We start from the raw sequence: 280,886 nt of genomic DNA, 5'->3' as shown, positions 1-280,886 counted from the left end.
TTCTGCCATTTGTCTGTTGTGTGACCCTGGGCAGGTCACTTAACTTCTCTTGCCTCAGTTACGTCATCTGTAAAATAGAGATCAAGTCCAGGTGAGACCTGCACACTGTCCAACCTGTTTTGCTTTTATCTAATCCAGCACCTAGTACAGTGCCTGGCACATAGTAAGCACTTAAACACCACAAAAAAAAAGACCACGAACTGATTTGCATCCCTGCTGCCTGGCTCGCGAGCGGAAGCCGAATCACGCAGCTGTCCCTGTCCGATAGGAGATCAGTCTTTCATCGACTCTCCTCTTCTCCAAATTCAGGTTGTCAGACGATTTGAAAATAGAGGCGTCCTCCGAGAAAGACTGGAAGAATGTTTACCGGGAATCTACCTGAATTCCTGTGGTCTTTGCTGTCAACTGGTTCCCTCAAGACTTGAGTCGCCATCCATTCAAGAGGCTAAGCTGAGCACGCTTTCCGGAAGGCAGCGGGACTGAGGAGACAGGGCTCGAGGCTGGGAGTCAGGGGGCCTGGGTTCTGGTCTCAGCTCTGCAGCTTACCCACTGTGAGGCTTTGGGCAAGTCACATAGACTCGCTTGGCCCTAGTTTCCTCGTCTGTCAAATGCGGAATACCTGTTCTTCCTCCGCCTTGGATTTAGAGCCCCGTTTGGGACGAGGACTGCATCTGATCTGATTTCCCTAGACCTTCCCCAGAACCTCTCCTAGTGCTTGGCACATAGTGGGTGCTTAGTGAACACGGGGATTATTATTATAATAAGCTGCTAACACTGACTACAAGAAACAAATGACTGCTAGAGGTCCGGCGACGCTCGCCCAAACAAACCGCGGCTTCACCGTTTCACTGGCTCCGCTCTGTTTCTCTAAGGAGCCACAGACTGTGACAACCAGAAAGTTGACGATGCCTACCTCTCAGCAGCACCATGTATTATAGTCTCCAAGGTTACTCTTAAGGGCAACTATTTATAATCGAAAGCATCAGAATGAGCTTGGTGAGTTTATCAAAACCCTCCAGGTACCTAGGTAACCACCCAAATACAGTAAAAACAATACCGTGATTTTAGAGAGTAGTTTTAATTATTTATTTAATTTAATTTAATTATTATTTATTCATTTAGCTCCTTTTTCTTCTCACGACATCCCCGTGGGGGGTGAAAGGCGGATGTTTTTCATTCTCATTTTACTAATGAGGAACCGGAGGCCCAGAAAGGTTAAGTAACTTGCCCGGAGTCACCCAGCAGGCCAGGGGCAGAGTTGGGATTCAAACCCAGGCTCTTTGACTCCTAGACCCGGGGTCTTTCCACTCCAGCGGGCTGCCGGTAACTCCACGAATGCGCTTATTTGAATTGTCTTTGGAAAACCTGCCCGACCCACTACCGACTGGAAAACCCAGGATGGTCCCGGACCACTTAGTGCTGAAGTGGCAGTTGGGGGAGGGTGGGAAGGGGGTGAGGGATAGGGAGGGAGGGAGGAACTACGGAGCAATCGCGGGAGGCCTCACGGAGGAGATGTCTGCAAACAAACAGACCACAGCTCCCGTATAATCGCAGAAAACGCTGGCGAACGGCCAGGCGCAGGACGTGCAATCAGGCATTCTTACTAAGGCGAAAACCAGATCTGCGGCTGACATCGCCGAACCTCCCAAAATAGAGTTTAAGCAGCACTCCTGGTGGGTCCGGAGCGGGTCTTCTGACTCTTCTGCACTTTCCTAAGTGCTCTGGGCCCAGTAGGTGCTCAATGAACACTACTGATGATCGTGGCTGGGCAGGTTCTAAGTGGATGCAATTTTTCTTTGTTTTCCCCAGAAAGACGGCTTAGTCTTTCTAATCCGGTAACCGTTCACCCGTAATAGAGTCCCGGCACGTAACTGTTCAAAGACTCGTATCTGTCAGTAAACTACTACTCTTCGGTTTATACCGCCGTCCGGAGCTTTGGTCTCTTAGCGGCACCGCTGGCCTAATGTGGCAGGCTGGCTCCTGGTTCCTCCTTCTGAAGAGTGGAAGCCATTCATCGCTGGAATCGAATTCTGACGTTCTTAAGATTAAAGGCGGCCGGAGTGCCCCCGCTTCCCAAGCCGCTCTCCTTTTCTTAACGTTGACAATGAATTGTAAAGTATCTGCTGCAGAGGGGAGCTTTGCCACTTCTTTTTGTCTCAGCTTGAAGTTCTCCAATTTGCTCTCTTGGGTAAACAAGTGGTTCAGAGGCGGGCAGACAGACAGGCAGGCAGGCCTGCTGCGCTGGCTCTAGGCCATTTATCCTCCTCTAGTCTCACTATCTGAGTCTCTGCAGCCATCATCCGTCCCTCCGAGAACTCGGTTCCCCCCCGGAGGGTTCCGGTACGATCCGGACCCAGCCCACCCCTCAGGGACAAACAGTCGGGTGCCAAATTATATTTTTTAGTCGCAGCAAGATTATTTAGAAAGCGCCCACTGAGGGCAACACCCTATACCGAGCGCATGAACCACACTGAATTTGAGAACTGTCAACCTGATGATCCAGAGCCTGCGGGAGTTTGGGTTCGCCCTCCGTTCCAAGACTGCTTTTTTCTACCCCTCGGCGATAGCTGCTTCACAGATATCGGGGAAGGGTCCATCACTGTGCCGTGGTCCGTGGCTTCCTTCCCCCACCCCCCCGGAGCCGTCTGCTGGGTGATACGGTGCCCTCTTTCTGCCCGTTGGCTTTGGGCCCGGAGTTCTTTACCCCTTATGCCACTGTTTCTCACCTGGCCCCTCTCAGAATGAAGATGGTCGAGACTGTGAAGGGAGCAGAAGTTGGGCGCGGATGGGTGTGTCAAAGAAGCAGTGTGGTCTAATGGATAGAGCACGGGCCTGGGAGACAGAAGATCATGGCTTCTAATCCCAGCTCCACCACTTGTCTGCTGTGTGGCCTTGGGTAAGTCACTTCACTTTTCTGGGCCTCAGTTCCCTCTTGGGGAAAATGGGGATGAACACTCTGAGCCCCATTTTAGACAGGCACTGTCCAACCCTATTTGCTTGTATCTACCCCAGAGCTTACTCCAGGGCCTGGCACATAGTAAGTGCTTAACAAATAACATTATTATCATTATTATTCTCTGGGCCTCAGTTACCTCTTCTGTAAAATGGGGATTAAGACTGTGAGTCCCATGTGGGACATGGAATATGTCCAACCTGATTAACGTATATATAGTACAGTGCCTGGCACACAGTAAGTGCCTAAAAAATGCCACCTAAAAAACATGAAATGGTTGGTTGGCCTGTCCCTCTGGGCCTTTGTGGGCAGATGGGCATGGGAGAGAGCCAGATCGTGTGCGGGGTGGATCGTCCTACGGTCGGGGCTGGAGAAGTGGGAGATGGAGACCGCAGAGTTCAGTCAGTCAGTTGTATTTATTGACCGCTTACTGTGTTCAGAGCACTGAACTAAACACTTGGGACCGAGTACGATAGAACATTGTAACAGACACAATCCCTGCCCACAGAGAGCTTACAGTCTAGAGGGGGAGAAAGACATTAATGTAAATAAATAAATTGTAGATATGAACATAAGAGCTCTAGGGCTGGGGTGGGAGGGCGGTCAATAAAGGGAGCAAGTCAAGGTGATGCAGAAGGGTGTGGGAGAAGAGGAAAGGGAGGCTTAGTCAGGGAAGGCTTGCCTGATGCATGATGTGGGGTTTGCCTGAGGCGAACCCCGAAATTCTCGCCTGCTCTGAGAAGCGACGTACGCGAGCTCCTAGAGAATATTCTTCTCGATGGGCCGTTACAGTGCACAGAAAACGGAATCGGCCATGGCCCGGCCTGGCTGGGACAGGCTTCCTACAGACGGGAGGCGGGGAAAGAGATCTTCACGGAGGCAGAGCCAAAACTCCATCCAGGGTGGCCGAGGGAATGCGTTGTTCGGGGGCTTGTAGAGAAGTCTGGATTTTATTATTTTTCTAAATGATTCATGGATCCCCTTCCAGCCCTCAGCAAGGTTTTCTCATCTAACTCCCGCTTCTGGTTTGGCATTAAAATATAGAGTGAGACGGCCAGGAGACAATCGTTTCACACGGCTCTATTTATCTCACCGCGTCTGCGATTGATGGAGAGTGGTTCCTTTCTCTTCCTCCTCCTTCTCCCCGGGCAAGCAATAGGCTGTGCTGAGCATATACCGAGAACGGAGTGCTGGGCTGAGGGCTCGGAAGCCTCCGAAATGGGAGAATAATCACCGCCTGCGGTATTTGATAAGAAATTCTACGCACCAAGCACTAGCCTGAGCACTGGGGTAGACACAATATACCCAGATCAGATCCATTCCGTTCCTCACATGGGGCTCCCGGTATGGAGGAGGAAGGACAGATATGTAATTCCCATTTTATAGACGAGGAAACAGTAACAGAGAAGTTAAGCAAATTGTTAAAGGTCACACAGCAGGCAAGTGACATTAGAACCTAGACCTCCTGACTCTCAAGCTTGTGTTCTTTCCCCTAGGCCCCGCTGCTCTCTACGTTAACGGCAGGAGAAGCAGTAGATGACACGGTCCCTGCCTTCAAGGGGTTTATAATCTAACAGAAGGCAAGCAGGTATAGATAGTACACCCGCAATGGAAGTAACAGGGAAACAGAACTGAAAACAGCATAAGTAAGCCAGAATGAATAAATGAAATAAACCGGCAGCCACTTTAGAGGCTAAGGAAGGTGGCAAACAGGGTGGAAAGACTAACAAAGTGAAGGATTAGTCAAAAATGATCTAAATCAACTGATTGAGCACCTACTCTGTGCAGCGCACTGTATTAAGCACTTGGGAGTGTACAATCGCGTAGGTAGACAGGATTCCTGTCATCATGGAGCTCACAGGCTAGTGGGGAAGACAGACATTAAAAGAAATTGCGGACAGAAGCACGTAATCGAGATGTGTACATAAGTACATTGAGAAGCAGTGATGCCTACTAGAAAGAGCCCGGGCCTCGGAGTCAGAGGACATGGGTTCTCATCCCGGCTCCACCACTTGTCTGCTATGTGACTTTGGCCAAGTCACTACGCTTCTCTATGCCTCAGTTATCTCATCTGTAAAATGGGGATTATGACTGTGAGCCCCATGTGGGTCATGGACTCTGTCCAACCAGCTTAGCTTGTATCACTTAGTACAGTGTCTGGCACGTAATAAGCACTAAATTACCCCTAAAAACAAAAATCAAGTGCTTCCATGGAGAAGAGGAGTGAAATACTTAAGGGTTTAAGATGACGCAGAAGTGCTGAAATGGCCATTTGGAGTATGAAGCGAGGAGATTAGAAAGCCATCAAACTCAAGGGTTTCCTGGAATTTACTTGGGAGAACACAGTTATGAGACACAGTCCCTCCCCTCAGGCAGCTTATAGCCTAAAAGATGGGGAGGACTAACAGGCAAAAGCCATTCACACTCATTGCAGCTGTTGACAGCGGAAGTTCGGAAGGCTGAATAGATAAATGTATAAATCAATCTAAACCGAGCATACGTGTAAATGCTAGTGGGCACAAACTCGAGGGCCTAAGGGCAGCTGCCGAACAGACGTGACCCAGGAACGTGGAGGAGCTAAAAACCGGCGCAGGAAGAAGGAGAAAACCAGCCTTGTTATTTTAGAAATGGCAAGCGCTCTGTCACTTGCCAAGGGGATGGTTGGCGTCAGAATTGATAGGTGCTCCCGAGCGAAGAATCCCTCCAGAATGATCCAGGCCCCATTTCAGAACACAGATCAATAAACTCTCACTAAATCTGAGGGGGAAAACGACTCACACCCTCCCATTTCCAACACAGGGTCAGGCAGATTCAGTAGATCGCTGCCCAAGACACTTAGCGATGATGTTTACGCTGGGGCGGAACCGGCAGGATAAGAAGTGCTCAGAACACTGGACCAGAGGGTCAAAACACAACGAGCTCGGTCCCCGCTTCTGAAAAATGCCCCGATTTGTCACGGTTCCGGCCACCCGCCCGATCGATAGACCGGGCTGAAGGAAACCATTCTTCCCGTTTTATACCTAATAGATTCTTTTTAACACCGGAGGAAAACAGACAACTTGGCCTCTTAACCAAAAGACCTGGATATTTCAGATAGTGCTCACAGCCGTGAATACGCTTATTGCTGTGGCAAGCTTCGGTTTAATTCTTCTGAGGTTAAACCAGAATGGAAATAAGAGGGGAAAACAGCAGTAAAACATGAGACGTAGCTCCTGGAGGATACAGAGGAGGTGCCTCTAGGTCTGTCAGGTATGGGGACATCCACCGGGAGAGTGAAAGAAAGGATTAATAATAATCATATTTAATGTTGGCATTTGTTAAGCGCTTACTATGTGCAGAGCACTGTTCTAAGCGCTGGAGGAGATACAAGGTTATCAGGTTGTCCCACGTAGGGCTCACAGTCTTCATCCCCATTTTACAGATGAGGGAACTGAGGCTCAGAGAGGTTAAGCGGCTTGCCCAGGGTCATACAGCTGACACGTGGCGGAGCCGGGATTAGAACCCATGACCTCTGACTCCCAAACCCGGCCTCTTTCCACTGAGCCACGCTGCTTCTCTGCGGGGCCTGAAAGAAATCAGGAAGCCCCACCCGACAGCAGCATTTATTCATTCTCTCAATCGTATTTATTGAGCACTTACCGCGTATAGAGCATTGTATTAAGCGCTTAGCATTGTTCTAAACAGCAGGAGGGTTGGATGTCTTTAGGCATCGCTGCCTGAAGCCACCAGGTGCATCCCTATGCCTCCATGCCTAGGGCAGGCCTGTGTCCAGATTGCTACTGGGGTGACCGCACAGTTTCCAGGTGGCCTGTCCATCTGTCCCTTGCCAGGACACAGACAGCACCGGATGCCTTTCTGTCCAGGATTTTTATTCTCTCCGCCCCCAGCGATACTCGCCACCTTGATCTCGGGAATCTCACGGACTTCCACAAATGGTCTTTTCTTGTGTGCCCTTTCTTACCAAAGAAATCGAATTCCAAAGTGGGGTGGCCTAAGGCTTTTTGGAATTCCTGGGTACTGCCTTCCCGACAGCTACGGTCGGGAAGGGAGGGATGAATTTTCCCCAGACTGGACAAAATTGGGGTGCAGGGAACCCAGGGTGCAAGAGTTCCAGCCTCTTCGCCAGCACATTAAAACACTCGCAGACGGATCACAGTATCCATTTTACACAACGTGGTTCTTGAAAAATTAGACCGGCCAGGAGGTGCCGATCAGCCCGTCCCCGGGAGTTGCTGACCGCTAAGGTCACGGCCACCAATCAAGCCACCTGTTCAGAACCTTCTACCTTCCCCACCAGGGTGGAAGCGGAGGGTCCGGTTTCCCTGGGCAACGGGGAACCGATTCCAAAACACTTTTTCTTTCATTTAAATGGACAGACTTGGGAGCTGTTTCGGCTGTTTAGACCGTTTGCTCTGCAGAGGAATTAGGAATGCATGAATGCCCTCGGCTCCCTCGATACGACCGCCTGATTGGAAGATATCAAGTATTAGCTGAAAACTGCCAGAAAAATCTCCAGTGTTTTTTGCCGTCCCTGCATATGTGTGTATGTGTAAGGGGAGCTGGGGGGGTTGGTTGTACACATTCAACTGTAGGCACGGGCCCCTGGGAGATGTTGTTATTATGACAATCTGTTCTGATGATAGGTGCACATAATGTGCCAAGCACGCCACTGCAGTCTGGGAAAAAGTAGGAAGCTACTGAATAAGACTTGGTTCTTGACTTGCAGAGGGTTCACACCAATTTTCAGATGAGAAAACTGAGGTCTAGAGAGGTTAAGTGATATTCCCAAGGTCACCCAGCAGGACGGTGGCATTGCAGAGTCTAAAATTTAGGTCTCCCGACTCCCTCACCCTCTGTCCTTTCCACTTTACTGCCCAGTGGCTCTGGCCGCCCATCAGATCGGCGTGGGCAGAGCAGGTCGTGGGGAGAAGGAGTGTGGGGGGGAGGCGGAGGGATGCGGCCAAATTGGGGGAAAGGGGAGGAGGAGGAAGGAAGGTAGAGAAGGGGCCTGTCTGGCGATGCTGTCCAAGATATGGCCGGTCAGAGTTTGAAAATAAGATAATACTTCTGAATGCATATGGGCAGAGGAAGAGCTGCACAGATGGGGCAAAAGAAAATATATATATATATATATATATAATATATTTTATTAGAAGCAGCCTGGCGTAGCGGATAGAGCACGGGCCCGGGAGTCGGAAGGACCTGGGTTCTAATCCCAGCTCTGTCACTTGCCTGCTATGTGATCTTGGGCAAATCACTTCTCTGTGTCTCAACTACCTCATCTGGAAAATGGGGATTGAGACTGTGAGCTTTAACTGGGACATAGGCAGGACCCAATTTTGTGTCATTTTTTTTCCCTGCTCCGGAAAGACCCCCAAACTCCCACTGGTGGGCCTGGGTAGTCGATTCCTGAAGGGCAGACCTCTGAAAGCCCCCTGAAAGGAGGCATGAAAAGAGGATGTGAGAAATGCTGGTTACCCACATCTCTAAAGAAATCTTTGCCCTTGCTGCTTTCACATGCACCTGTTGGAAGAAAGCAATCGCCCGGTTCAGGTCTGACACCAGGTACCGCCTCTACCCCGGGGGAACAAGTTGCATTAGCTTTGCAACGTGAATGACGCTGGGAACAAACTCACATTCAAGGAATCGAAACGGTAGCAGGGCTCACTTGATTGTGCTGCCGTTCCACGTCCTGGTACCTCCGTGTAAATGGGCCAAATTGCAGGGTAACGTCCGCCTTCAGTCGTATGATTTCAGAGATGTGGAAATTGCCTCAACTCCATGTCAGACGCATATTTCTCACGCTTCAACGTGTCTGGAGCCACCTTTCAATCGTCCTGAACGCTTAATTAGGATCCTTTCAAAGAAAAACTGTCATGCCAGCCTAGTGGCATTTTCCAGAGGTTGTCCCCTAATATCCTTGTACCCAACTTTACAATAACAGTCACAATTTGAAAGTGCCAGGCCTGCTCATTTTCCCAAAGCCCTTTCATCTCAGCGCATCCTCCCACCATCCCCTTGAGGAAGCGAGAGCAGATATTTCATCCCCGTTTTCGAGCGAGGGAAACTGAAGCCCAGAAAGGTAAAGCGAGTCACACAACAGACTAATGGAAGAGCTGGGACTAGAGGTCCTTGGACTGCCAAACCCGAGTTTGGAGTTTCCTGTTAAATAGGCGACTTTGGAAGTCTTCTGTACTGAAATAGCGGCTTTAAGATGGAGGCGTTGGGGGTCAGGGAGCTGGGAGGTGTGTCGTGTTACGAGCTTCTAGAATCTGATACACTTGAAACTCCTGATGTGATAACATCTGCCATCCTCTCTCCCCACTGGCAATGGCTCGTGACCACCCTGGCTACCCCACGTCCGGTCATGGAGGCCAGGAGGGTTCTCAATAATGTTGGTATTTGTTAAGCGCTTACTATGTGCAGAGCACTGTTCTAAGCGCTGGGGTAGACACAGGGGAATCATGTTGTCCCACGTGGGGCTCACAGTCTTCGTCCCCATTTTACAGATGAGGTAACTGAGGCACAGAGAAGTGAAGTGACTTGCCCACACTCACACAGCTGCCAAGTGGCAGAGCCGGGATTCGAACCCATGACCTCTGACTCCAAAACCCGTGCTCTTTCCACTGAGCCACGCCGCTTCTCACTGCAGAAGCCGATGAGAACACGGCCCTGGAAGTCAGATGGACCCAGGTTCTGATCCTGGCTCCGTCACTTGTCTTCTCTGTGTCCTGGGGCAGTCTTTTAACTGGGCCTCAGTTACCTCATCTGTAAAATGGCGGTTAAGACTCCGAGTCCCATGTGGCACTGGGTTCAACCTGATTAACTTGTATCTACCTCAGTGCTTTGTACAGCGTCTGGCACGTAATAAGCGCTTAGCGAGTATCAGAAGAAAGTGTTCCCTAATGCCGGAGCTCCAGGATGGGGTGCTGTGGCCACCAGTGCCAGCTCAACTCTTCCCGCTGAGCCAGGGATGGCAGTGCCCTGACAATCTGCCAGGCTCATGGGCACGGAAGCCAGCTGGCTTTTCTTGAGGACCCATCCTCTCCTCTCCGTGTGCTTAATAAATACAGTTGAGTGAATGAATTTTCACCCTTCATTCACCTCTTTCTCAGCCTCACTCCAATTATGTCCTTATCCATAATTTGGGCCTCGGTTATCTCAACTGTAAAATGGGGATCAAGACTGTCAGCCTGAGGTGGGATAGGAACTGTGTCCAACCTTGTATTTACCCTAGCACTTAGAACAATGCTTGTCACATAGTAAGCATTTAACAAATACCATCATCATCAATCAATGGCACTTATTATTATTATTGCCAATAATAAAATAATCATGATATTTGTTAAGCATTTACTATGTGCCAACCACTCTTCTCAGCACTGGGGTAGATACAAGGTTTTCAGTTTGGACCCAGTCCTTCCTCGTATGTGGCTCACAGTCTAGGTGGAAGGGAGTGGGACTAAATCCTCATTTTACAGGTGAGAAACCAGAGGAAGTGAAGTGACTTGCCCAAGGTCACACAGCAGACAAATGGCGGAACAGGGATGACAACCCAGGTCCACCAACTCCCAGGACCGGGCTCTTTCCCCTAGGCCATGTCGCTCCTCTAATTGATGTATTGAGTGCTTACTAGATGCAGAGCACTGTACTGCAGCGTGGCTCAGTGGAAAGAGCACGGGCACAGGAGTCAGAGGTCATGGGTTCTAATCCCGACTCCGCCACCCGTCAGCTGTGTGACTTTGGGCAAGTCACTCGACTTCTCGGTCCCTCAGTGACCTCATCTGTCAAATGGGGATGAAGACCGTGAGCCTCACATGGGACAACCTGATGACCCTATATCCACCCCAGCGCTTAGAACAGTGCTCGGCCCATAGTAAGCGCTTAACGAGTACCAGCATTATTATTTTTATTACTGAGTGCTGATGTGGACGACAGAGCCCGAAGCAGCTATCAGAGCCTGCAAGGTCACGGGACTAAGGCAAAGTGTCGGTCCTGTGCTGGGCTCGCTTTGCGTTCCGCGTGGGGATCTTGCCTCCAATTCCAAACGCACCGCACCTCTGTCTGCCCTTCACTCATTGAACTCCGGGCCCCAGGAGAAACACGACGGGCCGCGGACCAGAGAGGGCGAGTAGTCCCGCCCGAACCACCAGCACTGGCAACGACTCCTTCGCCGGTCATCAAGTCTCAGCCCTCGTTCTCAGCAGATGCCCCGAGGTATCACCGAGTCGGTCAGCCCTAACCTGGCCTGAATCTTGCACTTTCCCTCAGCCCTCACAACTCAGCTCCTCCTCCTGGCACTGAGCTTCCTGGGCAACTGCCCCCCGCTCCCACATCGATGATTAGAGATCGGAAGGCCCAACAGCCAGGGCGAGATGTTGGCATCGGCGGCACAGGGGTGGTGCCAATTCCCATTAAGCGGTTCTGGGATCCAGTTTGTCCCTGGGAGCCGGCCCAGATTTTCCTGTTGCCCCTGGCAACCTCCCCATCCAGAAGGGCCGAGCTAATGCAGAAGAGATTTATGTAGAAACAACTGATTTTATCTTATTTGGATAATCTCTGCCCCCTCCCCCTACCTTTAAGTAACCAGATATCCCTGCAAGAGCTATAAAGATTGATTTTTGCATAAATGCATTCGGAGGTGTCCCCAGAAGTCCACTGGAAGATAATAAACGAGAGTGAAGCAGCTTACCTCTCAGCAGATGGGTAATTCTTGTTCTTCCGCTCGATGTTCGGCAGAATTTACGGATTTGCTTTGAGTCAGAGTCTACTTGCTTAAGGCCAAAATTCTCCCCTCCCTCTCCCTCCCAGCCCACCTGGGGTCCGGTGTCCGGTTGTGACTCCCTAAACGGGATCTCGATGTCACAGAGAACACCCAGCCAGTGCCAGCTGTGCTCGGCCCCAGCCCGAAAGGGACTTGGCGAGCTTAAGCTGCCCGGGCCTTAGTTGGGACGATCCTTGTGGGCAGGGAATGGGTGACTCGCTCGTTCTGTATTTCCCGATTCCTAACTACTGTGCCTCGAGCCTCGTGGGGATTCATCAAATCCTGCTCCTGCTCTCCCTTCTCACTCCCGGGCCTGGGAGTCAGAAGGTCATGGGTTCTAATTCCGGCTCTGCCACTTGTCTGCTCCGTGAGCTTGGGTAAGTCACTTTACTTCTCTTGGCCCCAATTACCTCATTTGGAAAATGGAGATTGAGACCGTGAGCCCCACGTGGGACAGGGGCTGTGTCCAACCCGATTTGCTTGTATCTGCCCCGGCACTTAATACAGTCCTTGGCACATAGTAAGTGCTTAACAAATACCATAATAATAATTATTATTATTATTAATAATAATACTATCAATGTTCCATGAGCAAGTGGTGTCCATTTAAGAAAAGCAAAAATTCTTGGACAGGAGGACCCCCCAAAACCTTTTCCATTTGAAGTTTTTTAGGATATTTGTTAAGCACTTACTATGTGCCTGGCACTGTTCTAAGCACCAGAGTACGTACAAGGTAATCAGGTTAGACACATTCTCTGTCCCACATGGGGCTCACAGTCTTCATTCCTGTTTTACAGGCGAGGTAACTGAGGTCCAGAGAAGTGAATTGACTTGCCCAAGGTCACAGAGCAGACCAGTAGCGGAGCCAGGTCTAGAACTCAGGTCCTTCTGACTCCCAAGCCCACGCTCCGTCCACTCGGCCACGCTGCTTCTCTTTGAGTTGACTAAGGTCTTCATGCCTAGCTTCTCATGACCTTCTCAGAGCTCAAAAAAGGCTCATTTCCTGTTGTGAGCTCCAGCCGAGGCCCGGGGAAAGGCAGGGGTGAAGTCCACGTCGACCCCTACAGCAGCTTGGACCAGGATTGTCCCCCCGCCCCGCTGCAGGAAGCCTTCCCCGGTTAATTCACCGGACTCCCACCACATCATCTCGGACGGATTTCATTCCCCTCCTGAGCATTCATTTATTTCTTCAACTATTTCATCCTGACATATTGGCACCGCTTCTTCTTTGTCCTCCTTCCGCTGTTCGTAAATAGTCTCTCTTCCCTGTTAGTGCTCTCCTGGAGGATAACGCGTTTTGCTTCTGTCGAGTCTCCCCAGCCACTAGTACATGACATTTGTTGAGCACCGACTGATTCACCGATGGACCCCGCACCCTCGACCCCGGGGTCTGGTAGCACCTATGTCCGGGTGGTTCCTTACGTTCGCCCAACCGCCCCTGACGACGGTGGGACTCGGCTTCCCCTCGTGGGTCACAGGGCTAGTGGAGACCAGCCTTGGACTTCAGAGCCTTCAGTCGATCACTCAATCAATCAGCCGTATTTATTGAGCGCTTACTGGGTACAGAGCACTGTACTAAGCATTTGGGAGAGTACAATTCCCTCCCTAAACCATCCCCCGACCAGCTCTTGGCCCCTGTCCAGGTGACCTGGCATGATCCCTCTGGTGCCCAGTTGGGTGGGGAGAGGAGAGGCCTTAGGCCAGCCCACGCCACTGAAGCTCAGAGTGAACCCAAAGATGGATTCAGAAATGGATCGGCCTACTGGTTTCCCAGAGAGAAACGAGGCTAAACTCAGAAGAGGGTCTAGAGCTAAAGAATGGGGATGGGGTGTGGGGAGGGGATGGAGGGAAGGGGAAAGGCTGAAGGGAGAGGCTGGATAGAGAAGAGGAGAGCCAATTCGGAAAACTCCTTGTAGCGAGCAGAATTGGCTGAAATGTTTCCTGCCCGGACAGTGAGTGTGTTTAGAGAGTAAGCCCAAATAGCCGGCTGCTCCTCTAAGTTGGTTCGGACACTTCCTTGCCATTGCACCAACCCCAGAAGCCCCGACTCCGGGCACCCGTGGGAGGAAAAGACTTCACCTACGTAGGGCACGGGCTCTCTGCTGTCCCAAACCGCCAGCTGAACCGTCTGGCCAAAGACTGCCCATTTCCCCAGTTAGGCAGAAAAGGCACATCCCTCACCAACTCCTGCCATGACAGGGCAGTGAAAAAGACAACCCGAAGCTATTCCGGTCAATAGACAGTTCTCTCTCTCTCCTTCTCTCACACAAACAGGCAGCCTTCGACTTGAGGCGTCTCGAGTGACGAGGAACGGCGTTTACAACATTCCTCGGTCGACAGCTTTTCGAGCCATCACTTTCGACTTCCCAACAAACCAGCCTCCTTTCTGCCACTAGTCCTGGGGAGGGATGAGAAGGGAACGAGCGAGGGAAGATGGGCCGTGATTAACGGGGAAACGATTTTAAAATCCGTGATGTGGGCGAGGGAGGAAATGGGGGAAAGTTTAAAGAAGGAGTGGGCGAGGCCGGGGGAGGAAGATTACCCGACGGTCAGGGGGTGTCACCGGGGAGGATCGACACTTCCGATGAAGTAAAAGTCGATTCCCTTACCGTGGCACCTCTCCGACTCATTGTAAATACCCGGATGTAGCTATATCACTCATCTGAGGTCACAATTCTGGGTACACACTCATGCTTTCTCCCTCTCTCTGTCTCACCTACTCACTCTTTAAGACTCTCTGTCTCTCACACACTCATACTCGATCTCTCTCACACCCCACACTCACATTCTGCCTGTCTCACACTCTGTTTCTCACACACACACTCTTTCGGTCTGTCTCTCACCCACAGTCACATTCTGCCTGTCGGTCTCGTGCATACATTCACATTTTCTCATGCACTTATTCTCTTTCATTCTCTTTCTCTGTCTCACTCTCACACTTACGGACAAACATACCGACATGCCCAATGGTAGGGCAAGACCGCCCCCCGTCCGAAATCTCCCTGTCCCCCTAAAATCCGACGACACACCCAAGAGGAATTCGCTCCTCACGAAGAACAAACATGTACGCTGCTGCGTGTGGGTGGGTCTTGCGCACAGACACACTCGCAACACAGAGACGACGACTCAGGTTACTTACTACTATTTCACCCCACTTCCCCATGCTGAGAAAAAGAAAGAAAAGGAGAATGAGAGGCCTCCCGGAGGCTGAGGCTGAAGGTGAGGCAGGTAAACAAGTCAGAAATAACAGTCCCAGCCAGGGAGGCCTCCCCGGTGATAGAGGACGTGAGTCGAACGTGCGACCGGTTTCGGAACGTCACTGCGGCCCGCGCCGGAGCAGGGCCGGCTTCGAGCTCGGACACCGCGTCGTTTCACGCTAAAGCGTCGGACAGAGATCGGCAAACTCGTTCATCGTCAGGGTTTCCATTCCCAAATTAAACGTGCTTTTTTCACAATAATGACCATGATGAGTGCGGTTAACCTAAACCTAGAAAGAGACACGGTGATGAAAGCAAGATATTAACCCCACCTGTCTACTCCCACTGTACAATATGTACTGTGCCTATTTACGAGATGCAGTGCGTGGATGGAAAACCTCACTACCGTAAAAAAAAAATCATCGCACGGTACATTTAGCGCGCAACATGCCGCCGCTTCGGCCCGGCATACGGCGATCGCTGCCCAGCAACCCCTGGGCCCGAGCGGCTGACAGCCGTGACGTAGCGGGATGTGCCGTACTGTCGGCCCCAAGGTAAAAACGAAATCCACGTCACCGAAGGCCGCGACAGGATCACAGTCCGATTCAAAATTCATCTTCAGAGCTGTCGGCCAGGAGCATGACCCGATCTTGCATGCTGTTGAACTCTCGCTGCTGAAGGAAAGAAGGGGGGAGAGAGAGGGGAGGAGAGAAGCGTGAAACTCCTTGGGCCAATGAATTCTGGTTTCGAATTAAGAACGAGAAATAGCATCCTGCAGCGGAGCCCAAGCACCAGCCTCAAACGCAGATCTCTATGAGCCGTTTGCTCCGGGAAGCCGACTGGCTCAGCAGAGACCCCGGGGGCACGGCTTGCAATCTCTTAGTGTGGCCCTACCTTCCTCTTATGCCTCTTGAAGCCGTTCCTCTTCCGGCGATTCATGATCTTGATGCTGTAGAGGGCCCCCAAGATGAACAGGGCTCCTGCGATTCCGACACCCACGGGCACCAGCATCCCAGACATGTACCCAGCCTTTAGGAGAGGGAGACGAGCATCAGAATACTAAACGGAAGGCCACGCCGGCTTGCTCTCCAGGGCGGCCCATCGATCGGACTACCCGCTCTCCGATGCGGCCGACTGCTGCGGTGGAGGGCTGCACCCAGCTTTATCGCGGTTAGCACTCACGACGGGCTCCGTGACGAAATAATCACAATAATAATAGTAATGGAATTTGTTACGTGCATCTTATGGGCCAAGTGATAATAACAACGGTATTGTTATGCTCTTACTGTGCGCCAGGCACTGTACTAAGCGCTGGGGTGTATACACACGAATCGGGGTGGACACAGTCCCCGTCCTACGTGGGGCTCACCGTCTCAATCCCCATTTTGTAGATGAGGTAACTGAGGTCCAGAGAAGTTAAGGGACTTGCCCAAGGTCACACAGGAGACACGTGGTGGAGCCAGGATTAGAACCCATGCCCTTCTGACTCCCAGGCCCGGGCTCTATCCATTACGCCATCCCACTACAGTAGACTTTAAACTGTGGCCCTCTAGACTGTGAGCTCACTGTGAGCAGGGAATATGTTTATTTTTATAGTGTCCTCTCCCAAGCGCTTAAAGCATGCTTTGCACACGGTAAGCGCTCAATAAATAAGATTGAATGAATTAAATTACTGTAATAAGCACTGATTATCTTAGCCTAAAGATAATCAGGTCAGACACAATCAATCAATCATATTTATTGAGCACTTACTATAATAATAATAATAATGTTGGTATTTGTTAAGCGCTTACTATGTGCCAAGCACTGCTCTAAGCGCTGGAGTAGACCAAGGTAATCAGGTAGTTCCACGTGGGGTTCACAGTCTTCATCCCCATTTTGCAGATGAGGGAACTGAGGCACAGAGAAGTGAAGTGACTTGCCTAGAGTCACACAGCTGACAAGTGGCGGAGCCAGGATTAGAACCCGTGACCTCTGACTCCCAAGCCCGAGTTTTTTCCACTAAGCCACACTGCTTCAATGTGCGCTAAGCTCTTGAGAGGGTACAGTACAAGAGAATAGGCAGACACGCACCCTGCCCATAATTAACTTATAGTCTAGAGGGGAGACAGACAGTAATATGAATAAATACTTTATAATAAATTATTTAATGATATGTACATGACAGCTGGAGGGTTGGGCCTGCCAGAAGTCCGAAGTCTAAACCACAAGATTTGTGACCTTTGGGCGTTTGATATTCGCCCCACCCCCAACCCCACAGCCCTTCTATATATATTAAATAAATATTTAATGTATTTAATAATCTTTATTAAATTATAGATTATACATCATTTATTTATATTCATGCCTGTCTCCCCCTCTAGACCGTAAGCTCATTATGGGCAGGGAATGTAGCTGTTAATTCTGTTATACTCTCCCAAATGTTTAGTACACTGTTCTGTTGTACTCTCCCAAATGCTTAGTACAGTGTTCTGAACATAGTAAGTGCTCAGTAAATACCACTGATTGATTGACTGATAGACTCTTTAGGCAATCAGTGCTAAATGAAGTAAAGTTTCCACTGAAAATACTGCAGAGTGGGTTGATGTGTTCCCAAGATCCAGAAAATCCACTAGATCATTTAAAAATAGGGATGAAAGAACTCAGTGAAGATGTCAAGATGTGGTAGTAATGAAACACTCTGGGTTAGATGCTTTTAGGAGGGCGTATTTCTTTCATATTCCATTCAGCAAAAAAAGCGCCCGCTGCTAAGAGAGTAGAGATCTGCCAGGATCTGATGCTAAGTTGAAATGAGCTTTAATCATTCTATTTGAGTCTGCCGCAAACACTTCATAGGTTGAGGAGGGGTGGTGAAGGGAGATGTTTAAGTCAAGGAAAACTCTGCAGCTTAGGAAGCGAGAGGGCACTGTGAAATGCACCATCATTAAAATTCAGTAGCATTATGACAAGAGCTAACCAAGTCCGGCTTTGATTTTGGCCCGGAGGAGTTATTTGGGATCTGCAGTGTTATCCCCACCACCATCACGATCATCTGTTCCTCCCCCAGAACCGCTGAGGATGTCAAAAGTCAGACCCAGAATGATCCATCTGGGGAAGACTAGGCTGAAACTCTGCCTTCCCACCTCAGCGTCCGGGACATACTCTGCCACTGTCAGGAGGAAGGTATTAGGTAGGAAAAAGTCTCACGTCAAACCATCACCTAATCAGTTGCATTTACTGAGCACTTATTGGGTGCAGAGCACTGCACTAAGGACTTGGGAGAGCATGATATTCCCCGAGGTGGAATTTTTAAAAATGCTTCTCCTCTGCTTTGCAGGATGACAGCCCCTCGCCTGGGGATAGATTTTCTGAACGGAGATACCGGGTGAAAACATGGCTGGCCCACGATATCGGGTCAGAACATCATTGACGTGGCGATCTTCTGTCTCGTGGTTGAAAAAACAAAACAAAAACCCAGCACCCTTGCAAAAGGAAACAAAAGAAGAAAATACTTTTCCTACCTTGTCTTTCAGCTTTTCCATCCAGCTTCTCACTAGAAACAAAAATAATATTTCAGTAATTATAAATAATATTTCAGTAATGACGACGACCCTCGGATTTTCCCTCGTGTTCATTCAAAAGCACAATGAGGGGCTTAACACCCAAAGTTTGGGAAAGAGGTTGAGAGGACTAAAGTGATGAGGTTTCTTTTTGCTTTCTTGCTCGTTATTGGATTTTGGGGATGGGAACAAAGACCACCCCTTACTGTTTGGGGATAAAAGATTTTGTTTTATTTTTGTTTGATCAGTGTCCCTAGCAAAAGTAAAGAAAGGAACGAGGCAGGTTCAAAGGCCGCTAAGAAATAGCGCATTTTCTGCTGGCGGTTCATCTTTGACGCTAATTGTTCATCTTGCTTCCTAATTCAAGATGCTAAACTTGCCCTGGAACTGTCGGAAACTAATCGTACCTTGGGGGTCCCCAGAGTTAAGTGAGCAGTGAAGCTCCCTCCAACTCAGTCAGTCGTATTTATTGAGCACTTACTGTGTGCACAGTACTGTACTAAATACTACGGGAGAGAGCCTGCTGTGGGCAGGGATTGTCTCTGTTTGTTCCTGCATTGTACGTCCCAAGCGCTTAGTACAGTGCTCTGCACATAGTAAGCGCTCAATAAATTCGATTGAATGAATGAATGAATGAACAATATAACAGACACATTTCCTGCCCACAAGGAGTTTACGGCCTAGAGGACTGTAAGTGAAGCGACTTGTCCAAGGTCACACAGCAGACAAGTGGCGGAGCCGGAATTAGAACTCAGGTCCTCTGACTCCCAAGCCCGGGCTGTTTCCACTAGACCATGCCGCTTCTCAATACTTAAAAAATCCTCACTTCCAATTACAGCTTCTTCTACTGATGCTAAATGTGCCTTGTTTCAAACGGGGCAGGAAATCTATTCCCTGTTTGTCCTTCATCATAATCATAACTTGGAGGGTCCTCACGGTAGGATAGGATGAACCACTTCTTTGTACGCTGCCAACGGGGAAACCCTCACTCATTGACAGGGAAGCAATTAATTGAGGAGAATTTGATTTAGTTCTTTCAGAGGTTCACACAATACTCTAATCTCTCCTTTCGCACGTTAATACTTTGTTGACTTAGCTCTTCAAGACTCAGGGGTCTTCAGGGCTACATCATTGGACCGTTAATTTACTGGGATTTTCATGAGGGGACGAGTTCGTTGTTCTGCTCTTACCCAGAGAGTGGGCAGCCCCTTTCCCCCCCGGGTGGCCCCATGCCACCCTTTGCCCCATGATCTGGGACCGGCCGAGACCCTCAGTGGGGTGGCAAGAAGGAAACCAAAGAAAATTCTTCTCTTACTGTCTTAAAGCTCTTTACGTACACAAAAGTAAGGAAGCAGTGTGACCTAGTGGAAAGAGCACCGGCCTGGGAGTCAGAGGATATGGGTTGTAATCCCAGCTCCACCACATAGCCTCAGTTCCCTCATCTGCAAAATGGGAATTAAGACCGTGAGGCCCACGTGGGACAGGGAATGTGCCCGACTCGATCATCTTGTATCTACTCTCGAGCTTAGAACAGTCAGTCCTTAACGAATACCACAAGTATTATTTTTATTATTATTAAATATGGTCACTCTGAGCAACTGGTAACAGGATTCCTTCTAAATTGCTCACACCTCCGGGTTTTTGGGACGCGACTCTCAGGCTAATTAAAATTCAATGATTCAGGGTGAAATAGCAAATATTCCAGTGAGTACAAAACACTGTCAGTTCTCCGATAATGCAGGGGTTGCATTCTTGCAACGCCCCTGCAGTAAGAACACCATATGCTGCGGTATCTTTGTGTGTTAGGCGTCTACTACGGGTAGAGTCTGTGCCGTGCTTGTTGAAGGCCCATCTCCTCCCAGGGGCCTTCCCTAAGCTCTCTTTTCCTTTTCTTCAACTCCCTTCTCCATCACCCTGACTTGCTCTCTTTCCTCATCCCCACTCCCTGACCCACAGCTCTTATGCATGTATCTGTAATTTATTTATTTTGATTAACGTCTGTCTCCCCGACTAGACTATAAGCTCATTGTGGGCAGGGAATGTGTCTGTTATATTGTACTCTCCCAAGCGCATAGAACAGTGCTGTGTACACAGTAAGCACTCAATAAATACAATTCATTCATTCAACAGTATTTATTGAGCGCTTACTATGTGCAGAGAACTGTACTAAGCGCTTGGAATATACAATTCAGCAACAGATAGAGACAATCCCTGCCCAGTGACGGGCTCACAGACAGGGGAGAGAGACGGACTAAAACAAGACAACCTAACATAAAGAGAAGTAGCGTGGCTCAGTGGCAAGAGCCCGTGCTTGGGAGTCAGAGGTCATGGGTTCGAAACCCAGCTCTGCCATCTGTCAGCTGTGTGACTGTGGGCAAGTCACTTAACTTCTCTGTGCCTCAGTTACCTCATCTGTAAAATGGGGATTAACTGTGAGCCCCACGTGGGACAACCTGATTACCCTGTATCTCCCCCAGCGCTTAGAACAATGCTCTGCACATAGTAAGCACTTAACAAATACCAACATTATTATAATCATGATAAATAGAATCAAGGGGATGTACCCGTCATCAACAAAACAAATAGGGTAATAAAAATATATTGACTGACTGATTGTATACATGCTGAAGGAGAGCAACGTAGTGGGCACTCACTGTGTGCAGAGCGTTTTGCTAGGAGCCTGTTGTGCGAAGAACACGTGTTAAGCGTTCGGGAGTACATGATAAAAATGGAATTCCCGATCCCAGCCCTTGTGGAGTTTACTTCCATCCTTGTCCTCCGTCTCCACTTCTGGTTACCTTGGGAGTTGGGTTGGAGGCAGGGGGAGGTTTCAGAGCGGTTGGCAAGACTGATCAGATTGGTCCCAGGGTGAGCATGGCAGCTCGGGGGGGGGGGTAGCTGTCAGCTGGGCAGACTCCCGGACCGAACAGGAGCCACCCATGGGGCATGGCATCCTAGGAGAGAATGCCCCACTGCAGCAGTTCAGTGGAAACCTCTTTGGTTCTAAAAGGCCAAACTGCCAGCCTCAACCTTTCGTAAAGGCAGCGGGAGGGATCGGAGGGAGGCTGGATGGATGCTCGCGGATGCTGGGAAATCCCTCCCAAAGAAACTTGTGCTCCTGGTTGCTGTGGTTAATAATAATCATGGTAATTACGGTACTTGTTAAGCGCTCACTATGTGCCAAGGACTGTTCTAAGTGCTGGGGTAAGATACAAATTAATCAGGTTGGACACAGTCCCTGTCCCACACGGGTCTCACGCTCTCATCCCCATTTTCCAGATGAGGTACCTGCATAAAAAAGAAGTGAAGTGACTTGCCCACGGTCACACATCAGACGTTTGGCGGAGCCAGGATTAGACCTCAGGTCCTTCTGGCTCCCAGGCTTTGGCTCTAAGCCACGCTGCTTCTACTCAGTCAGAGCACAGGGCCAAAATGTCCTTCAAAATGTCCTCAGCTCCCTATGGCCCTCCTTGTCTCCTGCTCACATCATCAGAAAGGCTTTCAGTTGGGCACCAGTCGCATCCTTGGGCAAGTCACTTAGCCATCTGGAGTCTCGAGTTCCTCGTCTGAAAATGAGAATAAAATTTTTCCTCTTCCTCCCTCTTAGACTGTCTGAAAATGAGAATAAAATTTTTCCATGAGAATAAAATTTTTCCTCTTCCTCCCTCTTAGACTGTGAGCGCCGCGTTGGGGTAGGGACTGTGTCCGATCTGACTACTTGGCATCTGCCCCAGAACTTAGCATGTAATAAGTGCTTAACAAATGCCATTACAATAGGGGAGAGGAAGAAAATGAAGAAACAGTTAGGGAAACCGATGAATCTAAATCAATCCTTCTAAGCCAGTGGAAACAGAGCCGACAACCAGCCCATAATATTACCAGGTTCCTCTTTCCCTGACATTCTTGGCGGAGTCTGTGAGACACCAGAGTCCATTTTTCTAAAACAACCCACTTCTCATCCGTACTGGCCTGACAAGTTAATAGCGAGACACTATTTAAAAGCCTTCTCTTCCAGAAAAAAGAATTCACTTAAATGTGGAATAAATGCCGGGAAAGGACATATTTCTTTGGGAGGTAAAGGGTTGGGAAGATATCCCTATGGGTGTGCGGCGGGGAAAGGGAAGAGGGATGGGGAGGGGAAGGGTCTTTTTGGAGGGGATTTCGAGTCAGAGCTGGGGACAGAGGGAGGGTGGGACAGGGAGGGTCATTCAAGTCTTTGGTTTCCTCCTACCCCTCCTGCCTTTCCTCGACTCATTAAACCACCGGTTTTTAATCTCTTTTGACCTGAAAATTCATCTCACCTAATCATAGTTAATCACCCGACGGTACTTCTTGAACGCCTACTCGTTGCAGCGCACCGGACTAAGACGCAAGACACACCTTCCCTAACCTCAGGAAGCTTCTAATCCAACGCGAGAGGCAGACAAACTCAAACAATTTACACATAGTGGGAGCAGAAGGAAGAGTAAAGATAATATAGATCAGAATGTGAATATAATGGCTGAAATAACTGGATCAATAATTAAATATACATATGTACCTCAGGGTTAAGATGGATACGACCACGTGGACAGATACACACTAAAAGTGGCTGTGGGGTTACTAGACTTGCTCGCAACATTGTCATTCATTTTCCCCTCCTGGTCCCCCAAACTGAGCAAATGGTTATCCTGGATGGGAGGGAATGTCATGGAGGTCCCTGGAATTCAGAGGAAGCAGGAGGTAGCGAAGCAATGACTATCGGTCTTCCCTGAATAGCTTGCCATTCCTCTCGAGATCTCGCCCCTTCAAGAACAGAAGAGGTGACGTCTGCCTGCTTCTATCTGGGGCCACACTCAACGCAGATGAGCATCAATACACAGCAAATCAGATTCATTTAAGAACGTTACACTAAAAGTCACTCACGTTTAGCCCTTATAAAAAGGGTTGGGAGTTTAACAGCCAGTCACCTTCTCTTAAGAAACCGAGAAGTCTCTTGCTTTCGATGTTTCGTCCAACACACAAAAGCAAATGTATTTCTCACGATTTTTCTTGGGAGTGCTATGAGCATATATCTACAAAAATCAATATAGTGGTATGAAGACACCCCCCGCCCCCCGCCAAAGCTGAGTGTCTAGAAGTCTCTTTCAGGGGTGGTTCAAAAGCAGGATTTGGACCATCACAAAAACTCCCTTTCCCTTTCAAGGGTCAGCTTATTGATCATGGCTCCAATTTATGAGCCCCCCGAGTCACTGTGAAATGGCAAAAAGATCAATAAACGTCTTGTGTTTGCAAATGAAAATGAAGAAGGCAGTGTTTGAAAAAGGAAAAGGAAAGGAAAACAGACTGAATTGTGTTTCTCATCAGACACTTTCTCTAGTAATTAAACCCCAAAGCACTAAGCATCGATTAGACCCTGGAAATAAAATCTGATTATCTCAGAGACTAATTTCCATTCCAACGCTTTTATGACTTGCCTAATGGAGCACGGATTCGAAATAGCCTCAGTGAAAATATACTTGCTGCTACCTGTTAACACACAGAATGGAGTCCATACTGAACCACTGTTTCTTTTTAATTCCGAGAGTGACACTCAGAAGATCTTCCATTTAATTGGAAATAAGGCCATCTACGTTATTAATGGCTTCCAACCTGATTTTCCTCTTGGTGCTCAAAGGTGCTCAAAATCTACATGCATTATTGGTTATGTATTTCCAAGCGCTCTAGGAAAATCCACCCAAATACTGTGCCCTTGGCAAAATCTCCAATTTTAGAAGCAAACCTTTTCCTGGGATTTGCTTGGAGTATTCCCAAGAGGCTTTGGGAGGAACAGTAGCTGAGTAGCTGTTGTTTCTTTGCCTAGAGAAAAGATATTTCAAATCCTTTGAAATAATGGGAACGAGTAGAAGCACGGAACTCTGTCCTGCCCATTCAGGTCACATCTCCTCCAACAGGCCTTCTCCCATTAAGTCCTCTTTTCCCCGGATTCCTCTCCCTTCTGCATCATCTAGGCACTTGGATCTGGGACCTTTGGACATTTGATCTTTACTCCATGGGACTTATGTTCCTATCTTTAAATTATATATTATCAATTATTTATTCATATTAATGCCTGTCCCCCCCCCGCCAGGCTGTAAGCTCGTTATGGGCAGCGAAAGTATCTGCGAATTCTGTTGTATTACTGTAGTCTCCCAAGTGCTTAATAAAGTGCCCTGCACATAGTAAGCGCTCAAGAAATACCACTGATTGATTGATGAACTGACTGTCTTCCTGCCCCAGGACAGAAATACCCTGACTCTAGGCAGACAAGAGTTCAGTTTGGGCAATCGGAGCCACTTGGTCAATCAATCAACAGCACTTGTTGAGCATTTCCTGAAGGCAAAGTACTGTATAAAGTGTGGAAAAGTACAAAAAAATTAGAAAACCTGATCTCCACCCTCAAGGAGCTCACAGTCTAGTCGGGGAGATGGGCATGGATGACTAAGTGCTAAAATAGCATTCATTCATTCAGTCGTATTTATTGGGTGTTTACTGTGTGCAGAGCACTGTACTAAGTGCTTGGGAGAGTACAACGCAACAATAAACAGAGTATACAAGTGAGAAGCAGGGGCTTAAGTGCTGACATACAGCAGAAGCAAGAGGAGCTTACAATATCAGGGGATCAGGAAAAAAAAACTCTCCCTGGTCACAGGCCCTCACAGAACTGTCAGTCTGCATCAGGGAAGCATAAAAGCAGCATCCCCTCGTGGACAGAGCTTGGGTCCGGGACTCAGAGGGACCTGGGTTCTAATCTCGCTTCCATCACTTGTCTGCTGAGTGACCTTGGGCACTTCGCTTCTCAGTGCCTCAATTCTCTCCTCTGTAAAGTGGGGATTTAGACTGGAAGCCCCCACGTGGGACAGGGATTGTGTCCAACACAGTTTGCTTGTATTCACCCCGGCGCTGGGTACTGCGCCCGGCATATAGTAAACACTTAACAAGTACCACTGTAATTATTATTACCGTTGTCATCAGAGAAGCCACCAGCCACCAAAGGCCTCCATCCAACCAAGTGGCCCTCGGGGAGACCAAGAAGCTCATAGTGAACAGATCCCAAATGATTCCCTTCTGGAATGAGATCTGGCCTAGTGATTCCAGAAGGCTCCACTCATCTTTTTTCTCATCTTCCTGCCGTAAGCCATCTGAGAAGCACTTAGCTAGTTTCCGCTTGGTTCACATTCTGAAAGGCAGCGGTCTCGAATTAAATCTTGCTATTTAGAGAGACTTAGCGCAGAGGGCTGGCTGTGCTACGATGCATTACTAAAATGTCACACACGTTGAAAAGTCTATTTGAACATTATTAGCGGGTGGCTGCATGAAAGAATAATTTAATTTGGGGTCTGGAAACAGCACTTTTAGATGGCAATATATGAAAGGAAAGTTGTTTCGGTAGATCGTTCGATATCATCTCCCATCTTCAAATGCTTTGAATTCTTATTCTCTTTAGGAATAAACTAATCTTGGTCCTTGCACAAAGGTTGGCAGTTGTTTGAAGCAGTAGACTTAGTATTCATGAGGTCCCACTTTGCCCTACTGCCCTGAAAGATTTGACAGGTGCTTATAAAGTCACCGCACCCCAACAACAGGTATTTAAGGTTCCAATTATTATTTCAGTTTGCCACAGAAATATCCCACCTTTCCAGAACTTTTACTCTCCACCCCAATCCAGGCTCCTTTATGTTAACGCAGTGTGTTTCAGGCAAAGAGAGTGTTTCTGAAGTTAAAAAGTAATAATAATAATAATGTTGGTATTTGTTAAGCGCTTACTATGTGCCAAGCACTGTTCTAAGCGCTGGGGTAGATACGGGTAATCAGATCGTCCCACGTGAGGCTCATAGTCTTACCCATTTTACAGGTGAAGTAACTGAGGCCCCGAGAAGTGAAGCAACTTGCCCAAAGTCACACAGCTGACGGGTGGTGGAGCCGGGATTAGAACCCACGACTTCTGACTCCGGTTTCTTTCCACTGAGCCACGCTGCTTCTCTAAGTACAGCAACATCTACACCATTCTATCGCAAACTACGTCCAAAGAGTTACCATATCGTGTTAGCGTTCCATAGCAAGATACCCTAAGACTGGGATTCAGAGAAACATATGAAAAACCATCACTGCATCAGACCACCCAGGTTCTATCCACTAGGCCAAGCTGCTTCTTGTTTTAGCATGAAACAGTCTTGCCAAAGTCGCTCGAAACATCACCTCGGCTTTCCGATCTGTGAACTGGGGGTTCTAATGATAACCCTCTGAATTTGTTCGGTGCTTTGCCTTTTTCCAAGGCGCTTTCACTTCAGCCATCACCCACCGTCTTCGTGCCACCTCTGGGAGGCAGGGAGAGGCGGGGATCCATCATCCTCATTTTACAGAGGAGGACGCCGAGGTCCAGAGAGGTTAGGTGGCTCCCTTAAGGAAACACAGCAGGCCAGGGGCAGGTCTGGGACTAGAACACGGGGTTTCCCGACTCACACCCCTTAGGTCTTTCCACTGGGCACACCGTCTCCCTCCCAACTCCGCTGGGAAAGGCCTAGCTCACCACGCTGCGGACAGTCACCCACCTGCCAAGCCGCATCTGCCTGGCTGTCTGCCCAGATCGTATCCAGGGACGAGCTTTCATTCCCTCAGTTCACTGTGCGTGGACGGTAATTAGTATGCGGATTAAGCAGGACTTGCAAACGCACAAAGGATTGGTGCATGCGAGCTGGCACACAACGCCTATAGATTTAGGGCCTCGAGACACGTCTGCTGCACGCCCTTACAGATACGAGTTCTCTAATTCTACTCCCATCTTCCGCAGAGCGGAAACCGTGTCAAACATCCCCCTCGCCACCCCCCGCCGGACCCCCTTCTCTACCCAGACGGACAGTCAGACGAACCCTCTGCCTCGTACTTGGGTTTCTTGAAAGGTCTGGGATGTGCCGTCCCAGCTCAGCAGCGACAGCGTGGTTCGAGCCTGCGTGACTTCACTCCAAATAGCTGTTGCAGGTGCCCCAGAGCTGCCAGAATCGCTCACGCCAGACTGAGCTAACGCATATATTAACGGCGTCCGGAGAGGCCGGTGGAGGGGGGCTGGGGTGGGGATGGAAGGGGTTGCGCCACAGAGGGAAGAGGAAGGAATCCGTCAGCGAGGAAACACGGTTTGGTATCCCAGGGTGAGACTCCCAGCCGAGGGGGTCCTGAGCCCCCTTCCTTAGAAAATCCTGTCTCTCACTGGAGGGAAGGAGGGGGTGAGGATGGTCTTAAATCCCCCACAGAGTAGTTCTGAGCCCTCCCTAAATCCTCAACCCCTACCCAAGTTACCTCTTGCCGCATATGCAGTGAAAAGCAACGCTCTCGTCAATGAGCCCGCGGCCTTACAAAGTTTGGCTGAGGCTTGAAACACTTGAATCATCTCGTTGCAAAACACATCAGGTATACGGTGCCTTTGTGAGTGGCAAATACCCAGCGTGGCTTAGTGGAAAGAGCCCGGGCTTGGGAGTCAGAGGTCACGGGTTTGAATCCCAGCTCTGCCACTGCTCAGTTGGGTGACTGTGGGCAAGTCACTTTACTTCTCTGGGACTCAGTTCCCTCATCTGTAAAATGGGGATTAACTGTGAGCCTCTCGTGGGACAAACTGATGACCCTGGATCTACTCCAGCGCTTAGAACAGTGCTCTGCACATAGTAAGTGCTTAACAAATACCAACATTGTTATGGGAGAAGCAGCGTGGCCCAGTGGAAAGAGCCCGGGCTTGGGAGTCGGAGGTCATGGGTTCGAGTCCCGGATCTGCCACTTCTCAGCTATGTGACTGTGGGCAAGTCATTTAACTTCTCTGGGCCTCAGTTACCTCATCTGTAAAATGGGGATTAACCGTGAGCCTCACGTGGGACAACCTGATTCCCCTATATCTACCCCAGAGTTTAGAACAGTGCTCTCCGCATAGTAAGCATTTAATAAATACCAACATTATTATTATTATTATTACACCCCTAGTGGAAGTGAGCGTGTGAGACTCTGTCTCACATCCCCCTCTCCACTTCTCATCCTTTAGCGAGAATTTGCATCGACGCACCTTTCAGATTAGAAAAAAAAAATTCCATTTGAACGCAGTATTTCCAGGCGGCGTCGCTTGTTTTAAAAATAGAGCGAACTGCTTCTCTGGGGGATGGGGCAGGGAGCCGAAGAGGCCGTCGAAGCAAACCGAACCACCCAGGGCAACATCTTAACTCTTGTAAGCTTCGAGGCTACAGCCCCAACACTCCCAAGGAATGTCTGGCCTAGATATGGGCGGATTAAAATCACATACTTTAATCATCCGTATTTAATGAGCACTTACTCTGTGCAGAAGTCTGGGCACATATAGTGTGCTTCACACTACTCTATACTCAGCATATACGGTATGCAGAGGACTGAAGGCGGCACTTGGGAACATATTAAAAAAAGCAATTTATAAAATACATTCAGTAATACCATAAGGACATGCGATCAATTCGTTGTGTTGTTTTATTTCACTTCAGTATAAGAAACATCACTCATGTCCTCTGTGCTCGAGAAACTTCCAACCTAATTTTTTTTATGGTATTTGTTACGCGCTCCCTCTGTGCCAGGCACTGTACTAAGCGCTGGGGTCAATACAAGCTGATCAGGTTGGATAGAGTCCGTGTCTCATATGGGCCTCCCAGTCTTCATCCCCATTTTACAGATGAGGTAAGTGAGGCACAGAGAATTGAAGCGACTTGCCCAAGGTGACACAACGGACAGGTGGAGGAGCCGGGATTAGAATCGAGAACTTTCTGACACTCAGGCCCGTGCTCTATCCGCTAGGCCATGCCGCTTCTCAGGCTGAGAAGATCTCGCGAAACAACGTACAGAATACTTTCAACTATCTCCTGTAGTTTATGTTAGTGTCTATCCCTGCTGCTAGATTGTAAAAGCTCCTTGAGCGCAGAGATCATATCCACATCCTCCTCGGTACTCTCCTAAGGGCTTAGTTTTGTGTTCTGCCCAGGGTATGTATACTACCGGAGGACTGATTGCCCGGAACGTGTTGGGGAGAAGAGCGTGGAAGTCTTTAATTAGGTGCGCATGAATTTTTAACATGACTCTAGCCAAAGAGTCTGTGGAGGAGGTTAAGCTTACTAGTTAACCCCCTCCTTCGGTTAACAAGACTGCGATCGCTTCTTAAGACTTCCACCTTGCCCTCACCAGGGAAAGTATTGATAACAACACTTTATTGTTAAATAGCATCGTGCTCTATTGCTTTTCCCAGGGCTGGTTAGATGTTATCGTATTTATCATCATGACAGGAAAATAAGCACTCACAGGTTCAGGATTTGGGGTTGGCGGTGCCCAAAAGCCAATTCATGACATCCCAGCTTTGGGGGAGAGTCAACCAGGGGCAAGTACATGGCAACCATTTCTCCCAGGCACTCTGTGTTGCCCTCCTCCCTCAGAAGTCCCGGAAAGGCAGCATGGCCGGCGGAGAGAGCACGGGCCTGGGAGTCAGAAGGGCCTGGGTTCAAATCCCGGCTCTGACAATTGCTTGCCGTGACCCTGGGCAAGTCACTTCACTTCGCCGTGCCTCAGTTCTCCTGTTCTCCCTTCTATGTAGACTAAGAACCCCATTCAGAACAGGGCCTGTGGCAGACCTAATTAACTTGTACCTACCCCAGCACTTAGAACAGTGTTTGACACATTTAAGCGCTTAACAGATACCATTAAAAAAAAAACCTCAATGCCAAAGTCCAGCTCTATAGGAAGCTGACCCCCATACTTCCAGGTGGATGAACCCACTCCCCCAAAAAACTCACTCCCACCCCCCAGGAAGCTTAACCCGAAAGAATGAGATGCCGCAGTCCAACTTCCGTAGGCTTGACCTACAGGCATTGACCCCTCAGCTGACACTCTCTCCTTCTTGTCAGTCAGTCAGTCAATCGTACTTATTGAGCGCTTACTGGGTGCAGACAACTGTACTAAGCACTTGGGAGAGGACAATACAACAATAAAATAGACACATCCCCTGTCCACAACGAGTTCCAAACTTCACTTTCCCACTGGGCTTCGCTCTCGACTCTCCCACCTCTGGGCCCTGGCTTACACCCTTCCTTCCACCTGGAGCTTCCTCCTCAATTCATTCATTCATTCAATAGTATTTATTGAGCGCTTACTATGTGTAGAGCACTGTACTAAGCGCTTGGAATGTACAAATCGGCAACAGATAGAGACAGTCCCTGCCCTTTGACGGGCTTACAGTCTAATCGGGGGAGACAGGCAGACAAGAACAATGGCAATAAGTAGAGTCAAGGGGAAGAACATCTCATAAAAACAATGGCAAATAAATAGAATCAGGGTGATGTACATCTCATTAAACAAAATAAACAAAATAAATAGGGTGATGAAGATATATGCAGTTGAGCGGACGAGTACAGTGCTGAGGGGGTGGGACGGGAGAGGGGGAGGAGAGGGAAAGGGGGGAGAAGAGGGTTTAGCTGCGGAGAGGTGAAGGGGAAGCGTAGAGGGAGCAGAGGGAAAAAAGAGGGGGAGCTCAGTCTGGGAAGGCCTCTTGGAGGAGGTGAGCTTTAAGTAGGGATTTGAAGAGGGGAAGAGAATTAGATTGACAAATCAAATCCGTCTTCTCCCCCTTTCTTCCAGGCCTATTGAGAAGCTACCTCTTCCCCTCCTGGGTCATTTTTTATGTCCCCAGATCACATCATTTTTCAATAAAAACGATCGGTCCATATCTCACCACTCCTCGAGAACCTCCAAGGGCTGCCCATCCATCTCCCCGTAAAACAGAACCATCTCACCATCGGCTTTACAGCACTCAATCAGCTCACCCCATCCTACCTCACCTCACTGACCTCCTGCTACAGCCCTGCCCGCACACTCTGCTCCTCTACAGCCAGCTTACTCGCTGTGTCCCGATCTCATCTATCTCGCCACCGGCCCCCTTCCCACATCCTCTCCCTAGCCTGGAACTCCCTCCCCTTCCAGATACGCCAGACCATCGCTCTCTCCACCTTCAAAGCATTATTAATTCACGTCTCCTCCGAGAGGCCTTCCCCGATTAAGCCCTCTTTTCCCCGGCTCGTTCTCCCTTCTGCGTCATCCCTGCACTTGGATCTGTGACCTTTGGACATTTGATATTGACCCCAATCCCCAACCCCACGACACTTATGAACCTACCTTTAAATTGTATATTATATATCACTTATACTTATTTACTCATATTAATGTCTGCCTCCCCCTCTAGACTATAAGCTCACAATGGGCAGGGAATGTGCCTACTAACTCTGTTGCACTCTCTCAAGAGCTTAGTACAGTGCTCTGCACATAGTAAGCACTAAATGAATATCACTGATTGATTGATCACTGGCTCATCAACTCAGACACCTCACAGATTTTGTGCTCATCAGTTTATGTAATCTCTACTTTTCTCACCTACCTGCTTTTCCCTCCTCTTCTTCCTCTCTGCAGATCATCTTGTTCGGCCTCCCCGTCTTTCCCATCATTGTAAACAATATCACTCTCCTCCCTGTCTCACAAGCCCTTGGCATTCGCCTCGACTCATCTCTCTCATTCAACCCACATATTCAATCTGTCACCAAATCCTGTCAGTTCTACCTTCACAACATCGCTAAAATCCGCCTTTTCCTCTCCCCCGAAACTGCTACTATACTGATCCAAGCACTTATCCTATCCCGCCTTGACTACTGCAGCTGCCTTCTAGCTCACCTCCCTGCCTCCTGTCTTTCCCCATTCCAGTCCTTACTCTGCCGCCTGGATCGTTTTTCTAAAAACCGTTCAGTTGACGCCTCCCCACTCCTTATGAATCTCCAGTGATTGCCTAGCCACCTCCGCGTCACACAGATTTAAAGCACTCAGTCAGCTCTCCTCCTCCTACCTTATCTCCCTGATACCCTACTACAACCCAGCCCACACACTTCACTCCTCTAATGCCATCCTACTCACCGTACCCTGACCTCATCCATCTTGCTGCCGACCCCGTGCCCACATCCTTTGGAATCTGGAATTCTCTCCCTCTTTATATACAAAAATACCACAACTCCCCACACCTTCAAAGCCTTATCAAAATCACATCTCACCCATAAGACCTTTCCCAACTAAGGCCTCATTTCCCTGACTCCCTCTTCCTTCTACATTGTTATGCAATTAGATTTGTATCCTTTAAGCACTTTATATTCACCTCAGCCCCACAGCACTTATGTACATATCCATAATTCAGTTTAATGTCGGTCTCCCCACTCTAGACTGTAAGCTCACTGTCGGCAAGGAACACGTCTACCAACTCTATTATATTGTACTCTCCCAAGAGCTTAGTTTTTTGTTTTTTTATGGTATTTGTTAAACACTTATTATTTAAGTGCTTTATTTGCTTATTTATTTATTTGCTTATTTATTTACTTGCTAAGTTAAGCACTTAGCAAATGCCAGGCACTGTAGTGAACACTAGGGTAGATATAAGTCCATGTCCCAACTGGGGCTCACCGTCATTTTGCAGATGAAGTAACTGAGGCACAGAGAAGTGAAGTCTGCCCAAAGTCACACAGCAATAATAATAATGTTGGTATTTGTTAAGCGCTTACTATGTGCAGAGCACTGTTCTAAGCGCTGGGGTGGACACAGGGGAATCAGGTTGTCCCACGTGGGGCTCACAGTCTTAATCCCCATTTTACAGATGAGGTAACTGAGGCCCAGAGAAGTGAAGTGACTTGCCCACAGTCACACAGCAGACAAGTGGGAGAGCCAGGATTAGAACCTCAGGTCCTCTGACTCCCAGGCCCAAGCTCTTTCCACTAGACCACGCTGCTTCTCAGTGCTCTGCACACAGTAAGCGCTCGATAAATATGATTGATTGATTAACAAGGAACATCTGTCTTGCTTCTGTAATCAATGATATTTATTGAGCGCTTTCTGTGTCCTCTTCCAAGGGCTTAGTACAGTGTTTTGCCCCTTGTAAGGACTTGATCAGTATCGCCGATTGATTGATTGATTGGGTCTCACTGCTCTGCTATGTTGTTCTCTCCAGGGTCTGCCTAGTTTTCAACCTGGTGCTTAGTATGCCAAACTCCACAAAATTTTGGCTTGAGGACAGGGCAGCCTGGCCCGATTCTTTTTTACAGCATTTGTTAAGCGCTTACTATGTGCCAAGCACTGTTCTAAGCACTGGCATAGGTACAAGTTAACCAGGTCAGACACAGTCCCGTTCTCACCTGGGGTTCACAGTGTAAGTAGGAAGGAGAACCACCTTTTGAATCCCCATTTTACAGCTGAGGAAACCGAGGCTCAGAGAAGTGAAGCCATTTGCCCAAGATCACACAGCAGGCAACTGTATAGCAGTTGAGAAGTTGACGGACATGTGTCAGTCAGAGAAGGCAGCAGGGCCCAGGGGAAAGAACGGGGCTGGGAATCAGAGGACCTCATCCTAGTCCTGGTCTTCCACTGACCTGCTGCATGATCTTGGGCAAATTGCTTTAGTTCTCTGTGCCTCAGTTTCTTCATCTGTTAAAGGGGAACGGGATACCTGCTCTCCACTACCTCTTAGATGATGAACCCCAGGATGGGTTTGATTGTTTTGTGTCCATCCCAGCACTTACCATGTAAGAGGCGTTTAATAGATACCATACTATTTGGGAAAAAAAAGAGGCTGACTAGATGGATGAAGGAATCTCGTTTAACCCACTTTCTTCCTCTCCGCCACGCAGGCCCAAACAAAGACCACGTATAAGAGTGACATCTGTGGCTGCCAACGCATTTGAGGGCTATTGTTCACCCTGGGGGGTGCTGCTAAACGAGGTAGAGTGTCTGAGGTCCAAAAGAAGTTCTGGGTTATGCTTCCTTCTGAAAGGATCGAAAGGTTTCCTGACCCCACCGGTCAATTCTCCTCCTACTCAGTGGGAGGCCTCTGGTGTCCTGGTTTTGACATTTGAGGTGAAGCCTCACATTCCAATCCAGATCCTGACCCCATTTTGGGTGCTGACTAAGAATTTATCCAGCCCCCGGCTCCCAAATCCCACAAACCTCTTGAAAGAATCGCTCACGAAGGCTATTTCCCCTCCTATTCACGACTTAAGTCTTGAAAAGTCTAGCTGCCACAGAAGAGAATCTTAGGCCTCGGCCACTCGCTGTTTCTAAATGAGTGGCACGACTTCAAAACCTGGTCTGGTCACACCCATGGTGCCCAGCTTAATGTAGAAACGGCCACCAAGAGTAAATAGTAAAGTTCACCACGACACCAAGCAAGACACAGTAAAGTTCACCATGGCCACTAAACAAGATACAGGGAAGTTCTTCACAGACACCAATAGAGATATGGTAATAATAATGTTGGTATTTGTTAAGCGCCTACTATGTGCCGAGCACTGTTCTAAGCGCTGGGGTAGACCCAGGGGTAAAGTTCCCTGTGACACCATGCAAGACACAGCAAATTTCACCACAGCCACCAAACGAGATAAAGGAAAGTTGTTCACAGACACCAAACAAGACACAATAAAGTTCACCATGACACCAAGCAAGACTGAGTAAAATTCGAGAGATAGAGGCCGAATTTTTTTCTATTTTACCCAGCCGTGTTCCCCCGGACCACGAAATATCCTACAGAGCAATCGATCACTCCTTACCACTGGCTTCAAGACCCGAGGTTTTGGCCAATGAAAGTGGAGGGTTAATTACAGCAGTCAGTGTTCTTACATTAAGTGTTTCCACTCTGTGCTGTGGATGGGGAATTAGTGGGTGCTCAGCAGACTTCCATCTTAGGGCAGTGTATTGACCCCCTCTCAGACTATTAGCTCCTCAAGGGCAGGAACAAGTGCCTAGCTACTGCTGCATTTACACAAGTGTTTAGTACATAATCTAGCACTAACTGCATGCTCAAAACACCCCAGCCCATTAGTAAAGCGCCATCAGCCTTCCTTGGGGGCAGGCAACACGTGTCTTGCTTTTGGTGAACATTCGAGTACTTAGTTCTGGGCTCTGCATCCACTGGGGGCTCAATAAATACCACCGATCGGATGATTGGTCGGTTGACTGGTAACCGAGGGAGAAGGTGCTTGTTCTTGTGATTCTCAACAGTGCAAAATGAAAGAAGGGTCTCCTGCTTCGTCCCAAGATACCTGCTCTGCGCTTGGAATATGAATTCCAATTTCCAAGCCAAGAGCCTGGCATCCCAGGGAGTGGAAGCTGGGATTCTCCAGCCTGCTCCATTCTTCCCAAATCAACATTTTAGACCCTTAATACTTCAGAGTGTGGACGCAAAAGATTGTTCAGGTATCTCTGGAGCAATGCCACGGCTTATGTCGGGAGAGAATAAATTTAGACTTTCCTTTCTGAGCCGTCTGCTTATCATTAGTGAGAAGCCTTTCAATGGGCGGTATTTTGCTACCCGCATGTTTTCATTAATGTTGCCAAATTGGCTCCTGACACGGCCACATCTCTGCCTGCTTTCCGATTCTCTGAAGGCACCTGAAACTTTTTTCAAATCTTGGGAAGAGAGGAGAGGAGGTAGGAGGAGAGGAAGGAATGAAGGCAGGAACGGGGGAGGGAAGGAGAGAAGGAAAGGAGGGAAAGAGGAGGGAGGCAGAGAGATCTTCAAGGTGATATTTCAGAAATCCCAATCCAATAAAGGAATAGCAGTAATACATCTGTCAGAGATGCTGACCTCTGAAACCCTCTAAGGAATTTTGAGCTGGGGGAATGACTGAAAGTTCGCCCACGGTGGTTCCCGTTTTCTGCGAGGGGCACACAATCAGGTAGGCCAGCGGGCAGTTAGAGATGCCTGTGCCTGAATTTCCAAACAGATTAAGAAGCTGGCGGGGTACCAATCCACTCTCACTCACCTAAGCCCTTTTTTTTTGGACTGGGTTCACCTCTCAGGCTCAGCCAGGATGACCCCACATCCCAGCTGCAGAATGGGAGGGATTTTCTCCAGCAGACTACTGACAGAAGTTTGCAGGTCTGGTTTCACGGAAAGACAGGCCGGCAGGGGACATTAAAACAGAGAGAGTCTATTCTCCCCTTTGTCATTTTTTTTAAAAAATTTCATTTATTTTATTTTTGGTCGAGAGATTTTTTTTGGCTGGCTGCAGCGTCCCCTACTGTTGACTAGGGAAAAGTGAACGTTCCCGCTCCCTTCATTGAGGCGCAAAAGGGGCAGCGGAAAAATCCAGGCCTCGTTTAAGAGTCCTGCTGCATCTATAATAATTTTGGTATTTGTTAAATGCTTACTCTGTGCAGAGCACTGTTCTAAGCGCTGGGGGAGATCCAGGGTCATCAGGTTGTCCCACGTGAGGCTCACAATCAAGATCCCCATTTTCCAGATGAGACAACTGAGGCCCAGAGAAGTGAAGTGACTTGCCCACAGTCACCCAGCAGACAAGTGGCAGAGACTGGACTCGAACCCATGACCTCTGACTCCCAAGCCCAGACTCTTTCCACTGAGCCACGCTGCTTCTATAGGCGGTGTGGGCCGGGGGAAAGAGTTCAGAGTCAGAAGATCTAGGTTCTAATCCCAGATCCCCCACCGCTTGCTGAGCCGTGATTCAGTCACCTCGCTCCCTCTGTTCTTCCCACCTCCCAGCCCCACGGCACTTATTTACGGATCTGTACTTTATTTATTTGTATTGCTGTCTCCCCCCGCGCCCCCCAGACTCTAAGATCACTGTGGGCAGGAAATGTGTCTGTTTATTATTGTAGTGTACTCCCCCAGGTACTTAGAACAGTGTTCTGCACACAGTAAGCACTCAATAAATACGATTGAATGACTTAACCCCCAAGTGGGACATTGGCATCTCTATCAGGGACCTCCGTATGCAATGTCAGCGTTGCCGTTGGTTGTCCAGGGGCGACGGTTGGGTAGGTGAAGGGTAACCCACGTCTTCTGGACCCTGGCAGGGCTGGTCAAAGACCCGATTTCTCCGTGGCTTCACTTGGCTTCCCTCCCTTGCTTCCTGCTTGATACAGGGAGTTTGCGCCCTAGAATGATGCGAGGAGGCTCTGAGCACTCCAAAGAGCACAGCTGGCTGGTCACCCCGCTCTGTGGGCTACCGTGGCTAGCACTGCCCATGCAGCAAAGTCACTCACCGATGAAGGGTGGCGTGAGGATCGGACTGGTTCCGTGCCTAAATCGGCGCTTCGAATCTGTGCCATCGCCTCCCTGGGGAATAGGGCACGAATGTTCCGCTGCCTTTCGGCAGCATGGCCTCGTGGAAACAGCAGAATTCTGGGACTCAGGAGCCACGGGTTCTAGTCCCGACTCTGCCACCGGCCTGCTGTGTGACCTCAGGTAAGTCTCTGAACCTTTCTGGGCCTGTTTCCTCAATCAATCTATTTCATTCGGTCGTATTAACTGAGCGTTTATTGTGTGCAGAGGACTGTACTAAGCACTTGGAAAAGTATGGGAAGAAGCGTGACCTAGTAGATGGGGCCCAGGCCTGGGAGTCAGAAGGACCTGAGTTCTAATCCTGGCTCTTCTACTTGTCTGGTGTGTGTGACCTTGGGCACGGCATTTAACTTGTCTGGGCCTCGGTTCCCTCATCTGTAAAATGGGGATTAGGACTGTGAGCCCCATGTGGGGCGGGGACTACGTCCAAACTGATTTACTTGTATCCATCCCAGAGCTTAGCACACTGCCTAGCACAAAGTAAGCATTTAACAGATATCACAAAAAAAATGGTCCATGGACACATTCCCTGCCCACAGCAAGCTAATGGCCTAGAGGGGGAGACAGATATTAAAATAAATTACGGATATGTACATAAGTGCTGTGGGGCTGAGGGGAATATTAAGTGCTTATCCTCAGGATAAAATACTGGTTCGCCCTTCATCTTGGACTCGCCCAGGGCCTCTGTTCACTCGGATGATCTTATTCCTACCCCAGACCTTAGCACAGTGCTTGGAACGTACTAAATGCTTAGTTAATGTTGACATTCTCTCCGTACCTTTGAAAATCCTGCAGTCCAGTAGGGAAGGGCAGGAAAAGCTACGATGGCGGAGATGGCATTTCACCACTCTTCCACTTTGGGTTGTGGAGGACAGGCTCTCTTTGGTATCTCTGAACTCACAGGGGTCTCTGCCCCAAGCGCAATATCGGGGGGCCAGTTGTTGGGGACACCCCACTGGTCTGAGATCTGGACTGGATCTGAGGAACTGTAAGCTACTTGTGGTCCCGGAATGCGTCCACCAACTCTGTTCTGTTGTACTCTCCCAAGTGTCTACTACAGTGCTCTGCACATGGTCAGTGCTCAAAAAATACAATTGACTGATTGATTGATCGAATGAATAAGTTCCATCACCCAGAGGGAGGAGATTCACTCATACTCTCCCACAAAAATTAGTCCCACCTGCAAAATCAGCCATGCTCCTCTTAAATTCCTCTACCAAATTCTGCCACTTCCTATGTCTCTAGACTGAAGGAACTTGTACGCACGGAGGACGGGATAGGAGGAGGAGAGGACGGGATAGGAGGAGGACTAAGGAGGGAGGGCGAAGGTGGAAAAAAGGAAGGAGAGGAAGGAGGGGGAAGGGAGGAAGGAGGGAGAAAGGGAAAGGGAGAGAGAAGGAAAGGAAAGGAGGGAGGAGGAAAGGGGACTGGGAGAAAAAGGGTGTCGGGGGGAGGGCAGAAGAATGAGGTTTCGAAAAGATGACTCTTACCAAGGCCTTGGTTCTGCTCTTCCCACTCTATGGCATCTGGAACTTGGTAGGACACTCCTTCCAGTTGTCCAAGTTGCCCCCTATCCACTGGGGGTTCCAGGGAAGTGACTCCAGGGAACGTGAATCCCGGCATCTCGGTGTCCCTTTCCATGCTGTCGTCCAGGGAATCTGCAGCTCTGTCTTCCTCGTCTTCATCTTCATCTTCCTCTTCCTCTTCCTCCTCCTCCTCTTCATCTTCATCTCCCTCTGGGCCAAAGGAAACCAGAAGAAATGCATCACTGAGCAAGGCAGTGAGGCAAACAGTTTCCTCAATCAATCGTATTTCAATCAATCATATTTTTTGAGCACTTACTGTGTGCACAGCACCAACCTAAGCTCTTAGGAGTGTACAAGACAACAGAGTTAGCAGACATGTCCCCTGCCAACAACGAGCTTACATAGTCCTTGTCCCACATAGGGCTCACAGACTAAGTAAGAGAGAGAAAAGGCATTCAATCCTCATTGTTCAGAAGAGCTAATTGAAGCACAGAGAAGTGAAATAACTTGCCCAAGGTCCCATAGCAGGTAAGTGTCAGAGCGAGGATTAGAACCCAGGTCCTCTGACTCTTAGGGCTTGTGCTCGTGTCACTAGGCCATGATGTTTCCCTGGTGTTTAATATCAGTCGGTGATCGAGAGAGAGAGGCCAATGCGTCTATGTCAATCTGTGATTGAGAGGGAGGCCCCGAAGGTTTGAAAGTCAATCAGTGACGAAGAGCAATCTCAATGGGTTTAATGTTAATTAAATCAAACAACACACAAGAAACATCCCCTAGTTGCTGTTTGCCTAGATTCACACCGTCCTACCTGAATCCTACTTGTGGATTTCACATCCCCCTCCGCCAGGATTTTCAAATGCCCCAAAATCACAGGTTCCCAATCTAATAATAATAATAATAATAGTGATATTTGTTAAGCACCTAGTGCCAGACACTTACTGAGCACTAGGGTAGATACAAGATAATGGGTTTGGACAGAGGCCCTGTCCCACTTAGGGCTCACAATCCTAGTCCGCGATTTCCAGTTGAGGAAACTGAGTCACAGAAAGTTAAGTGACCTATCCTACGTCATAAAGTAGACACGCGGTAGAGCCAGTATTAGAACCCAGGTCCTCTTGACTCCCAGGCCCGGGGTCTTTCCAGTAAGCCACGCCGCCTCTCTAGGTCCGCAAAGGGCTGGGTAAGAACCCAGGGGTCGATTCCAGGTTGGTGGTGTGTGGGCTCTGCCCAGGAAAGGCAAAGCGTTACATCCCTGTTCCTTGTTAGTGACACAGGAGAGCGGATAGGACGTGAACACACCCATAACAGCAAACAGACTCGCGCCCTCCCACAGTGCCTGTCAGGAAGTAATTTTAATTTCAGAGCAAATAAATGCCAACGTGAAAGAGTCAGGAGCCCTAAGCCACAAATAAATGCCAACGTGAAAGAGTCAGGAGCCCTAAGCCACAAATAAATGCCAACGTGAAAGAGTCAGGAGCCCTAAGCCACATCGAACTAAACAGCAGGGAGGACATCCTGAACCCTGAGAGAGAGAGAGAGAGAGAGAATCCCAACACTCTCCTTCCCAGACACAGCAAGGACAGAGCAGCGTGGCCTACGGCGGAAGCAGCGTGGCCTAGCAGAAAGAGCGTGGCCCTGTGAGTCAGAGGACCTGGGTTCTAATCTGTCTACCGTGCTTCCCCAGCGATTCTCCCCACCGCTTCTAGATTCTTGAGCAGATTTAGAAGCACAGCTTAGTGGATGGAGCAAACAGGCCTGGGAGTTCAATTCAATTTCATCGTACTTATTGAGCTCCTACTGTGTGCGAAGCTCTATATTAAGCTCTTGGGAGAGGACCATATAACAATAAACAAATACATTCCCCGCCCACAGTGAGCCCAGTCTACAGCAGGAGTCAGAAGGACCTGGATTCTAATCCTGGCTCCACCTCATATCTGCTGCGTGACCTTGGGTAAGTCACATCACTTCCCTGTGCCTGAGTTATCTCATCTGTAAAGTGGGGATTAAGACTGTGAGCCCCATTTGGGGCAGGGATTGTGTCCAACCTGATTAACTTGTACCTACCCCAGCACTTAGAACAGTGCTGGGGACACAGTAAAACCTTAACAAGTACCGTTATTATTATTATTATCATTATTGTTATTTAGCAGCCCCCAGCGCCCCCCGCCCCGGCCTCCCAGCCCCCTCTCAGCAGCCCACCCTCAGGACCCAGAAATGCTTCCCTCTAACAATGGACTGTAGCTCGTTGTAGACTGTAAGCTTGTTGTGGGCCGGGAATGTGTCTGTTTGTTGTTATAGTGTCCTCTCTCAAGCGCTTAGTACAGTGCCCTGCACCCAGTAAGCGCTCAATAAATACAACTGACTGCCTGACCGACAATGGGCACCTTCAGACTCGAGGCGATCCAGGCCGTAGGTGCCAGCTGTGTCGATGCGTCTGGCCGACGGGACGGCGGTCCTCCGGACGGAGGCAGCCACGGAAGCGGGAACGACCGCGGAAGGTCTCGCCGTGTCCTCCAGGAGCCCGGGCAGCGTCACCGAAGAGTCCGAGATGGGAGCGATCGCCTCCTCGCCCAAGACGGTGACCGGCTCTGATGGGAGTCCGGAGGACGGCAAGGGAAGGGGAGGCAGGTTGGTGACTGGAAGAGCGATTAAGTGAGGGACATCTTCGGGATTTCTCGGTGTGAGGCTTCGCTCCCTCCCCCTTCACATCCGCCAAGGCCACAGCTCTCCCATCTTGGGATCTCCTGAAATCTCACCTCCTCCAGGAAGTCTTCCCTAGTAAATTCTCTGTTTCTAATCTCCCCACGTTCTCTCTCCAACCCAGCACCTGTGCCTCACAACTTCCCTTAGCCTTTTTCATTAAACCGAGTTACTTAAGTTATTAAATAATTTAAACACTCAGATATTCACATATCCATCTTTACTTTCTTTTTTGCCTTCTGCCTGTATATTATTTCATACTTGGCTTCCCCCACCTCCCCAGGAGCCACTTGAGCCCAGAGGTCGTGTCTGTTGCTCTCCCATGTTCTATTCAGTGCTCTGCACACTGCAGGTGCCCGGTATAGTGCTCTGCACATGGTGGGTGCCCAGATCGGGGCTCCGCACATAGTTGGTGCCCAATAAATACCATGTAACCAATGAGCCACCCAAGACAATGCCACCCTGTCTTGGGCGGTAGAGAGCGGAAGTTGAAGAGGAATTGGATACAGAATTAGAGGTGTGTGTGCCCTCCTGCTGCTTGCTGCATCTATAAAGTCCACCTCTGCACAGAGCATTGAGCTGATTCTCAGTCGCACCGGGGCGCAAAGAAATTTTCCCCTGAGATACTAAGTTAAGGAAAGCAGTGAAGACCTAGCAGAGCCTAGCGTAGACCTGTCCCCGAACCCAGCCCTCTACCCTTACCTTCCAAACCCGGCGTGACTGCCAGAGACGACGGAGGAACAGTAGCGGAACCGGGATTTGCAAGGTATCCGGTATTCCCCGGCGGCTGGTCTTCGGAAGAAACAGGAGAGGCTGGAGATGATATTTCTCTCCTCTCCCCTGCTTCACTGGGTGCTTCCGTGATCTGATGAGGAGAGTCCAGTCCTACGGTCTCTGATGGCAGCGTGGCTTCTGCTTCTTGGCTAGCGGTGGCCAACTCTGGGCTTATCACACCTGCATAGGGCACACGACCTCGATATTATAGCAGTTTGGACAGTCCAATCTAGTGGAAATCAATCAGTCAATGAATGGTATTAATTAAACGCTTACTATGTACAGAGCACAGTCCTGAGTACTTGGGAGAGTACAACAGAATTAGCAGATATGTTCCCTGCCCATAATGAATTTACAGTCTAAAGAAAGTGTGGTCTGGGAGACAGAAGACATGGGTTCTAATCCTGACTCCGCCACGTACCTGCTGTGCGACCTTAGGCAAGTCACTTAGCCTGTCTGGGCCTCAGTTCCCTCATCTGCAAAATGGGGAATCAATCCCGGTGCTCCCTTCTACTTAGACTGTGACCTTAGTGTGGGACCCAATTATCTTGTATCTACCTCTCGAGAGGCAGCATGGACTAATGGAAAGAGCACAGGCCTTGGTGTCTGAGGACCTGAGTTCTAATCCCACCTCCGCCACTTGACTGCTGTCTGACCTGGGGCAAGTCGCTTAACTTCTCTGGGCCTCAGTTCCCTCATCTGTAAAATGGAGATTGACTCTTACTCCCTCCTACTTAGACTGAGAGCCCCAAATGGGACAGAGACTGCATTTGACCCGATCATTTTATACCTACCCCAGCGCTTAATACAGTGCTGGGCACACAGTAAGCATTTTACAAACCCCATTTAAAGAATAAAAACAGACTCCAAGGAACCTACACGAGGTTAATAACTATTCAACACTATTTCCTGATATCCTCCTGTGTGCAGCACCCCGTTCTAAGCATTTGGGAGGGTACTGCGGACACAGTGATCTGGGTCTTGCATTTGCCCCTTCATATCAAACCGTCTCTTCTGAGCTGTTTTTCCTCTAGACCCGCTTGACTGTTTCCTAACCATCTTGTTTAAGTGAATAGGAGTAACTCCAGGTCCTAGAATCCCTAGGAGGGATAAAATACCAAGGGATGGAATGTGATCTGTCCTTTAGACCTGGACTCCATTTTGTCTGGCCATGCTGCCATTTACTCAGAGCGGGCACAAGACGAATCCTCTCCTCCTTTGTCAGTCCTGTCCAGATAAGGGAGCGTGGTATGTCAAGACCTTGAGGCAGGATGGAGCTGTTCTGTCCTTAGCAAGGTCAGGGCCCCTAGCCTGCTTATCTATGGTATTTGCCCACCTGACCAGAACACTTCTCTCCTCTAATGCCAACCTACTCACTGTACCTCAATCTCGTCTATCTCGCCGCCGACCTCTTGCCCGTGTCCTGTATCTGGCTTGAAGCCCCTTCCCTTCTCATATCTGACAGACAGTGACTCTCCCCAGTTTCAAAATTGTAATGAAGGCCCATCTCCTCCACCCGGCCTTCCCTAATCCCCTTTTTCCTCTTCTCCCACTCCCTTCTGCCATCATCCTGACTCGTTCCCTTTACTCATTCCCCCTCCCAGCCCCACACCACTTATGTCCATATCTGTCATTTATTTATTTCTGTGAATGTCTGTCTCCCTCTTCTAGACTGTAAGCTCACTATGGGCAGGGAATGTGTCCGTTTATTATTATATCGTCCCCTTCCAAGTGCTCAGTATGGTGTTCTGCACGCATTAAGCGCTCAATAAATACAACTGACCGACTGAATAACTATAATGGGGAGGACCAGCCAGAGCTGCGCAATCACCCCGAGATGGAGTTTCCTGCTGCTGTCTTAAAGTATATAGCTTGTGTCATGCTCTTTGATCAGTCAGTCGGTGGCAATGATTGAGTGCTTTGTGAATCCCCAAGTGTGAAGATGAAAATAATGATAATAATGATTATTTTGGTATTTGTTAAGTGCTTACTAAAATCCAAGCACTGTACCAAGCAATGGTGTGGGAGGCTGGGAGAATCCCTCTAGAACTTCTTTTTTCTCCTGGTGATCACCCCATCACTTATTTAACTGGCATCACTGAATTTCTAGTACAACACTCCATTCTATCCCTGCCCTTCCTCTCCTTCTCCCCACATCTAAACTACTTCTGAGACATATTGGAATTTAAACAGCCTAGCATCTAACGATAATATAAAAGAAATCTAAAATAAAACGTCCCTGTCCAAATGTCTTATATCTTGGCATTAGCGTCCCAATCTTCCATGGAAACCACTATTGCCTATTATTTGAAAAAATAATATTTTCCCACGATGGGAAAGTCTCCTTTTTTTCCAATTGCGGATGTGTTCATTTTCAATATCGCCTCTTTTCATTCATTCAATTCCTTTGATTGTATTTATTGAGCGCTTACTATGTGCAGAGCACTGTACTAAGCGCTTGGAATGTACGATTTGGCAACAGATAGAGACAATCCCTGCTCAACAACAGGAACACTACTCTAGAAAGTTCTCTGTAGCTTTTATTTGGAATGGAGGCACTTATGAATTTGAGAAACTGATATTCCTTCCTTCAGACAGACAGACAAAGAATAAGCTGTGTCAGCCCAGAATTCTCTTGCCATATGCCTCCCCTAGCCCCCAGAGTCTCCTGCTGCTTCCTTTGCCTTTCTCTTGATATTAAAAGCCAAGTTTAATATTTTGGTGGCTTGCAAAGCAGAAATAATACCAATTGGAATAATATTAGCCTCTGCTCAGGGAGAGAGCGGTGGCCTAGCAGTGGAAAGAGCACAGGCCTGGGAGTTGGAGGATCTGCGTTCTAATCCTGGCTCTGCCACTTGTCAGCTGAATGACCTTGGGTAAGTCACTTCACTTTTTGTGCCTCAGTTTACTCATCTATAAAATGGGGACTAGATACCTGACTAACTCTCTTCCCCTCTTCAAAGCCCTACTGAGAGCTCATCTCCTCCAGGAGGCCTTCCCAGACTGAGCTCTCCCTCTCCCTCTGCTCCTCCTCCCCTCCCCACTCCCCCTTCTCCCTCCCTCTGCTCTTCCCCCTTCCCCTCCCCAAAGCACTTGTGCATATTTGTATATATCATTATTTTGTGAATGATGTGTGTATATCTATGATTCTATTTATCTTGATGATATTGATGCCAGACTACTTGTTTTGTTTGTTTTGTTTTGTTCTGTTTTGTTGTCTGTCTCCCCTGTTTAAACTGTGAGCCCATTGTTGAGCAGGGATTGTTTCTATCTGTTGCCTAATTGTACCTTCCAAGTGCTTAGTCCAGTGCTCTGCACATAGTAAGCGCTCAATAAATACGATCGAATGAATGAATAATACCTGTTCTCCCTTGCTTTTTAGAGCCTGAGCCCCATATAAGACAGAGGCTGTGTCCAACCTGACTTTTCTGTATCCACATAAGTGCTTAGTACAGTGCTTGGATTATAGTAAGCACTTGACAAATACCAAAATTATCATTATTATCATTATTTCCTCCTACACACTTGGGGATTCACAAATCAACCTAGCACTAATGCACATTTCTGCATAATCTATTAGCTCCTCCAACCTGTAATTTACTTTAATGCCTCTCTCCCTCACTAGATTGAAAATTCCAGGGATCTTGCCTACTAATTCTTCTTTCCTCTCCCCAAAATGCTCAGTCAGTGCTCTGCATCTAGGAGATTCTCAATCAATACCACTGATTGATTGATTGATTTATTAGTGCACAGGGCACTTCCGTCCTGAAGAAACAATACCCACATCTGCTCTAAGGAAGAAGGAGAAAGAGGAGGAGGAGGAGGAGGAGGAGGAGGAGGAGGAGGAGGAGGAGGAGGAGGAAGCAGTGTGACCTAGTGGATAGAGCAAGGGCCTGGGAGTTAGAAGACCTGGGTTCTAATCCTTGATCTGCCACTTATCTGCTGCGTGGCCTTGGACAAGTCACTTAACTTCTCTGCCTCAGTTTCCTCAATTGTAAAATGGGAATTCAGTACCCGTTCCCTCTCTTACTTAGACTGTGAGCCCCATGCGGGACAGGGACTGTGTACAAACTGATTAACTTGTATCTACCCCAGCGCTTAGTACATAGACGGCCCAGACCACAGGGAAAATGCATACCTGGCAGAACTGAGCACACCTCTCTGTTTTTTTTAATGGTATTCGTTAACCGATTACTATGTGCCAGGCACTGGACTAAGCACTGGGATGGATATAAGCTAATTAGGTTGGACACAGCCATATCCCACACGGGACTCCAAGTCCTAATCCCCATTTTCCAGATGAGGTAACAGGCCCAGCGAAGTGACTTGCACGAGTTCACACAACTGACATGGGGAGCAGCTGGGATTAGAGCCCAGTTCCTTTTGACTCCCAGGCCTGTGTGTCGACATTGTCCTATTAAATTGTTGACTCTGAGTTTGTTGCTATCATTATTATTATCATTATTACTATTATAATGGTGCTTATTAAGTACTTATAGGTGTCTAGCACTGGGGTAGATATATAGATCTAATCCAAATCAGATCAAACACAGCTCCAGTGTCACATGGGGCTCGTGGCAGGAGGGAAGGGAGAGATGGCATTTTGTCCCCATTTTACAGATGAGGACACTGAAGCCCGGAGAAGTTAAAATGACTTGTCCAAGGTCACACGGTAGGAAGTGACAGAGCTGGGATTGGAAACCAGGCCCCCAAGCCCGCCGGTGTGTACTCTTAGTCTACACTGACGTTTGCAATCCACTCTTCCATGGTCTTTATCTATCTAAGCCCACCTAAACTGTGAGCCCCAGGCAAGACAGGGACTTGCTTCTGACCTGTTACGTTTGTGTCCGGTGCTGGGCACAGTGCTAGGCACATCATAAGCATTTGATAAATACCATATTTAGCAAACTCATACGCCGGAGGCAGCCATCTGTTCCTCCCAGAGGTCCCTGCCCGTGAACTCCGGAACAAGGTGGAGTCATTCCAGGTTTTGGGTCCCTGCGTCCCTCCCCGTGCCCGCCTTGGCTGAGGCGGAGACTCTCCCCATCCTCATCTGTGAACGCCCAAAGAGAGACCGCCAGAACGGCGAGCCAGCGCAGCAGATGGTCTCTCCGGATCCTTTTCTCCCATTCCTGGCTGAAAGCGCCATCCGGGAAGGCAAACGCGGAGGACTTCGGGTCTTTAATATTTTCATTTGGAGAGCGAGACATTCACAACTGAGATGTCCCTATAAATGACAATCTTCACGGTGAGGGTATTTTTAGGTGTGGCTGTGGGAATGTGCTGTGCGGAATTATATTTTTATCGGATCCTGGTCTGGGCTGTTGAAGGATAAATGGTAGCTTCAGGGTGGTGGTGTTCCTCGAGGGGGTGTCTGTGGGTGGGTCGGGAACCTCTCACTGGAGGGAAGGAAATCAGTGAGGATTCACATTCTAAAAATTGCGGATCGACACACTCATCCTCAGCACGCGAATATTCAATACAGTGCATTGTGTACAGTGGATACTAGATAAATGCAAATATTATTACTCTCCTACTGCTATTATGACTATTATGCATCATTATTGCTGCTACACAATAATAATAAATAATGGTATTAATTGAGCAGTTACTCTGTGCAGAGCACTTGGAAGAGTGCCCTACCACGGAGTTGGTAAGCACATTCCCCAGCCACGGGGAGCCTAGAGTAAAATGGTGCTTGGCACATAGTAAGCGCTTAACAAATGGCGTCGTTATTATTATTAATAGAGGGGGAGGTAGGCATTAAAATAAATTATCAATATGCACATAAGTGCTGTGGGCCTGAGGGTGGAATGGATATTGTACTCTCCAGCTTGGTACGGTGCTTTGCACACAGTAAATGCTCAAATAAATACGACCGAATGACAGAAAGAATGAATGAATATCGAGTAGCAGGGTCACTAATTGGTATGTTTTAAGCACTTGCTCTGTACCAAGTCCTGGGCTACGTGCCGGGGTGGGTCACACGGTCGCTGTCTCACCCGTGGCTCACTGTCTGAGAGGGAGGGCGAACTGGCATCTTTTCCCTATTTTACAGCTGAGAAAACGGAGCCCCAGAGAGATGATGTGACTTGCCCAAGGCCACGCAGCAAGCGAGTGGCAGACCTAGGACTACAACTCGGATCTCCTGACCCCCAGCCCCACGCTCTTTCCACTAAGCCGCACCGTTATCACTTGACCTAAAAAACAGAGCATCTTTTCGCTGTTGTTGCTTTACCTTTCAGCTCCATCTCCGACTCGGAATCTGCGATGGGCACCGTCGTTCCTGGCGACAGCACGGCATCGCTCTCCCTGTTCTCCACGGTGGGGCCGACTGGGCCCGGGGACGAGAGTCCGGTGGTGGGGCCTGGGTCGTCCCCTGGGCCCGCGGTGGGGAACGGGCTCTGCTCTATGGAGGCCGCTGAGATCTCTTCCTGCCGAGCGGGCTCCAGGCCTGTCTCTGGGGAGGTCGGTCCCGGACGGGTGTCTGCTGAGTTGGCGACGGCTTGTACTTCGGCGAAGGTGCCCTGTGTGGCCTGGGAGGTCGGAGGTCCTGCCTGAGTCCTTGGAGGGACTTGGGACCTGGGGCCCGCCATGTGGACCACGGTTCCTAGTTTGGTGTCATCCCAGTCGTCGCTGGGGACCGAGGGGGTGGCCGGAGTGGGGCTGACCGCTGCCTCCGTGTCTCCCGCCACGCCGGCCTGAGGAGAGGGCATTCCCGGGGGGCCCTCGTGGGGCACGAGGACATCCTCTGGGCCAGGGGTCGGGGCGCCACTGGCCGTCTGAGGTGAAGGAAGGTCACCTTTGGACTCCAGGGATCCCGGCTCAGGCTCGGCCGTGGGACTCCGCCCGCCGGCCCCCTCGAAGTTTCCCCTTCTCGGGTCGGTCGTCGGTCTCCCTCCGGTGCCCTCCGGGGCCGAGGCGGACCAGCCCCAGCCCTCCTCGTCCGCCGCACCACGCTCCGTCACGGGGGCCCAGTCACCTGGATCTTGGGAAGAGCTGTGGCCCACTTCCGCCGGCTCTCTTCCAGCTGGCTCGCTACCGGGGCCACTGAGGGGAGTGGTGCCCAAGCCCAGGTCCAGAGAAGGAGCGGGGGTGACGGCAAGCATGAGCCCGAGCTCAGAGGCTCTGCTCGGGGGAGGCCCTGCCCCAAGCCCCCCGGGCCCACTCATGCTCTCGACCGCAGCGTCCGCTGACTCTGTTGGGGAGAAGTCACCGGGGCTCGGGCCTTGGACCGGACCGCTGAGACTGAGTCCGGGGGGCTGTGATCCCCCTTGATGTGCGAACGCCACATCCAACAAAGTCCCTGGCGGCCCGGCGAGCTCTCCATCATGGTCTCCCGGGGCGCCTGCCCATCCAGGGCCCTCTGAGGGCTCGAGGTCACTCGCGGTGAGGCCTGCGCTACTCGTTGGGCCGTCCTCCTCTCCCTCTGGGGCCTGGGTCCCAGGGAAGGGGGCCGCCTCCTGCCCCTCTGTCCCGGGGAAGGCAAAGCATCGGGAACCCGAGAGGAGGAGGAGGAGCACGGGGGTCCAGAGGGTCACCCAAGAGGCAGGACCCGAGGGCTGGCTCATGGCGGAACGGAAGGGGGAAGGATTGGAAATCAGCAATTGCGGTAACCGGAACCTGCAGGAAAATAAAAGAGAACGGGCCATCGCTTTCTCACATGACGTGCCCCGCTTGATTAAACCACAGGCAAGGCAACCTCCTTGACCCAGGACTCGGGGAATGGGGGGAGGGGAGGAGTTGCCCTACTTCTTCTCCCCTCGAAACAGACTGGCCCAGTTCACTTATCCCTAAGTGAACTCAGCGCTTGGGAGAGTGCAAGAGAGTTAACAGACCTGATCCCTGCCCTTAAGGAGCACTCTGTTGGATTGAACTCTCCCAAGCGCTTAGTACAATGTTCTTCACACAGTAAGCGCTCAATAAATACCATCGACTTATTGATTGACTGATTGAGAGCCTAATGTGTGGCGGGTACTGTACTAAGCACTTGGGAGAGCGCATTGATGATGATGATGGTATTTGTTAGCAAATACCATCATTATTATTATTATTGTTAAGCGCTTACTATGTGCCAAGCACCGTTATAAGCACCGGGGTAGATACAAGGCGATCAGGTTGTCCCACGTGAGGCTCACAGTCTTGATCCCCATTTGACAGGTGAGGTAACTGAGGCACAGAGAAGTTAAGTGACTTGCCTAAAGTCATCCAGCTGACAAGTGGCAGAGCCGGGATTAGAACCCACAACCTCTGACTCCCAAGCCCGGGCTCTTTCCATTAAGCCATGCTACTTCTATCCATTAGAATGGATAGACATAATACCGGCCCTCGAGAAATGTGCAGTGTAGAGGGGGAGACAACGAAAAATAAATGAGTTGAATTGATGTTGTTCAACCATAGTCAGCTAATCAATAGCACTTATTGAGCTCCTACTATGTACAGAGCACTGACTTAAGCACTCGAGAGACTGAAGGAGATGCCATCCCTGCGCTCGAGGAGTTTACGGTCTAGACCACATTGATCATAGTCACGTGACATTAGATCGTGAAACTCTGGAAGATAATTTGCCCTTCATAAATATATTTTAACAGCAGCTCATAAACACTCCCTTAGGGGGTATTCAAAACGCGGGAGAACTGCCTGCTTCTGCTTTTAAGAAACCACAAGGCAACAGATCCTTGGTAACTCAGAAAAAAAGAAAAGTACAGTCAGTTCTCCTACAGTGCGTGTTTCTTCTCTGCGATGTGGCTAGAGGGCTGTTGGGAAATTCGGGAAGGTTCAACCGACTACACACGTCTGAGTAGAACGTGACGCGATGTCAGAAGAAACGGCTGTGTGCGTCAACCAAGGTGAGATTACCACAAAGTGGCTCAGTGGAAAGAGCATGGGTTTGGGAGTCAGAGGTCATGGGTTCGAATCCCGGCTCGGCCACTTGTCGGCTGTGTGACTTTGGGCAAGTCACTTGACTTCTCGGTGCCTCAGTTCCCTCATCCGTAAAATGGGGATTAAGACTGTGAGCCCCACGCGGGACAACCTCATTCCCCTGTGTCTACCCCAGCGCTTAGAACGGTGCTCGGCACATAGTACGTGCTTAACAAATACCAACATTATTATATTCCTTAACGTGAGTAGTCAGAAAGGAAACCCCTATGTTTTAGGAGAACTGACTCTACCTTGATTTTCCTTTGATTTACTATACCTCTGGGGATGAAATAGAGGGATGAATCGCATTTATTGAGCACTTACTGCGTGCAGAGCACTGTACTAGGCGCTTGGGAGAGTTCAACACAACAATACAGCAGACACATTCCCTGTCCACAGCGAGCTCACAGCCTAGAGGAATATAAAACACATGATTTCTCCCATTTCATTTCATTACTCCTCACCCTCGATCGGACCAACTGCAAATGTCTCTCGGTACTCAAACCTTGAGCATTATAGAAGCAAGGTGACCTCAGAGCAGGGCCCGGGCGTCGGGAGACCTGGGTTCCAAGGCTGACTCCGGCACTTGTCTGCGGTGTGACCTCGGGCCGAGTCACTTCACTTCTCTGGGCCTCGGTTTCCTCATCTGCAAAACTGAGATTCAAATACCTGTTCTCCCCCCTCAGACTTTGAGCCCCATATAGGACAGGGACTGTGGCCAATCTAATTATCTTGTATCTACCCCAGCCTTTAATACAGTGCTTGGCACATAATAGGCACTTAACAAATATCATTTTTATCATTACTGTTATTATTAGAGAAACTAAGAAAGGCAACCCAGATAAATCCTTTTTGTTTGAGGAATAAACTGTACTGTACAAAGGAGCATATTTTAATGTTACAATTTAACTCCCTTCTAGAAAAAGGACATGACAGAAAAGACTGTTGGGTAGTCAAAGGGTTATTTCTTCGTGACGTTGATATTTTTCAAAATCTTAGATAAGAAGCTTCTTTCCTTTCTTCATTTTTCTGTTTTCCTCCATCCAAAAATGCTGACGAATTTCAGGACCGCTCACTAGAATGAGCCAAGAGTGAAAAGTTCTAGATAAGCACCTCTCCATCTAAAGGGCTGATTACACCCTGTCTCGTCTTGGTCATTAGCCATTTGCGTAAAGTTCATTAACTCGACCCCCTCTGCCCTGAATCAATTCTAGTGCCTCTCCTTCCAAGAGCTCAGGGTTCTGAAGAGCTTTTCCTGTACCTCACCCACTCCCCCTCCACACTCTCGGGAGTGTATTAGACCACTCCATTCTGCGTCACCCTTGCACTTCGATTTGTTCCTTTTACTCACCCTCTCCTTCATCCCCACAGCACTTACGTCCCTATCCTTGCCCAAGGTCACACAGCGGACATGTGGCGGAGCTGGGATTAGAACCCGGGTCCTTCTGAGTCCCAAGCCTGTGCTCTAACCACTAAGCCACGCTACTTCTATCATCGCTGTTCAAGGCCGGGGCCGTGCTGGGGAGGAGCTGGAATGACAGGACACAGGAACAGCGGAAAGGAACAGGTCGGCAGCTTCGGATCAGTCGGGGGCGATCATTCATTCCCTCAGTTCTTCATTTGGTACCTCTCTGCGTCCTTCATAGGGCGATCGATCCATTACCACCATCCCTCTTTGCCAGCCGAACCTGAAGCCCGGGACTAAGCAGTGGTAGTATGCTACTTACTGAGTCCCCAATCCGGGTGCCGGGCACTCTAATGCTAACCTTCTTACTCTAATGCCAACCTCCTCACTGTACCTCCAACTCATCTATCTTGCCAGCGAACTCTCGCCCACATCCTGCGTCTGGCCTGGAATGCCCTCCCTCCTCAGATCTGACAACTACTCTCCCCCTCTTCAAAGCCTTATTGAAGGCATATCTCCTCCAGGAGGTCTTCCCTTTTCTCCGATTCATTGATGAATACTTTGAGTGTATAAATTGGGAGATTCAACCTAGATTTCATATTGCTCAGAAAGTGACTCATTTGCATTGGATCATTTCATTTTTTCTGAGGCTTATCGGCTAAGTGACATCCTTATGAATCGTAGCTACCTCAGCAACGGTATATTAATAGGTTACGGAAAAGCTTATCAGAACCTGGGTCTTCTGACGGCCAGTCCCATTAACTTTCCGGTAGGCTGCCACGTGACGAACCTTACTCAGGTGCCAATCACGGAATCCTAAGAAACACAGAGCCCTGTGGTTCCTGAAAGAGCCTCAGGAGGCCTGGAGTGTTATCCCACCGTGAAAAATTGATTAACCGATTGATTGATAGGAGACCTCTCCCTCATCTCTGCTCTCTCTGGAAACTGCCGTGGGTTCTGATGCTGGATCCAATGCTGGGAGGGAATCGCGAGTGAACTGAACTCTGTCGGGAGGCAGGAAGTGAGGTGGTCCTCACCCCAGTCCGGGCTGTGAAACCCACCCCTGACAGAAGCTCTTTATTCACCCCTCCCTCAGCCCCGCAACACTTGGGTCCATATCCGCAATTTATTTATTTCTATTCAGGTCTCTCTCCCCCTCTAGACTGTAAGCTCTCTGTGGGCAGGGAACGTGTCTACCAACTCCGTTGCATCGTACTCTCCCAAGCGCTGAGTACAGTCCTGATTGATTGATAATTCCCCCTGCAAAATAGGGGTCCCTGGGAATTGGGGCAGGGGGTGGGGTGGTTCCATGGCCCCCCGGACACATAGAAAGGTAATGGCCCCACGGCTTTGTGTGGAGAGGGAGGTCCTCTTCTAGAGTGCAGGGTCGAAGTTACAACAATGACAGGGCCATGAGGACATCAGCTCCCAGGTGGGTGATGCTGGCAAAAAAAACCCAACTCTTGTACCCAGCGGAGATTTTTCCATCCTGGCACGCGGCACGACCGACCCGCATCCCCGCTCCTGCGGACACCCCGCCCCCAAGCTGGTCTCGGGCTCCCCGCTGACCTTGCACAATGCAGGTGACTGCCCTGATGGTCATGGGAGACACCCCGTAGCCACTCACTCATTCACCAGGGGATCACCCCTCGCCCCCAACCCCTTACTAGTAGCCTTAGCCGCCATTTCCAACAAAGTCACAGAGGAACAATTGCCACCAGTCTTGGTCCTAGGGGACAGGCCTGAGCCAGGGAGGAGCCTGGATGGTCTGATCTAAACACACAAATGACCCTGTCCCTGAGGAAACAGGAAAATATTCACCTCCCCCTACCCCCCAGCTCACTTGTCCTTGAGTCTGAAAGAGCTGGAGGGGCTGGAGGAGGTTGGAAGAGGTTGGAGGGGATAATAGGGAGTTGTAGGGGGCAGTGGGGGCTGAGAAGGGGTAAGAGGGGGTGGGAGGGGGTGGGAGGAGATTGGAGGGAGCTGGAGGAGCTCGAGAGGGCCGGAGGGAGCTGAGAGGGAGCTGGAGGGAGTTGGAGGGGACTAGAGAGGTTGGGAAGGGGATACTGGAAGAAGCTGGAAGGGTTGGGGTGTTGAAGAGGGCTGGAAGGGGTAGGAGGGAGCTGGAGGGGCCTGGAAGAAGCTGGAGGGGGATTGGGGTGGGGGTTGGAGGGAGCTACTAGAAGAAGTTGGAGGGGGGTGGAGGGGGCTGGAAAGGGTGGGCTGGGGCTATTGGAAGAAGCTGGAGGGGGATGGAAGGGGATGGAGGGCTGGGGGTGTTGGAGGGGACTGGAGGGGCTGGGAGGGAGCTGGAGGGACCTGGAAGAAGCTGGAGGGGGATCGACAGGGGTGGTTAGAAGGGGTTGGAGGGAGCTACTAGAAGAGGTTGGAGGGGGCTGGAGGGGGCTGGAGAGGGTGGGCCGGGGCTACTGGAAGAAGCTGGAGGGGGATGGAAGGCTGGGGGGTGTTGGAGGGGACTGGAAAGGGTGGGAGGGAGCTGGAGGGACCTAGAAGAAGCTGGAGGGAGATGGAGGAGCTGGGGGTGCTGGACGGGGTTGGAGGGAGTGGGAGGGGGTTAGAGGGGATGGGAGGGGGCTGTGGGGGTAGGAAGGGATTGGAGGGAGGGATGGAGGTTGGAAGGGGTTGGGGGCGCACTGTGATCCCCCGCATGGGCAAGGGCAGATAATACGGAGTCTCTGAACTTGGTCGTGGGGGTCGGGGCGAGGAGAGAAGCAAACAAAGGAGGGTCCCGGCGCCCACGGGGGGGGGGGGGGAGGAGGGGGCGCGGAGGTCCGGGGGTTGGTGGGGGGGAGGCGAGGGTGGGGGGTCCCAGGCCGGGGGGCGGGGAGCAGAGCATCCCGGCAAGGCCTGGCCCCCATCTGTCCGGGGACGGGGAGGGGCTTACCCGCCCCTGCGCCCCTGACACCCGTTGGCAACCTCCTCCCATCCTTCCCATCCCCCCCATCCTCCCCATCCTCCCCCATCCTCTCCATCCTCCCCATCCTCCCCATCCCCCGGTACCTGGCGGCGGGCCGTGCCTTCCGCGGGGGCCCGGGCCCTCTGCAGGACGCTGCGTCCCCGCTCGGGGATCGGGCGGGAGAAGGGAAGCAGGAGGAGGAGGAGGAGGAGGGAGGGAAGGAGGGAGAGGACCGGATCGGTCTGGGCAGCAGGCCCTCCCAGCCCCCCGCCCTCAGCCCCGCATCCACGGCCACAGGCTCAGCACCCTCCCCTTCCCCCCGAGAACCTTCAACACCACCCCACCACACCCCACTCCTCCTCCTCCTCCTCCTCCTGATTCCTTCCTCTCCTCCTGTCCCTGTTCCTCCTGATTCCCCCCTCCTCCTCCTCCTGATTCCCTCCTCCTCCTCCTGTCCCTGTTCCTCCTGATTCCCTCCTCCTCCTCCTGTCCCTGTTCCTCCTGATTCCCTCCTCTTCCTTTTGATTCCCTCCTGCTCCTGACTCCCTCCTCCTCCTCCTGCCCCTGATATCCTCCTCCTCCTAATTCCCTCCTGCTCCTGACTCCCTCCTCCTCTTCCTGCCCCTGTTCCCCCGATCTCCTCCTCCTCCTGCTTCCCTCCTGCTCCTGACTCCTTCTTCCTCCTCCTTCGTCTCTCCTCCTCTTCCTCCTGCCCCTGCTCCCCCGATCTCCTCCTCCTTCTCCTCCTCCCGATTCCCTCCTGCTCCTGACTCCCTCCTCCTCCTGCCCCTGTTCCTCCTGACTCCCTTCTCCTCCTTCTCCTGACTCCCTCCTCCTCCTCCTGCCCCTATTCCCCCTGATCCCCTCCTCCTCCTCTTCCTGCTGCATTCCTCCCTTCTCTCGCCCCTCCTGCTCCCCCTTCTCCTCCTTCTGGGCCTCTTGGTGCCCCTCCTCCCCTGCCTCTTACTCCCCCCCCCCCCGCCTTCTCAATCAATCAATGGTTTCATTGAGTGCTTATTCATTCATTCAATCGTATTTACTGAGCACTCACGGTGTGCACAGAACTGTACTAAGCGCTTGGGAGCGTACAATGCAGCAACAAACAGTGAATTCGGCCCACAACGAGCTCACAGTCTAGTGGGGAGGAGACAGACATCAATTCATGTGCTTACTATGTGCAGAGCACTGTACTAGGCCCTTGAGAGAGGACAATGCAAAAGAGTTGTCAGGCTCCAGTTCCATGCCCACCATGACCACTTGCGCTCCTCCACCTCCTCCTCCTGCCCCATTCCTCCTCTCCTTCTGCCCCCTCCTGCTCCTCCTACTCTTGCTCCTCTTCCTCTCCTGTTCCCCTGCACCCCTCCTCCTCCTCCTCCTCTTCTCCTCCTCCTTCCTCTTCATCTCCCTCCTGCTCCTCCTCTCCTTCTCCTGTGTCCCGCCTCCTTCTCCTCCTCCTGTTGCCCCACTGCTGCTGCTCCTCCTGCTGCCCCATGCCTCTCTTGCCCCCCACTTCTCGCCTTTCTTTTTCAATGGCATTCGTTAAGCGCTTACTATGTGCCAAGCACTCTTCTAAACACTGGAGCACTGCTCTAAGCACTGCAGCCTCTTCCCTCCAGCTTGGCTCCCCTCTTTTCTCTCCCTTCTCTTTCCCCTCTCCTCCTTCTGCTACTCATCCTTCTGCTTTCACACCTCCTCCTTCTCTTCTCTTTCCTGTTTCTCTCCTTCTCCTAGCTCCCAATTCTCCCTATTACGTAGAATAACTGTTCCTTCTGTTATTCCCTAGGAGGCGAGGGATGCCTGTTTAATAAACGTTTTACCCACATCCTTGGGAGCGTCAGTGGGCGTGCTTCTTTAAGAGAAGGAAACTATTGTCCTCAAAGCTGAGCCGATAGAAAGTCTCGGTCCTGCCTTCAGGAAGCTAACCCTCTAAGTGCTTTTTTTAATGGCACTGCTTAAGCACTTACCATGTGCCAAGCACTGTACTAAGCACTGGGGCAGATGCAAGCTTAACAGGTTGTATATATGTGTGTGTGTCTCTTTCTCCCTCTCTCTCTCAGAATGAGAAAGCCCAGGAGCCAGCAAAGCCGGGGTTTAGACCCAGCTCTGCTCCTGGCCTGCTGGGCGATCCTGGGAAAGTTAATTAACCTCTCCCTGGGCCTCAGGTTTCGCACCTGTACAATGAGGACAATAAACCTGCCTCTTCTGACTCTACAGGGATGTTATGAGAGCAAAATGAGATAAGCAATGTGAGACCCCTGTAGGGAGATCAACATGGCAAACACGTTCAAAGTATTGTTAGACTGGCCACAATCACACTCCTGCCTGCTGTACTGAGAGACCCTCAGTGGCCGTGTACAAGCAGGCCACGCTGACCATATTTACATAGGAGAATAATAATTAAAATTATGGTATTTGTTAAGTGCCCAATATGTGCCAAAGACTGTATTAAACACTGGGGTGGATACAAGTAAATTAGGTTGGCAAAGTATGCTTTTCAAAGACATTATGGTTGAAAAACACCATATTATTATTATTAGCATTTATTAAGCATTTGCTAGGCACCAAGTATTGTGCTAAACTCTGAGGTAGATACAGGATGACCAGATAAGTCACAGTCCCTGTCTCCCAGGCACAGCTCCTCAGCTTGTCGTGGGCAGGAAATGTGTCTGCCAACTCTGTTATATTGTACTCTCCCAAGCACTTAATACAGTACTCTGCACACAGTGAGCGCTCAATAAATACCATTGATTGACCGGTAGAGTGGTAGCTCTGGGAACATGTCTACCAACTCTTATATTGCCCTCTCCCAAGCACTTAATATAGGACTCTGCACCAGTAAAAGTTTAGTAAACACGGTTGATGGATTGCTGGTCTAAATGATCTGAGGCCCAGGGAGGTTAAGTGACTTGCCCTAGGTCACACAGCAGAACGGGGGCAGAGTCGGGACTAGAATCCAGGTCCTCTGACTCCCAGCTCTATCCACTAGGTCACACTGCCATCCCCCAATCCCCACAGGGTAATGTTAAGGTTGCCCTGGGCAACCCAGACAACAGTGTGGGGGCTAAGTACCACTAGGCCATGGGCAAGCCCCACCTGATACCAACCCCTGCCTCCAGCGCTTAGAATAGTGCTTGGCCAATAAGAAGCACTTAACGAGCACCATAATTATTATTATCCTTGCTCCCTCAGCACACCTCCAGCCAGTGGAGATGCCCAGCCCCGCCCCCGTATCCCGGGCAAAATGGTGAAATGTTTTCGGCCTCTCTCACCATTGGAGAAACGCAGGTGTCTGGTTGTTTTCTCAGAGGAGTTTCTAACCTCCTGGGCTTTTAACAGAGGATTAGCCCAGTGGTGATCCGTGGCAGGAAGTAAGCAGTACACCCGCATTTTTTCCTCAGAAGTTAATTCTGCTCCTCCCCACCTCAGAATCCTTTTCAGTGGTCCCTCAGTACATAAACGGATTCAATTATTTAACTATGTCATCCTATTTCCTTGTTCTCCTCCTGTTCCCACTGTAAATAATTTTACCTGTTCTCCCCCTCCTACTAACTCTGTGAGCTTCATGTGGGACCTGGTTATCCTATTTTCTTTTTAATGGCATTTGCTATACGCTTACTACTACTAATAATAATAATGTTGGTATTTGTTAAGCGCTTATTACGTGCAGAGCACTGTTCTAAGCGCTGGGGTAGATACAGGGTAATCAGGTTGTCCCACGTGAGGCTCACAGTTAATCCCTATTTTACAGATAAGAGAACTGAACTTCTCACTCTGCTCATCCCCTATCGACCCCAGCGATCAGTACGGAGCTTGGCATGTAGTAAGCGCATAACAAATATCACAATTCTAATAATAATTTTGGTATTTGTTAAGCGCTTACTATGTGCTGAGCACTGTTCTAAGCGCTGGGGTAGATAGATACAGGGTAATCAGGTTGTCCCACGTGAGGCTCACAGTCTTAATCCCCATTTTACAGATGAGGTCACAGAGGCACCGAGAAGTTAAGTAACTTGACCAAGGTCACACAGCTGACAAGTGGCAGATCCGGGATTAGAACCCACGACCTCTGACTCCTAAGCCCGGGCTCTTTCCACTGAGCCATGAGTTCTGAAACACAACTGGGCCAGGAACTAATCCAAAAAAGTTACAACTCTCTTTGTCCTCTTTACCAAATCATATGGCCTGTCTGTCTCTCCCATTAGAGTATGAACTCTTTGGGGTTACTCACTGTGTCTTTTAACTCTATTTTACTCTCCCAAGCCCTTAGTACAGTGTGTAAAGCACCGTAAGAGCTCCATTCAGTGCTCGGCCACAGAAGGAGCTCAGTACGGCACTCTGCACACACAGTAGCTGTTTAATAAATGCCACCGACTGATAGATAAATTCAGCCACTGCCTGCTTTCCTCTGTTTCAGTTTCTTCTAGGACCCTTTGCATCCAGCTTTGCTCTATGATGGCATTCACACGCGGAGACAGAAGCCCAAGCCAAAGAAAAAATATCACTCCCCGCCGCCTGCCGAAAACGCACGTATCGGCGGTCGTGAATGCTAAAATGTATCTGAACTTTTCCAGAAATAACACACTGAGAAAATTACACAAAGGTTCGCTGTTTAAAAGCGAAACATCTGCCATCTATCCTTCCTCCGAAACGTTCCTCTGCCCTATTTACCAGAATAAAAATGTTCTCTGAATACTTATTGAGGAATCTAAAAATAGAAAGGAGCTCTCTCCCTGGGCTAGGGGTGGGGGCGGTTGCTATTCACAACACAGCATTTTCCTAGTGGGGTGGGACCACTGGAGTCTGCAGACAGTGGGGTGGATTCGAACCCTCCTCCCTGGGTTCGAGCCCTGCCTGGAGGGTTTGATAGCCTGGCTGGCACCATGCGAGAAACAGGTTGGCGGAGGTCGCCTGGGAGTCAGGTCATGGGTTCTAATCCCGGCTCTGCCACTTGTCTGCTTGTGTGACCTCGGGCGAGTCGGTTCACTTCCCTGTGCCTCAGTTCCCTCATCTGTAAAATGGGGATTAAGACTGCGAGCCTGATGTGAGATAGGGACTGATTTGTTTGTATCTTTCCCCCCCCCCGCCCCCCGCCCACCTAGTGCTTAGCACGGTGCCTGGCACAGAGTAAGCACTTAACAGATACCACAGTTATTATTATTATCATTAGGTCATCGTCATTGGATTCAGGCGCAGGCCGGCTGGGGTGGAGAGGAGACCAGAAACTCTTACCTTAAGTGTGATGAATGTACCACCGCCCTGCAATGCTTATAATAAGAAGAAGAACTCTGGCATTTGTTAAGCGCTTATTTCGTGCCAAGCCCCGTACTAAACGTTGGAGTAGAGACAAGATGAGACATAAGGCTCACAGAATAAGTAGAAGGGAGCACGGGTATTTAATCCTCATATTGCAGATGAACCGAGGCACAGAGAAGTGAAGTGACTGGCCTAAATTCTCACAGCAGATGAGTGGCGGAGCTGGGATTAGAACCCAGGACCTCTGACTCCCTTTTTCCACTAGACCATGCTGCTTATCCTTTGTGGTGTCGCTCATTTGGTATTGATCGGTTTTGCTCTGTCGGATCATTTCTTTCCCTCCGTGGCCCGTGTCAGCCTTCTGTGGACCAACCCCCGAGGTAGCGTTAGTGAATTAATGTGCCTATTAATAATTATGGTATTGTTAAGCGATTACTATGTAAGTACCCATGACCTCTGACTCCCAAGCCCGGGCTCTTTCCACTGAGCCACGCTGCTTTCCCAGTGCTTGGCACAGTGCTTAATAAATGCCATCATTATCCAATCTACTGGTCACCTGAGCTTCAAGGAAACGCAGAGAGGAGCCCGCCAAACGTGAGGCATACGGGGACACGAAGCTCCCTTTCATGACTTGCCTCTTCCCAGCTAGGAAATGACTAATTCGCAGTTTACTGCTCTAACGTGCCATGGAACTTCACTCAAATAAAGAAATCTTTTGCCCTCCCTGAATATGCTCAAGAAGAGAGCCAAGATGACTAGGAAGAGCAGTGCAGTTCAGAGCGGTGCGGCGAGCAGGCCCTTCATTCCGTTCCTCAGTTTTAGCGCCAGAAGACAACTCCCGTCACAGTCTTCCGACTGGCTCCGCAGCCCAATCTTCACAGGGTGGGGTGTTCGCTTGTACAATAAAAGTCTCAGTTGTTGCTTCCCCAAGAATTCCAGTTCTGCTACGTGTCTGCTGTGTGTCCTTGGGTAAATGGCATCACCTCTCTGGGCCTCAGTTCCCTCACCTGCAAAAGGGGGATTGAGAACGTGAGCCCCAAGTGGGACAGGGATCGGGTCCAACCCGGTTCGCTTGTAATAATAATAAGAAGAATGTTAGTATTTGTTAAGCGCTTCCTATGCGCAGAGCACTGTTCTAAGCCCTGGGGGAGATACAGGTTGTCCCACGTGAGGGTCACAGTTTATCCCCATTTTCCAGATGAGGTCACTGAGGCCCAGAGAAGTGTAGTGACTTGCCCACAGTCCCACAGCTGCCAAGTGGCAGAGCCGGAATTGAACCCATGACCTCTGACTCCCAAGCCCGGGTTCTGTCCACTGAGCCACGCTGCTTGTATCCACCCCAGCGCTTAGTACGGTGCCTGGCAACATAGTAAGCGCTTAACAAACGCCAAAATTATTAGTATTATTTCCAGTGGTGCTTAACAAATACCACAATAATAATGATAATAGAACTACATTCTCCAGAAATTTTCAAGGCAGAGGAACTCTAAGAAGGAAGCTTTATTTTTAGGGCTGACAGCAGGGGCACGGGAGAAGGCAATCTTAGCACAGAATTCCTGGAGGCCTTATGGGGGTCGAGAAGGAAAGTGTTGCAGCCTGAGAAAGAGAGCCATTAACCTCTGGTCAGCCTTGAGGTTTCATCATTTCAGAGAAATGGGAGAGAAGATGTAGGAAACCCCTTTAATATAAATACTTTTTAGCATGATGGTGGTGTTGAGAATGTTTTTCACAATCATTTGGGCTTCTAGGATAGTCCACGGTGCTTTCCAAGCCCTTTACTTGGGACAGGGGAAAAAAAACCACTCGCAGTTATGATTTTAGAAAAATATTTGTCCTTCTCTACAATGCTTCATTTGCCAGTGTGGATGTAAACAACAGTTGGATCGACCGATTTTCCCTTAATATTTCCTTCTTTCCTTCAGTTCATTGATTCCTGACTTAGTCTCTCTGGGAATAGTTCCCTTCATTTATGTTATTAAGGAAGTATTTATAGTCTCAGTCTTCTGGTTGAACATTGCCATCTGTTTTCACACACACCCCCCCCGCCCCCAACCACACACACCCACTTAGAAATGTAGCTTGGAAAATCGAGCTACATCGTGGGAGCTATGATTATGATTAAATAAATCTCCGTGCTCAAGGAAACATGAATTAGGAATCACTTGGCTTGACGCCCTTTCTTCACCCCTCCCTCAGCCCCGAAGCACTTATGTACGTGCCTTATAATTTATATTAATATCCATCCCCCCCCCAGACTGTAAGCTCACTGCGGACGGGGAACACCTCTACCAACTCTGCTGTATTGTACTCTCCCAAATGGTTAGTACAGTGCTCTGTCTCCAGGAAGCTCTCAATAAATGCCACCGATGGATGAATTCTCTGGCGTATTTTAAATGACCTGCCTTCTCCAAACAATGTTTTCTCTACCCTTGAAGAACAGTGTTTATTCAGTGAGCAATACTCTTTCATTGACTTACATTTTAATGTCGACGTTTACGTGGGCTCTAAAGCCGGCAGACATATGATGGTTTCCAAATGGGATCTGATGATCCCTTCTCGTGAGCCAAAAAAAAAATCCCAGCTCCTGGAACCCTTCCGACCTGCTTCCCTAAAGGTTATAAAACCACTCCCTTCCCATTGCTGTTAGTTTGATTTTACTCCATCACCAGGAGCATCTAAAAGACTTAATGGTTTTCAAATCCACGGAGCGCTACGTTACTTAAATAGTTGCTCATGACCTATTAATAATCGAGGGCTCAGCCTAATGGCGGGAGATGAGACGTGGTTCACGGAAGTTAAATAGAATTCTCATATGCCCGAAACCAATAATGGAGGGCAATTATCTTCGGAGATTATAATAATGTTGCTATTTGTTAATAATAATAACAATAATGTTGGTATTTGTTAAGCGCTTACTATGTGCCGAGCACTGTTCTAAGCGCTGGGGGAGATACTAGGTAATCAGGTTGTCCCACGTGAGGCTCACACTCTTAATCAGGTGAGGGAACTGAGGCCCAGAGAAGTGAAGCGACTTGCCCAAAGTCACACAGCTGACAGGTGGCGGAACCGGGATTAGAACCCACGACCTCTGACTCCTAATCCCGGTCTCTTTCCACTGAGCCACGCTGCTTCTCTACTGTACTAACCGCTTGGGTGATTATGATTCAACAATAAACACAGTCACGTTCCCTGTCCACAACGAGCTTACAGTCTGGGGGAGGAGACAGATATTAATATAAATAAATGAATAAATAACAGATGTGTAAATAAGTGCTGTAAGCGCTCAATAAATACAAATGGATAAATGAATGATTTTTCAAAATACAGTATTTGTTAAGAGCCTGGAACTTGGCCCAGAGTAAGCACTTAACAAATGCCATTATTATTATTATTATTATTATTATGTGCCAAGCACTGCAGTAGGTGCTGGGGAAGATCCAAGTTAATGATGGCCCCTTTGAGGCTCACAATTTAAGTAGAAGAACGAAACGGGGGTTTTGTCCCCATTTTCCAGGTGAGGGAACTGAGGCAAGGAGAAGGTAAGTGGTTTGCCCAGCGTGGCTCAGTGGAAATAGCCCGGGCTTGGAACTCAGAGGGCGTGGGTTCTAATCCCACCTCCGCCACTTGCCAGCTGTGTGACTTTGGGCAAGTCACTTAACTTCTCTGTGCCTCAGTGACCTCATCCGTAAAATGGGGATTAAAACTGTGAGCCCCACGGGGGACAACCTGATCACCTTGTATCCCCCAGAGCTTAGAACAGTGCTTTGTACCTAGTAAACACTTAACAAACACCACCATTTATTTATTTATTCATTTTTGCCCTAAGTCACTCCTTAGTGCAATGCTCGACGCATAGAAAGCCCTTACTAGCAGCATGGCCTAGTGGATAGTCAGAAGTCATGGGTTCTAATCCCCATGCAGCCACCTGTCTGCTGGGTGACCTTGGGCAAGTGTGTTCACTTCTCTGGGCCTCGGTTCCCTCACCTGGAAAATGGGGGTTGAGACTGTGAGCCTCATGTGGGACAGGGAAGGTGTCCAACACGGTCAGCTTGTATCTGCCCCGGCGCTTAGAGCAGTGCCTGGCACGTAGTAAGCGCTTAACAAATACCATTATTATGATGATTATTCTAATCATAAAGGGGGCAATAAATAATATATACAAAGACTGGGCCCTTTTTCCTTCTGCTCCTCCTCCCCATTCCGCCCTTCCCCTCAGGACTGTGTATATTTGTATATATTATTATTTATTACCCTATTTATTTTGTTAATGAGGTGTATATCTCTATGATTCTATTTATCCTGATGATGTTTTGTTTTGTTCTGTTTTGCTCTGTCGTCTGTCTCCCCCTTTTAGACCGTGAGCCCGTCCTTGGGCAGGAATGGTCTCTCCCTGTTGCCCAGTTGTCTCTTCCAAGCACCGAGTCCAGTGTTCAAATAAATAGAGAAGTAGCATGGCTCAGTGAAAAGAGCCCGGGCTTGGGAGTCAGAGGTCATGGGTTCGAATCCCGGCTCTGCCACTTGGCAGCCGTGTGACTGTGGGCAAGTCACTTCACTTCTCTGGGCCTCAGTTCCCTCATCTGGAAAATGGGGATGAAGACTGGGAGCCCCACCTGGGACAATCTGATTCCCCTGTGTCTCCCCCAGCGCTTAGAACAGTGCTCTGCACCTAGTAAGCGCTTAACAAATACCAGCGTCATTATTATTATTATTATTATTAAATATGAATGAATGAGTGAGTGAATGAATACGATTGAATGAATGATTACTAAGAGCAGTGAGAGCCGCGCCTGGACGAGCGCCCTCTCGTGGGGAGCGCGAGAAGGTCACGGGGAGGAGAGGGGTCCTGGCGCCTCCGGCCCGAAGCTGCCCGCGGAGGTGCCTGCTTGAAGCAGGAAAGGCGGCGGCGACGGGCGCCGCGCCTTGGGATCGGAAAAACGAGCGGTTGAGGCCAATCGCCGCTTCCAGCCGGCCGCTGGGGGCGGGTGGGGGGGGGGGTCTCCGGTTACGAGGGGAGGGAGGGGAGTCGGGCGGGGGCGGCCTCCGCGCATGCGCGGCGGGGACGGGGGGGGGGGGGAGGCCCCCGCGCGCGTGCGCGCCCCGACGTCCGGGGCGCCCCTCCCCCACCCCCTCCCGTCTCCTCAGGCGGGCCGGGCCTGGGCGGCGCCGTGTTGGGCGGTGCCCTGTGCGATACGCTGTGCGATACGCTGTGCGATACGCTGTGCTCCGGACCGTCATGCCGCTGTACGAGGGCCTGGGGAGCGGCGGGGAGAAGACGGCCGTCGTCCTCGACCTGGGAGAGGCCTTCACCAAGTCAGTGTCCCGCCCCAGCGGGCGGCGCGGCGGCGGCCTCCACAAACACGCACAACAACACAACAACACAACCTCCTCCCCCATCTCCCTCTTTCATTCCTTCATTCACTCGTATTTCTTGAGCGCCTAGTATGTGCAGGGCACTGGGCTAAGCGCTCGGAATGGACCCCTCGGCAACAAGGACCATCCCAGCGACGGGCTCACAGCCTAAAATCAGACACACACACGCAACACCACAACACAACCTCCTCCTCCCCACCTTCCTCTTTCATTCCATCATTCACTCGTATTTCTTGAGCGCCTAGTATGTGCAGAGCACTGGGCTAAGCGCTCGGAATGGACCCCTCGGCAACAAGGACCATCCCAGCGACGGGCTCACAGCCTAAAATCAGACACACACAACACAACAACACAACCTCCTCCCCACCTTCCTCTTTCATTCCATCATTCACTCGTATTTATTGAGCACCTAGTATGTGCAGAGCACTGGGCTAAGCGCTCGGAATGGACCCCTCGGCGACAAGGACCATCCCTGCCCAGCGACGGGCTCACAGCCTAAAATCAGACACATGCACACAACACAACAACACAACCTCCTCCTCGTCTCCTTCCTCCTCTCCTTTCCCCCTCCTCCCCACCATCCTCTTTCATTCCTTCATTCACTCGTATTTCTTGGGCGCCTACTAAGTGCAGAGCACTGGACTAAGCGCTTAGAATGGACACCTCGGCGACAAGGACCATCCCTGCCCAGCGACGGGCTCACAGCCTAAAATCAGACACAACACAACACAACACAACCGCTCCCTCCTCCCCACCTTCCTCTTTCATTCCTTCATTCACTCGTATTTCTTGAGTGCCTACTATGTGCAGAGCACTGGGCTAAGCGCTCGGAATGGACACCTCGGCAACAGGGACCATCCCTGCCCAGTGACGGACTCACAGCCTAAAATCAGACGCACACACAACACAACAACACAACCTCCTCCTCCTCTTCTCCTTCCTCCTCTCCTTTCCCCTTCCTCCCCCCCTTCCTCTTTCATTCCTTCATTTAGTCGTATTTATTGAGCACTGACTCTGTGCCGAGCCCTGGGCTAAGTGCTTGGAATGGACAGTTCCTCTCCTCCCCGCCTTCTCCCCACCTTCCTCTCCTCCTCCCCTAAACGCTTAACAAATGCCAACAGTATTATTATTATTATTATTATTGTTATTATTATTATTCTCCTCCTCCTCCCTCCCCTCCTTTCCCCTTTCTCCCCACCTTCCTTTCCTCCTCCCCTACTTTCCCTCTTCTCCCCACCTTCCTCTCCTCCTCCCCTAAACGCATAACAAATACCAACATTATTATTATTCTCCTCCTCCCTCCCCTCCTTTCCCTCTTCTCCCCACCTTCCTCTCCTCCCCAAGCGCTTAATAAATACCAACATTATTATTATTCCTCTCTTCCACCTTCCTCCTCCCCTTCTTTCCCTCTTCTCCCCACTCTCCTCCTCCCCTAAGCACTCAATAAATACTAACATTATTATTATTATTATTATTCCTCTCCTCCTCCCTCCTCCCCCCTTTCCCCTTTCTCCCCACCTTCCTTTTCTCCTCCCCTCCTTTCTCTCTTCTCCCCACCTTCCTCTCCTCCTCCCCAAGCACTTAGTAAATACCAACATTATTATTATTCCTCTCCTCCTCCTCCTCCCCCCCTCCTTTCCCTCTTCTCCCCACCTTCCTCTCCTCCCCCCCAAGCACTTAACAAATGCCAAAATTATTATTGTTACTATTCTTCCTCTCCTTCTCCCCTCCTTTCCCCCCACCTTCCTCTCCTCCTCCTCCTCCACCCCTTCCTCTCCTCCCAGGGCATAGAACAGGGCCTGTCCTGTAATAATAATAAGGATGGTATTTATTAAGCGCTTACTGTGTGCCAACCACTGTTCAAAACCTCCAGTGGTTGCCTGTCCACCTTCGCCTGAAGCAAAAACTCCTCCCTCTCGGCTTCTAAGCTGTCCATCCCCTTGCCCCCTCCTACCTCACCTCCCGCCTCTCCTTTTCCATCCTAACCCGCACACTCTGCTCCTCTGCCCTTGACCTCCTCACTGGGCCTCCTTCTCGCCCATCCGGCCGTCGACCCCCGGCCTCCGTCCTACCGCTGACCCGGAACACCCTCCCTCCTCAAATCCGCCAAACTAACTCTCTTCCCTTCTTTCGAGCCCTACTGAGAGCTCACCTCCTCCAGGAGGCCTTCCCAGACCGAGCCCTCCCTTTTCCCTCCGCCCCTCTTCTCCTCCCCATTCCCCCTCCTCTCTCCCTCTGCTCTACCCCCTTCCCCTCCTCACAGCATTCATCTATATATATATTTTTTATTACTCTGTTAATGATGTATATATATATCTATGATTCTGTTTATCTATTTTGATGGTATTGATGCCTGTCTTCTTGTTTTGTTGTCTGTCTCCCCCCTTCTAGACTGTGAGCCCGTTGTTGGGCAGGGATGGCCTCTATCTGTTGCTCAATTGTACATTCCAAGCGCTTAGCACAGTGCTGTGCCCACAGTAAGCACTCAGTATGATTGAATGAATGTTCTAAGTGCTGGGGGAGATAACAGGGTAGCAAACCCTTAAACAATACCACTCTTATCACTGTCGCTATTATTTAACCTGAGGGATTTTTTTTTTTTCCCCTGAAGAAACTTAAGCAGCCTGGCGCAGTGGATCGAGCCTGGGTCTGGGAGTCACCAGGTCATGGGTTTTAATCCTGGCTCTGCCACTTGTTTATGTCTGTGACCTTATGCAAGTCACTTCATGGGTTCTAATCCTGGCTCTGCCACTCGTCTATGTGTGTGACCTTAGGCAAGTCGTTTCACTTCACTGGGCCTCAGTTACCTCATCTGGAAAATGGGGAATAAGAGTGTGAGCCCCATGTGGGACAAGGACTGTGTCCATCCCGATTAAGTTGTATCTCTCCCATTGCTTAGAACAATGCTTGACACAGAGTAACCACTTACCAAGCACCATAATTATTATTATTATTCCCTCAAGTTTTCAACCAGTGTTGCTGCCTTCCACCCGGCTTCAACTTGCTTCACTTCTGCTAGGCCAAAGCTCTGCCGAGCATCAAAGCCCTCTTGAAACCCCACCTCCTCCAGGAGCCCCAACCTGATTATTATGGTTTTTTTCCCCCCAGAGTCACATCCTCCCAACTATCATCACAGCACTTCCACACGTATAGCTTCTCATCACACTTTTGTGCATATTGATTTTCGGAACTTATTTTAAGTCTTTTCATTCATTCACTTGTGTTTGTTGAGCGCTTACTGCGCAGACCACTGTACTAAGCGCTTGGAAGAGTAGTTTGTAAGCTCCTCTTGGGCAGGGGTCGGGTCTTCTACCTTGAATGCATTCTTCGAAGCGCCTCATCCAGTGTCCCGCACATTTTGGACACCCAAAAATGATCTTGAGTAATTACAAGCCATGTAAAGAAAAGAAAGGAATCCTCAAGGTTTAAAAATGTCCATTTGCCTTTTTCAGGTGTGGATTTGCTGGTGAAACAGGGCCAAGATGTATAATTCCTAGTGAAATAAAGAAACCTGGCATATCTAAGGTATTTACAATTTAATATATAGTATCCTAAAATGTAGTGTTATAAAAGAATACTTTGAATAAGAAGTATGTATAGTCAAGAGAAATGTTTCAGAAAGAAAGCGAATATTCCACTGCACTACTTGGAAATATGTCTATTCCACTGTCTCCTTTTATAATTCTTGTTTTTCTTCAGGGAATCACCAGGCTGCCATTCCACATAACTCTTCACTCATCCTTGAAACCTTTGCCCTGTAATTTAAAAACGGGTGTCTCTTACACAAACAAAGGCTTATCAATGAGTGGAATGAGAATTGATTTTTTTTTTCATTGACTCACATAACTAAGTAATATTCCACTTCATGACTCATCCTAAAATGTGTGGAGACAAGCTTTACAACTTTATGTAATGAATCTTTGCCCGGTCAATTGCGCAAAATAAAATGGAAAATTTGCCGAGAGCTGTTGTGCTTCCTCCTATCTGTAATTTTTATTTTTTATTTTATTTTATTTTTTTAGCCACTGTCTCCCCTGCCCTAAAGGAGCTTACAGTCAAGTGGGGAATCATTCATTCATTCAACCGTATTTATTAAGTTCTCACTCTGTGTAGAGCACTGTACTAAGGGCTTGGGAAAGTACGATACAGAAATAAAAAGCGGCAATCCCTGCCCCCGATTGAGCTCTCTTATCTGCCTCTCCCAAGCACACAGTACAGTGCTCGACACCCAGTAGGTGCTCAGTAAATACCACTGCTTGTTTGATTTTGACATTGAGGGAGTCATGCCGATCATTTAATAGTTGAGAATAACTGAGAAGCCGCATGGCCAGTGGAAAGAGCATGAGCCTGGGAGTCAGAGGAACTGGGTTCTAATCCTGGCTCTGCCACGTGGCTGCTGTGGCACCTTGGGCAAGTCACTTAACTTCTCTGTGCCTCTTTTACCTCATATGTACAATGAGGAGTAAATCCTTCCTCCAACTTAGACTGGGAGCCCCATGTGGGGCAGGAACTCTGTCCAACCTGATTAGCTTTTACCTACCCCAGCGCCTACAACCCTACTAACAACGGTGAGCGCTTAACAAGTATTATTATTATAGTTAACATTTCTGCTGCTCAGCTCAGGATGGGGTTCAGAGCCCGGGATGCCCTGACCTGGGCGGGAATAATCGCCTTCCTCAATCTATCAATGGTATTTATCGAGCGCTTACTATGGGGACAGCACTGTACTAAGTGGTTAGAAGATAAAATAGCGTTGGTAGACATGTTCCCTGCTCACAGTGAGCTTACAGTCTAAAGCATTCATATAATTCCCTGTGCCTTTGAATGATCTCTGACTTACCGAAACAGAGCTTTCGTTTTAAAACTTGCCTCCCCGCATAATATCATTGCTTGATATTACGAAAGGCATGGCATTAGAAAATGAAACCCAACCAGGAATTTCTTCATTGAAAAATGATATCTTTCACCATTTCAGCATTCTTGAATGATGTTTTTTCAGATTCAGAACATGTTCAGCGTTACCAAAATGGCTACAAGTCTTATTTTCACATTTTATGTCTCCGCAGCCTATTAAAGTTGTTCAATACAACATTAATACGGAAGAACTGTATTCCTACCTGAAGGAATTCATCCACATGTTATACTTCAGGTGAGATGGATTTATGTTTTGCCTTTTGTTTGTGATTGTGTGTCTTAGTGTGGCTCAGTGGAAAGAGCCCGGGCTTAGGAGTCAGAGGTCATGGATTCTAATCCCAACTCTGCCACCTGTCAGCTGGGTGATTTTGGGCAAGTCACTTGACTTCTCGGTGCCTCAGTTTCCTCATCTGTAAAGTGAGGATTAAGACTGTGAGCCTCAAGTGGGACAGCCTGATTACCCTGTATCTACCCCAGCGCTTAGAACAGTGCTCGGCACATAGTAAGCGCTTAAAGAGGTCATGGATTCTAATCCCAGTTCCGCCACCTGTCAGCTGTGTTACTTTGGGCAAGTCACTTAACTTCTCTGGGCCTCAGTTACCTCATCTGTAAAATGGGGATGAAGTCTGTAAGCCCCGCATGGGGCAACTTGATCACCTTGTATCCCCCCAGGGCTTAGAACAGTGCTTTGCATATAGTAAGTGCTTAACAAATGCCATTATAATAATAATGATTATTATTTCCCTCTGTGCAGTAATCGCCTGCTGATTGAAATCTTTCTAGAGCAACGTGTTTGGTTTCCCAAACCTCCATAAACTGCACTTCAAAGATGGGGTTTCTGTGAACTTAGTTACTCCCATCGGACATGCTCAATGAAATAATAGTGATAATTGTGGTATTTGTTAATAAAATGAAATAAGGTGAATTCTAGGCCCCTTCTCACCCTGCTTTCCTTGATGCAGAAGCAGAACTAGGGGCCACAAGGAGATGGGGAGAGCCTCAAGCTCCCCTTTCCCCAGAGGAACTCCTGGTTTGGGGTGAGGGTCAGCCTGTCCCTCTGCCTGTGGGTCGAAAACGGGTTTGCATGATGCCCATTGCTGAAATAGGTGGACAGAGGCCAAGAGAAGGGTGACCGAAGAGACTGGGGGGCTGGGAACAAAGGCGTGGATCTCATCTCCGTCCGGCAGGGTCCTTTTCTTGGTGGGCAACTCTGATCCGGAATGAGGGGTGGGCATGTCTGTTCCCTGCAGGGGCATTTCAGAGATTAGTGTCCATATCACCCCAGGGCCTCCGGGCTCTGCGACGGTGGTCGCCGATCGTTCGTGTCCAGGGGCAGCCACCCACTAGGACGCCTGGGGTGAAAAGTCGGGTGGCGGGTGTCCCATCACCCACAGACCTCCCGTGTTTCGGGTGTGAAGGCTCAGAGGCGGTAAAACACCCAGATGGGTGACTCGGGGACGCCGCAGATCCCGGAAGGGGCAGTTCCCAGATTCCCCTTGACCGAGATCCGTTTCCGAACTCCCTTCCCAGGCATCTGTTGGTGAACCCGAGAGACCGGCGAGTGGTGGTGATCGAGTCGGTGCTGTGTCCCTCCCACTTCAGAGACACTCTCACCCGCGTCCTTTTCAAGTACTTCGAGGTACCTCTTGCGTTCGACTCACCCACGCCAATGGGCGACTCCTTTCGCAGCTGAAATCAGAGCCTCGGTATTGAGCGTCAGGGGCGGTTGCAGCCGTTATTCACAGTCCCAGGCAGGAGCGGGAAATTTTCCTTTTGAGAGTGGGGGTGAATTTGGGATGGGGCTGGGGGAGAGAGACACAGAAACCCAGCGCTGGGTCCACAGGGTCGGGGGAGGGTTGGGGAGGGTCAAGGGGAGGGGGCCCAGAGAAGGTGTTTGGGGCTTGGCTTGGATTTCTTTCCTGCTAAGACTGGACTATGGAGGTGAAGCTCAAGGCTGCTCGCTTCACCTCCATCATTCCGATTCTGAGGGGCATCGATAATGAGCAACAAAGGCTGAAAGATCTCCCTTAGCCGGCCCCCAATCACCTATCATAAGGAGACTCTCCACAAACCCCACAAGATATTTTTAGATAAGGGATCGCCGCCTAATTTTAAGACTCCTTGAGCGTCTAGACCCGTAAGCTCGTCCCGGGCAGGGAATGTGTCCGTTTATTGTTGTTTTGTACTCTCCCAAGCCCAAGTATAGTGCTGTACACGCAGTAAGCATTTAATAAATACGATGACAGAGTGACATTCTGAACCTCCACGTCCTCAGCGACCGTTCTCCCTTTAAGCTTTTTGGTTCTTTTACAGGTACCATCTGTACTTTTTGCTCCAAGCCACCTGATGGCTCTTCTGACGCTGGGGATCAATTCGGCCATGGTCCTAGACTGCGGCTATCGGGAGAGCCTGGTGTTGCCTGTATCTTTTGTTGGTAGTAATCGATGGGCAGTTCCCAAAGTGAATCTAGAACAGGTCATTGACACCCCCATCAGCCCGTAGAGGTCTGCGGTATTCTGGAGCAGGTTAACCTGTAGCCAAAGCTGAAATCAGAGGTCCGTAATTACTGTCATTACATATATATTATTATTTTCATGTTTTTTATTATTTTTTTAATTTCATATCAGAACGTAGGTTTAGGGGAAGGGTAGGTTTTCCACCCATTGGGCTCTTAGAGGTGAGAGGAGCGTGTTTCCACGGTGAGATTTTCCAGGCTGCTGTTTCAGAACCGTAATAATAATAATAATAATGGTGGTATATGTTAAGTGCTTACTATGTGCAAACCACTGTTCTAAATGCTGCGGGGATACAAGGTGATCAGGTTGTCCCGTGGGGCTCACGGTCTTAATCTCCATTTTACAGATGAGGTAACTGAGGCACAGAGAGGGAAAGTGACTTGCCCAAAGTCACACAGCTGCCAAGCGGCGGAGTCCGGATTCGAACCTCTGACCTCCAAGCCCGGACTCTTTCCACTGAGTGAGGCAGAGTGAGCTTAGGAAAATAACAGAGGAGGGTACATTCTCTTAGTGCCTCAGGTGCCGTTTCTCTCTGACTGAGGGTCACGGGCAAGCTAGGGGCCCTTTGGACTGTTGTCGGAAGGCTGAGCGGAGGCATTGGAAAACGATCCAACCTTTCCCGGGAATGGATCTGGGCCTCGGGTTTCTCCAAGTGCGTGTGCACCCTTTTTCCCCCTCCCCACCGTCCCCCACTAGGCCATGGGGATCTGGGACTTTACCGGAAGGGGTCGGTGGGGATGAACTTTTTCGGCATCCCGGGCCCCGCTGTCTGCCAGGTGGCAGCCCGGCTGCATGGAGCCCTGGGTCCAGCCTCAGCCCACCCCAGCCCAAAGAAGATTCAGATCTCGTTGCTCTGAACGCGGTTCACCCAGTTTGCCCGATAGATGCAGGATCGCATCTGTGGAGACGAGGTTAGGTGCTTGGGTTAAGAGCCCGCCCGATTAGCGGGCCACGTTCAGGATTCCGGTCACCCCAAATCTCCGGCTTCACCCACCCAGAGCCCCGGGCGCTTCCCGGTGAGCTCTGACCCAGCAGCTGTGTTGCAAAGGAGGGGTAGGGTAAGGATGGAGGCGCATGAGGTCTGAGGTATCCCCTGCCGAATAGACCATAGCAACCTTCCAAGGGTGGACCTGAAGGCGGATCGATGGTCCTCGCTTCCCTCCAACGGCCGTTTCCGGGCAACGAGAGGCCGACCCGGTCGGGTTCTCCCTGCCTCGAACCGTGTCCGCAGTGGGAATCGCAATATGATACCGTAATAATAATTATTATCGTAATAATACCGTTCCCTAGGGCGGACAGAAGGATTCCTTGACCCTGCCGCTAGGTGTACGAAGGAATTCCGGTTCTGAATTGCTGGGGAGCGCTCCCCCTTGGGGGGAAGGCTCTTCACAGGTGAGTGTCCCACGCTCAGAGATGATCCGCTTCCCGGGATCCCAGCGCCAGAGACTCCAGCGTCTGCTCCGGCATTTCTCCTCCGTCCCCTTCTCCTTCTCATCTTCTGGCTGTGAATTATTCCCTGGCTGCCTCTCTCACTAGGCCGGAGCTCTTTGAGATGAGGGGTCATCTTCTCTTGTAACGGCAGTGTTCTCTTCCATGCACTTTAGTAAGGTGCTCTACCCACACTGAATCAGTACTGTTAATCGATTCATTGATCGAATAAGGAGTTTCTGGGTATGAATCGGTCTCACGTCTATCTGGCTCCACATTATCTCACTCTCTTTGCCGGAAGGCATCTGGGAATAAGGAAGCGAGCTTGGGATGAACGCATTTTCACTTCAGTCACTTTTCACAACCTTTAGGGAGCTGGAGTCCCAGCTTTTGGAGCAATGCACCGTGGACACGAGCGTAGCCAAAGCGCAGAATCTTCCGTCAGTGATGGGTGAGGCCGGGTCTGAACCCCGCATCGAGGCTGGGTGAGGGGCGGGGGACAAGGGCCCGCTCTGGCTCATGCCCATCTCCTGTTCGGCAGCTAGGCGGGAGCCTCTTCTCCCGGGGCCGGGGCCACTCGCCGATCCCCGTGGTTTGAGCGTGGGAAAGCTGCCCTCTGAAATGCAGTTCTAGCTGCACTGGTGGTACCCCGGCCCACCTCTCCCAGTGTTCATCTGAGGCCCTCGGGAAACACGGCTCCGAGTGAATCCCCTTTCCCTGTGAGAATCAGTGGGAACAGGGTGGGCGAAGTGCTGGGGAAAATGGTCCCGGCAGGCAAGAGGACCTGGAAAGGTTGTCCTTCCCCCAGCGTTGGAATAAAACAGATTACACCGCAGCCTCCGAACGGTGGGAATGGGATGCCGGGTGGAAGTTTGTGCCGAAGGGAATGTGGGATGAGAAAGAACCTCCAAAGGTGCCCATTGAGCGGCAGCGTTAACCCCTGACTGGCCAGCGGCATCTTGGAATGGCCGGCCTTCCCGCCCGCCCGGTTCCAGAGCGGGGAAAATTTCTCCTGCCGTAGGGGCTTTCTCACCTCCCAGACTCCTGCAGCCCAAGTCTCAGAAAGAGGGGGTAAGTAGGCTGGGAAGTGTTGGCCCAATTTTGAACTCTCGGTGCCATCTTCATCCAGGGCTCAGAACTACCAGGAGAGCTGGTGGAATCTTCCTGGGGCTTGGGTCATACTGACTGTCTCAGTTTGAGAAGACTGCAGCAGCACACGACGGAACAGCTAAATTTGCGTTAATTAGGCAGCCGTTGGCCGTATTAACGTGGAGTTCGATGTGGGTAGGGAATGTGTATATCAATTCCTTGGTATTGTATAAATCAGTGGTATTTACTGAGTGCTTGCTATGTGCCTCTTAGACTAAGCTCACTGTGGGCAGGGAATGAGTCTTCTGCATTGTTGGGTTGTACTCTTCCAAGCGCCTAGTACAGTGCTCGGCACACAGGAAGCACTCAATGCTGTTGGTGGATTGAAATCTGCTTTAAAAGGCTAGGAACTTCAGTCTGCTCCCTGGAACTAAATCCACTGAAGCATTGCGCTTTCCTAAAGAGCAAGTTGCTCTTTGCGGCTGCTTTATTTTTCCAAAGAGTTCCTGCTTATGCCCAACTGCCGCTCTGTCTCGGCACTCTTAGTCCAATAAATTGAATGTACTGAAAGTTTCAATTTTCTAAACAGTGTCTGTTTTCTTTCAGGGTCAGTTCCAGAAGTCATCTTAGAGGACATCAAAGGTAAAACTCTCCACCTGATAAATTTCCTTCTCCCGCTAATTTCACAGCTTCCTCTTGACTGGGGTCCACACCCAGTGCGGTGGGATCCACCGCTTTTCCTCCCAAAGGCTGGAGGAGTTTTCTGACGTTTTTGTGTAGCCGTGCTCGTAGGGTTAGGCACAAGATGGGTGACTAGAGAACGCTTATGAAATGGCACTTTGCATTGCGTACGACGGGAATTGTGTTGAGGCCATCGGTGGCTGTCGCCTGCGGTGAATTCTAAACTCGTTCCCAGTGGCAGACTGGTAACAGTGCCTAAAAATCGCGGTGAGTCTGTGCTTTCCGCATATTATCCGAACATGAAAGCTATAAAACGTCCTGGAATTCTTGGAGTCGTCAAAGCGATGTGAGGGGGAGATCTGTTTTATTGATTATATCCCTTTTCCAAATGTGAGGGTTTGGGTTTTTAGTCGTTAAGGTGTTGAGTCATCTGCCTCTCAGACTTCACGCCCAGAAGCTGTAGTTGCTTCCGGACAGGCCTCACCTCACCACGGTTAAACAGTAGATTTGGGCAGGAACTTTCTGCTGCCAGGATAGCATTAGGTGCAAGTTAGGCCACCTGCGTTCATGCTAAGTCCAGGACAGGTAGACTTGCAGAGAGGCGAAGGCAGTCAGGTCCTCTGGGCCCTTAATAGTAATTATAATAACAATAATAATAATAATGGTGCTTGTTAAGCACTTACTATGTCCTAAGCACGGTTTTAAGCACTGGGGTAGGTACAAGGTGATCAGTTTAGACACAGTCCCTGTCCCACCCGGGGCTCACAGTCTTAATCCCCATCTTACAGATGAGGTAAATGGGGCCCAGAGAAGTGAAGGGACTCACCCAGCAGACTTGCGGCGGAGCTGGGATTAGAACCCAGGTCCTTTGACTCCCAGGTGCTCTATCCCATTAAGCCACGCTGCCCTTCCCGTGGATTGCAGCTTGTTTCGTAACACCAAGCGCTAGCAAACCATTAGCGGCCCCAAGTCCCGGCTTAAGGGAAAGGACTGACTGTTTTTTTTCCATTAAGTGCGCACCTGTTTTGTCAGCGACCTACAGCGAGGGCTGCAAATCCAGGCAGCAAAATTTAACATCGATGGCAGCGCCGAGGTAGGTTGGATCCGTATTTACTGGTTTTTCCGAAGGCAGAAGGTGACGGCCCCGTCCTAACACCCCCGGCGTTTGTGTTTTTAGCGGCCCCCGCCACCTCCAAATGTAGACTACCCGCTCGACGGAGAGAAGATTTTACACGTCGTCGGCTCGATCAGGTCAGAGACAAAGCGGACTAGGTTTACATTTATCGTTCAGCCAGTGGCCACAGCGGGTTTCTGTCACGGCCCCGGCATTCGTTATAATGTGAGAAATTAATTCTGTTCTGTAGAAGAGGAAATGTACCGGCTTAATCGTTGCCTGGGGAAACGGTAGTTTTCAAGTGAACACTAACTGAAATACGCCCAGGGATCGACTTTCTGTCCTTGATGAACTGCGAATTCTGTGGTTAGCATTTCTTCATAACGAAACGCACCAAACTCCGAGTGTAATTTGTGTTTGTCCCAAGTCCTGTCAGAGTTCTGCTGGTAAAAGGAGTTGTCTCAGCCTGCTGGTCCCTGAGTGGATCACATCGTATTTACTGAGCTCTTACTGTGGGCAGAGCACCGTATTCGGTGCTTGGGAAAGTACAGCGGAGTCGGTAGACGCAGTCCCTGCCCACGAGAAGCTTACAGTCTACAGATCACAGTAAAATGTTATCTACTCAACTGAGTTTAGATATTAACCTTCAAGTCATCAGTTTGAAAGCAGAGATCGGGAGAACTGTAGGTTGAGGGGCAGGATGAAACTCATCTTCCTAAATTAGTTTGGAAAGCAGACTGCTTTGGAAAGCAGACTGCTTAGAGAAGCAGCGGGTCTAGTGGATGAAGCACGGTCCTGGGAGTCAGAGGACGTGGATTCTAATCCTGGCTCCACCACTTGTCTGCGGTGTGGCCTTGGGCAAGTCACGTAACTTCTCTGCACCTCAGTTCCCTCATCTGTAAAATGGAGATTAAGACTGTGAGTCCTAGGTGGGACAAGGATTGTGTCCAACCGGATTACCTTCTGTCCACCTTAGTGCTTAGAACGATGCCTGGCACGCAGCAAGCGCTTAACAAATACCATTTAAATGCAGGGGATTAGGGGGAGGGGACTTAGCTACATCCGATATCTTGGGCCTGCAGTTAGAGCATCCAGAAGGATCGAGGAGTTCACCATATCAGAAGAAAGCTTGCGCAGAGACTAGAACAGAATGTGGTCAACCGACCTTTTTGCTAGAAAACCCGGAAAAATGATCACGTCCCTTCGCGAATTCATTTGGAAATGGTTGAATTCCTCTGTCAAAGGCTGGAGTTTCGTTTAGGAAATTTTACTCAGTAAAAATTAAATTTTACTTTAATCTGAGCACCATCCAGGCTTCTGTCACGTAGCTGAATCAGGATTGAATGTCCAGTGGGGACCCCTCTCCGCCTCACCCCCCAAAGTGACTCTCCGGATTTCTACCCCTCTAGAGATTCCGTGGTGGAAATCTTGTTTGAACAAGACAATGAAGAGAAGTCCGTGGCCACTTTAATTCTGGATTCACTCATTCAGGTACGTCCTTCTCAAGAGCTTTTTCGTTGCGTGAGAGGCCGCGGCCGTTTAAAATCGAAGCAATCCAATTGCTCTGGGCAACGTTGCCGTTGCCCGCAGCTCCTTTATCCTGCTTTTGAGGAATCGACCGTGACCAAGGCACTCATGTTTGTGCTAAGGTTTTGTGGCCAAGAGTCGAGCGAGCCTGGGACGGAGCGAGGGGTAGGGGGATCGCACACTCGCTCCTAGAAGCTTTTGGGAGCGGCTTGGGCAGGGCTACAGAGAGCATCTTCCGGAATACCGGCAGCCTGAAAGCCAGTTCTACGGCTCGAGGCCTAGGCTGGGGGGAGTCGTCATTCTCAGAGGGGATCGGGCTTGTCTCGGACGATCGTGTCCCGTTCTCTCTGGCATCCCCGGCCCCAGTCAGAGCGGGAGGAGGTGGCCGGCCGGCGGGGCTACGGCCGAGTGCCCGGATGAAGCTGGACGGCCTTCAAGGGTCTGGATCCCGGGGCCGACGGGGACCGCTTCCCAGCGCTGGCTCTGCCGCTGCAGTGGTGGAATTCAAAAGCGACTCTTCAGTCAGTCAGTCGTATTTATTGAACACTTTCCGGGTGCAGAGCACTGTACTGAATGCTAGCTTGCGGGCGGGGAACGTGTCTGTTTATTGTTGTATTGTACCCTTCCGAACACTTTGTACAGTGCTCTGCGCACAGTAAATGCTCAGTAAATACGACTGAATGAAAACAGACACATTCCCTGTCCGCGACAAACTTACAGACTAGTCATCCCACCGCTCCCTCCCCCTACGGAAGTTGGCTAGACTGGGCGATGGAGAAGGGAAGGGATCCCCATTCCCTCTGCCCCTGAGAGCTCCAAGGCAGGGCCGGACTTTGGCGAGAAGCTGTGGAAGAAAGATCTGCCCCTCACTGGACGTCCCCCCTTCTGTTTCCCGCCAGTGTCCCATAGACACCAGGAAGCAGCTGGCCGAGAACGTGGTCGTCATGGGCGGCACCGCTATGTTGCCCGGGTTCCTGCATCGGCTGATGGCAGAAATCCGCTATCTGGTGGAAAAACCAAAATACAAAGACGTGCTGGGCACCAAGACGTTCAGAATTCACACGTCCCCCGCAAAGCCCAATTGTGTGGCCTGGCTGGGCGGTAAGGAACCTGGCTCTTAGATGTGAACGGGGCTCTGTCTGGAGTAAAGGGATCCCGTGGCCCATCCCAGTCAGTTAATAATAACAACTGTGGTGTTTGGTAAGCGCCTACTGTGTGCCAGGCACTGTACTAGGCACTGGTATGAATGCAAACAAATCAGGTTGGACACAGTCCCTGTCCCACGTGGGGCTCACAGTCTTAATGCCCATCTCAAAGGTGAAACTGAGGCACAGAGAAATGAAGTGACCTGCCCAACGTCACACAGCAGCCTAGGGGTGGAGCCGGAATTGGAACCCAGGTCCTTCTGACTCTCAGGCCCGGGCTATATCCACTAGGCCACATTCCTTCTCAGTCTATCCTCCATGTTAAATCAGTAGTACTTACTCAGCTTCCGTCATGTGCAGAGCACTGTACTAAGCACTTGGGAGAGTACAATAGAGTTAAAAAGCATGAGCATGAGGAGCTTGCAGTCTAGGGGAGAATGACGTCCGACGGACCCAGTCCGAGGACTTCGCTCGCTTCAACCCGTTCCTCAGCTCTCCCGCCGACGCCGAGCTGTACAGAAGGAAAAGCAGTGCCGTAGGTGGAGAAGTACCTACGTTAGAGAAGCGGTGCAGCTTGGTGGGTAGAGCGTCGGCCCGGCAGTTGGAAGGACCTGGGTTCTAACCGCGGTTCCGTCCCTCGTCAGTTGTGTGACCGTGGACGCATCACTTAACTTCTCTGTGCCTCAGTCACCTCATCTGTAAAATGGGGATTAAGACTGAGAGTTCCAGGTGGGACATGGACTGTGTCCAAGTTGAATACCTTCTATCTACCCCCAGCGCTTAGAACAGTGTCTGGCAGGTAGTAAGCTCTTAACAGATACAAAAAAACCCCCGGAAAGCTTGAGGTAAATCTTCCCTCGTCCTTGTAGTTTTGTAGTGGGACGGGCTGGGGAGTGTTAAGGCCATAAATGAGCCCCCTGATGTGTGGGAAGGTGGTGGGTGGGGTTTTTTGGGGGGGGAAGGAGGGGCAGGGTGTGCGGGTGGGTGCGTACGCACACCCGTAAGTGTCCGTCCTTCGACTTCCGTAATTCTGCCACACAGGAGCCATCTTCGGCGCTCTGCAGGACATCCTGGGGAGCCGGTCAATCGCCAAAGAGTATTACAGTCAGACGGGCCGCATCCCAGACTGGTGTTCGCTCAACAACCCGCCCCTGGAAATCGTGTTTGATGTGGCGAAAGCCCCCCCGCCCCTGATGAAGAGAGCGTTTTCCACCGAGAAGTAAAGAAGTGAGACCTAAGCTGACCCTAGAACAGAGCCTGCTTCTGCCTAGCTGATTTAATCTTAAAACAGTTATTACTCACTTGGAAAGGAATTACCTGTGGTAAGAGCTGGGATTCGGTGGTGCAGGATTTCGGAGTGGGAGAAGGGAATTCCCCCGTAAAGGGTTTCCGCCTCTGCCCTTGTCGGGCTTGGTTTTCTCATGGGGATAATTGTTCAAGTGAGCGCTTGAACTCGGAATATTTATCCCTTCGAATCCCCCACCACAGCTTCATTTGCAGGTTTGGGTGTCTCCTCTCCAGTTCCAAAATCCATCCCAGTCCTTGGAAGCCCTGCTCGAGTTTCCACTTTCGTAGTGTAGTGATTGCATGAGTCCAGTGATGCACAGCGAGTTGTCTCACGTATTAAAATGGGTCCCTTCAAAGCGATTCTGCTGTTTTATTGCCGGATTTACAGGGCCATCCTTTACTTCGGAAACCTGCTCAGTTGGCCCCAACGCTCTTCCATGTTGAACTGACGACGGTCCCTTTGGTCAGGCGGGGGTAACGAGGGATGCCCCGTGGCCAGCTCTTTCCGCTCAGGAGCCCAGCCTCTGCCCGGGGTGAGGTCACTTCTCCCTTTTCGGGGTGGGAAGGAGATGGCCATGGGCTCTCTCAGCCACGGAGGGGAAGACTACCTCTGGCCAACCTTGCCCCCTCCTACCTTACCTCGCTGCTGTCCTACTACAACCCAGCCCACACACTCCGCTCCTCTAATGCCAACCTATTTACTGTTCCTCGATCTTGCCGCCGACCTCTCTCCCGCGTCCTGCCTCCGGCCTAGAACACCCTGCCCATCTTCAAACCCCACGGACCGTCAGTCTCCCCACGGTCAAAACCTTATTTGAAGGCACAACCCCTCCCGACTAACCCCTCCTTTCCTCTTCTCCGACTCCCTTCTGTGTCACCCTTGCCCTGAGATTCACCCTTCCCTCAACCCTACTGCATTTGTGTCCATATCTATAATTTACATTAAATGTCTCTCTCCCCCTCCGGACTGTAAGCTCACTGTGGGCAGGGAAGGCGTCTACCAACTCTCTCGTACTTTCCCAAGCACTCAGAACAGTGCTCTGCACGCAGTGAGCACTCAGTCGATACAACTGATGGATTGATCAGCTCCCTCTCCTTCCCCCCATCCCACCACGGCTGAACTGGCAAGCCCCTGGACCCCTGACCCTTGGGAGGGTGCAGGGAGGCAGGAGGCCTGTTGCTAAAGCGGTCGTTGCGAGCAGGGAATGTGTTGTTGATGGTGATCTTGTACTCTCTAAAGCGCTTAATACAGTGCTCTGCACACGGTAAGCACTCAATAAATAAAATTGACAGACTTTCTCTGGTTAGGGACTCACTCCAGTACACCGGGAAACTCCAGCTGCCCCCTGCTTCCCGGATTCCAGTCGGGGTCCTGATGGGGGCCGTCTTGGAATGTACATACACATTGGTACACGCAGTCACGGACACCTATTAGGGGAAGACATTCTCGGCCTCTGCCCCCAGGTAAATCCGGGCACAGCACTTTATTTCTCCTCCCTAGTGGGAGAAAATCGGTTTATTGGTTCATTCGTCTTCAACTTAATGTATTTTACATCAGTTTTCTTTCCCCGTTTTATCAGCTTTCCAATCTGTTCGATTGGATGATATTGAGGATTTGGATTTACACCCCCCAAAAGGCGAAGAAATAGGCACCTTAATGGGTCGGTTTAACTTCAGATTTGCCGAGACAGCTTTTGAATTGCGTTCATGCCGATCTTTAAATTGCGCCACGTGTATTAAGAGGAGAGCAGATTCCAGGAGCCCATCCGTCTCCCAGCGAAACAGCCTGTCCTTCACTCACTGGGCTGGGCTCTGTGATGAAGTGACTAAATGTCCAGCTCGTTTGGGACCGTCCTGAATCCTGCCATTGCCGCGTCCCGCTCACTGGCCCCCCGCCGGCTCCCGGGAGATTCCTGGTCTAGCTGTTCCCCGCTTTAAGATTTCCTTCAGTCTTCCTGCTCGGAAGAGTGAATGGAACTGACGGTGCAAAGTCCAGATTTTCAGCAGACAAGAAGGGCTCAGAAGCAAAAGGTAACATCTTTGTAGAACCCAGAAGGGGGATTCATAATAATTGTGGTACTCGTTAAATGCTTATCACGTTCCAAGCCCTGGGGACGATACAAGTTAATCAGGTTGGACACAGTCCCCGTCCCACATGGGGCTCACGGTCTTAATCCCCATCTTACAGATGAGGTAACTGAGGCAGAGAGAAGCAGAGTGACACAAACTCACGGCGGACATGTGGTGGGGCTGGGATTAGAACCCAGGTCCCAAGCAAGCTGGAAGACAAACGTGACTGACCCTGGACAAGGAGAGCGAGAAAGCTTTTGTGAGGAAGGAGGGGTGGGCAGTTGAAGGATAGGGAATGCCACTTGTCAGCTGTGTGACTGTGGGCAGGTCACTTCACTTCTCTGGGCCTCCAGAGTCCAGAGGACCTGGGGTCTTCTCCCAGCTCTGCCACTTGCCTGTTGTGTGACCTTGGGCCTCAGTTACCTCATCTGTAAAATGGAAATTAAGAGTGTGAGCCCCACGTGGGACAGGGACTGTGTCCAACCTGATTAACTTGTATGTACCCCAGTGCTTAGAATAGTGTTTGGCACATAGTAAGCGCCTAACAAGTACCATAATTATTATTGTTCATTCATTCAATCGTATGTATTGAGCGCTTACCGTGTGCAGAGCACTGTTTTAAGCGCTTGGAATGTACAATTCGGCAATAGATAGAGACGATCCCTGCCCAATAATGGGCTCACAGTTATTGAGCCCGTAACTCAATATGTTATTGAGTAGGTGAGGACTCACCAACTCCCTCTCCCTTTTTACTTCCTTTCTTAATGATAAAATGCTCATAATGGTGGTGGTATTTGGTAAACACTCATTTTATACCAAGCAGCGTACTGGGGTAGATACAAGATAATCAGGTCGGGCCCAGACACCGTCTTTCACTGGGATCCTGATCTAAGGAGGAGGGGAGACTAGCTATTTAATTCTCATTTTACAGGTGACCCTGAAGCCCAGGTAAATTCCTGCCAAGTACATGGATCCCTGGAAATCCCACTTCCCTGAAAACAAGGAGTTGTGGAATGAGGAAAGAGGCTCTGAAAGGTTGAATGACTTGCCCGAGATCCTAGATTCATATCATTTGATATTTGCCCAACCCCAACCCCATAGCACTTGCGGTGTTTAAATTATATATATGAATATATTCATTTATAATTACATACGTGTGATTTTTCTAATTAGATATATAATAGAGAAGCAGCATGGCTTAGTGGAAAGGGCCCGGGCTTGGGAGTCAGGCGTCGTGGGTTCCAATCCTGGCTCCGCCACTTGTCAGCTGTGTGACTTTGGGCAAGTCACTTTACTTCTCTGGGCCTTGGTTATCTCATCTGTAAAATGGGGATTGATTGTGAGTCCCATGTGGGACTATCTGATAACCTTATGTCTTTCCCAGCGCTTAGAACAGTGTTCAGCACATAGTAAGCGCTTGTTTAACAAATACCATCATTATTATCATTATAATTTAAACACCACTATCTATATTAGACCAAGTTTAAAATATATATATATATATGTAATTTTTATTAGTGCCTGTCTCTCTGGACTGTAAGCTCATTAGGAGCAGGGGTGGTTTCTGCTAATTCTGTTGTACTCTCCCAAGCGCTTAGTACAGTACAAACTATAAATAGCATTGATTACTATCCTCTAGCAGGCCAGTGTTAGAGGTGGGACAGTAATCTCCTTGTGGGCAGGGAGTCAGGAGGATCTGGGTTCTAATTCCGCACCACGTGTCTGCTGCGTCACCTTGGGCAAATCACTAAACTTCTCGGTGCCTCAGTGACCTCATCTGTAAAATGGGGATGAAGACTATGAGCCCCACGTGGGACAACCTGATCACCTTGCATCTACCCCAGTGCTTAGCACATAGTCAGTGCTTAAATACCATTATTATGATGATGACTGTTATTAAGAAAGAGGGGAGACACAAGATGTGCCCTGAGCTGCCTTGTGCCTCCAAGCTGTTTGCACCCCCGCTGTTCTGAACAGAGCCTAAAATACAATCAATCAGCGGTATGTACTGAGCGCTTACTGTGTGCCGAGCACTGTACTAAGCGCTTGGGAGAGTCTAATATCACAGAGTTGGTAGCCCCATTCGCCGCGCACAACGAGATTACAGCCACTGGAAGGGGCCGGGCAAGTTCATTCAGTCCATATTTACTGAACGCTCACTGTGTGCTGAGGACTGTAATAATAATGATGATTATGGTATTTGTTAAGCGCTTACTATGTGCCGAGCACTGTTCTAAGCACAAGTGCAAGTCCACGGATTCTCTCTGATGGAATAAATCCCTCAGGCTCCGAGGTCCCGGACAACGGATTCAAGTCTTCAATTTTACCCTTTAGTCAATTAGTCAATAATTAATTAATTAGCGAAGCAACGTGGCTCAGTGGAAAGACCCCGGGCTTGGGAGTCAGAGGTCATGGGTTTGAATTCCGCCTCTGCCACTTGCCAGCTGTGTGACTGTAGGCAAGTCACTTAACTTCTCGGTGCCTCAGTTCCCTCATCTGTAAAATGGGGATTAAGACTGTGAGCCCCACGTGGGACCTGATTCCCCTGTGTCTACCCCAGCGCTTAGAACAGTGCTCGGCACATAGTAAGCGCTTAACAAATACCAACATTATTATTACTTTTTTGTTTTGCTGTCTGTCTCCCCCTTCTAGACTGTGAGCCCCTTGTTGGGCAGAGATGGTCTCTATCTGTTGCCCGACTGTACGTTCCAAGCGCTTAGTCCAGTGCTCTGCACCCAATAAACGCTCAATAAATACGATTGAATGAATGAATGAATGAATGAATGAGCCCTTTCCCTCTGCCCCTCCTCCCCATCCTCCCTATTCCCTCCCTCTGCTCTTCCCCCCTTGCCCTCCCCACAGCACTGGTGCATATTTGCATATATTATTTACAACTATTTATTTTACTAATCATATGAATATATGATTCTATTGATCTATTTTGATGGAATTGATGCCTGACTACTTGTTTTGTTTGCTGTCTGTCTCCCCCTTCTAGATTGTGAGCCCGTTATTGGGCAGGGATGGTCTCTATCTGTCGCCCAACTGTACGTTCCAAGCGCTTAGTCCAGCGCTCTGCACCCAATAAACAATCAATAAATACGATTGAATGAATGAATGAATGAACCCTTTCCCTCTGCCCCTCCTCCCCATTCCCCCTTTTCCCTCCCTCTGCTCTTCCCCCTTCCCCTCCCTACAGCACTGGTGCATATTTGCATATATTATTTATTACTCTATTTGATTAATCATATGAATATATGATACTATTGATCTATTTTGATGGAATTGATGCCTGACTACTTGCTTTGTTTTGTCGTCTGTCTCCCCCCTTCTAGACGGTGGGCCCCTTGTTGAGCAGGGATGGCCTCTCTGTGTGGCCCAATTCTACGTATCAAGCGCTTAGTCCGGTGCTCTGCACGTAGTAAGCGCTCCATAAATACGGTTGAATGAATGAATGACTGAATGACTGAATGAACAACCCAACCCCAAAGTAGTGGGGAGGACGCATGCGCAGCGCAGCTCCTCCCCTGCCTTCCCAAGGGGGAATCCAAAGGCATTTCGCAGCTCCCGTGGGAAATTAAAAGTTAAAGGGGACTGGATCTTGGAGTGGAGTAAGATCCCAAATGAGGAAGCGGTAGGCATCCCATTGGAAAGACAAAAGGAATTAAAAAAAAAAAGCTTTCGCCCAACGTGGGGCTCGAACCCACGACCCTGGGATTAAGAGTCCCATGCTCTACCGACTGAGCTAGCCGGGCAAGTGAAGGCCTTCATCCTGATTTCTCTGCTTGACGGTCAGAAACCCGGCTCCCTACTTCTTTTTATGTCATTTTCGGATTTAACCCTCTAATCAATCAGTCAATCGTATTTATTGAGCGCTTCCTGGGTGCAGAGCACTCTTCTAAGCGCTTGGGAGAGTCGAAGAAACAATAAACAGACACATTCCCAGCCCACAACGAGCTCACGGGCCTCTGTTGGGTCGGGATTGTCTTTATCTGTTCATTCATTCCTTTAGTCCGTATTTATTGAGCGCTTACTGGGTGCAGAGCGCTGTACTAAGCGCTTGGAAAGTACAATTCGGCCGCAGATAGAGGCAACCCAACAACGGCCTCACGGTCTAGAAGGGGGAGACGGACAACAAAACGAAACAAGGAGATGGGCCTTAACACCAACAAAATAAATAGAATTATATATCTATACACCTCATTAATAAAATAAATAGTATAATAAATCTGTACAAACATAAACAAGTGCTGTGGGGACGGGAAGGGGGTAGGGCAGAGGGAGGGAGTAGGGGGGATGGGGAGGGGAGGAGGAGCAGAGGAAAACGCTGTAATAATAATAATAATAATTATGATTGTATCTGTTAAGCGCTTACCATGTGCCAAGCACTGTAGATACAAGGTGATCAGGTTGTTCCATTTGGGGTTCACTGTCTTAATCCCCATTTTCCAAATGAGGCAACTGAGGCACAGAGAAGTGAAGTGACTTGCCAAAGTCAGACAGCTGATAGGTGGCAGGGTCGGAATTAGAACCCACGACCTCTGACTCCCAAGCCCGTGCTCTTTCCATTAAGCCACACTGCTTCTCTAAGTGCTTAGTACAGTGCTCTGCACACAGTAAGCGCTCAATAAATACTAATGAATGAATGAAAAGGGGGGTTCAGTCTGGGAAGGCCTCCTGGAGAAGGTGAGCTCTCAGGGGGGCTTTGAAAAGGGGGGGAAGAGAGCAGATGAGGTAATTGAGGCACAGAGAAGTCAAGGGACTTGACCCGAGGCTACACAAGTGGTGGAACTGGGATTAGAACCCAGGTCCTTCTGACTCCCAGGTCCCTGCTGTGGAATAATAAAATAATAATAATTATGGTACTTGTTAAGCACTTCCTTTGGGCCGGGCACTGTACTAAGGTTAAATTAAAGTTAAAATTAGAATGAAATTGGAAGGTTAAAGTTGCATCTGTACTTTCCAAGCGCTTAGTACAGTGCTCCGCACACAATAAGCGCTCAATAAATACGACTGAATAAATGAATGACTAGAATCTCCAGTGTAGCTCTGGACTGAGCTCATTGCGGACAGGGAAAGTGTCTGCCGACTTTGTTTTACTGACCTTTCGTAAGAGCTTAATACAGTCCTCCGCACCCTGTAAGCGCTCAGTAAATACCACTGCTTGATTCATCGGAATAATATTCGTTAAGCGCTTACTATGTGCCAGGCACTGTACTAAGCGCTGGAAGGTTAAATTAAAGTTGCATCTGTAATTCATTTCTATTAATGTCTGTCCCCCCCATCTAAACCGTAAACTCGTTGCGGGCAGGGAATGTGCCTGTTTAGCGTTATATTGTACTCTCCCAAGCGCTTAGTACAGTGCTCTGTACACAGTAAGCGCTCAATAAATACAAATGAACGAATAATAATAATAACTGTGGTGTTTGTTAAACGCTTACTATGTGCTAGTTACGGTACTAAGCGCTGCGGTAGATACAAGGTAATCAGGTGGGACACTGTTCCTGTCCCACATGGGGCTACCAGTCTTAATCCCCATTTTCCAGGTGAGGGAACTGAGGCCGAGAGGAGTGAAGTAACTTGCCCGAGGTCACACAGCAGACAGGTAGAACTGGGATTAGAACCCAGGTCCTTCAATCGTATTTATTGAGTGCTTACTGTGTGCAGAGCATTTATTCATTCATTGAATCGTATTTATTGAGCGCTTACTTTATGCAGAGCACTGTACTAAGCGCTTGGAAAGAGCAATTCGGCAACAGACGGAGACAATTCACTCATTCATTCCATCGTATTTATTGAGTGTTTACGGGGTGCAGAACACTGTACTAAGCGCTTGGCAAAGTATAATTCGGCAACTGATGGAGACCATTCATTCAATCGTATTCTTGGAGCGTTTACTATGTGCAGAGCGCTGTACTGAGCGCTTGGGAAGTTCCATTCAGGGGGAGACAATCCCTGCCCAAGAAGGGGCTCACGGCCTAGAAGACCTCATTATAGTGGAGCAGCAGCGGCTCAGTGGAAAGAGCCCGGGCTTTGGAGTCAGAGGTCATGAGTTCGAATCCCAGCTCTGCCACTTGTCAGCTGTGTGACTGTGGACAAGTCACTTAACTTCTCTGTGCCTCAGTTACCTCATCTGTAAAATGGGGATTAAGAATGTGAGCCCCAGGTGGGACATCCTGATTCCCCTGTGTCTACCCCAGCGCTTAGAACAGTGCTTGGCACATAGTAAGCGCTTAACAAATACCAACATTATTATTATTATATTAATAAGCGCTCAATGTGTGTCATGCACTGTTCTTAGCTCTGGGGAAGGTCATAGTGGACTCATTCCCTGTCTCACATGGGGCCTCCAGCCTGAGGAGGGAGGTTTGAAACCCCCTTTTATGATTGAGATTCTGAGGGGGCTGAAGACAACAACCCTGTGGTGGGGCTCCCGGTCTTCAACCCCATTTGACAGATGAGGGAACTGAGGCTCTGAGAAGTGAAGTGACCGGCCCAAGGTCACCCAGCTGACAGGTGGCAGAGGGGGGATTAGAACCCACGACCTCTGACTCCCAAGCCTGGGCGCTTTCCACTGAGGCATGCTGCTTTTCTTATGAATGGATGGGTGGGTGGATGTATCTGCCCTAGCGCTTAGAACAGTGCTCTGCACATAGTAAGCGATTAACAAGTATGAACATTATTATTATTATGGATGGATGTATCTCCCCCAGCGCTTGGAACAGCGCTCTGCACATAGTAAGCGCTTAACAAATACCAACATTATTATTATTATTATGGATGGATGTATCTCCCCCAGCACTTGGAACAGCGCTCTGCACATAGTAAGCGCTTAACAAATACCAACATTATTATTATTATTATGGATGGATGTATCTCCCCCAGCGCTTGGAACAGCGCTCTGCACATAGTAAGCGCTTAACAAATACCAACATTATTATTATTATTATGGATGGATGTATCTCCCCCAGCGCTTGGAACAGTGCTCTGCACATAGTAAGCGCTTAACAAATACCAACATTATTATTATTATTATGGATGGATGGATGGATGTATCTCCCCCAGCACTTAGAACAGCGCTCTGCACATAGTAAGCGCTTAACAAATACCAACATTATTATTACGGATGGATGTATCTCCCCCAGCGCTTAGAACAGCGCTCTGTACATCATAGTAAGCGCTTAACAAATACCCACCTTATTATTATTATGGATGGATGGAGGTATCTCCCTCAGCGCTTAGAACAATGCTCTGCACATAGTAAGCGCTTAACAAATATCAACATTATTATGATGGGTGGATGGATGGATGGATGGATGAATAGATGGATGGATGGAGGGATGGAGGGATGGATGGATGGATGAATAGATGGATGAATAGATGGATGAATAGATGGATGGATGAATAGATGGATGGATGAATAGATGGATGGATGAATAGATGGATGGATGAATAGATGGATGGATGAATGAATGGATGAATGAATGGATGGATGAATGAATGAATGGATGGATGGATGGATGGATGGATGGATGAATAGATGGATGGATGAATAGATGGATGAATGAATGGATGGATGAATGAATGGATGGATGGATGGATGGATGGATGGATGGATGGATGGATGAATGAATGAATGAATGAATGAATGAATGAATGAATGAATGACGGAAGCGTTTTCCCGCTGTCCGGGAGGGGAGAGGGCCCGGGCGGGGAAGTGGGCGACGCTCCCCGGCGCATGCGCGCCTCTGCGCCGCGCGAGGCCGCTGAGGTGTCCCCTCGGGCGCCCCCTGGCGGCGGCGTGGGGTCCCGAGCGGCGATTGGGCGAGGGGCGGGCCAATGAGCGAGCGGCTTGTTGGCGGGTGCGGCGGGCGCGGAGGCTGAGGGAGGCTGAGGGAGGCTGAGGGGGGGAGGCGGCGCTGGGCCCCGCACGGCCGGACGCTCCCGTCGCTGCGGCACCATGAGCTCCATCGGCACCGGGGTGAGTGGCCGCGGGGCCCCACGCCATCGCGCCCGTCCGGACCTTCTCCTCCTCCCCGGCCCGGGCCTCCGCCGCCGCCCCGCTGACTCATCGTCCGAGGCCTGAGGCGCGGGGGGGGGGGGGGAGGGGGGGAGGGGGACCGGAAGTGGGGGCGGCGCGCGGCGGCGCCAGGAGGACCGGGCCTCCCCATTTTACAGATGAGGGAACTGAGGCCCAGGGACGGTTCGGCGTCTCGCCCCGGGCCACGCGGCAGACGAGAATAATCGAACGGTGTTCGTTAAGCGCTTACTCGGCAGCAAACGCCGTGCTAAGCGCCGGGGTGGATGCCAGGGTCATCAGGTGGTCATTCATTCAGTAGTATTTATTGAGCGCTTACTATGTGCAGAGCACTGGACTAAGCGCTTGGAATGAACAAGTCGGCGACAGATGGGGCTCACCGTCCCCGTCCCCATTTTACAGAGGAGGGAACTGAGGCCCGGAGAAGCGAAATGGCTCGCCCCAGGCCCCGAGTGGCGGCACTGGGATGATAATGATAATAATGTTGGCATTTGTTAAGCGCTTATTATGTGCCGAGCACTGTTCTGAGCGCTGGGGGAGACCCAGGGGAATCAGGTCGACCCACGTGGGGCTCACAGTCTTCATCCCCCTTTTCCAGAGGAGGGAACTGAGGCCCAGAGAAGTGACTCGCCCACAGTCACCCAGCTGACAAAGCCGGGATTCGAACCCACGACCTCGGACTCCCAAGCCCGGGCTCTTTCCACTGAGCCACGCTGCTTCTCTAATGACAGTGGTATTTAAGCGCTTACTATGTGCCAAGCACTAGGGTAGATATAAGGTCATCAGGTTGTCCCACGTGGGGCTCACCGTCCCCATCCCCATTTTACAGAGGAGGGAACTGAGGCCCGGAGAAGCAAAGGGGCTCGCCCAAGGCCACACAGCAGACGAGTGGCTGCACTGGGATGATAATAATGACAATGGTATTTAAGTGCTTACTATGTGCTAAGCACTGGGGTGGATATAAGGTCATCAGGTTGTCCCACATGGGGCTCACCGTCTCCATCCCCATTTTACAGAGGAGGGAACTGAGGCCCGGAGAAGCAAAGGGGCTCGCCCAAGGCCACACAGCAGACGAGTGGCAGAACTGGGATGATAATAATGACAATGGTATTTAAGCGCTTACCATGTGCTAAGCACTGGGGTAGATATAAGGTCATCACGTTGTCCCACGTGGGGCTCACCGTCTCCATCCCCATTTTACAGAGGAGGGAACTGAGGCCCGGAGAAGTTGCGACCTGCCCAAAGTCACACAGCTGACAGGCGGCGGGGCCGAGATTAGAACCCATAACCTTCTGACTCCCAGGCCCGGGCTCTACTACGGCCTGCTGCTTTCCGATGATGGGGAGGGGGGGGAACGGACTGTCCACAATAATAATAATTAAAAACATCTGCTATTTATTAAGCGCATACGACGTGCAGGGCGGATACAGAATCATCAGGTCAGACACAGCCCCGATCCCACACGGGGCGCGCAGTCGAAATGGGAGGGAGAGTAGGTATCGAACCCCCGTTTGGCAGGGGAGGAAACCGAGGCACAGAAGAGGGAAGAGACTCGCTTAGTCCCGCGGTGCTCTGCACACAGTAAACGCTCAATAAATACGATTGAGTGAAGTGGTGGGGCTGAGATGACAACCCAGGTAGCCTGACACCCAGCCCTGTTCATTTTTCATTAGGCCATGTGCCGTGTACCAGAAGCTCAGGGTAATTAATCAGTCAAACCATTGTGCTAAGCGTTTGGGAGAGTGCAGTGGAACAGACACATTCGCTCCCCACGACAAGCTTACAGCCTCGAGGCCGAGGCAGACGAGATAAATAAAATTATAGCTGTGGACGTGAGTGGTGTGGGGCTGGGTGACTAAAGGGAGTGAGGGTGAGGCAGAAGGGAGAAGAGGAAAGGAGGGCTTAGTCGGGGAAGGCCTCCTGGAGGAGATGTGATTTTAATAATGTTGGTGTTTGTTAAGCGCCTACTATGTGCAGAGCACTGTTCTAAGCGCTGGGGGAGAGACAGGATAATCAGGTTGTCCCACGTGAGGCTCACAGTTAAACCCCATTTTACAGATGAGGGAACTGAGGCGCAGAGAAGTGAAGTGACTCGCCCACGGTCACACAGATGACGGGGGGGGGGGCGGAGCTGGGGTTCGAAACCGAGACCTCTGGCTCGGACTCCTTCCGCCGAGCCACGCTGCTTCTGTGCGCCTGGACTCACGTAGAAGCGGTGGGGATGGAGAGGAAAGGGTGGAATTTCACGACGTTGTGACGGTCAAACCGACAGGATTTAGTAACGGATTGGTTACGTGTGTGGAAGGAGAGAGAGGAGCCAAGAAAAACGCCAGAGTTAGGGGTCGTGAGGCAGGAAGGATGGTGGCGCCGTCCACGGCGATGGGGATCGGGAAGGACGGGGTTTGGGCGGGAAGCTAAGGAGTCCTCTTTGGGACCCGCTAGATACGAGGTGACGGCACGACGTCCAAGGATGTCTTGAAGGCAGGGGGAGATGCGAGGCTACAGAGAGGGAGAGAAATCGGGGCTGGAGAGGTAGATTTGGGAATCATCTGCGTAGAGGTGGTGGTTGAAGCCATGGGTGGGGATGAGTTCTCCAAGGGAGTGGGTGGAGATGGAGATTAGAAGCCCCAAAACTAAACCTTGAGGGACCCCCCCCCCCCCCCCCGTTAGGGGGTGGGAGGCAGAGGAGGAGACCGAGAGTGAGCGGCCGGAGAGATGGGAGGACAACCAGGGGGAGAGCACTGTACTAAGTGATTGGGCCAGTACAGTCCTACTGAGTTGGTAGAGACGTTCCTTGCCCACCAGGAGCTTTCAGTCTAGAGACAATAAAATAATTACAGAACTATACCTAAGTGCTGTGAGGCTGAAGGCGGGGTGGATAGCAAGAGTTTAAATGGTACAAATCTGAGGGTACGGGCAGCATAGAAGGGAGAGGGAGGGGGAGAAATGGCATTGTCTTCCCCCGATTAGACCGTAAACCCGTCGGAGGGCAGGGACTGTCTCTATCTGTTACCGATTTGTCCATTCCAAGCGCTTAGTACAGTGCTCTGCACATAGTAAGCGCTCAGTAAAGACGAATGAATGAATGCACTGTAATAGTAAGCGCTCAGTAAATACTATTGAATGAATGAATGCACTGTAATAATACTAATTGTAATTGTGGTGTTTGTTAAGCGCTCTGTGCCAAGCACTGTGCTCCTGGGGCTCACAGTCTAAATAGGAGGGAGAACAGGTGTGAATCCCCATTCTGCACGTGAGGGAACCGAGGCACAGAGAAATGAAGTGACTTACCCAGGATCGTACAGCAGGTGAGTGGTGGAGCGGGGATTAGAACTCAGGTCCTCTGACGTCCAAGCCTGGGCTCTTTCCGCTAGGCCACACTGCTTATACTTTGGCACTTGGGAAGTACAAAACAGAGAAGCGACCAATTTCCACCCTGCAAGGAGCTTACATTCCCGCCTGACCCACTTGAGTTGTTCCCTTGCTTTTGGGCTTTAACCACTTGCGGACCGCATCCCCCCTCGGCCCCCAGGTGAGAACTGATAGAGAGAATAAATAGGAAATGATCCCGCCGCCTCCAAACTCAGGTGAAACCTTCTCTTTCAGCCAGAAGGAGATTTTCAAAGTCCTGCCCAGTCCCCTCTGCTTGCTGTCTCGGATCAGTCAGTCTTTTTTGAGCACTTACTCTATGCGGAACATGTAGAGTGTCAGCATGAGCCCCGTCCTCGAGCGTACAGTCTGGCGGCAGGGGATCCAGCTACACCGTCACAGGAGCGTCTGTGTCGTGGGCACTTGTTAGAAAATGACTTGGATTGGCATTTTGCCTTCGGAGGAGCTGTGCAGACATTTAGGAGTTTGGGAACGAGGTCCAGAGAGGAAAAGTGATTTATCCAAATCCAACGTTCCATAGGCGGCCAGGGTTCGAGACAGGATTAGAACACAGGTCTCCCCATTCCTAGCCGCGGGTCCTTTCCACCAGATGGTGATGCTTCCTTCTAATAATGCCCGTATTGATCAAGCATTTACTGTGCGCTGAGCCCGAGGGTGGAGTACGGTGCTCCGCATACAGTAAGCGCTCAATACAGTTGACTGAATGAATGCATGTCCTGCCTCTGTCCTCGAACGCCCTCCCTCTTCATATTTGACAGTTCCTCTCCCCGCCTTCAAAGTCTTATTGAAGGCTCATCTCCAAGAGGCCTTCCCTGACTAAGTTCTCCTTTCCTTCTCTCCCACTCCCTTCTGCGTTGCCCTGATTTGTTCCCTTTAGTCACGACCCCTCCCCGCCGCAGCCCCACGGCACTTATGCACAGAGCCGTTATTTACTTATTTAATATTAAGATCTGTCTCCCCTTCTAGACTGTGAACTTGTTGTAGCCAGGGAGCGTGTCTGCTACGTTGTTGTTTTGTACGCCTCCCAACACTTAATAAAGCACTCTGCACGCAGTGAGCACTCATTAAATAGAACAGATTGATTTTCCCCAACTAAGCCCGCATCTCCTTTACTTCCTTTTCCTTCCGAGGCGCCCACGCACGTGGGTCTGTAGCCTTCAAGTATTTAATACTCCCCTCACCCTTGGCTCCACAGCACTTATGTGTGTATCCATAATTTATTTTATTGTCTGTCTCTCCCTCTAGACTGTAAGTTCCTGGTGGGCAGGGAGGGTGTATTTCTCTCCGTTGTATCCTACACTCCCAAATACTTAGTACAGTGCTCTGCCTACAGTAAGCCCTCGATTCCTTTGATTAATTGGTTGATTAAGATGGGGATTTAATACCAGGTCTCTCAGACCGCGAGTCCCACGTGGGACAGGGACTTGTGTCTGACTTGATTATCTTATATCTACCCCAGTGTCTAGTACAGGGCTTGGCACATAGTAAGCACTTAAACACCACCGTTATTTTTGTCGAGTTGCGGGGGTCGCAGCGGAGTGGAAGGACATTTGAGAGCGCAGAATAACCGATTCAGGGTCGGGGAGGCATGTTTTGTTATTGGAAAATCGTCCCGCTGTAAACACTTTCAATATCCTGCTGTTCTTTCCTTAGCTACATCCTAACCCTCCTCTTCCCTGTAACAAAACGCCATTTTCTCATTGAGCTCTCCCTCTTAACCCCGTGTTTCTATGACCTTCGTGTCCAAAGCATTGAAACTCTTCCACAGATAGTCTTTTTGAGGACTGGGCAGGGCTATCGGAGAGTGAACTGGGATAGAATGGAAGCTCTGTGAGGTCGGGAATCTCCCTTCTACTGTTACTGTTAGAAGCAGCATGGCGTAGCGGATGGAGCGCGGGCCCGGGAGTCAGAAGGTGGTGGGTTCTAATCCTCGCTCCACCACTTGTCTGCTGTGTGACCTTGGGCAAGGCACCTCACTTCTCTGTGCCTCAGTTCCCTCATCTGTACAATGGGGATTGAGACTTTGAGCCCCACGTGGGACAGGGACCGTCTCCAACCCGATTTGCTCGTATCCACCCCGGTGCTCAGTACAATGCCTGGCATGTAGTCAGTGCTTAACAAATATGATTATTATTATTGACATTGAACACACAGTAGGTATACAAATGCTGTTGAAGGTGGGGATTAAAGAAGCCCTAACGGGTTTGGAACATTGAAAAATCCTGGGTGTAAACTGATGATGACATTTTTGCTTCTAGTACGATTTGTCGGCTTCAACGTTCTCCCCTGACGGCCGAGTTTTCCAGGTCGAATATGCAATGAAAGCTGTGGAGAACAGTAGGTAAGGAAAAAATGCCTCCCTGATCGGAAATGCGACCCTAGGAGAAGAGGCTTTTGTTTCTTTTAACTTTTTAAACCGATCGGTTGGATGTTCTGATTCAGGTAGAGCCCCGGGTAGTCACTAATAAGCGACTTGATTGAAATGGGCCGATTGTCCGTGCCCTTGTTGGCCACTTTGCAGTGTACCCTCCGGCCTCCTGGCCCCCGCCCGTCACCGTCGTGGTCAGTGGCCGTCGGCGGGCAGCTCTGGAGCATCTCTGCCGTCGGGATTCTCACCCACTGCGGCCTCCCGCTTACAAGGGTTGAGCGGTGCCCGCCCACCTCAGCCCCCCTCCTCCCTCTCTGTAAGTCGGGGCCACCGGACCGGTTCTTGGTCCCGAGCTGCTTGGCGTGCGGTGTGGGTGCCTGACGGCCGTCTGGTCAGAGGGCTGGGAGAGGACGCCGTCGTCGGGGGGCTTTCTGAGAGGGAAAGGCCCACTCGGGTCTGCGGAGCCACGTAGCCGCTGGGCGTGAGGAAAGGGGGCTGCCCCGAATGGATCTGGGGGTCAGAACCGTGCGTGATTGGTGGTCGGTGCTGCAAAGCGTCAGGACGGTGTGGACTTTCTACGGACTTGCCTTGTAGGGGTGAGCTCTCTGGGCCACCGGGAATCACAGGTGGCGAAGGTCATGAATTCTCCTTTGCTTTCTTTTAGTACAGCTATCGGAATCAGGTGTAAAGATGGCGTCGTTTTCGGGGTAGAAAAATTAGTTCTGTCAAAGCTTTATGAAGAGGGTTCCAACAAACGGCTCTTTAATGTCGATCGACATGTTGGCATGGTGAGTAGACATCTAAAATATCCTCCCCCCCAAAAAAAACAAACACAAATATACACACACGTCAATATTCTCTTCCCCCTGCCCTGTTAATGCTCTTTGAAACATTTAGGTATTTTTTTGGACTGAAATATAATGGGGAGAAAGCCTAATGCTGAATGTGAGTGATTCTGTATATTTGGTGGCTGTTTTGGCATTTCCCAAGCTATTTTTTTTTATGGGACTCTTTTGCCTGTACCGTTCAAGTAGTGACTCAAATTGACAGCTCCAGTGCCGATCTTTCACATACTTTTCAATCTCCTATCCTGCCTGCTAAACACTTGTGCCTATAATAATAAAATGGTATTTGTTAAGCGCTTACTATGTGCGAAGAACTGAACTAAATGCTGGGTTAGAGTCATGATAACCGGGTCAGGCGTAATCCCGGTCCCGCATGAGGCTTCCAGTCTAATTAGGAGGGAGTCCTTGGTAGATTGTGCGCTAATAGTAATAATTGTTTTTGTTAAACGCTTACTGTGCGTCAGGCACTGTACTGAACCGTGGGGTAGATACCCAATAGTAAGGTCCCACGTGGGGCTCTCGGGCTAAGTAGGAGGGAGACCAGGTATTGAATCCTCATCTTCCAGCTGAGGAACCTGAGGCCCAGAGAAGTGAAGTGACTTGCCCAAGATCACACAGCAGGAGGCAAGTGGCAGAGCCAGGATTAGAACCTAGGCCCCCGACCGCCCCCAAACCCATGTTCTTTCCCTTAGACCACGCTTGCTTCTCTCTGCCTCGATGATCTACTGGCATGGGAACTTTGCCTTGTCTAAATGTAAATTCCACAGCTTCCCTCCTAAATCCCCTTCTCTTCCGGACATCCCCGTCGTTGCCGGCCTCACCACCACCCTCCCCGAACCTCACACGGGCCACCTCGGCACCAGCTTTCCCCCTCTCATCTCCCACAACTGGTCTGTCTGGGTCCCGCTGGTTCGTCCTCAGTTTTGCGTCCCGGATCCACCCTTCCCCTCGACACCCTCGTGTCTGTTGCCCTCGAATAAGCCCTCACCGCTTCCCAGCCGGATCGCCGACGTAGCCTCTTCGCTGGTCTCCCGGCCTCCAGCCTCCCTTCTTTAGTCTCGGCCCTCTCACACGAGTCCTTCTTCGCATCCACTCTCCCTTCTTCAAGAACCCCCCCGGCCTCACAGAAAACAGGAAGCTCCCTCTCCCTGTTTTTTTGGCCCTTCTCTGCCCCTCAGCTCCCTGGCATCCGGCTTTTTTCTCCCACCCTGATCTCCGCTCTCCCAAGCCGATCTCCCAGCCGCTCCTTGCTCCCGACTCTTCCCACCTCCACGTCCCCCGTGCTGTGCGTTTGCCGACGTGAGGGCCTGGGGTCAGCTCCTTGAGAGCGGGGGCTCGTCTTCTGCTTGGGCCCCAGCCCCCCCGGAGGCTGCTGCTCTTGCTTTTGGTGCTGGGGAAAGACAAGGTCTCCAAGTGGCCCTGGGGACCCCGAGTTGAGCTTCCCGGGGAAAGAAAAGCTCTAGAGTCCGACCTGCCTCACTCTGGTAGCGAGGTCCTAAATGGGGGGTGGTTTTAGTCCGGGAAGGGCGTTTGGGGCGGGGGGTCTCGGGGAGGAGGCACTTACGTAGATGCATCCGGGCGACCTTCTCGTTTCAGGCAGTAGCAGGGTTGTTAGCAGACGCTCGTTCTTTGGCAGACATAGCCCGAGAGGAGGCTTCCAACTTCAGATCGAACTACGGCTATAACATTCCCCTTAAGGTAAATAATAGCAGCGGTGCTTAAGTGCCTGCCACGTGCCGAGCACTGTACTGAGCACTGCGGCAGATAACGGGCTAATCAGGTCCCACCGGGGGCCCACAGTCTAAGTGCATAGCGTCGACCTGCTGAGGGCGCGCGCCTTTCGGCCGAATAACTCTCTGTGCTTCTTTCCCAGCATCTCGCAGACAGAGTGGCCATGTACGTCCACGCTTACACGCTCTACAGTGCCGTCCGGCCTTTCGGCTGCAGGTAGGAAATGCCCGCCGTCTTCTCGAACCCTACTTTCCTGCCCCGTCCCAAACTCCGCGGGTCGTCCCGCCTCCCCTTCAGTTTATAAAGCTCCCCGGCGGCGATGGCCAGTGAGCCTGTGACCCCGAAGCCGGCTCTTTCCGACGCGCGGACGTCTGCCGGGTCAGCGGGACGACAGAGAGGGAGATGGTTTTGTGAGGGGCGCCTGCGTCATGGCTCGAGGCTGGCGGACGGGGAAGGGGGATGTCGTCGTTTCTGCTATTCGTTGAGCGCCTACTATGTGCCAGGCGCCGTTCTAAGCACTGGGGTAGGTACAAGTTCATCAGGTTGGACAGAGTCCCTCACAGTCTTGGGCCCCGTTTTAGAGATGAGGGAACTGAGGCCCAGAGAAGTGACGGGGATGGGGAGCTGGGTCCGTTTGCCGCGGGCGGGCCGGTCCCAGGCTCTGCGGGGTTTGGTCCCCCCACCCCGGGAAAGCCGTTGCCCTGACCAAGATCAGTCAGTGAATCAATCAGTGGTATTTATCGTGCGCTTGCTATGTGCAGAGCACTGTACTGAGTGCTTGGGAGGGTAGAATACAGCAGATTAGCAGACACGTTCTCTGCCCGTCACGAGTTTCCAGTGTAGAGGGGGAGGGAGGTGCAGATTTTGGGTGACTGGTAGGTGGCTAGTGGTCTCTCTCCCCCCCACATTAGCCAAAGGGGTGGTTGAGAGTCGGCTTTGCTCTATAACGTACCACTAAGTGCTAGTTGATCCTTGTACCGGGACCTTGGTTGGGTTTTTGGTTGCTACATTTCAGTCAGTTGATTAGTGGTATTTATTGAGCACCTAATGTGTACAGAGGGCTGTACTAGGTATTCAGTAAATACCATCGACGATGATGGTGACGATGAAGCTTACCTGAGTAAAACGAGATGATATAGGAAAGAGAAACAGCGTGACCTAGTGAAAAGAACATAGGCTTGGGGAGTCCTAGAAACCTTTGTTTTTTAGTTAAATAATGGTATTTGTTAAGCTCTTACTGTGTGCTAAGCACTGGAGTGGCTACAAGCTAATCAGGTTGGACACGGTTCATGTCCCACATGAGGCTCTTATCCTGGCTTCACCGTCCGTCTGCTGTATGACCTTGGGCGAGTCACTTCACTTCTCTGTACCTGTTACCTCATTTGTAAAACGGGAATTAAGACTTTGAGCCCCATGTGGGACGTGGATGTCTCCAACCCGATTAGCTTGTATCTACTCCAGTGCTCATTACAGTGTCTGGCATCTAGGAAATGCTTAACAGATACCATTAAAAAATATATATATGGAATTAATACTATATATGTATATATTAAATACACCGTGTCAACCCCGGTCTAGTCGGGTGTGGGAGATTGGGTGGCAGAGCAGCAGTGGTATTTATTAAGCACTTACTGTTTGCAGAGTACTGTACTAAACAAAAGAGAGAACACACAGGTAGACATCATTAGAAACTGTTCCTGACCCCGGGGCAGGGGTGGGAGGCTCACAGTCTAAGAGTATAAGGACGAACAAGTCCGGGTGGAAAGAGACGCACAACTCTGAGTCTGAAACAAGCCGGGGAGGTGGGAAAGGGACAAGAGGTGTGGGCTGCCTCGGTGGGGGGTTTCTAATGGGTCCTTTTTCCCCATTCAGTTTTATGTTGGGGTCGTACGGGACAGACGACGGAGCTCAGCTCTACATGATCGACCCATCGGGCGTTTCCTACGTGAGTGTCCTTAGCCATTTTAAACCTCACCCCCGGCCTAGCGAGGCTCCTCTCCCTTAACAGGTGGCCTCTCTGGCCGAGTTTCCCCTTTCTTTCCATTCCTGAGCTAAGGAAGGGCTTTTCCTTAGCAGTTAATATTGGTTTGGCTCCCTCAGCCTGTGTGCTCCCTGCAGCTTTTTATCCTAACAACTTGACACAATGAAGGGTTTTGTTGAAAGACTTCCTTGACGCCGGCCACATTTGGGCTAGGCGTTTCCTACCTCCTCCTCCTCTTCCTTTCGCCCTTCTGCCTTGACTCGCTTTTTCCTCCCCACCTTTATCTCGGTGAATGTTTTTGTGGGGTCGTGCCTTGCCCTTCGTCTCCCACAGCGTGGTGGAGCTTGCACTCACAGACGATGGTCAGGGGGGAAAACTTAATTCGTCCCGAGGCCGTGAGAATCCCGGCCGTCGACGAAGCAGGAAGGAAAGGGACGCTTTCATTCCACAAGTACGTCAGTCTCAGGTGACGGGCACTACTCAGTCAGTGGTATTTATTGAGCTCTTCCTATGTGCAGAGCACTGTACCAGATGCTTGGGAGAGTACAACACAGAGTTGGCAGGCATATTCCCTGCCCACAGCGAGCTTACAGTCCCGGCTCCCTTTACTTCCAGGCTTCCATTTAGGCTTCGTTGGACTGGTTAATATTGTTTCAAAAGGAACCGTCCTTCCATCAGAGGTTGACCTAGGTTCCTGTTGTTGAAAAGCAGCGGGAGGGCTGGCTTTTGAAAGTCAACCCCCGAAACACCCATTAACTTACTGTGCGTGAAAAGCAGTTAGTGTACCTTTCGGCAAGGGGCCTTCCGGGGCGTCCTGCATTGCGCGGGAATCTGGAACTCACGGTTCTTTCAAGCCGGGCTGTCTCGTCGCCGTCTTCGTCCCGAAATGGTATTTCTGTCGGGCCGACGGAGTGCAGAGCATTCAGTGCGGTGAAATGCTGAAGAGCCAACAAAACAACCGCCATTGAGGAGCCCCGGGGCTAGGAAGGAAGATAGGGTTCCAGGCGTCAGTAGACGTGTTGGTAGATGGATGGAAGCTGAGGAAGAGGATGAAGGCAGATGTAGGTTTGAAGGAGATAAGAAGGGATGTGGCTCCAGGGGAGCAGAGCCAAATGGGGAGAAAAGTGTTAGAGTAGGATGAGGGCAGAGATCGAGAGCACGGAAATTTGGGGGTTTGCTTAGGAGGAGCGAAGAGCCTAAGCCTGCGGGCCGGAGGGCCTTGAGCCGGCGAGCAGAGGTGACCGTTGGAGGTTTTTGAGGAGTGGGACGTTAGGGAGATGATGGACACGGCTGTCTGTGAGCCAGACTGGAATAGGGGGAGAGTCGGGGCAGGGGAGCCGGGAAGGAGGTTGTTGGTCGTGTGCGGGCTTGGGCCGGGGCAGTGAAGAGGAAGGGACAGCTAAATGAAAGAAAACTGCCTGGTGACAGAGAAGCAGCATGACGTAGTGGACACGCTGTGGGGCTGGGAGTCGGAAGGTCATGGGTTCTAATCCCAGCTCCGCCACTTGTCTGCCTTGGTCAAGTCCCTTAAATTTTTGGTGCCTGAGTGATTGTGAAGCCTGTGAACCCCACATGGGACATGGACTGTATCCAACCTGATCACGTAGCACAGTGCCTGGCATATAGCAAGTGCTTAACAGATACGATTATTATTGTTACGATTACCCGGAGTCAGGGTAGTAACGGTTGGGAGTTTGTGTGTGTTGGTGGGGGTCCGCCCTTTGACCTAGCGGTTGGTGCCCGGGAACTTGGATGAAAAGGCGACGGGGTGTGTCGGAACCACCGTGGTTTAGCATAGCTTGTTCAGCTGCCTCAGCGGGAGATGCATGGGAGGGAGCAGACGCCCCGACAGAGACACCTCAATTTCCTGCCAAGAGTCAGAGCGGGACAGACACCAGGATACCTTGTCCACCCCCAAAGCAAGGCTGATATCAATCCATCCATGGTATTTCTTTGGACACTCACCGTGTGCCGGGTTCTGTACTAAGCACTTGGGAGAACACGATATGGCAGAGTTGGTAGACACGTTCCTTGCCCCAAACGAGCTTACGGTGTAGAAGGAGAGACAGACCTTAGGAGAAATAAACAGTTTAGACTCACAAGGCGGGATCGCTAGTTTGGCACCTCCGTGTCCTGAACCCTTTCCTTCATCGGTCAGTGGGAGGTTTCACTGGAGTTCTCAAGCGACGAGTTCAGGTAGGGTTTTAGAGTCATTCCGAGTTTCCAACAAAGGATAGTCTTCCTTCTAGCACTGGATAGTTGGTGGAATTTTATCTAATTTTTTTGTGTGTGTGTGTGTGTGTGTCCTTTCTGTCTCTTTGTCTCTGCAGGGTTACTGGGGTTGCGCCATTGGCAAGGCCAGGCAAGCAGCCAAGACCGAGATCGAGAAACTGCAGGTAAGGCCCCCCCCCCTTCTCCAAGCCGTAGCCCGGAATCTGGCGAGCGGTTGATGGCCGGGCGCTCGGGGTCAGCGCGTCGGAGGTGGCCAGGCTGAGGTCGCATCGTCTCCTCCCGAGAACGTGATGCTGTAGACTTGGCCACCGTTGACCCTCTCGCTCTGGCTCGCCATCCTCCCTTGCCCCTCTCCAGCCTGGTGGTTCGCTCTCATTTGGTAATAATGATGATAATGTTGGTATTTGTTAAGCGCTTACTATGTGAAGAGCACTGGTCTGGGGTAGATACAGGGTAATCAGGTTGTCCCACGTGAGGCTCAGTCTTCATCCCCCGTTTACAGATGAGGTAACTGAGGCACAGAGAAGTTAAGTGACTTGCCCACAGTCACACAGCTGACAAGTGGGCAGGTGTAAGGAGTCCAGAAAATGCTATTTCAACATTGAGTTTTCAGAAATTCTCTTTATTGCATTCACATCCCTGGGCAAATACATTTTTTCTCCCTTCGTAGAGTAACTTCTCGAGGTAATAAATACTATGCCTCAACTTTTGAAAACATCCATCTCAGTATAGGTGATCTCTCTGCGGTGGCTTCCTTGTTCCATTTATTGCTCATGTGGCTCTTGACATTGATTCCTGAAGATGGTATATTTAATGTTGGTGGCAAGATTGCTTTTCTTTTCCTTGTGCTTTTTGATCTTTCACTTTTCTAAAGCCCTTTTATACACTCTTCCTCCATGAGAGGCGGGGAGAGGTGGATGGTATTATCCCCATTTTACAGATGAGGGAACCGAGACCCAGAGGGTTTAAATGACTTTCCTTGGAACAAATACACAAATGCATGCGCGCGCCTGTCCCCCGAAGAGCCTTTTTTGCGACAGGAACTGGCACGGGGGGTGGAGGGAAGGTGATTTTTTTTTTTCCTTTCACGGCCTGGTCCCGTTTAATCCTGTGGTGCAGTTTGTTTTGAAGTTGAGAATAGTGATTGGAGATGTTGAGTTTGTCGGGACCACCGTAAGCCTGCCATCACAGAGTTTTGTGGTGTATTCCCCGGGCCTGTGGACAGGATGGGACTTAGCCACGCCAACCCTGGGATTATTTCGAACGTCCCCAAAGTGATCCCAGCTGCCCGGCTGGTGACAAGTTTCCTCACCGAGTCGAGAGAGATCCGTCGTATCCTTTGACGCGACACAACAGCTACAGCTCTGTTTTCCGGGGAATTTCCTGTCTCAGGTGGTTAAGACCTGAATGAGCCCCAGTGGATGCCCCGATCCCCAGTCTCCCAGGATTCAAAATCACCCACGTGGATAAAAATTATTTTCTGCGAATACCTGAGAAGCAGAGTGTCCTAGTGGATAGATCACAGACCTGGGAGTCAGGAGGACCTGGGTTATTATTATTTATTATTGTAGTTGTTAATTGCCTACTAAGTGCCAAGCACTGAGTAGTTTCAAGGTAATCAGGTTGTCCCACGTGGAGCTCACAGTCTTAATCTTCATTTTCCAGGTGAGATAACTGAGGCAGAGAGAATAATAATGTTGGTATTTGTTAAGCGCTTACTATGTGCCGAGCACTGTTCTAAGCGCTGGGGTAGACACAGGGGAATCAGGTTGTCCCACGTGGGGCTCACAGTCTTAATCCCCATTTTACAGATGAGGTAACTGAGGCACCGAGAAGTTAAGTGACTTGCCCAAAGTCACACAGCTGACAAGTGGTAGAGCCGGGGTTTGAACCCATGACCTCTGACTCCAAAGCCCGTGCTCTTTCCAGTGAGCCACGCTGCTTCTCTAGAGAAGTGAAGCGGCTTACCCCAGATCACACAGCAGACAAGCGGCGGAGCCGGGATTAGAACCCACGTCCTCTGGCTTCCAAGCCCGGGCTCTTTCCATTAAGCCGCGCTGCTTCTTTTGGGTTCTTATCCCGGCTCTGCCCCATGTCTGCTGTGGGACCGTGGGCAAGTCGCTTCACTTCTCAGTGCCGCAGTTCCCTCATCTGTAAAATGGGGGTGAAGATTGTGAGGCCCAGTTGGGACAGGGACTGGGTCCAACCTGATTAACCTTGTACCTCCCCCAGCGCTTAGTACAGTGCCTAGCACGTAGCGCCTGACAAATACCATTTTAAAAAGTCCACCAAAACCCTTAAGGATTGCTTGCCTTGGTTTCCCTTTTGAAGATTCCTGAGGGAATTTCTGAACGGTAACGTCTCTGCCCAGAGCCTCTGCTGGGTGCGTCCGGGCTAAGGGCCGGGCACCATGAAACCGAAGGACCCGGGCCAGTGGCCACGAGATACGTAACCCAGCGAGGAAGTCTTGCTCGTTGTGGGCCGTGTGTGTCTGTCGGTTAGTACACGTGCTTAGTACAGCGCTCCGCAGACAGTAAACGCTCAATCATTACGGTTGAATGACGCGGCGGAGGGAGGCGAGTACAGGACGCTCCGTCCACCCGCTCGCCGGAAGAGCTTGTTGTCAGACTTCTGGCTAATTGTTGGCCCTATTGTGTCTGTTTCTGTCAACTCTACCTTGTTCCCAGTGCTTGGGAGCTATGGAGACTGCAGCAAAACGGGTAAATATTTTTATGCGGCTTTTGGAGGAACATCATCATCCTAATTTACACATACTCATCACGAGCGCACTATTTCTAGCAATCTAAAGTTGCGGCGGCGGCTATTGTCTCCGAGCAGCCGGGATTGGTTTTAAATGTTCAGTACCGGGTATTTATAGTGAATCTGGCAAAAGGTACGAGTGGAGTCATTCTAAGTTTTTCACCATGCCCGTAGCTTCTACAAATACCCTCCCTTTGAATGCGAAGTTACAGTTTCGGAACTGCGGACTTGAACGACCCCTCTCGCAAACGGGGCCACTGTGGTGTTTATTCATGATGAAATATATTAAGCGCTTACTCTGTGCCAAGCACTAAATTAAGCGCTGGGGCGGATGCAGGATGATCAGGTGGGACACGTGGGGCTCCCAGCCTGAGGTTGTTAAGGGGCAGGCCCCCCCGTTTCCTCCCCCGAGGGAGAAGTGTTTCTTGGGGCTGGGACTGCGGAAGAGGCTGGTGCAGATAACCACCCCAAGAGTAGTGGTTTTCTACTCATCTCTTTCCCGGTGAAGGGAAGGAAGGTCCGGTGGGTTCCCGGGGTTCGCATCCAGGAACCAGGATCTGAGTTGTGGCAATGCCCGTCTCCCGAGAGCGGACGCAGCTTGGCAGCTGAGGCGGGAATAGGGAGCGGGGGCCGGGCAGCTCTCGCCTTCCCCGGAGATGCCACCCGGCCCCCAGCCCTGGAGGGAGTTCCACAGAGGAGAGAGGGCAGGATTTCGAGGCAGGTGGGAAGCACACCTCTCCGCCTACCGTTTCTCGTGTTGGGGGCCAGCCAGGTTAGTTTGTGGTCGGGCCGGCAGGGTTGCAGCGATATACCGGGGGACGAGCCGGTCAGAGCTGTTTGCGAAGGTCCGGAGGGTCCTCCTTGATGCATATTTTCTCACTTCTTTGCAGATGAAGGAAATGACCTGCCGTGATGTTGTCAAAGAGGTAGCAAAAATGTAAGTCGGCGCCTTTTTCTCCTCCGGTAATAATTGGGGCATTTGGTAAGCGCTTACTCTGTGCCAATCGCCGTCCTAAATTCTGGGGTGAAATAGACAGCAACACCCTCCCTGTTGAAGGGAGAAGGAGAATGGGCATTGAATCTCCATTTTAGAGAGAGGAAACTGAGACACAGGAGTGAAGTGACTCTCCCAAGGCCACTCCGCAGACAAGTGGCAGAGGTGGGATTAGAAGTCGGGGCCTCTGACTCCCAGGCTCTTTGCACTAGACCGCGCCGCTTCTCGTCAGCTCTCCCTAGTTGGTCTAGTGGAAGTTAGTCGAGCCGTTCGCTCCGTAACCGGCCTCTGTCCTTGAACACCCTTTTTGCTATCCAGCTTGTTTCTTGCTAAGCCAGCGCCCGACCTGAGAAGGTGGGACGGTCGGGGGCTTTGAGGCGAGGGTACCGTCCGTGCCGGGGGTCCACTCGGGACTTGTTTCTCGGGGACTCGAGGGGGAAAGGGATGGACTCGGCGCGTGCCAGCCGGGTAGCGCTCGGCCTGAGGGGCCCCGGCTCTGAGCGAGCGTTGCGGGACCCCCGGGCTACAGCCCGGTACATCGAGGAAGGGTCCCCGTGTGTGTGGGGTCGGAGGGAGAGGGGCAGCTCTAAGCCAGCTCCTCTCTGCCAGCCTCCCCCAGGCCGTTGGCCGGCTGCCTCCCCGAGGGGCACCGGGCAGCGGGGGTCCATCCCGCCCCGACTACAGCTTGGCATTCAGGTTCACTCTGTGCCTGCCCAGTTTTCTAAGTGGTGAATTCTCCGGGTGGAGACAAAAACGGTCCAGCCCTTCCACGGGGGAGGAGGCCGCCCCCGAGTCTTCCTTTCTCTCCTCTCCTGCCTGGATGCCCGGTTCAAGGGTTCGTTCCCGCCGAGAGAATCCTTTCCTGTCAGTAGTATTTATCGAGCGCTTACCAAATGCAGAGCGCTGGACCGAGCGCTCGGGAGAGGACAGTACCACAATAAACAGGCACGTTCCCTGCCCGTAACAAGCTTACAGTCTAGAGGGGGTCGGACGTTAATATAAGTACGGAAGTAATTCCCAGTATGGCAGCCCCGGAGGCCCCTCTTCAGGGCACCTGATTCAGCGGCTCGGTTAACGCCTCGCACGGCCGTGGGTCCGGACGACACCCGCGCTCACCCGGGCAGGTGACGACGCTAAACCGTACCCAGTTTGGCCATTTACTGCCCTGGAAGGCTGGCGCAGGGGCGGATGATGTGCCCGACTTGCGTTTTAAGGCTGATGCCAGAATCCTGGGTACGCAGAGTGAAAGCAACAACTAACGGGACCAAATGCCCCCAGGAAAGCAAATGAATCTATGAGTGGTATTTATTGAGTGCTTACTATGTGCACTATATACTAGCATACTATAGCATAGTATACTATACTATGTATTGGCTCTGTACTCTGCCAATGAAACAGCAGGCGTGTTCCCGGCCCACAACGACCTTGAAGTGTAGAGGAGGGAGATTAGACATTAAAATAAATTACAGATAAGGGGGAAAAAAATGTGGTTTTTTTTTTTTTAAATGGTCTTCGTTAAGCGCTTACTTTGTGCCAGGCACCGAACTGAGCGTCGGGGCCGATGCAGGTTAGTGAAGTTGGACACGGTCCGGCTCCCAGTCGATCAGTTGTACTTATTGAGCGCTTACCGTGTGCAGAGCACTGTACCAAGTGCTGGGGAGAGGACAGTACAGCAATATGACAGGGTTGGTGGACACGTTCCAGGCCCACGGCGAGCGTAGGATGATTTTACAGTCCCACAGGGGGCTCACAGTCTTAATCCCCTTTGTAAAAATGAGTCGAACGAGGGCGCAGAGAAGTGAAGGAACTTGCCCGAGACCACACGGGCAGACAAGTGGCGGAGCCGGCATCAGAACCCAGGTCCTCCGGACTCCCAGGCCCACGATCTGGCCACTAGGCCACGCTGCTTCTCGTAGACTGGAAACCCCTTACGGGCGGGGAGCACCTCTGTTTTGTTGTATTTTCCCAAGCGCTTAGACTGCCGCTGTGCCCCCAGTAAGCGCTCAGTAAATAGCGTGGATGGACCGATAGGGACGTGTACACAAGTGCCGATCAGGGTGGAGAAAGCTTCCGGATCCGCAGTCAACCCAGGCTTCCCGCCGGCGCCCCCCCGGCCCCCTCGGCACCCGGAGGACGGGTCCTTCCGTGTACTGTCGCGTGTTGTCCGACCTGCCCGCTGCCCCGGTCCTGGCCCGTCCGGGTCCACCCGGAGGGGGTTGTCCCGAAAGGAAGGCCCGGCTTCCCCTCTCGTCCCGTGGGGCCGTAGGCCCGTGGCAGCGCCAGGGCCTAGGCCGTCCCCCTTGAGGACACGGAGCCGACTCCCCGCCGCTCCTCACGCAGATGGGTGTCAGAGCGGTCGCTTGGTGGCCCGCCCTCGTCCCCGCCCCGTGAGGTCACCTGCCTCCTTGCCGCCGCTTGGCGTCGCAGGCTGGGCTCCTGCCAGAACGGGCACCGGCGACGGCCCCGCCCCCCCGTTCGCGTCTTTCTGTGAAAAGGGCGCGCTGCGCTCCCCTTCCCCCGCCCCCCCCACCGTTTCCTCGGGAGTTCGGCTGCTCTGCGTCACTGCGAACCCCATTTCTGGGCAGCGGAGGGAAAGTGGGAAAAACAACCCAGGGAGGAGGAGGGAGGGAGAGAGAGGAAGCGGTGGCGGGGAAAAGGAAGTGGCTGCAGCCGAGTTGGCCGAGGGCCCGCCAACTGATCGGAGCCCCTGGGGCCGGAGCCTGCCTTCTGGGGAGGCGGCAGCAGCGGGGCGGGCCCGGCCGCGTCCTCCCGCTCCGGGCCACTGGTCCGGTGCCGCCGCCGGCTGATCGACGGAAGCTGGCAGGGCGCCAGAGCTGCCGAGCGCGGCCCGGCTGCCCGTTTCGGACGGGAAGGTGTTGCGCGTCCCGGGTCCCGTGACCTTCTCCATTCCAGCCTCGCAGCGAGGCCGGCCCCCCGCGGAGACGGGCGGGGTGGGGGTGGGGAGGGCGGCCGCCGAGGTCCGTCCTCTGTCCGCGCCGGGGCCGGAGCGGGGACGAGGCTGCCCCACGCCCACCGAAAAGCCGGAGTCGCTCCGCCCGTCGGTTTATTCCTTCCTTTCCCAGTCCGTAGCCCCTCCCCACAGTTTGACCTGTAGCACGGCGGAGTTTAACAGCCGGGGTGCCCCTCGCCCCCGCCAGCTCACCCGCTCGCCGAACGTCTCTGGGGGAATCGAAGCCCGCGGGCGGGAACCGTCCCTTCCCAGGAGTCGTGGGCGGGGAGGGGGGCGCCGCGAGGAGCCGGGCGGACTTTGTGCGGCCCAAGTCCGTTGCGTGCCAGGGCGCTGTTAGGCTCCCGCAGGGTAAGGCGCCAGAAGCGGCGGCGGCGGCTCCTTATCCAGCGGGCGCGGGGCCAGCTCCCCGGCAGGGCCGGCGGCACGCCCTGCTCCGGGTGGGGCCGAGGCCGGCGCTGCCGCCTCGTCTCTGCCGGCGGAATGAGCGAGGGAGGCCGGCCCGGCTCTCCCTAGCCGGCGAGTGGCACCGTTGGGGCCCCGGTGGGCGGGGCACGCGGAGGCGGGCAGAACCCAGGCCGTTGTGGGCAAGGGGACGTGTCCGTCACCTCTGTTGTAGCGTGCCGTCCCTAGTGCTCTCCCCCTCGGGCAGCGCTCACTCGATACCCCCCACCCTACCCTAAAGTCCCCACTGGTTCCCGGCCCGGTTCCCGGGAGAGGGCACCTCCCCCCGCACCCGGGGGCGATCCCCACCCGCTCCCGGTCGGGCGGGGCGGAAGCCGTGAGGGGGTTCTGCCCGTTCAAGGGGAGGCAACCCATGCGCGGCTCTTCCTCCCCTCTTCTAGAATCTACATCGTCCACGACGAAGTAAAAGACAAAGCGTTTGAACTGGAGCTGAGTTGGGTCGGCGAAAGTAAGGCCCTTTTCCTAATAGCGGGTAACCCCGAGAGACCGTAGAGTCTGGAGGGGGGCGGGGAGTTGCGGTAGCATGCGCGTTTAAAGAAAGGCTGTTTCGCTGCCAAGTTTAATGTTGTACCCTCAATTTGGGGGGGAAGAAAAATCCACTCGGTGTACCGTCTCTTCCCAACCGAGCTAGCGGACGGTGTGGCCCGGCGCAAGCGGAGGGACGGGCCCTCATCCAGAAAGGTCGCTTGCCAGTTTCTGGGCGGCCGCCTCTCCCCTCGGTCTGAAATTCCAGAATCAGAAAAGTGTGTTTGCCTAAGTCCTGCCCGGGGCCCTCAAGTCTGGCTTCCCTCCACAGTAACCAAAGGGAGACACGAGATCGTCCCCAAAGACGTCCGGGAGGAGGCGGAGAAGTACGCAAAGGTGAGTACCGGGGCTCGCCGAGCCCCCGCAAACGCGCCCGGGGAGTCGGGGAGCAAAGCCCCCCGGGGCCTTGTGAGACTGAAATCCGCTTCCGCATTGGCTTAAAATAGCTAGAAACACCTCCAGCTTCCTTCAGTCCCCCTCACCCCCCAACTTCGTGGATGAATCTTTTCTCCGCCTCACATCGAGACGGTCAGTGAGGCACGGCAGGAGGCCGGTTGGGTCGGGTCACCTTGCGTCCCCGGCCGCTACCGCGAACCAGCAGGGGAGGGAGGCTCCTCCGCTTTTTCCCATTCGAAGCATAATCGGGAAAGGAGGGAGAGAGTCCGTCCCTAGTCACCCCGCTGCAGATGTCCACGCGGGCCAAGCTCACGTCCGGGCTTCCCCCCTCGGGAGCTTTGAGAGAGAGACTGATTGAACAGTCGTTGAAGAATTTTAATTCAAAAAACCGGCTGCTTTTCCAACAGGAATCTCTGAAAGAAGAGGACGAGTCAGATGACGACAACATGTAACGGTCTCTCTTGGCCGGCGGTCCGCCTCGGTATTTTAAACTCGGTATTGACTGGTCCGATCACCGAAACGTCGACGCCCCGTGCGCGGTTGAAAATCTCCCCCCGATCAACTTTCATTAAAATTCTTTTTCTCAGTGGTGAATCCACGAAGTTAATCTAGGAAAGATCTGCTCTTGGCCGAGGAATTGACGGCCCAGCGCGCCTGAGCTCAACAACCGGAATCGTCCCCCTCACGTACCCCGTGCGGTCCTGACCGACCACCCCTGGCCTGTAATTCGGGATGCGCTGTCGGACTCCCAAACCCCCAGCTCTTCCTTTGACGCTTGGGCAAGGGGGCCCAAGAAACTCCGGGAGGAGGGAAGCGACCTTTCATTCCTCCACAGGAAGCTCACCGTCCCCCGCCACCGCCCAGTCGGCCGGTGAGTCGCTAGAATCCACTGAACCCCTGCCGTCTGCGGAGCGCTGGACTTGAGTACGTGGGAGGAGCGTACGAGAGGTGGGTAGAAGCAGCGAGGCTCAGTGGAAAGAGCGGGGGCATGGAGTCCGAGGTCATGAGTTCGAATCCCAGCTCTGCCCCTTGTCAGCTGTGGGACTGTGGGCGAGTCACTTCTCTGTGCCTCAGTTCCCTCATCTGTAAAACGGGGATTAAGACCGTGAGCCCCACGTGGGACGACCCGATTCCCCCGTGTCTGCCCCAGCGCTTAGAACAGTGCTCGGCCCGTAGTAAGCGCTTAACAACTACCGACAAGATTAGAAGAAACATATCCTGGCCCCAAGGGGCTAGAGGAAGCGGGGCACTAGTTGCCGACGGGAAGAAAGAGCGGAGGGTAGACGAGCTGCTCAGTGCCGGAGCGAGCAGACAAAAGACTCGAACCAACACCTCCACTTCCCGTTTACCGAGGCGGAATTAAGGGGGCGCTTCCACTTACACCCCTCACTCACCCTCCCCCGCGGCCCACGAACATAGCTGCGATTCATTCGGTTCGAGCACTTACTGTGTGCCAAACGCTCCCAAGCACGGTTTATCTCCGTCGATGTGGAGCACCCCCTCTAGACCTTAAGCTCGTTGCGGGCAGGGCATTTATTTAGCAATTCCGTCGTAGCGTACTCTCCCAACTGCCCAGTACGGCGCTTCGCGCACGGGAAGCACTCAGTAAACGATTGATGTTTAAAGGTCCCTCCCCGTCACCCCGCTTTACTGCCCCACTCTAGACTCCAAACTCATCACAGGCAGGGAACGAGTCTGTCCTATGGTACTCCCCCGAGCGCTCAGTACAGCGCACGGCCCAGAGCAGGCGCTCGATAGATACGATCGACCGAGGTCAGGCGACAGCGAAACGTGCGGACTGACGCGTGTGCCGCGACCGTGGGAAGCCGACGCGAGTCCGAACGGTCCCTACCGTAAAAACGGCTGCGATAGCTCCTGGTCTTTTTACGCGCCGGTGCGGGCAGGGAACGGAAAGCTCTTCGCCGCGAAGGGCTAAAGCCACCGTGGCAACGGGGCGCCAGAAGCCAGCTGTTGGTCTTGGGGAGCGGAGGAGACGCGGCCCCCGGGCTCGCCCGTCTTGCCGGAGCGTGTTCTCGGAGGGTGGGTGAGGCCCGCCCCTTTCTGCCATTCCAATCCCCGACCTCGGCCTGCTGCTTCCTCGCTCCGGAGGGGCCCGGCCTCACCCGAGGACGGGGCGGGAGGAGCCAGAGCCTTCCCTTGCCCCTCCGGGAGCCGCCTCCCGGATCCGGAGAGGGCCGCCTCCGCCTCGGGGCTCCCTTGGGGCTCAAAGTCCTCGGGGCGGGGGCGCGGGGGTGGGGGGGAGGTCCGGCTGGCGGCAGCCGTTTGGCAGGTGTGGCAGCCCGGCCCCCACCCCTCCCGGCCCCCGCGCTTTCAGTTGGGAGAGGCGTCCCGTCCTCCCTTCACGGTTCCTCGCCCGTTTCGGAGATCTCGGCGCCTCTCGTTCACCTCCCAATCCTGAAGATAAAAAAAAAAGGCCGGTCCCCTCCCATCTCCCAAAGCGTGAGGAAGCGGAGGTTGTCGCGTGCCAAGGCCTCTCCCGCCCCAGATGGTGGAGGGTTTAAGTTTATTCTCCGCCCCATTCCTGCCCACTTTTCTGGTCACTCGTGATGGGGTGCTAAAGGGAGGAACGTTCGGGGAAGGAGCAGGGCTTTCCTCCCCGGGGGGAACCTGAGCTCTTGCCCTTCACTTCTGGGAAAGGACGCCCTGGGGTGGTCAGGGTTTTTGTTTAAGCATTGGATGCGTTAGGCACCACTCTAAGCACTGGGATGGACGTTAAGCAGGTCGGCCGCGGCCCCTGTGCCAGAGCTGGGGACGAAGGGGGAGGGAGTCTCCTCTTTCCCCAGCAGACTGTCAGGAATGGCAAAGGAAATGACAACTCCACCGACTTTTTTTTTTTTATAAAGGAGAATCTTTGGTTTCAAGCATCGGTGCTGATACTCTCTTCTTCTAGAGAGGCAGCGTGGCTTAGTGGAAAGAGCCTGGGCTTTGGAGTCAGAGGTCATGGGTTCGAATCCCAGCTCTGCCCCTTGGCAGCTGTGTGACTGTGGGCGAGTCACTCAACTTCTCGGTGCCTCAGTTCCCTCATCAGTAAAATGGGGATTAAGACTGTGAGCCTCACGTGGGACAACCCGATTACCCTCTATCTACCCCACTGCTTAGAACAGTGCTCGGCCCATAGTAAGCACTTAACAAATACCAACATTATTAACACTTCTTTTTGGCTAGATCCCTTTGCTTTCCCAGATGGCTGACCCTCCAAGAGCCCACTGTCTCTCTCTCCCCCCATCTCTCCTCCACTTCTTCCCTCCGGTCTGGAAGCTCCTTGTGAGAAGGGATCGTTTCTATCAACTCGGTCGCACTGTACTCCCCCAAGTGCTTAGCGCAGTGCTCTGCACACACCAAGTGCTCTACAACATTCCGTTGATTGAACGACTGACCGAGCTGGCACTGGACTTTCCAGGGAGAGTTAGAAGCAGCGTGGCGCAGTGGAAAGGGCTCGGGCTTAGGAGTCAGAGGGCAGGGGTTCTAATCCCGGCTCCGCCATCTGTCAGCCGGGTGACTTCGGGCAAATCACTTCGGTTCTCGGTGCCTCAGTTACCTCATCTGTAAAATAGGATGCAGACTGTGAGCCCCACGGGGACAACCTGATTACCTCGTATCTCCTCCAGCGCTCAGAACGGTGCTCGGCCCATAGTGCCCTTGACTAGTCTGGATGTCCTGGAACAAAATTATTAGGGAAGACAACCTGGCTCTTCTTCCCGATTGTAAGCACCTAGCAGATACCAACATCGTCAACGCCTTGACCCACAGTATCTCGGCCCCCCAAGATGCAGAACGTGACGGGGCAGAGGCCGGCTCCGTCCCCGTGCATCCGAAGCGAGGGACTGAACGGAAACCCAGCCGAGGGGACGTCCGGGGGGCCGGAGGAAAGGATCCGGCCTCACCGTGCCCCCGGGGCCGGGTGACGTCCGTCAGTGGTCTGCCTTTCCCGCCCCTCCTCTCCAGATCCACCTCTAGATCGACCTAGTGAGCCTCTGGGGGCAGAGGGGACTGTACGGGCAGCCGGGTCCGTCGGTCCGTGCCCGGGGCCCCGGCGAGACCTTCCAGACGGGGGAGAGGAGGGCTAGGAAAACTGCCCTCTGCTACAACTCCGAGGCTTCCTCTGTTCCCCCTGGTGCCACTGGTCATTAGGTTTCTTCCCGAGTGTGGCCGTCTTCTCGGAGCTCTGACCGGTAAAGCCGGCTCTCCCCCACCTGCTACCTTCCTCGGGTCTTCCTCTGACCACGGTCCGCCGCCCAGCTCCTGCCAGTGGAGGGGATGTGGCCGTGGGCTGTCATCGCGTGTCGCCGGGACCTCCGACGCGACGCCCTCCAGGGCCTCGCTGTTTCGCCGCCCGGTGAAAACGGTCCGGAGGCGGCAGCGCGGACTTTCTCCCGGAAGCCCGAGCGAGCGAGCATCTGGAGGGGATGGCGGGGTGGCCCGGGGGTCCCCGGCCTGACAGAACACCCGCGCTCCCCACACCAAGTGGGTTCGGGGGCTTCCGGCGGCTGCAACTTTCTGACGTCAGACGGCCCCGCGGAGACTCGGGTGGTTGGCCGCTTCCATTTCTCTCCTCCGCCAAGGGACTGGGGCCCAGGAGATGTGGAGAAGGGAGCATAAGAGAGGCTGGAGGAGGAACTGGAGGAGACCCAAAGATGCCAACCTGCTCTATCCCCGGAGGGAGCTGACCTGCCCCGCTGGGCCGTCAGACCCCGGCCTGCCTCTCCGCGCCCGCTGACCCAGGCCCGCCGAGGGACGCCTCGAAGGCTCCCTCAGTCGAGACCCTCGGCGGCTTGCGCTGGGGGCTCAGAGCCCGTCCCAGGATTCCCCTCCAGGGGCTCCAGCTCCCTGCCCCCCACTCAGCTTCGGAGTCCCCCTTCACACTCGGGACCCTGAAGCCGAGAAGCAGCGTGGCCTAGTGGATAGAGCGCGGGCCCGGGAGTCGGAAGGACCTGGGTTCCGATCCCCGCTCCGCCACTTGTCTGCCGGGTGACCTCGGGCAGGTCGATTCACTCCTCTGGGTCTGAACGGGGATTAGGACCGTGAGCCCCATGTGGGACAGAGACCGAGTCTGACCGAATTAACCTGTACCTATCCCAGCATTTAGAAGAATGCCCGGCACCTGATGCGCCCTTAACGAATCCCGCGGGGGCGGGGGGAAAGAACCCAACCAAAAAAACCCACAAGACGACAGTAAAATAACGGCACTCGGATTTTTATAAACCACAGAACCTGCGGCAACTGCTTTTTCACTCTAAGTCCCGTACACACGGGACCCGGGGACTCCCATCAGAAATACCACCGGACGGCAGGTGGGTGGAAAACTGACCGAGGAGACCGCATACCGACTGTCCCGGCTGAGCTGCCTGGGCCGTGCCTGGTGTCCGGCTGGTCGCCTAAAGGGAAGAAGAGAAAGAAAACCTTTAAAGAATCAGGCTCCCCTGAGCGATGCGAAAGCTGTAGGAGATATTAATCGGTAGGAAAGTAGACTTATCTAGTGGAGCCGTCCACGCTCTCTACTCCTCCAGCCCGCTGAAGGCAGCACGTCCGAAGAAGCCTAGATAACCAGAAATGAGAAACGTGGGCTAAAAATCACTTCTCTCCATGCTCGCACCTCAAGGGCAGGTTTAGGCTGCCCTGCTCCGGGAGACCTATTAATGCCTTCAAACGAACGAAAATTCAACCGTCGGCATTCTAGATCCTGGCTTATTAGGAGCAGCACGTAGATCGTGTAATTTTTAGTATAAAGCAGGACCGCTACCTTTCCGCTCGTCAGGCGACGTAGCCTTCGGCCAGTTTCCGGTGCGCTTCCGGATGGAAAACGTCCAGTAAATACCAACTCCGTGAGGCGGCGGGGAGGGCGGGCCGCCGCTCGGAGCCGCGCGCACGGCGACGAGACGCGGTCGCCGCAGCGGGTGTCCGACGGTCGGGTTGGGCTCCCCCGCCCACGGCGGGTCAAGTCCCCCAGCGGCTTGTCGCCTCGGTTCCGGAGAGCGCGGCCATCCGGGGCTCGGGAAAGACGGGCCCTTCTGTTCCTTGGGGAGTCTGGGTTCGACAGACCTACGGGAAGAGAAAAAGCAACGTTTACGGGCCGCCTCATCCACTTATTTGAAAAACATACGAGTCTCCCACTTTACCGAGGGCCTCGTCACTTAAACTCACGCCTTATGCTGTTTTTCTTTCCGAATCACCATGATTCGGCAGAGCTAGGATGTGGTTTGCACGTTCCCATCGAAGGAAGACGGCGGATCATGATGGGACTCCCCCTTCCCCCCGGGGTTATTTTTTTATTTTCTGGGTGCTTTGGGGCTGCACTGACGAGAGGTCAGGTAGTGCCTCTCTGAAAACAACCTCCAGATGTCCCCTTGGGGCTTCGGTTCCGGGGGAGGGGGGGAAATCGACGGGGCAGAGGACGAAGGCCCCTTTCACTGCCGAGGCTCGCTTCACCTCGTTGCCCGTGGCTCCAATACAAAGGGAGGGCCGGCTGCAGCGCAGGAACACGACACCATCTTGCAACCTCCCCGAGTCTGGGCGGCCTCTGAGCTCGTCCCTCCTCCTCCGTCCCGGAAACCCAACTAACCGGACCCACCAGCAGGCTGCCCCTCCGGCCCCCCGGCCCCAGCCCGCTTGCCCGGGGCTGTCGTTCGTTCGGACCAGGGAGGGCCGCCCCGCCCCGGGGGGCAGAGGACACCAGGCCAGCACAGCAGCCCCCCGCTCCAAGCTGGGCTAAACAAAACCCCTCTCGCCCCTCGGCCTCCTCAGGTGGGGGCTCAGGCCTCCGGAGGCCACGTTTTAAGTCGCCTGTTTGTTCTGGCCCGTGGGCAGGGCAACCCACCGAGGCCCTGGATCATTCATTCATTCAATAGTATTTATTGAGCGCTTACTATGTGCAGAGCACCGGACTAAGCGCTCGGAATGGACAATTGGGCAACGGATAGCGACGATCCCTGCCCATTGACGGGTTTACAGCGTGCGGAGAGGCGCCGGGCCCCCTAGAAGACCAGCCCTCCTTCGGAATCCCATCGGCGCTCTGACTCCCGACGGCAGACGGGACAGCTGGGGGTGGGGGGGGTGGGGGTGCAGAGCGCTTCTCCCCGGGATGGCCCTCCCGGGAGGGGGTCCGCGGGACCTCTCCCTCCCCACCCTCGCCCGGTGGCCCGGTCCCGGGCCGCGCTCCAGAGAAGCTGGAAGGGCCAGGGTCGGCCCCGCCCCGTCGGCGGCTGGCTGGCGGGCTGAGGCGGGCGGGCGGGCTCCCTGGGTTCCTCTCCCTAAATGGAAATCCAACAAACAGGAAGGGGTGCGCGCGGAGGCTCCGAGAAGCCAGTTCTGCAGCTTGCGTGTTTACCCGTAACACCCGGGCTCGTCGTCACGACTGGCTCGGAAAATGCAGAACTTCGAGTTCGGGGTGAGGGAAACCGAAAGAATCCCGGTTGCCACGGCAACCCTAGGGCCTCGGCAGCAACACCACCAAATACACAGAATGACACCTCGGAGGAAGAGAGTGTTCTTTCTCCTTTATGTTCCGGGACTAATTCCTCTCCATCAGCTGGCTCCAATCCACCCCCAACTCTTCCCAACAATTTGAAACCACAATAGGGAGGGAGGGCGGGCGGGAGGAGAATGGGGTGGGGGGAGGTGCTGGGCCGGGGAGAGAGGCGATTAAGATCTACCCACAGAATCGAAGGTCCAGGGCAGCTTTAGGAAACGACGAAGATCTCCACGGAGGCACCGAAGCCTAGTGGACGCAGCCCAGGCCCGAGAGTCAGGAGACCCGGGTTCTAGTCCGAGGTCCGCCCCGGCCCGCCGAGGGGCCCCGGTCGAGTCCCCTCGCCTCTCTCGGCCCGTTTCCTCTTCTCTGAAATGGGGTTCAGATCCCATTCTTCCCCCCCTCGGAGCGTCAGCCCCTGGAGGCCGAGGACTGCGTCCACGGCGCTTAATACAGCGTTGGGGGCTTAGTCTCCGGACCGAGTACCACAAAGAGAAGTGGTAACCGGGAGCAGAGGCGGAAGGCGCGCTACCTTCCCACCCCTCGGAGCGCCTCAGCGCCGGCACTGCTTCTGACCCAAGTCCAGGGGTTCCGGTTGCCCACTGGCCAGAACGGCCGGAGGGTCCGGCGGGGGACCATCAGGGACCCCACGGCCCCGGGGAGGAGAAAAGCAGCCGCTGCAGCGGCAGGCATTTGGGGGAGAGCGCCAAGGACTGTCCGGCAAGGACGACAGCGACGGCGGGAGCGGGCAGCCAGGCCGAGTCCGGCTTGAACCGCCACTTTTGAAAAGCTTTTTTTTTTATGGTATTTGTGGGTGCCTGTTATGTACCAGGCGCTGGGGTTAGATACACAGTGGTGAGCCTCCCACGGGAGGCTCACGGTCTTACTCCCCATTTTACAGATGAGGTGACTGAGGCACAGAGGAGCACCTTAGGTCACAGGGCAGAGAGGTGGCGGAGCCGGGATTAGGACCAGGTCTTTCTGACTCCCAGGCCCAGGCTCCATCCGCTTGGCCAGGCTGCTTCTCTGCTGCCAGCGCGGGCCTCCACGGCCCATCCGGCCCAGAGGCGTGTGTCCCGTCCCCCGGATGGGCCCGCAGGCAGCGGAGACTTGGACGAGTCCCCCTGAAAGTCGGGGGCCCGGCTCTCCCGCTGTTGAGGTCGGCATCCACGATGCCACACCCAAGCCTGCTCCCTCCGCCCTGACTCCCCTGGCTCCGGACTTAACCGCGGGCTTCCCGGGACAAAGGGCGGCACTTGGACTCCGTGAAAGGCACGGCCGCGGAGGTGCCGCGTCTCGGACCGAGGCTCCCGCCGCTGACTGGCTGGTGGGGTGACCTTGGGCCGGTCACTTAACCTCTCCGGGCCCGGGAGCGCGGCGGAGACGCTTCTACTCCTGGATCTAGCCTTTTAAGCACGTATTAAGTGCTTGATAAATGCCTTAACGATCACCACCTCCCCCTTCCCGGCCCAGCGGCTGCCTCGGGGAGGTCCGGGCGGGCCCGGGACCGACCGGAGGCGAGACGCGGCTGAGTTCTGTCACATCCACTGGCTGTGTTTTCGGGGACCCGTCGAGGTGAGCCCCTGGACCCGGTCTCCGGGGAGTCCCCGGTACTCCCGAGCCCACTGCCGTCGGGCCACGCTCGCCCTGCGCTTCACGCGGGCCCAACGGAAAATTCAAACCCTCCTTCGCTCGTCCCCCGCAGGGAAACGATCGGCAAGTCCAGACGGTCACGTTTTGAACGACGGCAACAACGGAGTCGAAGAAAACACGAACCCCCGGTTATAACTCGGGGTTGCTTAAGTGACCGAAGTTCAGGTGAGAGACGATGCGAGAACATTTCTTTTAGGAGGACGAGTTTCAATGTCAGTTCTGTTGTCACCACTCCCTGCCGGGACCTCTCGGCTGCTGCCCCAGAGAGTCGGTGTGGGTTCGCTTTTTCTGTTCGGCTGAGATTGGGGATTAAACCTAATGAGAAGTCCCGTCCTTCCGAGGACTGCCAACATACCACACATCAGAAAACTCTCTGGACTCTCACCTGTCTCCACGGTGAGATCGCCGGCCCCGGTCCTCCTCCCCCCACTCCCCGAGCGACGGGGATCCTCCGTACCCGCAACGTGACAAATGAGAAGGCTGAGCCCGCCGATCCAACTCGGAGGAGTCCAGGGCGACGATCCCCACAACGGTCGAGCCCAGACTCCAGGAGGAGATCTTTCGGCACTGAACCCGAGTGGATGATTCTGAGAGGTTTCAACTCCTTTTAAAGCGCTTCTGGTTAAAAAGCCTAAAAGGTCCACGTCGCAACCTGAAAGACTCTGCCTACCGGGCCCTGGGGAGATGGGGAGGGAAGCTGCGGTGAGAAGGAAACGCACTCGGCAGGTCACGGCATTGATCCGTAGGCCTACGAAACGTCAAGTTGTTTTTAACTTTTGAAAACTCCTAATCAAACATCCCCAAACCATTTTCAAAACCGTTCCAAGTTCGCAGTTTTATTGCAGTCATAAGACTTAAGCTCCTCCCTTACAGAAAGCCCTCTTGGAGGGAAGCAGGCTGACTCAGTTTGGATTCATGCAAGTATCTGATCAAGAAGTATCATCTAAGCAGGCTGGGGGGGGGGGGGAAATTCATTCATTCATTCAATAGTATTTATTTAGCACCTACTATGTGCGGAGCACTGTACTAAGCACTTAAAATGTAAAATTCGGCAACAGACAGAGACAATCTCTGCCCAGCGACGGGCTCACAGTCTAAACGACTTTCACAAACCACCGGAGGAAACAAACGTACTTGCCATTTCGCTTGGTTGGGCTGGCCCGCTTCCTCAGAGGTCACCGGCTGGTGCTTTGGGAGGCCAAGTCCGACAGTGGGTGGGCTGCGCCTTCCGGGGGTGGCACCGCCGGGCAGATGTCGCTCCAAAGTGCGGCGGCGGAGTCGGGGCCGGCGAGGATCACGGCGGCCTCAGCCACGGCCCCGGGTGGGAGGGCGGGTGGGGAGCCGCTCGGGACCAGAATGACTTTCGCTCGTTTGAAAATGCAAAGCGCTAGGTTGAGGCAGCTACCTCTGAGTTGTGAAAATCACGCAAACCGCGACCGGCCGACCCGGCTCATCGCCGACAAGCCTTGACCCGGGGACGGAGCCGGCTGAGGGAGTCTGAGGGAGCGTCGGCCCTTCCGCCCCCCGCACGGACCCACCGGGGCTCAACGCCCTGTGCCGCTGGACGCTGGGTGTCACGACAGGTTTTCCGCCGACGCCGAGTTCTGCAAGAACATCCCCCCTCCACTCCGGCCGCGATGGAGCAACACGGGCTACAGGTCACGTAGACGTATATAATTTTTTCTGGGAGCGCGGGAGGGGAGGGCAGGCACCGGGGAAGCATTTAGGCTCTTCCAATCTATATACCCTCAGCGAGCCAGGATACCCTTCTCCAGCTCTCCTGAGTCCATAAAAATGGGGACAGGAAACAGCTGCTTTCTTATAGAGGAAACAAGTCTTCTCTCGAGCCCCCGGCCAAGCCCACTGTGGCATCGAGGCAGAGGTAAATGAGGTGGCGCTTTCTCGGCCTCTTTCTCCCAACGAGACTCCCGTCGCCCCCGCCCGCTTTGCCGAACCTCAGGGCGAGGTTGCGGGAGATCCCATCTCAACAGTCGGCTGAAATCCCACTGCTGGAGTCCTTATCCCGCCACCACCTGAAGCGGCGTCTTGGAATCTGAGACGAAGTGAGGCGAGAAGCACCTTTTTTCCCCCCGAGGAACCAAGTGCTGGACCTGTCCCCTTCTGGACCGTGCGTGACAGCCATGGACCTTGTTTTTTTATTTTTACTGTACTCTCCCTAGTTCAGGATCCCGTTCACAGGAGGTGCTCGATAAAAGCCCCCGACCGAATGGACAAGTGGGTGGAAGGCCGAGGTGAGAAGGGCAGAGATGGATTGGCTGGGAGGGGGACGGGAACTTGGAGGACCCTAAACAAGGATTAGATGAACTGAGAAAGCTCGTTTAAAAACAAACCCAAAAAACCTCTACCTATCCATCTTCCTTTCCCCACCCCCGCAAATCTCGCCAAAGCCTACGTGTTTGCTCTCCTTTCCCTGACCCACTGTGGGCAGTCATCTACCCCATTATTCTGACATTAGTTCAAAGAAGAAGAAGAAGAAGAAGAAAAAAAAAAAGACACAGGGATTTAGCTATTAGCACTTTTCATGGCCTGATCTGTGGGAGGCAGGCACACTTCACATTTAACTCCCTCTCTCCAGTTGTGGGTCTTTAAAAGGAAGGAAGAATGGTCTTCGACGACACCGTGCCCCCAAGACTAGTTCCACAAGCGAGTACAAACTCGACTTCCCCTTTGCTTGGGCCTCTGAGGAACATACCCACTACCAATTATTTGTTTACATTACCGTCTGTCTCCCCCTCTAGGTTTCAAGCTCGTTGCGGGCAGGGAACACTGCCAACTCTGTGGGGCCGACCGGTGTTCCGCACACACAGTAAGCGCTCAATAAATGCCATCGATGAAGCAGCGTGGCTTAGTGGAAAGAGCCCGGGCTTGGGAGTCAGAGGTGGTGAGTTCTAATCCCCGCTCCGCCACTTGTCAGCTGGGTGACTCCGGGTAAGTCACTTAACTTCTTTGAGCCTCAGTTACCTCCTCTGTAAAATGGGAATTAAGACCGTGAGCCCCACGTGGGACAACCTGCTGATCTTGGGTCGACCCCAGCGCTCAGAACAGTGCTTGGCACCTAGTAAGCGCTTAACAAATGCCATCATCATCACCCAATGTGGAGACCCGTGACTTGCTCCTTCCTAGGGGACCTGCCGCAGTGGTTTAAAACACGTTTTTAAACCAGGATGAGCTTTCTCAACCAATCCGGTGAACAACCCACCCCTCAAACCACCTTCGCCTCGAGACCAAGCAACAGTACAGGCCGGAGGATCGACTAGAAGAAGCACTGAAACCCAAACGCCAGAAGCGGGGAACGCTGGGTTCCGAGAGATTTTTAAAAAACGCGGGTCGACGGCACGGAGGAACGTTAATGGGCGAACCGCCTCGAGAGAGAGCAAGACGATCACGTCCTAAGCTGAATTTCTTGACTTCCGCTTACTAAAAGTACAAGAGATCTCACCTCAGGAGATGGGGCCACCCACAAAGACGGACGAGAGAACGAACGTGGTCGGGATTCCGATTCGGTGGAGAGGTTGGGATGGAACTGAAAAGATAAAATCCCTCTACGAAGCGACTGGGCCCATCTCTAGCGACTGTCCTGGAGATCATCTAAGAAGGAGGGAGCGCCGTGGATGGACAGCGTCGTAAGACTAAAACAGTAACGACTGCCCCGCGTTCACAAGATCTCTGCTCCATAAAGGCTGCCGATATGAACGTACACACATCCCTCAGACCGAGCTAAAAATCGATGCGTGGATACGTCAGGTGTTCAACAAATACTGTGGGTAACGAGTGAGCCCCTTGAAAGACGAATCTTAAACTACAAAATAAAGAAACTGCGTGCAATCCCATTTCCCTTTTCTAACACGATCTAGAATCTTAACTCACAGCTAGGAAAAATCTAACCCACACCAGTCAGGCTGCCCCTAAATATAAATGAAGAGCTTGCGATGAGCCAGGTCCGCAAGTTGAACTTAGAAAGACAAGAGCAGCCAGAGAAGAAGCGTGACCTAAGTGGATACAGCACAGGCCTGGCAGTCACAAGGACCTGGGTTCTAATTCCAGCCCCTGCCACTTCTTGGCTATGTGACCCGGACCAAGTCATATCACCTCTCTGGGCCTCAGTTACCTCATCTGAAAAATGGGGATTATGACTGTGACACGTGGCCTTCGATCTGAGTAACTTGTACCTGCCCCCGCGCTTAGTTCAGTGCCTGGCACATAGTAAACGCTTAACAAAACCGTTATATTTTTTTTTTTTTAAAAAAGACTGGATAAAAGTAGTTGGCAGATACATTTCAAGAACTGCACTACAAAAATGACTTCTACATGTATATCGAATCTCTCCCACCGATGCTACCTGAGAAGTGGCCAAGGGGACAGATGGAAAATTCAGCACAAGAAGGGGTCCGAGGATCCCCGCCTCCTCCCGCCAAAAGTCCGCAGGTCACTGGGGATCCCGTCTAGGCCTAGATCAGCCGACGAAGGAGAGCGGACGGGGCTAGACGGCACCTGTCCGTACAATCTCGCGGGGAAGGGCAGCACCCAGCCAAATCCATCGGAGCGGGAATGAGGAGGCCGGATCAGAAAACCGTTCTGTCATTTCACTCTCCTCGCGGTGACCGGAGTCACTGAGACAGCATCACCTGAGCGGTCCAAGCGGCTTTTCGGTATCCTCCGAGGAGAAGACCCGGAGAAGCCGGCCGGCGGAGACCACGTTGCGACTTGGGGCCGAGGCCTCTGGGGATTACACGTACTGAGTAGAGCCTACCAGGTTCTGCTTCGCCATTTCCAGTCCTCCCGGCCGATTCCCAAATCTTACAGCTCAAATGTTTCCCTGCAGTGTTGCAAGACTACATACCAAGACGAGAGTGCCAGAGTGGCAGCAGTAATTCAGGGGAAGAGGAAGGAGGCGGATTCACTTCTCTTAAAATTGGAAGCTCTTGCGTCGGCTTTCGAAAATACCGACATTTTTCTGAAAGGCAAATTAAGAACCTATTAACGTTTTCAACATCGAGCCCTCGGCGGATGCACAACCCAGAGGATACCGGAGGCTAAGCATGCTGACGAAACATATTCCAAACGAGCTCTACAACTGTTAGCATTTTGGCTTTATAAATTGCAAACTTGAGAGAAAACCCTCTAACACTGCTGGAAGACAACCGTTGCGCCACGTTCTCATAACCGGGTGGGTTTTCTCCCTTCAAACGAGGCCTAAAAATACGTGCCAGTGAAAAATTGGTCTTTTCCTTAATTTATAACTTGGACTTTCGATTCCACTCTCTTTGGGCTACAAAATAAACTCTATCCAGGACGCCGGTGTTTAAAAAGACCCCATCGGGGTCGGCCTCCTGGATGTTATACTGGCTCTTCAGCTGTCAAAAAGAAGCAACCCTTCCGATGGGAAACCTAACGTAATATTCAGAGCACCTATCGAGTGACTCTCAAAACCAGAATCACCTGGATGAAACAGCACATCTCTTTAGTACTTCAAGCAAGACAAAGGTGCGCGTAACCAAAATGAGGTTTGGGGGTCTTTTTTCCAGTTACTCAAGTAACTGATTCTCTAAGTAATTTGTGTTTGGCACTTTGGGAGGGTTGGCGGGTGTGTGATTGGGCTCTGGGCAACCCCGGGACTTTGGCACCCAGTTCAAAAGGCGGTCCGGAGTTCAGAGGGTAGAAGTCCTCCGAAGCCAAAAGATGGGAGAAGTGGCAAAAGGAACAGTGGTCGAATCCCTTCCGGCTCTCTGACCTTGCCATTCAACACCGACTACATCGTTTCTACTGTGCCGCAAAACTGAATTTGGCAAGAGCTGGAACGACAAAAAACAAACAAAAAAAAAACTCAGCAAGAAAAATCCCCGCAAGAGATCCCAAAGAACATTCATTTCCCCTGTGGGAACAACGAACGGTAGGGTTTCACAAATCTGGCATTTTCCCATGCTGTCCGAGTCCCATTTTCCGACATCAGAAGGCAAGACCCAAGAAAGACCGGCAATCGGAAGTAATGATGAGGCAGAAAGCAACGACGTCCCGCAAAAACGCTCCTGTGCCGTGACAAAAGAGCGGAGGCTTTCTGAGAGATGAGCTTCCGCCCAAGATTCCGTTACCAAATGACCGAGCCTGCCACAAGTAGTCACGGTCATTACTGAGAGCGAGGTGACCGGCCAACCCCGACTTGGTTTCCCTTGGAGCCATCCGAAACCCCGAGGCCCGCGAGGAGACAATGTCTTGGGGGGGAGGGGGAGGAGCCACCGGCCGTGGGTTCAAAGGCGACGCTGACGATGGAAAGTTTGTGGCCCTGCCGCCCCTTTTCCGAGAAAATACAGCTTTTCGATCCCTCCCTCTTTGGGGCGGGTTTTGCTCAGACGTCAGGGGGCCGCAGGCCCGAGGAGCCGCTCGCGCGGGAGAAGCGATGGGGTGCACGGGGCCCGGCCTCCGCTGCCCAGCCGCCGGCTGACGTGGCTGCTCGGTGCGGCCGGCGGGCACAGAACGGAGCCTCCTCCAGGCAGCGGCGCCCGGCTTACCGGGAGCGCGGCCTTCGCTCTTTAATACGGCCATCCGCTTCGGCATGGGGAGTTTTGACCACTTCCTTCTTTTGAAAACCAGAGGAGACACCAGAAACAAGCCACAGAAAAAGCGTTTCCGGAGCAACAGAAAACGACGGCGGTCCGACGCACACCTAGGAAGGACGGAGCCGGGGAAGGCCTGGGGCACCACAACCAGGCGTCGGTGGGGGTAGGGCAGGGCAGTTTGACCTCGGGGCAGTTTTGGGAGTCACCGGGGACAGGGACCTCCGGTGCCTGGTGCCTTTCTCCGAGAGCCAGTCCTCCCAGGGCCACGCGGCCTCTCTCACCTGGGGCCTCAGACGGCGGCTCCTCCCCGATTAGGGAGACTAAAGGGAAGAAACCCAAGGGCCGCCCGGACAAATAAACGGCGGGTCCAAGACCTACAGCAATCACCCACACCGACCGGGGGTGGGGGAGGAGGGAAAGAGGAGTACAGGGAGCACGAGGCTGCACAACAGCGAAGATGCTGGGAGGGCGGTGGAAAGATCGGGCTGAGGACCGTGGGTCAGTCAATAGTATTTATTGAGCGCTTATTGTGTGCAGAGCACTCTACTAAGCCCTTGGGAGCGTACCCTATAACAATCAACAGACACCTTCCTTGTCCACAACGGGCTCGCAGAGAAGCAGCAGGGTTTAGTGGAAAGACTCGGGTTTGGGAGCCCGAGGTCACGGGTTCTAATCCCAGCTGTGTGACTTTGGGCAAGCGGCTTGACTTCTCTGAGCCTCCGTTGCCACATCTGGAAAATGGAGATGAAGACCGAGCCCCAAGGGGGACAACCTGATGACCTCGTATCGACCCCAGGGCTCAGAACGGTGCTTGGCACCGAGTGAGCGCTTAAATGCCATCGTTATCGGACTCACGGGAACAAGGGGCTGCAGAAGAACGGTCGCAGGTTAGCAACGTTGGCAGCGCATCCAGAGAGCTTCCCGCGTGGCAACGAGCCCTTAAAGTCAAGAGAGAGTCTCCCTACCTAAGAGACGTCTTTTATCAGCCCTGGGGGGAAAAAAAAAAGGTTTCCCTTCTTCAAGCCCCTTCTCAACCAAGTTTACAGAAGGTTCAGCTTCACTTAATGTCAAGTTCCCCTCGACAGAAGGGCCCAGAGCCCTGGATTTCTGCCTGACATTTAAGCCAGGCACCTGGGAGAAAGACTATTCCCTACTTTGGACTATCTATAGACCATTATGGCATACACCGCCCATGTGCCGAGAGAGGGTCCGCGACGGGGCCGGCCAACATCACTCCCCTGGAGGAATGAACACCCCCGCGCCCTGGAAAAGGGTTTAACTCATTTACACCAGAGACTCTATAGGCCCTGGGCAAATGGGGCCCACGGGTTCTAAAATACCTGTCCAAGTGGCTCGCCAAAAAAACGGATGGGCAGAAATCCACCGAAAATTTTCTTTCCTGGATTCCGGACATCATCGGAGTGTCACAGAGCCAATTCACTCTCCCTCGATCACAAAACACCCTTTCGAGGCTCCCTCCCCGCCCGGGCTTTCAAATCTGCTGCTTTCCTGGACGGCTGAAGAGCCGGGTCAAAAACCTGATAATAATAACGTTGGTATTTGATAAGCACTTACTACGTGCAGAGCACTGTTCTAAGCGCTGGGGGAGATACAGGGTCATCAGGTTGTCCCACATGAGGCTCACAGTTAATCCCCATTTTACAGATGAGGGAACCGAGGCACGGAGAAGTGACTTGCCCACAGTCACACAGCTGACAAGTGGCAGAGCCGGGATTCGAACCCATGACGTCTCTTGCCACTGAGCCACGATGGCCCTGAGACACCTCCAAGTTTTTCGCAGTCCTAAATCTGGTCTGCATTTTGCTCGGCTGCCAAGCGATCCACCAGCGGTATCTACTGAGCACTTACTATGTGCAGGACGAGCACTGTACTAAGCGGCTGAGACTCATTCATTCTCATGCCAGAGCCCGGGCCTGGGAGTCAGGAGGTCATAAATTCTAATCTCGGCCCCACTTGTCTGCTGGGAGACCTTGGGCAAGTCATTTTACTTCTCTGGGCCTCAGGGACCTCAACAGAATCAAATGGGGATTGAGACCGAGCTTAACAAATACCACGATTATTATTATTTCATCGGTGAAAACGGGGATTTAAGACTGTGAGCCCCACGTGGGACCACCCGATTCCCTTCTACCTACCGCAGCGTTTAGAACAGGGCTGGGGACATGGTAAGCATTTAACAAATACTAGTGTTACTGTTGTTAACTGAAGCAGCGTGGCTCAGTGGCAAGAGCCCGGGCTTGGGAGTCAGAGGTCGTGGGTTCGAATCCCCGCTCCGCCGCTTGTCAGCTGTGGGGCTTTGGGCGAGTCAGTTCACTCGAGACTGGGAGCCCCACATGGGACGGGAACTGCGTCCAACCCGATTTCCTTCCATCAGCCTCAGCGCTTAGTACAGTGCCTGGCACATAGTTAAGCACTTAAATATCATCATTATTACTATTATCCCGTTTCCGCCTCCGGCCTTCTTCCCCCAGGCTGCGACAGTTGACCAAACCGTCGAAGGCGCCGTAAGGGCAGAAGCAAACCGATCCCCCAACCCTTTGTAACCATCACCATCATGACAATGATTATAGTATTTGTTAAGCACTTACTATGTGCCCAGCGCTGTTCTAAGCGCTGGGGGGGGGGGGGGGGGGGGGGGGGAGATACAAGGTGATCAGGTTGTCCCATGTGAGGCTCTCAGTCTTCATCCCCATTTTACAGATTAGGTAAAGATGAGGCCCAGAAAAGTGAATAATAATAATATTGGTATTTGTTAAGGGCTTACTATGTGCCAAGCACTGTTCTAACTGCTGGGGTAGATATAAGGTCATCAAATTGTCCCAAGTAGGGCTCACAGTCTTTATCCCCATTTTCCAGATGAGGTAACTGAGGCCCAAAGAAGTGAATAATTATAATACTACTAATAATGTTGGTATTTGTTAAGCGCTTACTATGTGCCAAGGACTGTGGTAGCTATAAGGTCATGAGACTGTCCCACACAGGGTTCACAGTCTTCACCCCCATTTTCCAGATGAGGTCACTGAGGCAGAGAGAAGTGAATAAAAATAACGATGATGCTGATGGCATTTAAGCACTTACTATGTGCCAAGCACTGTTCTAAGCGCTGGGGTAAATACCCGGTCATCAGACTGTCTTCCAGTCTTCACCCCCATTTTCCAGATGAGGCCACTGAGGTCCAGAGTAGTAAGCGATAATAACGATGATGATGATGGCATTTGATAAGCGCCTACTCTGTACCAAGCGCTGTTCTAAACGCTGCGGTAGATATAAAGTGATCAGATTGTCCCCCGTGGGGCTCCCAGTCTTCACCCCCATTTCCCAGATGAAGTCACTGAGGCCCAGAGAAGTAAACAATAATAACGATGATGATGATGGCATTTGATAAGCGCCTACTCTGTGCCAAGCACTATTCTAAGCGCTGCGGTAGATATAAGGTGTTCAGGTTGTCCCCCGTGGGCCTCCCGGTCTTCACCCCCCATTTCCCAGATGAGGCCACTGAGGCCCACAGAAGTAAACAATAACAATAATAATAATGTCGATGATGACATTTGATAAGTGCTTCCTCTGTACCAAGCACTGTTCTAAATACTGCGGTAGATATAAAGTGATCAGATGGTCCCCCGTGGGGCTCCCGGTCTTCGCCCCCATTTCCCAGATGAGGCCACTGAGTCCCACAGAAGTAAACAATAATAGTAATAACGATGATGATGGCATTTGATAAGCGCTTCCTCTGTGCCAAGCGCTGTTCTATCCGCTGCGGTAGATATAAAGTGATCAGATGGTCCCCCGTGGGGCTCCCAGTCTTCGCCCCCATTTTGCAGATGAGGCCACTGAGGCCCAGAAAAGTAAACAATAATAATAACGATGATGATGGCATTTGATAAGCGCCTCCTCTGTGCTAAGCCCTACTCTAAGCGCTGCGGTAGCTATAAGGCGATCAGATGGTCCCCCGTGGGGCTCCCGGTCTTCACCCCATTTTGCAGACGAGGCCACTGAGGCCCCCAGAAGGAAACAACAACAATAATAACGATGATATTTGACAAGCGCTTCCTCTGTGCCAAGCGCCGTTCTAAACGCTGCGGTAGAGATAAAGTGATCAGACGGTCCCCCTTGGGGCTCCCAGTCTTGGCCCCCATTTTGCAGATGAGGTCACTGAGGCCCAGGGAAGCGAGGGGCCCCAGGTCCCCCGGCGGGATTGGAACCCGTGACCTCGTGACTTCAAGTCGGGGGTGGGGGGGGGGAGGGAGGAGGAGGAGGAGGAGGAGGGAGCGTCGCGAGGCTGGCGCCGCCTCCTCCCCCTGAGGGAGGCACTTACTCCGCCATGGCGGCCGGACGCTCCTCCACTTCCGGTCGGGCCCAGGCCGCGGCGCCGACGTCCCCCTCGCCCGGCCGCCGCCATCCCCGCGCTCCTCCTCGCCCGCACGCCTCCCAGCCGCCGGCCGCGGAGAGGGCGGCGTCCGTCCTTCCGTCCTCGACCCGGCCCCGGTCGGCGCCCCCGCCTCCCCGGGCCTAAAATGGGAAAGGACCGCCGCCACCGCCGCCGTCACAAAATGGCGCCCGGGGGCCGCCTCCGGCGCAGGCGCCTTGGGCCGGCGCCGCCCCCCCTCCCCCCCGCGGCCGCCCGGATCCGTTTCTAGGGCCCCGCTCGTCCTCCCTCCCCGGCTGGACCAATCGGCGCCCGGCCCACCCCCTCCGGAGCGGCCCCGGCCAATCGGCGTCCGGGCCGCCGCCCGTCCGGCCAATGGCGCGCCCGGCGCCCTCCCCTCCGGAGCGCCCAATGGCGAGCGGGCGTGTCCCTACCTGCCGCCTTCGGGACCAATCGGACGCCGGCGTGGGGGGCCGCCCCGGCCAATGGGGGAGGCGGGCGTCCGGCGCCAATGGGGAGGGCGGGCGTCCGGGCCGGCGTCACGAGGGGCCAATGGGAGGGCGCGGAGGAGGGAGTCTGCTCAACAGCTTGTTATTTGGTCGATCGGGCCAGTAAAGCGGGAGGGAGGGAGGGAGGGAAGGAAGGAAGGGGGACGGGACCGGCCGCCGGGGCGATCGGTAAGGCGGCGCGGAGGAGGAGGCGTCGCGGGAAAGTTGCGGGGGGGAGGGGGAGGGCCGCGCGGGCCGCTTCCCGCCGCTGACACGGTGCGGGGCGGCGGGAGGCGGAGCAATGGCGCCGTGACCCGCTCCCACACTCACACACACGCTCGCACACACCCACCCTTCCCCCTCCCACCCTCCCCCGAGTTCCTCTGGAGCAAGGACCGGTCGCCCCATCTCCCCCCCCCCCCCCCCTTAATACTCAACGCTCAGAGCAGCGCTTCGCACCCAGCGCTTGAGAGATGGCATTATCATGGTGACCATCCCCCCCTCCCTCCTTCCCCTCCCGGCCTTCCCGGTGACGGCGTGTGTCTCTCTGTCTCTCCCCCCGCCCCCCCCCTCCAACTCGCAGCCGCGGGGAAGACCCCCGCCCCCCCTTTGGAGCCGGAGCCCCCCCCGAGCCTCGCCGAAGATGAAGGTACGTGCGGGAGCTGGGACGGGTGGGGGCTGTGGGTGCAGAACGTGCGGGGGAGGGTGGGGCGCCGGAGGGCCCGGACCTCCCCCCTCCTCCCCTGCACCGAGCAGGGACCCCCCCCCCCCCCCCAGTGCATTCGTTTAGCGGCATTTATTGAGCGCCGACTATGTGCAGAGCGCTTGGAGCGGACCGTTCGATCTCCCAGCACATGTCCGGAGGAGCCCGGGTGGCCACCCATCGCCCCCCACCCACTTTGGAGAAGTCAGCTTTTGTCCCGCCCGTTCCCACCTCCCAGTGGGAGGTTTCTCCCCCCTCCCCCCCCCTTCCAACGGGGAGCGACGGAAAAACGTAAGTGACCCGCAGGAGGGACGGACGGGCCCCGGGACCGCCTTCGCGCCGCGGAGATGCCCGGGCCCGTCCAAAGCCAAGAAGGCCGCCTTCCCGCCCGGCCGGAGCTCGGGGGGCGTCGAGATGCGGTGCCCGCCTTGGGGGAGAACGGACGCTCGCACCGCCCGACGCGGAGAACGGCCGGGACGTGAGGGCCGTGGTGTTTCCGGGAGGGCCGTGCCCTTTTGGACCCCTTACGGCGTGAAAATCGCCGCTTCGGGCCGGCTTCCCCTCCTCGGCTCCTTCCAAGAGAGCAATTCTCCGCCGGCTTGCCGTTTCCCGTCGAAAATAAGTAACTCTGCCGGGCCCTTCTGATTTATTCGTCGTTCCCATGCGCCGAACTCTCTGGCGTTTCCCAAACGTCCCGAACTCTTGACGGTTCAGCGGGTTCGGCGACGGATGCGGGGCGATCGGATGAAGCGAGACCCAAAAAGAGGGTCGAGAACGGCAGCTTCCCGCGTTTAACAAGAACCGGACCGACGACTCTTTATTTTAAGAGCTTTCGGCTGTCTTCCTGAAATGCCGTGACGGTCGCCTAGCGTTTTGATGAGCCTGGCGCCGGGGCCGAATCGTCTGACCGGCAGATACCGCTTGGTAAAATGAGAAATCGCTTCTGCGCTCTGTAGTAGTCGAACTGCTTAAAATATAGTCAGAGCTACCGTCCCCCTGAACTTAGCGGGTGGAACCGAGACTGGACGTCAAAGTGACGCACCATTCCGCAAGATGAGTCTGGTGGAAAAAGTTGTTTCTATTCCCCCCCCCCCCCCCCGGAAAAGTTTACTTTTATACCCAATTGCTTCCTCCTACCTGTAATTTATTTTAGTCTCTGTCTCCTCTGCTCCATGGTGACTGGCCTGAGGGCAGGGGTCATGTGTACCAACTATATCTTCCTCTCCCAAGTGCTCAGTACAGTGATCTGCGCAGCGTAAGCAATCTATCGATTGCCTTTTAGAAAAGAGAGTTTCTATTTTAAGCTCGATGGAGGTTGAAGCCGGTTACTAGTAAGCGCCTCAGAGTCGTCAGCTCAGTTCTCGTCAAGTGAGCCAAGTTGCCGTTCCTGTCCCTCTTGTCGGGTTCTTTTTTTGTTTTGTCGCCATTCACCTTTCCTTAACGTAGCTGTCGCCTACCCTCTCTCCCCCTTTATTTGTAGAATTTGAGCCTTTGGGGGAATCACGGACTATATCAGTGTCATTTTTCTTACTCTTGGCGTACGGTGTTTTGGGTATCGTCAGGACTTACCGGATGCTATTATTACTACAATGTCCAGCTTGTCCCGAAGTTCCATATTCGCTAGAAATAACGCTCCTTCAGAAACTGCCTTGTTACTCTGCATTTCTTCTTGGTTCTCTTACGCTGTATCCGTGTCGACGTTGATGGGCACCCTTAGGTCTGAAAGTGTTTTCCAATCAGTTTTAAAACACCCGGGTTTCTCAGTTTGAAGAAAAAAAGCGCATAAGAAACTGTAAATGGTGAGGCGGGAAAGGTGCATGTTTAAGTGTTTTAAATTGGGGGTATTTGATGATAACTCAGAATGCGCTGTCGAGTTCTCCTTTGACTCCCGAGACTGTTGAGTCACGGGGTCTGGCTAAGAACGAAGCTCAGAGTGGACTGCCCCAGTTATCCTTGTAAAACTCCAATAATTCTCTTCTGACTCTTTTTCTACAGGGTTTCGGATCATTCCGTACCTCGGTACGGCCCGTTTCTGTCCCGTTTCTGCTGCTTGTAAATAGGCCGATCTTGTAAAATGCGATTGGTCTGTACAGGTGGATACCGTCTTTCAGCTGTGCCTTGGCTCTTTCAGGCAGCAGATGAACCTGCTTACCTGACTGTGGGGACGGACGTCAGTGCCAAATACCGGGGGGCTTTCTGCGAGGCCAAGATCAAGACCGTGAAGAGGCTGGTGAAAGTCAAGGTAGAGTTTCCCGATCTGCCCGGGTCGGGAGCGGTTGCCCCACGACGGCCGAGATAGCACCGGGAAAGCTCCCTTAGGTTACTCTAGGGAGGACCGACCCGAGAGGCCGTTGGAAAAAATCAGCAGACTATGGTGAAAAGTGAAAACGGGGTGATTTCCGTGGAAAAACCTAAAGTGCCTTTTGTTCCGCATCCTTACGTGGGTTTCTGGTCTCTCTTGTTGGGATGCCGATTTATTTCTTTTTTCTTGTTACAACCCAAAGCTGGTATTTTCCAAAACGTTCTGCTGCTGTGACTGCTTTTGAAACGATAATCATTTACCCAATAAGCCGTTTGATGCCTCACAGAGAGAGCGATGGAAATAATAAAACCCTAAATCAAAGGCAATAATTTGGGTAATAAGGAACAAGAGGTGCAGAGGAGGGTGTGAGTTTCCCTTGACTTCAGAAATCACTATTTCGGAAGAGATTTCCCTGCGTGAATTTTGCCCGCAGAATTTTCCTTTGGACAGCGACTGGGGCAGATGACATTTGGTCAACTACAGGGTTGAAAAAGTGGCTCTGACTGGGCCTTCCAAGTGGAGTTTTGGAGGGTGAGAATTAATCCCGTCTTCGGAAAGCCACCGCATGAATAATCTCTCACTTTCCCACCCCGCTTGGCTTGGGCAGACCTCGCCTCTCTCTGTGGCTTAGGTTTTCAGTTTTTGCTTGTTTATAATGTCAGTCATAATTACTGAGCACTTACTGTGTGCAGAGCACGGTACTAAGCGCTGGGGAGGGTACAGTACGACAATCTGGCAGACACATTCCCTGCCCACAGCAAAGCTTCCAGCCTAGAGGGGGAAGCGGACATTAATATAAATAAATGACGGAAGCGTAGACGAGTGCCGTGGCGCCGGGAGAGGGGATGAATGAAGGGACCAAGTCAAGGAGGCGCAGAAGGCGGTGGGAGAAGAGGAAAGGAGGGCTGAGTCGCAATTCAGACCTCTGGCGGCCAAACCGTCCTTTGGGCTACTTTTTGTGTGCGTGCGGGCCTTTAAAGTCGGAACACTGGCTTTAACCGCAAGTAGCCGGTTTTGTCGACCGATACCCTAACTTAGTTGGGGACTTTTAGGAAGCGGTGTGTTTTACTACTAGGATCATTCCACTCCCGCTTAGATTGGTCACAGAGAGGGCAAGAGCCAGATCTAGGTGAGAACTTGGCAACACCGAACGCTCTGAGGTCCAGTGGCGCCTGAGGTTTAGGTTTCCTCCACAGCAGACCAGCCTCGAGACTGCGCTAAACATTTGGGTTCTCATTTTGTAGTTTTCCCCTCGGCTTCGTGTGCTCTGTTGCCGACCCGGAGAAGTGCAAACCGAACTGTTGCCGTCGTGTTACTGGTTCCGAGAGCTGTCTCTTAAGTCTTGCGAAGACCAAGCATATCGGTGACGTCTCTGTTACGGCTGTGCCGCTTTCAGTCAAGTAGTAACTGGGTGGGGGGGGGGGAATGTTTTTCAGGTGATTCTGAAGCAGGACAACTCAACGCAATTAGTGCAAGACGACCAAGTGAAAGGACCTTTAAGAGTACGTATGAGCCTGCTTTTGCAAGTGTGTGTATATACGTAAAATGCCCAATTCTGAGTTGATGCCGTGGTGTGTGTAGGTTTATATTGGCGCGTATGCTTTCGAAACAGCTAATTTTTCAGGGCAGTGTTAAGCCGAGACAAAAATCAGACCGTACTCCGGGAATGCTTCTCTGTTTCTGCCGAAGCTTGAGAGTTGGGGAAGTAAGTTATAAAGAACAGAACGTTAACCTGTACTGCACGCTGGCTCCGTCCTTGAGGATTTGAGGTTGCTCAGTGGAAGCTTAAACGAGAGGGACGGTCTCGAGTGCTCGGAGCAGCCTCGGGGGGGTTCAGCGAGGAGCCCCTTACTGCCCTGAGAAACTCAAGGCGTTGAGTAGCGAGGCAGGTATTTTACTGAAGAGATTACTCCCCGTCACCCCCTTCTTTATTTTCACTTTCACTGCCATCCCAAACGCAGTGCGAAACTGCTGAGAGAGGCTGGTTTCATCAGCCCCTATCTGTTATATAGACCCGTGTCGCCCCGTGGGAGTGCGTGTTTCTCCGTAGACAAATACACTTCAATTTATTGACCGCCTAGCGTGTATCGTTGAACTTTTGGAGAAAAATCTTAGCGTCGACGCTCTGTCCTGATTGGGAATGGATTCTCCACATTCGTGCTTAATGATAACAAAGCCGGGATTAAAAAAACTTCTCATTTCCCACTCCCTTGCGTGGGCTAACTCAAAAGAAGTTGTGATAGGTATGAGACATTTCCAACTAAGAAACCAAGATTGAGTCATAGTGGGCTGGAAGGTGCCTCGGTGGGTTTTCAAAGATCTCTTTCCTCACCTCCCTCCAGGCCGGGTCTAAAAGTCAGTAGACTGTCTAAGGTTAAAGGTCTCCAGCAACCCCCACACCCACTGGTTGCTGTTCTTACAAGCCACTGGGCTCACCTTCATGAAGTTTTCCTTTCTGTAGCCTTAAGGATCGTTTTCTTTCATGAAGAAATGGGTCCTGTTTTATTGCCCGTGTTTATGGTGAAATTTAATTTGCAAAGCAATAACTCCTGTGTTGTTTTTTTTTGGTTTGTTTGCTTTAGGTTGGAGCCATTGTTGAAACTAAGGTCTCCGATGGGTCCTTTCAGGAAGCTGTGATCAGCAAGTTGACAGACGCCAGTTGGTACACCGTGGGTAAGTAGGCCTCCTGGTCTTCCCTGCAGAAATGGAAAGAGGACCCTTTCGGCGAAGCCTTGGCCCATGTTTTGCGTGGAGGCGCTTTTGGAGAGCGATTTCTTAGATCCGCTCCTTGGTCCGGGAGAAAAGCGTTGCTCCTCGAAGTGGCTATGGGACAAAAATGGCTTTAACGATGACTCCTTGTTGGGGCCCTTGGCCTTTTCGGCAGCCTCCTCCCCTAGCGATGAAGGGGCCGGGTTTGCACAAGGGCAATGGAGAGGCCAGCAAAATTTGGCTAGCGAGAGCGGGCAGCTTGCACGGATCTCAACCCAGGTCTAGACATCCTGTCGGGGATCTGCGCTTCGTAGTTTGCATCGTCATGTGGGAATCTGTGCTTCTGCCTAACTTCCCTGGTCCTAGTTTATCATTCAGTAGCACCAGTTTTCTCTTCTCGTGGTCACGGCCGGAAGAGTAGGCCGTCTCAGGGTCGTTATGGTTCGCAGGGAGTCCACTTTTCTCCGAGAAAATAGCCAAGGATTTTTGGGAAGGTCAGCAGACAACATTTCTCAGGTGGTCACGTAGAATTAACCCATGAAAACTGCCCCACGCTAGTCGGGATGGCCTAGGCTGGAAGTCTCCATCCTTATTTAATTTCTAATGGAGCATTTTAGCCCGGGCTTAATGGTATCTAGCTCTGTGGTTTCCTAGTGGGGAGAAGGATGACTTTTTCAGAGGGGTCTGTCTGCTACCTATTTGATAAATTGAATACGAGCCTGAGATGAGGTGATAGGAATTAAGAAGAGGCTCCGGTTTTAATTTCTGTGGTTTTCTTAGTTTCAAGAAGACAGTGGTCTCCGCCGTGAGAGGTGACCGAAGATGGTTCAGCGGGCGGGGGAGGGTGTAGATGTCTGCTTCCTTTGACCTTCTGGGACACGATCAGGGTGATGTTTCACAGCTTTCTTGGCCGAATCTTCTCCGTACTACTCGCATCTGATGGTATTTAAAAATAGTTCTCTCGTAGCGATTAGCTCGGTGCACCAGTCTGCCCTAGGCAGCCTTCAGAGGTTTCATTTTCGAGCTTCAATAAAGGGCTCTCTCGATCCTCGTCCCGATCCCGGTCCCTCTAGAATGTAAGCTTGTGGTGGGCGGGGAGACGGTGTCTGTTGGTCGTTCTGTTGGACTCTCCCAAGAGCTCAGTACAGTGCTCTGCACACGGCAAGCGTTAAATAAATATGACTCACTGGTCCTGGGTTTGAGGTTTGGGTTTGAGATAAAGACCTCCGATGGGGTTTGTAAATGAAATAATAGGTGAGCAAAAGTTAGTGCCTGGCAAAAAAAAAAAAATCGACCGGCAGGAGACCCACAGTGGGACTTCTCCCCAGCTTGAAGCTCAGATTTTGGTAGCATTTGCCAGAGGACTTCGCCAAACGCCGGCCTCCGTCTTTTCTGAGTGCGGAAACATTGATACGGACTGTGAGAGAGATCTTTCCGATCCCGTCTTTCCTTCAGGGTGGGTGAAGGGATTCGGTTCTGTCCCTCGGGTATCTTTGCATCCCTCCGCTTTTCGTATCGGTCGGACACAAGATGTCTAAACGATCCTATGAAATGCTGCTAACCTATAGGAGGGTGGGGGCTGGAAAAAGAAAATGTCAGCCGCTCCCGAAAGGCCCATCTGAGAACCTGGGCATCAGGCAACGAGTAGGCTTCACTGGGGCCTTTCCGACGGCACCCGTGAATCAGGAATAATAAGGATTGTGGTATTTGTTAGGCGCTTACTGCGTGCCGGGCACTGTACTGAACGCTGGGGTGGATGCGAGCAAACTGGGTTGCAGACAGTCTCAATCCCCGTTTTACAGATGAGGTAACTGAGGCACAGAGAAGTGAAGTGACTTGCCCAAGGCCACGCAGCACCCAAGCGGCGGAGCCAGGATTAGAACCCATGACCTTCTGATTTCCAGGCCCGGTCTCTATCCGCTACGCCAGCAGAGTCTTTGGCCGAGAGCAGCTTTTCAGTCACCGGTTGCTTTCTTCCCCTCCTCGCCTCTCTGCCTCAGACGGAGAGGTAACCTTCACTGCTCTGGAACCTAAACAGAATCCATCTCCGTTCATAACGGTGTCTCTCTCATTCTAGTCCTCTGAATCCCATCTGTCTAGCAGAGGCTATCTTGGAAACTTGTGGCTTCTGTTTTAAATGTTTTCATGGATTTTTTTTTCCCCCCTTTTTGGTTGGTTTTTTTTTTTTTTTTTGCATGTAATAATAACAGGGTTAATGTAATCCACCTCGGTTCTCGCTGTTGGGGCCCCAGTAATTTGCCGACCGACGTTAAGCGGGAACAAGCCATACAGTTGCGATCAGGGGCAAAGATCCAGATTGGCAGATGAAGCAGAGGCACCATAAAAGCAGAGCGTTAAAAGCCAGAGACAGCGCACGGAGCCACGTGCTGAGAACACCTGGCAGTGGCTCTTTGGTGAACTTAGCCAACATCTGTTAAATTCGGAGGACTGATAATGATAATAAGTAATAATAACTGAGGTATTTAAGCGCTTACTACGTTCCAGGCACCGTACGAAGCGCTGGAGTGGATACAAGCAAATCGAGTTGGACACAGTCCATGTCCCACATGGGGTTCGCGGTCTCAATCCCCGTTTTCCAGAAGCGCGGAGAAGGGAAGCGACTTCTCCGAGGTCAGACCCCAGGGGTATCCTCAGCCCAAATGCTGTTTCTGCCAAATGGCAAAACACTACCTATGGAGTGGCGCTGGACTTGTAAAGGAAGTCGGACAGTGACTTTTCCTACGCAAGTCTTGTGATCTTCGCTCTTAAGGAGTCAGTCTGCTCCTCTGGGGTCGAATTTTGGCAGGGACATCCATTCCTCTTATTCGGTTCTCAACACCCAGGCAGCTTTCTGGGGCCTAAAGCATCGTTTCTTCTTTTGGCAACAGAAGCGCCCATTTTCCGAGGCCAGGCCACTAATCCACTTCTCGACTTTGCTTCTGTATTCCTTTGTCCAACCCACGTCTCTCTCCTCTAAACGTCCTATCGCAGCAGTGACTGGGTTTGACACTTCTTCGGTCACGCAGTCGACTTTTCACCGCTGCAAGTGATGACGCTGACGTTTCCGTTTCGTGGGACTTTGCTGGTTTTGTGTGTTTTGAGTCTTTTTAGGTCCCAAGTGGTTTCCTATAAAACCTAACTAAGCGGGGTTCCTCTGTGGTGAATCAGTCCTGTTTCTTGAGTGCATCCTGTGGGCAGAACACTGCATTAAGTGTGTGGGAGTGTACAATGCCTCTTTTGTGTGAATTTATTTTAGAGACTGTCCCCACAGACCCAGAGCAGTGATCGTGCCTGCTCATTCTTTTGTCCTGTCCCAAGTGTTTAGGTCAGTAGGAGCTCAGTAAATACCAGTGACTGATTGGTTTCTAAATAGGTGACATGATCCTCAGATCTAGTTTTGTAATCCCTGAGTCCCTTTGCGTAACAGGGCAAACTAACTGACTGAAAAGTCCTCAAATTGAGCCACCTCAAACTGTATCTTCAGAGAAAATCTGCAGGGTTGAGTGAATATTGACTCAGTTTCCCGTCCATTGAAAATATTTCTTGCCAGTGCTTGGTGTAGGACCTCATGTGTGGCGTCTGGAGGTGTTTACTACTAATAATAATAGTAAGAATAATAAGGGCTTTCTAAACACCGTTCTAAGCACTGGGATAGATACAAGATCATCAGGTTGGACCCAGCCCTTGTCCCACGGGGGGCTCTGAGTCTCAATCCCTGTTCTCCAGATGAGGTAACTGAGGGACAGAAAAGTGAAGTGACTTGCCCAAGGTCACCCAGCAGACAAGTAAGTGGCAGAACTGGGATTAGAACCCAGGTCCTTCTGACTCCCAGGCCCGGGTTCTATCCACCAGCTCACATTGCTTCCACTTGCTGGTGCGGCGTGGAGGTCAATCGTCTCCTCTGTGCCCCCCTGGGTGACCTTGGGCAAAGGCTGGGGCAAATCCGAGAGAGGAAGCAGTGAGGGCCAAAGAAGAGCCAGTTGACACAAAGGCAAGTGCAAACTAGGGGGCTTCTTTTCCCACAGAGAGAGTGTTCTTGCACAAAAGAGGAAGGGAGGCTTTTTGTTTTGTTTAGGAGTGGGAGTTGGGAAGAGCGGAGCTCAGGACCAGCATTTAACAGTAATAATAATGGTATTTAAGTGCTTACAAGCGCTGTTTAAGCCCTGGGGTAGATACAAGTTTATCAGGTTGGACACAGTCCCCACGTGGGCCTCACACTCTTAATCCCCATTTTACAGATGAGCTCACTGAGGCCCAGAGAAGTTTAAGGGCCTTGCCAAAGGTCACACAGCAGACGCGTGGCCGAGCAGGGATCAGAACCCAGGCCCTTCTGACTCCCAGGCCCTTGTTCTATCCACTAAGCCCCGCTGCATCTCTGAGCTTGGTTCCATCCGCATCCCAACTAGGCCTGACCAAAATTATCTTTGCTTATCAATGACAGCAGAGAGATTTCAGCCAAATGCTAATCGGAAAAGTTTTCTTCACCTTCCAAAGTCAGCTGGTGGAAGTGAGAAAGCAAACACCGAATTCTTAAGGCACAGGGGGAGGGCAAGAAGATAAGATGCGGAGCAGCCTTTGAAAGAGGATGTGAAATCTGGGCCATTACTTGTCAACCGGTGGTTTGTCACTCCTAGAGGAGTGGATCTGGGAGACCTCGGAATCAGTTGTTTCAAAATAAATTGTAGTTTTTCTTTCCTAACCAAATCTCTCATCCGTATAAATTTCTTAGACTTTCAGTAGCAGCCTTTTAGCAGATCACTTTTTTCATTCTTTTGTGTGTAAAAAAAAGATCATTTGTATATTATCTAGATCAATAATCTGTATTCCTGCTTTAGACTACAAGGCTCTTTGTTTTCAAATTATTTTGGAGGTCAGGGACCGTTAAGCTTGTGTGTACCCCAGTGCTTAGTACAGGGCCTGGCACATAGCGCTCAACAAATGCCGTAAAGAAAACTGTGGAACACACTGCATTTGTGCAACCAGATCGCTGCGTTTATATGGAAAGCCATCGATTTTCCTGAAACTTGGGGCAGTAATTCACATTCCTTGGGCAGATTAGAGGCAGCATCAGGCCTCGCCCCTCATCTCCCCAACCCTCAAAGATGGGAGACCTATCAGGTGTCTTTCCGGTGGTGGATCCGAGCAAGGTAGTCTAGCGGAAAGAGCGGTGGAGGAAGAGCTGAGCCGCAGCCCTCTTACTTCAGCGTCTCCGTGTATCGAAGCAGGATAACGTAATGATGCTTTACAAGACAAGGTGACTACTGGGGGAGTAGTTTCAGCCCCTCAGAAGGATGGCCCCGGTCCCCTAGAAGGACGCATGTTTGAGGTCTTGGCAGTCGTGTAAACAGTTTGGGGAACCGGCTTCCCGGTGCTTAATCTGCGCCTCAACCAGCCGGGACTCGCCCCGCCGGCCCCAGGCGTGGCGGTTCGTGGACCTGGCACCCCTGGGCCTGCCGTGCCATGTCGTCGCTCGTCGGGAGTGCCACCCTGCTGCGTGCCCAAGTTCCGGCCCCTCAGTCGTTCCAAACACAGAGGTCTTTTGGAAGCAGTCAGTCCATTATATTTATTGAGCGCTTACTGCGTGCAGTGTGCTCTGCTAAGTGATTGGGGAAGTACGATACAGCAAACAGACACATTCCCCGCTCACAGTGAGCCTACGGTCTAGAGGGGGAGACAGACGTTAATACAGATAAAAAAATCGCAGATATGTACGGAAGTGCCGTGGGGCTGGGAAGGGGGATGAGTAAAGGGAGCGAGATGAGTAAAGGGAGTGAGTCAAGGTGACACGGAAGGAAGTAGGAGAAGAGGAAAGGAGGGCTTAGTCAGGGATGTCCCCTTGGAGGAGTTGGGCCTTCAATAAGTTTCTGGAGGTGGGGAGGGTAAAGGTCTGTCGGAAATGAGGGAGGGCGTGTCAGGCCAGAGGCAGGACACGGGGCGAGAGGTCGGAGGCGAGATAGACGAGATCGAGGTACAGCGAGAAGGCTTTAGAGGAGAGGGCTGGAAAGTTGCCGTTCTAGAAGCTTGTTTAGCAGGTGGAGGGGAAGCGATAGCAGAGTGGCCTCGTTTTGTCGTGCCTTAATCCTTCTCAAACTCCACATTTAAACACTTCCCTGACTATCCTTGACCCTTCCGCTCTTGAGCAAATTACTTATGCAGTGTCTTGGCAGGCAACTCATTGCAGTTGCCTACCAGCAGCGTGTTCTAGTGGATAGAGCCCGGGCCTGGGAGTCCAATCCCGGCTCCCATACTTGTCGGTCGGGTGACTTTGGGCAAGTCACTTGGCTCCTCTGGGCCTCAGCCCCTTCATCTGCCAAATGGGGATTAAGTCCGTGAGCCCCGTGTGGGACAGGAACGGTGTCCACCCTGATTAGCGTGTATCTACCCTAGCGCTTCGTAAAGTGCCTGACACGTAGTAAGCGCTTAACAGATACCATTACGAAAAAAAGATCTCTAGTCATTCGTACGTTACCCTTGGTTAGCTCGTGTTGCGGATAGAGCTAAGGAGGCGTTTGGAGGTGGCGGGGCGGGTAGGATGGGCAGGCCGTCTCCTGCTTTCGGCGTGCCTCGGCTCAACAAAGACTCAAGCCGGGCATCGTACACGTATGAGCTTGCCTGAAAGCACGTCGCTGCACACGGAAGTCAGGTCTGGCCACCCAGGGCAGGCCGGGACTTACCTGGGAGATGCCAAGACACACCCCAGGGCACCACGTCGCACCCGTCATGTGACTGCGGGCAAGGGTAGGCCCCTCTGCGTTGGTCTCAGGCGCAGCCTTGAGCTTGCTAGGTGATGGGGACAGCCGGTCCCTTAAACTCCATCTGCCGGGAGGAGTTTGGAAAACTGTTTTGGCTCCCAGAATTTGTGTTGGTCCTGCTGACGCCTGTTAATAGTAATAGCAATAGTCCTGATAGTCATCAGTTGCTTCCTTATTATTACGGTATTAAGCGCGTTTTATGCATCAAGCATTGTCCTAAGCGCTCCGGTGGATCCAAGTTAATCAGGCTGGACACAGTCCCCGTCCCATGTGGGACTCCCAGATTAAGAAGGAGGGAGTAGGATTTAATCCCCATTTTACAAATTGAGGAAATGGAGACCCAGGGAAATGAAGTGACTTGCCCGGGGTCACCCAGCAAGCAGTTGGCAGAGCCAGGATTAGAACCCAGGTCCTCAGGCCTGTGCTTTTTCCGTTAGAAACGCTGCTTCTATGTGCCGGGCATTGAACGAAGCTCTGGGGTAGATGTGAGAGGAAAAGACTGGACTTTGGTGTCCCTCCCCAACCCTTTTTCCCATCCGTTTCCCATGGGTTCCTATCCCAGGAATCTAAAGGTACCCTGATTAGTTCACTCAGTCGTATTTAATGAGCGCCTACTTTCAGTCGTATTTCTTGAGCGCTTACTGTGGGCAGAGCGCTGTACTAGGTTCTTGGGAGTGTGCAAAATTTACTTCAACTCCCACCCTCAGACAAGAATCTCATAATCTAAACAGAAAGTTACTCAAATCAGTAATATTTACCCGCACCTAGTATGTGCCGAGCACTGTGCTAAGCACTCGGGGGAGTACCATAAAGTTAGTACACACCCTGCCCTCAAATTCAGTTCAATCGTATTGAGCGCTTGCTGTGTGCAAAACACTGTACTAAGCGCTTGGGAGAGTACACTCTAACAATAAACAGACCAATTCCCTGCTCACAGCGAGCTTACAGTTCGAGTTTATGTTAATATCTGTCTCCTCCTCTAGACTGTAAACTCGTCGTTGTGTCTGTTCGTTATATTGTACTCCCAAGCGCTCAGTACAGTGCTCTTCCCACTGTCAGTGCTCAGAAAATGCCAATGATGCCAAAGTTCAAGATTTTTTGCATTTTGTATTTTTAAAGCGCATCTGTGGCCTGCCCCAGTGAGAGTTTCCCCCATTCCGGCTTCTCCTCGAGCAGTCGTTCTGGTGACCTCTTGTCGTCTGTTCTCCTCCCACCTCCCTCTCCGCGAACCTGTGCTGGGCCGAACGTTGTCAGGATGCTGACGTTCCGACTGCCTCCTTAGTGTCTTGTGATCCTGCACTGTGTCGCCCTCTCCATTAGACACCGTGGGACCGGCAGAGCTACTTTAGAAGTCGGACGGGGCCCCGTGACATGCTAGGAACAGTACCGGCTCCTAGACAGAGCTCCTCGAGGGCAGGCATCTCGTTTACTAACCCTGTCGACGTCTCCCCGGCGCTCACCACACAGGAAAAGATAATAATTGTGGTGTTTAAGCCCCTACTGTCGGCCAAGCACTGTACTAAGCGCCAAGGCCCACGGTCTGAGTAGGAAGGAGGACTGGTATTGAATCGCCATTTTGCGGGTGCGGGAATTTAGGCCCAGAGATGTAAAGTGACTCGCCCGAGGTCAATCCAGGCAAGTGGCGGAGCCGGGACGAGAACCCAGGTCCTCCGACTCCCCCGGCTCAGGCTCTTTCCACGAGACCACGCTGCAGTTAACAATACTGCGGCTCGGTTAATTGCGGTAAGTCCATAAAAACAGTGGATTGTGGTGAAGATCTTCAGCTCGCGTCTTGATGCACGTTGGTAACGCCTGTCTCGTCTGTCTCCCAAAGGTCAGGCTAGTCTTTTCGATGCAGTTTTCCTCCACCTCGGCTGGCCTCACCTTCTCAGGCAGCGGGCCACCAGAAACAGAATTCCAGATCGGCATTCGACTCCGCGTCGGTGACGTTGAGCCTTCTCGCTTGGGCGGTCGGGTTTTTCCCCCGAAGCAGGCTGGAACCCAACTCGAGCTTTCTTCCGGCCATTGATCGTTCTGTAGCGGTTCACTGATTCTGAAAAGGGATTCCTTGTTATCGGCGGGTCTTTTGGGATGTTCTTCTAGGGAACAGGCGTGAGTGTGTCTGGGAGTGGACGTGATTCAGGGATTTGGCGTCGGGGATTTGGAGTTTCATCTGGAACTCACTTCCAGGTTTCTTTTTCTTGTTTGGTTTGGTTTCAGTGGCATTTGTTGAGTGCGTATTATAATGTTGGTATTTGTTAGGCGCTTACTGTGTGCAGAGCACTGTTCTAAGCGCTGGGGTAGACACAAGGGAATCAGGTTGTCCCACGTGGGGCTCACAGTCTTAATCCCCATTTTACAGATGAGGTAACTGAGGCACAGAGAAGTTAAGTGACTCGCCCACAGTCACACAGCTGACAAGGGGCCGAGCCGGGATTCGAACCCCTGACCCCTGACTCCAAAGTCCGTGCTCTTTCCACTGAGCCACCCTGCTTCTCTGTGCACCAGGAACCGTTCTAAGGGATGGGGTAGATACCAGTTAATTAAGTTGGATTCAGACCCTGTCCCATGAAAGGCTCACAGTCTTAATCTCCATTTTGCGGATGAGGAAATTGAGGCCCAGGGAAATGAAGTGACTTTCCCGAGGTCCCACAGCAGACAAGCTCCTCCCTCTAGACTCTAAGCTTCTTGTGGGCAGGGAACATGTCTACCAGCCCTGTTATACTGTAGTGTCCCGAGCACTCAGTACAGTGCTCTGTAAGCACTCAATAAATACTAGTGTTTGACCGAAGGAACTAGTCGGTCAGATTGGAGACCAGAGAAGAACAGTAGTTCAGAAGCCGAGACCAAAGCAAAAAGACTCTTCAAAGGCATCGGATCTGGATTTTATTTGGCGAGAATGAGACCTTAGTGAGGGCAGGATCTGCGGAATGGCCGCAACCATTATTCAGTGTAGGGAAGTTACAGGAAGAGGTTGGAGATGGGTCAGGTCAGGGGAGGCAGTGCCGCTAACAGTGGGAAGCAGCTTGACTCGCCGAGAGCCGGCCGGTCCGAATTCCTCCCCATTCCTCGTTCCTAACATCCGTCTTTCCATCCACTGATCGATTGTAAATGAGATCTGGAGAAGCAGCCTAGCTTAGTGGATAGCGCGTGGGCCTGAGAGTCAGAAGGACCTGGGTTTCTAATCCCACCTCCGCCACTTGTTGGCTTTGTGACCTCGGACGAGTCACTTAACCTCTCTGTGCCTATTACCTGTCTGTAAAATGGGGTTAAGATTGTGAGGCCGATGTGAAATGGGGACTGCGTCCGACCTGCTTCGTTGTTATCTACCCCAGCGCTTAATCCGGTGCCTGGCACGTAGCAAGCGTGTAACAAATACCGCTTTTTTAAAAAAAATCTACGGACTTTGAACTAGGATATAACAGTTAAAACAGTGCTGATTGATTTCCTTTCAACCTCCTCTTTCCCCGGAGGTACCCATTTCTGTGGAGAAGCAGCGTGGCTCAGTGGAAAGAGTCTGGGCTTGGGAGTCAGAGGTCATGGGTTCGAATCCCAGCTCTGCTTCTTGTCAGCTGTGTGACTATGGGCAAATCACTTCTCTGTGCCTCAGTTACCTCATCTGTAAAATGGGAATTAAGTGTGAGCCTCACATGGGACAACCTGATTACCCTGTATCTTCCCCAGCACTTAGAACAGTGCCTGCACATAGTAAGCGCTTAACAAATACCAACATTTCCCAAGGATGAGAAACAAAAGTCGCATCACGCCTTCCTTCGGGCCTCCCTTGGAGCCTGGCACTCTGGGACTCTAAAGCTGCCTCAGCTTTCTAGGATACAATATTTTTTTCTTAATGGAGATACGATAAGTAGAATGGTTTCGCAAACATCAGAACTATTTTTTTATAAAGGCAGCGAGCTCTTGGTTGGCAGCAAAAAAGGTGGGAGAACTTTTTTAGAGTCTGCGTGGTCCGGTTTTATAAAATAAACAGCCGGCCCGTGAAGCCGGAGCATATAATTCCAGGCTCGATCCCGTCACTGACAAGGAGCGGTGACATGAGGCGATTTGCTTACCCTCATTTTTTAAAAAGATAAAGAGAGGTTGGAAATGCCTGGTGTCGTGAGATAGAATACGTCCCGTACGTGGAAACCCCTCGTGCTCTCGGGAGGCAAGACAAAAAGCTATATAAGTATATAGTGAAGGAAATACTGCAGCTAGCATGAGCGGCAAGGTTGAGTGAGTGAGTATATTGGGCGAGCTGCTAACCCCGCCTCCTGCCCAAAGGGAGAGAGATAGGAGGTGGCTAGAAGAGATCTTGAGGTAGTATCTGGACCATTCCCCATCCTCCAGGCAGGGGAGCGAGTGAACCCCCACAGCCCTTATGGGTCTTAATCTTTCCTCAGTGATCTCCAGGCACGGGGACCCTGTATCTTTCCTTGGTAGCCTAAGTCAGCGTGCCGTGGCCCTGACCGTCTTCCTCCCGTTGAGCCCAAATCTCTCCTCCTTTCATCCCTTGATGCCGCGGTATTTTTTCAAGTCTCAAACCCGTGATGTTGATTTCACGTTCCGTCAAGCGCCTGCCTCCTAGCGCAGCCGCGAGGGGAGAACGTGTGAAAAGCAACTTGGTGTAGCGGATGGAGCCTGGGAGCCAGAAGCCCCTGAGTTCTAATCCTGGCTCCACCGCTTGTCTGCTGGGCGACCTCGGGCAAGTCACTGAACTTCTATATGCTTCAGTTGCCTCATATCTAAAAAATGAGGATTAAAAGTATGAACCCATTGTGGGACAGGGATTATGTCCAACCTGACTTAACAGAGCAGTGCTCGGCACATAGTAATCGCTTAACGAATACCATAATTATTATTAACGAGCCCCCGGTGTTTCCACTAAAATCCTTTATTCTCGCGACTGGCGACGATGTGACACGTAGATGGAAAGGGAAATGTGTGGGAAGGAATGGTCCCGTATTTCCCCGCAGGACTTTCATCTCTGTGGAAAGTTGTTTGCATTTTTCATGCAGGCGGCCAGGTTGTCCCACCTGTTGTGTTGCTTTCTTGGCTAATGACCCTGAAAATGATTACCTCGCACGGTCACTATCAGAAGAGCGAGGGTAGGCTACGCTGGAGCCACCCCCGTTCTCAGGAATTTGAACTCGTCCGAGGGAGAGACACGAAAATGGTGACAGGTCGTGCGGAGAGCAGACGCTGTCGGGCAACGAGGGATGATCTTTTCACGGGGGAGCGTGGAAGCCTTGTAGCGGTTGCACGTAATCTCGCTGTGGGCTGGGATTCCTCTAGTTCTGTGTTATTGTACTCTCCCAGTCGCTTAGTACATAGTGCTCAGTAAGCACCACTGGTTGTGTTAGTCTCTGCTATTTCAATCACCTGCAGATCCATTTTTCCCTTTTCTTCTTTCTATAAATGAGTCTGTGTCCGTTTCCCCCGCTAGACACTAAGCTCTTGGAGAGGAGGAATCCGGCTTACCAACCCTTTAGTGCTCTCCCAAGTGCTTAATACAGTAAGGGCTCAATATGGCTGACCGATCGATAGCTGCTTTATAGGATTTAGGGTGCTCTTGATAGCCACTTTATGACTGGATGATTTATTAAAATTACCCCCCGTCCATTTAATTAAATAATCAGATTGGTTTTTATCTCTTTTTATACAATTTTCCGTTTTTCCTCCTGTGCCGTTGTACAGTGCTGAGCATCCCATTAGAGTAAACTGGCTTTCTTTCAAAGCTCCTCAGGCTCCTCATGTCCCTTAAATCAATCATTTTAGAATAGTTGGGGGGGGAGGGCGGGGAGGAACTGATTGCATGTGCACAGAGTTTCATTACAATTAGAGCTTCAAAGGCCCGTTGTCCCAATCTAGGCCATCTTGGCAGTATTCCCCTCTCTGAGGTAATCTTTCAGCAGCTAAACCTGGATCTGTTTGAGCTCACTCTCATTCTCTCACTCTCTCCCCCCTCCTTCACCTCTCCCGCAGTGTTGGGAAGCAGCATGGCCTAGTGGATCGAGCCCAGGCCTGGGAGTCAGAAGGATCTGGATTCCAATCCCGGCTCTGCCACTTGTCTGCTGGGTGACCTTGGGCAAGTCACTTCACTTCTCCGGGCCTCAGTTCCCTCATCTGGAAAATGGGGATTAGGACCGTGAGCCCCGTGTGAGACGGGGACTGTGTCCGACCCGATTGTCGTGTATCTACCTCAGCGCTTAATACAGTGCCTGGCACATAGTAAGCCCTTAAGAGAAGCCACAATTATTATCGGTTGTGGTTCATTCGTTCAGTGTTTGCTTCGTCGTACCGTGTTTCGTGAAGAAGGTCAAAGTCTTGGAAGGAAGGAAGGAAGGAAGGGAGGGAAAGAGTCTGGCCAATCGGAGTAATCCTTTTTTTAAATGGTGTCTACTGAGCACTTACTGTGTGCAGAGCACTGTACTAAGCGCTTGGGAAAATACAACTGAACGGAGTTGGAAGACGCCATCCCTTCCCACAAGGAGCTTGCGGTCTACAAGGGGAGACAGACTTTCACCTTTGCGACCGTTTCCTCATATGTACGGTTAATTAACGCAGACTCGCTTTCCCTTCAGACGAGGCGAAATCCCTCCTAAAAATAACGGTCTGTCCACTCTGCAGAATACCGAGTTAAAGGACTGCAGTTAATTGATTTTCTAGAGGAAAAATCCCCTTGCTCCACTTTTCAATCATTGCAGTGTTTGATGACGGCGACGAGAGGACGCTGCGCCGAACCTCACTGTGCCTGAAAGGGGAGCGACATTTTGCCGAGAGTGAGGTAAGAGAAGAGGGCATCGACCCACCTGGACCCCGAGAGAGCTGCCGCCTGCGCGGGGCGGGCAGTTTCAGCGGGATCACGTTTTCTCTCCTAGACCCTCGACCAGCTTCCACTCACCAATCCCGAGCACTTTGGAACTCCTGTCATCGGAAAGAAGTCCAACCGGGGAAGGAGATCCTCTCTTCCCATGTGAGTGTCTCAGAGCGGTATTGGGGGGGGGGGGGGGGGCACCGACCCTCGACGTCAGGGTGTTACTCCTTCAGAAGAAGCGATTTCTGACACACACACGCACCCAAAGAAATCACAGCCGGTGCATCCACGTGGGAGGATCAGCTGTTTGGCCTAACACCTTGGGGCTTGGTAACTTTTGTGTGTGTGTGTGTGTGTGTGTGCACACGCACTCCCGTGGGTTTTTGTTTTTCTTCCTTTCCCACTCATCAGCTTGGGAGTCTGTCTATGACATATCTTGATCCTTACTGCGTTCAGAGCCATCAGAGGAATTTCTTGAGCGCTTACTGTGTGCAGAGCACTGTACTAAGCGCTTGGGAGAGCACAGTAGAACAGTGTTGGTAACAGGGTTGGGTTCCCTGCCCACAGTACGCTTACACTGTCCTAAGTGCTCGGGACAGTACAATGCAATAGACTGTTTTGCCTTCAAGGAGCTTTCAGTTTTTGCGGGGAGACAGACGTTAAAATAAAACAATTACGGATTGGTAAAGCAACAGAGTGTAAGGACGTGTATATGGTAAATACTAGTACTGGATAGTATAGTATGTAATTAGTAGTAGAATATGTGCATATGTGGTGCTGGGGTGGGGCACAATAAGTGTCAGAATTCTTGGGGGTACAGACCCAAGGGCATAAGCGCTTAGTATAGTGTTTTGCACACAGTAAGCGCTTAATGGGATTGAATGACATAGGCAATGCAGTAGCTGGGAGAGGGCGGAGAGATGAGGTAAGTCAGGGAAGGCTTCCTTCATTCAATAGTATTTATTGAGCGCTTACTATGTGCAGAGCACTGTACTTAGCGCTTGGAATGGACAGTTCGGCAACAGAGACAATCCCTGCCCAATGGCGGGCTCACAGTCTAAATGGGGGAGACAGACAGCAAAGCAAAACAGGACAAAGCAGAAACGACAACATCATCAGGATAAATAGAATCAAGGGGATGTACACCTCATTAAGAAAATAAATAGGGTAGTTAATATATACAAATGAGCACACTGCTGAGGGCAAGGGGGAAGAGCAGAGGGTTGGGGAGAGGGAGAGCGGAGGGAAAGGAGGGGATCAGTCTGGGAAGGCCTCTTGGAGGAGGTGAGTTCTCAGTAGGGCTTTGAAGAGGGGAAGAGACGTCTCCTGGAGGAGGTGTAATTTTAGTCGGACTTTGAAGGTGGGAAGAGCGGTGTCCTGTTGGATGCAGCGTGAGGGCAGGGCGCTGCGCTACGCTGCCTGGTAGGATGCTGCAGAAGGTTGTTGCTCAGGGCATGGATCAACCTCCCCTCAGTTGGAGCAGCTTACCGCCCACCAGCTCTGGTCTTGACTGCGTTTATCTAGGGGTGATGACTTAGAAGATCCCATTCCTTCCTTTCCATGCCAACTAGCGTGACCTAGCACTAGCGGGCCAGGGAGTCAGAGGACCTGGGTTCTAATCCCAGCTCTGCCTCGCGTCTGCTGGGTGACTTGTCTGTGCCTCAGGTACCTCATCTGCAAAGTGGGGATTCAGACCGTGAACCCCACATGGGACATGGACTGTGGGTAACCTGATTAGCTCGAATCTACCCCGGTGCTTAGTAGTACCTGCCGCATAGTAAGCGCTTAATACACATCATTAAAAAATGATGATCATCGGGCTCCCCAATCAACTTCATAATGAATATTCTTCGTGTTAGTATATCTGTGAATATTTCAATCAGTCGGTGGTATTTATTGAGTGCTCACTTTGTGCAGAGCTCTGTACTGAGCTTCTGGGAGAGTACGATACAACAGAATTAGCAGTCGCGTTCCCTGCCCGTAATGAGTTTACAGTGTAGAAGGGGAGATAGATATTAATGTGAGTAAGTAATTTATAACACGTGATTCAAAAACGAATGTAGGATTCCTCATCGAATCCCCTGACGGTGTCACCCCAGCATGATTGGTGAGCCCCGAAGGCCAGTTGGCAGATTCTTGCATTGAATGGATTCGTTTAGGTGTTTGTATAAAAGGATGTCCCACTGCTTTCATTCTTTAGCACAGAGGATGAGAAGGAGGAAGAAAGTAGCGAAGAGGAAGATGAAGATAAGAGGCGTCTCAATGATGAATTACTTGGCAAAGTTGTCAGTGTCACATGTACTCCTGAGAAGTCGGAGTGGTACCTTGCTTTGGTAAGCGGGCACGAGGTTTAAAACGGAACCTGTCCCCGGGGCTTCACTAGCCGTCGATTAGAAGGACGGTTTTTACGACTGTGGACTTGGCCCTGTCCACCTACCTGCCTGTGGAAACGGGGGTTGGGGGGAGATCTTTGCGTCCAAATCCAGGACGGATACCAGAGCGGCATTTTGCTCCGCGTAGCTCTTCGGTGAACTGGGAAGAATCAGGGCGTCTCTGGTATGTGGGTGGTGACTGGATTCCGGTCCAAGATTGCCAGATAGCAGCTGGACCTAGTAATCGAAATCTAATGTAAATTCGAAATCCTGAAATGGAAACCCTTCCTGGACCAGAGTTATCATTGGAAACGAAACGTTTAGTGGCTCCTAGACATCCAGATCCACCTGGGGGCTGCGGTCAGATACTTTCTCAGTGGATAGGTCACAGGTCTGGGAGTCAGAAGGACCTGGGTTCTAAACCTGGTTCCACTACTTGACTGATGTGTGACCTTGGGCATGTCACTTCACTGGACCTCATTTCCCTCATCTTCGAAATGGGGATTGAGACCGTGAGCCCCACGAGGGACAGGGACTGAGTTCAACCCAATTTGCTTGTATCCACCCCAGCGCTTAGTACAGTGCCTGGTGCTTAGTAAGCACTTAACAAATACCACAATTTTTATTATTACTATTTGTCAAACCCCGGCCTCTTTCCCCGGCACTTTACATCCCGAATTCAGCGTCTGTGATGTTCACTCAGTCGTATTTTTTTAGCACTTTCTGTGTGCAGAGCTCTGTAATAAGCACCCGGGAGAGTACAGTAGCCAAACTGACGCATTGAGGTTCACGCAAAGCGTATTCCGGAGTAGCCTGTTTGGGGATTTTTCTTATGACCAGTAACGAGGGATCGCTGAGCAGTCGGTTTTCCCAGCACTTGGGTTTCCCATCCCACTGTGGCTAGGACGTTGCTGGGGAATTAGGGAGGGTTTTCCAACAACGTGCACCCATTTGGATGTAGATCCTGGCGTGGTGTCGAGGGAAGAGGTGGTGTACTTGCTCACAGCAGTGTGCCAGGCAGACACGCCGGCCTGTTAATCTTCCCAAATGCAGATGCATCAAGGGTCGAAACCCCTGACCTCCGTCGATCAATAAATCGTATTTATGGAGCGCTCGTGTGCAGAGCACTGGAGTAAGCGCTCCCTGGGAGGGCCCAATACAACGAAGTTGGTCACCGTGTTCCCTGCCCACAGTGAGCTTTCAGTTAGATGGGGAGGCAGAAAGGATCGACTGTACTTTCGAAGGACACGAAAGTGTTTCCCATCTTTTACTGCTCTCTGAAGTAGTCATTCCTCTTCAGTGAAGCAGAACTCTACTAGGCTTTATTTTAGATTTTAAAATCCCGGAATGGATTCTGCCGTTTGTACCTACTGAAGGAAATTTAATTTATCTTTGAAACCTAAGTCTTTAACTACCAGACTGGCAAGTTAAGTGAAGCGTGTATTTGTGTCAGCAGTATCGTCAACTATTGTTTACGTCTGTCTAATTTCAGTCCCAAAGCTATATCAGTATCTGGGAAAATGTAATCTGTCCCTGATTTGCAACAACTGATTCATATTTTAAACTAGGGAAGATGAAGTGCCCTGTCATCAATTAATAGCACTGCGGCTTATGATACTTTTAAGTGTTTATCACAGTAGTTATTGATTGCAGATCAAAGTACAGTCGGTTCTGCCGGAACGTACGTTTTCACTCCAAAGAGCGGCACGGCCTAGCGGAAGGAGCCCAGAACTGAGAGTCGGAGGACCTGGGTTCTAATCCCAGCTCCGCCACTGGCCTGCTCTGTGACCTTGGGCAAGTCACCTTCATTTTTCTGTGCCTTAGTTTCCTCATCTGCAAAATGCCATTTAAATAATACCCGTTCTCCGTAACCCCTTAAACTGTGACCCCCCCATTGTGGGACAGGGACTGCGTCCAACCTGAGAAACTTACATCTCCCCCACTGCCGAGTTCAGTGCTTGACACATAGTAAGTGCTTAACAAATACCATTAAAAAAAAAATGTACCTCTCGCATTCTAGAACTGTCTCGCTGGAGTAGGAGCAGAAACAATATTTACCGGGCCCCTGTTCTGAGGGGATAGGAAGTTCCCCATAAGCACAAGAACCAACAGTGAGGAGAGAAGATATATTTGTGTCCCCTGTTAGAGTGGAAGCTCCTTTGGGGCAGGGATTGTGGGTTCTGTTTCCGTCACACTTTTCCAAGCATTTAGTACGGGACAGGGCACCCGGCGTGCTCACAGTACGTATCTTTAGTACTTCCGCCGCTCTCTCCGAGGCCCAGTTAGCGAGCACTTGAAATAGTCCCAGTTCTCTGCAACCAGCTGCAGTCTCCAGTTTCCTCAGGGAGGAGACTAGCTGTCGGAGCTGTAAAGGCTCTGTAAGAGCGAAAGGAGAGCTAGCGGGAAGCCGTTGAGAGGGTGGTTGAAAGGGCCAGACAAGAGGCCGACACCTCTTACGAGCGGCCTCACGGGACTGGCGGCCCTTCAGGAAACTGGGGGCTCCCTTTCCTTGTTTGCAAAGGTCACAGGGTCGAATCGTGCCGACTGCAAAGGAACAGAGCCCCGGGGCCAGGGCCCCCACTTGTTCCGAAGCAGGTTCGAAGGATCTGGGGCGAGCCGTTCATAAGGAGCTACTGGGAGAAAAGCTGGAGGCGTGAGTGACTACATTCCTCCTCCTGGACGGGGGTCGGTCAGTCGGTCATATTTATTGAGCACTTATTGTTTGCAGAGCACTGTACTAGGCACTCAGGAGAGTACAATACAACAATAATAAGAGTCACATTATCTGCCCACGATGAGATTGTCATCAAGGAAGGCAGCAGCAAGGACTCCCTCCAACCTGGTGCTCCTGGCGATTCTACTGGGGATCCCCAATGGCAGCTGTGATGTCACCCCAGTTTGAGGGGCTCTGAAGCATGTAAAATGACCAGGCTGGGGGCGTCCACTGGGGGCCTGGAGTCTCGGCAAGTCATGGGTGAGGGAGCAGGGGGATAAAAAAGACACTGTCTTCTCCGAGATTCCATCGGGCACATCAGGCTGCCATATAGAGGGTGGCGGGTTGACAGAGTTCCTTATTACTATTAATATTAATAATAGTAGTATTTGTTAAGCACTTCCTATGTGCCAAGCACTGTACTACGCGCCGAGGTGGATACGAGCAGATCAAGTTGGACCCAGTCCCTGTCCCATGCGGACCTCACAGTCTCGATCCCCATTTTACAAATGAGGTAACCGGGGCTCGGAGAAGTAAAGTGACCTGGCCAGCGTCACACAGCAGACAAGTGGTGGAGCTGGGATTGGAACCCATGACCTTCTGAGTCCTAGGCCAATGCTCTATCCACTATGGCATGCCTTATTCTACCCTGAGGGATTATAATACTGTTCCAGGCTCTTCTTCGAGTGGTTCATGGTGAGGCAGCCAAGAGGTCCTTCCATCGTGGTCTGACAGTTCATACACTCAGCCCTAGCCTTTCTGTTTTGACTGGAAATAACATAAATCAGTAGTTATTTGGTTCCGTGAATGTCTCCTGTCTGCGATAAAGGCTACGGTCTATTTTGTGGAGCAGCGGGTGGGGGACCTTCAGTGGGGAGTAATGGAGTCCTTGAGATTGAAACACTCAGTAGAGCTTCAGTGTTCTTAAAGCAAAGGAAAAAAAAACCCCTCACCCCCATGCAAGAATGTAAATGTGTATGTTTTTATTTGAAATTTCAGGTAGTATCGCCCAGCTGTAATGATGACATCACAGTGAAAAGAGACCAATGCCTAGTTCGGTCATTTGCGGATTCCAAATTGTGAGTAATAGGCTATTTCCCAGTGTGAGATCCATTCAGTTTGGTAAGCGTGGCTGGAACTGTGTGGGCAAGCACGCCTGATGGTAATGCATCCATCAGGTTTAAAATTCTGCTTTTAGTCACTCAGATGTATTTACTGAGCGCTTACTGTGTGCAGAGCACTGTACTAAGCGCCTGGGAGTGTACAGTAGAACAGACAGATTCCCTGCCCACATGAGCTTATAGTCTAGAGGGGGAGACAGACGTTAATATAAATAAATAAATGACAGATGTGGACATAAGTGCTGTGGAATTGGAAGTGGGGAATGAATCGAGAGAGCAAGTCGGTGACGCAGAAGGGAGTGGGAGAAGAGAATAGGAGGGTTTAGTCAGGCAGCGTTTCTTGGAGGAGATGTGCCTTCAATAAGGCTTTGAATGCGAGGGAGGGTAATTGTCTCTTGTTCGGAGCCCTCTGGGGGAGAGAGTGTCCATTCGGTAGTTTGAGGTCCTCTCCTCGCACTTTGCAGCCAGCCTGCGATTTCCAAAAATACGATGGGGGGCTCGGACAGCATGACTTCACAGGCACTGGATGATCTCAGCGAGGTGGTTTTGAGTAAATCGGGTCCTTTCTTTTTCAGTTACTCAATAGCAAGGAAGGACATCAAGGAAGCAGACTTCAATCTCCCCAAGACCGAGCTGTCGACTAAACGAGGTAGAATACTAAGCTTGGGTCACGTTACGTCGTGTTTCACCCGATAAGCAGTCACTCTTGTAGATATCACCCTGTGGTGAACGCCCCTAAGGTGAGGCTAGACTGAATTGTCTACTTTGCCCCTATTTTCAAATATCCAGAGTGATTCATTCATTCAGTTGAATTTATTGAGCGCTTGCTGTGTGCAGAGCACTGTACTAAGCGTTTGAAAAAGTACAATACAGCGATAAACAGTGACGTTCCCCGCTCACAACGAGCTTACGGTCTAGAGGATTCTTCCCATCGAGACCGTCATTTCCTTAATATTTTTCTGGGCGAGGGCACCGTTTCACGGTCTCATCTCAAAAATGCCGTCGGACCCTAAATCGCTAGGAAACGGCACCATTGGACTTGCAGTGTGTGAACTCCGAGTATTCTCCCTCCCAGGGCTGCAGGAAGCAAGCAGTTTTCTGAAAACCAAAGCTGTTCCCGACCACTGGAAAATGGACATAAGTGAAATCCTCGAGTCTTCCAGTAGTGACGAAGAGGGCGGAACAGCTGAAGAAAGCGAGGAGGAAAAAGAGAAGGAGGATGAAAAGGAGGAAGAGGAAGTGGTAAGTGCAAGAGTTTAGCCAAAGGAAGTGAAAACGCATCATCTCTTAAATCGGGGCGGGCAAATTGGGAGGGGGTGGAGAGTTAGGGAGGGGATATTCGTCTTTTTCTCCGAGTCGCAGACTTCATCCTCTGTCCCACAATTACTCTGTCCCTATGCTTCGATTGAGTTGTTCAGCTAGACCACAGATGTTTCTGAAAAGGAGTGTTTTCTCCTTATAATCCAGTATACAGATTGTCCCTAGTTCCTCTGGAATTGTCCCAGAAAGATGCAGCAGAGAAGACAGAATCGTTAAGGGTATTTATTGAGCGCTCACTGTGTGCCGAGCAACGTACTAAGCCCTGGGGAGCGTACAGTACAACAGAGTTAGTAGACTTGGTCGGAAGTATAAGGGGTTGTGTTCCCTATGTGGGATCTCCAGACTCCCCTGTTCACCCTGGGGGGCTGCTTCCCTGGTCGTCTGAATATTCTTTCAAAACCACGGCGTCGTGGCTAGAGCACAGTCCTGGGAGTCAGAAGATTGTGGGTTCTAATCCCGGCTCTGCCACTTGTCTGCTGTGTAACCGTGGGCAAGTCACTTGACCTCTCTGGGCCTCAGTTACCTCATCTGTAAAACGGGGATTGAGACTGAGAGCCCCATGTGGGACGGGGACTGTATCCAATCCGATTTGCTCGTATCCACCCTAGCGCTTACTACAGTGCCTGACACACAGCGCTTAACAAATACCACTCTTATTACAATCCCCCGGGGCAGTTTTGCAGATGAGCCCAAGCCTACCTTTTGATGCGTGTATTGTAAGCTTGTTGTGGGTAGGGAATGTGAAAACCAATGTGAACATCCCCTCTAGACTGTGAGCGCGTCGTGGGTAGGAAATGTCACTGTTTATTGTATCGTACTCTCCCAGGCGCTTAGTACAGTCCTCTGCACACAGCAAGCGCCCAAGAAATACGATTGATAGATATCCAATTGTCAGGTAACGTTTCCATTTCCGTCCATTTGCTTCTCGGTGTCCAGTGCTGCTCTCGCCCACTTTCCCCAGAGCGACGACGCAGAGAGCCCGATGTTACGAATGCGTTCACTCGGCTGCTCTCTATTTGAGAGCCGGGGAGGGGGCGGAGGGAGACGACAGGTGGGTGAAACGGGGAAGACAGGAGCGCCTCGGCGGGCTTTCGTCCTTTGCCGTCGGCTCGGGCGAGTGGTGTTTTTTTTGTGTCTGGGCTCTGGGTGCGTCTCTGACCCAGTTGGATGGAGAAAAGTAAACTTATTTTGTTTTCCAAAGGGGGGCAGGTCTTCCTCTCCCGTCACCTCCTCTGCAGTCCAGGCTACGGATCTGTCACTCCCGAAATCCCGGAATGGCCCTTCCCACTTGCAGGCGGCCTACCGTGTTGCCATAGTAACATGCTGTTGGTTCTCACTGAGCATGCTCAGGAGGGGCAGGAAGGTTTAGCAGAGGCTTGGCTGGCTGCCAGGCGAGGTTTGCCAGATGCTTTGAAATGGGCCGTCTTTCTTTCCCTTTCATGTAATGTCCGATTTTGTTTTAACGTGGAGGAGAACGTAAGTCATGCCGGGGAGCCGTTCGGATGCGACGGCCCGAGAGAGAAAGCAAATCTCGGCCGCGAGTTAGCCTGAAAAATGTCCAGGCACCGGGCAGATTAAGTAGGAGGGAAACAAACCTGACCATTTTGCATTTGAAAGGGAGCGCAGCACCTAGGTAAGGATTCTGTGTGCGTCTAACGTGAAGCCGCATTTCGATTGCTAATATGTGGATGGACGTCAGGCGTGGGGAAACTCCCGAAGGTCTGGTCTGGAAGCCGCTGAGCCACCCGTAATCAAGGGTAATTGTTTTCTTGTGTAAAGACAGCGGGAGTCTATTTTTAGCTATTCAGGGGACGGAAGCTGTGTCCTTTTTTTTCCCCTTCCTTCCCCCCCCCCTTCCAAAAAAAGAAAAAAAAAACCTGAATAAGCTTGGGATTTGTTTAAAACGCCCCTCTAACTCACTTGCTTTGGGAAACCTGAAGACTGAACGTTAGATGGGAAGAAATTCTGTCCAGGTGCTTCTCTGCTATCTTTTATTCATTTCCAGGGTGGGATGTGCCCAGTACAGCAATCTAGGATCAAGAATGAGCAGGCCACAATTTTGCAGGGTGTGAACTGCTGCAGCCTGCTTTATTAGGATTAGCTGGAGCCGCCGGTGCTAATGACTGGAAATCGGAGGTTCGATTCAGTCTGGTGCTTCTGGTTTTTATTTCTGCCCTTTGCAGATCGCACTCGGCCTAAAAGCCATGCAAATTTATGAACAAAGAAACCGGAGCTGGGTGGTTTGGTTTTGGGTTTGTTTTTTGCTCTTTTTAAGGAGGTGGAGAGAGAAAAATAACGGTGAACAAATGAGGCTTTAAAATTCTGACTTGAGTTGGCATTTGCAAGGACAGGAGAAGGGGCTATTCTGTAGAAAGGAGCCCCGTTGTTTTCAGGTGACAGTTTACCTTAAGGTAGACCCTGGGGCTGTAGGCACCTGGAGGAAAGCGATGGGCCCATTTGAGGTTGGAATGGCAGAAGGCAGGCTCTAGTTTACAGTGGGTGTGTGAGACCCGTGGGGAAATTGCAGGTTTGAAGTGCTGGCCAGACTAAATTGCTTGATTAGCAGGAACTTCTGGGCGTTTATATCTCTGTTCTACCTCCAGGCCAAGCCAGTTGGTTTTCTTGAGTGAGTTCCCCCTCCTTCCCACCTTCCAGCTTTAAAAAAAAAAAAAAAAAAATCAGCTGCAGTTTGGCAGCTGACTCCAAAATTCAGCTGCTGAATCATTCTAACCCACAAAACGAATGAATTTTCTGTTCAATTTAACTGGCTCTCGCCGTGGTCAAAAGTAAGGTTATTCCGCTCCATCTTTGCCGGAGCCAAGGGGGAGTGTTAACTTCAGCCCATCCAGGCTAGTGAACGGCCGGTTGGTCCGACTTGCCGTCACGGGCCTTTTAGCCAAATCTTTGCGGGGCTGGGGGTGTCCAATCGTCATTTCATAATGCAGCGATGCGAAAGTCTGGGCTCGCGCCCAAAGATCGGTCTCCAAAAGCGCGCCGATCTCATGGTGGTCCTCGATCCGCTTGGAACGGAATTTAGCCGACCACTCAGTTCCGACAACCATCAGGCAGGTTGGTGGAGGCTTCCTCGGGGCTGGAGGGGACAGAATATTTTGTCTCCGTGCGTACAGGCACAACTGTTGTGGGAAAACGCGTGGAGATTCTGGAACGATCTCTCCTTTGATTCCGCGCCCTTGGCGTCCCGCCCGGGGCTATTTTTATGAATGATGATGAATTCGGTGACTGCAGGGGGGACACAGGAGGAAAAATGCCCTCGTGAAGTCCTCGGTGTGGGGGTACCCTGGGCCGAGAAGGGCCCGACGAGATTGTAAAAGGACGGGAACGGGGCCGGGGCCGGGGGGGGGGCTGTCCACTGAATGTGATTCACTGAACTGACCGACTCAGGCACCCGGCCAAGCCAAGAGGCGCCTCTGGGACGCACGGTGGAATGTCGACTCGGGTGTCGGTGATACGCAGAGCGTAGCGTCTATTTCTGTGTCTGGCAACATGTGTACGGGGACCCGCTCCTTTCCAAGACAGCTGGGGGAGAGTTGGTTGGATGGGTGTGGTCGACGTGCCATCCGGAAGAACAGATCTCCGGAGGCCAGGACTTCAGAGGGCAGGGAAGAGTGGGAGCGGGGCAGACCGAGGCGATGGCTGGGAGGCCGGTTGGAACCACAGGCCGGCACCTAAAGCTCGTTGCTTTAGGCTTGGCACGTCACTTCTCTATGGCCGCAAGTCGCATAAGCTGACGGTCTTTTGACCCAGCAGTAGACCGAAGGCACAGGAGCAAGTTCAGCAGTCTTTTAGAGAATTTCAGATTATTGGGTTGAATTCACATTGACTACCAGCGGGCGGAACGAGTGGCATCCGCTCCCCTGGCTCTGAGCCTCCTAAAATGACCAAATCATCTTTCCTGGGGGGAAAACGGCCAGTCGTTCGGGAGAGCCGACCCCCAAGTCGACTGGGGTGAGAATCCTTTCTTCAGGACGGTGGGGTAATTTCCCCAGCCCGCCAAACCCATAGTTCAGTCGGGTCTTAACACACATTTAGTGGATTGCACCATCTGACCCTATTGCCAGAGTCCGAGCCTGCCGCCAGGGTTCTCCAGGTTGGGTCATCTTCCTGATTTGGCTCGACTTCCCTGTCCAAATTCTGCACCAGCAGCCCTGCGTGGTTTCTTTTCTCCTTGGGGGAGTTTTCCTGAGGCAAGTGGGACTTTTGAAAGGTCGATCAGTTGTCCCTTTCAGCTTTCTCTCTGCAGTCGAGAGAGGGAGAAGCATCTGAGGACAATCTGGGGGCCCCTGGGGAAACGACCCTCCTTGCCTGTTTTTGTCTGAAGGGGCTTTTGGGGCGGGAGGGGCAATTTATTTGCTCTGGGCAATCTTCTGTCACTCTTGTTCTTGCTCCTTCCTCCTCCCTGTGGGAGTTTAAAACCACCACTCTAAGAGCAGTTTGATCCACTGCAAAAGCAGCGTTTTTATTTCAGACGTTTCTGGGCAGATTGTACCGGCGCTGAAGTAGCCCCAAATCAGTTTTCGAAGTCTAATTTTAGGATGAGACTGTTTCAGAGCTCAGGCTGGAGGCGATGGATTGGGAGAAATTCCTGTTTCGTCATAACCACTGAACACCCAGGATTCAGCGGGCAGGGGATCACAGTATAACATTAAAATGAAGTTCTCAGTCTGGAGATATCAATCAGTTTGTTTATTGAGATCTTACTGTGGACAGAGCACTGTACTGAGCGCTTGGGAGAATACGAAATAACAGAGTTGGTAGACATATCCCCTGCCTGCAACGACCTTACCGTCCAGAGGGCAAGAACGATATTAGCTTAAATAAATTACGGATAAATGCCTTGGGGCTGAGGGAGGGGTGAATAAAGGGAGCAGATCAGTGCGAAGCAGAAGGGAGTGAGAGAACAAGGGAGTGAAAGAACGAGGGCTTAGGAAAGGCCTCTGGGAGAAGATGTGCCTTCTGTAAGGCTTTGAAGGTGGGGAGAGTGATGGTCTGTTGGATGTGTGGAGGGAGAGTGTTCCAGGCCAGAGGGAGGACGTGGGTGAGAGGTCGGAGACGAGATAGACAAGATGGAGGTAGGGTGAATAGGTTGATGCCTGGGGAGTCAAGAATAGTCTTTCCTTACCTGAGGGGCAGGGGCTGAGCGAGTTCACGCGGCGTTTAGTGCAGCCCGGCCTCGGCGGAGCCGGGAGCGGCCTTCCCGCGTTATCGGGAGGAACGACCCGCCCCCCGGCGCATGCCCTCACAACCGGAGCATCGGCAGCCTGGGCTCCCCCTCAGCTCGGCGAGAACGTGGCCCTGACTTTCCAGGAGCACTGAGTAGCCCTCTGTTTCGTTTCTGGATTTTGTTTTTTGTTTTTTTTAATAGTATTCGTTAGGCGCCTGCCGCATGCCAGGCACTATAGTAAGCACTGGGGTCAATACAGGCTAACCAGGTTGCACGTAGTCCACATCCCACATAGGCCTCACGTTCTTGATCCCCATTTTACAGATGAGGTCCCGGAGGCATAGAGAAGTGAAGTGACTTGCCCAAGGTCACCTAGCAGACAAATGGATCCAGGATTGGAACCCAGGTCCCTCTGATTCCCGGGCCCCTGCTCTACCCACTAGGCCACACTGCTTCTCCCAGATGCCAGATCCTTGCTTCTGCCAAATCCGTGGCTTCAGGCGGTTCATGGGGCCTTGGGCTTGGTCGGTATTCCCTTCTTGCCTCGGTGCCTTGATTCCATCCTGACCTGGGCTGGGGCAGACCCCCTGCTGACGAGCATCAGGTGGTCTTGGCACCTCAGGCCTGAGGAGTCTAGAGACTGTGGCCTCCACTCAACTCTGTGGATGGCAGACAAAAGAACTCTTTGGGTCTGAAGCGTAAAGAGGCCAAAAGGAGGGGGTTTTTTTAGACCTGGAGAAAATTTGCTAGCTAGAAACCCGTTCTGGGCATCGAGGAGTTTCAGGAAGAAAACAGTACGGCGGCATGTGACGTTCCCACACTGTTTTGACCCGTAAACCATTGTTTCCATCCTTCGCTGTATGGTAGTCATCTTGGAGAGGCTTCATTCATTTTTCCCCCTGATGAGGCAGTGTGAGTTTGAAGACTTCATAAGACAGTGGCCAAACCACCATACATTTGAAAGGGAAATGCCTCTGAGAATATTTCAAACGAAAAATCAAGCACTTGGGAAAATCATCTTCCACGAGGGAAGCAGCATGGCCTAGTGGGTAGAGCCCGGGCGGGGGAGCCAGAAAGTCGTGCATCCTAATCCCAGCACCGCCACTTGTCTGCTCTGTGAACCTGGGCAAGTCACATCACCTCTCTGGGCCTCAGTTTCCTCATCTGTGTAATGGGGATTAAGACCGTGAGCCCTTTGTGGGACAGGGACTGTGTCCAAACCGATTATCTTGTATCTGCCCCAGCGCTTAGAACAGTGCCTGGCACATAGTAAGCGCTTAACAAATACCGTAATTATTTCTATGAACTCCCTTAGAAAGCCGATCCCTTTCATGTCCGGATGTTTTATGTGGACAACCAGACTGGCCATCGGTTCAGGAAGGCCAGTTGGAACTGGGAGGTTCAAGAGAGGGACAGGGTGGGGAGAAAGACAAGGGTTGATTGGAGGGAAAGGGAAGATGGCTACACCTCCGTTGCCTCGCACACTTTATGACAGGATTGCCAGGCTGGCTCGCTGGGGATGGTCACGAGTGTCGCTCATTTGCTATCGGGTGCCATTTTTCAGACTCTCCAGTTGATCCTCCAACATCATTTCCCTACAGTCCTGGCCATCCAAAATCCCTGTCAGCTCCTTCCCTGCCCAGGGAACTCCTGGGGGATCAGGACAGGCTTCGGTGTCCGAGGCTGGAAGTTAGCTGCCGCAAACCGCAAGGTTACCGTGGTTGTTTAGGCACGGAAACCCCCAGAGTCAAAACAGAAGTTCCATTTCTCTGTAAGACGTAAAAAGTCTCCGGCGGACACGGTATCTGCCGTGCAGATCCGGAGGGCAAGGCGGTTCGTTTTTTCCTGCAAAAAGGAACTTTGAAATAGGATGTTCCTGTGAAATGGAAACGAACCAAAAGTCAGTGCCAACTGAAAGAAAAAATCGTCAACCCAAATCCATGTACTCCATTTCCCCAAAATCAAAATAACAATAGTCTGAGCACCATAATGAGAAAGCGACTCCTTATTCATTGAAATGAAATCATTGAATACTTTTATAAAACGTGTTTCAGAGTGCGCGTTTATTTTCGAGTCATTTTCTTCGGCAGGAGAAACTGTTGGATTTGCTCTTCCATTAGCTCTGTTCATTCAGAGTTGACAACCTCAATTGTGGATTAAATCTGACGTTTGGTAATATTGTGATGGGAAGTGAAAGGTTCAAGAGTAAGGAAGAGTAACTTCGCCTGGAGACACGAGTCTGTGGGAGTGACTGGTGTCTAAGCTAAAAAACGAATGCATTTTGAAGAATCAGCAAACAGCACCCCGCGTTTCCGATTCTAGGAACCTTAACCTTGGGGACGTCGTGATTATGTAAGGACACTTGTGTGTAACGACGCTTCTCCCTCAAACCCGGAGCCGTGAATTCGGTGCCGTGGATTTCACGCTTTGTACGAGCGCAGGGTCAGCAGTACTGCTTATGCCTTGTTTCACTTGACCGTCTACGTGCTGGAACTTTTCTAGTGCGTGTTGACCCCTCCGTAGACGGGGATTGTATTTCCTCCTCGGCTTCTTCCCCCCGGGAAGTCTGGTTTGCTTGACCGTACGCTTTTATTTTTTCCAGCCTGAGGACGAGCCCGACCCTGAAGAGAGGGACAACTTCCTCCAACAGCTTTACAAGTTTATGGAAGACAGAGGTAGCGAATTTTATTACTCTTCTAAAGCGGGCTGTTCTTTTTCATGCCCCTTCCCCCCACAGTTTTTCTTCATATTTTCCTCATTTTTTCATGGGGGAGAGCCTGAGGTGTCACGTTTTGCACGCTCTTGATTCGATTTCGGAAAGAACTCTGAGTCCGTTGTGGCGACTGCTACTTTTTAAATTCCCCTTACAAACAGGTTACCGTCTACAGAGCGCTTCTTAAAGATGGGAACCCGATAGATTTTGCCTTCTCCCGGTGGAAATTATAGAAATGATCCAAGGGCCATTTGAAACCCTCGACTCCTCGGCACTCTGTAGCAGCTCTCCAAAAAGGAGCAGGAGGGGAGCCACCCATCGACGATCTAGCCTCCGACGCTTCAAATCGGCCCCGCTCCGAGTGCCGAGGGCGATTTTTAGCGTCAGACTCGACGCAGGGGATGGAAGGGGTTGGCGTGGCTCGGCCCAGCCCGACCCTGTAGCTCTCTATATCGTTCCACCAGCCCCCACCCCAGTAGGCATATTCTGGCTTGGTTTCTCCGTCTTCTCCGCTGTCGGAAATCTAACCGGAATTTCTTTCCTTTTTTCTTACGGCAATTAGGAACTCCCATCAATAAACCACCAGTGTTGGGCTATAAGGATCTCAATCTCTTCAAACTCTTTAGGCTGGTCTATCAACAGGGAGGCTGCGACAGTGTAAGTTGTTGCGTCGCTCTTTCTAGCAAAGGGGTCTGCGCGATTAAGGCCGCAGTGACGTGGATGTTAGTGCGGGGTCCCGAATGGCCGGCGGTGCGGCTCGTAACAAATGTTGCGTTCTAATTTTTCAGATCGATAGTGGTGCTGTGTGGAAGCAAATTTATATGGACCTCGGCATTCCAATTTTGAACTCAGCTGCTTCGTACAACGTAAAAACCGCTTACAGAAAGTAAGTAGGGGATTTTTTTTCCAAGAATGTCTATCTGTAGGACACGGCCGTTACCGAACGTGAAGCCGTTCTTTCCTTTTATTTTTTGCACGTCGAAGAGAAATTTAAGAATACTGGGCAATTCCCAGACGTCCTTTGTTTAATCCTAACTCTGCCACTTGTCCGCTGTGTGACCTTGGGCAAGTCACCTCACACCTTTGGGCCTCAGTTACCGCATCTCTAAAAACGAGGATTAAGACTGAGGGACCAGGATTGTGTGCAACCCGATTTGCCTGTATGCACCCCGGTGCTCAGTACAGTGCCTGGTACCTAGTAAGCGCTTCACAAATACCACCATTAATATTTAGGTGTAATGGACGGTTGAAACTAGTGTCGATCAAGACCTCGGGGTTTGGTTGTTTTCAGAGTGCAGCTGCCGTTAACAATATGATGTGATTTGTCGCCCGAGCCCCTCTCTTTTTCCATGAGAAGTATTAGTATTTTGGTAAAAGCTGCATATGTTTAGCCAATTTGGTGAACACAAACGTTTTAGAGAAACTTTGCATTTCAGATGAGGTGGAATGGGTCCGTCGTATTTATCGAACACCTATTCTGTGCAGAGGTCTGACCAGAGTGCTGGGAGAAACGGTGTGGTCTCGCGAATGGAGCCCAGGGCCTGAGAGTGGCTTCGCCACTTGTCTGCTGTGTGACCTCGGGCAAGTCACTTCACTTCTCTGGGCCTCAGTTACCTCATCCATAAAATGGGGATTAAGACCGTGAGCCCCACGTGGGACGGGGACCGTGTCCAACCTGATTAACTTGTATCTACCCCAGTGCTTGGCACGTAGTAAACGCTTCACAAGTACCATCGTTATTATTAACGAAAGATCCCTTGCCCACGTGGATCTTTACTGTCCAGCAGAAGAGGCAGGCATCAGATTGTTTACCAGTAAAAGGAAGAAGTGGTGAAATATTGGCATAGGTAAAATGACGAAACCAGAATGCTCGGCAGTACGTTGCGTCACTCAGAGATCGTTTTTCAGCGGCAATTAGTGAAACCTTGAGAAATGTCATAAACCGACTGTTTTGGAACCTTGTTTGGGCAGGTATCTCTATGGTTTTGAAGAGTATTGCCGCTCGGCAAATATTCAGTTTAGGACCATTCACCATAATGAACCCAGAGTTGTAGAGGAGATTCAGAAACAAGAGGAATCGATGGCCGAAAGTGCAAAAGTGGAACCCGAGATGCCTCCAGTGGAAGTAAAAAATGAAGTCGAAGAAAACGTCGACTCAAACAGCGAAAGCGAAAGAGAAGAAATTGAACTGAAATCCCCACGAGTAAGTGACGAGGGCCCATCCGGGGTGGATCGGGAAGGGCTAGGAGGCAGAGGGCGGCGGACTACCCCGGCAACACGTTACCCGCCGGAAGTGGAGACGAGCGACTGCCGTGTGAAAGCGGGCGAGGCCAGCTCGCGTGGCTGCTATCAGTCGGTCAGTGGTACTTATTGAGGGCTTACTAGGTGCACAGTACTGTACTGAGCGCTTGGGAGAGGACAATACAGCGGAGTTGGCAGACTCGTCCCCTGCCCTCAACAAGCGGGGCAGACACAGAGGGGGGGACAGCCAGGAAAGTCATCGTCGTCCAGAGGATTCGTCCTTAGCGCAGCTGGCCGTTTTCACCGTTCGGTTACAGCGTCTCGCCCCCCGCTCCGAGGGGTCCGCCACGACCCCCTCGTTAGAACAGGAAACCGGGAGAGGACCACTTGGCCGAATGAGACCTTTGGCACTTGTTCCGGCAAGTGGGGGCAGGACAGATATCGGGTCTCCGGTTTTTGCGGGGACGTTGTCTTTTCTCCTCTCAAGGGATGACGACCCGATGACGTTTCTCTCTCTCTCTGCTAGGGGCGAAGGAAAATTGCTCGAGATGCTACCCCCGTCAAAAAGGAAATGGAAGACGACAGAGCGGAAGACAAAGCGAAGGACAGCAACAAAGAAAATAAAGATGTGGAAGAAGAGACGGCTGAAAACGCAGAGAAGAAGGAAGGCGAGGTGGGGAGAAGAGTCACACCAAAGCTTAAAGAGAAGAAAATCAAAAAGCAGGAAGAATCCGACAGGGACTCAGACGAAGAGGACGAGAAGCGGACGGAGAGGTACGTTGAGATTGTTTTTTGTGTTTTCTTTTTTTTTCACCTACAAGGGTTGGCCAGTAAGAGTATTATTTATTGAACGCCCAACGGGTACAGCACACGGTACTCAGACCGCGGCCGGCGGTCAGAGCCCCAGTTTGTTCCCGGGTCCGAGGGGTGTTACCCCCTCATCTCGTCTTGTGGTGGCGACCGCAGCGTTTTCCCCACCCCCGGCCCCTCAGCTGGGGGGCTCTGCAGCAGACAGCCGGGCACGGAGCTGCGGGAAAGCGCCCCGGGCCCACCCGGACTTTGGAAAGGGAGCCCGCGGGACTCCCGGCCCCAGACCGGAACGCGCTGTCCCCAGAGGGGGTAGTTCGGTCTGTGGGGCGGCCCCCGCCCCCCCTCGGCCGGCTTTCTCTTTTTTCAGGCTGTCCTCTTAGGTGACGTGGCATCCCATTCCCCGTCTGTCCTCCCGCGCAGCGGAGCCGACCGATAAATCGAGGCCCTCCCTCGTAGCGGTTCAGCCCGTCTCTTCGACGCCCGCCTTCGTTTTCCGGCCCCGCTCCCTGCTGCTCCAAATGGGTAACGGGAAAAGCAAGGCGTTGGGCAGAGGGGCCGGGGCCTCGACACCCTCTCGGCAGCCGGCCGCCGGATTATCCGACTCGGCCTGGCTGGTACAACCTAGATTTTCAGGGTCCGGGGGACGCGGGGCCTCGACGGGGAGCGAGGGGGCCCAGAGCACCCTAACCCAAGTGGAAGTGTCAAGGAAAGCCCGCGAAGGAGCGCGACGCTTTCTCCCAGCGCCTCTAGTCACGGGGCCAACAAGTGTCGACCGGGGGTGAGGCGTAGGTGGTTTGAGCCCCCAGAGGCTTGGGAGAGCCACGATTAGACACGTGGATCCGAGGATCGCCGACGGGGACTTGCAGCGAGAGATTAGTTCAGTCAGGAGAGGGAGGAGGGAACTCTTTTGAGAGGAGAAACTGAGGAAAGACTGACCGAGGCAAGGACTCTGGTTGCTGAGCCCGGGGAAGGCAGCCGTGCACCTTCTAGCTTCCCACAGCCTGGCTTCGTCTTCTCATTCCTTGCGGGAATCAGGGGGCCGGGCCACCGTCCACTCGCCCTGCAAATCTCTGACCGGCCCAGGAAACCTCACTAACCTTTCCCCTCTTCTCCTCCCGCCTCCCCGCCCTTTCCCAACCACAGGTCCACCCCGCCAGGGATGGGGCAGCCTGTTGGCCCGGCCAGGTCCCCGGCTTCAGGGACCATGAGCCCCTGCAGGTCTTTTCACAGCTTGTCAGGTAGTATCGGGGAGCTGCATGCAGTCCTTTCCAGCTGGGGAGGAGTGGCCGGCCCCGCCGAAGGGGTAAGGGGCCGGTCGGAGGGATCGGCCTTTTCTCCCCCGCCCCGTCTCAGCCCACGGCCGCTCCGGGGAGGCCGTGGGCTGAGGCGGGAGGACCGATCCCCCCGACCGACCCCTTCGGGCCACCTGAGAGATCGTCCTCCCTGAGCTGAGCGCTCTCCCCCTCTCCCCGGTCACGGCAGGAATGGCTCAGCGCCTCGGCGTCTCGCGAGCTTTCCCTCCTCCTCGTCGTCCCTGATGGAGTGGATGTCGGCGGCGAACCGGGGCGACGTGGTGGCGGCCGCTCGGGGTCACCCCGCTCGGAGAGGTCCCCGGCCGGCCGGCAGCCGTCGCGGCCCGCCGCGGAGGGCGGAAGGACGCCGGCTGCCGTGAGGCGTTCTCCCCGCCTCGGGCGGCCCCCACGCCTGCCACGGAGTGGGACGGCACTCCGACGGACTCCGGACAGCCCGGCGGCTGCAAGCGAACCGCCGTCTCCCACCTGGCCGGGCGGTCGTCCCCACGAGCCCGGCCGATTTCCTTTTATTATGCATTTTTTAAAAATGAAGCGCTTACTGGGTGCCAGCCACTGTACTAGATACAAGATAATGGACACCACCACTCCAGTGCGTCCTGGTATATTATCAGTAGATCGGCCGGTCTGTTGCTGCCGCACGTCTTCTTCGGTGCCCTTATTCGGTTGACGCTAATGTTTCCTCTTTTGGACGTCGGCTCATAAAGGGACCTCTTCCTTCTCCTCCTCCGTCCCCCCCAGCATAAAATTAAGAAGAATTCTAGTAATGATGATGGCATTTGTTAAGCGCATACTCGGTGCAAAGCACTGTTCTAAGCGCTGGAGAGGATGCAGAGTGATCAGGTGGTCCCACGTGGGGCTCACAGTCTTAATCCCCATTTTCCAGATGAGGTCACTGAGGCCCAGAGAAGTGAAGCGACTCGCCCCAAAGTCACACAGCTGACAAGTGGCGGCGCCAGGATTAGAACTCATGACCTCTGCCTCCCAAGCCCGGGCTCTTTCCACCGAGCCACGCTGCTTCTCTAATGGTGGTATACGTTAAGCGCTCAGTCATCCTCCTTTCCCACTTTCTTCTCTTCCTCCTTTTCCCTCCTTCCCTCCAGCCCCCCCCCCGCCCCCCGCATCACCTCCAAAAGGTAATATGGATCTTAAGATTCCTCCCCCTGGATCGTCTTAGCACGTGCTCTTTTAGTTTGTCAAACATCGCCTCATTCTCGCTCTTATAATTTGCTGCAGGGAGGAAACAGAACACAAAGGAGAATCAGAAGGAGAGGAAGATGAGTCAGACATGGAACCCTGCCTAACAGGAACCAAAGTGAAAGTAAAATATGGACGCGGAAAAACCCAAAAAATCTACGAAGCCAGCATTAAGAGTACCGAAACCGACGATGGCGAGGTTCTCTACTTAGTGCATTATTACGGATGGAACGTCAGGTGAGTAGGAGAAGACTCGCTTGTAACTAACGTGCACCGTTCTTAATGGAAAAAATGTTCGAATGTTGAGCAAATAAGATTGTGGCCGTCTATCCCCCACGGCCCCCAATATTTTGCCTCCGAGGATATTCGGCGTGACGTTTTCCATAGTTCAAAAAAAAACAACAGTGTCACGAAAGAGCAAGGTGCTTCCTAATGGCTTGTTGCAGAGTTGTGTGAACTGGCACTTCTGCCTGTTTAATCCTGAGGCGATCATTAAAGAAGATGAAACGGGCAGAATCCGTGGGCACCAAGAATGGTGGGTGGGTGTGTTTGCATCCCTCTTTCCCTGAGCTCCCCGTCCCTCAATTCCCTTGCCAGAATGTCTTCGATTTGCACCCTTCACCGCTACCTGTGGCCCACCTCTGCTATACTATACAGGCGACGGTTTTTAGGAGGGATCCCAGCAAGCCAGGTGCCACGACCCCAGACTTTGCCCCCTCCCTTGCACGAAGCCGATCTGTGGGTCCCGGTCCTTGCTGGGCCCCGGGCCGGGGGCCGGTCAAGATGCCATTTCCCGAGGCAGCCTCACGGCGGAAACGGAGCAAGGAAGCCGGGCGGTCCCCTAAACCGGGCCGGCATCCTAGGTGTTCTCGGAGTTGGGAGCGGCGCAGGGTGGAGAGGGTCACCGGGCAGGGCGGGGCCGGACGCTCCCCTTCGTCCCCGGCCCCCGAGCTGGACCAGCCAGAGCTGGCCTGCGGCGTCGAACCCCGTAGCTTTCGAAGCATCGCCCGGTGTCCCGGACCCCACTTCGGACCCAGGCTGCCTTTCGGGGATGGCCCGTGGGGACTCAGAAGTGGGACCGGTCCGAGTCATTCATTCAGTCGTATCTATTGAGCGCTTACTGTGTGCTGAGCGCTGTACTAAGCACTTGGGAGAGGACAGTGTAACAGTAAACTGACGCATTCCATGCCCACAACGAGTTTATAGTCTGCGGGGGGAGACGGGCATAAATAGGAATAAATAGATCAATTACAGCTTAGCCTGACGCTCTCCCTCCAACCCTCCCCCCCGGCCCCAGAGTGGTGGACTGTGAGTTGGTCAGGGCAGCTTCCCTTCTGTGAGGAGGCCTTCTAATGGGGCCCAGGAACCTCTAAGCCACTGAGTCTTGTCGACCTCGCTGACTGCCGTGGTCTGGGAGCGCTGGGGTGTGCCTCTAGACTGCGAGCTCGTTGTGGGCAGGGACCGGGTCTGTTTATTGTGGTATTGTACTTTCCCAAGCGCTCAGTACAGTGCTCTGCACAGTAAGTGCTCAGTAAATACGATCGAAATGGAATGCCCGCTGGGCCTGGGGGAGGCCGCCGGGTTTCTCTAGGTGAGTCAGTCAAATCGTATTCATTCGGCGCTTCCTCTGTGCAGTACGCTGTACCGAGCACTTTTTAGGTGAAAGAGGAAAGGGGGCTTCACGGGCAGCACTCGAGCCTGATGGGCCGGGAGCATTTATGCCGACTTGGTACCCTCCCAGACGCTTAGTACAGTGTTGTGCATGCAGTCGACACTCAATACATCCCATCAGACGCTTGATTCCTGAGGTCGGGCCGGCCTAGCGAATCTCTGATCGTGAGGCAATGTTCACGTCGCGGCCTACGGAAGCTCCCCTTGCAGTAAGAGTTCGCTTTGCCTGACCACATTCCCCCCACGGATGTAGCAGAGAAATATTTTTAAGCACCTGCTCCCTGAATGTATGCCATCCATTCTCCTCTCCTTGAAGAAAGGCGCAGATTTATCCTAAATCCCTCTGGCGTTTGTTTATTTTGATAGGTACGATGAATGGGTGAAAGCTGACAGGATAATATGGCCTTTGGAGAAAGGTGGACCAAAGAGGAAACAGAAGAAAAAAGCCAAGGTGATACTTTGTCGCTCAGTAGACTCGTTTGGGGTGGCTTTTGCCATCTCGGGAACGGTTCTGTAAAAACCTGTATGCGGGGTGATCTCTCTTCCATGGGGTGCCTAGCCGAACCGGGCAGGGCTTCGACGGATCGGGTCCTTCGGTCATTCCCGATTTCCAACCGACGTTTTCGGTTTGTCTGGTTTTTGTCGTGCAGAACAAAGATGAAGGTGAAAGAGAGGAAAAGAAAGATGAGGAGAGGCAGAAGTCAAAACGGGGCCGTCCGCCTTTGAAATCCACCCTCCCCTCGAACGTGTCCTGTGGTTTCCCCAAGCCCCCGAGCGGCGAGGGCAAGCCAGGTGCCAAGAGTGTTCGGAGCAGCTTGCCGGACAGCTCGCCTCTGTCCAACGGAGTGGAAGGTGTGGGGTTCTCGTGGCTTTCTCTCCCTTCACTCCCTCCCGTTGTTCCCTCCCGTCCTCCCCTCCATCCCTTCCTTCCGTCCCTCCCCTCTCCCTTCCTTCCCCCTCGCCCTCCCTTCACTCCCTCTAGTTCACCACCACTCGAGGTCTCAAATCTTGTTTTTCCAGGTTTCATGAGAAACAGCTCCATTTTCTGCCCCAGCAGCTTTAAAAACCTCATTTGGGGGAGTTTTTCAGTTTATTATTATCATCATCATCATCATCATCAGTAATAAGTTATGATGATGATAAATAGTATTTAAGTGCCTTTTATGTCCCAAGCACTCCACCAACTGCTAGAGTAGATACAAGATAAGCAGGTCAGACAAAGTCCCTGTCCCCAGTGGGGCTTGGCGGAAAGAGCACGGGCCTGGGAACCCAAGTAGGATGGAGAACAGGCCCAGAATCCCCATTTTCCAGATGAGGAAACTGAGGCACAGAGAAGTCCACTGACTTGCCGAAAGGCCGAGATCAGAACCCAGGTCCTTGGGCTCCCAGGCCGGTGCTCTTTCCGCCAAGCCACAGAGTTTAAATAAACCTAATGACGGTTAAATGTAAGAACTCATCCAAGGCAGGCAGAAGAAGCGATTCAGGAGTATCGGATTCTGATAGATGATCAGGCGCGTGCTTCATTTTCTCAGAGTGAGCTGAAGCCGATTTTGGGGGGTGGGTTCAGAATTAGCTGTCTGGGTATTTTCACGGCACGGGAGACGAGAGTCCTCAAAAGTTGGGTAGGGAAGGCCAGGTGGGGCCAGCTTGTCTGCAGGTTTTCCTGTCTTCCTTTCCTCCTCCCATCTCGCCTCCCTCACTATTACCCTATTTTCACACGCATTTCTCGAGCGCTTGCTGTGTGCAAAAGCAATCTAGATAGGGGTAAAGGCATGATAATTGAAGTTTTCCTTATCGTCTCCTCCCTCTCCCTAAAAAGATTCTCCTTAAGAAGACCCAGAACATGAGAGTCAGAGAGAGATTAGGAACTCTAACCTGAGGAGGGTTTCGCTAGCAATTCGGGATCTGAAAATTGCGGAAGTCAGTGTAGTTATCAAATCGATTGTATCGGTTCTTTTCCACATTTGGTTGATATAGCGAAGTGGCCTTTCAGCTTTGGGAAGGCTAAACGTCTGCAGTTAAATGAGTTGCATTCTACATGACCGATAACATCCTGTTTGGGGGGGGGGGGGAAACAAAAAAATCACAGCCTTGGAGCCGTCGTGTGTCATGTTTTCCCTTTTCCTTCCTTTCAGACTCTGGCTCATCTGATAGTGAAGTAGAAGACCCTTCTGAGAAGAATTTGTTGACCGAAGAACTTTCTCCCGAAATTTCGGAAGACCTGGAGAAGAGCGAAAAGCTACCGGGTGACAGATCGGATGACGAAAACCCGAAGATCCCCGAGGGTTTGAACGAAGGCGACCGGCCCCGGGGGCAGGAGCCCTCGGAAGCGTTGAAGTCGGAAGTCGAAGAAAGCGAACAGATAGGACAGGTGTTAGGAAGCCAGACCGAACAAGCAGAAGAGGGGAAGAGGGAGTCGGAAAAGTCTCCGAAAGGCAAAGGGAGGAGAAGCAAGCCAAAGCAAGAACCTTCTTTGGAAACGGCGAGGGATTCTCCCCCGGGCCCGGAAGATTGTCGAACCGAATCTCAGGTGGACTTCCCAGGCCTCGAGGCTGCGGCGTTGGATCGGAGAGAGTCCCCCTCGGCTCCCGAAGACGAATCAGACCCGTGTTCCAAAGAAAAGAAAGTGAAGAGGAAGCTGCCGGGGCAGTCGTCGCCTGAGAAGAAAGCGCGACTCGACGGTGAAAAGGAAGTGCCGGACATCGTGGCCGAAGAGAGGCCCGGCCAGCGTCCCGGCGCCGAGGAGAACCGGGGCCCGCGGGCCGGGGAGCGGCTCGAACCCGAAAACGAGGAGATGCCGGCGTTGACGGCCGAGTCCGACCGACTCGGGCAGGTGGTTCCCGTGCGGCCCTCGGAGTGTCCGGCGGAGGGGGTGGGGAGTGCACCGCTGAAGGAGGAGGAGGAGGAGGAAGAGGTGGGGGACGGAGCGAAGGAGGGGGAAGGGGCGAAGGAGGAGGAGGACGACACGATGCCGCTGATCGGACCCGAGACCCTGGTCTGCCACGAAGTCGATCTGGACGACCTGGACGAGAAGGAGAAGAGCGGCAGCGAGGACTCGGCCCTGGAGAAATCCGACCCCAACGCTCCGGCCTCCAACCCCCCCGCCCTCCCTCCAGCCTTGCCGCCTCACTTCTCGGCGGCTTCGCCCCTCGCCCTCAGCCAGGACGAGTCGCGGAGCGTGAAGAGCGAGAGCGACCTGACCGTCGAAGTGGACAGCGTGGCCGAGGAGTCGCAGGAGGCTCCCTGCGAGGTCGACCCGGCCGACGGGCTGGGGGCCGTCACCGCCACCCCGACCAGCTGCGGCGTGATGGTGCCGGAGAAGGAGAGCCGGGACAAGGGTGAGCGGCCGCTTGGGGAGTGTAAACGTCCGGTCTCGGCCCTGAGCCGACCTTAAATCTCCTGGGGACGATCCGGGAACCGTGGACGGGGAAGGGCTCCCTCTCGCCGACATCCGTCTCTCTCGAGGGCCTTGACGATGTAAAAAAGCAGAATAACCACAGATTGGGGGTGAACGTTTCATCGACGCCTCTCCCTCTGTTTCAGGCCAGAAAAGGCAGAGCGATGGAAACAGCGGATCGACGGCAAAGAAACAGAAGCGCACCCCAAAGCGAACAAGTACTGTAACCAAAAATGAAAAGAACGGGACAGGTATGTTCTTTCGGCCTTTGTGTAATCAGTCGGTGGCAGTTACGATGACCACGGTATTTGCTAAGCGCTTACTACGTGCCAGGCACTGTACTAAGCACCGAGGTAGATACAGGGTAATCCTTTGGACGCAGTCCCTGTCCCACATGGGGCTCTCAGTCTCTATCCCCCTTTTCCAGATGAGGTAGCCAGGGAAGTGACTTGCCCGAGGTCACACAGGAGACACGCGGCAGAGCTGGGATTAGAACCCAGGTCTTTCTAGTTCCCAGCCCGGGACTCACTACGCTGAGCCGTGCCGCTCCCCTAGTGAGCGCTTACCTGGCTCAGAACACAGTAGCTCTGTACTAAGGTCTTGGGAGAGTCCAGTATTTGGCTCCCAGAAGGATCTCATGGTCTAAGCTTTCGTTGCAGTGTTTTCTGGGAGCGCTGGCTGCGCCGTTGGTGGCTTGTTGGCTCAGTTTAGGGTCAGAGAAGGATCTGGATGCCTGGCGTGGAGTGGTGCCTAGGTGTGGGTTGGTCAAGCAGATGGGCTGAGGGAAGGCCCGCTGGATAGGGCTTACGGGATTTGGCTGGGCGTGGAAGCGAGAAGATCCAGTTAGCGAGACCACCTTTCAGTCAAACCGTGCGAAATCGATGAGGGTGGTATGTGTTAAGCGCTTACTATGTATCGGGCACTATTCCAAGCACTGGGGTAGAAACAAGCTAATGAGGTTGGACACGGGCCCCCGTCCCACGCCGGCCTCAAATCCCCATTTTGCGGGTGAGGAAACGGGGGCACAGAGAAGCGAAGCGATTTGCCCCAGTCACACAGCGGACGCGTGGCGGAGCAGAGATTGGAACGCGGGCGCCTCCGACTCCCATGCCCGTGCTCCCTCCACCGGGCCGTGATGCTTCCCTAATTCACCGTGTCTGCTGTTCCCCAACCAATGAAGAGCCCCCGTGTAGTCCTGAACACAAAGATCAGTCCATCGGTGGTGTTTGTCGAGCTCTTAACGTGCGCAGAGCGCTGTACTGAGCCCTGAGGGGAGAAGCAGCGGGGCCTAGTTGAAAGAACGTGGGCCAGGGAGTCAGAGGACCTGGGTTCTGATCCTGCCTCCGCCACGTGTCTCTTGAGATTCCTGCCTGGGCCGGGGACTGCGTCCAACCTGATTTACTGGTATCTACCCTAGTGCTCAGTACAGTGCTTGGCACATAGGAAGTGCTTAACAAGTGCCATAATTTGTATGTCTCTAGCACTCTCTCTCTTTCTTCACATATATATAAAATATATATATATATATATTTAAATATGTATAAAAAAATATATATATACACACACGATGGAGTTGGTAGACACGGTCCGAAGGTCGGATCACCCAAACTCGGTCAGGCCAAAGCCCGTTTTCCAGGCCCCTCCGTCCCCGTCGACGCCTCCTGTTGAGTGCTGTCCCGTCGAACTCCTCCTCTTCCTCCAGGGCAGAGCAGTGACAGTGAGGACCTCTCCGTCCTGGACGGTTCAAGCAAATGTACGCCGGTAAAACACATCGGCGTGACCAAGCCGCAGAAGCTGGCCCGGTCTCCCGCGAGAATGCTGTCACCGCACATCAAAGACGGAGAAAAGGACAAGCATAGGGAAAAGCACCAGAACGCATCCCCCAGGGCCTACAAATGGAGTTTCCAGCTAAGTAAGAAACCTTTGAAAGATGCATTTGACACACCGTGCGGGATAAGTTTGCCTTTAAGGAGTTGGCTTTCTCCCACGGACCTTTGTGACGTTAAGTCTGCCCGGGAATCCAGCATTTGCCGTCTCGGATGCCGTGAATTTAAGTTTTGACGGAAGCGCCTTCCTCGGTCTAGCGTGGGATGCGTCCGGCCCCGGGGGAGAACGATGAATTTGCCCTTTTCCGTTTCTCTAGATGAATTAGACAGTATGAACAGTGCCGAGAGAATCTCCTTCCTACAAGAAAAGCTTCAAGAAATCAGAAAATACTACATGTCCCTGAAGTCCGAAGTGGCAACCATCGACAGGAGGAGAAAGCGATTAAAAAAGAAGGATCGAGAAGGTAATCCAGGTTCAGTTCTCAACATCCCTTTGAGCCGGTCGTCTCTTCCCGTCTGACCTCTTCCCGGAGCTGCTGACCCCGATCCAGGGTTCCCAGTGGGTTTCCCTTTCCGTCCCCATCTCCCTTCAACTGGGAGGAGAGGGGGCGGTGAGATTCCCAGAGGGCGCATAGAGAGGGGCATCGGGGCGCTGGGGAGAGGCCGGAGACTTGGGCAGACCCGCGCCCGGAGAGGAGATGGAGCCTCCCCTCAGCCGCGGGGGGACGACGGACCTCGGGTCGCTCGATCGGCTTGGCGTCGGCCTCACCGGGCGCACGTCGAGAGGCCCGGCGAGCAGCGGGGCCCCGGGGTGCTCGGTCCATCAGTCGGTCGTGTCCGTCGAGCGCTCACCGTGTGCAGAGCGCTGTACTGAGCGCCCGGGAGGGTAGAGTCTAACAACAGACACGTTCCCTGCCTCCAGCCGGCCCCCGCTAGGTTCCCGACGAAAGGGACCTCTAGCCAAAAGAACGTAGGTTAAAGTTCGCCGGCCCCGGCGCAAGGCGCGCTCAGTTAAACGCACGCGGCGGCGGAGCGGGAGGGGGTACGTGATCCGGGGTCCACCGGAGCGGCCCCCACGAGCCGTATCTGGCGGGCTCCGAGCGGCCGCCGGGGGCTCCCGTCGGGCCGCGGGTTCGGGACCTGACGCGCCCCTCCCCGTCGGCCCCCCCCGCAGTGTCGCACACAGGAGCGTCGATGTCGTCGGCCTCCTCGGACACCGGCATGAGCCCGTCGTCGTCGTCCCCGCCCCAGAACGTGCTCGCGGTGGAGTGCAGGTGATACCCCCTCCGCCGCCCTTCCCAGCAACCGGCTGCCACGGACAATGGGACCGAGACTCCCCTCCCCCCCAACCCCCGAGAGCACGCGACCGGGCGGGACGTCGCCGAGGTTCTCCCGGCCGGCTCTTCCCACCCCTGCCGGATTGTCCGGCTCCCCCCCGCCCCCGTCGCAAAAAAAGAAGGTCCACGATATCGAAGGTTAGGCGGTCGGCCCCTCCCGCCACCCCCCGCCCCGCCGAGGATTTTTCCCGTTCGTCTCTCGTCGACACGCAGAAAGGGCACTTAGCGGATCTCGGACGTTCGGTCCGACGAAGCCTTCGGGGGTTCTGTAGAAATCGCAGAAGAGCAAGTGCGCCACCACCAAAAATACTCTCCAACTGAACGGTCCCTGCAGCACTTCAACCGACTGGGGGTTTTCACCCTTGGGGAGGAGGGCTCCTGCTTTGCGGGCATATTTTTTTCTTTTATTTCTCTTTTCGGTTGTCTGTTTTGGGTTGTTTTTTGTTGCTGTCGGTTTTTGTCTCCCCCCCCCCCCCGTGGAAGCACTTGCTATACAGAACTGCCAAAGTCTACGTTCAGCAGCGTGCCCAGTTTTCAAGGTGTAAATGGGACAAGATAAATTGTGAAAGGAAGCGTAGTTTACTGAAAACTACCGTCGTGACGAGTCTTCCACTTTTTATAGGATTTTGGAGCACACGATTATGCAAACTATTTTAATGTTTATTAATGTTTACAGTGGAATTGTGAATAAGTTTTCAGTGGACTATCTTATCCCTTGACAAAAATATTTTGTCTTTTTTCTATGTAATTTCAGAGTTTTTATTTTGTTACAAAAAGACGAAAATGAAATATATAACAACAATGAAGTTATTTAACAAGATTTCTAAAGCTGAAAAATTTTGTGTAAAATAAGGTATTATCTCGCAACTTGTTAAATATATTTATTCAGACATTGGATGTTGTATTTTTATGTATTTTTTAAGATATGAATAAAATGGAAGAAAAAAAAATAAATAAAAAAGAACGTTCTAGGTTAGTTCGCTCTTTCGACGAACCGTAACCTTCAGCTCCAGCTCTGACAGGAGGCGGGTTCCGGGAGCCTGAATAACAATAATGATGATGATGATGATGATGGTATTTGTTAAGCGCCTATTATGTGCCAAGCACTGTCCCAAGCGCTGGGGTAGATGCAAGGTCATCAGGTTGTCCCACGTGGGGCTCACGGTCTCCGTCCCCGTTTTACAGACGAGGTCACTGAGACACAGAGAAGTGACTTGTCCAAGGTCACACAGCTGATAAGCGGCGGACCCGGGATTAGAACCCACGACCTCTGACTCCCCAGCCCGGGCTCTTGCCACTGAGTGGACGACTGGACCGGAACAGTCTCTGGGGGGGGGTCTCAGGTCAGAAACTTGGGCAGCCCTTTAGTACTTGACCCTTTTGCAGGGACAATAATCATCCCCCCGGGTGCCCGGAAGATATTCGGGCCCGGTTTTTCCCGTTCCCTATCCCGCCGAATGGATCTCTGTCTCGCAGGGTCGAGAGGCGACAAGAAAGCAGAGCAACCTCCGTGGGCCTGGTCTCTGAATCGCCCCGCGGACTTAACTCCCGCGTTCTGTAAACCGTTCCCGAACGATGTATCGAAAAACCGTTTGCGTACACGTCATGTAAAAAAAAAAAAGTGATTTTTTTAAATCGATTTTTAAAAAACTTCCCGTTGGGCCATGGGTCGGGGCAGAGCCCTTTTTCTGTGTTTCCTAGGCCGTAGAGTAATAGTGACGCGGAGGCCGGACTCTCTCCACCGGGAGCCGACGGTTCGCAGCGGCAGAAGGTCGGAGCCGAACACCGGCGATGGGGTAGCGTTACTAAAATCGACGTTGCTTGAATTTTCACTTTGCCACGTTGTGAACTTGTGATTCCCATTTCCGATCCGACGGAGAATTAAAGAACAAAAAAAGCCCTCTCGGAAAACGCGCTTTTCCCGTCTTACGCGGAGCAGAAGCGGCATCCGACTGTAAAGCGGGAGCGGAGCTCAGCGCGCGGTATTAAGAAAGGCCGGGTTTTAAACGGAGGCTGTAGGTGCTCGGTTTCCATCCGAACGACTGCCGTCGTTTCCAGGGCCGGAAAATGGGCCCGGAGGCCAGGCGGGCCGCCGAGGTGGCCGATTTCCCTTAATGGGGGTCGAAGGCCGAATGAAGGCGGCACCGGTGGACGCCGTCTCCGTGCCGAGTTGGAGATTGGCCGCCCCCCCCGGGGGTTCTTGGGTGCTAATCCGATCGATCGATCGTATTGACTGAGCACCCAGCGCGGGCAGAGCGCTGGAGAGAGTCCCGGAGTCTCGGGCCGAGGCCGGGCCACCGCTCCCGACGGATTTCTTCGTCTTCATTTCATCCACCCTGTAGGGTGAGGGGCAGCCCGGGGCCTTCGGGCCCGTCTACGCACGGAAAACACCGAGAGGAAGTCTGCTTCCCCGGCTCGTCGACGAAGACGTCGTGTAAACCGAGGCAAAAGCCTTCCTCAGATCCAGAGAGCATTTACCGCTTTCCCGGGCCTCACCGGGCCTGTCGGAGGAGGATTCTTCAATTGGCCCCATCTGCTCTTCACAGAATAACGTGAGTTGCCTCTTGCATTTCTTGTTCCCCTCCGAGTGTTTGGAAATGAATTGCTCGTTTGTCCCGTGTTCTTCTCAAGCGGGGTGTTGAGCTGACTGGGCTGAACTTGCTCCTTTTTTCCTTTCCATGGTATTCCTCTATGGTAATGTCATGTTGGTATTTGTTAAGCGCTTACTAGGTGCAGAGCGCCGTTCTAAGCGCTGGGGAGATCCGGGGTCATCAGCTGGTCCCACGGGAGGCTCACAGTCTTCACCCCCATTTTACAGATGAGGGAACTGAGGCCCAGAGAGTGAAATAATAATCATGTTGGTATTTGTTAAGCGCTTACTAGGTGCAGAGCGCCGTTCGAAGCGCTGGGGGAGATCCAGGGTCATCGGGTGGTCCCACACGAGGCTCACAGTCTTCATCCCCATGTTACAGATGAGGGAACTGAGGCCCAGAGAAGCGAAGTGACTCGCCCACAGTCACCCGGCTGACAAGGGGCGGAGCCGGGATTCGAACCCGTGACCTCTGACTCCCGAGCCCGGGCTCTTTCCACTGAGCCCCGCTGCTTCTCCGCGGGGTCCATAGAAGCTAATCAGATTGGACCAGTTCGGGTCTACCTCTCCTCATGCTCCTTCCCCCCGTCATCTGTAATTTAATGCCATTCTTCCCCTGTAGATTGTAGGTTTCTCAAAGGCAGGGATCACATCTGCCAACTCGGTTCCATTGCACTGAGCAGCGGGGCTCACTGGCAAGAGCCCGGCCTTGGGAGTCAGAGATCACGGGTTCGAATCCCGGCTCCGCCCCTTGTCAGCCTGGTGACTGTGGGCGAGTCACCTCACTTCTCTGGGCCTCAGTTCCCTCATCTGTAACGTGGGTTTGAAGACTGTGAGCCTCCCGTGGGACAAGCCAATGCCCCTGGATCTCCCCCAGCGCTTAGAACGGTGCTCTGCACCTAGTAAGCGCTTGACAAATACCAACATGATTATTATTTCACTCTCTGGGCCTCAGTGACCTCATCTGGAAAATGGGGATGAAGACTGGAAGCCTCACGTGGGACCACCTGATGCCCCTGGATCTCCCCCAGCGCTTAGCATGGTGCTCTGCACCTAGGAAGTGCTTGACAAATACCAACAGGATTGTTCTTTCACTCTCTGGGCCTCAGTGACCTCATCTGGAAAATGGGGATGAAGACTGGGAGGCTCACGTGGGACCACCTGATGCCCTTGGATGTCCCCCCAGTGCTTAGCACAGTGCTCCGCACCTAGGAAGCGCTTGACATGATTGTTCTTTCACTCTCTGGGCCTCAGTGACCTCATCTGGAAAATGGGGATGAAGACTGGGAGGCTCACGTGGGACCACCTGATGCCCTTGGATGTCCCCCCAGTGCTTAGCACAGTGCTCCGCACCTAGGAAGCGCTTGACATGATTGTTATTTCACTCTCTGGGCCTCAGTGACCTCATCTGGAAAAGGGGGAGGAAGACTGTGAGCCGCACGTGGGACCACCTGATGACCTTGGATCTCCCCCAGCGCTTAGAACAGGGTTTGGCCCAGAGGAAGAGCTTAACGACTACCCAAATCATTCTTCTTTTTATTGCTATTATTGGCCCGGGACCGATGGCCGTTAATGGGGGGGGGGGGGGGGGGGGGGGGGGGGGGGGGGGGGATTGGAACCCAGGGTGCGAGGCCCGGCGCTGCCGCCAGGGGGCGGGGCCGCCCACCACTCCCCTCGCGCCGCGCCCCCTGGCGGCAGCGCCGGGCCTCGCCCCTGCCCCCGATGCCCCGCGGCCGAGCGGCGGCGCTGCTGCTCCTCCTCCTCGGCGCCGCCGCCCTCGCCTACGGCCTCTCCCGCCGCGGCCCCCGACAACGGCGCCTGCGCGAACGTGAGGCCGCGGGGGGGCGGGGCCGGGGGGGAGGGGAGGGGGCTGCGAGGGGCGGGGCCGGGGAGGGGAGGGGCCTGTGTGGGCATGAGGGGAGGGGGCGGGGCCTCTGAGAACATGGGAGGTGATGGGGCGGGGCCTGGGAGGGGGAGCCTTTGAGGGGCGGGGCCTGCGGGGGGGGGCATGAGGGGAGGGGCCGGGACCTGGAGGCGCGGGGCCTCTGGGGGGGCGGAGAGGGGAGGGGGCGGGGAGGGCGGGGCTTGAGGGGCGGAGGGGGAGGGGCCGGGCCTGGGTGGGCGGGGCCTATGCGGAGGGGCGGGGCCGGAGAGGGGGCGAGGGGCGGGGCTTGATGGGGCGGGGCCCGGGAGGGACGGAGTCTGCGCGGGGCGGGGCCTGAGCGGAGGGGGAGGGGCCTGTGAAGGGGGCTATGGGAGGGGTGGGCGGGGCCTGGGGGGGAGGGGCCTGTGGGGGGAGGGGCCTGAGGGCAGGGGGTGGGGCCTGGGGGCGGGGCCTCTGGGAGCATGAGGGGATGGGGCGGGGCCTGCGAGGGGGAGGAGCCTATGGGGCATGCGGGGGAGGGGCTTCTGGGGGGAGGGGCCTGAGGGGAGGAGCCTGAGGGGGTGGGGCCCGAGGGGCGGGGCCTGGGCGGGGAGGGCCTATCGGGAGGGGGGCCGGAGAGGGGAGGAGTCAATGGGCGGGGTCTGGGAGGGGCGTGGCCCGGGAGGGGCGGAGCCTTAGCGGACGGGGGCGGGGTCTGGAGGGGAAGGGGAGGGGCCTGTGACGGAGGGGCGGGGCCTGGCGGGGAGGGGGCGGGGCCGAAAGCCCCCCGGCTAAGCCCGGTGTGGCAGCGCCGCCTAGTGGCTGGAGGCCGCCCTGGGCCCTCCCCGCCCCGCCCCTTCATCCTCCACCTCCTCCTCCTCTTCCCACTCCTTCAGTTATATTTCTTGAGCGCTTACTGGGTGCGGACCACTGTGCTGAGCGCTTGGAACGTAGACCGCGGCCACAGAGGGCGACGATCCCGACCCGACAACGGGCTGACGGTCTGGAAGGGGACGGCCTTGGTTCAGCCCCGGCTGTGTGCCCAGCACTGTTCTAAGCACTGGGGGCTTGCAGAATAAATAAACGGTGGTATTTGTTAAGCGCCTGCAGGGTGCTAAGCACTCTTCTCAGCGCTGGGGGATACAAGGTCATCAGGTGGACCCCCGGGAGGCTCCCAGTCTTCATCCCCATTTGACAGAGGAGGGAACTGAGGCCCGGAGACGTTAATTATAATAATAATAATAAAATAATGGCATTTGTTAAGCGCTCACTATGTGCCAAGCACTGTTCTAAGCGCTGGGGGGATACAAGGTCATCAGGTGGTCCCACGTGGGGCTCCCGGTCTTCATCCCCATTTGACAGGTGACAGAACTGAGGTGACTCGCCCACGGTCACCCAGCTGACAAGTGGCCGAGCGGGGATTCGAACCCACGACCTCTGACTCCCGAGCCCGGGCTCTTTCCGCCGAGCCGCGCCGCTTCGCTCGTCGGCCGGGTGACCTTGGGGAAGTCGCTTCACTTCTCGGGGCCTCAGTTCCCTCAACTGGAAAACGGGGAGCGAGACGGTGAGCCCCACGCCCCGTATGGTCTGTGCCCGACCTGATTAGGCGGGGTCCACCGTAGTGCTAAATCCGAGGCCAGATGCAGAGAAAGCACTTAAAAAATGCCATTAGAAAACCAAAAAAGCCCAGAAACCAGGGGGAGGCAACCGAGGCCCAGCCTCGCCCACCCTCCTCACCCCAATCCGGGCTTTCGGCCTTCGCAGAGAGAAGAGAGCAGCGAAAGGCCCCGGAGCGCGGTGCACAGGTGATGGCAGGGGTCGGGCTCATTCACTTCACCCGAGCCTATTTATTAAGCGCTTACCGTGTGCGGGGCACTGTATTAAGCCCTTGGGAAAGGGCCACACAACAATAAACGGGTCTGCGGAGGTCAGGGAAGGAGGGGGATGTACTAAACCTTGTCCGTCTGTGGAGGTCCGGGCCCCTATCGATCGATCGATCGGTTTCCCCCGTAAGGGGTAGATGTACGACGGAGCCTCTCCCCGCCCGGACCTTAGCATCCGATGGAGGGGACAGGCAGGCTCATCCGTTGGGAGCGGGAGGAAAGCTTAAGGTAGAGAGGCGGGGAAAAGCGAAGCCCCGAGTGGCGCGTTCGAAAGGTGAGAGCCGAAACAACCGGGAGGGGTGGGAATTATCACGGAGGCTCCTCCCGAGTCAGCGGTCTGGGCCTTAAATATTGGGTTTGGGCTTTTAGGGTGGCCTCACGAAGCCGGAAACTAGCGGGAAGGGGGCCGGGAGATGAGCGGCTCACCTCCTCCTCCTCATTCGGGCACCTTCGATGTTCTGTCCTAGAGGCCCCGGGATGGAGATGTCCTAACGGGAATTCAGTCATTTGGTTGAGGAGCGATACGGCCTAATGGCATTCCCACATTTCCACGCATCACGTTCTCCTCGACCTTTCAGCCACCGGACCCACCGAGGGATGAGACGCCGCCAGAGGTATTCCTGCGGGAAATGCAGCTGGGAGAGCACTCGCTAGCCAGAGGTGAGGGAGCCGGGGTCCCCCTCGTCGGGAGCCGCGGGCCCGTCCTTCCCTGCTTGGGCAAAGCCGCGTCCCCACAGGATCTGTTGAGCGCTTCTGAGCTCTGGGGGGGGGGGGGGGCGGGGAACGTGGCCAAGACAGACGAGGCGGGGTCGCATTTGCGCGGGGAGAAGCTTCGGTTTATCCTCTCCAGCCCCCGGGGGGGCCGCCCCGGTCACGGTCGCGTGAGCCGGAGACGGGAACCGAGACGGACGCCATCCCTGCCCACGGGGAACTTCCCGCCTGACGAGGGGAAGGCAGACACGGAACTAACATACGGACAGGGAGAGCTGAATATGAGCTGGACAGGCGGGCTGGAATCACACCCGCTCCCCCCTCGCCCTGCCTCAGGTTGGCAACCCCCCTCGTACGGGAATAACGCCTCCCTTCTTGGACCGCCGGGGTTGGCCGATTCCGGTGCCGGGGTCCCCCGGCCGGCAGGGGTAACATTTCGGAGAAGGGGCTCGTGCGACCGGTGACCTCTCGCCTCTCCGCAGAACACGGCCCCGGGGCCGTCCGCCTCAACCAGGCGGCGGTGACGGGCGGGCAGCTCCACGGACCGCCGCGGGTCTTCCGGCGAGTGCTACCCGTGGGCTTCTTCGACACGTTCACCTGCCCGAAGCCCGTCGAGTGCCAGGTGCGCCCGCTTCTTGCTTTTTACAGAAACGAGAAGCCCCCGGGGAAATGGGGCGCGCGTCGCATCCGGCGCCAGGACTCACTAGAGGGAAGGTTAGGGACGTGCGATGGCGTCAGGGTGGGCGGCCGGGGACTACCCGGACGGCACGCGGTTTCTCCGCCCGTCCCGTGGCCCGGGCTGGAGCAAGGGAGGGAGGGAAGAGGCTTAATTTGCCGTCCACCATCTCCACGGATCTTTGAGGCGCAACCGTTGAGTTGGCCGCTCACGACTTTCAAGACCTCATTCACGCTTCCTGTCCCTTAGGGATCCGGCTCGTTTATCGTTTGTGGTCCCGAGGGTCTAATTACTGGGATTACAGTTGAGGGCAGGAAGAGATTTTAAGGGGCAGCTGAACGGGAACAAACACTGATGTGACAGGGAGAGGCAGGGAAACAGACAGCGTGGCCGAGTGGGGGTCTTCTCAGAGCCGGGTCGTGCCCGGGATGGAAATCGGATCGACGGGACCCTCCCGACTCTAGCGGGGCGGAGGGGATCCCGGAAGCTTAGGATCACGGGCGCGACGTGAGCGGCGGCCCGGCCCAGCGCCGACGGCCGGGAGTCGAGAGGCCTGGGTTCCAGTCCCCGTTCGGCCCTTTGGCCCGCTTTGTGATCCTCAGTGAGTCGCTTCGCCTCTCTAGGTTCCAGTTTTCTCACCTGTAAAATGGGGATAAGACCCCTGCTCTCCCTCCTTCCCAGGTTGTGTGACAGGGACCGTCTCTGATCCGATTTATCGTGCACCCGCCCCAGCGTTTAGGACCTGATGGGTGTTTACCGCGTACCACGGTAATACGACCGAGGCCAGGGCAGAGCAAGCCCCGTGCGCTCTACCTGCTGCGAGTCCCTCGCAGGGCAGGCCGTCCCCGTGGGCGGAAGGCCCGGGGGAAGAAACCGACCGTCGCGGAAGGTGGACGCGTCTAACGAGGCACCCCGCCCTTCTCCCCAGCCACCCGAAACCCCAACGGAGGAAGAGGAATGTCCGGAAGCGGACACGGAATGAGACGCGGGGGCAGCGGGTCCGCTTCCTCGCCGCCCCACGGCGGCTCAGTGATCGGATGCCAACTGCGCGTTTTCCATTTCTTTTACTGTTTGGGGTAAACACGCGCCCTTCCTGGGTCCCACGCGATCGGACGGGTCCGGCCATAAAATCGGCCGCCACGACGCAAGAGACCCAGCTTTGTTTCTCTAAGGGGACCACCGCGATTCTGGCTGGCCCGAGGGGTCCCCCCGCGAGGTCGCCGAGGCCCCGCCCCCGCCCGGCTTCCCCTCGGGCGGGGATCGGGCCCGGCGGCGCCTCTCCCCCGCCGGCCGCCGGGCCCGGGGGGTCCCGGACGCCCCCGGGGCCCCGGGAGGGGGACCCCGGCCCCGCCGGTCCAAAAGCCCTCGCGGAGCCCTCCGTCCCCCGGCTCTACCGCGGCTGGCCCAGCAGTCCCGCTTTGGCGGCCAGGGCCTCGTTCTGCTGGATGTGATACTCCTGAAACCGCATCGATATCCGCTGGGTCATCTTCAAGTACTTCTGCAGGCAGTGTTCCGAGCAGGTGGTCTAGGGAGACGGGGAGGGGGACGGACCGAGGCGGGAAGCAAAACAAGATCACGGCTCGGTTGGAGAGGAGCCCGGTTTGGCCCCCCCATCCGCCCCGCGGGCATTCGGGATTTCCGCCTGGGGGCCAGGTCCGCCGGCTCGCCGGCGGGCGACTCACGCCTCCGTCCTCCGGGGCTTCGCTCCACCGGCTCCCCGGCATTCTGACCGTGCGCGGGCGGCGGGGGAGGGATGGACGGACGACACGTTCGGGCTTCTTTCTGGCGGGAAAACTTAACCGGGGCCCCAGGGGTCTCCCTCCCCCCACTGCGCAAGACTCACGGGGGCCCGTGTGCGTGAGCAACGAGGCGACTGGAACGGCAGAACCGGGGCGACGGCTGCGGTCAAGGACCTCGGGTTGGCCGGGGCCCCAACCGGGGGGCCGCCGGCGGTCGCGGTCGGCCGGCGGAGCCCACCGGTACCCTCTGCACGGAGCCCGGCGAGGACAGGCGAATCCCGGGACCCGAGGGGGGGCTCGGTGACCACCCTGGTCTCGCTCTCCCGGGCCCAGCCCTTGGTCGGGGTCGGGGGGGAAGGACCGACCCTCACGCGGACCCTCCCCCGGGGACGCTTGGGCCCACAGGCCTCTTCTGGGAGGGAACGGCGGATGCGTCTCCCCGCCACCTACCTCTTCCGGCTTAACCTCCCTGCTGGTGAAATCTTTAACGCAATCCAGGAAACAGCTCTCCGTGAGTTTATTGTAAGTCCCGAGAAATTCTTTAAACTGCAAACAGAGCAGAGAGTGGCACACCGGTTTCGTACGCCGCCGGGCAGGCCTGCCCGGCGGACACGGCGACGCGGGCCGGGGCCACTCAAACGCTCACCGGGCCCGAGGTAGGTTTCCTGAGACGAGGTCGAAATGCCAGCCGAGGGTCAGATCGTCAAGGGCCACAAACGGGCCACAAATCTGGCCCGTCGGCATATGACGGCAGCGGGACAGAGAACCCTCCCCCCCCCCCCTTCTCTGCCTATTTAAAACCGGCCCAGTTCTTTCTTCCTCCTTTTCCTTCCGTCGTATTTATGTGAGCGCTCACTGTGTGCAGAGGACTGACCTAAGCGCTTGGCAGCGGACCACACAGCAATAAGGAGACAGCTTCCCTGCCCACAACGAGCTTACAGTCTAGAGGCAAATATTCCTACTCGGAGTAGGGTTCAAACCCACGCGACACGTGCCCGTTGGATCTTAAGTCCAACGTCTCGACCACTCAGCCGTCCCGGCCCTTCGGCCCGGCGGCACCGGACCGTAAAAACGCGCCCCCCTCCCCCCGGAATACAGCTCTCTACCTGTTTGATCTGGTCGGATTCTGGGATCTGCGCCGCCATAGTCTTCTGGGAAAAGCTGGCTGCCCCGGAGGGACGCCGACTTAAGATGTGGCCGCTTTTTGGTCTGAAGAGAAATGAGCGAAGGAGAGGGGGAACGGCCGGTGGAGAACGTTTCCTCTCTCCAACGGAAGCGCGGTGAAAACGTCTGGGGCATTTGGGGCAGAGCCCATTAGGGGTGAGGAGGGAGCAGGATTCGACCCCCATTTTGCAGACGAGGAAACTGAGGCACGGTGAAGTGACTTGCCCGAGGTCACGGAGATGTGGGATTAGAACCGAGGGACTCCGAGTGCCGCCCCCGCGCTCTTTCCACGAGGCCTCGCCGCTTCTCCCCCGATCCCTCTTCCTTCCGCGTCACCTAAGCGGTTGACGTTGGCCCCCTCCTCGGTTTCCCGGGACTTAGAGACATTTCCATAATTTGCTTTGATGTCTGTCTCTCCCTCTAGATTCGAAGTCCCTGGTGGGCGGGAAATGTAGCGATTCTCCCAAGTACTCAGTCCTCGTACTCTCCCGGGTGCTCAGTACAGTGCTCTGCACACAGTAAGCACTCGATACATACCCCGGATGGACCGACTGGCCCACAGGAAAAAGATAGATGGCCGTATGGATAAATAAGGAGCCTCCAGATGGAGGGGCGGCGGGGCCGAACGGAAAATGCAAAGGCCTGGGAATCAAAGGACCTGGGTTCTAATCCCACGGGCCTGCTGTGTGGCTTTGGGCAAGTCACTTAACTTCTCTGTGTCTCAGTTCCCTCACCTGCAAAATACCTGTTCTCATTCCTGCTTAGACCGGGAGCCCCACGTGGGACCCGATTCTCTCGTGTAATAATAATCACAGTGGCATTTGTTAAGCGTTTACTATGTGCCGAGCACTGTTCTAAGCGCTGGGGTACGTACAAGGTAGTCGGGTTGTCCCCCGTGGGGCTCCCAGGCTTCATCCCCATTTGACAGATGAGGTCACTGAGGCCCAGAGAAGTGAAGTGACTTGCCCTAAGTCACACAGTTGACACGTGGCAGAGCTGGGATTAGAACCCACGACCTCTGACTCCCAAGCCCGGGCTCTGGCCACCGAGCCACGCTGCTTCTCTATCTATTCCAATAATCATTATTAATAATGATACCGTTGGTATTTGTGAAGCGCTTACTATGTGCCGGGCACTGTTCTAAGCGCTGGGGGAGATACAGGGTCATCGGGTTGGCCCACGTGGGGCTCACAGTTTTCATCCCCATTTTCCAGATGAGGTCACTGAGGCCCAGAGAAGTGAAGTGACTTGCCCACAGTCACCCAGCTGACAAGTGGCAGAGTCGGGATTCGAACCCATGCCCTCGGACTCCCAAGCCCGGGCTCCTTCCACCGCGCCACGCTCCTTCTCCGGTGCTTAGTACAGTACTCGGCAAATACCATTATGATTATAATTATTATTAACTCTGCCCAGCCAGGAAGCAGTTTTGGTTCGAAGCGCCGAGGGCCTAAACGCCTTTCCCCTGTGGCTTCTTCCCCCCCACTGTTATTTGCTAAGCGTTTACTACGTGCCCGGCACTGTACCAAGCGCTGAGGAACACACAGGCCGATAAAGACGGTCGAAGTCCACGTACCACATGGGGCTCACGGTCTTAAACTCCATTTTACAGAGGAGGTAACTGAGGCACAGAGAGGTGAAACGACTCGTCTTAGGTCGCCCAGCAGATAAGTGGAGGCGTTAGCTCGCTGCAGGCAGGGAATGGGCGCGTAGTACAGTGCTCTGCACACAGTAAGCACTCGATAAATACCACTGCTCCCCGTGCCGTCGCACGGGCGGGCGACCAGACCGAGGTCACGGATTGGGACGGGGAAGACTGGAGTTGGAGCTTTCAGCTCCACCGGACGCTCCCCCGGCCGTCACCGGGAGAAACGGGGAGCCCGGGAATTTTTTGCCCCCCGCTTTTAAGGGAATTTAAGCGCGTACTTTGCGGCAGGGACTGTACTAAACGCCGGAGTAGGCAGACACAGGATAAGGAGGCTGGCCGCGGTCCCTGTCCCACCTGCGGCTTCCAGTTTTAATCTCCCTTCTCCGGATGAGGGAACCGAGGCCCGGAGAAGTGAAATGACTCGTCCGAGGTCACACAGCAGACAAGGGGCGCAGCCGGGATGAGAAGCCGGGCCCAGGCTCGCCCCCCTGGGCCATACTGCCTCTTCCCTCGCTGCGTCGAGAGGCCCAGTGGGTAGAGCCCGGGCCTGGGAGTCACAGGTCACGGGTTCTAATCCCGGCCCCGCCACCTGTCTGCTGTGTGACCTCGGGCGAGTCACTTCGCTTCTCAGGGCCTCAGTTCCCTCATGTGAAAAATGGGGATGAAGACTGGGAGCCCCACGTGGGCAACCTCATCACCTTGTACTCCCCCCCCCCCAGCGCTTAGAACAGTGCTTGGCACAGAGTAAGCGCTCAACAAATGCCATCATTATCATTCTCTGGGCCTCAGTTCCCTCACCTGGAAAATGGGAATGAAGACGGTAAACCCCGGGTGGGACAGGGACTGCGCCCAACCTGATTACCCTACCTCAGCGCTTAGAACAGTGCTTGGTACAAAGTAGGTGCTTAGACCAGTGCTTGGCACACAGTAGGCGCTTAGACCGGGACCTGGCACCCAGTAAGCGCTTAGAACAGTGCTTGGCACCCAGTAGGTGCTTAGAACAGTACTTAGCACACAGTAGGCGCTTAGACCGGGACCTGGCACCCAGTAAGCGCTTAGAACAGTGCTTAGCACCCAGTAAGTGCTTAGACAGGTGCATGGCACACAGTAGGCACTTAGAACAGTGCTTGGCACCCAGGAAGCGCTTAGATCACTGCTTAGCACACGGTAGGCACTTAGACAGGTGCTTGGCACCCAGTAAGCGCTTAGAACAGTGCTTGGCACCCAGTAGGCGCTTAGACCGGGGCTTGGCACCCAGGAAGTGCTTAGAACAGTGCTTGGCACCCAGTAAGCGCTTAGACATGTGCTTGGCACCCAGTAAGGGCTTAGACCGGGGCTTGGCGCCCAGGAAGCGCTTAGAACAGTGCTTGGCACCCAATAAGCGCTTAGACATGTGCCTGGCACCCAGTAAGGGCTTAGACCGGGGCTTGGCGCCCAGGAAGCGCTTAGAACAGTGCTTGGCACCCAATAAGCGCTTAGACATGTGCCTGGCACCCAGTAAGGGCTTAGACCGGGGCTTGGCACCCAGGAAGCGCTTAGAACAGTGCTTGGCACCCAGTAGGCGCTTAGAACAGTGCTTAGCACCCAGTAAGCGCTTAGACAGGTGCCTGGCCCCCAGTAAGGGCTCAGACAGGGGCCTGGCCCCCAGTAAGCGCTTAGAACAGTGCTTAGCACCCAGTAAGCGCTTAGACAGGTGCTTGGCCCCCAGCAGGCGCTGAGAACAGTGCTTGGCACACAGCAGGCGCTTAGAACAGTGCCTGGCACCCAATAAGCGCTTAGACATGTGCTTGGCACCCAATAAGGGCTCAGACCGGGGCCTGGCCCCCAGTAAGCGCTTAGAACAGTGCTTGGCACCCAGTAAGCGCTTAGACCAGTGCTGGGCACATGGTGGGAGCTCAACGAATGCCAATTTTTGCCCTTCCTCGAGTTGGGGTGGCCCCCCATCCCAGGGCCGCGCCCTCGGGGAGGGGAGGGGAGGGAGGGCAGTCGCACCTGGGGCCAGCGTCGGGTCCGGGTCCCGAGTTCGAGTTCGGCTGGGGCCGGTGGAGGGAGGCAGGGGAGCAGGGGGGGGGGGCGGGGCCCGCAGGAAAATCCTCTCTGCATCCGCAGCCGCCGATTCGTCACGGCCCGGGCCTCCCCTCCCCTCCTCCACTTCATTCCCATTTAATAATAATGTTGATATTTGTGAAGCGCTTACTGTTAAGCTTAAACTGCTTCTCTTTATTCTTCTTCATCAGCAGCCGCCTCATCCTTCATTAATAATAATAATGTTGGTTTTTGTGAAGCGCTTACTAGGTGCAGAGCGCTGTTCTAAGCGCTGGGGGAGATCCAGGGTCATCGGTTTGTCCCATAGGAGGGTCCATTTTAATAATAATAATGTTGGTATTTGTTAAGCGCTTACTATGTGCCGAGCACTGTTCTAAGCGCTGGGGTAGACACAGGGGAATCAGGTTGTCCCACGTGGGGCTCACAGTCTTCAGCCCCATTTTACAGATGAGGGAACTGAGGCCCAGAGAAGTGAAGTGACTTGCCCACAGTCACACAGCCGACAAGTGGCAGAGCTGGGATTCGAACTCAGGAGCCCTGACTCCAAAGCCCATGCTCTTTCCACTGAGCCACGCTGCTTCTCAATTATTAATAATGTTAATAAACATCATGTTGGTATTTGTGAAGCGCTTACTAGGTGCCGAGCACTGTTCTGAGCGCTGGGGGAGATCCAGGGTCATCGGGTTGTCCCACGTGAGGCTCCCAGTCTTCACCCCCATTTTAATAGTGTTAATAATAATCATGTTGGTATCTGTGAAGCGCTTACTAGGTGCCGAGCACTGTTCTGAGCGCTGGGGGAGATCCAGGTCAACAGCAGCCGTGGTTCAGTGGAAAGAGCACGGGCTTTGGAGTCAGAGGTCATGAGTTCAAATCCCAGCTCTGCCACTTGTCAGCTGTGTGACTCTGGGCAAGTCACTTCACTTCTCTGGGCCTCAGTTACCTCATCTGTAAACTGGGGATGAAGACTGTGAGCCCCACGGGGGACCACCTGATTCCCCTGTGTCTACCCCAGCGCTCAGAACAGTGCTCGGCACATAGTAAGCGCTGAACAAATACCAACGTTATTATTATTAGGTTGTCCCACGTGAGGCTCACAGTTAATCCCCATTGCTGTGGGGAGGGGAGGAAGAGCAGAGGGTGGGAGAAGGGGAAAAATGGGGAAGGAGGAGCAGAGCATTGGACTAAGCGTTCATTCAGTGGTACTTATTGAGCGCTTAACTGTGTGCAGAGCACTGGACTCAGCGCTTGGAAAGGACAACTCAGCAACAGAGACAGTCCCTGCCCACCCCGGGCTCATAGTCTAGAGACCGGACAGCAGAACAAGCAACCAGGCATCAAAAGCAGCGATATAAATAAATAGAATTAGAGCTCTGTCCCCAGCATTAATAAAATAAAGAGAATAAGAAATATGCACTTCGACGCACAAGTGGGGTGGGGAGGGGGAGCAGAGGGGAGGGGGGTTCAGTCTGGGAAGGCCTCCTGGAGGAGGGGGGCTCTCAGGAGGGCTGGGAAGGGGGGAAGTCGAAACTAATTTCGACTCCACCACCTGCCTGCTGTGTGACACTGGGCCAGTCACTTCACTTCTCTGGGCCTCAGTTCCCTCATCTGTAAAATGGGGATTAACTGTGAGCCTCACGGGGGGACCACCTGATGACCCTGCATCTCCCCCAGCGCTTAGAACAGGGCTCTGCACCTAGGAAGCGCTTAACAAATACCAACATTATTATTAGATGGGGGGAGGCAGCAAAAGGAGTGGAGGGGCATCAGTGCCGTGGCGCTTAGAACAGTGCTTGGCACATGGGAAGCGCCCAATAAGCAGCGTGGCTCGGTGGCAAGAGCCCGGGCTTGGGAGTCAGAGGTCATGAGTTCGAATCCCGGCTCTGCCACTTGTCAGCTGGGTGACTGTGGGCGAGTCACTTCACTTCTCTGGGCCTCAGTTCCCTCCTCTGTAAAATGGGGATTAACGGTGAGCCTCACGTGGGATGACCTGATGACCCTGTATCTCCCCCAGCGCTTAGAACAGTGCTCGGCACATAGTAAGCGCTTAACAAATACCAACATTATTATTATTACTTGTCAGCTGGGTGACTGTGGGCGAGTCACTTCACTTCTCTGGGCCTCAGTTCCCTCATCTGTCAAATGGGGATGAAGACTGTGAGCCTCACGTGGGACAACCTGATGACCCTGGATCTCCCCCAGCGCTTAGAACAGTGCTCTGCACAGAGTAAGCGCTTAACAAATACCAACATTATTATTCTCATTTGGTTTTGCTGTCTGTCTCCCCTCCTTCTAGACTGGGAGCCCCTTATCGGGCAGGGATGGTCCCTCTCTGTTGCCCAATTGTCCATTCCAAGCGCTCAGTACAGTGCTCCGCACATAATAAGCGCCCAATAAATAGGATTAAATGAATAAACGCTGCTTCTCTCAGGGCAGGGGGAACAAAATCAGGCCCGCAGGCAGTTTTTGGCGAATCTGCGGCGCGAGAATCGGGGGATGGATTTACTTTGGCGCGGGGTCACGACGGGGTCACGGGGAAGCAACACCGGAAGTTGCCCCTCCCCTGGGGGTGGGATACTAATAATAACGTTGATATTTCTTAATAATAGTAATAATGATGGCATTTGTTCAGCGCTTACGATGTGCAGAGCACTGTTCTAAGCGCTGGGGTGGATCCAGGGTCATCAGGTGGTCCCACCTGGGGCTCCCAGTCTTCACCCCCATTTTCCAGATGAGGTCACTGAGGCCCAGAGAAGTGAAGTGACTTGCCCAAAGCCACACAGCTGATAATAATAATACTGATGGCATGTGTTAAGCGCTCACCATGTGCCAAGCACTCTTCCAAGCGCTGGGGTAGATCCAGGGTCATCGGGTGGTCCCCCTTGGGGCTCCCAGTCTTCATCCCCATTTTCCAGATGAGGGAACTGAGGCCCAGAGAAGAAGAATAATGAAGGCATTTGTTAAGCACTTACTATGTGCAAAGCGCTGTAGAGAATAATAAGTGTTGGCATCGGTTAAGCGCTTACTTTGGGCCAAGCACTGTTCTAAGCGCTGGGGGGGATTGAGACTGTGAGCCCATGTAGGACAGGGACTGTGTCCAACCTGATAATCATTAGGGTAATAATGACAGTATTTGTTAAGCACTTACTATGTAATAATAATAATGTTGGCATTTGTTAAGCGCTTACTCTGTGCCAAGCACTGTTCTAAGCGCTGGGGTAGACACAAGGGAATCAGGTGGTCCCCCGTGGGGCTCACAGTCTTCATCCCCAGTTTACAGATGAGGTAACTGAGGCCCAGAGAAGTGAAGTGACTCGCCCACAGTCACACAGCTGACAAGCGGCAGAGCCGGGATTCGAACCCGTGATCACCGACTCCAAAGCCCCTGCTCGTTCCACTGAGCCACGCTGCTTCTCTAAGCAGCCAGGCACTGTACTGAGCGCTAGGGTGGGATACGAGCAAATTGGGTTGGACACCGTCCCAGTCCCCAGTGGAGCTCACAGTTTCAATCCCCCTTTTAAGGATGAGGTCACTGAGGCCCAGAGAAGTGAAGTGACTTACCCAAGGTCACCCAGCAGACAAGTGGCAGAGCGGGGATTAGAACCCATGACCTTCTGACTCATTCATTCAATCGCATTTATTGAACGATTACTGTGTGCAGGGCAACGTACTAAGCGCCCGGAATGTTCAACTGGGCAACAGAGAGAGACCAACCTTGCCCGACGGGCTCACGGTCTAGAAAGGGGGAGACAGGCAACAAAACAGAACAGGTAGACAGGCATCAATACCATCAGAATAGATGGTATTAAAGAATTAAATTAGAAATTGAATTAGAAATTAGAATTAGAAATTAGAGAAGCAGCAGGGCTCAGTGAAAAGAGCCTGGGCTTTGGAGTCAGAGGGCGTGAGTTCTAATCCTAGGTCGGCCACTTATCAGCCGGGTGACCTTAGGCAAGCCAATTCACTTCTTTGGGCCTCAGTGACCTCATTTGTAAAATGGGGGTTAAAACCGTGAGCCCCACGTGGGACAACCTGATGACTTGTATCCCCCCCCCCCAGTGCTTAGAACAGTGCTTTGCACATCGAAAGCGCTTAAATACCATTATTATAAATTATAAATAGATGAATATGCTGGTTCTGCCACTTGTCAGCTGTGGGACGGTGGGCAAGTACCTCACTTCTCTGTGCCTCAGTTCCCTCATCTGCAAAATGGGGGTTCAGACGGTGAGCCTCACGTGGGACAACCTGATGACCCCGTTATCTCCCCCGGCGCTTAGAACAGTGCTCTGCACCTAGTAAGCGCTTAACAAATACCAACATTATTATTATCTGTTGCCGAAAGCGCTTAGTCCAGTGCTCTCTACATAGTAAGCGCTCAATCAATACGATTCAATGAATAATAATAACAATAATGTTGGTATTTGTTAAGCACTTACTAGGTGCAGAGCACTGTTCTAAGCGCTGGGGGAGATCCAGGGTCATCGGGTGGTCCCACGTGAGGCTCACAGCCTTCATTCCCATTTTACAGATGAGGTGACTGAGGCCCAGAGAAGTGAAGTGACTGGCCCACAGTCACACAGCTGAAACGTGGCAGAGCCGGGATTCGAACCCATAACCTCTGACTCCCAAGCCCGGGCTTGGGATAATTAATAATAATGATGACATTTGCAGAGAAGCAGCGTGGCTCGGTGGCAAGAGCCCGGGCTTGGGAGTCAGAGGTCATGGGTTCGAATCCCAGCTCTGCCACTTGTCAGCTGGGCGACTGTGGGCAAGTCACTTCACTTCTCTGGGCCTCAGTCACCTCATCTGTAAGATGGGGATGAAGACTGTGAGCCCCACGTGGGACATCCTGATTCCCCTGTGTCTCCCCCAGCGCTTAGAACAGTGCTTGGCACATAGTAAGCGCTTCACAAATACCAACGTTATTATTATTATTATTTGACGGGCTGAGCGTTGGCGGGGAAGGGGGGGGGCCCTTTCTTGGTCGGCCTCCTGTTTCCAGCCGGAGGTTAATCCGGGAGCACCCTCTCGGGGCGCCGGCACTTCCGGTCTGGGGGGGGAAACGGTTCTTTCCGCGCATGCGCAGGAGGGGAAGGGGGGGATGCTTTTTGTGGCGGGAAGCGGAAGTGGAAGGGATCCGGGCAACTGAAGCTTGTTGTTGCCCGCGCTTCCGGTGGAGCAGCAGCAGCAGCAGCAGCAGCAGCAGCAGCAGCAGCAGCAGCAGCAGCAGCCGCCGCCTCGTAGAGAAGGCGTCGCGCCTCCCCCCTGCCCCGGAGGAAGATGGTCATCGGTGCAGCCCGCAGGGCCCTGGTCAGTTTTCACTCTTCCCAGGGTTTCTTCCACAGTGGCAGCGATGATGATGGCGTTTCTGGAGCGCTTCCTATGTGCTAAGCGCTGCTCTGAGCGCTGGGGGGGGGGGATGCAGGGTCATCAGCTGGTCCCCCTCGGGGCTCCCAGTCTTCACCCCCGTTTTCCAGATGAGGCCCAGAGAAGGAGACTATTGAGGGCATTTGTTTAAGCACTTACTTTGCGCCAAGCACCGCTCTAAGCGCTGGGGGGGATGCAGGGTCATCAGGTGGTCCCCCTCGGGGCTCCCAGTCTTCACCCCCGTTTTCCAGATGAGGCAACTGAGGCCCAGAGAAGAAGAATATTGATGGCATTTGTTAAGCACTTACTCTGTGCCAAGCACTGTTCTGAGTGCTGGGGGGCGGGGGATCAGGGTTATCAGGTGGTCCCCCATGAGGCTCCCAGTCTTCATCCCCATTTTACAGATGAGGGAACTGAGGCCCAGTGAAGTGACTTGCCCAAAGTCACACAGCCGACAGGCGGCGGAGGCGGGATTAGAACCCACATCCTCTGCCTCCCAAGCCCATGCTCTCTCGCCTAAGCCACGCTACTTCTCACTATCTCTCGTATTTCATTTTCTCCTCACAATATCCCCCTGAGGTAAAGGGAGCAGGGGGTCGTATCATTCATTCCGTCGTATTTGTTGAGCGCTTACCGTGTGCAGAGCACTGTACTAAGCGTTTGGGAAAGTACGACACAACAATAAACAGTGACATTCTCTGTCCGCAAATAATGTTGGTATTTGTTAAGCGCTTACTATGTGCCGAGCACTGTTCTAAGCGCTGGGGTAGACATAGGGGAATCAGGTCGTCCCACGTGGGGCTCACAGTCTTAATCCCCATTTTACAGATGAGGGAACTGAGGCACGGAGAAGTTAAGTGACTCGCCCACAGTCACACGGCCGACGAGTGGCAGAGCCGGGATTCGAACTCATGAGCCCTGACTCCAAAGCCCGTGCTCTTTCCACTGAGCCACGCTGCTTCTCCGCAAAGAGCTCACCGTCTCCGGTGGGGGAGACGGTCATCGATAGAAATAAATCAAATGACCGATTTGTACAGAAGTGCATCGATGATGCTCACTTAGGTATTCCTCTATCCATCTTTCCTTATGATTCCTATTTTAATTATCGTTGAATTCTTCCTGCTGTCACTAATTGTACATGAGCTGGGTGTGTGGTGTCTTCCCCGTTAGATTGTAAGCTCCTTAAGGGCCTGGATCTTGTCTTAGACCTCTGTTATGGGTAGAGCTCCAGTGGTTAACGTGGCGTTCAGTACAGAGGGGCTAAGCGAGTGCTATTGCTTCACCAGACCCAGGACCCCCAGCCTGCAGGGGGTGAAATTGAAAATACACTGGCAGTTGTTTCTCACTTATCTCGTATCTCCCGCGGCCCTTAGTACAGTGTCTGGCACATTCATTCGGTCGGTAGCAGAGGTCATGGGTTCGAATCCCGGCTCTGCCACTCGTCAGCTGGGTGACTGTGGGCGAGTCGCTTCACTTCTCTCGGCCTCAGTCACCTCGTCTGGAAAATGGGGATGAAGACTGGGAGCCTCACGTGGGGCAACCTGATGACCCTGGATCTCCCCCAGCGCTCAGAACAGCGCTCTGCACATAGGAAGCGCTTGACAGATACCGACGTTATTATTATAGAGAAGCAGCGTGGCTCAGTGGAAAGAACCTGGGCCTGGGAGTCAGAGGGTTGTAGGTTCGAATCCCGGCTCTGCCGCTTGTCAGCCGTGTGACTGTGGGCGAGTCACTTCACTTCTCTGTGCCTCAGTTACCTCGTCTGTAAAACAGGGATTAAGACTATTATCCTCACGTGGGACGACCTGATCGCCCTGCATCTCCCCCAGCGCTTGGCACCGTGCTCTGCACACGGTAAGCGCTTGACAAATACCGACATTATTATTATTTATTGAGCGCTTACTGTGTGCAGAGCACTGTCCTAAGCGCTTGGAATGGACAATTGGGCAACGGATAGAGACAGTTCCTGCCTAGTGACGGGTTTCACGGTCTGATCGGGGGAGACGGACGAAAACAAGACAACATAATGGTAAGCGCTTATCAAATACCGCAACTCTCCTTCTTATTTTTATTACTCTTATCCCGGCCCCTCAGCCCTCAGGCAGTGCTAGAAAAGCAGTAGACTTTTCAGCCGAGTGGCCCATGAAGTTCTCTCTTCAAACCGGCGGACGATTTGTCTTTCCAGAAAGATGAAACGGTTTACTCGCCCCCCGCCTTGCCAGCAAACAGATTGCCAGCGGCCAGCTCAAGCGGAGCGTCGGACGGTACGTGACCCCCACGAACATCGAAAAATAAATCGGGTACCCAGCTTCCCGAGACTCCCTTCCGTTCAGCTTGATGCCGGATGCCTTTCGAGCGGGGGGAAGAGAAGGAATTCATCTTTCCGCCAGTTAACGGCCACCTCCTTTTCGTTCTGCGAAACTTATAAAAGTTCCCCCAGAACTTTAAATTCAATTCCCGCTGTCCTTTACATCCGCAAGCTTTAGGAATTGACTTTTAGTTGCTCAACTGGGTATTGGACTTTTTGGGTTCTCCTCCCGGCTCTGCCACGTGCCCGCTGTGTGATCTTGGACAAGTCACTCAATTACGTGCAGCGGTTTCCTCGGCCGGAAAGCGGGGATTTAAGCGCCTGTTCTCCCTCCTACTTAGAAGATGAGCGCCGGGTGGAAAACGTGCCGTCGTGGACGGAGCACGGGCCGGGAGGTCGGAAGGATCGGCCTTCTGATCGCGGCTCTACCCTTGGCAAGTCAGTTCACTTCTCTGTGCCTCAGTTCCCTCGTCTGCAGAACGGGGGTGAAGACCGGGAGCCCCAGGTGGGACAGAGACTGTTCCCAACCTGATCAGCTTGTCTTCCCCCGGCGCTTAATTCCGGCCATTGGCACATAGTAAGCGCTTAAATGCCATCAGAAAAGGGGTAAACGACGATGGCCGCCGGGCCTTCACCTCTGCCCAGAGGGTCCTCCCTGCGGAGGTCTTCTGAAGAGTTATGAGGAAAGTTCAGGTTACAAGTCGTTAATGTCATTTCCTTTTTTCAGCTCGGTTGAACGTCGCCTGCGCCCCAAACGCCGCGCCCCTGCCGGAAACCGCCATGGATGCCCCTCCCCGGGCCAAGGTAGGACCCGGTGGTCCCCCGTGGGATCCACCCACTCGGGGGTCCGGGCTCCGCTCACGCTAAATACCATTGATAGGTTTGATCATGACCGTGATCACCTAGTGAATTTTGCTCTCAGGGGCCTAGCTAAACCGGGTATGTTTTCTGGTGTATTTTCAGAGTTCCGACTTTGGCCTCTCCGCCGCTCCCAGGGATTGTCGGGAACGCTTTCCTGTGCGAGAATTCCCCTCGAAGGAGAGCGGCAGGCCGCAAGGTGAGCTCCTTCCGGTGGACCGACGCTGGCTAGTCGTGGACGCTGTCTGTTGTCCGGCGATGGGAAGCCGCTCCTACGGCCGCCGGGGGTTCGGGATAGAAATCGCCCCCTTAACCCCCCGGGAGGTCAGGGCCAGTTCATCGTGCTCCTCAAGTTTGGGGGCAGCGGCCGCTTCCCCGCAACCCCGACCTTTGGGTGTGGAATGGATTGAATGGGCCTGGCTTGAAATCCTCAATGGGGTTTGAGCACATAATCGATAAATTGTATTTATTGAGTGCTCACTGTGTGCAGAGCACTGTACTGTGGGCTTGGGAGAGTGCCGTATAACAGAACCCCTGCCCACAGTGAGCTTACAGTCTGGGCCGGGGAGAGAGACGTTGATAGAAATGAATTATTGCTGAAGGAAAGGGCTGAAGAAAGAGTAGCAGTCAGGTAGCCGGCTGACCACCGACTTGGACCTGAGCTGCATCCGTTGCCTAGGCAAACTCACCGCCGGGAGTGGCCCCTAGCCCTGCCTCAGTCTCCCCTAAGGTTGAGACAGAGGCCCAAGCTCACAGAGTTCGTGATGTCCTTCTTTGCCACCGTGGGGGGAATCGACTTGTGTCAGGCCTTGAGGAGGTCTTTTCTCTCTCTCTCTCGTTCTCTTTTTGCATTTGGAGGATGGGGAAAATTGACCCGGCTAGTAACGAAAAGCTCCCCCCTCAAGAGAGCCTTTGATTTTCTGGCTGAAAGTGGAAGCGGGAGCTCTGCTTTTATTCAGTGTGGATAGAGCACGGGTGGGGGTCAGAAGGACCTGGGTTCTAACCCCAGCTCCGCCACGTGTCCGCTGTCGTGACCGTGGACAAGTCACTTGGCTTCTCTGCCCCTCAGTTCCATCATTTATAGAGTGGAGATTAAGCGTGTGAGCCTCATGTCTAACCTGATTAACTTGACTCCACCCCTGTGCCGAGAACGGTGCTTGGCGCATAGTAAGCGCTTACCAGCTACCTACGTTATCGTCATTATTACAGCCACTGATTTTTCTATCCGGCCAGTAGAGTGGGGTTTTCCACACGGTTTAGAAAATGGGCCCCGATATATTAAGGCTTCGGTTGAGCTGCCCCTTTCCCCACCCCCAGGCGCCTTCCTCTTCCTCCTGCAAATCTCCGCACACAGTACATTAGCCTCCCGAGGCTGAGGAGAAACTGTTGTTTTATCACCTTTCCTTTTACTGCATCCCGCGGTCTCCAGAGTTCCCACCCTTCATTCCCTTTGTTTGCAATCCCAGTTGGATTCCCCGCTTTGCCTCAGCGTACACACTCTGGAAAAGTAGAGCAGAATATTTGCGGTCACGGAGAGAGGGGAAAATGACCACCCGGAGAGGGAGGGTTTCTCGACTGATCCTCTGAGACGCTCCGCCCCCGGAGAGTAGGAGAGCAGACAGGAAAGCGAGCCCCAGCTTAGGGAGCCCCGTGGTCGAAAGCAAAAACCCGAAAGCCGCGGACTCGCTTTTATTTGCCTCTCCAGGATTCTTAAAGGTGTTTTTGTTTTTCCAGCCAAAGACATCTCCATCTTTCAGTACTCAGTTGGCCAGAAGGATCTTCTACGAGCAGCTTTAAAGCAAAAGTAAGTCCGGCGGGAAAAAAGTCCGGCGTTGAACACGGATTCCAAAGCCCTTCGCTTTGGGTTTCGCCATCTGGAGAGAGGAATCGGTCTTGGGCCTCTGTTCAGTCAGTCCGTCGTTGACCAGTGGGACCAGCGTGTGGTTGTTCGTCTTCCGGAAGGGCTGGGAGACGGGACTCTCTGGGGGCGGTTTCGCGGAGAATCCGCGGTCGCATTTATCGAGCACTTACCGAGTGCAGAGCACTGTACCAAACGCTCGGGAGATCACGATATAACCGGCCCATTCCCTGCTCACACCGAGCTGAATTAGAGGCCGACTTGCAGCAGGTTTCCCCGTTGTGCGCCCCTCTTCTTCTGAACCCTCCTTAGAAACCGGGATTCACTGCCCCAAGCAGTTTTCATTCTCTGGTGGTTACCCACTCTTCCCTCACCCCTCTCTGGTTTTGAATGGAGGGGAGGCCTTGCTGTCGGGAAAAATCTCGTTCCCCTCATGGACGGGGAACGAGTCTTCCGACTCAGTTGTACCGTCTTCTCCCCAGAGCTCAGGACGGGGCTGTGCTCCCAATAAGCGCTCAATAAATACCACTGATCGATCGTATTTGATCGGATTCTTTCTGGAGCCAGCGGGCGCCCTCTTTCCATTTTTGCGAATCTGGCGACCCTAACCGAAGGATTTTGATAGCGGGAGAAGCCGGTTGTCTTTCTCATTGATAATTGCTAGGTGAGTGATGCCCGAGGGGGAAATTCAGGCTGGCCCAAAATAAAAATCCATGCAGTTTTTTTTAAAAGGAACGTTGCGCCCCGTTCCCCGGAATCGCTCAGTTTGTCGGTATTTCTTTTTCTGGGTTAATCGTGAAGGTGTTCATAACCTAATTTTCTCTGGTTCAATTTTGACTGCAGAGCCCAGAACGGTCCCGTTCCTAAAGAAGTAAAGGTGCAGCTTTTAGAAGACGCACGTCCCGGAAAGGACGCTCCTGAAGCTCAGCGGCCGGGGCCTTCACCGGCCGGAGTGGATTCGGCTTCAACCGTGGCTGCGGCCACGGCCGCTGCCATAGCAACCGCCGCCCCTCTGATCAGAGTACGCCTTTCCCCCGGAAGAATGAGTCTCGCCCGCTCCCAACACCAAGATAGTAATGTTGGTATTTGTTAAGCGCTTACTATGTGCAGAGCACTGTTCTAAGCGCTGGGGTAGACACAGGGGAATCAGGTCGTCCCACGTGGGGCTCGCGGTCTTAATCCCCATTTTCCAGATGAGGTCACTGAGGCCCAGAGAAGTGAGGTGACTCGCCCACAGTCACACAGCTGACAAGTGGCCGAGCCGGGATTCGAACCCAAGACCTCTGACTCCAAAGCCCGTGCTCTTTCCACTGAGCCACGCTGCTTCTCCGTGCCATTCCTCGGGGCGCAGCCGTGGGAGGCCTAGAAAGGGCTCTTGAGTGTTCCCACTTTCTTCCTCCTAAGAGCGAAAGGCTGCCGAATTGTACTTCCCAAGCGCTTAGTATAGTGCTCTGCGCACAGTAAGCGCTCCATCAATACGATCGAATGAGTGAATGAGAAGCTCTCCATCCCCTTGCCCCCTCCTACCTCACCTCCCTTCTCTCTTTCTCCTGTCCACCTCCTACACTCCGCTCCTCCGCCGCCCACCTCCTCACCGTCTCCCGTTCGCGCCCGTCCCGCCGGCGACCCCCGGCCCACGTCCTCCCGCCGTCCCGGAACGCCCTCCCTCCTCGCCTCCGCCAGACTCACTCTCTTCCCCTCTTCCAAGCCCTCCTGAGAGCTCACCTCCTCCGGGAGGCCTTCCCAGACCGAGCCCTCCTTTCCCTCCGCTCCTCCTCCCCTCCCCTTTCCCCCTTCCCCTCAGCACTGTGCTCATTTGTCTATGTTATTTATTACCCTGTTTATATCGTTAATGAGGTGTACATCTCCTTGATTCTGTTTATCTCGATGCCGTTATTTTGGTTTCGTTCTCTTTCGCTTTGCCGGCCCTCTGCCCCGTTTAGACGGTGAGCCCGTCACTGGGCAGGGAGGGTCTCTATCTGTTGCCGGATTGTCCATTCCAAGCGCTTAGGCCAGTGCTCTGCACGTAGTAAGCGCTCGATAAATACTATTGAATGAATGAATCTATCCCATCCCCACCGTAGGAGCGCAGTGGGAGATAGCCTCCCATCTCATCTATAAAATGGGGATTAAGACTGTGAGCCCCAAGCGGGACGGGGGACTGTGTCCAACCCGGTTTGCTCGTATCCACCCCAGCGCTTAGTACAGCGCTTGGCAAATAGTAAGCGCCTAACCAGTGCCACAATTATCATTAATAGTATCACACCCTCTCGCCGTGACCGCTTCCTCACCGTGGTTTGGGCCGTCCACCCGAAGAGCTCGGAGAACTCTCGGGCCCAGGGGTTGGGTGTGCCCCACTGCCCACCCAGGGGCCTCTCAGAGACCCCGGTTTTCACCCTGCCACTCTCTGTTTCGGGAAGGGAAAACTTCGGAGTCGCCATTTCATTTTAAAAAAAGAGCTAGAGTCGGGGTTCCGTTCCCAGACGTTCCATCCGAGGAGACGCTTCCTGTATGCCGTTTCCCGAAATCGTATTTTCCCCACTGTGTCCTTCCCGAGTCCATTGGTGACTACTAACGCCATTCGCCCGAGTGTGGGGGGTGCCGTTCGGTCCGGTGCCCTGCCCTCAGTGGGCTCTCCGGATGGGGTTCTGCCCACAGTAGCCCCCCGATAAGCAGCAAGGATGGGGCAGCCGGGCCTCCCGGAAGAGCCCAACGAGTCAGAGGTTACAGTGCGGTCAACAGCTGCAGCTTGAAGAGGAGCAGCTCGGTGCAAAGCTGAAAATTCTAGCAGAGAGCTGGGTTTTGCCTCGGGTTTTTTGCGGGGGAGTTTGTTTTTGGTATTTTGGGAGTCGGGGATATTGGTTAAGCGTTCGCCATGTGCCCGGCACTGTCCTGACCACTGGGGTAGATGCAAGTTAATCAGGTTGGACACAGTCCGTGCCCCACGTGGGGCTCACCCAGCTCTGCCGCTTGACAGCCGTGTGACTGTGGGCAAGTCACTTCACCTCTCTGTGCCTCAGTTCCCTCATCTGTAAAATGGGGATGAAGACTGGGAGCCCCACGTGGGACAAGCTGATCACCCTGTATCTACCCCAGCACTTAGAACAGTGCTCCGCACGTAGTAAGCGCTTAACGAATACAAACATTATGATTATTAATCCCCGTTGTCCAGATGAGGGAACCGAGGCCAGAGAAGTGAAGCGACCCGCCCAAGGTCCCACAGCAGCGGAGCCGGGATCGGAACCCGGGTCCTTCTGCCTCCCAGGCCCGGCCCGTAAAATCGCCCCAAGGTGTCCAAAGGGGCGTTTCCCAAGAGATCAATTCTGCGTGCGCGCGTCGGTCCCCGTAGGTGCAGAGGGACCTGGAAGCCAAAGTGAACTCGGTGTCCGAGCTGCTCGGCAAACTGCGGGAGACGGACAGGCGACTCCAGCGGGCGGCAGAGCGGCAGGCCGGCGTTTCGGAGCGGCGGCGGGAGCGTGACTCTTCGCGTGACCTGGAGGAGCAGAGGAATGCCTCTCTGGAGAAGCACCTCAGGCACCTGGAAAAGTTGCAGCAGCGGCAACTCGATATTCAGGTGCCACCCGGGAGTCCCCGCCGGCGGTCCCCCCCCCGCCCCCCGTGAGCGCTCTAGGCCGGTCCCGCCGGCCTACCGCGGTGGACTCGGTGGAGGCCGCTTAATAATGACCGTGGCAGCTGTTCAGCGCTTACTGTGTGATAGGCCCCGTTCCGAGCGCCGGGCCGGATGCGAGGTAATCGGGTTGGACACGGTCCCTGTCCCACACGAGGCTCGTAGTCTTCAATCCCCATTTTACAGACGGGGGAATTGAGGGGCAGAGACGGGAAGCGACTTGCCCGAGGTCACCCAAAAGACACGTGGAAGAGCCGGGATGAGAACCCAGGTCCTCTGACTCCCAGGCCCGGGCTCTAGCCACTGGGCCACGCTGCTTCCGTCCCCGCTTTGGCCTCAGCCGCCCCACCGATGAGAGTATGCGATTGAGGTGTCCATCCCCCTGATTCTTTCTATCGTGATTATGTCGTTCTGTCCGTCTGTCTCCCCCGATTAGACGGCGAGCCCGTCCCTGGGCGGGGATCGTCTCTATCTGTTGCCGAATTGTCCGTTCCGAGCTTGTAGGACAGTGCTCTGCACCTAGTAAGTGCTCAGGAAAGACTACTGAATGAATTTCCGCCCAGAGAATGGGCCGTGCCCACTCCCTCCGCCGAGATGCCGTTCCGCGGGGCACAGCTGAGGGTGAAGGAATGTCGGATCCACAATAGGAGGGAACTCGGAAGTGGCCTCGACCACCTCGTCTCTTGGAGGTCGCCTCCACCACCTCGTCCCACCTCCTCACTGTGGCCGCGTCCGCACCGCCAGAGGACAGAGAACGTTGAAATTGGGACCTCGGCGCGGGGGGACCCAGTGCTGTTAAACGGCAACGTGAAATTCAGAAGTCAGAATGGTGACAGGTTGAAACGTCGGGGCGGGTTTTGCCATTAAAAGGGGTCGACGACAGATTTGCCCTTCTTTATTTTTTCATTTTTTTAACGGCATTTGTTAAGTGCTTATTATGTGCCAGGAGTAGACACGAGGTCAGACCCAGCATCCCACGTGGGGCTCACGGTCTTAATCCCCACTTTCCAGATGAGGGAACCGAGGCCCAGAGAAGTGAAGTGACTTGTCCAAGGTCACACGGCAGAGACGTGGCGGAGCCGGGGTTGGAACCCAGATCCTTCTGCCTCCCGGGCCCGTGTCTGTTCGCGCGGCCGTGCCGCTTCCCAGTTCATTCCTTCTAATGGTCGGGCCCTTCGGGAAAGCCTATCTATTTTGGTGTCTTTCAGACTCATTTCATCAGCTCGGCGTTCCGGACGGGCAGCGGGCCCAATTTGCCGCCTGCCGCCGCGTCTCCTCCCGCGCCCTTGGAAAAGTATCCCTTGGAACAACGTGCCGTGGAACGGGAATCTCGGCGGCCGCTTAGCAACTCGGATCGACACCCCGGATCGGAAGCTACCGATCCCTCTGCGGGTGAAAGATTGTTCCTCTTAACCGACACTCGTTCGCGCGTCTTCTAAATCGTCTCGGAAATTGAGGACCGACTATATCCGCTTCCCTGTTGGTCCTTAAATGAAAAGAAAAATGCCTCTAGCGTAAGGACGCGGGTTTCGTGGGGGTATGGCGGAAAGGAAAAGAGAGCACCAAAACCCGAGAGCGGAGGAAGCTAGAAATGGAGGAAAAGCCATAGTTCCCTTCTGCTGCTCCGGCTTGCCCCTTCCCCTTCCTGCCCCAGCAGTTATAATGATGATAATAATAATAATAATGATTGTGGTATTGTGGCGTAGAACATGGGCCTGGGAGGCAGGAGGATCTGGGTTCTAATCCCAGCTCCCCCCACTTGTGGTAATCTTGGACAAGCCGCTTAATTTCTCTGTGCCTCAGTTCCCTCATCTGTAAAATGGGGGTGAAGACAGCGAGCCCCGTGTGGGACGGGGACTGCGTCCCACCCGATCACCTTGTATCTACCCCAGCGCCTAAAACAGTGCTTGACACACGGTAAGCGCTTAACAAATATTATTATTATTGGATAATCAGGTGGGCTACAGTCCCTGTCCCACGTGGGACCCACAACAAAATAGTGTCCTCATTTTACGGATGAGGGGACCGGGACGTGGCCAAGGTAAGTGACTCGCCCGAGCTCATGCGGCCGGCAAGTGGCAGAGCTGGGATTCGAACCCGGGTCGGTCAACTCCCAGGCCCGTGCTCTTTCTAGGAGGCCACACCGCTTCTCAAGAGAAGTATTAGTAAAGTAGTAATTGTAGGAATAATAATTGCACTTATCGAAGGTCCCTTGGGTGCCGTGCCCTGCCCTGCCCTAAGAGAAGCAGCGTGGCTCAGTGGAAAGAGCCCGGGCTTTGGAGTCAGAGGTCATGGGTTCGAATCCCAGCTCTGCCACTCGTCAGCTGTGTGACTGTGGGCGAGTCACTTAACTTCTCTGTGCCTCAGTTACCTCATCTGTAAAACGGGGTTTAAGACTGTGAGCCCCACGTGGGACAACCCGATTCCCCTGTGTCTACCCCAGCGCTTAGAACAGTGCTCTGCACATAGTAAGCGCTTAACAAATACCAACATTATTATTAAGGGCTGGGGAAAGTACAACACAGAGAAGTGACCTACGTGGAGCTTATCCTCTAACAGGAGGGAACGACCTAAAAATATGTATATCTGAGGAAATTAAAATAATCCATTGAATGTACAGCTGAATTAACCGTGTGAATTCACAAGCGGTGAGGACGGGTAGAAAATAAGCGCTGGAAACGGCCGGTGGGCTGAGATGACTTGTAGTATTAGTTAATGGGGCTTATTAAGCGCTTACTGGGTTCGGGGTGTGGTTCGGATTGTCGGGAGAGAGTACACGGGTGGGTTTGGGAATGGGGAAAGTCCTCGACCAGCTGGTCGATTTTCCCATTCACCTTCCCGGCGAGGAACCTCTCCTCAGATTGGATATCAGTCGGCGGAGCGGGTGGTGTAGTTGACGCCTCCCCGGGCTTCCGTTACGTCCGTAACACCGTACCGCTTTTCTTTTTCCAGGGGAAGGGTGTCCGAGACCGACGGCAGGCTTGGGGCGTGACAGAGTCGAGTCCCCTCTCGAGACCCCCGCGCCTCGCAGATTCGCCCCCGTTCCCGCTTCAAGAGATGCCGGAATTTCCTGGAGGGAACACCCGGCGGCGGAAAAAGAAGACTCGCACACTCCGGCACCCAGAGGTAGTGAAGGAGTAATCGCCGAGCTAGAATGACTCGGAGCCGGAGGGCGGGCGGCAGGCTTCGATCGAGCCCTGCCGCTCCTCTGCGGTGGTGGGGGGGTAATTCCTCCGTGCCCTCGGTCTACCCAGCAGTCTGGAGAGAGAGAATGGGGTGACGAGGGCCGGTCGTGAAGCGAGAGATGGCTCCGATCTTAGCCAATCTACCCTGACCCCGCGGAGAACTCGAGGGGCTGCAGAGGAGGGAGGCCAGAGTCTTCCTCGGGAAACCCAGTTAATGGGCGGGTTAGTTGTGCCTCTGTAAAGGGAGTGAATGCCCCAGATCCATCCGGTCTAGTCGTGAGCATTTTGGGAAAACCGTGGATTTCAAACACACCTGCGTTCCGTGGTTGAATTCGAGGTAATTGCGTAGTTGGGAAGAGGAAATTTTTGGATGGCATTCAAGTGCTCGCCGTATGCCAGGCGCTCTTCTGAGCGCTGGGGTCGACACGAGCCAGTCGGGTTGGACACAGTCCACGTGGGGCTCACAGACGTAATCCCCATTTTACAGATGAGGGAACTGGGCCCGGGGAAGTGAAGCGATTTGCCCCACGACGTACAGCAGATGCATGGCGGAGCTGGGATTAGAACCCAGGGCCTTCGGACTCCCAGGCCCGCGCTCTGTCCATTAGGCCACGCTGCTTCTCCGGAGGAACCCTCTCACTCTCTTGTCCTCGGACCGATCCCCTTGCTGCTTAATTCTTGAGGTGGGACGGCCCGAAGTGGCCAAGGTCGGGAACCTTAGGGAACGGGGGGGCCAGTGGGGTATAAAAACGGTCACCCTTTGCGCTCCTCGGGTATTTAGGAAGCGCTTCCTGCATGCGGAGCACTAAACTGAGCACCCGGGAGGGTACGAAACGGAATTAGCCGACACATCCCCTGCCCAAAATGAGCCGAGGCACAAACCTAGGCTACAAGGTCAAAGGAGAAATGCCAAGTCAGCCCAGGCTTGAAACCTCTGTTCCTACGGGGTTTCTGTTTTCAAAAAAGAAAAAATGTATTTCTATGCCCTAGGTGGTATGAGCTTGCTGGAAGAAATTCTGAATAATCAAGACTCTTCCGAGAAGTCCGCACTAAGCAGGCCAAAGCTAGGATGCTATCCTCAACGCAGTGGGTTCGCAGAACCAAGCAGGTTTGCCGTTCAACCTTCTACATTTAGTAGCAGTAAGAGTGTTTATGAGGCGCTTAGTACGTGCGGAGCCCTGTGCTAACCGCTGGGAAAGAGCACACAGGAGAGAATTAATAATCGTGATATTTGTTTAACGCTTACTGTGTGCCAGGCACTGTTCTAAGCGCAACGGTCTCTAAAGAATTTCTAAGGAAATTAAGTTTTACATGTTGTGATTTTTGTTTAAACGAACGTTACTTTGTTGTATTAACTTTCAACCCTGGTCACTTGTAGCCGTGCTTCCTACTATAGGTAATTATTTTTTTTTCTAGCAGTGTGGTTTCCCCTGGAAAACATCCTCAGGGGTTACTGTTTTTATTAATAATAATAATAATAATGTTGGTATTTGTTAAGCATTTACTGTGTGCAGAGCACTGTTCTAAGCGCTGGGGTTGATACGGGGTAATCAGGTTGTCCCACGTGAGGCTCACAGTCTTCTTCCCCATTTTACAGGTGAGGTAACCGAGGCCCAGAGAAGTGAAGTGACTTGCCCAGAGTCACCCAGCTGCCAAGTGGCAGAGCCGGCATTCGAACCCATGACTTCTAACTCCCAAGCCTGGGCTCTTTCCACGGAGCCACGGTTTTTCTCTCCACCCTACTCTTGCCCGCTTTCGCCATCATGAATTTCACGATCTTCGTAACTTTCCACTTTCCACTTTTGCAGCCCTTAACGGCAAGCTGAATTTTTCTGTTTTTAGGTGTAAGTTTACGGGGCATTTACTGTACGTGCAGCTCTTTTCTCCTAAATATCGTCTCGAACAAGCAAAACTAGTCCAGCTCTCTTTGATGTCATCTGTGTAGGGCGATGGAAAATGCCGGAACAGTGACAGAGCTGGAATTAGAACCCAGGGCTCTCGATTCCCAGTTCTGGGCTCCTTCCCCTAGGCCACCCTGCCTCCCTAATGTCGGAGCAGGAGAGAATTCCTGGCTGCTGCTGGGTTTTGTGGTTTCCGCGAGTCAGATGACGCGTCGAACTGTGGTTAGGCCCAAATCGGTCTTTTCTTTGAGTCGTCTTCTAGCGTATTTGAAGCAGCGTGGCTCAGTGGAAAGAGCCCGGGCTTGGGAGTCAGAGGTCAAGGGTTCGAATCCGGGCTCTGCCACTTGTCAGCTGGGTGACTGTGGGCAAGTCACTTCACTTCTCGGTGCCTCAGTTACCTCATCTGTAAAATGAGGATGAAGATTGTGAGCCTCGTGTGGGACAACCTGATTACCCTGTATCTCCCCCAGCGCTTAGACCAGTGCTCTGCACGTAATAAGCGCTTAACAAATACCAACATTATTATGATTATAGTATATTTGGGCATTGACCATTCTGAGATTAGTGGTGATGACCTCTTTTGGAGAGGACTCCTGGAGAGCCAGTCTACGTTCTGGAAGATGCCATGGAGATTCTTGAAGCTAATGAATTCACCTGAAGTTGTAGAAGTCACCGTGGGATCTATTTTCCACAGCGAAGCAGCTCTTTGTTAGCCGAGACGCTTTCGTTTAAAAAAAAAAATGCACACACTTATTTTATCAGGTTTATTCAAAAGGAAGGGGGAAATACATTTTGACTTCTGGTGTTTGAAAGAAACTGAAACCCAGCCAAACGAGTGGAATTTTTGTGTTGTTTTGTTTGAGAGAACAGATTTTTTTCCCCTATCTTTTCCAACGTGTTTGTTTTGAGATTTGGAAAGCAAATAGTAAACGTTAAATAGGATTATAGCGATTATTCTTGGCAATTCAGTGCTAAAGTACTTAGAAGCAAGCAAGTGGGCCATCATGGTATGGGGAGAAACATAAATTTGTCACGGCGTTGAACGGTAGAGAGAGGGAATCGATTTTCACCGTGTACTCTTTAAACTTGGTTTTATTTTTCGTTTTCCCTTAATTTTCACTTGGCAGTCATTTTCCTCTTCCAAAGCCAAGAAATCTTAAATAAATACGAGTTCTTTGGCCTCTCCGCTTCAGAGAGTTTAAATGAAGGATTTCTATTCCATGCCAGAAGCTCGAACAGCCGCCCGACCTGAGGTTCTCCCCGCTTTCCTCTCGAACGAAAAATTTCAGGTTTTATCATCACCCTAATCCTGTTATTTACATAGCAGATTTCCTCCGGCACTCAAACCGAGGTCCACTTCCGCCCGATCGGATCATCTCGCCAAGGGTTTTTTTTTGTGTGTGTTATTACTTTGAGGAAGGCCGCATTTTACGGGGTCGGCACCGGAGGGTCTCTGGGCTTCCAAATGGAGGGAATTACAGTCTGTCAAAGTCTGCTTTTAGCGTTTTAGTTGTCTGAATGACAGCGGTTCCAGGAAGTCAAGTTTTCTCCAGTAGACTGGACTCTGTTTGACTGGCTGATCGGGAGACTGATTACAGCCCAAAGAAAAACATTCTCAAGGTCATTTTAAGCCCATTTGTTTGGAGTGTTAAACTCCTCATGAGTTGGAACTTGCTCCTCTCTTATCTTTTTTTTTTTTCTTTTTCTTGTAACCCCTTTTATCCATCCGTCTCCTGGCTCCGGATCCAGATAGATATCATTAATCTGCAGCGGGTCAGGTCCGGCCAGCCTGCCCGGGTCCGGAGAGCTTCGTCTGGAGAGTGGCACCGGGGGCCGGGTGTGGGACGGGGGGGGGTCTTTTCTGCGGTTTCAGGAGGGGCACGCACACATGCCTCCGTCCAGTCTGGGATCGCTTCATTAAACCGGGAGCGGGCGGGATTAGAACCCATGACCTTTTCGTCTCCCCGGCCCGTGCTCTGTCCACTAGGCCACGCTGCCTCAAATCCTCCTGACCGAAGGAGCTTACGGTCTCTGTTTATCTTCTTCAGCGGGGGATCGGTGACGGACACGGTATTACGTTTTCTGCCTCCGAATCCTGTGACCGATGGCAATCGCCACGGGGTGTGGAAAGAGTCTTCCTTCGGGAAACTTTTCCAGTTTGCCACTCAATGAGCCGTCTCGGAACTGCTGCCCGAGGAATGTAAAGAGGCCCGGGGACTGTAGCGAGCGTTTCCTTCCTCCCGCTAGGGTTGCCACTCAGCCAAATAAATCGTTTCCTTCCCGCGAAGAACTTGGAGCCGCCGGTAGAACCGCGGAGAAAGCCAGTGACCTTCTTCGGGATCTGGGCCAACTGAAGAGGGAGATGAATGGCATATTACAGGTAAAAATACGGTGGCGGTGTTTTGGACCATGGCGGAGCTCTTTTGAGTTTGGGGTAGTGACGGGGAAGAGTGTGACCACGCTGTGATGCGTGGTGTTCTCTTCCCCTCTTCAAAACCCTACTTAAAGCCCACCTCCTCCAAGAGGCCTTCCCAGACTGAGCTCCCCTTTTCCCTCTGCTCCCTCCACCCCCCCCCCCCCCTTCACCTCTCTGCTGCTAAATCCTCTTCTCCCCCCTTTCCCTCCCGTCCCCTCGGCACTGGACCCGTCCGCTCAACTGTGTATATCTTCATTACCCTATTTATTTTGTTAATGAGATGTACATCACCCTGATTCTATTTGTTTGCTATTGTTTTAATGAGATGCTCTTCCCCTCGATCCTATTTATTGCCATCGTTCTCGTCCGCCCGTCTCCCCCGATTAGACCGTGAGCCCGTCAAAGGGCAGGGACCGTCTCTATCTGTTACCGATTTGTCCTTTCCAAGCGCTTAGTACGGTGCCCTGCGCGTAGTAAGCGCTCAACAAGTAGTAATGAATGAGTCAACCGATCAATATATCAATTACTCTGTCGCGGAGCGCTGGACTAAACCCTTGGAAGAGTACACTAGAACAGCTGGAAGATACATTCGCTGCTCACAACGAGCTGAAAAATGTAATAACCGTCCCGTGATCCGTTAATTCATCGAGCACTTGCCGGGTGCGGAACACCGTGCTAAGCTCTTGGGAGAGGTCAGCACAACCGAACGGGTACGGCCCGGGGAGCGTACGGTCTAGAGCGCACTTGTCCTCCGTAGACTCATGCTCTCCACCGTCCAAATCTACTACTTGAGCTTCTGTCCCACTCAGGTGCCGCTGGGTTTTCGGACCGGTGTACTGAGCACCAACCGTGTGCGGAGCACTGCGCAAAGAATTTGGGAGCACGCGACAGATCTAGAGGACATGCTCCCCGCTCTCCAGGAGTTTACCGAACCAAGCTACTTTACGGAAGGAGGGAAATGAAATCCAATCAATCAATCCATCGTATTTACTGAGTGCTCACCGGGAACAGAGCACACCGTTGGCTTACTTACGGATTTAAAAAGTCAAAGCGTATTTAAGACCGGGTGTGCCAGACATCTTTCTCTTGTTTTTCCTACTGTTAACAATAACAATAATAATAATAATAATAATGGCATTTGTTAACGCTTGATTCTATTTAGTTGCCATCGGTTTTTACGAGACGCTCTTCCCCTCGACTCTATTTATCGCCATCGTTCTCGTCTGTCCGTCTCCCCCGATGAGACCGTAAGCCCGTCAAAGGGCAGGGACCGTCTCTATCTGTTGCCGACTTGTTCATTCCAAGCGCTTAGTACAGTGCTCTGCACATAGTAAGCGCTCAATAAATACCATTGAATGAATGACTATGTGCAAAGTACTATTCTAAGCGCTGGAGAAGATACAAGGTGATCAGGTTGTCCCACGTGGGGCTCACAGTCTTCATCCCCATTTTACAAATGAGGTAACTGAGGCACAGAGAAGTGAAGTGACGTGCCCAAAGTCACACAGCTGACAAGCGGCTGAGCTGGGATTTGAACCCATGACCCACTCCCCGAGCAGGGAGATGAAGACCTTGGTTCAAAATGGGTGATTAGCTGTGGGGTTGCAAAAATCGACGGAGTTTGGATTCCGCAGCCTTTTTTGCCTTTTGCTCAAAACTCACTTGTTGAAGTCCAGCGGTTTTGTGTAGCAGCTGTTTTTGAGTAGCCGTATTTCATTTACCTGCTTAAATAGTAAAATAGCTTTTATTTCACCGGGACCGTCACTTGAATTGCACGCTCATCTGGCAATCCTCAATTTCGGGATTCTAGTTTCAGCCACGCTCACGTCGGTTCTCTAACTTTGGATAGATGAGAAGCAGAATTGCCTAACAGAGCACAGGCCAGGGAGTCAGAAGAACCTGTGTTCTCTCTGCAGCTCTTCCACTTGTCTGCTGTGTGACCCTGGGCAAGTCACTTCACTTCTCTATGCCTCAGTTACCTCGTCGGTACAGTGGGGATCGAGATTGCGACCCCCACGTGGGACAGGGATGGTGTCCAGCCTGACCGTCTTGGGTCTACCCCAGCGCTTAGTACAGTGCGGGGCTCAGTGGCAAGAGCCCGGGCTTGGGAGCCAGAGGTCATGGGTTCGAATCCCGGCTCTGCCACTTGTCAGCTGTGTGACCGTGGGCAAGTCACTTAGCTTCTCCGTGCCTCAGTTACCTCATCTGTAAAATGGGGATTAACTGTGAGCCTCAAGTGGGACAACCTGATTACCCTGTATCTACCCCGGCGCTTAGAACAGTGCTCGGCACCTAGTAAGCGCTTGACAAATACCAACATTATTGTTGTTGTTATAGTTAGACGCCTCACAAATACCGTTAAGAAGATGGCAGGTCCGGCAAATTCAAGTAAAGCTCTCTAGCGTTTCAACTGACCCGCTCACCGTTGTTTATTTCATTTATTTTTTAAAATTTGTTTCTTTAAAATCTCATGCGTCACCTTTGCCAATTTCCGAAAGTCCTTCAAAGTGCTGAGCTTCCCCCCTCAGGAAAAGTAAGAGGAGATTCGAATCCGCCTGTCGGTCTCCTCCTCTCTCAAATGGGAAGGCCCGAGGGCCCGGTCCTACTGTGAGCCCGTCATCTCTATCTGTGGCCGAATTGTCCATTCCAAGCGCTTAGTACGGTGCTCTGCGCATAGTAAGCGCTCAATAAATGCTATTGAATGAATGAAGAGGAGGAAAACTGAAGGTCCTGCAAAACGGGCTTGCTCGGGGCGGCGAAGAGACACAAAGGGCAGTCAGGTCCCAAGGCATGTCTTGAAATCGAACTTCTCTGTCTTTACAGGAAGCCAAACTGTGGAAATCAGATATGAAGGATTTTATTAAGGTAAGTGGGCGGTTTGGGTTTCTAACACTGCTCTGGGCAAAGGACTTTAAAAACGCGCTGCAAATGCGTATCGTTAGTTAGAGTCATTTTGGCTGCCAGGGGCTGCTGTGTTTCTGCCTTGAGGCATGGAGGAAAATGTAACGTTATATAAATTTTTGAAAGTCCTCACCTTCAAAGGTTCGGCCCTCGGAATGGTTTTGAGGCTGCTCTGGCGTGGTTACCGACCTACTTCCAGCAGTTGTCTTTTGTTTTGTTTTAGGAGCGGCAGGGCCTAGTGGAGGGAACCCGGGTCTGAGAGTTGGAGGACCTGGGTTCTAATCCAGACTCCGCGACTTGTCTGCTGTCTGCTTTGGGCAAGTCCCTTCAGTTCTCCCTGCCTCCATTTTCTCATGTGTAAATTGGGGATTCCGTACCTGTTCTCCCTCCCACTGTGAGCCCTCCTGTTGGGGACGGGGACTGTATCTTTTTTTTTTCTCCCTTGTGGTATCTGTTAAACACTTACAATGTGCCAGAAACTGCACTAAACTCTGGGGTAGGTCCAGTATGACCAGGTTGGACACAGTCCGCGTCCTACGTGGGACTCACGGTCCGCATCTCCATTTTACAGATGAGGTAACTGAGGCACAGGGAAGCTGAGTGACTTGCCTAAGGTCCCACAGCAGACAGGTGGTGGAGTTGGGGTAAGGACCCAGGTCCTCCTGATTCAGACCCACGCTCAGTCCACTAGGCCAGAGAAGCAGCGTGGCTCAGTGGAAAGAGCCCGGGCTTGGGAGTCAGAGGTCATGGGTTCGAATTCCGGCTCTGCCACTTGGCAGCTGTGGGACCGTGGGCCAGTCACTTCACTCCTCTGTGCCTCAGTTACCTCATCTGTAAAATGGGGATTAAAAAACTGTGAGTCCCACGTGGGACAACCTGATGACCCTGTATAATAATAATAATAATGTTGGTATTTGTTAAGCGCTTACTATGTGCCGAGCACTGTTCTAAGCGCTGGGGTAAACACAGGGGAATCAGGTTGTCCCACGCGGGGCTCACAGTCTTCATCCCCATTTTACAGATGAGGGAACTGAGGCACAGAGAAGTTAAGTGACTTGCCCACAGTCACACAGCCGACGAGTGGCAGAGCCGGGATTCGAACTCATGAGCCCTGACTCCAAAGCCCGTGCTCTTTCCACTGCGCCACGCTCCCCCAGCGCTTAGAACAGTGCTCTGCACATAGTAAGCGCTTAACAAATACCAACATTATTATTATTAGGCCACGCTGCTTCTCAGGTAGGACATTATCCTACCTGATTACCTTGTATCTACCTCGGCACTTAGAGCAGTGTTTGGCCCATAGTTAATTCTTAACAAATCCCACAGGTATTATTCTAATTATTATTTGTTTTAGCAAAAAGACTGTCCCGGCCCCTCTCGCCATCCCGATCCCGGCCCCCCTCGCCATCCCGATCCCGGCCCCTCTCGCCATCCCGACGCCATCCTGGAACCTCAGGGTCCAGGCCGATTCCAGTGCACCCGAGCCCCGGAATCCATCGTGAAGGAGGCGGCGAGGATCTTGAAAGGCGTGCAGAACAATCGAAAGGTCCTGGAAGAAAACCTGGAGGCCATCGTCCGGGCCAGAGACGGCACGGCCATGTACTCCCTCATCAGCTCATTGGCGGCCAGCAGGTAGTCGGCCCCCCGGGGCCCCGATCTCTCTTTCGGCAGCAGGCGGGCGGTCAGACGGGGCTAACCTTCCCTGTGTCCCGCGCTTGCTCGGCCTTTGGGTCCGGTCATAATAGGCCCTGAAGCTGATTTTGACTCGCTAATAATGAATAATAATAATAATCGTAGTATCTGTTAAGCACCTTCTGTGTGCCGGGCCCTGTTCTAAGCGTCGGGGTGGATACAAGATAATCAGGTTGGACCCAGTTCCCGTCCCACGTGGGGCTCACAGTCGCCATCACCATTTTAGAGATGAGGGAACCGAGGCACAGAGAAGTGCAGTGACGGGCCCAAGGTCACACGGCGAGCAAGCGGAGGAGCCGGGATCAGGACCCATGACCTTGCGACTCCCGGGCCCGTGCTCCATCCACTATGCCAGGCTGTTTCTCCACCCTCCGTCCAAAGGGTATCCCTTTTTGCCAGCTCTGTTTCCCGGTGCCACTGACTCGTGGACCTTGGAACGGAACGGGAATCCAAAGTCCCGAGGACGGTGTAAGGAGTATTTTTTCCTCTCCCGGTCCTTTGTTTTGGAGTCAGGAGAAGGGAGGTCGCTTCCTTACCGGTGAAGAAATCGAGCGCTGTGTCTGCTAAGTGATTAGTAGAAGGCATCGAAGCAGCTGGGCGATCCTCAGCTCAGCAGCCCAGGAACGTAACGTAATTCCACGTTTTCTCTCCCCCTCTCTTAGCGACGCAGTGGAGGAAGTTCGCATTAGAAAGACGGTAGATGAGTGGATTAAAGCCATAAGTATGGAAATTCAGGTAGGACGGAAAGCGCCTCGTGGGCGGCGGGCAGGGATCGTCTCTACCAAGGCGTATCGAATTCTCCCCGGCGTTCAGTGGATAGAGTGCACACGGTAAGCGCTTAATAAATGCCATTGATCGGTTGATTGAAGAAGCCTTCTTAACTGGAATGGAATTGCAGTGAGAGTTGGCGCAAAGTGTGCCGGTCGTATCCTGCTCATCACCATCTTTTCTGTCCTGATTCCATCCTTAAACTCCCCACTATCTTTTTTTAACGGTATTTGTGAAGCGCTTGGTATTTATTAAGCCCTTACTGTGTGCCAGTCCCTGTACCGAGCACTGGGGTAGATACAGGCTCATCAGATTAAACACAGCCCAAGTCCCCCATGGGGTTCGTGATCTTAATCCCCGTTTTACAGATGAGGTAACTGAGGCACAGAGAACTGAAGTGACTTGCCCGAGATCACACAGCAAGCAAGTGGTGGAGCCAGTATTAGAATCCAGGTCCTTCTGATTTCCGGGCCCTTGCTCTATCCACTAGGCCTCACTGCTGTCTGTTGGTAGGAGGCCTAGTTTTAGAATGAGACTTCGCAACGTTGGCTGTTGACCGTTACTTTTTTGCTCATTTTATTTCAGTGGCTTCCAACCAAAAAATGAGACTTCTTTTGTATACAGATTTAAAAAAAAAAACCAAACTTCCCTACGACACCTGTCTGACTTCTTCTCTATACCGCTTATAGATTGTGGTCGTGGAACATTTCTCTGAATGTGCGTTTAGGTGCAAAAGACTTTAACGCAAAGGCGACTAATGGATAGATATCTGCGTTTAGGATGAAATGGCAAGAAACGATGAACGAAAGAAATTGCATCGAAAGACTGAAAGGGTAACCCTGGCTGAGAAGACCCAGATCCTGCAGCATAGCAAGGTGAAGAAGAAAGGCACAGCAGACCCTTCAAGCAAAACTGGATTTTCAGGAACTTTTCCTCAGAATCGAACCGAGAACAGAGCTAGCCATCAGAATTGGAGAGGCTTTTCCGTTTCTCAGAATTCACAGAAAAGGGAAGAAAGAAACGAGGTAGGCGTCTACGCCGGCCGCAGTCGTTCTGTTTCGAGCCCTCTTTCAATTTTGCCGTTAACTCATTTTTAAAATTTCTTTATCGAGCCTCCGTAAGAGGAGCTGCACTTAACCGCCGACTCTATCCTCTGAGATCTCTCGGTCTAAGGTAGAAATAATAATGTTGGTATTTAAGTGCTTCCTATGTGCAGAGCACTGTTCTGAGCGCTGGGTTAGATACAGGGTCATCAGGTTGTCCCACGTGAGGCTCACAGTCTTAGTCCCCGTTTTACGGCTGAGGTAACTGAGGCCCAGAGAAGTGAAGTGGCTTGCCCACAGTCACCCGGCTGCCAAGTGGCCGAGCCGGGATTCGAACCCATGACCTCTGACTCCCAAGCCCGTGCTCTTTCCACTGCGCCGCACCGCTTCTCTGAGCAAGCAGCTACCAAGATACCTTTAGTTCCCAGGAATTTCCACTACAAATTAGAAATTGGTGAATCAGTCAATGGTATTGAGTGCTTACTGTGTGCAGAGCACTGTACTAAGCGCTCGGGAGAGTCCAATACAACAGATTTGGTCGACACGATCCCTGCCCACAGTGAGCTCCCAGTAGAAGGGGAGGCAGGCATTAATATAACGTACGGTTATGGACATAATGGTATAAATCTTTCCCTTTGGATGGAGCTGCTTAGAGCCCAGATAAATGGCCAGATCCTCGTCGGTGCTGCTGTGTTAATGGTAATAACAATAATAATAATAATAATAATAATGATAAAAAATAACTGTGGTATTTGTTAAGTGCTGTGTGCCAGGCACTGTTGTAAGCTCTGGTGTGGATACAATCCCTGTCCCACGTGGGGCCCACAGTCTTAATCCCCATTTTGAAAATGAGGTAACTGAAGCCCAGAGAAGTGAAATGATCTGTCCAAGGTCCCGCAGCAGACACGTGGCAGAGCTAGAATTAGAACCCAGGTCCTTCTGACCCCCTGGGCCCGGGATCTATCCATTAGGCCTCGCCGTTTCTCGCGGCTTTTTCTCGCAGCACACCGCCACGAGGGAAACTCGGTCTGGGATACTCTCCCCGGGCCCGATGCCGCGCATCCGCGCTTCGTCGGAAGACCCTCCCCTAGTCCGCGTCCCCTTCCCGAACGCAGAGTGGGACCGTGCGTTTTTTAGAAATCCTCCCCGGCGTCGAAACGGGTGTGAGTTCTTCAGCCAAAGGATCCCTCCGGCTCTCGTTCCGGTGCGAGGCTCTAATCCGTGGGCGCGTCCGAGAGACCGTTTCGAGGAAAGGGAGCCTGGCCCCCCGATGGCTTGTCCCCGTCGATCAGCTTACCGTGTGTGTCCAGGGACTTCGGAAGCCAGCTGCGGCGGATCAGAGGGAGGACTACCTGACCCAAGTGTACGGCCGACCCGTTTACCAGGGCCACCGGAGCACTCTTAAAAAAGGACCCTACCTCAGGTTCAACTCACCGTCTCCCAGATCCAAACCGCAGAGACCCAGAGTAGTAGAACGCCTGAAGGGTGAGGAGCCTCTCCGTGTGCGTGTCGCCTCTTTCCGAAACGTTTCCCGATGCGTGGCGGGAACGGCCGTACGGTGCTTTGCGCACAGTAAGCGCTCAGTGAATCCAGTTGAATGAATTCTTTGCCGTCGGCTCGAGGGCTGGGTTAGTGGCCGGTGCCACCCCGGAGTGGTGCCCGGGGCAGCGACGAGGGTGGAAGGGAATAGTAATGGTGATGATGATGATGATAATAGTGCTCGTTAAGGGCTTACTATGTACTGAGCACCGTTCTAAGCGCTGTACAAGGTAGACAGGTCGGACACAGTCCCTGTCCCACGCACTCTTAATCCCCATAGAAGCGGCGTGGCTCGGTGGATAGGGCAGGGGCCTGGGAGTCAGAAGGACCTGGGTTTTAATCCTGCCTCTGCGAAATGTCTGCCGTGTGGCCTTGGGCAAGTCCTGAACTTCTCTGGGCCTCAGTTCCCTCATCTGTAAAATGGGGATGAAGAGTGCGAGCTCCACGTGGGACAGAGACTGCGGCCAACCTGACTGACTTGTATTTGCTCCAGCACTTAGAACATAGTAAGTGCTTAACGGGTACCGTCGTGATTATTTTACAGACGAGGGAACCGAGGCCCGGAGAAGCCAAGTGACTTGCCCAAGGTCACACAGCCAAGTCCCCATCTCACGTCTAAGTAGGAGGGAAGACAGGGCGCTTGCATTTATTCCCCTCAGGAAAAATGAGTATTGCAGGGGGTTCCTAATAGATTTGAAGAACCCCGTCTTCCGGTCTGTTCCTGCCGGCTCAGAGACCGCTCGCCCTCACTTCCAAGTAAAACCAAATCGCTGCGCAAAACGTCTGCGGTCTCCCTCGCAGCCGGCGGTTTGTTCTAAGGAAAAGCGGGGCAGAGCGAGAGGGAAGTGTCGGCGGGGCACCCGATGCTGACGGGAGCCCAACTGCGGGCCGGGATTTGGGGGTCAGTCGAGAATTCGGGAGTCAGCCCGCCGAGGCTCTCGGGCTCTAGATCTCATCCCGCCGGTGCAAAATCGGCCATTCGATCTGGAGTGTTTACTGAGTGCTCGCTGTGTGCACCAAGAGCCTGAGAGAGTACATTAGAGGTAATAATAATAATAATTGTGGCCTTTAAGTGCCCACTCTGTGCGCGCCCACTGCTCTGAGCGCTGGGTTAGATAGAAGCTAATCAGGTTGGACGCAGTCCCCTGTCCCTCATGGGGCTCCAAGGCTCAGTCCCCATTTTACAGATGAGGTAACGGAGGCCCAGAGAAGCGAGGTGACTTGCCCAGCGGTGGTGGAGCCGGGATTAGAACCCACAACCCCCGACTCCCGTGCCCTATCCACTACGCCGTGCTGCTTCTCGATCCGATTCCCTGCCCGTGGGGAGTTTGTAGTCTCACAGGGGAAGGCAGACACCAAAATCGTCTGCGGACGGGAGGAGGAAAGACCTGGGGACGTGTGAGGGAGTTGAATGCTTAAAGGAGAAGGTGCCGTGAGGGAGCGATAAGGGAGGTGTGGAGTTATTAAGCGGGGCGGAAGGGCCAAAGTGGGAGCTGGGAGAGGTTATCGACTGGGAAGTTGAGGAGCTAACCGGGCGTTTTAGCCCCGAAAGTAGGACGGCGGGAGCAATGGACAAGCGCGGGGAAATGGGAAGTGACACCCCAAGGCAGCACTGTGGGAAACCCCCTTCCTCCCGGGGCTTTTGGCGAAGCTGCACCGTCTCTGGAATTCCGTGGCCGTCCGAGACGAGCCGACTTGTTGAAAGAACTAAACGAAAACATTATTCTGAGGAGAGATCGGCGTTTTCCCTATTTCCTCCCCGGCTGCCCCCGGCCTGGCCCCGCTCTTGTCCCCATTGAAAGAGACCGTCTGTTCTCCCAGCTAGTTCCAGTTTCCCAAGCAGAACCCCACACACGGGCGGGGAGGGACCCCGGGGTGGGGGCGACTTTCGAAGAAAACTCGGTCCTGGAAAAAGGAGGCAACCGTTGGCTTCAGTAGTCCCTGTCGTTCGGTGAGGGTGAAAGAGCTGCCGTGAAGTGGTGATGGCTCAGGCTCAGAAGAGGGGCTGAGGGGGAAAAACGGGAGCTCGGCCTGAGCTGCTCCGAGGGTCTGCGTCCCTGGAGGGGCGAGCTCTGCCCAGCTCTCTCCTCTGAGACCTTCCCGAACGTATCGACCTCCCGCCAGAAATCGTGAGTGCGTTTGGTCTTTCGTAAGCCGTGTCTCACCGGCGGGCCAAGGCACGTTTGGGTACCCCAGACCTCATCGGATGGCTTCCTTTGTCTCTGATGAAAAGGCAGAGTGTTCTTTCAAGTTATTTCAGCTGTTGGCGTGTAACAGACGTTCACCGTCGCTCGTGTGCCGGGCCCGTGTATTTCAGGGACCAGGGTGAGGTCAGCAAAAACGCAAACCAGCTCTCGCCCACCGAGGTCCGTGGCGATGAGTCCGAAGAGGCACCGAGCCCTTCCCGTGCCACGACTCCAAGATCGGCAGTATCTCTTCAGCCCCAGCCGAGAAATGACTTCTCTGACGGGCGCCCTTGAAGGTCACCTGATCCCTATGGCTGTGCCTCTGGGTAAGAACAGGGGAACAACGCGGAGAGAGATTTTGAAGACAGAATGGGCAAATATACAAATGTAGGTCGTTTCGAGCAGTCGTCTGCATCTGCGATTTTAAATAAACCCTATTATTTATTATCTTAATAAGCGATAAAGGTGTCATTGCAGGGAGTTTTAGAGTTCACTTTTTTTGGACATACCGAATTAGATTCAGTCGATCGATCAAATGAGCGCTTACTGTGCGCAGAGGACTGTACTAAGCGCTTGGGCGAATACGGTTCAACAGAGTTGCCAGACGGGTCCCTGCCCACGAGGAGTTTACGTCCCCGGGGAGGTTCAACGAGGAAGTCAAACCGCTCGTAACCGGAGTAATGCATTTCGAATGTCTGCCTGTCCAGTTTTTGGGGCCTCGGGGTTTCTGGACTCTAAACTTCCTTAGCTTTATTTGGAAATAGAAAATCTGGGAAAAACGAACCACCAAACCTGCCCAGAAGAAAGAACACAGAAGTTCGTTTTTCCCTGTGGTTTTCATTTCAAAACCTAGACGTCCTAGGGCCCATTCTCTGAGGTAGGGAAGCAGAGAAGTGGAGCTGTGGAGGAAGGATGAAGCGGAAGGGAAGGCGCTTTGGGGAGCAGATCTGGGTCTTCGGCGTCCCTTTCCTTCTCCTCAGTCTCACTGCTCCTCTTTGATACGTGTAAACTAATCGCCCCGTTGAAGACTAGAAACCCAAATCATTATCACGAGGAGGGAGGAGAGAAAAGGCTGGAGGGCAGTTCTTAATTATTATTATTTTTTTTTACTATTTAATAATTGTAGTATCTGTTACGTGTTTATTACGCGTCCAGCACTGTACTAAGTCCCGGGGTAGATACAAGATCACCACGTCCCACATAGGGCTCACAGAATTCCTATTTTACAGATGAGGCAATCGAGGCCCAAAGAAGTGAAGTGACTTTCCCAAAGCCACACTGAACACAAGTGGCAGAGCCATGATTAGAATCCAGGTCCTCTGACCCCCCCCCCCCCGCCAGACCCTCGCCCTTTTCATTAGGCCACACTGCTTCTCTTACTATATTTTTACCGTATTTCATACTTGAGGGAGGTGTCTTTCTTGCTTTCCGTTTGCCTGCCTGCGAAAGCGAGGGAAAGCCTCGGCAGGAGATGGGTCGCTAACTGAGGTTTTGGTCAGCGTGACCCACGCAGATCTTGTATCCCCCTCGTAGCTTGTCTCCCTTCCGCGGCTGAATGACTTTCATCCTGGTTTTCTTCCAACTGGTTCTTTCCGCTCATGAACGTTCTCTAGGAAAGACCCAGAGCGACCGAGTTTCTCCACATCCCCTTGGAGTGGTGGTCGGCGAACCGCACCCCGTCACCGTGACTACCTCTATCCCTCCGTCGGTTCCCAAGGCACGGTTCGCGGTCAAGAAACCCAACGTAGCAGTGTTCAAGGTGAAATCGCAGAAAAAGGAGCCTCCTCAACTCACCGTGCAGGTAGGGGACGAGAGCAGGCGACGACGACAAAAGATTTTAGGTGGGATGCTCGTCGTGCCGGCATTACCACTCGGCTCGGTGCTCTGCACGATGCCGGCGCTCAGAAAATACTATCGACCGGTCGGTGTTATTTATTGAGGGCTTGCTATGTGCAGAGCACTGTACTGAGCGCTTGGGAGAGTAGAGGTATGTTCCTGCCCGTAACGGGCTCAGAGTCTAGAGGGGGGAGACAGACGTTAATTTAAATAATTGAAAATGTATAATTTAAAGATACGTACATAAGTGTCGTGGGTTTGGGAGTGGGGCGACTATCGAACGCCCAAGGGTTACAGATCAAAGTGCATAAACGGTGCAGAAGGGAGAACAGGCCGAGGGAAAGAGGGCCTAATTGGGGAAGGCCTCTTGGAGAAGAGGACTGACGACCACATGACTGAAAAACCCAGTTAAGCCCATCTTTAGTCGGGTAACTTCACCTGAAGTCTTTACCGGTCATACTTAGCGTGACCTGCTCCAAGACTTCATCTGGTCTACTCTTTTGATGCCGAATTCTTTCGGCGATCGACTGACATTTTAGGATCAGGAAACCTTTTGGGAGTGCCACCCCTAAACTTACACGTTGCCCGGCGGGCTCCCGAGCCAAAGAAACAAAACGCAAAGTATATCCTCTTGTCGAACAACATCGGAGGGGAATGCGTAAGTGTCGGCCTGACAGCTGGGAGCCGATAAAGGGGTGGGATTGATGGCTAACTGGATGTCTTCCTCTTCAGGTGTTACCCAACGTGGATATCGATAGCATCTCAAACGGCAGCGTGGAGGCAAGCGAGATGTCCCCCAGCCCGGGAGGAGCACTGGGTTCCGTACGCGTCCACACCCGGGTATTCTGAGGAATCCTCTGTTGGGAACCTCTTCCGTCATTCGGTGCCAGGGGATGTCGGTGGTCATCCGGATGAAGCCAGCTCTCCTCAGGATAGGAGGAGAGCTCCCGGTCATCGTGGAATTAATCGGAGGGACAAGCTTTCTGGGGAAGAGTTTAGTTTGGCCTGTCACGGAATTGCCTAGGACCCTCCGAAAGACTTTCGGTTCCAGTGTTAATAATAATGATTGTGGTATTTGTTAAGCGTTCACTATGTGCTACAGGCACTGTAGGAAGGATTGGGGTAGACACGAGGTAATTGGGTTGGACACATCCCTGTCCCTGTCCCCCACTGGGCGCGCAGTCTTAATCCCCATTTTACAGTCTCGGTAACTGAGGCCCAGAGAAGTGATGTGACTTGCCCAAGGTCACACGGCTCTGCCCCTGACCTCCCGCGGGATTATGCTCACGTCTCGTAACCGGCACCGGGCCCACCGCCGGACTCAGAGAAGCTGCCTAATCAATCCCCCCGTTATTATTCCGATGGTTCTAGGCCCCAGAATTCAGTCAACCTGAAGATGATCTTCACTTTCCGGGAACTAACTCCGATGAAATGATTCATCTCGGACAGGTAACGATACCCCAGAGAGTTCGCTCCCAGTAGTTTTTCTTTTTTTTTCTGACTCTGCTGGCAAGGGCACGGTATTTGAAAGCCCCGCTCTTTGATAAGACACGCTAACCGTCGGGGGCAGGCGGGGGGGCCGTGAGTGTCCGCGCTGAGGCCGGGGCTGGGGGAGACCGGCAGCCTGGAGCCCACTTTAGCCCCCTGGGCATCCTGTTGGGGGAGGTCCCTCCGCCACCTCCACCCCCTTCCTGGGGTCAGGGCAGTGCTCAGCTTTCTTCCCCTCCAGTTTAAAGCAAGACCTGTTACACTCCAATGGCTAAATAAAATCAGCTAAATAAAAATATTCCGATGCAGGAGAACTTCAGCCAGCCTATATGAGCATTACAAATACGTCTGAACATGGGCCACAACTGCCTGACGGGGAAGTTGGGAGGGTTTTTACGGAAAATCTTTCCCTCCCATTTCCCGAACGTTCGATGCCCCTCCCGGGTTAGCGCAGCTAATTCTCGACTTCCGAGCTCGATCCCACCCCCGTGGCTCACGGTTTCAGGGGCCGTATCTGACCTGATTATCTTGTTTTCTCCCCTGTGCTTGGCACACCGTAGGCGTGTAACAAATATAGATAATATCATCATCATCATTACAGATATCATTACATGACCGGCATGCCGTGAAGGCTCGCCCCACAGCTCACGTCCACCTTTGCAAGTCCCACTCCCCGTCATGAAACGATCCTGTGGCCTAGGCCCCGGTTATCTGACCTGCTCCGTCGTCTACCCCATCACTGACCCTGCCCAGCAGCACTGATCTGAAGCATCTTACAGTTTACCAGATTTTTAGTGGGGAGAAAAAAAAGTTATCGGCCTAATAGAAACTTAATCGACGACTCCCCCCCCCCCCCGCCCCTTTTTTTCTTCCCGTCTCTTGCTGTCCCACCCTCTCCTGGAGAGAGGCCTTGCTAGAAAAATGTATGAAAACAGCATTGGTTTTGAGTGTCTTATTCCTAGGTGGATGGACGTAGGATGAAAAGCAAGTACTGCCAACTGCTTACCTCATCTATAAAATGGGGATCGAGACCGTGAGCCCCACGTGGGACAGGGACTGCGTCCAACCTGATTTGTCTGTCTCTGCCTCGGCGCCCGCCGGGGGCTTAAATCGGCTCTGTGATTCTTGTCGTCGTGGCCAGGATCTGGAAAAAGAGGATGAGAGTCCACCCTGCGCCGAGCCCATCCTGGAATTTGAGAATTGCGCTCGGGTTGTCGCTCGGCAGTATGAAGGCCCTCCGTTCCCACCTGTTGCTCCTGCCCCACAGCCCTCTGCCGATATTCTGGTTCGAGTGATCGAGAGAAAAGAGACTCTCGAAAACAAGCTGATCAACTGGTAGGTTTTCAGCAAGGGTGAAGGAAATAAAACTGAGACTGGTACAGTGGGCCAGTACTAAGCACTGTACTAAGCCCTGGACATCTTCCCCCCTGGCTCAGTGGAAAGAGCCTGGGCTTCGGAGTCAGAGGTCATGGGTTCGACTCCCGGTTCTGCCACTTGTCAGCTGGGTGACTGTGGCAAGTCACTTCACTGTGCCTCAGTTACATTATCTGTAAAAGGGGGATTAACTGTGAGCCTCACGGGGGACAACCTGATCACCCTGTATCTACCCCAGCGCTTAGAACAGTGCTCGGCACGTAGGAAGCGCTTAACAAATACCAACATTATTATACAAGCTAATCAGGTTAGACAAAGTCCCGGTCTTTTATGAGGCTCATTGTCCGGCGCGCTCTAATTTCTTCCTCTGGCTTTCTCTAATTTCTTCCTCTGGCTTTCGGGTCTCTCTCTCTCTCTCTCTCTCTCTCTCTCTTCCTCTTCCTCTCTTTCCCCACCACTTTCCCAGGCAAGATGGCAGGGGTCCTGTCTTGGCCATCAGAGCACCCCCAGTTTCACTGAAGTTGGCCCAGGTGTGTGGAGGGCCCGTGTGCTGCCCGGGTTGAGTTCCAATCCGCAGCCATCCTTCCTCCTGGCCCAACCGAAGCAATATTTCAGCTTCACGCCAGAAGTCTTCTCCATTTGCTCAAGTGGAGTTTGCCGGGAGAGGAGAATTCCCTGTTTCCCAGATCCTTGTCGGCAATTCACTTCGGTCTTTCTACCTCACTGGGCCGTAAGCTCCTTGAAAGCAGGGACCGGGTCTGTTAACTCTGTCGTCCTCTCCCAAGGCTCGGTGCAATGTGCCTCCCTTGGCAGGCGCTCGGTCAATACTGTTGTTTGGGAGGAGCAGGCCTAAACGGGTGTGAATACTCCCGTGTCCTCAGCGGGATGTTTTGGGGGCCAGGTTTGAAGGGGGCAAAAAATAGAATCTCTGACTTTGTGTTTTTCAGGGTGGAGCAAGAAATTATGGGCCGGATTATCAGTGGGCTGTACCCCCTCCAACGGCGGCAGGCGGTGCCGGATGTCAGTCGTTCCGAGAGCGAGGGAAGTGGAGCCTTAACCTCCGACATTGGTGGGTGGAACCTCATCCTCTTATTCCCCCTCCATTTCTAATTTGGGATCCTTCTGGACAGTGTTCCAAGAGACATCGGTCTCAATCCCAAACCGAATCAAGTGTTGGGCCTGCGTGTGACATCGGGCCACCCTCAGTGGTTGCCCGGCACGGTCTAGTGAAAAGAGCACGGGCCTGGGAGTCAAGAGACCCATATTCTAGTCCTCTTGTGGGGGTGTGACCCTGGGCAGGTCATTTAAGTCCTCCGTGCCTCTGTTCCCTCGTCCATAAAATGGAGATGAGACACCTGCTCTCCCTCCCTCTTAGACGTGAACCTCTTGGACTGGGATTCGGATCCGACCGTCTCGTATCTACCCTAGCTCTTAGAACGGAGTTTGGCACGTGGAGAGCAAAAAATAAATACCATCGTGATTATCAGGTAGGCAGAAAGCTCAGGGATCCCTGGCCTCTAGGAGACTAGGACACCGCAGTCCGGGGAAAATCTTCCCGGCACAGAGTCCCACCCCGCCCAGCTCAGGTAACCCGGATCCCATTCTTCCCCCTCCGAGAGCCGACCGCCGGGGAAAGCCTTTGGGAGTTTTCAGCCCGTGGCCGTGCGTTCAGCTCCCACGATCTCCTGCAGGTTTCGTCCGTTACCGGGAGAACGTGGTTGAAGCAGAGGCTTCGTTTTCACAGGGCTCCCGATCTCTTCCAACCAAGAGATTGAGCGGGCTCAGTGGGTTAGCTCCCGGAGATGAAAGTAATATCAAAAGGTTCCAGGCCATCGCGGGTGGGCCGAGCATCCGCCTCCGTCCGCAGACCTCAGTCACCGCTGGTAAGCGCCCGACCCCCGTGGTTTGGGACTTTTTCCCAGAGACTCCCAAGATTCCCGAGTGCCAGCCCGGAGACGTTCAGCGGAGGTGCGGATCACTCTGTGATCCAAAACCAATCAGTCGGTGACAGCCCCGTTCTGTGTACTTGGGGGAGTTTGTAGTAGAGTTTCAATCAACCGGGGGTGTTTAGTGAGAGACTTACTGTGCGCAGAGCACTGTACCGAGCAGTTGGGAGCACAGTACAACAGGTTTGGTAGACACGCTCCCTGCCCACGACCAACTTCACGATCCCCCCTCTCGAGAAGCGTCCGGCCCAGCTGGGGAAACGGACACGCTCTGTGCAGAAAAGCCGCGTGGCCTAGTGGATAGAGCTTAGACCTGGGAGTCACGGGGACCTGGGTTCTAATCCCGGCTCCGCCACTCGTCTCCTGCGTGACCCCGGGCAAGTCACTTGGCTTCTCCGGGCCTCCGTTCCCTCATCTGTAAAATGGGGATTAAGACAGGGAGCCCCGTGTGGGGCAGGGACCGTGTCCAACCCGATTAGCTCGTATCTAGCCCGGTGCTTAGAACAGTGCCTGGCGTATGGCCCGGGCTTGGGAGTCAGAGGGCATGGGTTCGAATCCCCGCTCTGCCACTTGTCAGCTGTGTGACTGTGGGCGAGTCACTTCACTTCTCTGCGCCTCAGTTACCTCATCTGTAAAATGGGGATTAACCGTGAGCCTCACGTGGGACGACCTGATGACCCTGTATCTCCCCCAGCGCTTAGAACAGTGCTCCGCACGTAGTAGGCGCTTAACAAATACCAACATTATTATTATCATTCTCTTGTAAGTGCTTAACAAACACCATTACAAAAAATAAAGAAGAGAAAGGAACGATGCGTTCGTACATGAGCAACGGCTTAAATAGTAGTTGGGTTTGGAAGTGCCGTAGGTGCTAAGGTGAGGAGGGGAGGGGGGCAGATAGCGAGAAAGAGATAAGAGCCCGTCGAAACTGATTCTTCGTCAGTAACGTCGACGCGACCCAGAGCTTCCCCCTCGCGCTCTCCCCCCCCCCCCCCGACCCGGAGACCGACAACCTCAATTAGAGCTGTGCCGGGCCCTGGACTTCCCCTGATCCTCAGCTGCTTTCCCCTCTAGTCCCGATGGCGGGCGGCGGGGGAGTCCAGCTGTTTATCGACGCCGGCGTGCCCGTGAGCTCCGACACCATCGGTCGGTTCGTGAACGAAGCCCTGGCGGAGACCGTCGCCGCCATGCTGGGGGCCCGCGAGAGCCGGCGGCCGGCTGCCCCCGCCGGGGTCGCCTCCTGGACGCCAACGTGGGTACGTCAGCTGGAGGAGGTGAAGAAGTGGGGGAGCGGAATAGAGCGGGGCCGCGTTCCCGTGATGGCTGGGCTGCGAACGGGCGACTCGCCGCTTGCCGGGTTGGCAAGGGGCCAGCCGGCTTCCTTCTCCCGAGTCTGTTCTGATGTGAAGCGACTGCAAGGCCAGCCGGCACCGTGTGTCTCGTTCTTATTTCTGTCTCTCTCGTGTCTCTCATGACGTCTCGCTCACGCCCTCCCTTCTGCCTGGACTTCCCTCTTTCACATCCGTCAGGCGACTGCTCTCTCCACCTGAAATCACCCCTCTCCATCCCGTCTCCCCCTCTCCCTCCGCGCTGCGCGCTCAGGTCCTCACCGTGGTACGTATGTACGTGCGCTGGACTCCGTCGCTTCCTCGTACCCGTAATGTACTTGACCGTCCGTCTCTCCCCGAGTAAACTGTGAATTCCTCGAGGGCGGGGATCGCGTCTACTAACTCTTTGGGATTCCCCTACGTGCGTAGCGTAGAGCTCAGCACAGAGTAAGTGGTCGAAGATGCTATCGACTGATGTCTCGATATGTTTATTTTATAGGATTCTGCCTCGACCACTCCAGGGCCCACTCCACAGCCCACCCCTCCTCCTTCCCATTCCCGGTCTCCTTCCTCCCAGGAAAAAGAGCCTTCTCCAGTGAAAACTCCAGAATCGTCTCCCTGCCCTTCGGAGCGGGGCGGGGTTATCCCTTCGCGGGAGCGAGCGGCAGAATCAGGTACAGACACTTCTAATGACAATAATAATTAAAACTGTGGTATCTGTTAAGCACTTACTATGTGCCAGACGCCGTGCTAGGCACCGGGGTGGACACCAGCAAATCCGTACAGCGCACGGAAATCAATCAATCGGTTGGATTTATCGAACACTGAACGGTTTTTGGGTTTCGTTTTTTAATGGTGCCTGTTAAGCGCCTGCTATGAGCCGAGCGTTGTCCTAAGCACTGGGGCAGAAACTAATCGAGTCGGACACAGTCCGCGTCCTCTGTGGGCCTCACGGTCTTAATCCTCATTTTACAGTTGAGGGAACTGAGGCACAGAGAAGTGAAGTGACTTCCCCAAGGTCACACAGCAGGCAAGTGGCGGAGCTGGGATTAGGACCCGCGTCTTTCCGACCCCCAAGCCCCGGCTGTATCTGCTAGGTCACGCCGCTTCACTATAGTGTGGAGAAAGCGCATACACTAAGTGCTTGGAAAAGTACATACAACAGCCTTTCATGATGCCCTGGGGGTAGAAACGGGGCAGGTTCGGTGGCGCTCGCTTCCCTGCTCCCCGAAATCGTCCCCCAGAATTGTGTGTGGTACGCGGAACGTCGTGTGTGGTTTGCCATGCCTGTGAGGCGTTCCTTTCCCACGCCTCTCTCTGAGGAGAAGAGTCTTCAGGTTCCTCTAACGAGGCCGTTGTGAACCGCCGTAAGCCCTTTTAGCCCCCTAAGCCGGCAGGAATCCGGAAGAAATTCTTAGCATTTCCCACTCCGCTCCGTGCCTTCAATCAGTGACCGGCTTAAGCCGAGATGCGTTGTTGCCGGCTCGGCCGGTTCGACAAGACGGCGGCTCTCTCGATGGCCGACGCGTCTACAGGGGTGTAGGCGGGGAGCGGGTGGCCCCCCGGATCCGCCCCCCAAATCCTGGCTCTCCCAGCCACTTAGCGCTTGGTGATCCCCCAGGCAACGGTTGACCGTTGGGGTTAGCGTGGTCTCCCCTTCCTCCTCTTCCGCCTGGCCCAGGCCGAAACCAAATTCTCACCACCGGGCAGGACCCGATCTTGTCGCCCGGGGGGGGTCCCGTTCAGCCTGGCACCAGGAAGGGGTGGGTGTGAGAGCGTCCGGCTCCTCCGGGCAGGACCGCCGGCCCCCCCCGAAATCCCAGCACGGATTCAGAGGGATCCACCGGGGCAGAAACCGAGTAGCCGTTACAGGGGCCGGTGAATGTTCCTGCTGCCGCGCCTTGCCGGGAACCTCCCCCCGACAGCTGGTCGGCCAGGTTCCCCGTCAGCTCCCACGGCTTTCCGTCGGGATTTCCATCCGGCCGGCAGCTTCGCGCCCTCCTGCCCCCGGTGCCGGGCTCCCAGAGATCCGGCGGCAAGGGGTGGCATTTGGTCTGTACGGGACAGTTCTCATTTTTGGCCGTGTCTGGGAGGACCCCGGAGGATGGGCCGGGAGAGATACCCAGGAGGAGAAATGCGGGGTGGAAGGTGGGGAGGGGAGCGAGGAGCAGCTAGGAGAAAGTACGAGCCGGGAGGAGGGGCCCGGGGAGGAAGCCGATCGGATTGCATTGACCCGGGAAGACCTGGAGGAAGAGAGGCTGGAGGGAGGACCGGGAGAAGAGGTTGGGCTTTTTATGGCGGGGGAACTGGGATGAGGGTTTGAAGTGAGAGGGGAGGAATGAGAGGAAGAGCCAGGGGAGGGGAGTGGGGACCCTTTGCTGGAGGTGGGCGAGGAGAAACCGGTCAAGGGAAGAAATGGAAAAGAACCTGGACAACTACATGCCTGGATCATTCTGCTAATTCTCCAGTCAAATCACTGTAAAGAGAGCTTTATGAAACAAAGCACCTTTCCATCAAAGCAGCCTAACCTTTTTTTTTTTTTCCCCCTCTTGGGTTTCCCAAATCCCGTTTGCTTCCATTCCAGTCAGAACACCCACCGTGACCCCCGCCGCTACTCCCCCGCCGGAACGTTCCTCGGCTAGCCCGCCGATGCCCGTCCCGGAGGCCCCCAAGCCATGGGGAGACGCGGATCTCTCCTTGGACAAAGAGAACCCCAGCTCCTTTACAGAGGAACCTCGCTACCCAAGATCAGTGTGAGCAGGAAATGTCAGCTTTCAGACATGCTTGTTGGGGTTCTTTTAGTGGTATTTCTTAAGCACTTACTGTGTACCAGGCATTGTACTAAGCACTGGGGTAGATTTTTGTTTTCAAATGGTATTTCTTGATTGCTTGCTATGTGCCAGACCCTGTACTAAGCCCTGGCGTAGATACAAACTGATCAGTTTGGACACGGGCCCTGTCCCACGGGCGACTCACGGTCTTAATCCCCATTTTGCAGATGAGGAAAACGAGGCACAGAGAAGTTTAGTGACTTGCCCAGAGTCTCACAGCGGACAGGTGACAGAGCTGGGATTAGAACCCAGGTCCTTCTGACTCCCAGGCCTGCGCTCTCTCCACCAGGTCATCGTACTGCTTCTCAGAGTTAATTATTGGACGTATATTCCATGTGGAGCTCACGGTCTTACTCCCCATTTTACAGATGAGGTAACTGAGGCACAGAGAAGTGAAGTGACTTGCCCAAGGTCACACACAGCCGACGTGGCAGTGTCCTTCTGACTCCCAAGCCCGTGGTCTACTCACTAGGCCGTGCTGCTACTCTGAATTAACTGATTTAACCCTGCTTGCCCTAATTCTGATCCCTTTTTGGATAATCGCGGTGCCGCCCTCTGCAGCTGGGGGAAAATGCTAACCTCGGCCCGGATCAAGCCACATCGGGTCTTAATCACAAGCTTCCGTCAGCCCCTTTTGCATTTTCGTGTCAGTCGGTAGCGTGAGCTTAAAACGGACCGAGGCTGGCATTTCTAAAAAGGGGAAACTCTTCATCTGGGGGCAGGAACAGCTCTTAAAACTCCGACGGCGGAATGAAAATAACCTTCCAAACGCAAACATATTTCAGGCAAATAAAGGATTGCCTGACATTAGAATAACGTTGTCTTAAACATAGCTCGTCGTGCTGGCTTTGAGCTGATCGTACGTCAGATTGGGCCTGTGGCCGCCTCGCCTTAACGTGTTCTTAACGTGGTATGTCGTTTTCAGTGTAATGTCGGTGGCGAAGGATGAAGAACCGGAGGACTTGATCCCCCCTGCCCCCCGCGACGCGGTTCTAGTGAACCCCCCTCCCGTTGGTCCCAGAACCCCCTCCCCAGCACCCGCCCCCAGTTCTTCTCCGTCAACCCAAGACAGCAGCTCGAGCACCACCTTCACCGAGTCCGAAACTCTGGACAGGCCCATCTCCGAGGGAGAGGTCATTTTCGGCACTGAACATACGGTGGCCGCCCGAGGTAACCGATCTTTAAGGGAGTCAGCTTAGCTGCCTGCTTCTGAAATCTCCCGTTGGACACTTGTAGTCCGCCTCTTTTTCCTCAGTTTTGCTTTAGCGTGTTTCGCAATGTTGAGCTGGGTTCCCTCTGCTAGAAACGCCTCCCACCCCCAGCTCCCCTGTTTTCAAGTCCTCACCAACAGCTGTAGAAAAGTTGGGCTCGTTTTGCTAACCGTCCTTCAAAATTTGATCTGTTTTGCACGAGCACTCTCCCTTTTTGTGGTATTTGCTTACTGTGAGTCGGTCACTGCCTAAGCGCCGGGGTAGATCCGAGGGAATCGGGTCGTAATCCCCCTTTTCCAGATGAGGTAACCGAGGCACAGAGAAGTGAAATGACTTGCCCGAGATCACACAGCAGACTAGTGGCAGATCCAGGATTAGAACCCAGGTCCTGGATTAGAACTCAACTCCCCTCTAGTAGGAGTAGAGTCAAGCGGAAACTGACCCGCTCAGGGGTCTTGTCCTGGAGCCAATAGATTTGAAAAGAGATGGGGATCCTCCCCACCCCCAAGGACATCCTGGCTGGAAAAATGAAGCGAGAGAGGGTCCCTGGACCTTGTCTCCCACAGGGGCCTGAGTCTTAAAGTAGCTCTCCCGATTAGTCCTGATGAACGGGGGAACGGGGGAGATGGGGTGCCCTGCTCCTGCCTCGGCTAGGGGAGAGAGGGCAGGAAGGGGGATCAGCTCGTGCGGGGCTTCCACGTCGGGTTCTCAGGTGAGAGTTGCATCTCAACTGAGCAAGAGTTGAGATCCAGCTTGCCAACTGGACTGATCGCATCGCTGCCCGCTTCTGGAAACCCTCCGGTTTCCAGGAAATGGAAAGGGATCCGGCACAAAGAGGGCTCCCTCCATTTGTAGACGCGTCGACGTGAATGTCGGTTGACTCGGGCGGGCTCTTCAGCGGCTAATTCTTTGCATTGCGATTCCTTCCCCAGCTGTGGCCGAGGAAGAACTCTCTCTGACCAACCTTAATGACAGCTCTGGCAGCACTCTGCACGATGCCCACGAAGTGGTAAGAACGTGGGCGATCGTCTTATAATGAGAGAGCCATTCTCTCATCCGTACCTAGCGGATCCTTTAATTTCAGAGGCGTCATCCTAGGCCAAACCAGAAAAGGTATTCGTGAAGGAATTTCAGATTTCCAGAAAGCATGTGTGTTGAATTAAAAAAAAGTTCACGGAAGAGTCATCTTCGAGACCACATACTTAAAAGATGAAGTTTTATTTGGGGCAGTGGAGACAGAGTATGTTTTTTGTCTAGATTCTATCTTCAGTTCTGTAATTAGATAATTAAGTGGCATTTGCCGTGTCACCAGTACTGAGAACCTATTATTTAAAATATCTAAGGGCTTTGTCGACGAGTCTCTGTTTCATTTAACGAGGGCATAAAAGCGAGGACGGGGCCAGGTGCTGTCTGGAGCAAACGTGTCAGCACAATAACAGAAAACGTGGAAGACCGTGGGTGTGCACAGGGTGGCCAGAACTGTGGGTGTGTGTCCCCCATCTCCCCCCCTCCCCGCCCTTTTCGGTCGCTCCCGCGTCTGTGGAGGAATTTCACCGTCGGCGGTGTCTTTTTAGTAGTACGGGGGACACCGAGATAGAGATATATAGTGAAAGAAAAGGGGCACTTCCACAGATCAACGCACTTGTTGTTTTAAACACATCGTTTTGGAGCCGGAGAGGAAAATATTGCTCTAGAAGCAATGAGGGATAGAGGAAGTACATCTCTGTGAGCGCTGCAGCAGCCAAGTGGGGCAGAGGGGTTCGCTGAGGCGGCTCTCGGAAGTATCGTGGGGTAGACGGTCCCCACTGCCCCAGGCAGTTCTTGGGGTGCTGAGCAGAGAGCATCCTTGGGAAGGTAGGAAGTGAACCCTCCGATGGCACCCAACCTGCAACTTGTGTCCACTTGCCCCCGCACCTCACTACTCTCCTAATTGTACATAGTTGCCATTTATTATATTAATGTGTGCCTCCCCCCCTCCAGACTGTAAGCTTGTAGTGGGCGAGGAATGCGACTGCTTATGGTCGTATTGTAAGCGCGTAATAAATACGACTGAATGAATGGACCAGGGGCCAGCCCAGTTCCACTTCAGTTGGAACAAGTTCGGATGATTTAAACCAGAACCTCCACACGAACAGCGTTGCAACTTGAGACACCCGCGGAGGGAAAAGCCTCGTGGTCAGGGGTGGGCAAAAAAGGAATGTCCAGCAGTTGTGAGTCATTAACCATCCACTCTTTAAAAAATCCAGTTCCATTTTAAATGAGTCCATCATCCGTCTTTCTCTTCCCTTTAGGACGACGACCCTCCCAGTGAAGGACAGGTGATTAAGAGGCCTCATGAAGGATTCCATCGAGATCCTATTCTGTCACTTCTGACCAAACTCAACCAGGGACCAGTCGCTTCACAGCAGCCAGTCTGTCATTTGGAGGTATTTTCTCTGAGCATCGTTTGTACCCTGAGCTTTCAATTCACTCTTCACAAAAGATAGCCAAACCTGGTCTGGAAGGTCATCCGAGGTAGCCTTTGTGATCGAGTAGGGCATAACATTATGAGTCCTGACTTCTACATCGGTCATCGGCGTTTATCCAGTGCTTCTGTGTGAAGAGCACTGTCCTAAGTGCTTGGTAGAGGACAAGATGACTGAGACGGGGAGACGGACACTAAAATGAATGATGGCTATGCAATAAGTGCTGAGGGGGTGAATAAAGAGTAGAAGTCCAAGTGCGAGGGTGATGCAGAGAAGAATAGAGGAAATGAGGACTTACTTGGGGAAGACCTCTTGGAGGAGATGTGATTTTAATGTCTTTGAAGGTGAGAAGAGTGGTAGCCCTTCCCGTATGGAGTGAGAGGGAGTTCCGGGCCAAAGGCAGGATGTGGATGAACGGTCGGCAGCAAGATAGACAAGATGGAGGTACAGTGAGCTCATTAGAGGAGCGAAGTTGTCCGATACAACATTGTGGGTTGTAGTCAGGAAATCAGGGAGGTGCGATAGGAGGGAGCAAGGCGACTGAAAAAGTCCGTGATTTGCATTCCATCCGGAAAAATGAAGATGATATTTCATATTCATTTTTTCTGGTTTTATGTACAAGCTCTTCCATGTCACCAGGCGGTAACCTTACACGCAGTAGCTTAAATCGAAAGCGACATCAAAATGGGGAAGCGTCCAAGTGACAGTCCTTCCAGTTCTAATGTGAAAATAGGGGTGAAATTGCTAGCACTTTGGGTGTCAGGGATAGGATGCAAAATGTCCACGGTCAGTTGGAAAAGTGGCAGAAACAGAAGGGAGCTCCTTCCTGGACAAGCGTGAGACCGCGCATTTAGCCACCAAACGTGAACCAAACCCATTCTGGCGGCCGACGGCGAGGGCCAGTTGGCCACCACGTGAGTGAGTCAGTGGTTTATGACCACCTCCTTGCTCAAGAAAGGCCCGACCCCCGTCAGAGTCGGGCATAAGCCGGTCAGCAATCACCTTGTAAGACTCAACCCCGGTCAGACCTTTGGCGGAATATCGGATCCGGTTTCGGTCACGGGCTGAAACGATGCGGAGAATCTAGAGCGGGTCCAAGACGACCGATCGAAATGACGGATGGACTGAAAGTTAAAAGGACTGGGGTTGCGTAGAGAAGAGGAGAGAAGGCCGGAGGGTCTGGAGTGGATGTGGAGTAATTGCCATCTGAAATAAGAAGGGCTACTGACCAGGGGTTCAAACCCAGAAAGAACCACCCGTGAATAAATAGACGGGAGAAAAAGCGGGGGAGATTCTGATGGGATGTGAGGGCGGACGTCTTGACTCTGGGTGGAGGTAAGATACCAGAAGGGGCCCCAGAGATTTTGAAATAAAGGTGGTCTGAGGTGGTCTAGTGCTCAGGGGCCCGGGGCAGAGGGCTGGATCACTTGATCTCTGCCCCTTTTTTCCTGGGATTCCGTTGGAGTTTTTCCCGCTTACGTTTCTCCCAATTTTCTAAGGACTCGGAGAACAGTCTAGGGGAGCTCAGCGAAGGCCAGAGACCTCGACTGACAGCGGCGGCGGAAAGCCTTTTGATGGGAGGGTCGCTCCACATGCGTCCGCCTGCCGTCGCTAGACCGCGGGTGGATCTACCTTGGAAGGTCGACCGAGTCACAGGTACGTGCCGAGCCCCTTTCTCCGCCCGAGGTGGCTGAGACAGAACGCTAGAAAACAGGGCTCAGAGGCAGAGATTTATTTACTCGGCCTTTCGGACCCGCAAATTCTGAGACCGGCACGGAAATTCACCCGCTCCTTAGTGGCCCTTACCTTCTAGGTGGGGGCAAACGTGAGGTCTACCAAGTAAGGAAAGTTGTTTTCCCTGTCAGTCTGAACCAGTCGCTTTTCACCCTAAAACGAGAAACGGTAAGGAAGGACTGTGTTCTAAGGCTGAATCTGATGGCTCTCCTTTCCCCTTCTCCCCCTAACAGTGTTTCCTCTTTCAGTTTCAAACGGTTTCAGTGCCGGTTAAAAGTTAGAAAAGAAGTTCTGTCGGTTGAGCCTAATGCTGTACCATATTGTGAGGCTCGAGGACCAATCGATCAGTGGTATTTATTGAGCATTTATTGTATGCAGAGCCCTGTACTATGCGCTTGGGAGAGTACAGTATAACAGAGTCGATTGACATGTTCTGTGCCCACAACAAGGTGGATGACACATGCCGGCAGCGCCAGGAGGCTGAGAGAGGTCTCTGACTTCTCCGGATTTCCGCGGGACAGGGAAGAGGGAGGTTTTTCCTTGCGGATCCGTCGTCCGCTGGGCCGAACGTTCCTTGCCTCCCCTCTCTTCTCCTCCCCCCATCTTCCGGACCCCTCCCCAATGTCCCCACGCGCCCACCCTCCCACCTTCACCTTCTGGCCCTTTCCCCAAACCACAATCCGCAGGGAATGTCATGGAACCTGGAACCTCAAAGCAAGTTGGAACCGAAACTCTGACTCCCATCACCGTCCTCTCCTCCCACTAAACACCTTCAAAAGCCACAGGAACCTTTTACTTGAGTTTTTCCCTCCTTCACACATTTGTCCAATTTGGGGCTAGAAGAACAAGTCCTATTTTGGATCTACAGCCTGTGAAGAATTGTAAAACGTCTCATTTTTCCCGTACTTTTGCGGTGAGGCAAGACGTGGCAGTCCCCTCCAGCGGAGAGACGCCCTCTTCCAAAAACCTAGACTGTCAGGTTCTCTACTTAGACCGTGAGCCCCATGGAGGATAGGGACTCTCACCAACCTGATTATCTTATATCGACCCCAGAGCTCAGTACGGTGCTTGGCACAAAGTAAGCGCTTAATAAATTTTTCAAAAAATTATTATTCTTAGACCACCACCTTTGCTTTTAAAAACTTTATCTTTCCTATCCGTAATGACGTTCCGTAGGAAAACACATTCCCATCATCAATCTGTCCACAGCAAAACGTAAGCTATTTTTCTTCCAATCCAGGGCTCTCGTGGCCTACAAGAGCTATATTAACAGTAAAGCTAAGTGAACATTACGTCATGGGGTTTTACTCGTCTAAATTTTTTCAGGGAAAAAAAAACTAGGCAATATACACACTGATTAAGAGAGCATGAAGTTAAGTCGTATTGCGTAAAGGCATCCTGGCCCGCGCTGCAGAGCCAAGTCATTTCTGTTCATCTCTTTATAGTTCAAAGTGGGCTTTGAAATCCGGGGGTTGGTCCGTGATCCACTTTATTTCCTTCCGTAACTATCGCCCAAGTTAGAAACGCTACGACCGTTCGTGACTTATTCCAGCCCAGAAGTCTGGCGGTATTTCCATTCTAAACGCCCCCCTCCCCGCCCGACTGAGATGATTTATTCCCTTCCCGTAAAAGCTGCTCCAGGGTGAAACCTGGCCTGGAACCGTTCTCCACGTGAAATTGTTAAAGGTTAAACCCTCGGAGTTAAGAACTCTCCATGAACTGGTTTTTTATAAGCAGTTTCTTCTCCAACCCTGCTAGGTTTGGCCTGCCACCATTTTGTTGGGGGGATGGGGTTTTTACATATATACTTATATACACACGCGCACACACATAAATATTTTTTTAAATCTCATTCCTGAGGAAGAAGAAACTGATGTGAAAAAACCAACCTACCGTTTTAGATTTGAACTAGGCAGGTTGCTTTAATTTGTCAGTTTCACGGACAGTGGGCCCTTTTCTTCCTACTGCTAAGGAGACGCATCACAACCCCTACGGGTTCCCAGAGTGTTTCCTGAGATTTGCATTGAGATGTTGAAGTTTGAAGTTCTTAATTTGATCTGTTCTCCAATATTTATAGTCTGACAAGGGAAAGCCCCGGAGACTCTCCAGCCGGGAGCTGGCCGCGGGCGGGACGGCCGCACGCTTCTCCTCCGCGGCTCGGCGGCCCGTGGCCGATGGCAACTCTGGTCTCGACCCGGACACTCTTGTCCCGCAGATCGGTCCGAAACCCTCGGCCCAGTCCTCCTCTCAGGAGCTTTAAGATTCCCAGCCGAACCACAAACCACAGTCTCCGCAAACGTGGCGATGACGCCGGGACCGAAACCGGAAGCCCAGAGGGAAAAATCGTTTTCCTAGTAGTGTCTTCTTGATTTGAAGAGCAGGGGAGAGAAAAGCAACATTGCACACGTCAAATGAAATTAATTCATTAGTCATGGTGCTTGTTGACCTCTCTGTTCCGACTCGCGGGTCTTTGGGGCAGTTCTTAGAGCCCTAGCGTATTTCCTCCGCTGGCTTTGTCCCTCTAGACTGTAAGCTCGTTGGTGGCCAGGATGTCTGCCAGCTCTGTTGCACTCTCTCAAGCGCTTAGTACAGAGCTCTGCGCACAGTAAGCGCTCAGTAAATACCACTGAGCGATTAGTCGATCACTGCAGTCTCTGGGATAACGGTCCTGTTTCGATCCTAGTCAGCTCGAGCTCCGTCTCTGAGTCCATTTTACCTTTCTCCTCGTCGTTCGGTGAATGACTTTGTGCCAGTCCCCCCCTCTGGACTTGGGGAGCTCCTTGAGGACACATTCCCCACCCCACCCCACTCCTACTAACTCCGTGGGGCTCTCCCAAGTGCTTAGTACAGCGTCCCGCACGGGGCGGGCAGGCCCGCAGTCCCAACTGAGGATTGATCGGTCGGTCTGTTTCTGTCCTCTCCAGGAGAAGTCCTCGGCTATCCGGATGCTAGTCGCGGGCCAATGAGTGTCGGCGAACTGGAGTCGCGGCCGCATTCGAACCTTCCTCCTCCTCCTCCCGCTCCACTTCCTCGTGCCCCTCAGCCCACGCGCGGAAACGAGATTGACTTGCCGGATGAGCCGCGAGAGTTTTCCCAGGTACGACCCGCCTGGTGCCGGGGCTTGGTTTTTCACGGGTCCACTCCCCCACGGCGAATCGCCCCACTCCGCCTGTAGACCCTCCCCGCCTTGGTTCCGGGATAATCGTGAGCACCCGGGCCCGGGAGTCAGGAGGTCATGGGTTCTAGTCCCGGCTCCACCCGTTGTGTGACCGTGGGCAGGTCACTTCGCTTCTCTGTTACCTCATCTGTAAAATGGGGGTTCAGGCTGTGAGCCCCGTGTGCGACAGGGACTGCGTCCAACCCGATCAACCTGTACCTACCCCAGCGCTTAGTACGGTGCCCGGCTCGTAGCGAGAGCTTACCAATTACCATCAAAAAACAACAAAAAAGCGTGGGGTCCTGACTCTGCTCCTTCATCGGGGACACCAGGGTTGAGCCCCCGGATCCCGCTTTATCGGAAACGCAGAGTGCCCAGGTCCCGAGCCCGTGTCCCCGCCCGTAACCACGTCCTAAAGAGACCCAGCGGGCCTCCGTCGCGGTAGCGGGCACCTCACGCCCTCCGAGCCCCCAGATCCAACAGCTTGGGAGGTTTGGCAGCGGGCGGGGTCGACGCGCTGCAACAGCCCCGAGTCTGCCCAGATCCGCAGCCGATTTGCGGGCGCAGCTTGGACCTTTCGGAGTGCTCTCCGTGGGTGGGAGGGGCCGGTACACGTGCATTTATCTCGGCACGCTCGTCACTGTCTGCATCGCAGCGGGTCGCCGCAGCCACTGAGCTGGGGCCTCGCGGTCGAGGGGCGTAGGCTGGCATTTTCCCCCAGACCGTCCGTGGTCCCGCCCGCTTGGCCGAGATTGCCCAGTTACCCGCGGCTCGGGGATGGCTTCCTCTACCTCCCACGTGTATGCTTCCGTTCTTTGCCTAGTTAGGCCTCGGCACAGACACCCCGGACACACGCGGCACACGCTTCATCTCGTTATTCTTCCTTTCCCTCTGTCGGCTCATCCTTGGGCAGACACCCCGTTGAGCCGCAGAACGGCCTGGAGGCCGACGGGAGCGGCAAAAATCAAACCGGTCAATCTAGGCTGGTAACTCGATGCCTACTGCGCGCAGAGAAGATCGTGGTAAACGCTAGAGAAGCGGCGTGGCTCAGTGGGAAGAGCCCGGGCTTGGGAGTCGGAGGTGATGGGCTCTAATCCCGGCTCCGCCGCCGTGTGACCGTGGGCAAGTCACTTCGCTTCTCTGTGCCTCAGTTCCCTCATCTGGAAAATGGGGATTAAGACTGTGAGCCCCACGTGGGACAACCCGATGACCCTGTATCTCCCCCAGCGCTTAGGACAGTGCTCTGCACCTAGAAAGCGCTTAACAAATACCAACATTAGTAGTAGTATTAAGTCGAGCGGAAGCAAACGGCCCACCTTAGAAAATTCAGACCGGTCAGCCGGTAGCTGAGGAGTGGAGAGTTGATTCCATTTGGCTTTGGCCAAGGTGGCAGCGATTGATTTTATTTGGATTGTATTTCTGTAACCTTTAGGAAAAGCAGGAGAAGACGGTCCAGCAGATTCTACCGGCCGAGCGCAAGTCAATACAAGCCCGTGTCATTCGTGTAAGAAATAGATCCGAAACTTCGCTGTCCCACCTACGAGGTAAAGTCACGCTCTGAGTCTCCGGGGCCGTACTTCACAGTCGGCCTTGGGGCCGAACAACGAGCGTGTTGTCCTAGGCCTCGCCGGGCCTTGGGGCTGCACGCCAGGAAGGTCACTTGGGGCACGAGGCCTTCCCTGATTAACCCCCTCGCCCCCACCTTCCGGGCCGTGGCAGTCGGCAGATCGCCCGATCGTATTTACTGAGCGCTTAATGCGTGCAGAGCGCTTGGGATAATACACCACGACAATATAACGGACGCACCCCCCCCACCCCCCCCCACCACAACGCGCTTACAGTGTAGCGGGGGGAGATAGACCTTGATGGATATGTACGTAGGTGCGGTGGGGCTGGGTGAATAAAGGGGGGACGCAAAAGGGAGTGGGAGAAAAGGAAATGAGGGCTCAGTCAGGGAAGGCCTTTTGGAGGAAATGTGTCTTCATTAAGGCGTTGAAGGGGGGGATGTAATTATCGTCATCTCCCACCATGGCACTCATCTCCGGGCTCCTTACCCGCTTGTGTTGGTTGCTTATCCGCGCTCTCGTAATTCACTGTTAATAACGTGCGTTCGTCAACCTGTGGGTGCTTTCTTTTCCCCGGAGATCGGGTGCTACTCGACGTAAGGGACCCTCCTTTGGGGGGGCCTCTCTGTGTCGCTGGGATGGTGATTTTTTTTTTAAATGGTATTTGTTAAGCGTCTACTATGCGCCAGGCACTATATTAAGCACTGGGGTAGATATGAACGGAGGTTGGACCCGGTCCGTGGCCCGCGCTCTTAATCCCCATTTTACAGATGAGGTAACTGAGACACGCAGAAGTCAACTGACCTGCCCAACGTCACAACAGCAGACAAACGGCAGAGCCGGGGTTAGAGATCAGGCCTTTCTGACTCCCAGGCCCTCGGTCGATCCAAAAGGCCACGCTGCGTCTCTCGTGACTTGTACGTGCCGGATGCTCCGTAAGTACTGCGGACTGCCACGTTCAGTACAGCGCTCGGCACGTAGTAAGCGCTCAAATGCCACCGTTATTATGTCTGCCAGCAGGATGAGGTAGGGAGGGAAAGGCTTACGATGAGCAGCTACAGAAGTGAAATAACAATAATTATGGTATCCGTTAAGCGCTTAGTATGTGCCAGGCACTGTACTCGGCGCTGGGGTGGATACACGGAAATTGGGTCGGACACAGTCCCTGTCCCGCATGGGACTCAGTCTTAATCCCCATTTTACAGATGAGGTAACTGAGGCACAGAGAAGTGAAGTGCCTTGCCCAGGGTCACACGGCGGGCAGGTGGTGGAGCTGAGATTAGAACCCAGGTCTTTCTGATAATGTTGTCTTGTTTTTCTTTTGTTCTGGTTTGCTCTGCTGTCTGTCTCCCCCATTTAGACTGTGAGCCCATCGTTGGGCAGGGATCGTCTCTATCTGTTGCCGAATTGTAATAATAATAATTATGGTATTTGTTAAGCGCTCACTCTGTGCAGGGCACTGTTCTAAGGACTGGGGGAGATACAGGGTCATCAGATTGTCCCACGTGGGGCTCACATTTTTTAATCCCCATTTTTCCAGATGAGGTAACTGGGGCCCAGAGAAGTGAAGTGACTTGCCCAAGGTCACACAGCAGACAAGCGGCGGAGCCGGGATTAGAACCCACGACCTCTGACTCTCAAGCCCGGGCTCTGTCCACTAAGCCACGCTGCTTCTCCAAGTGCTTAGTACAGTGCTCTGCACATAGTAAGCGCTCAATAAATACTACTGAGTGAAAGAAGGAATGAACCCATGACCTTCTGACTCCCAGACCAGAGCCCTCTTCACTGCGCCATGCTGCTTCCCAGCGGAATGGCCGTGGAACCTGTGAACAGTGGAGTCACTGGGGGAGGAATGGTAATATTTCTCTAGATAGAGGGCAGAATTATGGCCTGAAAGATGATGCGTGGGTATGTACGTGTGAACGATTGTACATTTTGCTTATAGTTTTTACTGGCGCGTCTTTAGTCCCTTGGCTCATGGAATGCCGAATGATTGAGCGTGACTGTCATTATATATATCCCAGCTCTGCCTCTTGTCAGCTGTGTGACTGTGGGCAAGTCACTTAACTTCTCTGGGCCTCATCTGTAAAATGGGGATGAAGACTGTGAGCCCCACGTGGGACAACCTGATTCCCGTGTCTACCCCGGCGCTTAGAACAGTGCTCTGCACAGAGTAAGCGCTTAACAGATACCAACATTATTATATATATATGATCCTAGCTCTGTTGTCTGCTTCAGTTTATCCTTTCGTAGAAGACCGTGGGCGTGCGGACTTTGAATGAATCCAATTCATTGATTAGTTTGATTTGATTTTTTTCAAAAAGACAAATGAAGGTATTGTGCCACAAAAGGCACAAAAGGCGTGACTTCATCGTACTGTAGACCAACTGCCCACATTTTGCTTTGCCTCGCCATCGCCCCTCCCGTGTGCTAAAACGTTTTTCTTCTAATGGCATTTGTGAAGTGCTTACTTGGTGCCAAGACACTGTTCTGAGCGCTGGGGTAGATTCAACCCGAAGGGACGAGCTCTTGCATCCCCTTCTCTTCTGAAGCAGCGTGGTTCAGCGGAAAGAGCACGGGCTTGGAAATCAGAGGTCACGGGTTCGAATCCCAGCTCGGCCACTCGTCGGCTGTGTGACCGTGGGCAAGTCACTTCACTTCTCTGCGCCTCAGTTCCCTCATCTGTAAAATGGGGATGAAGACCGTGAGGCTCACGTGGGACGACCTGATGACCCTGTATCTACCCCAGCGCTTAGAACGGTGCTCTGCACACAGTAAGCGCTTAACAAATACCAACAATGTTATTATTTTTCTGGTCCCTTTGAGCCACCAGCAGGCTCCCCAGCGAAAAAAAAACCCACACAACTTCTCGCATCTCTGTGGATGCCATCTGCCCGGTGGAGATTTTCCAGAATGGGAGAGAGGAGCACCCCTCCTCCTGTTTCGGGAAGGTGACCCGGGTCGGCGTTTTCCGGCTGGCACGAGAAGGCAGCTCAGTCCCGGAGGATTGGGGTTCAACCTCCCCACGCCGGCCGGGCCCCGTGGTGGGACCGGCGTCGGCTTTGCCCCTGGGCAGTCTCCTGCCTCAGCGAACGGGCGGTGGAATCAAATCCGGGGCAAAATCTCCTCTACAGCTTAGCTTCCTGCCTCTGCCTCCCCCCTCGCCGGGCCTGGATCTCCCTGCCCCGTTCTCAAGCTGGCATGTGGGGAGAGCACAAGGACCCACTTAGACGGTGAACCCCGGGCGGGAGAGGGACTGTGCCGACCTGATCATCTTCTCTCTCCGTTCTCTCCGACGCACGGAACAGTGCTTTGCACATAGTAAGCGCTTTACAAATGCCATTATCATTGTAATCATTTAACGCACCCCACGGTTATGATTAGAAGAACCGAGAAAGACAGCCAGAAATGAGCCGCTCTAGAGCCCTACTGACATGTTTTCTCAATCAGTGGTATTTACTGGGCCCCTACGGGGGCAGAATACTGTGCTAAGCGCTTGGGAGACTACCATACAACAGAAGTGGTAGGTAGGTCCCCCGCCTACAAGGAGCTTATTAGCAATAATACTAATTATGGTATTTGTTAAGCACTCGCTATGTGCCAGGCACTGTACTAAGCGCTGGGGTGGGTACAAGCAGATCGGGTTGGACACCATCCCTGTCCCACGCGGGGCTCACGGTCTCAATCCCCACTTAATAGATGAGGTCACTGAGGCCCAGAAAATTGAAGGGACTCGCCCAGGGTCACGCAGCAGACAGGTGGGAGAGCCGGGATTAGAACCCATGACCTTTTGATTCCCGGGCCCGTGCGCTATCCACCGAGCCATGCTGCTTCTCCTCTGGACTTATCCTTTTGTCCCCTAGACTATAAGATGGTTAAAGGCCGGGAACGTGTCCCCTTGTTCTGTTATACTCTACTCTCCCAAGCGCTTCGTACATTGTAAGCACTCCATAAATGCCACTGATCAACAGGATCTGCAGGGCCACTGAACCCTGCTTGCCGGTTGGCCCGCTCACGTGCTTGCGGATAATGTTTAACGTGCCCCAGCCAGGCTAGTTTTACCTTTAATGGGAAGGAGCCCCGTGGGGAGGAGGCCGAAAACGTCACACAGAATTTGTGGCCTAAACTTGAAGCTCTCACTCCGCTCACATTTCTTTGCCGCTTATCTCCGTTCCTATCCCCCTCGCTCCATTAGCTGTTTCTGCCCCTGCTCTTCGTCAAACCATAAGAAAAAAAAAAAACCCAAAGAACATGTTTCTGGCTTCTTGGGGCAGTGGGATTTTTCTTTTTTGTTGGCTTTTTTTTTTTTTTTGGATTGAAGGATCCGGGTAGGATACGGGTCTGGAATGATGCTGACAGCCCAGTTCCAGAGCAGACTTACCCCTCGCACCTTGGTTAATGAAGTGTTTCTGCCGATAAGCCGTAGAAATAACGCAGCCCTCCGCGGCTCCCTCGGCCCGGCAGCAGGGAGGGGGCTGGGGCAGGAAGGAGAGAGAGAGAGAGAGAGACCTTGAATTATTCCCTGCTGAGGTCAGAACAGAGAGTGAACCCCAAAGGCCGGGGGGAGAGGGCGTCAAGGGGGGCCCCCACAAGCCCAGGAAAGCTGACAATTAGCAGGGAAAAAAGCTGAGAAGAGGCAGAAAATCATTCAGTGCGCAGATGGCTGGGAAGAGTGGAGAGGAAAGCCAGTCGATGGTTTTTATTGAGTGCTCACTATGTGCAGAACCCTGTACTAAGCACTTGGGACGCAACAGAATTAGCGGGTACGTTCCGTGTCCGTAACGACTGTCAACGCCTGAAGTTCCCTGGAAATTCTTCTGTGGCTGGATTTCAGCTAGGATCGAGCACTACTTTATCCCAGAATGAGAGGTTTTTGTGGTTATCCGTTAAAAATGTCCACGAATTCACGCTTCCAGGATGTTGCCATTATTTGAAATTTCGGGGTCACGATGCCATTTTTCTAAAGCCCAGCACTGGAAAACGCGTTTTAACTGGCGAGCTTGTAAAGCCAGATTCATCTCTTGGGGAAACCGAAATGCTTTTTCATTTCATTTTTCTTTGTCTGCCGGACCACAAGATGGCAATAGTCAGATTCGTTATTTTACCGAAAGATTGGTGTGGCTCGCTATCATTGCGACGACGTGGTGTCCATTTCGCATACAGTGTATTCGTAGAAATCACAAAGGGATTACAGACCGCTCTGTTAGCCTAAAAGCGAAACCTTTATTTAGAGAGGATTTAGCACCGTCGGATTCATTACTGTTTCCGAGCCCTCATCAGATGCAACAGACAACAAAAATCAGAGTCTGGAATAACCTTTTGGGTAAAATGAAAATTCAGACAGCGAGGCATTCACCGCTTAAGGCTCTGAGCGGGGCGCCCGTTGGTATACTCAATGCACGCGCGGTAGATCGGTCTCCCATGGTGAGGATGACCTGCAGCGGGGATCGGGGTTCTAAATTTGGGGCAGCAGGGCAGTATTCTCCTGACACACAGAGAGTATGTTGTGAAATTTGGGGAGGCCATGAGGCCATCATAAATTCCTTCCTTCAGTCGCATTTAGCGAGTGCTTTCGGGAGGTCGACTGTGAGCCCCACAGGGGACGTGGACTGGGTCCAACCTGATGACCCAGGATCTGTCTACACCAGCACTTACGATGCCTGGCACGTTGTAAGTGCTTAATAAATACCTTTTTTTTTTTAAAAAAAAAAAGAGCCTCTTTCTAATAAAAGCACATCAAGCCCTGCGGTCGACCTCAGCGCCAGAGCTGCCCCTGCCTCCCAGGCTGAACCCAAGCCCCGGTGCACAGGGGAGGGAAGCCGAGCCTCCGATCCATCAGTGCTACCTGCCAAGCGCCCATTAAATGCTAGCCGTGCGACAGAGTGCTTCGGGAGAGTGCCACAGTGGCTATATCTGGGTTGTAGTCCCAGCTCCGTTCCTTTTTTTTCTTTTTTGTATTTGTTAAGCACTTACTACGTGCCAGGCACTATGCTAAACGCTGAGCTAGTCAGGTTGGACGCAGTCCCTGTCCCACGTAGGCCTCACGGTCGTTCATTCATTCCTTCAATAGTATCTGTTGAGCGCTCACTATGTGCAGAGCACTGTACTAGGCGCTTGGAATGAACAAGTGGGCAGCAGATAGAGACGGTCCCTGCCGTTTGACGGGCTCACGGTCTAATCGGGGGAGGCGGACAGACGAGAACGATGGCGATAAATAGAGTCGAGGGGAAGAACATCTCGTAAAAGCAATACGGTTTTAATCCCCGTTTTATAGATGGGGAACTGAGGCCCAGACAAGTGAAGTGATTTGCCCAAGGCGCCCAGCAGACGAGTGGCAGAGCCGGGATTAGAACCCAGGGCATTCAGATCGTCCCCGTTCTACCTTGCGGTAGTTGTTAAGAACCTCCCGTGGGGCAAACATTGTTCTAAGTGCTGGGGTAGGCCCAGAGAAGTGAAGTGACTCGCCCACAGTCACCCAGCTGACAAGTGGCAGAGCCGGGATTCGAACTCGTGATCTCTGGCTCCCAAGCCCGTGCTCTTTCCACTATGCCACGCTGCTTCCCTACTAGTAAATCTGGAACCACTTATTCACACTGTAATGTAACAAGTGCTGTGAGAGAGGTTTCTAAAATTGTGAACATCCATTTGGTGATCTCTGGACTAGGTTTCCCCAAGACGCTGCAAGACAGCCACCGTAAACGACATCAAACAGAGATGCTTTCTTCTCCTGATTCTGGCCTGGCCTATGTTTTTTTTTGTATCCGTAGGTGATTTTGATCCCAAGAGGGAATGTTGAAATCATTTAACAAATAGAATTACGGCAATTTGTTCAAGGAAGAAGGGCAGGATTTTGTGGGAAATCTTGTCCCTCTGCAGAACCACACATGTTCTGGCAGTTGATATTTATGCAACTTGAAGTGTTAAAGGTGCGAGTCAGGAAATTCGAAATTCAGGGGCACCGTCGCAACCGTAATTCTACCCAAACGTGCAAATGAACGACTCGGTGTTCGTTAATATCCTGGAAGCTTTTCTGTTTTCCTTTGGGTTTTAAATGTAGCTGATTTATGCAAGATAGAAAACCTAGCCCAGTTTTTCCTGACTTCGGCATATTTAAAATCACACTCCTATTCATGTGTGGAGTGGAGGGAGGTCTCTTTTCTTTGCCCTACTCGACAAGGTTTTAAAATAACCGAGTGACATGTCTCCCAATAACCTACCGTAATTGTGTAGAACGCTAGTTTAGCTGAAATGATTGAAATGAACACTGTGCGTGTGTTTGTGTCTGTGGTTTTCAGTTTTTCACGTTCAGCTGATCTTTTGTCAAGGCCTTGAAACAGTTTCGCAGGAAATAGACTATTTGTTGTACTCTGGAATATTGTAGTTAATAAATGAGGTGTGTGCAGATTTAAGAAAGAGGCATTTTCTAAGGATTGGACAGTTGGGTTTATTTTACCTAAATTATTTCTCGACACCATTTTGATTACGAGGTCTGAAGATGAGGTTTTGAATGTATGTCCTTGAGAATTCAAAAGCAAGTTCACGGATGTTTTCGCAACCTTTCCAGATCACCATTAGTTTATATAGCTAAGCCAAATGTTACCAATTTTTATATTAAACTTCTTCCTGGGGTTGATAGAGGAGAATTTCAGCTGGAAAAATGGTGCTTTTGTGTCACTGGCGTGACCCCTAGAAGTCATACGTCCTGGGTGGTTGACCTCCAAAATCATTTAATTCCAGCATCTAATAGACTCATCTGTCAAGGCCAGAGGCAATTATGTGGGGGTTTTTTTGTAATTACCGTTGTTGGGGGGGAGAGAAGAGAGAGAAAGTGTGTGTCTGTGTGAATGAGAGAGGAATCATTACATGACAAGGGGCGGGGAATAGGAACTAATCCCCGAAGGAAAAGTATTGGTGATATTTATTGAGCACCTATCAGGTGCCATACACGATACTAAGTACCCGGAAAGTACAATAGAAACGTGAGATTCGTTCCTTGCCTTCAAGGAGCTTAAATTCTAACAGGGCAAGCAGATATATAACTGTTTACAAATACTCGTAGAATGAGTTGTGATATCCCAGTCTGCTTAACTTGGACACTGAAGTGATGCCGAAAGGAAGTTCTATCACATAATCCTCCAGGTCATGAAGTTTGAAGCGTTCGTTGGATTTTTCTTGGATTTTATTTCAAACTGTCACCTGTCATTATCAGGTACCGGCTCTAAGGCACTCAATCAACTCTCCACACGTGACTTTACCACTCCGATTTCCTACTACAGCTCAGCCACACATTTTACTCCTCTTATGCCAAGCTACTCACCGTACTTTGACCTCATCTCTTGCCGCTGAGCCCTGCCGTTGTCCTCCTCGCTTCCCGGAACTCCCTCACCCGTCATATCCGACAGATATGAAAAATGGTGCTTTTGTATCACGGGCACGACCCGTAGAATTCACGTGTATTGTGTGGTTGACCTCCAAAATTGTTCAATTCCAGCATCTAATAGACTCTCCCCGTCTCTAGAGAGTCACGACTCCTCCAAGAGACCTTTCCCACCTAAGCCTCCATTTGCCCTTCACACTCTCCCATATCTGTCCCCTGTGCCCTGAGATTTATACCCTTTAAGCACTGATATTCACCCTCTCTTCATCCCCTCAAATATCCTTATATCCTGCTTGTAATTTATTTCAATTTCTGTCTGTCCCCCGCTTCCCTCTCCCCCGCCCCCAGTCTGTAAACTACCTGGGGGCAAGGATTGTGTACTGTATATAGTAAGCGCTCGATAAATCCCAACAATCAATTTTCTTCTTCCCTTGCTAAGAGAAGGTGGGCGTCTCCTCAGTTGTTCTGATTTTCCCGCCGCCTCCCTGAACGTACATACTCAGAAGGCGATCCTTTGGGAATTAGAAGAATACCCACTATTAATCGAGTTACCTACCGGCTATTTTCCAAGTGGTTTTTTTTTTCTGTGAGACAGTGTCCCAGTGGTTTGAAGTGCTTAGATGTAAATAGATAAATTGATCAGATCTCGTTAAGGCCAAACATTTCACCCTGACTCTTTCGAGGACTGTTTTTGGTTTTGTTTCGCTTTTTTTGTCAAGCAACAGGGGGTGTTTATGTCTATTTGCTTATCACTGCCCCTCCACTCCCTTCCCTCCTCCACCAAGGTGCTGACCCCCCCCCCTTTTTTTTTTAATGGTGTTCGTTAAGTGCTTCGTATGTACCAGGCACTGTACTAAGTACCGGAGTAGGTACGAGCTTAGTCGTGTTGGACACAGTCCTTGTCTCGTGTGGGGCTCACAGTCTTCCTGTTCTACAGAGGAGATAACCGAGGCGCAGAGAAATGAAGCGACTTGCCCATGGTCACACAGCGGACAAGTGGCGGACCCGGGATTAGAACCCAGGGCCTTCTGACTCCCGGACCCGGACTCTACCCACTAGGTCACGTTGCTTCTCAATTGCTGACCTCATTCCTAACCTCAGCAGAGAAACCACCTTCCCAAGTGTCAGAGACTCTATCAAAGGGCCTCTCGTTTTCTCCTCATCGTCTTCCCTTTGACTCCCACTCCGCTGTCTCCGGCAAATGAGATTCCCTGGAAGCGATCTAAATCTACCCCCCTAAAAAACTCAAGGGGAACTGAACACAAATCGGAAATCATTTTTTATTCAATTGAATGCGCTGGTCCAGCCCAGGGTGGGGCTGGGTGTGAGGGAAGCCACGTAGACCCTCCCCCGCCCCCCAGCCTTAGGTAGATCTCTCCTTAGCAGAGCAAGCCTGGGCCGTAATTTGTGTCGATGTGCCGACGGAGAGAACGTAGATTTAACCGCGGGGTTTCGCCGCTGTATTCCCACGGCAGCCCTGTTCTCGCTATCAAAGGCACTTCTACGAGGAGAAAACGGCAATTGATAAAATACGCACGGCGATACCGACAACCCTACCCTGGCCATATGTCGGGTTGTTGAAGTGTTGGCGTGAAGCATTCAGACGTGCGATGGCCATACGACCCTCCCCAGCCCGGTGCATCCTCCGTTCCACACAGCCTTTTCGAAGAGGGACCGACCGGGAAGAGGTGACCCGCCCGTCAAGCGCTGAAGAGAAAAAATTCAGCCGACGGTGCGGTTCTCTCTTTATTCACGGGAAATGGAGGATGGGAAAAATGAGACTTGGGCAAGTCAGCGGAAACAATACCTCCCCCGCCAGGTACTCTGTGGCTCTCTCAGTGAAATGGCCGCTTTCGGCCATCTGTGGCTGTGGAAGTGTGAACGCTTTCAACGACCTGACCCGTTAGTTGGTGGAAAAGAGAGAGCGGGTGAATTGGGACGGGCAAGAGGAGCAGCGTGGCGTGGTGGAAAGAGTCCAGGCTTCGGAGTCGAAGGACCTTACTCCGCCACTTCCTCTTATGTGAACTTGAGCAGATCACTTCTCTGTGCCCCCATTTCCTCATCCGTAAAAAGGGGATTCGATGCCCGTCTCCCTCCTCCTTAGACAGAGAGCCCCACGTGGGCCAAGCCCTGTGTCCGACTTGATTGCCTTTTATCTACCCCAGCATGTAGAGCAGTGCCTGACCCACAGGAAGCACTCAACAAATACCACAGTTATTATTATCACTATTATTACTGTTATTATGACCAGATGTGGAGGTGGAAAAACGAAGCGTTTCTGGATCGGCAAATGCGAGGAGGTGCTTCTGGGGAAATGAATCCAGATGATGATAAATTGACGAGCTCCGTTTGGGCTATCAGGACTCAGGAAAGGGATCTTGGAATCCTTGTCAATAAATTCCACTGATTGATCGTCTGTTCCTCAGTTTATCGGCACAACGTGTACTCACCGACAAGGCTGACGCAGTAGGAGAGGCTAGCGTTTGCGGGAAGTGGGGCCGCTTTTCCCTGGGGGTGGACCGAAAAGATTAGGACGCTTCTGCCTGGCAAGATGAAGAGGAGAGGGAACGGGAAGTTGTATGGGTGGACAACATGAATAGGAGGAAGAAGCCCTCCGATGAATTCGTGGATCAAGCGCTTAGTACAGTGCTCTGCACATAGTAAGCGCTCAATAAATACTATCGAATGAGAGAATGGATGAGAGGACCTTGGAGGGGAAAATTGGGACTGTTAGGGGCAGGTAAATCTCTAACTGTATGGTCAGCTGTCAAGGTGGACACCATCTGTGTAAGCTTCCTCGGCAGCTGCCGATTCCAGCCAGCTGGATCCCTGGTCTGACCTTGAATTAATTCATTCAGTAGTATTTATTGAGCGCTTACTATGTGCAGAGCACTGTACTAAGCACCTGGAATGTATAGAGAAGCAGCGTGGCTCAGTGGAAAGAGCCCGGGCTTGGGAGTCCGAGGTCATGGGTTCGAATCCCGGCTCTGCCCCTTGGCAGCTGGGTGACCGTGGGCGAGTCACTTCACTTCTCTGGGCCTCAGTGACCTGATCTGTAAAATGGGGATGAAGACTGTGAGCCCCACGTGGGACAACCTGATGACCCTGCATCCACCCCAGCGCTTAGAACAGTGCTCTGCACATAGTAAGCGCTTAAACACCAACATTATTATTATTAATTCGGCAGCAGGTAGAGACAATCCCTGCCCAATGACGGGCTCCCAGTCTACGCCCTTCTCTTATGCTGCCGTTTCCGTAGAGAGAGCCCCACCACCCGCGAAGGATGAACCCCCCCGGAGCATTCTGGACCACTTCGGTGGCTTGCACGCGTGCTCGATCTTTTTTCTCTCCGTCTCCCTCTCTTTTCGTCTGTTGATAGTGACGGGGGGGGGGGGGGCAGTGTTGAATCCCATTCCCACTGAGCCCGACCTTTCCGACTCGAGAACACCGCAGGCATTCGCTCATCTTCCACAGGCATTCATTGGCTCGCCCGGAGCTTGCGGAGTTTGGACTCCGGCCCTACTCTCAGGAATTTGGGTTCCGTCCGAGGCAGTAATGCAAACAGATCATACCGGAATCCGTCTTAACTAACGTGTCGACATTTGCTCCCGATGAATCACGAGGTCCAGAGAGAGTCCGATTCTGCGAACGTGAAAGGGAGTCGGAGGTTGCCCCTCGGAGCTGAGTTCTGAGACAGATCAGGTCATGGATTCTAATCCAGGCTCTGCCACTTGGCGACTGTGTGACCGTGGGCAACTCACTTCACTTCTCTGTGCCTCAGACCTCATCTGTCAATGAAGATTGAGACTGTGAGCTCCGCGCGGGACCGGAACTGTGTCCAACCCAATTTGCTTGTACTCACCCAGCGCTTAATACAGTGCCTGGCACAGAGTAAACACTTCAGTGCCGTGATGATTATTGTTATCGTTCCGAAGGATAAGAAACACAAGTTAGGAAGGGGTTGGGGCGGAAGGGCACGGCCGACTTGGGGAATGATCCAGCAACAATCTGAGATTAATTTTAGACAATGATAGTAACGTTTTGTAAAATTAAATTGTAAGCTCCTTCAGGGAAGGTATCACTATCCCATACTTCTTCTGGATAGGGAAGCAGCGCGGCTCAGTGGAAAGAGCCTGGGCTTCGGAGTCAGAGGTCATGGGTTCGACTCCCGGCTCTGCCACCTGTCAGCTGTGTGACTGTGGGCGAGTCACTTAACCTCTCTGTGCCTCAGTTCCCTCATCTGTAAAATGGGGATTAACCGTGAGCCTCACGTGGGACGACCTGATGACCCTGTATCTCCCCCAGCGCTTAGAACAGTGCTCTGCACATAATAAGCGCTTAACAGATACCAACATTACTATTATATCTCCCAAGTGCTAATTACTTACGGGGTAGGTGCCGAATAGACCCAGTCATTGGTGGGGTGACATGAAAAGATGGAATTCTTTATGAGTTGCGCTCCTTGGTCTTCAAAGGGTCTGCTTTTATTTATATTCATGTCTGTCTCCCACTCTAGACAGTAAGCTCGTTGTGGGCAGGGAATCATCCTGTTTGCCAACTATGTTGTAGTGCGCTGCACATACGGTAAGCACTCAATAAATACAGTTGATCGACTGGTAATCTCCCAGGTGCTTAGTACAGTGCTCTGCACACTCTAAGTGCTCAATCAATATCACCGGTCGCTTTTAGGGACAATTAGTAGTAATGGTGGTGATATTAATAATGTTTATTGAGTATGCACCGGGAGCGTGCACTGGACTGAATGCCAAGGTTGCGGGCTTGAGAGACGGGGACGGTGGTGGTGTCTACAGTGATGGGAAAGTTAGGTGGGGGAAAGGATTCGGGAGGGAGGACGAGGAGTTATTCTGGGGGGGGGCCGCTGTCGCCGATCCCTTGGCAGCCGTTTGTCACCCACCCGAAATCTTCCTTTTTCTGGGCCAGAGTCCAACCGTCAGGCCGCTCTAGGGTGGACACGGGAAACGCCCCCGACCCACTCATTTCTCCCCCTGGATGAGATGAAGAGCTGTCGGTCCCCTCAAAGTGCCTACCTCACTGCAGGGAATTCACTTTGAGCCGGGGCAATCCTTATGTAATAATAATGTCGGTATTCGCTAAGCGCTTCCTATGTGCAGAGCACCGTTCTGAGCGCCGGGGGGGATACAGGGTCATCAAGTCATCCCACGTGAGGCTCACGGTCTTAATCCCCATTTTACAGGTGAGGGAACTGAGGCACGGAGAAGTTAAGCGACTCGCCCGCAGTCACCCAGCTGACAAGTGGCAGAGCCGAGATTCGAACCCGTGACCTCTCGGACCCCCAAGCCCAGGCTCTTTCCCCTGAACCACGCTGCTTCTCGTGGACTCTTCTTCTTAAGTCCCATCTGGCACCTTTCTTCATTTTTATCGTCCAATCGGGAAGTAAAAGATTTTGGAATCCGAGTCCCTTCCCCTCCTCTAAGGCCGCAAACTTTCCAGCTCGAGGATCTCGTCGGCAGGTCGAGAGACCCAGCGGCCTCTCCCTCCCCTCAATCTGGACCACCCTCTGAGAGCCACTTCTCCAACTGCTCTGGTCCTGTCCGGTTTATTGGGCGTTAACTCCAGAGGAGATAATAGACTAGTCATTTTTCCATGGCTCATTTCGTGGGAAGTGAGCTTGGTGGTCCCTGAGCAGGACTATTCCTTCGTCGTCATCTCGTTCCTCTTCCCCTCCCGCCCGGCCTTCCATCCAAGTGGAGCGGAACCCGCTCGTCTTCTTCCCTCGGCCCGTGCCCCTCAAGCGGACGGAGCCTCCCCTCCCTAGAGCCTCACCTCTTTTCCCCAGCTCCCTTCTCCTCTCCCCGGCTCTCATCTCCTCCACCTCCTCAATCAATCAATCGTCGGTCGTATTTACTGAGCGCTTGTCGCGGGCAAAGCGGTGTACTAAGCACTTGGGAGAATGCAGTATAACGATATAGTACACGCATTCCCTGCCCACTCCCGCCTCCAGGGCCTCCCATTCCAACTGCCTTCTCTTTATCTTCCTCCCGTTGCCCTTCCTTATCCTCTTTCTCCTCCTCCTCTTCCTGTCAGCACTGCCGCCAAGCTCCAAACATGTGAAACAGTGAAACAGCAGCACGATGATGCCTTCCCCCTCCAAAAAGAAAGAGAAAAAATTCCCCCCAAAACCTACAGACATTCAGCTTTCTCAACCAAATGCGTCTGCTTCGCACGCACGCTCTCTCTGTGCGTTTGCCAGGTTCCCGAAATAGTTTTAGAACGAGCCTAGGTTCTTAACGCTCTCCAGGGAGGCACCCCCAAGTCTCTCGCTAGGTTCTCTCTCTCTCTCGGGGTCACGAAAGCAAAAGTGGCACAAATGAATCGTACGGAAGGCTTCGGGGGCCGGGGGGGGGGGGGGGCCTCCAAACCAGACCGCCATTAATGAATCTAAGAATTAGAAATGAAAACTTTATGTTTAGTCTGAGGAAAAACAATTCTTTTAAACCCGAGCCACATGGCCGTTTCTTGTTTGCCTCAACTCCGGTCGACTGTTATTGTCTTCTGTTAATTCTCCTGGGCAGTGGCCCGACTTTGTTGAATGAGCCAATTGTTTTCCTTTGTGCTGCCCATCGGCCCGAGTCCCCATCTGGTTTGTATCAGACTGTTTTCACAGCCAACAACTGCTGCCTTTTCTATATCCTGACACTTAAGGGCCCACGCTATCAAAGCACTGCTGCGATAGGCCGTCTGGCTGGACCGGTACAGCTGTGCCGTACAGCTTGAAGCTATTACTTCAAGTAATGGTAACTTAGAACTTGAACTGGCCCTTATTCCCACTGGTGTCGTGTGTACAGTGAGCAGAGTACGTTTTTTCCCCCCACCCCGATCCCCCAACTGTTGGACAGAAATTCCTTAAAGCTCTTGATTTTTGCGAATGCCCTGGCGTAGTTTGTCTTTCCTAGGGGCTTCCTGGATCCGAGAACTCATTCTTCATTCTTTCGCACAAGGTGGTGGGCCTCAATGCGCTCATTTTCATTTCTTCCTTTCGTCTGGCCGGTGGGGTAAAATAATGAATACTTTGTATGCGTAGGGTGCCCTTTGAGAGATCTTCTTGCTTTTTAGAATGACTTTCCCACTCCTGTACCAGAATATTTGGCCTCGAGACAATGGAAGGAAAGAGCTTTGCTCTAGGAAACGCTCCGTGGGTCTACTTACCCTCAGGGTTGGTCAGTTGGTTTGGGGAATAAAATGAGATCAGCAAGAATCCTAATTCCTGAAATCACGTGGGGTTGATTTGGGTTTTTTTCTTAGTTTTTTCGAATCCTGGCTCTGCCATTTGCCTGCTCTGTGACCTCGGGCGAGTCGTTGGAGTTCTCTGTATCTCAGTTACCTCATCTGTAAAATGGGGATTAGGACCGCGGGCCCCAAGTAGGACGTGGACTGTGTCCAACCCGATTACCTTGTATGTACCCCGTGCTTGGCACATACTAATTGCTTAACAGATACCACTAATATTGTTATTGTGATCATGATTATTATTATTAATGAGCTTACAATCTAGAGGACTAGTTCTTAATGCAGTGATCTGCACAGAGTGGGTGCTCACATGATTACCATTGATTCATTTCTCCCTTTCCTGCCAGATGGACTGTTTTTAACGAGTTGTAAACTGTCCAGAGCGTGGTCCAAATGGCAAAAGATAATTCATGTGATCCGTTAGTATTGACTGTGACCCAGAAATGCAAAAATCGCGTGGGGATTTTTTTTCCTTCCTGTTTTGCGAATCATTCTATACCGCCTTGACTTTTCAGCCAGTGCTTAATTCATCGATCAGTCCATGATTTTTCTCGAGGACCCGATGACTGCGGACCACTGCGCTGAGTATCTGGGGGAAAGTATTCCCTGCTCTCGAGAAGCTTACAATCTAATCAGTCGGTCGATGGTATCTATTGAGCGCTTCCTGTGTGCGGAGCCCTGTGATAATAATGATGATGATGGTATGTGTTAAGCGCCTACTATGTGCCAAGCACCGTTCTAAGCACTGGGGTAGATGCAAGGTTATCAGGTTGTCCCACGTGGAGCTGACAGTCTTAATCCCCATTTTACGGATGAGGGAACTGAGGCACAGAGAAGTTAAGTGACTTACCCAAAGTCACGCAGCGGACACGTGGCCGAGCCGGGATTAGAACCCACGACCTCTGACTCCCAAGCCCGGGCTCTTTCCACTAAGCCACGCTGCTTAAGCGAGAGTACAGTTTGACAGTATAACAGACGCATTCCCTTCCCAGTCTAAAAGGGAGACCGACATTAATAGAAATTGTAAATGGGGGAGACTGGCAGACATGAATTCTTTCCAGATAGAGGGAGCAGAAGGAAGAAGAGAGACATGACTGGGGGTGACTGGCAGCAATCTGTCAGGATGAAAGAGCTCCATAAATAATTGATGATTTGGTGCCGAAGAGGGACCACAAAGATGGTCAAGGCGTCTGTCGGTTGGACACTTGGAAATTCTCCCCGAACGGCAAAAAAACATTACTCTAGGCACAGAACGAATGGCCTCTAGAGCCTTGCGTATTGGTCTTGAAATTACAAAGGACCTGGCCTAAAAAGAAGTTTATGTAGCCATGACTTAATAATAATAATAATGTTGGTATTCGTTAAGCGCTTACTATGTGCCGAGCACCGTTCTAAGCGCTGGGGTAGACATAGGGCAATCGGGTCGTCCCACGTGGGGCTCACAGTCTTCATCCCCATTTTACAGATGAGGGAACTGAGGCACAGAGAAGTGAAGTGACTCGCCCACGGTCACACAGCCGACAAGTGGCAGAGCTGGGATTCGAACTCATGAGCCCTGACTCCAAAGCCCGTGCTCTTTCCACTGAGCCACGCTGCTTCAAGTCCACAGGAGAAGCTTCTCCTATAAAAACCTTCAACTCTTCCAGTTCTTTCTAGGCCTAGAGACACTGAATCCTGGGAAACGATCTTAGAATCCTCTTTTCTGATTTTTTTTATCTGCTCTGGGACTTCCGGGCAAGTCACTTAACATCTCTGAAGCTCAGTTACCTGCAAAATGAGGAGAGGGACTCTGTCCATCCTGATTACTGTATGTCTACCCTAGCATTCAGAACAGTGCTTGACTCATAGTAAGCGCTTAACAAATACCCTAAAAAAACCACAAAACTAAGAGGAGTTTTGGAATCTCTTGTTCCGCCCCCACCCCCCCAAAAAAATAATAATGTTGGTATTTGTTAAGCGCTTACTATGTGCAGAGCACCGTTCTAAGCGCTGGGGGAGATACAGGGTCATCAGGTCGTCCCACGTGAGGCTCACGGTTAATCCCCATTTTACAGATGAGGGAACTGAGGCCCAGAGAAGTGAAGTGACTCGCCCACAGTCACACAGCTGACAAGTGGCAGAGCGGGGATTCGAACCCATGACCTCGGGCTCCCAAGCCCCGGCTCTTTCCACTGAGCCACGCTGCCTCTCCTTAGACTTGATTAAAACAAAATGAACTTGCCTGCAGCTTTGTCATTAGCAAACAAGGATGCTTTCTAGTCAGTCACTGCCCTCGTCTCCCACCCTCACTCCCCTGCCCTGCGCCCCAGGCCCTTTTCCACCCAATTTTGGGGTCCTGGGAAGCTCTCTGCTGCTCCTGGGTCCAGCTTTTTTTTGAGGGGGGGCAGCTATTCGCATCGATCCTTGCCTTGTGACCAAGCAGGTCACAATTGCCCAGGAACAGCCTTTGAACACTGGGACAGTAGGGCAAAGTGCAGAGCCCACCTGAGGGGGTGGGAGGGGTGTCTTCCTGTCATTAGAGTTCAAAGCTCACCCCCCCCCCCCCCAAGACCTAAAAGCCCTAGCTCCTTGCAGTTTTGATTTTGCGGGAAGACAAGGGAGAGACAAAGGAAGATTGTCAACCCCCCTAGGGCCAGAGACCCATTAGTCCTTTATTGTATTCTTCCCCAGCACTCAGTACAGTGCTCTGCACACTGTAGGCACGCAGTAAATACCCCCGAATGAATGAACGAAGGTACTGTGTTTGAGAACGGGGGAGGAAGTGAGTACGATTTACTATGTAAAATCGCTTTTTGGCTTCTAAAGCTTTAGATGGCAAGGCAGTCATCTTAAATCCGGGTTGCCTTGGTTTCAGAGCGGTAACGTTGTGTCAGAGCAGCAGGCCGGTTTCCAGTGGTTTCGTGTTATTGCTACAAATCGAAGCATAAAATCCCTGTTTGTACAGCGCTTTGAAAAATTGCCTAATAACAAAAAGTGAATCTCACCGATTCACATTAAAGGGAAGAGTAACGATCCTGGGGGCCGACTGTTTATTCTCCGGAGATGTAAGTTTGCAGCAGGACCTTCGGTAGGGCGTGTTTGCTATTTTAAACTGCTTGAGGGCCCTTTGTGACTTCGGAGTATTACTTTAATGAATGACGCCTTTAATGGTTTCGAAAGAGTGAACGCCTGCCTTCTGTCCGGGAAATTCGTTACTTACTTGGAGAGGAGGATCTAGCTCACTCTATGTAAAGGAGCCCGTCTTTCTTCTAAAATCTCACATTACGTACTCCCCAACGAAATAATTCTTTTTCGGAGACCTGGTTAGAAATTAATATCGAAGTTCCATCCGCGACGAAGCTGACGCAGATGAAAATTTCATTCGTTCAGTCATATTTATTGAGCGCTTACTGTGTGCAGAGCACTGTACTAAGCGCTTGAGAAGTACAGTTCAGCAAGAAATAGAGGCAGTCCCTGAAGATTTGTCATCAGGGTGATGATAAAAGTAGTTTTTAAGTGGTTACTGAGTGCTGGAGGAGATATTGCCACTCGAATGTAAGTTCCTCGTGGGCAGGGACCCACTGTATTCTCCCCAAGGGCTTAGTTCATTAAGCACTCGAGAAATGCCACCGATTGATTAGATGATAATAATAACGTTGGTATTTGTTAAGCGCTTACTATGTGCCGAGCACTGTTCTAAGCGCTGGGGCATACGGGGTCATCAGGTTGTCCCACGTGAGGCTCACGGTTAATCCCTATTTTACAGATGAGGTCACTGAGGCACCGAGAAGTTAAGTGACTTGCCCCCAGTCTCACAGCTGACAAGTGGCAGAGACGGGATTCGAACCCATAGCCTATCACTTAGGACTTAGCCAAAAAACGATCAGATGATTTAAGCAGGCTGAATTAGGCCCTGCCGCCTGGCCTCATCAGTCTCTTTGACAGTTCGACATTGATAGTGCCTTCGTGAATTTCTTACAGCACTGGGACACGGACCAAAGGTAGAGATGGCCATCGCTCTGCACATAGTAAGCACTCAGTAAATCTGAATGAATGACAGACTGGCTGGTAATACTACTAATAATAGTAATAATAACAAAGCGGTCTTTATAAAGCGCCTACGGTGTACCAAGCGCTGTACGCAGAGAGTGGACCGGAGCTTCTGGGTTAATCCCGTGTGTCTGTTTTCCAAGCGGCTCTCCTCATTTATTTGGTGAAGATATTCTGATTTGATCCGTGAAATCCTAGCCGAATGCAATCGCGGATTCTGAACGCTTAAACGTTTTACTACCACACAACATCCTTTCTACGCGGATTAAGGATTGCCCGAACCCTCCTCACCAACCAACGGGGCCCCATTTCAGCAATCAAACAGCTAGGAAGAAATCTTCAAATTCACTGATGCCACTTTCAGAAAGTTCTATCCGGTAATACTGAAACCATCTTAATGGAGCTAAATTTTGCCCTTTTCTGTCACAGGAACAGAATCGGTACAAAGTGCCTGGGAGATACAGAGCAAAGAAATTAAACATTCCCTACCCACAGGGATAATTTATTAAGCACTTACCTCGTGCCAGGCACTGTACTAAGCGCTGGGGTGGATGCAGCAAAGCAGGGTGGACACAGTCCCTGTCCCAAGTGGGAGCTCGCAATCTCAATGCCCATTTTACAGATGAGGTAACCGAGGCACAGAGAAGTAAAGTGACTTGCCCAAGGTCACCCAGCAGACAAGTGGTGGAGCAGGGATTAAAACCCAGGTCCTTCTGACACCCAGGCCCGGGCTTTATCCACTAGGTCATCTTACATAGAAATGAACGCCTGGGTAATTTCTTTCAGATACACTGACGGGCGGTTCCTCGAAGGCACGGATCAGGTCCCCGAACTCCGTGATGCTCTCCCAAGCGCTCAGTACGGCGCTTCGCACACGGCAGGTGCTCAGTGAATGCTCCGGTCTGATGGATGAACGGTCGGGGAAGGGTTAGAGGTTGCTTCGAGTAAATTGCCACCCAGTCCTCGGAGATACGATTGGCGGCACGGGCTCGGAGAAACGTTCGCTCCTCATCAGGCTCGGCTTCGGTGCGTGTAGGTTCCCCTTACACGCGGGCGTTCTAAATACGGTGTCGTTGATTGTACGTACGAGTTCCATTTGGAAAGGTTGGGACTGGTACCAAGGCTTCCGTTCTCGGAGAAGCGTGGAGGAGTAAATGATCCTTCCCGGGGGGAGACGGTGAAGCAGCGGTGATTCCGAGCACCGCAGGTAGTCGTCGAAAGGGCACAGGTGAAAGCGGTGGTCTGGGAAAGAGGCAAGAATGTTTTTAGTTTAAAGCTGCACCACCATAAGAGAAGAATCAAACATTCCCAGGGAGTCGGCAAGCATCGGGTGCGCGTCAGTAGGACACTACTCACGGCAGAATCGTAGCGCGTTGTCGGCTCACTTACGTAATTCATTAATCCCTTCTAGACTGTGAGCGCGTTGTTGGCTCACTTACGTAGCGTATCTGCTGCCGAATTGTACTTTCCAAGCTCTTTAGTCCGGTGCTCTGCACACAGTAAGTGCTCAGTAAATACGATTGAATGAGTGAATGAATTAAGCTCTTGCTAAAATAATAATAATGATAGTATTGGTTAAGCCCTTACTATGTGCCAAGTACTGTCCTAAGTGCTGGGTGGGCCAGGCACTGGGGTAGATACAAGTTCTCAGGTTGGACACGGTCCATGACCCACATGGGACTAACAGATGAGGTTACCGAGGCACTGAGAAGTGAAATGACTTGTCCAAGGTCCCACAGCAGACAAGAGGCGGAGCTGGGATTAGAACCCACGTCCTTCTAGGCCCGGGTTCTATCCGCCAGGTCACGCAGCTTTTCTTCCCAGGAAACTTTTAAGCCGCACTCTTTTCTCCAGCTTGGCAGCTGCAAAGTAAAACAAAGTGCAGGATTGCCCCTTTTTACTCATTTGAACCCTTCAAATTCAATATTCTTTAAGGCCCCCTGAACCAAGAATCGTTCACTCTAATTTTCTTTTTTTACCATCAGCCCTCTGTAATGGAAATCTTTTTGTACACCTGCTCCTCTGACTTTTCTGAAACATTTCCTCCAATGTATCGGAAGAGTTGAACACTGAGAGATGTTTTGATTAAGAACGTCGTATTGTTTATAGACCACATAATGCTAGAGCCCTGTGTTCGTTTAATAAACACCGCTTCTCTCAACATCTGCTCGACGGGGTGAAGATTCAGGAAGCTTAGAGTGTTTGGGAAAGGGCAAGCCTAAATTTGAAAGAGTGATTATGCTACAGAGTATATCCCCAGTTCGTCGTCCGCACACTGTCTCTCTCCATTTTCCAAGCCGTGCGTAAACCTCGGCGGCCAAAGCAGTCGTGGCGAATGGTGAGGCAGAGGCTTGAGACCAGCGGCGTTGAATTCCTGGCTTGATTGCCGCTTTGCGGTGCACCGTTCTCTTGATTAAATAATTTAACCTTCTCCAGCCATATTTTCCCCCCCACCATAAAATGTGATTTTGATAGCCTCCTTAATTCCTCTCAAGTGCTGCCGAAATGGATGAGATCTGGATTTCCTTTGAATGGCACTTCACCTCCGCGCCCTTCCTTTTGTGGGTTCCAAGCCTAGTTTGGCGGGGACAGAGTGTTGGGGGGAGGGAGCGGTCGATCAATCCTATTTATTGAGTGCTTACTGTGTGCCGAGCACTGTACTGAGCGCTTGGGACTTAGGGAACTGACACAACGAGCAGAAAGGAGAGTTAGGATTTTGCTGTAAATCCTCGCTTTCAGACTGTGGAAAGCCCCACGGTCGGACTTGGAGCGGGTTGGTTTTGAGGGACTCCCTTCATTTATTCATTCAATTGTATTTATTGAGCACTTCCCGTGTGCAGAGCACTGTATTGGAGAAGCAGAGTGGCTTAGCGGAAAGAGCCCGGGCTTGGGAGTCAGAGGACGTGGGTTCTAATCCCGGCTCTGCCGCTTGTCTGCTGTGTGACCTTGGTCAAGCCACTTAACTTCTCTGTGCCTCAGTGACCTCATCTGCAAAATATGACTGTGAGCCCCACAGGGGACAACCTGATTACCTTGTATCTTACCCCAGCGCTCAGAACAGTGCTTGGCACATAGTGAGTGCTTAACAAATACCATCATTATTATCATTACTTAGCGCTCGGGAAAATACAGTGCAGCAATAAACAGACACATTGCTGTGTGACCTTGGCCAAGTCACTTCACTTCTCCGTGCCTCAGTTACCTCACCCGTAAAATGGCGCCTGTGAGCCCCAAGTGGGATAGGGACCGTGTCCAACCTGATCACCTTGTATCAATCCCAGCGCTTAGAACGTTGCTTAGCACAGAGTGAGCACATAATAAATACTATTATTATTCTTACTGCAAGTTTCATCTTCTTTTTCCACTTCCCTCTTTCACACATCTACACCCGATATCAGTTCACCGAGCTCTCGGTACCGTTTGTAAAAGAGATTTAAAGTCTAGCACGGTTTTCTCCGGCCACGCTGACCGTAGGGATTTTTGTTTTCCGCAGGAGATCTGGATCGGACACACGTTGAGCCTAACGTCTGCCTCACGCCTTTGCTGGCAGGTAAGAGTTACAACCAGCCGAGCGGTCGTATTTATCGGGCTCCTGGATTGGGAGTCCAATTGGCGGAAGGATCTGGACCTGATCCTTGGTTTCGTATCTTCCCCAGGGCTTAGCACCGTGCTGGGCGCATAGTAAGCACTTAGTAGATTCCATAATTAACCAGCCTACTCTGTGTGTGAGTATTTGTGGATGGGAGGGGGCGGGGAGAGAGAAACATGATCCCTGCCCTTGAGGGGGCTTAGGATCTTAGGAGAGACAGATACCAAAAGACTTTTCAACTGGAAGGAAGAAGGTAGATGGAAAGAAGTGGAAAATGGAAGAAGGAATGCAATAGGTCGCAATTCCCTTTACCTGAGGCCGAGGGGATCCTTCTGGACCTTGAGGATCCTTCCTCGCCTAATCATCAACAGGGCAAGCGCCGTGGACACCATTTTTCTCTTCCCGTGGAGGAGTCTATAAACACAACCCAGGTGTATAACTGCCCGTGTTTATCCTAGAGCCCAGAAAGGCACAGGGCAGGGAATAAATTTCGAACAAAACAGTCACTTCCCTTTTGGAAGTTTATAAAATGTGAAATTACAGGGTTTCAGGTGTGGGGCTCGGAGCAGTGGGGCTAGACCTCGGGTACTCCACCTGGGGGAGGCCATTTGTCGAGCGAGGACAGCGTTTTACCTTTGAAGTCCCTTTTTAAACAGAGCGAAGCGGCTGGAATCTGGCAGGAGAAGAAACGAGCCTTTCCTATTAACTCTTGCTCTGGGAGGGAAAAAGCTGGAACTGTTTTTACAGGTGCCCGCACGTTTATGTTCCCATAGAAGCTGTTGGATGTGGGGGGGAGCCTTAAATTCGCCCAGGGAAAGGAAGCATTCGCTAGTCTAAAACTCACCTCACACTGGTAAATAACTAGAGGTGTGAGGTGGAAAGAGTATCTCCCTCCTAATTAGATTGAAAGCCCCATGCAGGGCAGGGACTGCGTCCAGCTGAATTCACTCGCATCTCCCCCATTGCTTAGAACGGTGTTCGACACCTAATAAGTCGTCCTCGTGCACGATTAAAAAAACCCAAACTCTGCTCTTGCCATTTGAAACAGAGGAATGGAGCATGGCAATGGAATGGTCCTCTCAGCAGTGTTAAGTCCTAGAATAAAACACTACTACTAATAATAATGTTGGTATTTGTTAAGCGCTTACTATGTGCCGAGCACCGTTCTAAGCGCTGGGGTAGATACAGGGTAATCAGGTTGCCCCTCGTGAGGCTCACGATCTTAATCCCCATTTTACAGATGAGGTAACCGAGGCACAGAGTAGTCAAGTGACTTGCCCACAGTCACACAGCTGACAAGTGGCAGAGCCCGGATTCGAACTCGTGACCTCTAACTCCCAAGCCCGGGCCCTTTCCACTGAGCCGCGCAATAATAGCGGCTTTTGTTAAGCCCTGCGTATATGTCAAGCACTGTTCTTAGTAGTGGGGTAAATATAAGTTATCGGGTTGAACACAGTCCCGTGGGGCTCGCGGTCTAAGTAGGAGGGGAACACGTATTGCATCCCCATTTTACGGCTGAGAAAAATGAGTGGGAGAGAAACGAAGCGACTCGCCCGAGGTCAGCCATTAGAGTCAGAATTAGAACCCGGGTCCTTTGGCTTCCCGGCCCCTGCCTTTTCCACCAGGCCCCCGCTGCGTCCCTGAGATAAGCATAAGATACATTCCCTCCCCAAGGAACTCACCCTCTCAGTGGGGGGGGAGGTGGACGTAAAGGAGGCTTGCAGATAGAGGCATCGGAATAAGCGATTGAATGTCGGGTTGATCGTACTCCAGGGCCGAGGATGATAACAGATACCAGATAAGAGCCAGAACCCAGCACTCTTTTATTCCTCAGAAGTTGTGGACGTCGTCATGCGCCGACTGGTCCGGCTAAGCCGGGGAATGGACCGAGGGGAAGTAGGTGGTCAGTGGCTCACTCGATGGCCCGTAGGAGGAGAGAGACGGCTAGGAACTCGGAAATGGCTGGACTCTTTCTAGGGGCAGCCGGAAAGCCGCCGTAGCCACCGGGACCTCCTGGCTGGTCATCACTGAGCACGAGGTGGGCTCCGCTTACCTGAAAGGGCTGGGTTTTCTCCGGAAGCGTCAGACACTCCAGGAAGAAGCTGTGCCCGCTGATGGAAGACCCAACTCTAAACGCAGCCCGGGCCGACATTCATTCATTCCTTCCACCGTATTTATTGAGCTCTTACTGCGTGCAGAGCACTGTACTAAGCGCTTGGAAAGTGCGGTCATAGAGACACCCCCTACCCAACAACGGGCTAACAGTCTGAAAGGGGGAGACAGACAGCGAAACAGACAAAAGCATCCAAATAGATAAATCGAGTCAGAGAGAGATACAGATCATTAATAAAATAGAGAAATATGTATAAATCTACACAAGTGCCGTGGAGAGGGGTAGGGGATAGAACAGAGGGAGGGAGTCGGGGCGATGGGGAGGGCTGGAGGAGCAGAGGGAAAGGGAGGGCCCCGGAGGTGAGCAAAAAGGTGGAGGTCCGAGAAGGACGTCCGGTCGTCCCGGAGCCACCGGGGTTAGCGGGGTCGGAAGCGTCCCTTTCACGCCCAGGGAGACGGGCGACCGTCGCGATGCCACTTAGAAAGGAGCCAACCCTGTGGGGGCCTGCAGGCGGGTGGAAACGCCCATCTCAACCTCTGCGCCGTACGCGTCGGGTTGCCCTCGCCACAGGAGAGCGCTAGATTTTCCGTTTTATTTTCTGAGAGCTACGTAGCTTTTTTCATTAGGTTTAGGATTCAAACAGTTAAAAGGAGAGGCGGGAGAAGAGAGACCAAACCAGAAATTAATTCCACTCTTGATTATCCATGAGTGGCTTTTCCAATTCTCCGTGATTTAGATTCTGTCCGCGGCAGCTTTTTCAAAACGCGTCCTCAGATGGGAGTGCCGCTCTCTCCCCCACCCCCGCTCCTTCGGCCCCGGGTAGCATTTTCAGTCACTTCAGGCCCCATTAGCCTAAGCCTGTCTTTCCCGTCCCCGGGACACCCTCTCTGGTGTCATCCACTGTTTTGCATTATCCATGCCGTTTTTTCCCCTCTTTCTGTCACCTCTCAATTATCTCTCTCAAAGACTTTAAATCAACATGCCCTAATTCTATGAGTGGAAGCCTAATAGTTTAAAAAGAACCCATGTTTATGTGCATACTGCCGGGTATAAAGCCGTACGCGTATACGGGTGCATGTGTACGTGTGTGTATATGAAGCATTAAAATTGTAACCTACTGCAGTATTAGGTTAGTTTATAAAGAACCCAAATTTGCGTATGTGTCTGTGTGCATATATATACACCTATATGTGGTACATATACACATACATACCCATCTCATTCTGCATACGTGTGAAAATCCTTACCTCAAACAGAAAAAAATTAAAAACATTGAAAACAGCAACAAGAAGTGAAGTGACTGGCCCGAGATCACACGGCAGACGGGTGGCGGAGCCGGGATTAGAACTCAGGGTCTCCGACTCCCAGGCCCAAGCTTTTTCCACTAGGCCGTACTGCTTCCCCTGAGTTTTTCTCCCGGGTCACCTAAGAAGGCAGCACACTGTGCATGTCTTTTGAGGCCGGGCGGGGCGCTCAGTTCAAGATGTCTAAAATGGAGGGCTGAAACGACGCCATCTTGTTCTTCAGCATGACCCCCGGCGAGTCCCGCTGGATGCCGTGGACTGACCCGAGCCCTCAGGCAAAGCGATGTCTGTGGAGCACAGCCCCGGGGCTGGCTTGAGAAGCTTGGGGTGCCATCTGAGGCTGGACATCCTTCCATCCTCCCCCGCACCCTCAGGAGCCCCTCTGGGCCCTGCCAACGTGTTGCATCTCCAGAGATGAGCGGGCTGTGCCCCTTCCAGACGTGAGGAGAGGGGTGAGGGTGAGACTCGTGGCCCTAAATGCCATCCGATTCGGCCGGTGGTCGAATCGTTCAGTTTGGGGGAGAATGTGATGAAGCGGAATCTTCGGGAGAGTCGACTCGGTGGCGCAGGAAGCCGTCGACGGGGGCGGTGCCACCCCACCAGTCTCCGAGCAAGTCGCTGAGCTTGCCAATTCCTCTGTTTCTCTCCAATCGCAAAATGGAGCCCAAAGCATCTAGTTGTAATAGTAGAAACGGCAGGGCTTAGTGGATCAGGGCCCGGGTCCGAAAGTCGGAAGGACCTGGCGTCTAATCCCCGCTCCACCGCGTGTTTGCCGCGTGACCTTGGGCAAGTCACCTCACTTCTCCGAGCCTCAGTTCCCTCATCCGTAAAACGGGGATAAGAGTGTGAGCCCCACGTGGGACAACCCGATTACTTTGTTTCTACCCCAGCGCTTAGAACAGTGCTTGGCACATAGTAAGCACCCAGCAAGTACCGTCGTTATCATTAGTAGGTAAGCAGCAGTAGTGGGGATAGTACCCAGTAAATGCCAATGATTGATTGGCATCCGTCTCCCCCGCTCAAGACCGTGAGCTCATCGTGGGCCGGGAATGACACTATTTATCGTTGTATCGTACTTTCCCAAGTGGCTGGTACAGTGCTTTTCACCCAGTAAGCGCTCATTAAATACGATCGGATGAATGCCCAAATGCCCACTGGGCGCTGTAGTAAGCGATCGGAAGGGACGAAACAGTAGTGACACACTCCCTGCCCACAGGAGTTTACAGGCAGAAGCACGTGTCCAAAATAGCGGGCTCCAAGCCGGTGGTCGTATGGACAAGTGATTGAGTAACGTACGAGTGGGCAGCGGCCCCGTGAGCGCCCGTGGCCGGACGGAGCTGCGGGGGCACCGGTAACGCCGGGCATCTTCCTGGACGGGCTCGGAGGGGCTCTCCCAAACCCAAGCGGCGCATCGAACATCCGCAGAAGACGTTTGCGTCCTCCGGGTTCGGAAGAACTCCGGCCACAGGGTCTGTCGGCACCCCGGCTTCAGACCCTCGGCAGCTGAGATGAAATGACCGCGCACCCTTTGGGAGCGGGGGACAGTCTTCTTCGACAGACCCGAAAACAGCCGTTGAAACAATGACGTCGTGGAGCCGGGGCAGGGCTGGAAACCGTTAACCGAGTCAGACTCTGAAAGCATCCAACTACACGGACCAGAGGTCAAGAGATTTACATTAGCTTTATTGGTGACTTACCAGGTCTGCTCAGACACTCTGCCTCCTTGTCGAACAAAGCCAAGTTGACCGTCACCGGGACCGAAGGAACGGGGCTTCTCCGGGGATCGTCGTCCTGTTTGCGTTTCTCCAGGGTGACCTTTTTTTAAGTCCCATTAAACCCTCGAGGGCCCTTTAAGTAATGGATCTGTGGCTTTTGGCTGACGTTTTTGGATGTGGCACTTCTGAAAAGCCTTTTCCAGAATGCACAATCTCTTGCGCTTCTCGGTTGAAACTGAATGTTTTCCTTGGGACTTGGCAACCCGGCTCCAGTAGGAAAAACTGAGGATGAGATTTTAAATCGACCGGGGTTCTCGTTACGTTGTTCAGCAGTTTAATCTATGATTCGAAGTTAGGGGGACGCCAGGCTGTTTCATCGAATTAGGTGAGAGGGGGTATAAGTGAATGTGAGCGTGGAGGGGGAGTTTAATCCCGAGCAGATTTTTCTCCGTGAAATCGAGAGAACGGGTTTGCTTCCCAAAATAAGCGGGAGAGAATGCTGATTTAATAGGACGTGTTAAAGACTGGTCTAAGCGGAAGTGTCGTTATGAAGGTAATTTGGTTTGGCTGTATATTTTTGCTCTCTGTTATGGATGTGATTACTGGGAAATGGGCTGTCAGGTGAAAAGCAGTGCGGCCTTGTGGTTAGAGCAAAGTCCCGGGTGTCAGAAGGACCTGGGTTCTAATCCCTGCTCCGCCACTTGTCTGCTGTGGGACCTTGGGCAGCAGAGTCATTTCACTTCTCTGGGCCTCAGTTACCTCCTCTGTACAATGGGGATTAAGACCGGGAGCCCCACGTGGGACAGGGACTGTGTCCGACCTGATCAGCTGGCATTTCCCCAGCGGTTAGTCCGGTGCCTGGCACCTGGTAAGCGCTTAACAAATACTATTTAAAATGTGTGAAAAAAATTATGTCCGTTTCACAAAGAGAATTCCTGTGGCGGCCCAATCTTCATTTTTCTGTCCTTTGTCGTACCACCCTAACCCCCAGATTGGTTCCGATATTTAACCCTGTGGCAGTTATTTCATTAGAACTAGCACACTGATTTCTTCCTGGGAAGATCGTATTGTGGTGAAATTAGATGAGCATTTAAGTACCTGTGGCTAATTTGAAACTAAACTACTCCCTTGTTCCTACCCACCAGGATTTGACATTGCACTGTTTAGAATAATGAAAGGGAAATTCACTCGCCAGTTCAGACGAGGTGATTTTTGAAAGGTGAAGAACGATGGTTCAGACGCCAGGACTGTTTTGGACCGGGATGAGGGCAGCATTCAGATCATCAGACCTGCACCCCCACTGATCCCAGAAAAGATTTTATTTGTGAATGTGTAGATTGTTCCCGATGCAAGAGATTTGGAAACAGCGAGTGAAGCGGATTTTCGAAAGTTATAAAGTGTTATGATGATTACATTAATTGTGGGTCTGTCGACCATCAGATGGGAAGCACCTTGAGGGCAGAGAGTGTGTCTGCTGGCTTTGTTGTTTTGTACTCTCCCAATCCCTTAGTACAGTGCTCTGCCCAGAGTAAGTGCTCAATAAATACCATTGATAGATTTGATGAGGAACTGATCCTCTGGCTTTGAGAAATTTGAACACAGGGTTGGACGCGGTCCCTGTCCCACATGGGGCTCACAGTCTTAATCCCCATTTTCCAGATGAGGGAACTAAGGCCCAGAGAAGTTACTCGCCCATGGTCACCCCGCAGGCAAGCGGCGGGGTCGGCATTGGAACCCAGGTCCCCCGATTCCCCGGCCCGGGCTCTGTCCACTGGGCCACGCCGGGTTGGCGTAGACCTGAAATATCCGTAGTGGAAATTGTCGAATGACCCGATCTTCGTTGTAGGTGGGGAAGCCATGCCGCGCTTGAGCTCCCGGACCTCGGCCGCCAAGTTGACCGTGACACTTCCGCCGGCAAACGTGGACGACGGTTCTGTGAGCATCGGTACCGCGTGCGGGGATGGGGACTCGTCGGGGGCGGATACGTTTTAGCCACGTCGTCCCCGATGCCCAAATAAAGCCACGGGGGCTTTCTTCAACCTCTTCGTTTACCAGACTGTCTATTCGGACACAGGATAATCTTTGCCTTTTTCTCTTTATCCTAATCTTTTTTATTAGGGGGGGGGAAAGCTAAGAGCGCCCATGTTCCTGTTTTAAATAAAAGCACTTTTAACCATGAAATCAGCGCCACGTCCGAGTTGGTTGTGCTTGACGTATTTCCGTCGGCTCGAGGCTCAGCTCAGAGCCCGGTGAAATACGGAGAATACTGGACCGACACCACCCGGTGAGAAGAGAGCCTGTTGTGCGTTAGAAGGGGATCCACTAACTCTTTCCATAAAGCATTGAGGAGAATCCACCACCAGCAACTCCGAATGGCATCCCTGGGCCTGGAAAGCGTTACTTAAATGGAGCCGATCAGTCAGCGGCGTTGATTTGAACGCCTGCTGCTTGGTGCAGAGCACGGGGGGGAAGGACTTGGAAGAGTATAATTAAGGAAGAGGCGGGCCCTAGCTCTCAAGGAGCTTTCCTTCTGACGGGAGAGAAGAGCGGGAGATCGACAGCCACAGACCATCCGCAGCTGTTGACAGCATAAGCCTGGAAGGAGAAATAAGGCCAAGGTCACCTAGGAAACTACTGCTTGGCTGTTTAAGCATAGGGGTTGTAAGAAGAAATGCCCTCCCTTCTCATCACCCCCACTTCGATCTGCCGTCGTTCCGATAGTGGATTCGTAAGGCAGTGGTAAATTCTTCCGTATTTTTTAACCCCATCTATTAACTAATAATGATAACTGTGGCATTTGTTAAGCACCTATTATGTGCCAGCCACTGTACTGAACACCGGGGTGGATACAAGCCAGTCGGGTTGGACACGGTCCCTGTATCAAATGGGGTTCACAGTCTCAATCCCCATTTTACAGATGAGGCCCAGAGAAGTGAGGTGACTTGCCCAAGGTCACACAGCAGGAACGCGGAGGGGCCGGGATTAGAACCCATGACCTGACTCCCAAGCCCCTGCTCTGCGCACTCCGCCACACTTAGGTGTCGCCTGCAATTCTTTGCTCGCCTTCAAAGTGCGGATACAGATACCGGAGACGGGAAAAAAGTTAGTTTTATGGAAGGGCCGAGAGGGAGGAGGGGCCTACATTCATTCGTTGTCATGTGAGCCCGTCTCTGGGCAGGGGTTGTCCCTATCTGTTGCCGAACTGTACATTCCAAGCGCTTAGTACAGTGCTCCGCACGTAGAATGAAGAATATCGAAGAATGAGTGAATATTAATTGAGCTCTTAACTGTGTGCAGAGCGGTGTACTAAGCGTTTGGGAGAGAGATGGTGGGCACATTCCCTGCCCACAAGGAGCTTACAGTCTAGAGAGGGAGGCAGACAGCAATATAAATACATTTCTGATATGTATATAAATACTGTGGGTGGGAGGGTGGGAGACTATCAAGTGCTTAAAGGGTATATATTCAAGTCCGTGGGTGCTGCAGAAAGGAGAGGCATCTTGGAGGAGGTGGGATTTTAATAAGACTTGGAAGGTGGGGAGAGTAGCAGTCTACGTAT

At 52.5% G+C, this 280,886-nt stretch overlaps 7 protein-coding genes, 1 long non-coding RNA gene and 1 other non-coding gene across 14 annotated transcripts in view; 5 read left to right on the top strand and 4 right to left on the bottom strand.

Annotated features, from left to right (window-relative positions):
* The window catches only part of LOC114816371, a 15,761-nt gene extending 3,734 nt beyond the window's left edge, over positions 1-12,027 (bottom strand). The window contains exon 1 of the long non-coding RNA XR_003764138.2: positions 11,646-12,027. This is a non-coding gene — a long non-coding RNA (uncharacterized LOC114816371). The remainder of the gene's footprint in view (positions 1-11,645) is intronic.
* A 2,810-nt stretch (positions 12,028-14,837) lies between these two features.
* On the bottom strand, positions 14,838-53,202 carry ARMH4 (armadillo like helical domain containing 4). 3 transcript variants are annotated; one of them, XM_016226122.2, is made up of 8 exons: positions 53,171-53,202; positions 48,860-50,244; positions 42,550-42,801; positions 41,532-41,783; positions 39,112-39,357; positions 18,415-18,446; positions 15,809-15,943; positions 14,838-15,588 (listed from the first exon to the last, which is right to left on the bottom strand). In XM_016226122.2, exons 1-8 carry the CDS (start codon positions 53,185-53,187, stop codon positions 15,520-15,522), a joined length of 2,388 nt encoding a protein of 795 aa, XP_016081608.2. In that variant the 5' UTR covers positions 53,188-53,202; the 3' UTR covers positions 14,838-15,519. The 3 variants fall into 3 exon arrangements, with proteins under 3 accessions (XP_016081608.2, XP_016081609.2, XP_028934895.1); XM_016226123.3 differs by lacking the exon at positions 53,171-53,202 and adding an exon at positions 52,008-52,114; XM_029079062.1 differs by lacking the exon at positions 53,171-53,202 and having other exon boundaries at positions 41,532-41,735.
* A 13,020-nt stretch (positions 53,203-66,222) lies between these two features.
* On the top strand, positions 66,223-82,549 carry ACTR10 (actin related protein 10). Its single transcript, XM_029079186.2, has 13 exons — positions 66,223-66,428; positions 69,941-70,013; positions 71,555-71,637; positions 72,933-73,041; positions 73,716-73,823; positions 75,243-75,310; positions 75,718-75,797; positions 77,042-77,077; positions 78,130-78,209; positions 78,294-78,367; positions 79,640-79,721; positions 80,657-80,858; positions 81,944-82,549. The coding sequence occupies exons 1-13, from the start codon at positions 66,352-66,354 to the stop codon at positions 82,123-82,125; spliced, it is 1,254 nt and encodes a 417-aa protein (XP_028935019.1). The 5' UTR covers positions 66,223-66,351; the 3' UTR covers positions 82,126-82,549.
* A 5,392-nt stretch (positions 82,550-87,941) lies between these two features.
* On the bottom strand, positions 87,942-88,014 carry TRNAK-CUU. The gene has a single exon. It is a non-coding gene; the product is annotated as a tRNA-Lys (tRNA).
* A 4,106-nt stretch (positions 88,015-92,120) lies between these two features.
* Positions 92,121-113,546, top strand: PSMA3 (proteasome 20S subunit alpha 3). Its single transcript, XM_029078900.1, has 11 exons — positions 92,121-92,240; positions 97,946-98,028; positions 98,720-98,843; positions 100,497-100,598; positions 100,774-100,847; positions 102,504-102,576; positions 104,943-105,008; positions 108,495-108,541; positions 112,412-112,479; positions 112,828-112,892; positions 113,360-113,546. Exons 1-11 carry the CDS (start codon positions 92,220-92,222, stop codon positions 113,402-113,404), a joined length of 768 nt encoding a protein of 255 aa, XP_028934733.1. The 5' UTR covers positions 92,121-92,219; the 3' UTR covers positions 113,405-113,546.
* A 20,582-nt stretch (positions 113,547-134,128) lies between these two features.
* On the top strand, positions 134,129-183,000 carry ARID4A (AT-rich interaction domain 4A). 2 transcript variants are annotated; one of them, XM_029079014.2, is made up of 23 exons: positions 134,129-134,190; positions 136,376-136,486; positions 137,983-138,048; positions 139,129-139,219; positions 152,712-152,791; positions 152,886-152,980; positions 155,022-155,154; positions 158,906-158,985; positions 159,603-159,676; positions 160,103-160,269; positions 168,132-168,204; positions 168,805-168,899; positions 169,031-169,128; positions 170,214-170,445; positions 171,010-171,257; positions 173,840-174,037; positions 175,838-175,922; positions 176,122-176,323; positions 177,607-178,809; positions 179,015-179,119; positions 180,571-180,780; positions 181,012-181,158; positions 181,869-183,000. In XM_029079014.2, exons 1-23 carry the CDS (start codon positions 134,185-134,187, stop codon positions 181,970-181,972), a joined length of 3,903 nt encoding a protein of 1,300 aa, XP_028934847.1. In that variant the 5' UTR covers positions 134,129-134,184; the 3' UTR covers positions 181,973-183,000. The 2 variants fall into 2 exon arrangements, with proteins under 2 accessions (XP_028934847.1, XP_028934846.1); XM_029079013.2 differs by lacking the exon at positions 134,129-134,190 and adding an exon at positions 135,032-135,168.
* Positions 183,001-186,313: 3,313 nt separating this feature from the next.
* On the top strand, positions 186,314-190,903 carry TOMM20L (translocase of outer mitochondrial membrane 20 like). The gene is made up of 5 exons (XM_029078489.2): positions 186,314-186,449; positions 188,250-188,290; positions 188,947-189,028; positions 189,562-189,701; positions 190,684-190,903. The coding sequence occupies exons 1-5, from the start codon at positions 186,344-186,346 to the stop codon at positions 190,735-190,737; spliced, it is 423 nt and encodes a 140-aa protein (XP_028934322.1). The 5' UTR covers positions 186,314-186,343; the 3' UTR covers positions 190,738-190,903.
* Positions 190,904-191,034: 131 nt separating this feature from the next.
* Positions 191,035-196,376, bottom strand: TIMM9 (translocase of inner mitochondrial membrane 9). The gene is made up of 4 exons (XM_029078490.2): positions 196,296-196,376; positions 192,601-192,703; positions 191,945-192,040; positions 191,035-191,280 (listed from the first exon to the last, which is right to left on the bottom strand). The coding sequence occupies exons 2-4, from the start codon at positions 192,637-192,639 to the stop codon at positions 191,146-191,148; spliced, it is 270 nt and encodes an 89-aa protein (XP_028934323.1). The 5' UTR covers positions 192,640-192,703; positions 196,296-196,376; the 3' UTR covers positions 191,035-191,145.
* Positions 196,377-201,561: 5,185 nt separating this feature from the next.
* KIAA0586 (KIAA0586 ortholog) lies at positions 201,562-279,508 on the top strand. 3 transcript variants are annotated; one of them, XM_039914067.1, is made up of 34 exons: positions 201,563-201,656; positions 203,899-203,977; positions 204,749-204,825; positions 204,985-205,078; positions 206,614-206,683; positions 207,581-207,758; positions 210,087-210,311; positions 211,574-211,757; positions 213,318-213,491; positions 214,541-214,658; positions 217,699-217,831; positions 220,691-220,732; positions 222,123-222,400; positions 223,123-223,195; positions 224,008-224,253; positions 225,582-225,756; positions 228,128-228,322; positions 229,610-229,797; positions 230,565-230,672; positions 231,204-231,281; positions 232,462-232,655; positions 233,642-233,763; positions 234,386-234,577; positions 235,715-235,896; positions 236,468-236,642; positions 238,553-238,721; positions 239,725-239,969; positions 240,943-241,019; positions 242,302-242,436; positions 243,975-244,131; positions 247,134-247,306; positions 248,799-248,910; positions 272,100-272,156; positions 279,174-279,508. In XM_039914067.1, the coding sequence occupies exons 1-34, from the start codon at positions 201,627-201,629 to the stop codon at positions 279,317-279,319; spliced, it is 4,881 nt and encodes a 1,626-aa protein (XP_039770001.1). In that variant the 5' UTR covers positions 201,563-201,626; the 3' UTR covers positions 279,320-279,508. The 3 variants fall into 3 exon arrangements, with proteins under 3 accessions (XP_039770002.1, XP_039770001.1, XP_007657711.1); XM_007659521.3 differs by lacking the exon at positions 234,386-234,577; XM_039914068.1 differs by lacking the exons at positions 248,799-248,910; positions 272,100-272,156; positions 279,174-279,508 and adding an exon at positions 242,820-242,919 and having other exon boundaries at positions 201,562-201,656; positions 247,134-247,218.
* The last annotated feature ends 1,378 nt before the right edge of the window (positions 279,509-280,886 follow it).

This window comes from Ornithorhynchus anatinus, chromosome 14 (genome assembly GCF_004115215.2).
Source record: "Ornithorhynchus anatinus isolate Pmale09 chromosome 14, mOrnAna1.pri.v4, whole genome shotgun sequence".
NCBI classification, from domain to species: domain Eukaryota; kingdom Metazoa; phylum Chordata; class Mammalia; order Monotremata; family Ornithorhynchidae; genus Ornithorhynchus; species Ornithorhynchus anatinus.
Note: the sequence above shows the minus strand (reverse complement) of the source record. Positions and strands in the feature narration are given on the sequence as shown.

What these genes read in the sequence shown, in the direction of transcription:
- ARMH4 (XM_016226122.2), bottom strand. An exon ending in GGATCGCCTCGAGTCTGAAG is followed by an intron (nt 39,358 to 41,531) that starts GTGCCCATTGTC and finishes CCTTTGGCCCAG; the next exon opens with AGGGAGATGAAGATGAAGAG. An exon ending in AGAGCAGAACCAAGGCCTTG is followed by an intron (nt 18,447 to 39,111) that starts GTAAGAGTCATC and finishes TTTTGTTTCTAG; the next exon opens with TGAGAAGCTGGATGGAAAAG.
- PSMA3 (XM_029078900.1), top strand. Translation starts at nt 92,220, where the DNA reads ATGAGCTCCATCGGCACCGGG. An exon ending in GCTATAACATTCCCCTTAAG is followed by an intron (nt 100,599 to 100,773) that starts GTAAATAATAGC and finishes CTTCTTTCCCAG; the next exon opens with CATCTCGCAGACAGAGTGGC. An exon ending in GTCCGGCCTTTCGGCTGCAG is followed by an intron (nt 100,848 to 102,503) that starts GTAGGAAATGCC and finishes TTCCCCATTCAG; the next exon opens with TTTTATGTTGGGGTCGTACG.
- ARID4A (XM_029079013.2), top strand. Translation starts at nt 135,121, where the DNA reads ATGAGCCTGGCGCCGGGGCCGAATCGTCTGACCGGCAGATACCGCTTG. An exon ending in AAGTGAAAGGACCTTTAAGA is followed by an intron (nt 138,049 to 139,128) that starts GTACGTATGAGC and finishes TGTTTGCTTTAG; the next exon opens with GTTGGAGCCATTGTTGAAAC. An exon ending in AAATGAAAAGAACGGGACAG is followed by an intron (nt 179,120 to 180,570) that starts GTATGTTCTTTC and finishes CTCTTCCTCCAG; the next exon opens with GGCAGAGCAGTGACAGTGAG.
- TOMM20L (XM_029078489.2), top strand. Translation starts at nt 186,344, where the DNA reads ATGCCCCGCGGCCGAGCGGCGGCGCTGCTGCTCCTCCTCCTCGGCGCC. An exon ending in ACAACGGCGCCTGCGCGAAC is followed by an intron (nt 186,450 to 188,249) that starts GTGAGGCCGCGG and finishes CGGCCTTCGCAG; the next exon opens with AGAGAAGAGAGCAGCGAAAG. An exon ending in AGAGCACTCGCTAGCCAGAG is followed by an intron (nt 189,029 to 189,561) that starts GTGAGGGAGCCG and finishes GCCTCTCCGCAG; the next exon opens with AACACGGCCCCGGGGCCGTC.
- TIMM9 (XM_029078490.2), bottom strand. Translation starts at nt 192,639, where the DNA reads ATGGCGGCGCAGATCCCAGAATCCGACCAGATCAAACAG. An exon ending in AATCCGACCAGATCAAACAG is followed by an intron (nt 192,041 to 192,600) that starts GTAGAGAGCTGT and finishes CTCTGTTTGCAG; the next exon opens with TTTAAAGAATTTCTCGGGAC. An exon ending in GGGAGGTTAAGCCGGAAGAG is followed by an intron (nt 191,281 to 191,944) that starts GTAGGTGGCGGG and finishes CCGTCTCCCTAG; the next exon opens with ACCACCTGCTCGGAACACTG.
- KIAA0586 (XM_039914067.1), top strand. Translation starts at nt 201,627, where the DNA reads ATGGTCATCGGTGCAGCCCGCAGGGCCCTG. An exon ending in AAAGGGAAGAAAGAAACGAG is followed by an intron (nt 224,254 to 225,581) that starts GTAGGCGTCTAC and finishes GTGTGTGTCCAG; the next exon opens with GGACTTCGGAAGCCAGCTGC. An exon ending in AGCCGCGAGAGTTTTCCCAG is followed by an intron (nt 247,307 to 248,798) that starts GTACGACCCGCC and finishes TGTAACCTTTAG; the next exon opens with GAAAAGCAGGAGAAGACGGT.
- ACTR10 (XM_029079186.2), top strand. Translation starts at nt 66,352, where the DNA reads ATGCCGCTGTACGAGGGCCTGGGGAGCGGCGGGGAGAAGACGGCCGTC. An exon ending in ATCCACATGTTATACTTCAG is followed by an intron (nt 71,638 to 72,932) that starts GTGAGATGGATT and finishes CTCCCTTCCCAG; the next exon opens with GCATCTGTTGGTGAACCCGA. An exon ending in GGGAGAGCCTGGTGTTGCCT is followed by an intron (nt 73,824 to 75,242) that starts GTATCTTTTGTT and finishes CCCTGCCGCTAG; the next exon opens with GTGTACGAAGGAATTCCGGT.